The sequence below is a fragment of the Oncorhynchus kisutch genome, unplaced genomic scaffold, assembly GCF_002021735.2.
Source record: "Oncorhynchus kisutch isolate 150728-3 unplaced genomic scaffold, Okis_V2 scaffold3584, whole genome shotgun sequence".
NCBI lineage: Eukaryota > Metazoa > Chordata > Actinopteri > Salmoniformes > Salmonidae > Oncorhynchus > Oncorhynchus kisutch.
Window position 1 is genome coordinate 150,897 of NW_022265529.1, and position 288,358 is coordinate 439,254.

The following is a 288,358-nucleotide window of genomic DNA, read 5'->3' on the forward strand; positions in this document are numbered from 1 at the left end:
TTCACTTTCACTTAGCCTCTACAACTACACCCAGAAAATGTATACCAATTATAGCACCACCCAAAAGGGCACTTTAGAGACTGGTAGGGCAAAGAGGCATTTGCTCTACACAGGGAGAACCCCATCTGCTCTACACAGGGAGAACCCCATCTGCTCTACACACTGCTCTACACACTGAGAACCCCATCTGCCACTGCTTCATTTGGCTGCTCACTTCAATAGCCCATATGCCACTGGGTGAGATAATTTTTCATTGTTTTTGGGCAGATGCGTCTTGGCCGATTTAGCTCGGGAATATGCTACAATCGGCAATCTGTCTCCTAATCCTGTCTAATGGACAGGTCAGCCCTGGAGGGAAGAATTGGCTGTAAGAAGTAAGAAAGAACATAGCATCTGATTGTTTTTAAATTACTTCTTATGACATGGTTTGCCAGAATAAACGATGTCGTGGAGATTTTTTCCAATCTGCGTTACCCACTCCAGTCAGCAGATGGCGACGTGCGTCTTTCAGATGATGCTTCTTGCGTGACGTAAAATCTAGTGGACGGAACTGGAGGCTTCTTCAACAGCGACAAAAAGCTTCTGATTCAACCAACGCGGTGGTTTCCTGGCGAACATAAAACCGAACACTTTAGACTATTCCTGTGTGTATTAATGTCAGTGTTTGCTTGTTAAATTAAATGCGCCAATTTGTTAAATTGAGAACGTTACTGCACTAGGCTAATCGCTAATGCTAGCTAGCTAGCTAACATCCCGACCATGAGCTCACTAAGAAATATGGAGAAAGAGAAAGAAGCTCTAGGGCTGAACATCATCGTAAAAGAAGAAGAGGAAGAAGTTTTAAGAATACAAAAGGAAGAAGAGGAGACTGTCACATTAGAAGAAGAAGAGAAAGAACCTTTTGGAGTAAAAGACGAAGAGGAGATAGGTTTCAGAATCAAAAAGGAGGAAGATGCCATAACATTAAAAGAAGAAAATGTAGTGAAAGAAGAGAAAGAACCTCTTGGAGTAAAAGAGGAAGAGGAGGCTTTCTCAATTAAAGAGGAGGAAGACGTTTTGGGAGTGAAAGAGGAGGAGACTGAAGATCAGATTACCACCAGTGAGTACTGTCTTAAAAACAGGGGCACAATGCAGTTGTTGAACTAATGTGGGGTTTAAAAGTGGCATTCTACTGAAGTTCTACACTTGAATGTGTTGTTCAGTACTGTAGGACATGTTTAAGGGGCAATCTGCCATTGGTTCATATATTTGAGGGACTTTTAATGTAAACATTCATGGAGTTCTCCATGTGTTCTATTAGACTGCACTTCATCCAACATCAAACAGATGGTAAACTTATGACCATCTACTGCAATCACAGAGTCTTACAAGAGGCATTAATACATCTAAACAGAGCCAGAACGTCCACTTTCATCATCATTTTATAAAATATTGTTTATGATGTAATTGTAAAAGGGCAGTTCCACGAAATGAGTGCGGTTTGTGTCCCTTTGAAATGTTAAGTAGAAATCATGCACCTATAGAGTTTTAAACGAGAGATAACATAGGTGCATGATTTCTACTTAACATTTCAAAGGGACACAAACCGCACTCATTTCGTGGAACTGCCCTTTTACAATGCCCTCTGTATTAATGCCTCTTGTAAGACTCTGTGATTGCAGTAGATGGTCATAAGTTTACCATCTGTTTGATGTTCTCATTCACACAGGAGAGACACATGACTATGGTGGATCCTCTGGGGAGCCTCAACAACATCCTGATGCTGACGAGGCAGAGAAGAGTCTCTCCAGATCAGAACACCAGATGGTACAGCTTGGTCTGGTCTAGCATACAGCTTGCTCTCTCTGGGTCTGGGCTCGATTTCTGTAAAACACTTTATGTCAACAGTGGCATCAGCATCCATAATGATATGTGTCTGTGTCCCCTCTTTATGGTTACCAGGACAACGCTAGCCCTTCCACCCTCCCGGAGTCCCCGTGTCATGCCTCTCCTGTTAGCACCTTACTGCTGGGTATGAAGAGGTTGTCTGTGCTGCTGGTGGACTGCAGGAAAACAATGGGGCTGAGTGGAACTGTGAGAGGAGGAGAAGAGATGAAAGGATCAGATTTGACTCATCAAAGTAAGTGATGTAGCTTAGTTTGAACAAATACAATCGATCTGCCCACTGGTATCTGTTACCAGGACAACCAGCAGAGTTCTGTTAGTTCTGGGATTGAACCCGGGTCTGTAGTGACACCTCAAGCACTGTGATGCAGTGCTTTAGACCGCTGTGCCACTCAGGTGGCAGCTGCTTTGTTTGGCTGACGTTGAGGGACAGGTTGTTTAGCTGGCACCACACTCGTTGTCCTCAGGGGCTCCACGGCATCTCTGAGTCGTTATGCTCTGAGCGTGACAAAATGTATTTTAGCTCATCCGGTAGGATGTCGTTGTTGTCCGCGGCGTGACTAGTTTTTTTGTATTCCGTGGCTGTTAGAAGCCCTACCTCGTATCCGACCCATTAAATAAGTCTTCAACATTTCTATCACCACTACCACATGGACAGACTGACTACTACCACATAGACAGACTGACTACTACCACATAGACAGACTGACTACTACCACATGGACAGACTGACTACTACCACATGGACAGACTGACTACTACCACATGGACAGACTGACTACTACCACATGGACAGACTGACTACTACCACATGGACAGACTGACTACTACCACATGGACAGACTGACTACTATCACATGGACAGACTGACTACTACCACATGGACAGACTGACTACTATCACTACTACCACATGGACAGACTGACTACTATCACTATTACCACATGGACAGACTGACTACTACCACAGTCTGACTACTATCACTACTACCACATGGACAGACTGACTACTATCACTACTACCACATGGACAGACTGACTACTACCACATGGACAGACTGACTACTACCACATGGACAGACTGACTACTACCACATGGACAGACTGACTACTACCACATGGACAGACTGACTACTACCACATGGACAGACTGACTACTACCACATGGACAGACTGACTACTACCACATGGACAGACTGACTACTACCACATGGACAGACTGACTACTACCACATGGACAGACTGACTACTACCACATGGACAGACTGACTACTACCACATGGACAGACTGACTACTACCACATGGACAGACTGACTACTACCACATGGACAGACTGACTACTACCACATGGACAGACTGACTACTATCACATGGACAGACTGACTACTACCACATGGACAGACTGACTACTATCACTACTACCACATGGACAGACTGACTACTACCACAGTCTGACCACTATCACATGGACAGACTGACTACTACCACATGGACAGACTGACTACTATCACTACTACCACATGGACAGACTGACTACTACCACAGACTGACCACTATCACATGGACAGACTGACTACTACCACATGGACAGACTGACTAGTACCACATGGACAGACTGACTAGTACCACATGGACAGACTGACTACTACCACATGGACAGACTGACTACTATCACTACTACCACATGGACAGACTGACTAGTACCACATGGACAGACTGACTACTACCACATGGACAGACTGACTACTACCACATGGACAGACTGACTGCTACCACATGGACAGACTGACTGCTACCACATGGACAGACTGACTACTACCACATGGACAGACTGACTACTACCACATGGACAGACTGACCACTACCACGTGGACAGACTGACTAGTACCACATGGACAGACTGACTAGTACCACATTGTCAGAACCCGGGTCTGTAGTGACACCTTGAATTAGCCAATGTCTGTAAGAACCCTGTATAGGCTACTTGCTCAGCCAGCAAATGAACTATGAAAATCACCTGAAATTATTACTACATCATTAAATGTCAGTCTGCCCCTGGTAAATGTACCTGAATGTTGAACCCTGTGTGTGTGTGAGCACTGTGTGTGAGCACTGTGTGTGAGCACTGTGTGTGAGCACTGTGTGTGAGCACTGTGTGTGAGCACTGTGTGTGAGCACTGTGTGTGAGCACTGTGTGTGTGTGCGGTGCGCGTTGGTCCTATATGTCTACCACTTCCTGTAGCCCGTTAGCGATGCTAATGTCTTCAGGTAGACTGAAAGACCATTTGAAGGTAACCATAAAGGAGCCGACCTGCCAGAATCGTGATTATTTGCATCAATCCGGTGACTATTTTGTTTGAAGAAACTCCCATTGCAACACACGCATTACAGACAGACTGGTGTCGTTCACTAGGCTATAATATGAGGCGGCGCTCAGATATTAGCTGTATGTCTCCTCTACGTTTGGAGAGCACAGAAACCCAAAATGAACCACATAAATATTCCCTTACCTTTGATGTTCTTCGATCAGAAGGCGTGGAAGGAGTTATACTTACCCAATACATCGTTTGGTTTCAAGTTGTGTGGCACTTCAATTATAGGGTAACTACATACAAAAATCACATTTTTCCCAGATCTCAAAAATGGCACTCTTGTGGTTGTCTCACCAAGCTACCTTAAGATGGATGCACTAACTGAGGGAAACTGTATTTACTATCACTGTTGTGGTTGTCTCACCTAGCTACCTTAAGATGGATGCACTAACTGAGGGAAACTGTATTTACTATCACTGTTGTGGTTGTCTCACCTAGCTACCTTAAGATGGATGCACTAACAAGTTGCTCTGGATAGTGACCATACTATTCCCTTAAAGCCACACAGTGTAAAATACATGGGTCATGTGAACAATGGAGCACATGCTAAGAGACAATGGAGCACATTCATCACATGCTAAGAGACAATGGAGCACATTCATCACATGCTAAGAGACAATGGAGCACATTCATCACATGCTAAGAGACAATGGAGCACATGCATCACATGCTAAGATACAATGGAGCACATGTATCACATGCTAAGAGACAATGGAGCACATGCATCACATGCTAAGAGACAATGGAGCACATGCATCACATGCTAAGAGACAATGGAGCACGTGCATCACATGCTAAGAGACAATGGAGCACGTGCATCACATGCTAAGAGACAATGGAGCTCATAAATCACATGCTAAGAGACAATGGAGCACATGCATCACATGCTAAGAGACAATGGAGCACATGCATCACATGCTAAGAGACAATGGAGCACATGCATCACATGCTAAGAGCACTTGACTGTAAGTCTCTCTGGATAAGAGGGTCTGATAAATGACTAAAATGTATATGGAGATTTCATTCAGGTCTCCCTGTTTTAACCACTCTGTTTATCTTTAGCAGAAGAGCGACCCGACTCAGAGGAACCGGAGACGTCTGAACCAACGAGACGACACCACTGTTCCCAGTGTGGAAAGAGTTATACCCGTTTATGGAGCCTGAAAAACCACAAGAGAACACATGCAGAGAAGAAGTCTTACAAATGTTCCCAGTGTGGAAAGAGTTTTAACCATTTAGGGAATCTTAAAAACCACAAGAGAACACATGCAGAGAAGAAGTCTTACAACTGCTCTCAGTGTGGAAAGAGTTTTAACCATTTATGTAACCTAAAATCGCATGAGAGACGACACACAGGAGATAAGCCTTACCAATGCTCTCAGTGTGGTAAGAGATTTATTGAGTCAACAGAACTGAAAGTTCATAAGAGAATACACACAGGGGAAAAACCATTCCAATGCTCTCAGTGTGTAAAGACATTTTCCCGACCAGGGGACCTGAAATCACATGAGAGAATACACACAGGGGAAAAGCCTTACCACTGTTCCCATTGTGAAAAGAGTTTCAGCTGGTCAGGGACACTGAAAGAGCATGAGAGAATACACACAGGAGAAAAGCCATTCCAATGCTCGCAGTGTGGAAAGGGTTTTAGCCAGTTACGGTACCTGAAAACGCACGAGATGATTCACACAGGAGAGAAGCCTTTCCAGTGCTCTCAGTGTGGAAAGAGTTTTATCCTGTTAGTAAACCTGAAATCACATGAGAGAATACACACAGGGGAAAAGCCATACCATTGTTCCCATTGTGAAAAGAGTTTCAGCTGGTCAGGGACACTGAAAGAGCATGAGAGAATACACACAGGAGAAAAGCCATTCCAATGCTCTCAATGTGGAAAGGGTTTTACCCAGTCAGGGAGCCTGAAAATGCATGAGAGAATGCATACAGGAGAAAAGCCTTTCCATTGCTCCCAATGTGGAAAGAGTTTTACCCAATTAAGAAGCCTGAAAAGTCATGTGGTGACACACAAAGGAGGGTAGCCTCACCTCTGCTCCCAGTGTGGAAAGAGTTTTACCCAATTCAGGGTCCTGAAAGAGCATAAAATAATACATACACTCTTCATGGCACTAATTTTCAGAGGACCTGAAATCACATGAGAGAAAAGAGAGGCTGTGTTCTGACCTTTGTACTTTGACTGAGAATGTGTTGAAATCCATGAAATCTAATTTGTATATATAAAATCATACTTACAAATAGGCCTAAATTTGTTTTTCTATTTTTCATCTTGAGGCATGTTCAGATTTGATCAAATGCATTTTCTATTTTGTTTTGATTATAAACTTTGATTGGATACAAACTATTAGCTCAAAAAATCTTATAATTTGGATATTTCAAAATGTAACTTAACATATAGATGAATATAATTTGTTTCGTTTTTTTCATTCTAACCTTGATTCTTTGAACATTGAAACATCTTTCATTAGTTTTTTATTGAGTATAAATGTGTAACTATTCATCAAGATAAAGGACTATGAAACTGATTACTTGTTCTGGTGAAATGTGTACATTTGAGTCATTAAGCAGACACTCTTATCCAGGGCGACTTACAGGAGCAATTAGGGTTTAAGTTCCTTGCTCAAGGAGCACATCGATAGATTTATCAGCTAGTCGGCTGGGGGATTCAAACCATCGACCTTTCAGTTACTGGCCCAACACTAGACTACCTACCACCCTAAAGTCTTTCCTTGATTCCTTGCGTCCTCCCCCCCTCCAAAACTCATTGGAGGAGATCTGAGATTATCTTCTCCTCCTATATGACCAGAGAAGATTGAACGAGAGGATGCTGGGAAATCAAGGAAAGACATGAGATCTTCACCCTAGTAGATAGCTGTTCTACTGATGGAGAATGGAACCACTAAAACAGGCACCATCTCAAGTCAATCCAGGTGACTTGTTTTGCCCCTGAACAAGGCAGTTAACCCACTGTTTCCCGGTTGGCTGTCATTGTAAATAAGAATGTGTTCTTAACTGACTTCCCTAGTTAAACAAAGGTTAAACAAAGGTAAAATAAAACATCTATAAATAAATATTTCAGGCCCACTGACGCCCACAGTTTAAAAACATACAATGACATCAAGACATCCAGAGTTTAACAACACTGATCTTTTGCTACAAAGGCCCCCTTTTTCTCTACAATTGGTAGTTACAGTCTTGTCCCAACGCTGCCACTCCCATACGGACTCAGAAGAGGCGAAGGTCGAGAGTCCTGCGTCCTCCGAAACACGACCCCCGCCAAGCCACACTGCTTCTTGACAAACTGCTCGCTTAACCCGGAAGCAAGCTGTACCAATGTGTCGGAGGAAACGCGTACAGCTGGCGACAGAAGTCAGCGTGCATTGGCCCGACCCGCCACAAGGAGTTACTAGAGCGCGATGGGACAAGGACGTGCCGGCCAAACCCTCCCCTAACCACGCTGGGCCAAACCCTCCCCTAACCACGCTGGGCCTAACCCTCCCCTAACCACGCTGGGCCAAACCCTCCCCTAACCACGCTGGGCCAAACCCTCCCCTAACCACGCTGGGCCTAACCCTCCCCTAACCACGCTGGGCCAAACCCTCCCCTAACCACGCTGGGCCAAACCCTCCCCTAACCACGCTGGGCCTAACCCTCCCCTAACCACGCTGGGCCAAACCCTCCCCTAACCACGCTGGGCCAAACCCTCCCCTAGCCACGCTGGGCCAAACCCTCCCCTAACCACGCTGGGCCAAACCCTCCCCTAGCCACGCTGGGCCAAACCCTCCCCTAACCACGTTGGGCCTAACCATGCTGGGCCAAACCTTCCCCTAACCACGCTGGGCCAAACCCTCCCCTAACCACGCTGGGCCAAACCCTCCGCTAACCACGCTGGGCCAAACCCTCCCCTAACCACGCTGGGCCAAACCCTCCCCTAACCACACTGGGCCAAACCTTCCCCTAACCACGAACGACGCTGGGCCAATAGAGAGGCACTTTAGAGACAGGAAGGGTAAAGGGGCATGTGCTCGACACAGGTAGAGTCCTATCTGTCCATGTTGCCTTTTACAAAGTGGGCACCAACACTCACCTAAATATGCCACTGGGTGAGAGACGTTTTCATTGTTTTTGGGCAGAATTACTTTAACTAGGCAAGTCAGTTAAGAATAAACTATTATTTTCATTGACAGCCTAGGAACAGTGGGTTAACTGCCTGTTCAGGGGCAGAATGACACAGTTTTACCTTGTCAGCTCAGGGATTCGGTTACTAGGCCAATGCTCTAATCACTAGGCTACCAGCCACCCCAATTATGTGTTGTTAGCCATTTGTCTTGGCCCATTTATTTTTATTTTTATGTGGCCATCAACAATTTGTTGCCTAATGGGAAGATCAGCCCTGGAGGAAAGTATTAGCTGTATGAAGTAGAAGAGAACACAACATCTGGTTGTTTTTAAATTACTTCTTATGACATTGTTCGCCAGAATAAATTATGGAATGGAGATTTTTACCAATCTGCGTTACCCACTCCAGTCAGCAGATGGCGATGGAAGGCTTTCAGGTGATGCTTCTTGCGTGACGTATAATCTAGTGGACGGAAAGCTTCAACGGCAGTAAAAGACTACTGATTCAACCACTTCGGTAGCGCACATTAAACCAGTCTTGTTTATATTAATGTCGGTGTTTTTAAACATCATTCTGTTTTACGTATTGACTAGTTGAAAAAAAGAAGTTATTTGCTTGTTAAATGAAATTGGCTAATTTGTTCAATTGTTAACGTTACTGCGCTAGGCTAAACGCTAATGCTAACTATCTAGCTAGCTAACATCGCGACCATGTGCTCACTAAGCTATTTGGAGAAAGAAGCTCTAGGGCTGAACATCATCGTAAAAGAAGAAGAGGAAGAAGCTTTAAGAATAAAAAAGGAAGAAGAGGAGACTGTCATATTAGAAGAAGAAGAGGTGGATATTACAGTGAAAGAAGAGAAAGAACCTCTTGGAGTAAAAGAGGAGGATGAGGAGGAGACTGAAGATCCTGTTAACACCAGTGAGTATTGTCTTAAAAATAGGGATACAAACTGCAGTTGTTGAACTAATGTGTGGTTTTAAAGGGCATTATACTGAAGTTCTACACTTGAATATGTTGTTCAGTACTGTAGGAATTGTTGAAGGGGCAATCTGGCAGTGGCACATATCGGGGTGGCAGGTAGCCTAGTGGTTAGAGCGTTGCAACTCAAATCCCTGCGCGGACAAAGTGAAACTCGTTCTGCCCCTTCTAATGGGACTTTTAAATTAGATGTATTGAATTCTCCATGTGGTCTACATTAAAGTGCACCTCATCTAATATAACAGGCTTTTAAAATTCAATATTGGTGCTTAATTCATACTTAAAATATCGAGGTGGACGAAAAATACACCCATTTAGTGGAACGACCCTTTTACATTTGCATCGTAAATTAAAGTGCATCATGATGAAAGTGGACATTTGGGCCCTGTTTAGATATATTCATGCCTCTTGTAAGACTCTGATTGCAATAGTAGATCATATGTTTACCATCTGTTTGATGTTCTCATTTACACAGGAGAGAGACATGACTATGGTGGATCCTCTGCGGAGCCTCAACAACATGCTGATGAGGCAGAGAAGAGTCTCTCCAGATCAGAACACCAGATGGTACAGCTTGGTCTGGTCTAGCATACAGCTTGGTCTGGTCTAGCATACAGCTTGGTCTGGTCTAGCATACAGCTTGGTCTGGTCTAGCATACAGCTTGGTCTGGTCTAGCATACAGCTTGGTCTGGTCTAGCATACAGCTTGGTCTGGTCTAGCATACAGCTTGGTCTGGTCTAGCATACAGCTTGGTCTGGTCTAGCATACAGCTTGCTCTGGTCTAGCATACAGCTTGCTCTGGTCTAGCATACAGCTTGGTCTGGTCTAGCATACAGCTTGGTCTGGTCTAGCATACAGCTTGGTCTATCGGGGTCTGGGCTGGGTTTCTGTAGAGCACTTCATGACAACAGTGACATCAGCATCCATAATGATATGTGTTTGTGTCCCCTCTTTATGGTTACCAGGACAACGCTAGCCCTTCCTCCCTCCCAGAGTCCCCGTGTCGTGCCTCTCCCAGTAGCACCTTACTGCGAGAGGAGAAGAAGAAGAAGAAAGGATCAGTTTTGACTCATCGAAGTAAGTGCTGTAGTTTAGTTTGAACAAATACAATAGATCTGCCCACTGGTATCTGTTACCAGGACAACCAGCAGAGTTCTGTTAGTTGACAGGAAGATAGACTGGTGGATATGGATGTTATGAATATCATAACACTGAAAAAGGATTCTGCCAATGAAAAGAGAGAAAGCAGTAGACCATATAAAACCTTGATGAAAGTTAGCTTCAGAGAGAAACCAATAGACCATATAAAACCTTGATGAAAGTTAGCTTTAGAGGGAAAGTTTCAAGATGATCCAATGTAAGGTGCTTGTTTTGCAAAAACTTATCCTTAAAACATTATGGATGTTACATTGCCTGTCCCAGTCAAACCCCCTATCTTTACTAGACTGTAGAACATACAAGCTAAACTCAAGATAGGTCAGTCATTGTAAATAAATTTGTTCTTAACTGACTTGCTTACATAAAGGTCAAATAAAATCTTCCAAAACATTTCATATTAAAATATATTTTGGTGTCCACATATGTCTTCGGTTTACAGTTGAACAAAACAATCTGAATAATTTACTAAATGTTATTTATTCCACAAAGAAATTCCTATATTATTGGCACCTTCTAGAAGCAGTTAGAAATTATGAGATTTCAAGCAGCTGATTCTCCTTTACTTTGGAATAGAACTCACCTCTGGTGACCCTTACTGCAGGACTAACTGGTGGTGTTAAATAGCTGTATGTAATGTACCCTTACTGCAGGACTAACTGGTGGTGTTAAATAGCTGTATGTAATGTACCCTTACTGCTAGGACTAACTGGTGGTGTTAAATAGCTGTATGTAATGTACCCTTACTGCTAGGACTAACTGGTGGTGTTAAATAGCTGTATGTAATGTAATGTACCCTTACTGCTAGGACTAACTGGTGGTGTTAAATAGCTGTATGTAATGTACCCTTACTGCTAGGACTAACTGGTGGTGTTAAATAGCTGTATGTAATGTACCCTTACTGCTAGGACTAACTGGTGGTGTTAAATAGCTGTATGTAATGTACCCTTACTGCTAGGACTAACTGGTGGTGTTAAATAGCTGTATGTGATGTAATGTACCCTTACTGCTAGGACTAACTGGTGGTGTTAAATAGCTGTATGTAATGTACCCTTACTGCTAGGACTAACTGGTGGTGTTAAATAGCTGTATGTAATGTACCCTTACTGCAGGACTAACTGGTGGTGTTAAATAGCTGTATGTAATGTACCCTTACTGCTAGGACTAACTGGTGGTGTTAAATAGCTGTATGTAATGTACCCTTACTGCTAGGACTAACTGGTGGTGTTAAATAGCTGTATGTAATGTACCCTTACTGCTAGGACTAACTGGTGGTGTTAAATAGCTGTATGTAATGTAATGTACCCTTACTGCAGGACTAACTGGTGGTGTTAAATAGCTGTATGTAATGTACCCTTACTGCAGGACTAACTGGTGGTGTTAAATAGCTGTATGTAATGTACCCTTACTGCTAGGACTAACTGGTGGTGTTAAATAGCTGTATGTAATGTACCCTTACTGCTAGGAATAACTGGTTGTGTTAAATAGCTGTATGTAATGTAATGTACCCTTACTGCTAGGACTAACTGGTGGTGTTAAATAGCTGTATGTAATGTACCCTTACTGCTAGGACTAACTGGTGGTGTTAAATAGCTGTATGTAATGTACCCTTACTGCTAGGACTAACTGGTGGTGTTAAATAGCTATATGTAATGTACCCTTACTGCAGGACTAACTGGTGGTGTTAAATAGCTGTATGTAATGTACCCTTACTGCTAGGACTAACTGGTGGTGTTAAATAGCTGTATGTAATGTACCCTTACTGCTAGGACTAACTGGTGGTGTTAAATAGCTGTATGTAATGTACCCTTACTGCTAGGACTAACTGGTGGTGTTAAATAGCTGTATGTAATGTACCCTTACTGCAGGACTAACTGGTGGTGTTAAATAGCTGTATGTAATGTACCCTTACTGCTAGGACTAACTGGTGGTGTTAAATAGCTGTATGTAATGTACCCTTACTGCTAGGACTAACTGGTGGTGTTAACTAGCTGTATGTAATGTACCCTTACTCCAGGACTAACTGGTGGTGTTAAATAGCTGTATGTAATGTACCCTTACTGCTAGGACTAACTGGTGGTGTTAAATAGCTGTATGTAATGTAATGTACCCTTACTGCTAGGACTAACTGGTGGTGTTAAATAGCTGTATGTAATGTAATGTACCCTTACTGCTAGGACTAACTGGTGGTGTTAAATAGCTGTATGTAATGTACCCTTACGGCAGGACTAACTGGTGGTGTTAAATAGCTGTATGTAATGTACCCTTACTGCTGGACTAACTGGTGGTGTTAAATAGCTGTATGTAATGTACCCTTACTGCTAGGACTAACTGGTGGTGTTAAATAGCTGTATGTAATGTACCCTTACTGCTAGGACTAACTGGTGGTGTTAAATAGCTGTATGTAATGTACCCTTACTGCTAGGACTAACTGGTGGTGTTAAATAGCTGTATGTAATGTACCCTTACTGCTAGGACTAACTGGTGGTGTTAAATAGCTGTATGTAATGTACCCTTACTGCTAGGACTAACTGATGGTGTTAAATAGCTGTATGTAATGTACCCTTACTGCTAGGACTAACTGGTGGTGTTAAATAGCTGTATGTGATGTAATGTACCCTTACTGCTAGGACTAACTGGTGGTGTTAAATAGCTGTATGTAATGTACCCTTACTGCTAGGACTAACTGGTGGTGTTAAATAGCTGTATGTAATGTAATGTACCCTTACTGCTAGGACTAACTGGTGGTGTTAAATAGCTGTATGTAATGTACCCTTACTGCTGGACTAACTGGTGGTGTTAAATAGCTGTATGTAATGTAATGTACCCTTACTGCTAGGACTAACTGGTGGTGTTAAATAGCTGTATGTAATGTAATGTACCCTTACTGCTGGACTAACTGGTGGTGTTAAATAGCTGTATGTAATGTACCCTTACTGCTAGGACTAACTGGTGGTGTTAAATAGCTGTATGTAATGTAATGTACCCTTACTGCTGGACTAACTGGTGGTGTTAAATAGCTGTATGTAATGTACCCTTACTGCAGGACTAACTGGTGGTGTTAAATAGCTGTATGTAATGTACCCTTACTGCTAGGACTAACTGGTGGTGTTAAATAGCTGTATGTAATGTACCCTTACTGCTAGGACTAACTGGTGGTGTTAAATAGCTGTATGTAATGTACCCTTACTGCTAGGACTAACTGGTGGTGTTAAATAGCTGTATGTAATGTACCCTTACTGCTAGGACTAACTGGTGGTGTTAAATAGCTGTATGTAATGTAATGTACCCTTACTGCAGGACTAACTGGTGGTGTTAAATAGCTGTATGTAATGTACCCTTACTGCTAGGACTAACTGGTGGTGTTAAATAGCTGTATGTAATGTAATGTACCCTTACTGCTAGGACTAACTGGTGGTGTTAAATAGCTGTATGTAATGTACCCTTACTGCTAGGACTAACTGGTGGAGTTAAATAGCTGCTACTGCTTACTGGATTCTACTGTAGAAGGATGACATGTAGTGATGAATCCCCCTGTATGGACATTCTACTGTAGAAGGATGACACGTAGTGAGGAATCCCCCTGTATGGACATTCTACTGTAGAAGGATGACATGTAGTGAGGAATCCCCCTGTATGGACATTCTAGTGAAGTTCTACATTGAATGTGTTGTTTTTTAATGTAGGAACAGCGTGAGATTCTTTCTGTCAGTCCTGGATACCATTGTTATGGTGTCTGTGTGCAGCAGGAAGGAACTTAAGAGGTTGTTTTGTGAGCCAATGATAACTAGTGTTCGTGAAATGACTGGATGTCTTTCTTTTTCCCTCTTTCTTTTATTTAACCATTATTTCATTTAACCCTTATTTTATTTAGCCCTTATTTCATTTAACCCTTATTTCATTTAACCCTTATTTTACCAGATAAGTTGACTGAACACATTCTCATTTAAACCAATGCAATTGGGAATAGTTTCAGGGGAGAGGATGGGGGATGATTAGGTGACCGTGATGGTATGAGGGCCAGATTGGGAATACAGGTACCTTAGCATATGCTACTGTACTTGTAGACTTCCAGTCATTGCGCTAATGCTAGTTACCAGAATCTCTCTGTATTCCTCTAAAGCCACACTGTAAAATGGATCTGATTTGGATTAAATATGTGGAATAAATATGTGGAATCATGTGGAAGTTTCATTCATGTCTCTATGATTAAATAAACACTTTGTTTGTTTTTGGCAGGAGAAAGACCAGACTCTGAGGAACCAGAGGAAGAAACGTCCAAACCAGCAAGACCATACCACTGCTCCCAGTGTGTGAAGAGTTTTACCCAGTTAGGGAACATGAAAAGACACGAGAGGACACACACAGGTGATAAACCTTACCACTGCTCCCAGTGTGGAAAGAGTTTTACCCAGATAGAGTCCCTGAAAAAGCACAAGAGAATACATCCAGGAGAAAAGCCATACCACTGCTCCCAGTGTGGAAAGAGTTTTAACCAGTCAAGGGACCTGAAAGATCATAAGAGAATACATAGAGGAGAAAAGCGCCACCACTGCTCCCAGTGTGGAAAGAGTTTTACTCAGTTAGGGAGTCTGAAAAGTCATAAGCGAATACACTCTGGAGAGAAGCCTTACCACTGCTCCAAATGTGGAATTGCTTTTTCAGCGTTAAAAACCTTGAAAATGCATGAGAGAATACACACAGGTGAGAAGCCTTATCACTGTTCCTACTGTGGAAAGAGTTTTAGACGATCGCAACATCTGAAATCACACGAGAGAATACACACAGGAGAAAAGCCTTACCACTGTTCCCAGTGTGGAATGAGTTTTAGGCAGTTAACGGGCCTCAAAGGTCATATGCAAATGCACTCTGGAGAGAAGTCTAACACATGTTCTCATTGTGGAAAGAGTTTTCTGAGGTTAAGCAATCTGAAATCGCATGAGCATATACACACATACAAGGAAAAGCTCTACCAATGTTCCTCGTGTGGAAAGTGGTTTACCCAGTTAGAAGCCCTGATTATGCACGACAGGACACACACAGGAGGGGATAAGACCTACCACTGCTCCCAGTGTGGAAAGAGATTTAATTGGTTAAGGCAGCTGAATAAGCATGAAAGAATACATACACAGGAGGAGAAGACATACCACTGCTCTCAGTGTGGAAAGACATTTTCCCAGTCAGAGGACCTGAAATCACATGAGAGAATAGAGAGGCTGTGTTCTGACTTGTGTTTCTGATCATTTGTGTTTTTTGTTTCATGCCGCGTGAAATCAAATTGTATGAAACCAGAAAAAAGGTTCACTTTGGTTGTTTTTTCATTTTGAGACATGATCATGTCTAATATCAGATTAAATATTTAAAATGGTCTATTTGGTTTTGATGAGCTTTGATTGATTTGATAAGTATAAACCCTCTGTTGTTCATCATATGATTTTCTATTTGTTAAGGGATTTTTTTTAATCAATAATGACTAATTATGTATACATTTCAATCAGGACTGTCTTAGGAGTGGACCATGTTTAATTTAATTGGGTAATAAAACATGTAGGACTTTAATTCCAGTAACACTATTGCAAAGTGTCAACGATTATATAAGTAAGTAACAAGTCTTTGTGTTTGTATTTATGATGGATTCCTCCCTAAACTAAGGCATATCTACAACACAGTGTGTGTCCTCAGGCCCCTACTCTTCCTGGGGTCCAGCTAAACTAAGGCATATCTACAACACATTGTGTTCCCTCAGGCCCCTACTCTTCCTGGGGTCCAGCTAAACTAAGGCATATCTACAACACATTGTGTTCCCTCAGGCCCCTGCTCTTCCTGGGGTCCAGCTAAACTAAGGCATATCTACAACACATTGTGTTCCCTCAGGCCCCTACTCTTCCTGGGGTCCAGCTAAACTAAGGCATATCTACAACACATTGTGTTCCCTCAGGCCCCTGCTCTTCCTGGGGTCCAGCTAAACTAAGGCATATCTACAACACATTGTGTTCCCTCAGGCCCCTACTCTTCCTGGGGTCCAGCTAAACTAAGGCATATCTACAACACATTGTGTTCCCTCAGGCCCCTACTCTTCCTGGGGTCCAGCTAAACTAAGGCATATCTACAACACATTGTGTTTCCTCAGGCCCCTACTCTTCCTGGGGTCCAGCTAAACTAAGGCATATCTACAACACATTAAGTGTGTTCCCTCAGGCCTCTACTCTACTACCACATATCTACAACATATTAAGTGTGTTCCCTACAACACTAAATCCAGGTGTACGTGTGTGTATAGACCCCCGACTTTCCACCCTGAAGATCACTGACATCGTGATTTGACCTTGTTTTTTTTCCCAGAGTTCCCAGTTGTCTTGAGAGTTCCGTTATTCCACCATGTCAGAGAAAACACTGTTGATGATTTAAAAAAGGATTTGATGAATGCAACATATTTTTCTGGATTCAAATAATATTTTTTTAAACTGTGTTAGCTACTAGTGGACGTTCATTATATACATCTACATGATGTATTGTTACACCATGTAGGAGCAGTATAGACCTAGTCTGTTCATTATATACATCTACATGATGTATTGTTACACCATGTAGGAGCAGTATAGACCTAGTCTGTTCATTATATACATGATGTATTGTTACACCATGTAGGAGCAGTATAGACCTAGTCTGTTCATTATATACATGATGTATTGTGACACCATGTAGGAGCAGTATAGACCTAGTCTGTTCATTATATACATCATGTATTGTTACACCATGTAGGAGCAGTATAGACCTAGTCTGTTCATTATATACATGATGTATTGTGACACCATGTAGGAGCAGTATAGACCTGGTCTGTTCATTTACAATAAGAGCATACTACTTACCCTTTTGACCAACATTATTGTCCTTTCTCAATGTTGTGACCTATTTCTACTTGAATTAATATGAAATTGCCTTTACTCACTGTTCAGATCTAGCCAATCACTGTTCAGATCTATCAGATCTAGCCAATCACTGTTCAGATCTATCAGATCTAGCCAATCACTGTTCAGATCTATCAGATCTAGCCAATCACTGTTCAGATCTATCAGATCTAGCCAATCACTATTCAGATCTATCAGATCTAGCCAATCACTGTTCAGATCTATCAGATCTAGCCAATCACTGTTCAGATGCAGCATTTAAGGAGAGTTGAATTGAATAGAAAAAAGGTAACAGTAAACATGTTGACCCCCACGAATGATGCAGCGCCCCCTTTGGGCCAATCAGTGTAATTTAGCAAATGCTAAATGCATTCACAACATTGAGAAAGGACAATAATGTTGGTCAAAAGGGTAAGTAGTATGCTCTTATTGTAGATGCCTAGTAGCTGACTGTTAATACCCTCATCTAAAATGAGCTCGCTGGCATAAGAGATTCCATTCCAAGCACAGAGGAGTTATTCTATTGGACAGAGGAGTTATTCTATTGGACAGAGGAGTTATTCTATTGGACAGGGGAGTTATTCTATTGGACAGAGGAGTTATTCTATTGGACAGAGAAACGCTGTTGGTTTCCATGCAAGCCTTTCATTCTAATAGTAATATATCATGTTGTTGACCTTCACCAGATGCCCAGCCTTTCATTCTAATAGTAATATATCGTGTTGTTGACCTTCACCAGATGCCCAGCCTTTCATTCTAATAGTAATATATCATGTTGTTGACCTTCACCAGATGCCCAGCCTTTCATTCTAATAGTAATATATCATGTTGTTGACCTTCACCAGATGCCCAGCCTTTCATTCTAATAGTAATATATCATGTTGTTGACCTTCACCAGATGCCCAGCCTTTCATTCTCATAGTAATATATCATGTTGTTGACCTTCACCAGATGCCCAGCCTTTCATTCTCATAGTAATATATCATGTTGTTGACCTTCACCAGATGCCCAGCCTTTCATTCTAATAGTAATATATCATGTTGTTGACCTTCACCAGATGCCCAGCCTTTCATTCTAATAGTAATATATCATGTTGTTGACCTTCACCAGATGCCCAGCCTTTCATTCTAATAGTAATATATCATGTTGTTGACCTTCACCAGATGCCCAGCCTTTCATTCTAATAGTAATATATCATGTTGTTGACCTTCACCAGATGCCCAGCCTTTCATTCTCATAGTAATATATCATGTTGTTGACCTTCACCAGATGCCCAGCCTTTCATTCTAATAGTAATATATCATGTTGTTGACCTTCACCAGATGCCCAGCCTTTCATTCTAATAGTAATATATCATGTTGTTGACCTTCACCAGATGCCCAGCCTTTCATTCTAATAGTAATATATCATGTTGTTGACCTTCACCAGATGCCCAGCCTTTCATTCTAATAGTAATATATCATGTTGTTGACCTTCACCAGATGCCCAGCCTTTCATTCTAATAGTAATATATCATGTTGTTGACCTTCACCAGATGCCCAGCCTTTCATTCTAATAGTAATATATCATGTTGTTGACCTTCACCAGATGCCCAGCCTTTCATTCTCATAGTAATATATCATGTTGTTGACCTTCACCAGATGCCCAGCCTTTCATTCTAATAGTAATATATCGTGTTGTTGACCTTCACCAGATGCCCAGCCTTTCATTCTCATAGTAATATATCATGTTGTTGACCTTCACCAGATGCCCAGCCTTTCATTCTAATAGTAATATATCATGTTGTTGACCTTCACCAGATGCCCAGCCTTTCATTCTAATAGTAATATATCATGTTGTTGACCTTCACCAGATGCCCAGCCTTTAACAGGAAAACAACAGTTGGGAGAGGAAAAGGCTTCTATTTAAATGGAGTTCCATTTCAAGTTGTTGGCACAAAGACGTATGAATGCCACCAAGAGGAAAGACAGACAAACAAAAGCCAAAGAGAAATATGAAGCTGAAATTAACAAGAAGACTGTAATTGCAAAGACAGATCACTGTAATTAATGCCATACCTATTTACAACACTAATTTCACTTGAATTATGTTGAATTACTAACTAACAATGGAATGTTCCTCAACAAAATGGAACAAGATGGGACTTTAAACTGGTGTCTCAACTCTGTGGTCACTAAAGATCCCATGGCACTTATGAATCCGGTCAGCGTACACACTCCCCCGTCTGATTGGTCGAGGAGGCGGGCCTTCTGACTTTGTGGCTGTGGTTACTGGTGGAGGAGAGGGATTTTTGTACCGAATTTCCTGACTGAGTAAAACGGGGTGAAGGAAGCATGACCTTTCAAAGTGTAAATTTTCAACCTCTTGTTTATAGCGCCACCATCTGGCCAATCGGTGTCATTTTGTATGTGCCAGATCTCTCTGGCCAAGACGCATGATCATTTACCCAAGTTTAGTTTAATCAGGTTTAGAGGGAGACGTAGACAATGAGTCTAGTTTTGGAGTGACGGTTCGTCTGGCGTTGCTACTCTGATTGGTTGAGGATGAGCCAATCGTTGATTACTTTGGTTTCTGCAACACCGCTCATTTAGACGTCACAACAATCGACTTCAATGATGTCAGTCTCAGACTGAAGTATGTTGCTAAGGACAGAACAGTGGAATAATTCAGTTTGAGCCGAAAGGCCACTCTATCGCTAATCTTTCCTAAGAGAGAGTTACATATTTTTGTTTGTTTTGTGCGGCGATAGAGCGCTGCATGAACTAGGGCTTAGATGCTCATATAGATGCTCTTTAAAATCAAATCCTGTGATGTGCTGTAAAATAACATCTAATTGTATTGGCCACATACACATATTTAGCAGATATTATTGCGGGTGTAGCGATATGATTGTGTTCCGAGATCCAACATCACAGTAGTATCTAACGATTCACAACAATACACACACATCTAAAAGTAAAATAATGGAATTTAGAAATATATAAATATTAAGATGAGCAATGTGGCATTGACTAAAATACAGTAGAATACAGTATATGCATATGAAGTGAGTAAAACAGTATGTAAACATTATTCAAGTGACCAGTGATTCCATGTCTATGTACATACAGCCTCTAAGGTGCAGGGTTGAGTAACCGGGTGGTAACCAGCTCAGTGATAGATAAAAAAAACAGTATGATGGCTTTGAGATAGAAGCTGTTTTTCAGTCTCTCGGTCCCAGCTTTGTTGATGTCTCGTCATTGTTGGTAATCAGACCTACTACTGTTGTGTCTTATAGTATTTAAATTCCCTCTTTACAAAATCCGCACTAATTCATTAACACACTTCTATGAAACAAATGTTCCTCCTCCCAAAAAATAAAAAAATTAATACAACTGCGTTACCCACTCCAGTCAGCAGATGGCAGATGGCAGATTTCAGGCGATACTTCTAGTGTGACGTCTAATGTAGTGGACGGGACACTTCATCAACAGTAACAACAGTTCGTCGGCCACCTCCGTATCCAACATTATCGAAAACAGTCACTGTGTTTTAAACATACTTCTGTCGTGTCTATTTGTTGGCCCATTTAATGTAAGGTTAATATTTACGTTGTTTGTCAGGTAGCTGGCTTGCTAAGTTAGTTTTGCACTAGGCTAATCGCTAATGCTAAGTAGCTAGCTAGTTAACATCCCCGACCATGAGTTCACTTAGCTACTCCACTCCTGCTGAAGAAGAGGGGGTCTGCTGGACGGAGAAAGAAGAAGAGGCTGACACAGTTAAACAAGAAGTAGAGGATGAGTCTGTTACTGTGAAAGAAGAAGCGAATGAAGCTTTCAGAGTGAAAGAGGAGGAGGAAGTTACAGTGAAAGACGAGGAGGCTGTTACTGTGAAAGAAGAGAAAGAAGCTTTCAGAGTGAAAGAGGAGGAGGATGTTACTGTTAAACAAGAGGAGGAAGAAGTTTTTGGAGTGAAGATGGAGGGGGAGATTACTGGCACGTTGGAAGAGGAAGAGGAGGGGCAGATTACTGTCACGTTGGAGGAGGGGCAGATTACAGGCATGTTGAAAGAGGAAGAAGAGGAGGGGCAGATTACTGTCACGTTGAAAGGGGAAGAAGAGGAGGGGCAGATTACTGTCACGTTGGAGGAGGAGGAAGAGGAGGGGCAGATTACTGTCACGTTGAAAGAGGAGGGGCAGATTACTGTCACGTTGAAAGAGGAAGAAGAGGAGGGGCAGATTACTGTCACGTTGAAAGAGGAGGGGCAGATTACTGTCACGTTGAAAGAGGAAGAAGAGGAGGGGCAGATTACTGTCACGTTGAAAGAGGAAGAAGAGGAGGGGCAGATTACTGTCACGTTGAAAGAGGAAGAAGAGGAGGGGCAGATTACTGTCACGTTGAAAGAGGAGGAAGAGGAGACGGGAGATCTGAGTAACACCAGTAAGTAGTGTCTTAAAAACAGGGGCACAAACTCCTCAGTCCTTGAAGATTGTTCGGTCACATGTTTGAAGACGAGGTATTGAAATGTAAAAGTGACGAATATTAGTATACAAACATATTGTGGACATATTTGTCATTACCGTAACAGTCCTGTATACCGTAACACTTGTTCAAGTTGCTGTAAAAACTCCACTATTAGTTTTTATTCAGTTTTATTCACCCATGATGCATCATCTAGTGAAGGAGCCCTGAGATGAGCACAAGTTCGTTTACATTTTTCACTTATGCATTCAGAATGAGGATCTTATTCTCAAACACCCCCTTTACGACACTTGACCTTGACATTGACAAAAAAGATTAGATTGGGAAAAACTTAAGAGACCCATTACCTTATCAACATGGAGGCATGAATGGGCTTTAGTGATGTGGTCAACACTTAGAGAACCATTACCTTACCAACATGGAGGCATGAATGGGCTTTAGTGATGTGGTAAATACTTAGAGACCCATTACCTTACCAACATGGAGGCATGAATGGGCTTTAGTGATGTGGTCAACACTTAGAGACCCATTACCTTACCAACATGGAGGCATGAATGGGCTTTAGTGATGTGGTAAACACTTAGAGACCCATTACCTTACCAACATGGAGGCATGAATGGGCTTTAGTGATGTGGTAAATACTTAGAGACCCATTACCTTACCAACATGGAGGCATGAATGGGCTTTAGTGATGTGGTCAACACTTAGAGACCCATTACCTTACCAACATGGAGGCATGCATGGGCTTTAGTGATGTGGTCAACACTTAGAGACCCATTACCTTACCAACATGGAGGCATGAATGGGCTTTAGTGATGTGGTAAACACTTAGAGACCCATTACCTTACCAACATGGAGGCATGAATGGGCTTTAGTGATGTGGTAAATACTTAGAGACCCATTACCTTACCAACATGGAGGCATGAATGGGCTTTAGTGATGTGGTCAACACTTAGAGACCCATTACCTTACCAACATGGAGGCATGAATGGGCTTTAGTGATGTGGTCAACACTTAGAGAACCATTACCTTACCAACATGGAGGCATGAATGGGCTTTAGTGATGTGGTCAACACTTAGAGAACCATTACCTTATCAACATGGAGGCTCGTTTCAGTAATGAGAACCTTCATTTCGGTAATGATAATAAGTTAATTCTAATGTATCGTCAGTGGGTGTGCTGTGCTGGTAACTTTCATTATTTACTAGGACCACCTATTGTATAGGTGAAAGCAGTAGGGGTTAAGTAGGGGTTGTCAATAAACATGGGTGTATAAACCCCATTTAATTAACATGAAGTCACAATCTGGAGTTTGTGTTTCAGCAAAGAGCAACCCCTCCACTTAAAGAAGGATATCCCCCTATTTTGACATGAGCACCTATTATAACACCTACCTATAGTGTTGTTAGATATCCTACCTGTTATAACACCTACCTGTAGTGTTGTTAGATATCCTACCTGTTATAACACCTACCTATAGTGTTGTTAGATATCCTACCTGTTATAACACCTACCTGTAGTGTTGTTAGATATCCTACCTATTATAACACCTACCTGTAGTGTTGTTAGATATCCTACCTGTTATAACACCTACCTATAGTGTTGTTAGATATCCTACCTGTTATAACACCTACCTATAGTGTTGTTAGATATCCTACCTGTTATAACACCTACCTATAGTGTTGTTAGATATCCTACCTGTTATAACACCTACCTGTAGTGTTGTTAGATATCCTACCTATTATAACACCTACCTGTAGTGTTATTAGATATCCCAGTTGTTATAACGCCTATAGTGTTGTTACATATCCTACCTGTTATAACACCTACCTATAGTGTTATTAGATATCCCAGTTGTTATAACACCTACCTATAGTGGGGCCTGGGGGTTGAAGCTGTTTAGAAGCCTCTTGGACCTAGACTTGGCGCTCCGGTCCTGCTTGCCGTGCGGTAGCAGAGAGAACAGTCTATGATTAGGATGGCTGGAGTCTTTGACATTTTTTAGGGCCTTCCTCTGACACCACCTAGTATAGAGGTCCTGGATGGCAGGAAGCATGGTCCCAGTGATTTACTGGGCCGTTCGCACTACCCTCTGTCGTGCCTTGCAGTCGGAGGCCGAGCAGTTGCCGTACCAGGCAGTGATGCTGTAGGACCTTTTGAGGATCTGAGGACCTATGCCAAATATTTTCAGTCTCCTGAGGGGGAATAGGTTTTACCGTGCCCTCTTCACAGGTGTCTTGGTGTGCTTGGACCATGTTAGTTTGTTGGTGATGTGGAAAATCAAGGAACTTGAAGCTCTCAACCTGCTCCACTGCAGTCCCATCGATGAGAATGGGGGTGTGCTCGGTCCTCTTTTTCCTGTAGTCCATAATCATCTCCTTTGTCTTGATCACGTTGAGGGAAAGGTTGTTGTCCTGGCACCACATGGACAGGTCTCTGACCTCCTCCCTATGGGCTGTCTTGTTGTTGTCAGTGATCAGGCCTACCATCGAAAAATAAATGATGGTGTTGGAGTCGTGCCTGGCCATGCAGTCATGAGTGAACAGGGAGTACAGGAGGGGACTGAGCACACACCCCTGAGGGGCCCCTGTGTTGAGGATCAGCGTGGCGGATGTGTTGTTACCTACCCTTACCACCTGGGGGCGGCCCATCAGGAAATCCAGGATCCAGTTGCAGAGGGATGTGTTTAGTCCCAGGGTCCTTAGTTTAGTGATGAACTTTGAGGGCACTATGGTATTTAACGCTGAGCTGTAGTCCATAAATAGTATTCTCACATAGGTGTTCCTTTTGTCCAGGTGCAATAGAGATTGCATCATCTGTGCATTTGTTGGGGTGGTATGCAAATTGGAATGGGTCTAGGGTTTCTGGGATGATATTGTTGATGTGAGCCATGACCAGCCTTTCAAAGCACTTGGAATTTACTGAGTTATAGTTCACATAAGGAAATCAGTTAGTTGAAATAAATTCATTAGGCCCTAATCTATGGATTCCACATTACTGGGCAGGGGCACAGCCATAGGTGGGCCTGGAGTGCATAGGCCCACCCACTTAGGAGCCAGGCCCAGCCAATCAGAATGAGTTTTCCCCACAAAAGGGCTTTATTACAGACAGAAATACTCATCAGTTTCATAAGCTCTTCAGGTGGCCGGTCTCAGACAATCCCGCAGGTGAAGAAGCCAGATGTGGAAGTCCTCGGCTGGCGTGGTTACACGTGGTCTGTGGTTGTGAGGCTGGTTGGACGTACTGCCAAATTCTCTGGCAATAGCTCTTGTGGATATTCCTGCAGTCAGCATGCCAATTACACGCTCCCTCAAAACTTGAGACATTTGTGGCATTGTGTTGTGTGACAAAACTGCACATTTTTACAGTGGCCTTTTATTGTCCGCAGCACAAGGTGCACGTGTGTAATGATCATGCCGTTTAATCAGCTATACCTGTCAGATGGATGGATTATCTTGGCAAAGGAGAAATGTTAACGAACTGGGATGTAAAATTGTCTCAACATTCAGCTCATTAGCAAATGGCAAAACATTCTGGGATCTTTAATTTCAGCTCATGAAACATGGGGCCAACACTTTACATGTTGCGTTTATATTTTTATTCTGAATATTATTATAGAACTCTGCTCAGCCAATAAACATGACAATATATAATTATAGAACTCTGCTCAGCCAATAAACATGACAATATATAATTATAGAACTCTGCTCAGCCAATAAACATGACAATATATAATTATAGAACTCTGCTCAGCCAATAAACATGACAATATCTATTATAGAACTCTGCTCAGCCAATAAACATGACAATATCTATTATAGAACTCTGCTCAGCCAATAAACATGACAATATATAATTATAGAACTCTGCTCAGCCAATAAACATGACAATATCTGTTATAGAACTCTGATCAGCCAATAAACATGACAATATCTATTATAGAACTCTGCTCAGCCAATAAACATGACAATATCTATTATAGAACTCTGCTCAGCCAATAAACATGACAATATATAATTATAGAACTCTGCTCAGCCAATAAACATGACAATATCTATTATAGAACTCTGCTCAGCCAATAAACATGACAATATCTATTATAGAACTCTGCTCAGCCAATAAACATGACAATATATTATTATAGAACTCTGCTCAGCCAATAAACATGACAATATCTATTATAGAACTCTGCTCAGCCAATAAAGATGACAATATCTATTATAGAACTCTGCTCAGCCAATAAACATGACAATATATAATTATAGAACTCTGCTCAGCCAATAAACATGACAATATCTATTATTGAACTCTGCTCAGCCAATAAACATGACAATATATAATTATAGAGCTCTGCTCAGCCAATAAACATGACAATATCTATTATAGAACTCTGATCAGCCAATAAACATGACAATATATATTATAGAGCTCTGCTCAGCCAATAAACATGACAATATCTGTTATAGAACTCTGATCAGCCAATAAACATGACAATATCTATTATTGAACTCTGCTCAGCCAATAAACATGACAATATATAATTATAGAGCTCTGCTCAGCCAATAAACATGACAATATCTGTTATAGAACTCTGCTCAGCCAATAAACATGACAATATCTATTATTGAACTCTGCTCAGCCAATAAACATGACAATATATAATTATAGAGCTCTGCTCAGCCAATAAACATGACAATATCTGTTATAGAACTCTGATCAGCCAATAAACATGACAATATCTATTATAGAGCTCTGCTCAGCCAATAAACATGACAATATCTATTATAGAACTCTGCTCAGCCAATAAACATGACAATATCTGTTATAGAACTCTGCTCAGCCAATAAACATGACAATATCTGTTATAGAACTCTGCTCAGCCAATAAACATGACAATATCTGTTATAGAACTCTGATCAGCCAATAAACATGACAATATCTATTATAGAACTCTGCTCAGCCAATAAACATGACAATATCTATTATAGAACTCTGCTCAGCCAATAAACATGACAATATCTATTATAGAACTCTGCTCAGCCAATAAACATGACAATATATAATTATAGAGCTCTGCTCAGCCAATAAACATGACAATATATAATTATAGAGCTCTGCTCAGCCAATAAACATGACAATATCTGTTATAGAACTCTGCTCAGCCAATAAACATGACAATATCTGTTATAGAACTCTGCTCAGCCAATAAACATGACAATATATAATTATAGAGCTCTGCTCAGCCAATAAACATGACAATATCTGTTATAGAACTCTGATCAGCCAATAAACATGACAATATCTATTATAGAGCTCTGCTCAGCCAATAAACATGACAATATCTATTATAGAACTCTGCTCAGCCAATAAACATGACAATATCTGTTATAGAACTCTGCTCAGCCAATAAACATGACAATATATCATTATAGAACTCTGCTCAGCCAATAAACATGACAATATCTGTTATAGAACTCTGCTCAGCCAATAAACATGACAATATCTATTATTGAACTCTGCTCAGCCAATAAACATGACAATATATAATTATAGAGCTCTGCTCAGCCAATAAACATGACAATATCTGTTATAGAACTCTGATCAGCCAATAAACATGACAATATCTATTATAGAGCTCTGCTCAGCCAATAAACATGACAATATCTATTATAGAACTCTGCTCAGCCAATAAACATGACAATATCTATTATTGAACTCTGATCAGCCAATAAACATGACAATATCTATTATAGAACTCTGCTCAGCCAATAAACATGACAATATATAATTATAGAGCTCTGCTCAGCCAATAAACATGACAATATATAATTATAGAGCTCTGCTCAGCCAATAAACATGACAATATCTATTATAGAACTCTGCTCAGCCAATAAACATGACAATATCTGTTATAGAACTCTGATCAGCCAATAAACATGACAATATCTATTATTGAACTCTGCTCAGCCAATAAACATGACAATATATAATTATAGAGCTCTGCTCAGCCAATAAACATGACAATATCTATTATAGAACTCTGCTCAGCCAATAAACATGACAATATCTATTATTGAACTCTGATCAGCCAATAAACATGACAATATCTATTATAGAACTCTGCTCAGCCAATAAACATGACAATATCTGTTTTAGAACTCTGATCAGCCAATAAACATGACAATATCTATTATAGAACTCTGCTCAGCCAATAAACATGGCAATATCTATTATAGAACTCTGCTCAGCCAATAAACATGACAATATCTATTATAGAACTCTGCTCAGCCAATAAACATGACAATATCTATTATAGAACTCTGCTCAGCCAATAAACATGACAATATCTATTATAGAACTCTGCTCAGCCAATAAACATGACAATATCTATTATAGAGCTCTGCTCAGCCAATAAACATGACAAAATCTATTATAGAACTCTGCTCAGCCAATAAACATGACAATATCTATTATAGAACTCTGCTCAGCCAATAAACATGACAATATCTGTTATAGAACTCTGATCAGCCAATAAACATGACAATATCTATTATAGAACTCTGCTCAGCCAATAAACATGACAATATCTATTATAGAACTCTGATCAGACAATAAACATGACAATATCTATTATAGAACTCTGCTCAGCCAATAAACATGACAATATCTATTATAGAACTCTGCTCAGCCAATAAACATGGCAATATCTATTATAGAACTCTGATCAGCCAATAAACATGACAATATCTGTTATAGAACTCTGCTCAGCCAATAAACATGACAATATCTATTATAGAACTCTGCTCAGCCAATAAACATGACAATATCTGTTGATATTGAGCTCTGCTCAGCCAATAAACATGACAATATCTGTTAATATTGAGCTCTGCTCAGCCAATAAACATGACATTATCTGTTAATATTGAGCTCTGCTCAGCCAATAAACATGACAATATCTGTTAATATTGAGCTCTGCTCAGCCAATAAACATGACAATATCTGTAAATATTGAGCTCTGCTCAGCCAATAAACATGACAATATCTGTTAATATTGAGCTCTGCTCAGCCAATAAACATGACAATATCTGTAAATATTGAGCTCTGCTCAGCCAATAAACATGACAATATCTGTTAATATTGAGCTCTGCTCAGCCAATAAACATGACAATATCTGTTAATATTGAGCTCTGCTCAGCCAATAAACATGACAGTATCTGTTAATATTGAGCTCTGCTCAGCCAATAAACATGACATTATCTATTATTATAGAGCTCTGCTCAGCCTATAAGCATGACATTATCTATTATTATAGAGCTCTGCTCAGCCTGTAAACATGACATTATCTATTATTATAGAGCTCTGCTCAGCCTATAAGCATGACATTATCTATTATTTTCGAGCTCTGCTCAGCCTATAAGCATGACATTATCTAGTATTATAGAGCTCTGCTCAGCCTGTAAACATGACAATCCATGAAAGCAAACCCAGTTGAAAGATTCCCGGAATCAGAGGTCTCTGCAGCTCCAACTGTTCCCGAATACACAATCCTGGTATTCTAGATAATGTTTTGTGTTGGATCTAAAATGATTTGGGTCTCGGGTGTCCTGGTATTCTAGATAATGTTTTGGTTTGGATCTAAAATGATTCGGGTCTCGGGTGTCCTGGTATTCTAGATAATGTTTTGGGTTGGATCTAAAATTATTCGGGTCTCGGGTATTCTAGACTGAACGTGACTTCTGCAGTAGAGAGAGAAGGGCCCATACAGATCTGAACGTGACTTCTGCAGTAGAGAGAGAAGGGCCCATACAGATCCGAACGTGACTTCTGCAGTAGAGAGAGAAGGGCCCATACAGATCTGAACGTGGATTCTGCAGTAGAGAGAGAAGGGCCCATACAGATCTGAACGTGACTTCTGCAGTAGAGAGAGAAGGGCCCGTACAGATCTGAACGTGACATCTGCAGTAGAGAGAGAAGGGCCCATACAGATCCGAACGTGACTTCTGCAGTAGAGAGAGAAGGGCCCGTACAGATCTGAACGTGACTTCTACAGTAGAGAGAGAAGGGCCCGTACAGATCCGAACGTGACTTCTGCAGTAGAGAGAGAAGGGCCCGTACAGATCTGAACGTGACTTCTGCAGTAGAGAGAGAAGGGCCCATACAGATCTGAACGTGACTTCTGCAGTAGAGAGAGAAGGGCCCATACAGATCTGAACGTGACTTCTGCAGTAGAGAGAGAAGGGCCCATACAGATCTGAACGTGACTTCTGCAGTAGAGAGAGAAGGGCCCATACAGATCTGAACGTGACTTCTGCAGTAGAGAGAAGGGCCCATACAGATCTGAACGTGACTTCTGCAGTAGAGAGAGAAGGGCCCATACAGATCCGAACGTGACTTCTGCAGTAGAGAGAGAAGGGCCCATACAGATCTGAACGTGGATTCTGCAGTAGAGAGAGAAGGGCCCATACAGATCTGAACGTGACTTCTGCAGTAGAGAGAGAAGGGCCCGTACAGATCTGAACGTGACATCTGCAGTAGAGAGAGAAGGGCCCATACAGATCCGAACGTGACTTCTGCAGTAGAGAGAGAAGGGCCCGTACAGATCTGAACGTGACTTCTACAGTAGAGAGAGAAGGGCCCGTACAGATCCGAACGTGACTTCTGCAGTAGAGAGAGAAGGGCCCGTACAGATCTGAACGTGACTTCTGCAGTAGAGAGAGAAGGGCCCATACAGATCTGAACGTGACTTCTGCAGTAGAGAGAGAAGGGCCCATACAGATCTGAACGTGACTTCTGCAGTAGAGAGAGAAGGGCCCATACAGATCTGAACGTGACTTCTGCAGTAGAGAGAAGGGCCCATACAGATCTGAACGTGACTTCTGCAGTAGAGAGAGAAGGGCCCATACAGATCTGAACGTGACTTCTGCAGTAGAGAGAGAAGGGCCCATACAGATCTGAACGTGACTTCTGCAGTAGAGAGAGAAGGGCCCATACAGATCTGAACGTGACTTCTGCAGTAGAGAGAGAAGGGCCCATACAGATCTGAACGTGACTTCTGCAGTAGAGAGAGAAGGGCCCATACAGATCTGAACGTGACTTCTGCAGTAGAGAGAGAAGGGCCCATACAGATCTGAACGTGACTTCTGCAGTAGAGAGAGAAGGGCCCGTACAGATCCGAACGTGACTTCTGCAGTAGAGAGAGAAGGGCCCGTACAGATCCGAACGTGACTTCTGCAGTAGAGAGAGAAGGGCCCGTACAGATCCGAACGTGACTTCTGCAGTAGAGAGAGAAGGGCCCATACAGATCTGAACGTGACTTCTGCAGTAGAGAGAGAAGGGCCCATACAGATCTGAACGTGACTTCTGCAGTAGAGAGAGAAGGGCCCATACAGATCTGAACGTGACTTCTGCAGTAGAGAGAGAAGGGCCCATACAGATCTGAACGTGACTTCTGCAGTAGAGAGAAGGGCCCATACAGATCTGAACGTGACTTCTGCAGTAGAGAGAGAAGGGCCCATACAGATCTGAACGTGACTTCTGCAGTAGAGAGAGAAGGGCCCATTCAGATAATAAAGTAGTTTAAAAAATACAACTTTCCTGCTGCTTTTTGTTAGTTCGGATCCGGGTGGTAGAACCCCAGGTCCCTTTAGGATCCGGGTGGTAGAACCCCAGGTCCCTTTAGGATCCGGGTAGAACCCCAGGTCCCTTTAGGATCCGGGTAGAACCCCAGGTCCCTTTTGGATCCGGGTAGAACCCCAGGTCCCTTTTGGATCCGGGTGGTAGAACCCCAGGTCCCTTTTGGATCCGGGTGGTAGAACCCCAGGTCCCTTTTGGATCCGGGTGGTAGAACCCCAGGTCCCTTTAGGATCCGGGTGGTGGAACCCCAGGTCCCTTTTGGATCCGGGTGGTAGAACCCCAGGTCCCTTTTGGATCCGGGTGGTTGAACCCCAGGTCCATTTTGGATCCGGGTGGTAGAACCCCAGGTCCCTTTTGGATCCGGGTAGAACCCCAGGTCCCTTTTGGATCCGGGTGGTAGAACCCCAGGTCCCTTTAGGATCCGGGTAGAATCCCAGGTCCCTTTAGGATCCGGGTAGAACCCCAGGTCCCTTTTGGATCCGGGTAGAACCCCAGGTCCCTTTTGGATCCGGTTGGTAGAACCCAAGGTCCCTTTAGGATCTGGGTAGAACCCCAGGTCCCTTTAGGATCCGGGTAGAACCCCAGGTCCCTTTTGGATCCGGGTGGTAGAACCCCAGGTCCCTTTTGGATCCGGGTAGAACCCCAGGTCCCTTTTGGATCCGGGTAGAACCCCAGGTCCCTTTTGGATCCGGGTGGTAGAACCCCAGGTTCCTTTCGGATCCGGGTGGTAGAACCCCAGGTCCCTTTCGGATCCGGGTGATAGAACTCCAGGTCCCTTTCGGATCCGGGTGGTAGAACCCCAGGTTCCTTTCGGATCCGGGTGGTAGAACCCCAGGTCCCTTTAGGATCTGGATGGTAGAACCCCAGGTCCCTTTAGGATCCGGGTGGTAGAACCCCAGGTCCCTTTCGGATCCGGGTGGTAGAACCCCAGGTCCCTTTCAGAACGGGTCCAACTTTTTGGACCCGTGAAGACCTCTACCTCCAACCAGGATATCTGGAAAACTTGGGATTTTTGTGAAAAGCTACCTGGGGTTTTGCAACCCTAATAGAAATAAAGTTGTATCATGTTTCAGGTTTCATTCAGGTCTTTGTTTAACACAATAATATGTCTTTGGCAGGAAAGAGACCAGATTCTCACTCCAGTAGGAAGAGATTCTCCAATAGCGGGAAGAGTCCTTCAGGGAAACCAGAACCAGAGACTCCCAAACCAGCAAGACGACACCACTGTTCCCATTGTGGAAAGAGTTTTATGAAGTTACGGAACCTTAAAGAGCATGAGAGGACACACACGGGAGAAAAGCCTTTCCAATGTTCCCAATGTGGAAAGAGTTTTACCGTGTTAGTTAACATGAAAAGGCATGAGAGGACACACACAGGAGAAAAGCCTTTCCAATGTTCCCAATGTGGAAAGAGTTTTACCTTGTTAGTTAACATGAAAAGGCATGAGAGAATACACACAGGAGAAAAACCTTACAAATGTTCTCTGTGTGGCAAGAGTTTTACCCAGTTAGGGAGCCTGAAAATACATAACAGAATACACTCTGGAAATAAGTCTTACCACTGCTCCCAATGTGGGAAGAGTTTTAACCTGTTAAAGCACCTGAAATCACATGAAAGAACACATTCAGGAGAGAAGCCTTTCCACTGTTCTCAATGTGGAAAGACATTTTCTCAGTCAGAGGACTTGAAATCACATGAGAGAATAGAGAGGCTGTGTTCTGACTTGTGTTTTTGACTGGGAATTTGTGTTTTTGTTTATGCAACTTGAAGTCATACTGTTTTTATGAAACCTTACTCACATAAATATTTTTTTTTACATGAAACCTTACTCTAAAATATCAATCTAATTGTTTAAATGAAACCCTACTAACATACACCTTAGCCAAATATATTTAAACTCAGTTTTTCACAATTCCTGACATTAAATCCTTGTAAAAATGCCCTGTCTTAGGTCAGTTAGGATCACCACATTATTTTAAGAATGTCAAATGTCAGAATAATAGTAGAGAGAATAATTTATTTATGCTTTTATTTCTTTCATCACATTCCCAGTGGGTCAGAAGTTTACATACACTCAATTATTTGGTAGCATTGCCTTTAAATTGTTTAATTTGGGTCAAACATTTTGGGTAGCCTTCCACGAGCTTCCCACAATAAGTTGGGTGAATTTTGGCCCATTCCTCCTGACAGAGATGGTGTAACTGGGTCAGGTTTGTAGGCCTCCTTGTTCGCACACTCTTTTTCAGTTCTGCCCACACATGTTCTATAGGATTGAGGTCAGGGCTTTGTGATGGCCACTCCAATACCTTGACTTTATTGTCCAGTTAAGTAATTTTGCCACAACTTTGGAAGTATGCTTGGGACCATTGTCCATTTGGAAGACCCGTTTGCAACCAAGCTTTAACTTCCTGACTGATGTCATGAGATGTTGTTTCAATATATCCATATAATTTTCCTTCCTCCTGATGCCATTTATTTAGTGAAGTGCAACAGTCCCTGCTGCAGCAAAGTACCCACACAACATGATGCTGTCACCCCGTGCTTCACAGTTGGGATGGTGTTCTTCGGCTTGCAAGCCTCCCCCTTTTTCCTCCAAAAATAATGATGGTCATTATGGCCAAACCTTTCAGGTGTGGCTAGCCAGTAAGGAGCAGGGATGGGAGGAGTTTGTACAATCTAGTCTAAAATCAGATTTTAAAATGTGTATTTTATTGTGATCTATGGATTATAATTGATTGAAGTGTGAACCCTTAGACATTAATGATATGATTTGGGTCAAATTCTAATTGTCGATTATTAGATTTTATATCGTTGTTTTATTCTAACTTTGAAACCTCTTGCATTTTGTTGTTTTGTTTCATTGAGTTTGTGTAACTAGTCAACAAGCTAAAGGCAAAGATACTGTTGGAGAGGTAAGGTAAAAGTAGCCGAAAGTCGACCTGTCGGAGGAGGCACCGACAGCACTTAGATGTACAAGGAGGGAGAATGACAATGACATGACATGTTAATCTCTCCTGGCTCAAAGTTGAGGCGAGATTGACTGCATCACTATTGGTCTTTTGTGTGAGGTGTTGATGTGTTGAATGTAACGACTGTCTGTTTCAACCAGTTAGCACACAGTTTGAACATTCATGGGTTCAACACAAGACATGCAACCAGTGGTCTCTTCACAGTCCCCAGGTCCAGAACAGAGGCTAGGAAAAGCACAGTATTAAATAGAACTCTCTGTCACCCAGGTAACTCAAGATAGACAGTATTAAATAGAACTCTCTGTCACCCAGGTAACTCAAGATAGACAGTATTAAATAGAACTCTCTGTCACCCAGGTAACTCAAGATAGACAGTATTAAATAGAACTCTCTGTCACCCAGGTAACTCAAGATAGACAGTATTAAATAGAACTCTGTCACCCAGGCAACTCAAGATAGACAGTATTAAATAGAACTCTCTGTCACCCAGGTAACTCAAGATAGACAGTATTAAATAGAACTCTGTCACCCAGGTAACTCAAGATAGACAGTATTAAATAGAACTCTGTCACCCAGGTAACTCAAGATAGACAGTATTAAATAGAACTCTGTCACCCAGGTAACTCAAGATAGACAGTATTAAATAGAACTCTGTCACCCAGGTAACTCAAGATGGACCGTATTAAATAGAACTCTGTCACCCAGGTAACTCAAGATAGACAGTATTAAATAGAACTCTCTGTCACCCAGGTAACTCAAGATAGACAGTATTAAATAGAACTCTGTCACCCAGGTAACTCAAGATGGACCGTATTAAATAGAACTCTGTCACCCAGGCAACTCAAGATAGACAGTATTAAATAGAACTCTCTGTCACCCAGGTAACTCAAGATAGACAGTATTAAATAGAACTCTCTGTCACCCAGGTAACTCAAGATAGACAGTATTAAATAGAACTCTCTGTCACCCAAGTAACTCAAGATGGACCGTATTAAATAGAACTCTGTCACCCAGGTAACTCAAGATAGACAGTATTAAATAGAACTCTGTCACCCAGGTAACACAAGATAGACAGTATTAAATAGAACTCTCTGTCACCCAGGTAACTCAAGATAGACAGTATTAAATAGAACTCTGTCACCCAGGTAACTCAAGATAGACAGTATTAAATAGAACTCTCTGTCACCCAGGTAACTCAAGATAGACAGTATTAAATAGAACTCTGTCACCCAGGTAACTCAAGATAGACAGTATTAAATAGAACTCTGTCACCCAGGCAACTCAAGATAACAATAAAAAGAGATTAAAACCAGACAAAAGAACACCTTACGGCAGGACGGGAGAGTGAGAAGAGAGACATTGTTTTATAATAGATGTTGTATTATATGATTATGTGATTATGTGGTGGTTGTGATACCACTGTGGTATATGTCTGTCTGGGCCTGGGTATGTGATACCACTGTGGTATATGTCTGTCTGGGCCTGGGTATGTGATACCACTGTGGTATATGTCTGTCTGGGCCTGGGTATGTGATACCACTGTGGTATATGTCTGTCTGGGCCTGGGTATGTGATACCACTGTGGTATATGTCTGTCTGGGCCTGGGTATGTGATACCACTGTGGTATATGTCTGTCTGGGCCTGGGTATGTGATACCACTGTGGTACATGTCTGCCTGGGTATGTGATACCACTGTGGTATATGTCTGTCTGGGCCTGGGTATGTGATACCACTGTGGTATATGTCTGTCTGGGCCTGGGTATGTGATACCACTGTGGTATATGTCTGCCTGGGTATGTGATACCACTGTGGTATATGTCTGTCTGGGCCTGGGTATGTGATACCACTGTGGTATATGTCTGTCTGGGCCTGGGTATGTGATACCACTGTGGTACATGTCTGTCTGGGCCTGGGTATGTGATACCACTGTGGTATATGTCTGTCTGGGTATGTGATACCACTGTGGTATATGTCTGTCTGGGTCTGGGTATGTGATACCACTGTGGTATATGTCTGTCTTGGCCTGGGTATGTGATACCACTGTGGTATATGTCTGTCTGGGCCTGGGTATGTGATACCACTGTGGTATATGTCTGTCTGGGCCTGGGTATGTGATACCACTGTGGTATATGTCTGTCTGGGCCTGGGTATGTGATACCACTGTGGTACATGTCTGCCTGGGTATGTGATACCACTGTGGTATATGTCTGTCTGGGCCTGGGTATGTGATACCACTGTGGTATATGTCTGTCTGGGCCTGGGTATGTGATACCACTGTGGTATATGTCTGCCTGGGTATGTGATACCACTGTGGTATATGTCTGTCTGGGCCTGGGTATGTGATACCACTGTGGTATATGTCTGTCTGGGCCTGGGTATGTGATACCACTGTGGTACATGTCTGCCTGGGTATGTGATACCACTGTGGTATATGTCTGTCTGGGCCTGGGTATGTGATACCACTGTGGTATATGTCTGTCTGGGCCTGGGTATGTGATACCACTGTGGTACATGTCTGTCTGGGCCTGGGTATGTGATACCACTGTGGTATATGTCTGTCTGGGTCTGGGTATGTGATACCACTGTGGTATATGTCTGTCTGGGCCTGGGTATGTGATACCACTGTGGTATATGCCTGGGTATGTGATACCACTGTGGTATATGTCTGTCTGGGTCTGGGTATGTGATACCACTGTGGTATATGTCTGTCTGGGTCTGGGTATGTGATACCACTGTGGTATATGTCTGTCTGGGCCTGGGTATGTGATACCACTGTGGTATATGTCTGTCTGGGCCTGGGTATGTGATACCACTGTGGTACATGTCTGCCTGGGTATCTTGAGACGAATGCACTCAGCTGTGTGGGTCTGGGTATGTGATACCACTGTGGTATATGTCTGGGCCTGGGTATGTGATACCACTGTGGTATATGTCTGTCTGGGTATGTGATACCACTGTGGTACATGTCTGCCTGGGTATCTTGAGACGAATGCACTCAGCTGTGTGGGTCTGGGTATGTGATACCACTGTGGTATATGTCTGTCTGGGTCTGGGTATGTGATACCACTGTGGTATATGTCTGTCTGGGTATCTTAATGCACTCAGCTGTGTGGGTCTGGGTATGTGATACCACTGTGGTATATGTCTGCCTGGGTATCTTAATGCACTCAGCTGTGTGGGTCTGGGTATGTGATACCACTGTGGTATATGTCTGCCTGGGTATCTTAATGCACTCAGCTGTGTGGGTCTGGGTATGTGATACCACTGTGGTACATGTCTGCCTGGGTATGTGATGCCACTGTGGTATATGTCTGCCTGGGTATCTTAATGCACTCAGCTGTCTGGGTCTGGGTATGTGATACCACTGTGGTATATGTCTGCCTGGGTATCTTAATGCACTCAGCTGTCTGGGTCTGGGTATGTGATACCACTGTGGTATATGTCTGCCTGGGTATCTTAATGCACTCAGCTGTCTGGGTCTGGGTATGTGATACCACTGTGGTATATGTCTGCCTGGGCCTGGGTATGTGATACCACTGTGGTATATGTCTGCCTGGGCCTGGGTATGTGATACCACTGTGGTATATGTCTGCCTGGGTATCTTAATGCACTCAGCTGTGTGGGTCTGGGTATGTGATACCACTGTGGTATATGTCTGCCTGGGTATGTGATACCACTGTGGTATATGTCTGCCTGGGTATGTGATACCACTGTGGTATATGTCTGCCTGGGAATGTGATACCACTGTGGTATATGTCTGCCTGGGTATGTGATACCACTGTGGTATATGTCTGCCTGGGTATCTTAATGCACTCAGCTGTCTGGGTCTCTGGATGTTTAATGTAGTACTGGGTTTTGTTTGTTGTGTTTTGATTCCTTTTTTGGACCCCAGGAAGAGCAGCCGCTGCCTCGGCACCAGCTAGTTCAGGGGAACCTTAATAAATAAACTATTCTGACTCTGAAAGATTCTGACTGTATCGTCATTGATTTGATGCATGTCAGCATCACTGCAGTCGAAGTTACTGGGTGAACAGTATGACCCAGTGTACAGAACAGGATTAGACTGTACATCAGTTCACATTAGTTACTGGGTGAACAGTATGACCCAGTGTACAGAACAGGATTAGACTGTACATCAGTTCACATTAGTTACTGGGTGAACAGTATGACCCAGTGTACAGAACAGGATTAGACTGTACATCAGTTCACATTAGTTACTGGGTGAACAGTATGACCCGGTGTACAGAACAGGATTAGACTGTACATCAGTTCACATTAGTTACTGGGTGAACAGTATGACCCAGTGTACAGAACAGGATTAGACTGTACATCAGTTCACATTAGTTACTGGGTGAACAGTATGACCCGGTGTACAGAACAGGATTAGACTGTACATCAGTTCACATTAGTTACTGGGTGAACAGTATGACCCGGTGTACAGAACAGGATTAGACTGTACATCAGTTCACATTAGTTGCTGGGTGAACAGTATGACCCAGTGTACAGAACAGGATTAGACTGTACATCAGTTCACATTAGTTACTGGGTGAACAATATGACCCGGTGTACAGAACAGGATTAGACTGTACATCAGTTCACATTAGTTACTGGGTGAACAATATGACCCGGTGTACAGAACAGGATTAGACTGTACATCAGTTCACATTAGTTACTGGGTGAACAGTATGACCCGGTGTACAGAACAGGATTAGACTGTACATCAGTTCACATTAGTTACTGGGTGAACAGTATGACCCGGTGTACAGAACAGGATTAGACTGTACATCAGTTCACATTAGTTACTGGGTGAACAGTATGACCCGGTGTACAGAACAGGATTAGACTGTACATCAGTTCACATTAGTTACTGGGTGAACAGTATGACCCAGTGTACAGAACAGGATTAGACTGTACATCAGTTCACATTAGTTACTGGGTGAACAATATGACCCAGTGTACAGAACAGGATTAGACTGTACATCAGTTCACATTAGTTACTGGGTGAACAGTATGACCCGGTGTACAGAACAGGATTAGACTGTACATCAGTTCACATTAGTTACTGGGTGAACAATATGACCCGGTGTACAGAACAGGATTAGACTGTACATCAGTTCACATTAGTTACTGGGTGAACAATATGACCCGGTGTACAGAACAGGATTAGACTGTACATCAGTTCACATTAGTTACTGGGTGAACAGTATGACCCAGTGTACAGAACAGGATTAGACTGTACATCAGTTCACATTAGTTACTGGGTGAACAATATGACCCAGTGTACAGAACAGGATTAGACTGTACATCAGTTCACATTAGTTACTGGGTGAACAATATGACCCGGTGTACAGAACAGGATTAGACTGTACATCAGTTCACATTAGTGATTATGTAAATGCCAGATCTCTACGGCAAGACGCGTCATTCACCCAAGTGTCTTCAAAATGGTGCCCGTTCTGTCTGAGATCTCGTATGCGACTAAAGATACAAACCTACCGACAAAATAAAGTACGAACAGACCGAGACCCGTCCACAGTAACAGAATGCCAAGAGTAAAGCAAATCTGTCATCAAGGCAAAGGATGGCTTTTTGAAGAATCTCAAATATAAAAGATATTCTGGATTTGTTTAACACGTTTTTTTGTTTGTTTACTACATGATTCCATATGTGTTATTTCATAGTTTTGATGTACCTCTACGATAACTCTGGATCTGAGTACCTCCACGATAACTCTGGATCTGAGTACCTCCACGATAACTCTGGATCTGAGTACCTCCACGATAACTCTGAATCTGTGTACCTCCACGATGACTCTGGATCTGAGGACCTCCACGATGACTCTGGATCTGAGTACCTCCACGATGACTCTGGATCTGTGTACCTCCACGATGACTCTGGATCTGAGTACCTCCACGATGACTCTGGATCTGAGGACCTCCACGATGACTCTGGATCTGAAGACCTCCACAATGATTCTGCATCTGAGTACCTCCACGATGACTCTGCATCTGAGTACCTCCACGATGACTCTGGATCTGAGTACCTCCACGATGATTTTTAGAACAGAAAAACATTTGAACTGTTCTGATTGGCCCCAGAAACCGATGGGTTTGGCCACAGCGGAGGTTTGAAAATGCGTTGTTGTCTTTGCTACTCTGATTGGTTAGAGATGATCCAATCGCTGATTACTTGTTTTTTACAACACCCCTCATTTTGACGTCACCACAAACGACTTCAATGATGTCAGTTTCCTACTGAAGTACACTACATGGCCAAAAGTATATGGAGACCTGCTCGTCGGACATCCCAAAATCGTGGGCATCAATATGGAGTTGGTCCCTCCTTTGCTGCTATAACAGCCTCCACTCTTCTGGGAAGGTTTTCCACTAGATGTTGGAACATTGCTGCAGGGACTTTCTTCCATTCAGCCACAAGAGCATTGGTGAGGTTGGGCACTGATGTTGGGCGATTAGCCCTGGCTCGCAGTCGGCATTCCAATTCATCCCAAAGGTGTTCGATGGGGTTGAGGTCAGGGCTCTGTGCAGGCCAGTCAAGTTCTTCTACAACGATCTCGACAAACCATTTCTGTGGTTTCGCTTTGTTCACAGGGGCATTGTCATGCTGTCGTTGGTTCATATCCCACTGTATATAGATACTTAATGGGCAGATCATGTTATTCAATTTCCCGCAGAATCCCAGTCAGTTTAGAAATGCACCTAAAATACATTAGAATCACACTTATCCACATCAATATTACCTGTGAAGACCTTGGGTCATCTGCATTAAGACCAGCGATTTTATTATTATGCAAGGATATTGGTGTTAACAAATGACAGTCTGGTGATGTATTGGGGTCTCTGATAGAGATCAGTACAGTCTGGTGATGTATTGGGGTCTCTGATAGAGATCAGTACAGTCTGGTGATGTATTGGGGTCTCTGATAGAGATCAGTACAGTCTGGTGATGTATTGGGGTCTCTGATAGAGATCAGTACAGTCTGGTGATGTATTGGGGTCTCTGATAGAGATCAGTACAGTCTGGTGATGTATTGGGGTCTCTGATAGAGATCAGTACAGTCTGGTGATGTATTGGGGTCTCTGATAGAGATCAGTACAGTCTGGTGATGTATTGGGGTCTCTGATAGAGATCAGTACAGTCTGGTGATGTATTGGGGTCTCTGATAGAGATCAGTACAGTCTGGTGATGTATTGGGGTCTCTGATAGAGATCAGTACAGTCTGGTGATGTATTGGGGTCTCTGATAGAGATCAGTACAGTCTGGTGATGTATTGGGGTCTCTGATAGAGATCAGTACAGTCTGGTGATGTATTGGGGTCTCTGATAGAGATCAGTACAGTCTGGTGATGTATTGGGGTCTCTGATAGAGATCAGTACAGTCTGGTGATGTATTGGGGTCTCTGATAGAGATCAGTACAGTCTGGTGATGTATTGGGGTCTCTGATAGAGATCAGTACAGTCTGGTGATGTATTGGGGTCTCTGATAGAGATCAGTACAGTCTGGTGATGTATTGGGGTCTCTGATAGAGATCAGTACAGTCTGGTGATGTATTGGGGTCTCTGATAGAGATCAGTACAGTCTGGTGATGTATTGGGGTCTCTGATAGAGATCAGTACAGTCTGGTGATGTATTGGGGTCTCTGATAGAGATCAGTACAGTCTGGTGATGTATTGGGGTCTCTGATAGAGATCAGTACAGTCTGGTGATGTATTGGGGTCTCTGGTAGAGATCAGTACAGTCTGGTGATGTATTGGGGTCTCTGATAGAGATCAGTACAGTCTGGTGATGTATTGGGGTCTCTGGTAGAGATCAGTACAGTCTGGTGATGTATTGGGGTCTCTGATAGAGATCAGTACAGTCTGGTGATGTATTGGGGTCTCTGATAGAGATCAGTACAGTCTGGTGATGTATTGGGGTTACTGAATCTCTGATAGAGATCAGTACAGTCTGGTGATGTATTGGGGTCTCTGATAGAGATCAGTACAGTCTGGTGATGTATTGGGGTTACTGAATCTCTGATAGAGATCAGTACAGTCTGGTGATGTATTGGGGTCTCTGATAGAGATCAGTACAGTCTGGTGATGTATTGGGGTCTCTGATAGAGATCAGTACAGTCTGGTGATGTATTGGGGTCTCTGATAGAGATCAGTACAGTCTGGTGATGTATTGGGGTCTCTGATAGAGATCAGTACAGTCTGGTGATGTATTGGGGTCTCTGATAGAGATCAGTACAGTCTGGTGATGTATTGGGGTCTCTGATAGAGATCAGTACAGTCTGGTGATGTATTGGGGTCTCTGATAGAGATCAGTACAGTCTGGTGATGTATTGGGGTCTCTGGTAGAGATCAGTACAGTCTGGTGATGTATTGGGGTCTCTGATAGAGATCAGTACAGTCTGGTGATGTATTGGGGTCTCTGATAGAGATCAGTACAGTCTGGTGATGTATTGGGGTCTCTGATAGAGATCAGTACAGTCTGGTGATGTATTGGGGTCTCTGGTAGAGATCAGTACAGTCTGGTGATGTATTGGGGTCTCTGATAGAGATCAGTACAGTCTGGTGATGTATTGGGGTCTCTGATAGAGATCAGTACAGTCTGGTGATGTATTGGGGTCTCTGATAGAGATCAGTACAGTCTGGTGATGTATTGGGGTCTCTGATAGAGATCAGTACAGTCTGGTGATGTATTGGGGTCTCTGATAGAGATCAGTACAGTCTGGTGATGTATTGGGGTCTCTGATAGAGATCAGTACAGTCTGGTGATGTATTGGGGTCTCTGATAGAGATCAGTACAGTCTGGTGATGTATTGGGGTCTCTGGTAGAGATCAGTACAGTCTGGTGATGTATTGGGGTCTCTGATAGAGATCAGTACAGTCTGGTGATGTATTGGGGTCTCTGATAGAGATCAGTACAGTCTGGTGATGTATTGGGGTCTCTGATAGAGATCAGTACAGTCTGGTGATGTATTGGGGTCTCTGATAGAGATCAGTACAGTCTGGTGATGTATTGGGGTCTCTGGTAGAGATCAGTACAGTCTGGTGATGTATTGGGGTCTCTGATAGAGATCAGTACAGTCTGGTGATGTATTGGGGTCTCTGATAGAGATCAGTACAGCCTGGTGATGTATTGGGGTCTCTGATAGAGATCAGTACAGTCTGGTGATGTATTGGGGTCTCTGGTAGAGATCAGTACAGTCTGGTGATGTATTGGGGTCTCTGATAGAGATCAGTACAGTCTGGTGATGTATTGGGGTCTCTGATAGAGATCAGTACAGTCTGGTGATGTATTGGGGTCTCTGATAGAGATCAGTACAGCCTGGTGATGTATTGGGGTCTCTGATAGAGATCAGTACAGTCTGGTGATGTATTGGGGTCTCTGATAGAGATCAGTACAGTCTGGTGATGTATTGGGGTCTCTGATAGAGATCAGTACAGTCTGGTGATGTATTGGGGTCTCTGATAGAGATCAGTACAGTCTGGTGATGTATTGGGGTCTCTGATAGAGATCAGTACAGTCTGGTGATGTATTGGGGTCTCTGATAGAGATCAGTACAGTCTGGTGATGTATTGGGGTCTCTGATAGAGATCAGTACAGTCTGGTGATGTATTGGGGTCTCTGATAGAGATCAGTACAGTCTGGTGATGTATTGGGGTCTCTGATAGAGATCAGTACAGTCTGGTGATGTATTGGGGTCTCTGATAGAGATCAGTACAGTCTGGTGATGTATTGGGGTCTCTGATAGAGATCAGTACAGTCTGGTGATGTATTGGGGTCTCTGATAGAGATCAGTACAGTCTGGTGATGTATTGGGGTCTCTGATAGAGATCAGTACAGTCTGGTGATGTATTGGGGTCTCTGATAGAGATCAGTACAGTCTGGTGATGTATTGGGGTCTCTGATAGAGATCAGTACAGTCTGGTGATGTATTGGGGTCTCTGATAGAGATCAGTACAGTCTGGTGATGTATTGGGGTCTCTGATAGAGATCAGTACAGTCTGGTGATGTATTGGGGTCTCTGATAGAGATCAGTACAGTCTGGTGATGTATTGGGGTCTCTGGTAGAGATCAGTACAGTCTGGTGATGTATTGGGGTCTCTGGTAGAGATCAGTACAGTCTGGTGATGTATTGGGGTCTCTGATAGAGATCAGTACAGTCTGGTGATGTATTGGGGTCTCTGATAGAGATCAGTACAGTCTGGTGATGTATTGGGGTCTCTGATAGAGATCAGTACAGCCTGGTGATGTATTGGGGTCTCTGATAGAGATCAGTACAGTCTGGTGATGTATTGGGGTCTCTGATAGAGATCAGTACAGTCTGGTGATGTATTGGGGTCTCTGATAGAGATCAGTACAGTCTGGTGATGTATTGGGGTCTCTGATAGAGATCAGTACAGTTTGGTGATGTATTGGGGTTACTGAATCTCTGATAGAGATCAGTACAGTCTGGTGATGTATTGGGGTTACTGAATCTCTGATAGAGATCAGTACAGTCTGGTGATGTATTGGGGTTACTGAATCTCTGATAGAGATCAGTACAGTCTGGTGATGTATTGGGGTTACTGAATCTCTGATAGAGATCAGTACAGTCTGGTGATGTATTGGGGTTTACTGAATCTCTGATAGAGATCAGTACAGTCTGATGATGTATTGGGGTTACTGAATCTCTGATAGAGATCAGTACAGTCTGGTGATGTATTGGGTTACTGAATCTCTGATAGAGATCAGTACAGTCTGATGATGTATTGGGGTTACTGAATCTCTGATAGAGATCAGTACAGTCTGATGATGTATTGGGGTTACTGAATCTCTGATAGAGATCAGTACAGTCTGATGATGTATTGGGTTACTGAATCTCTGATAGAGATCAGTACAGTCTGGTGATGTATTGGGGTTACTGAATCTCTGATAGAGATCAGTACAGTCTGGTGATGTATTGGGGTCTCTGATAGAGATCAGTACAGTTTGGTGATGTATTGGGGTTACTGAATCTCTGATAGAGATCAGTACAGCCTGATGATGTATTGGGTTACTGAATCTCTGATAGAGATCAGTACAGTCTGATGATGTATTGGGGTTACTGAATCTCTGATAGAGATCAGTACAGTCTGATGATGTATTGGGGTTACTGAATCTCTGATAGAGATCAGTACAGTCTGGTGATGTATTGGGGTTACTGAATCTCTGATAGAGATCAGTACAGTCTGGTGATGTATTGGGTTACTGAATCTCTGATAGAGATCAGTACAGTCTGGTGATGTATTGGGGTTACTGAATCTCTGATAGAGATCAGTACAGTCTGGTGATGTATTGGGGTTTACTGAATCTCTGATAGAGATCAGTACAGTCTGATGATGTATTGGGGTTACTGAATCTCTGATAGAGATCAGTACAGTCTGGTGATGTATTGGGTTACTGAATCTCTGATAGAGATCAGTACAGTCTGATGATGTATTGGGGTTACTGAATCTCTGATAGAGATCAGTACAGTCTGATGATGTATTGGGGTTACTGAATCTCTGATAGAGATCAGTACAGTCTGATGATGTATTGGGTTACTGAATCTCTGATAGAGATCAGTACAGTCTGGTGATGTATTGGGGTTACTGAATCTCTGATAGAGATCAGTACAGTCTGGTGATGTATTGGGGTCTCTGATAGAGATCAGTACAGTTTGGTGATGTATTGGGGTTACTGAATCTCTGATAGAGATCAGTACAGCCTGATGATGTATTGGGTTACTGAATCTCTGATAGAGATCAGTACAGTCTGATGATGTATTGGGGTTACTGAATCTCTGATAGAGATCAGTACAGTCTGGTGATGTATTGGGGTTACTGAATCTCTGATAGAGATCAGTACAGTCTGATGATGTATTGGGGTTACTGAATCTCTGATAGAGATCAGTACAGTCTGGTGATGTATTGGGGTACTGAATCTCTGATAGAGATCAGTACAGTCTGGTGATGTATTGGGGTTACTGAATCTCTGATAGAGATCAGTACAGTCTGATGATGTATTGGGTTACTGAATCTCTGATAGAGATCAGTACAGTCTGGTGATGTATTGGGTTACTGAATCTCTGATAGAGATCAGTACAGTCTGGTGATGTATTGGGTTACTGAATCTCTGATAGAGATCAGTACAGTCTGGTGATGTATTGGGTTACTGAATCTCTGATAGAGATCAGTACAGCCTGGTGATGTATTGGGTTACTGAATCTCTGATAGAGATCAGTACAGTCTGGTGATGTATTGGGGTTACTGAATCTCTGATAGAGATCAGTACAGTCTGGTGATGTATTGGGGTTACTGAATCTCTGATAGAGATCAGTACAGTCTGGTGATGTATTGGGGTTACTGAATCTCTGATAGAGATCAGTACAGTCTGGTGATGTGTTGGGGTTACTGAATCTCTGATAGAGATCAGTACAGTCTGGTGATGTATTGGGGTTACTGAATCTCTGATAGAGATCAGTACAGCCTGGTGATGTATTGGGTTACTGAATCTCTGATAGAGATCAGTACAGTCTGGTGATGTATTGGGTTACTGAATCTCTGATAGAGATCAGTACAGTCTGGTGATGTATTGGGTTACTGAATCTCTGATAGAGATCAGTACAGTCTGGTGATGTGTTGGGGTTACTGAATCTCTGATAGAGATCAGTACAGTCTGGTGATGTATTGGGGTTACTGAATCTCTGATAGAGATCAGTACAGCCTGGTGATGTATTGGGTTACTGAATCTCTGATAGAGATCAGTACAGTCTGGTGATGTATTGGGTTACTGAATCTCTGATAGAGATCAGTACAGTCTGGTGATGTATTGGGGTTACTGAATCTCTGATAGAGATCAGTACAGTCTGGTGATGTATTGGTTACTGAATCTCTGATAGAGATCAGTACAGTCTGATGATGTATTGGGGTTACTGAATCTCTGATAGAGATCAGTACAGTCTGGTGATGTATTGGGGTTACTGAATCTCTGATAGAGATCAGTACAGTCTGGTGATGTATTGGGGTTACTGAATCTCTGATAGAGATCAGTACAGTCTGGTGATGTATTGGGGTTACTGAATCTCTGATAGAGATCAGTACAGTCTGGTGATGTATTGGGTTACTGAATCTCTGATAGAGATCAGTACAGTCTGGTGATGTATTGGGGTCTCTGATAGAGATCAGTACAGTCTGGTGATGTATTGGGGTTACTGAATCTCTGATAGAGATCAGTACAGTCTGGTGATGTATTGGGGTTACTGAATCTCTGATAGAGATCAGTACAGTCTGGTGATGTATTGGGGTTACTGAATCTCTGATAGAGATCAGTACAGTCTGGTGATGTATTGGGGTTACTGAATCTCTGATAGAGATCAGTACAGTCTGGTGATGTATTGGGGTTACTGAATCTCTGATAGAGATCAGTACAGTCTGGTGATGTATTGGGTTACTGAATCTCTGATAGAGATCAGTACAGTTTGGTGATGTATTGGGGTTACTGAATCTCTGATAGAGATCAGTACAGTCTGGTGATGTATTGGGTTACTGAATCTCTGATAGAGATCAGTACAGTCTGATGATGTATTGGGGTTACTGAATCTCTGATAGAGATCAGTACAGTCTGGTGATGTATTGGGGTTACTGAATCTCTGATAGAGATCAGTACAGTCTGGTGATGTATTGGGGTTACTGAATCTCTGATAGAGATCAGTACAGTCTGGTGATGTATTGGGTTACTGAATCTCTGATAGAGATCAGTACAGCCTGGTGATGTATTGGTTTACTGAATCTCTGATAGAGATCAGTACAGTCTGGTGATGTATTGGGGTTACTGAATCTCTGATAGAGATCAGTACAGTCTGGTGATGTATTGGGGTTACTGAATCTCTGATAGAGATCAGTACAGTCTGGTGATGTATTGGGTTACTGAATCTCTGATAGAGATCAGTACAGTCTGGTGATGTATTGGGGTTACTGAATCTCTGATAGAGATCAGTACAGTCTGGTGATGTATTGGGTTACTGAATCTCTGATAGAGATCAGTACAGTCTGGTGATGTATTGGGTTACTGAATCTCTGATAGAGATCAGTACAGTCTGGTGATGTATTGGGTTACTGAATCTCTGATAGAGATCAGTACAGTCTGGTGATGTATTGGGTTACTGAATCTCTGATAGAGATCAGTACAGCCTGGTGATGTATTGGGTTACTGAATCTCTGATAGAGATCAGTACAGTCTGGTGATGTATTGGGGTTACTGAATCTCTGATAGAGATCAGTACAGTCTGGTGATGTATTGGGGTTACTGAATCTCTGATAGAGATCAGTACAGTCTGGTGATGTATTGGGGTTACTGAATCTCTGATAGAGATCAGTACAGTCTGGTGATGTGTTGGGGTTACTGAATCTCTGATAGAGATCAGTACAGTCTGGTGATGTATTGGGGTTACTGAATCTCTGATAGAGATCAGTACAGCCTGGTGATGTATTGGGTTACTGAATCTCTGATAGAGATCAGTACAGTCTGGTGATGTATTGGGTTACTGAATCTCTGATAGAGATCAGTACAGTCTGGTGATGTATTGGGTTACTGAATCTCTGATAGAGATCAGTACAGTCTGGTGATGTGTTGGGGTTACTGAATCTCTGATAGAGATCAGTACAGTCTGGTGATGTATTGGGGTTACTGAATCTCTGATAGAGATCAGTACAGCCTGGTGATGTATTGGGTTACTGAATCTCTGATAGAGATCAGTACAGTCTGGTGATGTATTGGGTTACTGAATCTCTGATAGAGATCAGTACAGTCTGGTGATGTATTGGGGTTACTGAATCTCTGATAGAGATCAGTACAGTCTGGTGATGTATTGGGTTACTGAATCTCTGATAGAGATCAGTACAGTCTGATGATGTATTGGGGTTACTGAATCTCTGATAGAGATCAGTACAGTCTGGTGATGTATTGGGGTTACTGAATCTCTGATAGAGATCAGTACAGTCTGGTGATGTATTGGGGTTACTGAATCTCTGATAGAGATCAGTACAGTCTGGTGATGTATTGGGGTTACTGAATCTCTGATAGAGATCAGTACAGTCTGGTGATGTATTGGGTTACTGAATCTCTGATAGAGATCAGTACAGTCTGGTGATGTATTGGGGTCTCTGATAGAGATCAGTACAGTCTGGTGATGTATTGGGGTTACTGAATCTCTGATAGAGATCAGTACAGTCTGGTGATGTATTGGGGTTACTGAATCTCTGATAGAGATCAGTACAGTCTGGTGATGTATTGGGGTTACTGAATCTCTGATAGAGATCAGTACAGTCTGGTGATGTATTGGGGTTACTGAATCTCTGATAGAGATCAGTACAGTCTGGTGATGTATTGGGGTTACTGAATCTCTGATAGAGATCAGTACAGTCTGGTGATGTATTGGGTTACTGAATCTCTGATAGAGATCAGTACAGTTTGGTGATGTATTGGGGTTACTGAATCTCTGATAGAGATCAGTACAGTCTGGTGATGTATTGGGTTACTGAATCTCTGATAGAGATCAGTACAGTCTGATGATGTATTGGGGTTACTGAATCTCTGATAGAGATCAGTACAGTCTGGTGATGTATTGGGGTTACTGAATCTCTGATAGAGATCAGTACAGTCTGGTGATGTATTGGGGTTACTGAATCTCTGATAGAGATCAGTACAGTCTGGTGATGTATTGGGTTACTGAATCTCTGATAGAGATCAGTACAGCCTGGTGATGTATTGGTTTACTGAATCTCTGATAGAGATCAGTACAGTCTGGTGATGTATTGGGGTTACTGAATCTCTGATAGAGATCAGTACAGTCTGGTGATGTATTGGGGTTACTGAATCTCTGATAGAGATCAGTACAGTCTGGTGATGTATTGGGTTACTGAATCTCTGATAGAGATCAGTACAGTCTGGTGATGTATTGGGGTTACTGAATCTCTGATAGAGATCAGTACAGTCTGGTGATGTATTGGGTTACTGAATCTCTGATAGAGATCAGTACAGTCTGGTGATGTATTGGGTTACTGAATCTCTGATAGAGATCAGTACAGTCTGGTGATGTATTGGGTTACTGAATCTCTGATAGAGATCAGTACAGCCTGGTGATGTATTGGGGTTACTGAATCTCTGATAGAGATCAGTACAGTCTGGTGATGTATTGGGGTCTCTGATAGAGATCAGTACAGTCTGGTGATGTATTGGGGTTACTGAATCTCTGATAGAGATCAGTACAGTCTGGTGATGTATTGGGGTTACTGAATCTCTGATAGAGATCAGTACAGTCTGGTGATGTATTGGGGTTACTGAATCTCTGATAGAGATCAGTACAGTTTGGTGATGTATTGGGGTTACTGAATCTCTGATAGAGATCAGTACAGTCTGGTGATGTATTGGGGTTACTGAATCTCTGATAGAGATCAGTACAGTCTGATGATGTATTGGGGTTACTGAATCTCTGATAGAGATCAGTACAGTTTGGTGATGTATTGGGGTTACTGAATCTCTGATAGAGATCAGTACAGTCTGATGATGTATTGGGGTTACTGAATCTCTGATAGAGATCAGTACAGTCTGGTGATGTATTGGGGTCTCTGATAGAGATCAGTACAGTCTGGTGATGTATTGGGGTCTCTGATAGAGATCAGTACAGCCTGGTGATGTATTGGGGTCTCTGATAGAGATCAGTACAGTCTGGTGATGTATTGGGGTCTCTGATAGAGATCAGTACAGTCTGGTGATGTATTGGGGTCTCTGATAGAGATCAGTACAGTCTGGTGATGTATTGGGGTCTCTGATAGAGATCAGTACAGTCTGGTGATGTATTGGGGTCTCTGATAGAGATCAGTACAGTCTGGTGATGTATTGGGGTCTCTGATAGAGATCAGTACAGTCTGGTGATGTATTGGGGTCTCTGATAGAGATCAGTACAGTCTGGTGATGTATTGGGGTCTCTGATAGAGATCAGTACAGTCTGGTGATGTATTGGGGTCTCTGATAGAGATCAGTACAGTCTGGTGATGTATTGGGGTCTCTGATAGAGATCAGTACAGTCTGGTGATGTATTGGGGTCTCTGATAGAGATCAGTACAGTCTGGTGATGTATTGGGGTCTCTGATAGAGATCAGTACAGTCTGGTGATGTATTGGGGTCTCTGATAGAGATCAGTACAGTCTGATGATGTATTGGGGTCTCTGATAGAGATCAGTACAGCCTGGTGATGTATTGGGGTCTCTGATAGAGATCAGTACAGTCTGGTGATGTATTGGGGTCTCTGATAGAGATCAGTACAGTCTGGTGATGTATTGGGGTCTCTGATAGAGATCAGTACAGTCTGGTGATGTATTGGGGTCTCTGATAGAGATCAGTACAGTCTGGTGATGTATTGGGGTCTCTGATAGAGATCAGTACAGTCTGGTGATGTATTGGGGTCTCTGATAGAGATCAGTACAGTCTGATGATGTATTGGGGTCTCTGATAGAGATCAGTACAGTCTGGTGATGTATTGGGGTCTCTGATAGAGATCAGTACAGCCTGGTGATGTATTGGGGTCTCTGATAGAGATCAGTACAGTCTGGTGATGTATTGGGGTCTCTGATAGAGATCAGTACAGTCTGGTGATGTATTGGGGTCTCTGATAGAGATCAGTACAGTCTGGTGATGTATTGGGGTCTCTGATAGAGATCAGTACAGTCTGGTGATGTATTGGGGTCTCTGATAGAGATCAGTACAGTCTGGTGATGTATTGGGGTCTCTGATAGAGATCAGTACAGTCTGGTGATGTATTGGGGTCTCTGATAGAGATCAGTACAGTTTGGTGATGTATTGGGGTTACTGAATCTCTGATAGAGATCAGTACAGTCTGGTGATGTATTGGGGTTACTGAATCTCTGATAGAGATCAGTACAGTCTGGTGATGTATTGGGGTTACTGAATCTCTGATAGAGATCAGTACAGTCTGGTGATGTATTGGGGTTACTGAATCTCTGATAGAGATCAGTACAGTCTGGTGATGTATTGGGGTTTACTGAATCTCTGATAGAGATCAGTACAGTCTGATGATGTATTGGGGTTACTGAATCTCTGATAGAGATCAGTACAGTCTGGTGATGTATTGGGTTACTGAATCTCTGATAGAGATCAGTACAGTCTGATGATGTATTGGGGTTACTGAATCTCTGATAGAGATCAGTACAGTCTGATGATGTATTGGGGTTACTGAATCTCTGATAGAGATCAGTACAGTCTGATGATGTATTGGGTTACTGAATCTCTGATAGAGATCAGTACAGTCTGGTGATGTATTGGGGTTACTGAATCTCTGATAGAGATCAGTACAGTCTGGTGATGTATTGGGGTCTCTGATAGAGATCAGTACAGTTTGGTGATGTATTGGGGTTACTGAATCTCTGATAGAGATCAGTACAGCCTGATGATGTATTGGGTTACTGAATCTCTGATAGAGATCAGTACAGTCTGATGATGTATTGGGGTTACTGAATCTCTGATAGAGATCAGTACAGTCTGATGATGTATTGGGGTTACTGAATCTCTGATAGAGATCAGTACAGTCTGGTGATGTATTGGGGTTACTGAATCTCTGATAGAGATCAGTACAGTCTGGTGATGTATTGGGTTACTGAATCTCTGATAGAGATCAGTACAGTCTGGTGATGTATTGGGGTTACTGAATCTCTGATAGAGATCAGTACAGTCTGGTGATGTATTGGGGTTTACTGAATCTCTGATAGAGATCAGTACAGTCTGATGATGTATTGGGGTTACTGAATCTCTGATAGAGATCAGTACAGTCTGGTGATGTATTGGGTTACTGAATCTCTGATAGAGATCAGTACAGTCTGATGATGTATTGGGGTTACTGAATCTCTGATAGAGATCAGTACAGTCTGATGATGTATTGGGGTTACTGAATCTCTGATAGAGATCAGTACAGTCTGATGATGTATTGGGTTACTGAATCTCTGATAGAGATCAGTACAGTCTGGTGATGTATTGGGGTTACTGAATCTCTGATAGAGATCAGTACAGTCTGGTGATGTATTGGGGTCTCTGATAGAGATCAGTACAGTTTGGTGATGTATTGGGGTTACTGAATCTCTGATAGAGATCAGTACAGCCTGATGATGTATTGGGTTACTGAATCTCTGATAGAGATCAGTACAGTCTGATGATGTATTGGGGTTACTGAATCTCTGATAGAGATCAGTACAGTCTGGTGATGTATTGGGGTTACTGAATCTCTGATAGAGATCAGTACAGTCTGATGATGTATTGGGGTTACTGAATCTCTGATAGAGATCAGTACAGTCTGGTGATGTATTGGGGTACTGAATCTCTGATAGAGATCAGTACAGTCTGGTGATGTATTGGGGTTACTGAATCTCTGATAGAGATCAGTACAGTCTGATGATGTATTGGGTTACTGAATCTCTGATAGAGATCAGTACAGTCTGGTGATGTATTGGGTTACTGAATCTCTGATAGAGATCAGTACAGTCTGGTGATGTATTGGGTTACTGAATCTCTGATAGAGATCAGTACAGTCTGGTGATGTATTGGGTTACTGAATCTCTGATAGAGATCAGTACAGCCTGGTGATGTATTGGGTTACTGAATCTCTGATAGAGATCAGTACAGTCTGGTGATGTATTGGGGTTACTGAATCTCTGATAGAGATCAGTACAGTCTGGTGATGTATTGGGGTTACTGAATCTCTGATAGAGATCAGTACAGTCTGGTGATGTATTGGGGTTACTGAATCTCTGATAGAGATCAGTACAGTCTGGTGATGTGTTGGGGTTACTGAATCTCTGATAGAGATCAGTACAGTCTGGTGATGTATTGGGGTTACTGAATCTCTGATAGAGATCAGTACAGCCTGGTGATGTATTGGGTTACTGAATCTCTGATAGAGATCAGTACAGTCTGGTGATGTATTGGGTTACTGAATCTCTGATAGAGATCAGTACAGTCTGGTGATGTATTGGGTTACTGAATCTCTGATAGAGATCAGTACAGTCTGGTGATGTGTTGGGGTTACTGAATCTCTGATAGAGATCAGTACAGTCTGGTGATGTATTGGGGTTACTGAATCTCTGATAGAGATCAGTACAGCCTGGTGATGTATTGGGTTACTGAATCTCTGATAGAGATCAGTACAGTCTGGTGATGTATTGGGTTACTGAATCTCTGATAGAGATCAGTACAGTCTGGTGATGTATTGGGGTTACTGAATCTCTGATAGAGATCAGTACAGTCTGGTGATGTATTGGGTTACTGAATCTCTGATAGAGATCAGTACAGTCTGATGATGTATTGGGGTTACTGAATCTCTGATAGAGATCAGTACAGTCTGGTGATGTATTGGGGTTACTGAATCTCTGATAGAGATCAGTACAGTCTGGTGATGTATTGGGGTTACTGAATCTCTGATAGAGATCAGTACAGTCTGGTGATGTATTGGGGTTACTGAATCTCTGATAGAGATCAGTACAGTCTGGTGATGTATTGGGTTACTGAATCTCTGATAGAGATCAGTACAGTCTGGTGATGTATTGGGGTCTCTGATAGAGATCAGTACAGTCTGGTGATGTATTGGGGTTACTGAATCTCTGATAGAGATCAGTACAGTCTGGTGATGTATTGGGGTTACTGAATCTCTGATAGAGATCAGTACAGTCTGGTGATGTATTGGGGTTACTGAATCTCTGATAGAGATCAGTACAGTCTGGTGATGTATTGGGGTTACTGAATCTCTGATAGAGATCAGTACAGTCTGGTGATGTATTGGGGTTACTGAATCTCTGATAGAGATCAGTACAGTCTGGTGATGTATTGGGTTACTGAATCTCTGATAGAGATCAGTACAGTTTGGTGATGTATTGGGGTTACTGAATCTCTGATAGAGATCAGTACAGTCTGGTGATGTATTGGGTTACTGAATCTCTGATAGAGATCAGTACAGTCTGATGATGTATTGGGGTTACTGAATCTCTGATAGAGATCAGTACAGTCTGGTGATGTATTGGGGTTACTGAATCTCTGATAGAGATCAGTACAGTCTGGTGATGTATTGGGGTTACTGAATCTCTGATAGAGATCAGTACAGTCTGGTGATGTATTGGGTTACTGAATCTCTGATAGAGATCAGTACAGCCTGGTGATGTATTGGTTTACTGAATCTCTGATAGAGATCAGTACAGTCTGGTGATGTATTGGGGTTACTGAATCTCTGATAGAGATCAGTACAGTCTGGTGATGTATTGGGGTTACTGAATCTCTGATAGAGATCAGTACAGTCTGGTGATGTATTGGGTTACTGAATCTCTGATAGAGATCAGTACAGTCTGGTGATGTATTGGGGTTACTGAATCTCTGATAGAGATCAGTACAGTCTGGTGATGTATTGGGTTACTGAATCTCTGATAGAGATCAGTACAGTCTGGTGATGTATTGGGTTACTGAATCTCTGATAGAGATCAGTACAGTCTGGTGATGTATTGGGTTACTGAATCTCTGATAGAGATCAGTACAGCCTGGTGATGTATTGGGGTTACTGAATCTCTGATAGAGATCAGTACAGTCTGGTGATGTATTGGGGTCTCTGATAGAGATCAGTACAGTCTGGTGATGTATTGGGGTTACTGAATCTCTGATAGAGATCAGTACAGTCTGGTGATGTATTGGGGTTACTGAATCTCTGATAGAGATCAGTACAGTCTGGTGATGTATTGGGGTTACTGAATCTCTGATAGAGATCAGTACAGTTTGGTGATGTATTGGGGTTACTGAATCTCTGATAGAGATCAGTACAGTCTGGTGATGTATTGGGGTTACTGAATCTCTGATAGAGATCAGTACAGTCTGATGATGTATTGGGGTTACTGAATCTCTGATAGAGATCAGTACAGTTTGGTGATGTATTGGGGTTACTGAATCTCTGATAGAGATCAGTACAGTCTGATGATGTATTGGGGTTACTGAATCTCTGATAGAGATCAGTACAGTCTGGTGATGTATTGGGGTTACTGAATCTCTGATAGAGATCAGTACAGTCTGGTGATGTATTGGGGTTACTGAATCTCTGATAGAGATCAGTACAGTCTGGTGATGTATTGGGGTTACTGAATCTCTGATAGAGATCAGTACAGTCTGATGATGTATTGGGTTACTGAATCTCTGATAGAGATCAGTACAGTCTGGTGATGTATTGGGGTTACTGAATCTCTGATAGAGATCAGTACAGTCTGGTGATGTATTGGGGTTACTGAATCTCTGATAGAGATCAGTACAGTCTGGTGATGTATTGGGGTTACTGAATCTCTGATAGAGATCAGTACAGTCTGGTGATGTATTGGGGTTACTGAATCTCTGATAGAGATCAGTACAGCCTGGTGATGTATTGGGGTTACTGAATCTCTGATAGAGATCAGTACAGTCTGGTGATGTATTGGGTTACTGAATCTCTGATAGAGATCAGTACAGTCTGGTGATGTATTGGGGTTACTGAATCTCTGATAGAGATCAGTACAGTCTGATGATGTATTGGGGTTACTGAATCTCTGATAGAGATCAGTACAGTCTGGTGATGTATTGGGGTTACTGAATCTCTGATAGAGATCAGTACAGCCTGGTGATGTATTGGGGTTACTGAATCTCTGATAGAGATCAGTACAGTCTGGTGATGTATTGGGGTTACTGAATCTCTGATAGAGATCAGTACAGTCTGGTGATGTATTGGGTTACTGAATCTCTGATAGAGATCAGTACAGTCTGATGATGTATTGGGTTACTGAATCTCTGATAGAGATCAGTACAGTCTGGTGATGTATTGGGGTTACTGAATCTCTGATAGAGATCAGTACAGTCTGGTGATGTATTGGGGTTACTGAATCTCTGATAGAGATCAGTACAGTCTGATGATGTATTGGGGTTACTGAATCTCTGATAGAGATCAGTACAGTCTGATGATGTATTGGGGTTACTGAATCTCTGATAGAGATCAGTACAGTCTGGTGATGTATTGGGGTACTGAATCTCTGATAGAGATCAGTACAGTCTGATGATGTATTGGGGTTACTGAATCTCTGATAGAGATCAGTACAGCCTGGTGATGTATTGGGGTTACTGAATCTCTGATAGAGATCAGTACAGTCTGGTGATGTATTGGGGTACTGAATCTCTGATAGAGATCAGTACAGTCTGATGATGTATTGGGGTTACTGAATCTCTGATAGAGATCAGTACAGTCTGGTGATGTATTGGGGTTACTGAATCTCTGATAGAGATCAGTACAGTCTGGTGATGTATTGGGGTACTGAATCTCTGATAGAGATCAGATTGGGAATACAGGTACCTTAGCATATGCTACTGTACCTGTAGACTTCCAGTCATTGCGCTAATGCTAGTTACCAGAATCTCTCTGTATTCCTCTAAAGCCACACTGTAAAATGGATCTGATTTGGATTAAATATGTGGAATAAATATGTGGAATCATGTGGAAGTTTCATACATGTCTCTATGATTAAATAAACACTTTGTTTGTTTTTGGCAGGAGAAAGACCAGACTCTGAGGAACCAGAGGAAGAAACGTCCAAACCAGCAAGACCATACCACTGCTCCCAGTGTGCGAAGAGTTTTACCCAGTTAGGGAACATGAAAAGACATGAGAGGACACACACAGGTGATAAACCTTACCACTGCTCCCAGTGTGGAAAGAGTTTTACCCGGATAGGGTCCCTGAAAATGCATGAGAGAATGCACACAGGAGACAAGCCTTACCCCTGCTCCTTGTGTGTAAAGAGATTTTCCTCATCAGGATGCCTGAAAATACATGAGAAGACGCACACAGGCGATAAACCTTTCCAATGCTCCCAGTGTGGAAAGAACTTTTCCTTGTCAGCGAGCCTGAAAAGACATGAGAGGACACACACAGGAACTACTCCTCATCACTGCTCCCAGTGTGGAAAGAGTTTTACCCGGATAGGGTCCCTGAAAATGCACGCGAGAATACATACAGGAGAAAAGCCATACCACTGCTCCCAGTGTGGAAAGAGTTTTAACCAGTCAAGGGACCTGAAAGATCATGAGAGAATACATACAGGAGAAAAGCCACACCACTGCTCCCAGTGTGGAAAGAGTTTTAACCAGTCAAGGGACCTGAAAGAACATGAGAGAATACATACAGGGGAAAGGCCATACCACTGCTCCCAGTGTGCAAAGCGTTTTACACAGTTAGGTCACCTGAAACGTCATCAAAGAACACACACTGGAGAGAAGCCTTACCACTGCTCTCAGTGTGGAAAGAGTTTTGCCCAGTTAAGTCACCTGAAAGAACACAAGAGATTGCACACAGGGGAGAAGCCTTACCACTGCTCCCAGTGTAGAAAGAAATTTTCCTCGCTAGCAAACCTGAAAAGACATGAGGACACACACAGGAGATAAGCCTTCCAATGCTCCCAGGACCTGTAAATTGATATTTCACATCATCAGAGAACATTGCTCCCATTGTCTTATATTTTTTTTAACGAAGAATGTGTTTTTTGATTATGCCATATGAAATCGAACTGTACAAAAAATAGATTTGTATGTTTTTATTAGAAAAACATTAATTGAATATGGAGTATTTCAGTTTAAATATACAGTACGCCCGTGTTAATGTAGACTGCTCTGTGATTAAATTATCATTTTAAAACTCTGGCGATGTGTGTGTTTGTGTGTTTATCGGAGTGTGTCATTCCTCCAGCACTACAGATAATCTATTTGGATGTGATGCATTTTGCTCCATTGTTTCCCTCCAAGTAGCCACCATTGGAAGACACAAGGAGTTACTTCTTAATGTTGTGGAGGGCCTCCGTACCTTGGCGGGAACCCTTCAATGCATTGCTGGAACAAGCCACAACGGTAACCTTCCAGACTCCTAGTAACCCCACTACCAGAGGTGTTTCTCCCCATACCCATTTCAGTTGGTGGCCCACTCTGATGATTTATATCTGACAGAGTGGCTGTAAAATAAATAGTATGGTCACATTTGACAGATGAAGCTTGATTTGGAATGTCTGAGTAGTTCTATCTTATGTCATAATAGACCCCTCTTATAGTGATCCATTTGCTCCATTGTTTCCATGTCAGTTGGTTTCCCACTCTGATGATTTATATCTGACAGAGGGGCTGTAAATGAATAGTATGACGACATCATACAGATCTTGGTGGAGTTCCTGACCGACTTGACGTGCACATGTTGCATTGCATCAACCAATGGTTGCGTGTCACGTCTTTAACTGTGCAGTAGGGCATCGGAATGCTATATCATATGATGTGGTTAGCTGATATGTTAAATACCTATTCAGACGTTGTAAGATGAGATCTGGCATGCGTCTGCAACCTAACCAGGGAGGTACACAGAGTGGCTTTAACTTCACTAGGGTAGGGGGCAGCATTCGGAATTTTGGATGAAAAGCCCAAATTAAACTGCCTAAATCTTCCACTCTAACGTTTCCAAAACTGTCTGTAAGTATAACAGAACTGATACGGCAGGCGAAAACCTGAGGAGAATCCAACCCAAGTATTTATATTTTTTTATAATGACTTTCTATGGGAATATCAAATGGAATACTTCCCAGATTGCAGTTCCTGGGGCTTCCAGTAGATGTCAACAGTCATTAGAAAGAGTTTCAGGCTTGTTTTTGGAAAAATGAGCTAGAATTTGTAGGTGGCTCCCGTGAAGCACGGGCGTGGCAGCATCATTTTGTGGGGGTGCTTTGCTGCAGGAGAGACTGGTGCACTTCACAAAATAGATGGCATCACGAGGGAGGAAAATTATGTGGATATATTGAAGCTACATCTCAAGACATCAGTCAGGAAGTTAAAAGCTTAGTTGCAAATGGGTCTTCCAAACGGACAATGACCCCAAGCATATTTCCACTCTAAAGTATCCAAAACTGTTAAAATAATGTCTGTGTATAACAGAATGGATATGGCAGGGGAAAACCAGAGGAAAATCCAAAATAGATGGCATCACGAGGGAGGAAAATTATGTGGATATATTGAAGCTACATCTCAAGACATTAAGACATTAAGTTAAAAGCTTAGTTGCAAATGGGTCTTCCAAACGGACAATGACCCCAAGCATATTTCCACTCTAAAGTATCCAAAACTGTTAAAATAATCTCTGTGTATAACAGAATGGATATGGCAGGGGAAAACCAGAGGAGAATCCAACCAGGATGTTCTATTATTTTGAAAGGCTGTTTTTCCATTGAAAGCCTTTCCACCATACAAAGACTTAGGACCCAGTTCACAAGCTATGTGGCTTCCTCTACATGTGACCAGTGTTTAGGCATTGTTTCAGGCTTTTACTCTGAAAAATGAGGGAGATACAGCACTTTCTATGAGAGGACAGTGGGAATTTCCAGACATGAGCCAAGCGCCTGATCGTGAACGCGCCTTTCTTGTTTCTCCTTTCCTATTGACGAAGCTTTTGTCCGGTTGAAATATTATTGACAAAAACAACCCGAGGTTTGATTTTAAATATCGTTTGGCATGTTTTTACTAACTTTTGTTGTACTTTTTAAAAACTTTTCGTCTGGACTTAGTGCACGCGCCTTCTGCATTCGGATTACTGGACAAAACGCACCAACAAAATGGAGGTATTTGGACATAAAGATGAACATTTATTGTCTAACATGGAGACCTGGGAGTGCCACCAGATGAAGATCATCAAAGGTAAGTGATTAATTTTAATCTCTATTTCGGACTTTTGTGACACCTCTCCTTGGTTGGAAAATGGCTGTATGGTTCTCTGTGGCTAGGGGCTGACCTAACATAATCACAAAGTGTGCTTTCGCCGTAAAGCCTTTTTGAAATCTGACACAGCGGTTGCATTAAGGAGAGATTTATCTGTATTCTTATGTTTAACACTTGTATCTTTTATCAATGTTTATGATGAGTATTTCTGCCATTTGATGTGGCTCTCTGCACTTTCACCGGATGTTTGTTTGAGACAATGCAATATTCTGAACATGACAACAATTTCAAATGAGGTTTTTGGACATAAATATTAACTTTATCGAACATAACACACATTTATTGTGTAACATGAAGTCCTGTGAGTGCCATCTGATGAAGATCACCAAAGGTATGTGATTAATTTTAATCGCTATTTCTGACTTTTATGAGCCCTCTCCATGACTGGAAAATGGCTGTATGGTTTTCTGTGACTAGGTGCTGACCTAACATAATCGGTTGGTGTGCTTTCGCCGTAAAGCCTATTTTAAATCGGACACTGTGGCTGGATTTACAAGAAGTTGATCTTTAAAATAGCGTAAAATACTTCTATGTTTGAGGAATTTTAATTATAGGATGTCTGTTGTTTTGAATTTGGCGCCCTGCAATTCACTCCTGGTGTATTCAAAAAACAAAATCTCCCCCTTTTGACCCCAATTTCGTGATGTCCCATCGCTGTAACTCCCGTACAGACTCAGGAGAGGCGAAGGTTGAGAATAATGCGTCCACCGAAACACGACCCTGCCAGCCGCACTGCTTCTTGACACACTGCTCTCTTACCCTGGAAGCCAGCCGCACTGCTTCTTGACAGACTGCTCTCTTACCCCGGAAGCCATCCGCACTGCTTCTTGACAGACTGCTCTCTTACCCCGGAAGCCAGCCGCACTGCTTCTTGACACACTGCTCTCTTACCCCGGAAGCCAGCCGCACTGCTTCTTGACAGACTGCTCTCTTACCCCGGAAGCCAGCCGCACTGCTTCTTGAGACACTGCTCTCTTACCCCGGAAGCCAGCCGCACTGCTTCTTGACACATTGCTCTCTTACCCCGGAAGCCAGCTGCACCAATGTGTCGGAGGAAACACTGTACAGCTGGCGACCTGAAGGTGGACACCAGTCCAGGTGTTTTCAAGGTTGGTTTAATGGAGGCAGAGTCTTCAGGGAATAAGGCACAGTGCCTGAATTAAGAGAGTTATTTATGATTGTGGTTGGAATGAGAAGAGCAGCTTTCATAGAATGGAGATTACCGTTAAACCATATGGTGCAGAATGGAGATCACCTTTAAACCATATGGTGCAGAATGGAGATCACCGTTAAACCATATGGTGCAGAATGGAGATCACCTTTAAACCATATGGTGCAGAATGGAGATCACCTTTAAACCATATGGTGCAGAATGGAGATCACCGTTAAACCATATGGTGCAGAATGGAGATCACCATTAAACCATATGGTGCAGAATGGAGATCACCGTTAAACCATATGGTGCAGAATGGAGATCTCTTCCTCTTTTTCCCCTATAACAGCCTCCTCTTTCATTCTGATAGCTTCTACCTCCTCCTCTTCCACTGTGACAGCCTCTATCCCCTCCAAATGGAGATTTCTCTTCTTTCACTGTAATACCCTCCTCCTCTTCTTTCCCTATAACAGCCTCCTCTTCCTCCTTTTTCATTCTGAAAGCTTCTTCCTCTCCTTTCACTGTAATATCCTCCTATTCTTCTTTCACGACAATGTTCAGCCCCAGAGCTTCTTTCTCCAATTAGCAGACATCCTCTTCTTTAGCAGGGGAGGAGAAGAAAGTCCTCTCACTGTCAACTGCGTTTATTTTCAGCAAACTTAACATGTGTAAATATTTGTATGAACATAACAAGATTCAACAACTGAGACATAAACTGAACAAGTTCCACAGACATGTGACTAACAGAAATTGAATAATGTGTCCATGAATCAAAAGTAACAGTCAGTATCTGGTGTGGCCACCAGCTGCATTAAGTACTGCAGTGTATCTCCTTCTCATGGAAGGAGCAGCCCCTACCCTGTGTGTGTGTGTGTGTGTGTGTGTGTGTGTGTGTGTGTGTGTGTGTGTGTGTGTTTTTTGTGTGCGTGTGTTTTTGTGTGCGTGTGTTTTTGTGTGCGTGTGTTTTTGTGTGCGTGTGTTTTTGTGTGCGTGTGTTTTTGTGTGCGTGTGTTTTTGTGTGCGTGTGTTTTTGTGTGCGTGTGTTTTTGTGTGCGTGTGTTTTTGTGTGTGTGTGTTTTTGTGTGTGTGTGTTTTTGTGTGTGTGTGTTTTTGTGTGCGTGTGTTTTTGTGTGCGTGTGTTTTTGTGTGTGTGTGTGTGTGCATGAGTTTGGGTGTTGCTCATTCCACTCAGAGATGAACTTAAATTGTGTAGATCAGTGATAATATTGGCAGCCAGGTACAGCTAGGTACAGCCAGGTACAGCTAGGTACAGCTAGGTACAGCTAGGTACAGCCAGGTACAGCTAGGTACTGACTGGTACAGACAGGTACAGCCAGGTACAGCTAGGTACAGACAGGTACAGCTAGGTACAGCTAGGTACAGCCAGGTACAGCTAGGTACAGCTAGGTACAGCCAGGTACAGCTAGGTACAGACAGGTACAGCCAGGTACAGCTAGGTACAGACAGGTACAGCCAGGTACAGCTAGGTACAGACAGGTACAGACAGGTACAGCTAGGTACAGCTAGGTACAGCTAGGTACAGCCAGGTACAGCTAGGTACAGCTAGGTACAGCCAGGTACAGCTAGGTACAGACAGGTACAGACAGGTACAGCTAGGTACAGCTAGGTACAGCTAGGTACAGATAGGTACAGCTAGGTACAGCTAGGTACAGCCAGGTACAGCCAGGTACAGCTAGGTACAGCCAGGTAGAGCTAGGTACAGACAGGTACAGCCAGGTACAGCTAGGTACAGCTAGGTACAGCTAGGTACAGCCAGGTACAGCCAGGTACAGCTAGGTACAGCTAGGTACAGACAGGTACAGACAGGTACAGCCAGGTACAGCCAGGTACAGACAGGTACAGACAGGTCCAGCTAGGTACAGCTAGGTACAGACAGGTACAGACAGGTACAGCCAGGTACAGCCAGGTACAGCCAGGTACAGCTAGGTACAGACAGGTACAGACAGGTACAGCCAGGTACAGACAGGTACAGCCAGGTACAGCTAGGTACAGACAGGTACAGCCAGGTACAGCTAGGTACAGACAGGTACAGACAGGTACAGCCAGGTACAGCCAGGTACAGACAGGTACAGCCAAGACCCCCTTTTTGATTGGCAATTGTAAGATGACATCCAACCGTTCCCTGGAGAGGCACCCTGGGCATGGACAACATTAATATGTGTGTAACTCTTGTCCAGGGCTGTGAGCAGACCTTTTGGGGGGCATATAAGGGTAGGCAACAACACATATTCCCCGCTGATCCTTAACACGGGGGCCCCTCAGGGGTGTGTGCTTAGTCTCCTCCTGTACTGTAATCACTGGGGCCAAGCTTCCTGCCATCCAGGACCTATATACTAGGCGTGTCAGAAGAAGGAAGAAGGCCCCCAAGACTCCAGTCACCCAAATCCTAAAATGTTCTCTCTGCTACTATCATGTATCCTACCATGACTATATCCAACCCACCTCCATGTGTTGCCACTATCATGTATCCTACCATGACTGTATCCAACCCAACTCCATGTGTTGCCACTGTCATGTATCCTACCATGACTGTATCCAACCCAACTCCATGTGTTGCCACCATCATGTATCCTACCATGACTGTATCCAACCCAATTCCATGTGTTGCCACTGTCATGTATCCTACCATGACTGTATCCAACCCAACTCCATGTGTTGCCACTGTCATGTATCCTACCATGACTGTATCCAACCCAACTCCATGTGTTGCCACCATCATGTATCCTACCATGACTATATCCAACCCACCTCCATGTGTTGTCACTATCATGTATCCTACCATGACTATATCAACCCAACTCCATGTGTTGTCACTATCATGTATCCTACCATGACTATATCCAACCCAGCTCCATGTGTTGTCACTATCATGTATCCTACCATGACTATATCCAACCCAGCTCCATGTGTTGTCACCATCATGTATCCTACCATGACTATATCCAACCCAGCTCCATGTGTTGTCTCTATCATGTATCCTACTTGCCTGAAGCTTTGATCCAGTGGAAGAAGTATTGAGGAGCGGGAGGTTAAAGGTCAGTAAAGTCCTATTAAATCATTTAATTTTTATTTATTTTTTATTCTGTTGTTTTTTCTTTTCTCTAATTTCATTTTCTTTGTTTAGTTTTTCCAGGTTTCTGTCCCGGTTTTCCTGTTTCCTGTTTTTCTACCAAAATGTTTTCATTTTTGGATGTAGATACCCTTTAATTCAAGTGGCACCAGCAAGAGCCTTGCTTGGTTAGTGGTGTCTCTGTAGCACACATGTGATTGCAGAGTTTGCTGAACAAATCACAACTGGATTGATGCAAATAATCATGATATCATTCTGCCAGGGAGGAACAGATTGCTTTGTTGTTAACATTTAATTGACAAGGTTTGTGGGAAAGCTTTTTCATCAACCAGAAGATAGTTGTCATTAGCATCATCGCTAACAGCTACACATAGTGGTAGACTGCACTCAGACACTACACACCGTCATTGGCTCTCGAGTGGCGCAGACACTGCATCTCAGTGCTAGAAGCGTCACTACAGACCCTGGTTTGATCCTGGGCTGTATCACAACCGGCCGTGATTGGGAGTCCCATGGGGCGGCACACAATTGGCCCAGCATCGTCCGGGTTAGGGTTTGGCCGGGGTAGGGCGTCAATGTAAATAAGAATTTATTCTTAACTGACTTGCCTAGTTAAATAAAGGTAAAAAAATAAAAACAGCTACTCATAGTGGATCATTAGCATCATCGCTAACAGCTACTCATAGTGGATCATAAGCATCATCGCTAACAGCTACTCATAGTGGATCATAAGCATCATCGCTAACAGCTACACATAGTGGATCATTAGCATCATCGCTAACAGCTACACATAGTGGATCATTAGCATCATCGCTAACAGCTACACATAGTGGATCATTAGCATCATCGCTAACAGCTACACATAGTGGATCATTAGCATCATCGCTAACAGCTACACATAGTGGATCATTAGCATCATCGCTAACAGCTACACATAGTGGATCATTAGCATCATCGCTAACAGCTACACATAGTGGATCATTAGCATCATCTCGAACAGCTACATATAGTGGTAGACAAATGCAGTCAGACGGGCATTTCTGGGCTGTTTCCTCTTCAGAACGTGAAGGAAACTACAAATCACTGAGGTGAATTTAACAACGACTTGCAGATAGTGGGTTCAGAATAACTGATGAGAAAAAATGAATACAAACTATTCCACCACCATAAAGGGCACTTCAGAGACAGGAAGGACAAAGGGGCATCTTTCTCTACACAGGTAGAGTCCTGTCTGTCCATGTTGCCTTTTGCAAAGTGGGCACTGCTTCATGTGACAACACCAACACTCACATAAATAGCCCCCATGCCGCTGGGTGAGAAGATTTTATTGTTTTTGGGCAGCATTATGTGAGGTGTTATTATGTGTTGTTAGCGATGAGCCTTGGTCAATTTAGCTCGAATATGCCACCCTCGTCAATCTGTCACCTAATCCTACCTAATGGGCAGGCCAAACCTGGAGGAAAGTATTGGCTGTTAGAAGTAAGAGAAAACAACATTGGTTGTTTTGTAATTACTACTTATGTTGTTGCTTGCCAGAATAAACATTGTAATTAATACTTTTCCAATCTGCGTTACCCACTTCAGTCAGCAGGAGGCGATGTGAGTCTTTCACGTGATGCTTCTTGCGTGACGTATATTCTAGTGGACGGAACTGGAAGCGTCCTCAACAGCGACAAAGGGCTTCTGATTCACCCACCGCGGTGGTTTGCTAGCGAACGTAAAACATTGATGCTCTTTAGACCAATCGTGTGTATGTTACTCTTGGTGTTTAGAACATAATTATGTTTACGTATCTACTAGTTCATTTAAACGTGATTTGCTTGTTAAATTAGCAAATGTGTTAAATTGATACTGCACTAGGCTAATCGCTCGGAACATGAGCTCACTAAGCTCGACGGAGAAAGAAGCTCTGGTGAAAGGAGAGGAAGAAGCTTTCAGGATGAAAAGGGAGGAAGAGGAGGCTATCACATTGAAAGAAGAAGAGGATGATATTACAGTTAAAGAGGAAGATGGGAAAGAGGTTGTCAGAGTGGAAGAAGAGGAGGTAGAAGCTTTCGGAATCAAAAAGGAGGAAGATGCCATAACATTGAAAGAAGAGGATGAACCTTTTGGAGTAAAAGAGGAAGAGGAGGATATCTCAATAAAAGAGGAAGAGACTGAAGTTCCGATTTCCACCAGTGAGTACTGTCTTAAAAACACAAACTACCCAGTTCTTGAACTAATGTGTGGTTTTAAAGGGCCATTCTACTGAAGATGTACTCTTGAATATGTACTTCAGTTCTGTAGGAATTGTTTAAGGCGCAATCTGCCATTGGTACATATGTTATGGGATTTCGATGTATTGAATTCTCCATGTCGTCTATATTAAAGTTCCCCTCATCTAATATAACAGGCTTTTAAAGTTCAATGCATAATTTCTACTTAAAATAATAAAGGGACGCAAAAGCCACCCATTTTGTTGATTGATTATTTTAGATATGTATTCATTCCTCTTGTAAGACTCTGTGATTGCAATAGAAGCTCATAAGTTCACCATCTGTTTGATATTCTCATTCATACAGGAGAGAGACATGACTGTCCTGGATCCTCTGGGGAGCCTCAACAACATCCTGATGCTGATGAGGCAGAGAAGAGTCTCTCCAGATCAGAACACCAGATGGTACAGCTTGGTCTGGTCTAGCATACAGCTTACTCTCAGGGTCTGGTCTGGGCTTCTGTAAAGCACTTTATGACAACAGTGACATCAACATCCATCATGATATGTCTGTGTCCCCTCTTTATCGTTACCAGGACAAAGCTAGCCCTTCCTCTCTCCCGGAGTCCCTGTATCGTGCCTCTCCCGGTAGCACCTTACTGCTGGGTATGAAAAGGTTGTCTGTGCTGCTGTTGGACTGCAGGAAAACAACGGAGCTGACTGGAACTGTGAGAGGAGGAGAAGAGAAGGAAGGATCAGATTTGACTCATCAAAGTAAGTGCTGTAATTGAGTTTGAACAAATAAAATAGATCTGCCCACTGGTATCTGTTCCCAGTAGGGCTGTCCCCGACTAATACAAATACAATAGATCTGCCCACTGGTATCTGTTCCCAGTAGGGCTCTCCCCGACTAATACAAATACAATAGATCTGCCCACTGGTATCTGTTCCCAGTAGGGCTGTCCCCAACTAATACAAATACAATAGATCTGCCCACTGGTATCTGTTCCCAGTAGGGCTGTCCCCAACTAATACAAATACAATAGATCTGCCCACTGGTATCTGTTCCCAGTAGGGCTGTCCCCGACTAATACAAATACAATAGATCTGCCCACTGGTATCTGTAACCAGTAGGGCTGTCCCCGACTAATACAAATACAATAGATCTGCCCACTGGTATCTGTTCCCAGTAGGGCTGGTATCTGTTCCCATTAGGGCTGGTATCTGTTCCCAGTAGGTCCCCGACTAATACAAATACAGCTTTGCAGACTCTTGGCATTCTCTCAACCAGCTTCACCTGGAATTATTTTCCAACAGTCTTCAAACCAAACTTTATTTGCCACATGCGCTGAATACAGCAAGTGTAGACTTTACAGTGAAATGCTTTACTTAACCAACAGTGCAGTTCAATGTAAATTGTCCAGTGGGGATTTTTATGAATTGTTCAGCAGTCTAATGGCTTTGAGGTAGAAGCTGTTGAGGAGCCTCTTGGTCCTAGACTTGGCGCTCCGGTACCGCTTGCCGTGGGGTAGCAAAGAAAACAGTCTATAACTTGGGTGAGTCTCAGACAATTTTAGGAGGAGTTCCCACATATGCTGGGCACTTGTTGGCTGCTTTTCCTTCGCTCTGCCGTCCAACTTATCCAAAACCATCTCAATTGGGTTGAGGTCGGTTGATTTGTGGAGGCCAGGTCATCTGATGCAGCACTCTCCAAAAATCTCACATTTGGACTCATCAGACCAAAGGACAAATTTCCAGCTGTCTAATGTCCATGGGTCGTGTTTCTTGGCCCAAGCAAGTCTCTTCTTCTTATTGGTGTCCTTTAGTAGTGGTTTCTGTGCAGCAATTCAACCATGAACACCTGATTCACGCAGTCTCTTCTGAACAGTTGATGTTGAGATGTCTGCCTGTTACTGGAATTCTGTGAAGCGTTTATTTGGGCTGCAATCTGAGGTGCCGTTAACTCGTTCTTAAGAGCAGGGATAACTGTGTCTTCCTGTCCTGTGGCGGTCCTCATGAGAGACAGACAAGCTGAGGTGCCGTTAACTCGTCCTCTGCAGCAGGGATAACTGGGTCTTCCTGTCCTGTGGCGGTCCTCATGAGAGTCAGACAATCTGAGGTGCCGTTAACTCGTCCTCTGCAGCAGGGATAACTGGGTCTTCCTGTCCTGTGGCGGTCCTCATGAGAGACAGACAATCTGAGGTGCCGTTAACTCGTCCTCTGCAGCAGGGATAACTGGGTCTTCCTGTCCTGTGGCGGTCCTCATGAGAGACAGACAATCTGAGGTGCCGTTAACTCGTCCTCTGCAGCAGGGATAACTGGGTCTTCCTGTCCTGTGGCGGTCCTCATGAGAGACAGTTTCATCACATCTTCTCTATACCAACTCTACCTTGTCATAACACAACTGATTGGCTCAAATGCAATAAGAAGGAAAGAAATGAACACAAATTAACTTTTAACAAGGCACACCTGTTAATTGAAATGATTTCTAGGTGACTACCTCGTGAAGCTGGTTGAGAGAATGCCAAGAGTGTACAGAGCTGTCATCAACGGCAAAGGGTGGATAATTTGAAGAATCTCAAATATAAAATACATTTTGATTTGTTTAACACTTTTAACACTTTTTTTTTATTACTACATGATTCCATATGTGTTATTTGATAGTGGATGTCTTCACACCTGTTTGATGATTGAAATGCATTCCAGGGGGAAATGACGGATAGGGCGGCCATGTTTTTAGCTCTTAGGAAACTTTACACTATATTTATTTTTTGGATGTGTGTTTTTTTTAACATTATTAGCATTATAATATTAACATTATTATTATTATAATTTTGATGTTACATACAGCCGGATATCAGAGTAACTGGTAACTCACCAGCATTACGACCAGGAATTCAACTTTCCTGAATCTGATCCTTTGTTCGTAGCCCCCAATTTGACTAATTCCAGAGGCTGATCCCAAAAAAATGCCGGTGGAAAAGAGGTACTCGGAGTGGGCTTCTAGTCTGACTCAGGAGGCGTGCACACCACCCACTGCTTCTGTGTATATTACTTGTGGAAGGGAGGTACTCAGAATAGGCTTCTAGTCTGACTCAGGAGGCGTGCACACCACCCACTGCTTCTGTGTATATTACTTGTGGAAGGGAGGTACTCGGAGTGGGCTTCTAGTCTGACTCAGGAGGCGTGCACACCACCCACCTCTTCTGAGTATATTACTTGTGGAAGGGAGGTACTCGGAGTAGGCTTCTAGTCTGACTCAGGAGGCGTGCACACCACCCACCGCTTCTGTGTATATTACTTGCAGATGTTCAGTCTCTGGATAGTAAAGTTGACGAGCTCATGGTGAGGATTCCCTTCCAGAGAGACATTGGGGATTGTAGCATACTCTTTTTCAAGGAAACATGGCACAGTGTAGTTATTCCCTCTGTAAGGCAATCAAACAGGCAAAGCGTCAGTATGGAGACAAAGTGGAGTCACAATTCAACGGCTCAGACATGAGACGTATGTGGCAATAGATCCACAGACGATGCAATCGCGATCACACTGCACACTGCCTTATCCCATCTGGACAAGAGGAATACCTATGTAAGAATACTGTTCATTGACTGTAGCTCAGCATTCAACACCATAGTACCCTTCAAGCTCATCATTAAGCCTGGGTCTGAACCCCGCCCTGTGCAACTGGGTCCTGGACTTCCTGACAGGCCGCCCACAGGTGGTGAAGGTAGGAAACAACACCTCCACTTCGCTGATCCTCATCACTGGGGCCCCATAAGGATGCGTGCTCAGCCCCCTCCTGTACTCCCTGTTCACCCATGAACACAATCATCAAGTTTGCAGACGACACAACAGTAGTGGGCCTGATTACCAACAATGACGAGGCAGTCTACAGGGAGAAGGTGAGGGCCCTGGCAGTGTGGTGCTAGGAAATTAACCTCACACCCAACGTCAACAAAACAGCTGATTGTGGACTTCAGGAAACAGCAGAGGGAGCACGCCCCCATCCACATCGATGGGACCGCAGTGGAGAAGGTGGAAAGCTTTAAGTTCCTCAGCCTACACATCACTGACAATCTGAAATGGTCCACGCACACAGACAGTGTGGTGAAGAAGGCAAAACAGCACCTTAAACCCTCACAAACCTTTACAGATGCACAATTGAGAGCATCCTGTCGGGCTGGTACGGCAACTGCACCGCCCGCAACCGCAAGGCTCTCCAGAGGGTGGTGTGGTCTGCCCAACGCATCACCGAAGGCAAACTACCTGCCCTCCAGGACACCTACAGCACCCGATGTCGTAGGAAGGCCAAAAAGATAATCAAGGACAACAACCACCCGAGCCACTGCCTGTTCACCCCGCTATCATCCAGAAGGCGAGGTCAGAACAGGTGCATCAAAGCTGGGGCCGAGAGACTGAAAAACAGCTTCTATCTCAAGGCCATCGGACTGTTAAACAGCTTCTATCTCAAGGTCATCAGACTGTTAAACAGCTTCTATCTCAAGGCCATCAGACTGTTAAACAGCCATCACTAACATTAGAGGCTGCTGCCCTATAGGCATAAATACATAGACTATTAATATCTATCATAGACTAGGAATCACTGGCCACTTTAAGGAATGGAACACTAGTCACTTTAATAATGTTTACATATCTGGCATTACTCATCTCATATGTACATACTGTATTCTATACTATTATATTGTATCTTAGTCTATGCATTACTCATCTCATATGTATATACTGTATTCTATACTATTATATTGTATCTTAGTCTATGCATTACTCATCTCATATGTACATACTGTATTCTATACTATTCTACTGTATCTTAGTCTATGCATTACTCATCTCATATGTATATACTGTATTCTATACTATTATATTGTATCTTAGTCTATGCATTACTCATCTCATATGTACATACTGTATTCTATACTATTCTACTGTATCTTAGTCTATGCATTACTCATCTCATATGTACATACTGTATTCTATACTATTATATTGTATCTTAGTCTATGCCACTCTGACATCGCTCGTCCTTATATTTATATATTATTAATTCCATTCCTTTATTTTAGTTGTGTGTGTGTATTGTTGTGAAATTGTTAGATATTACTTGTTGGTTATTACTACAATGTTGTAGTTAGAGAAACAAGCATTAAGCCTCATCTGTTGGAGCTATAGAAACAAGCATTAAGCCTCATCTGTTGGAGCTATAGAAACAAGCATTAAGCCTCATCTGTTGTAGCTAGAGAAATAAGCATTAAGCCTCATCTGTTGGAGAAACAAGCATTAAGCCTCATCTGTTGTAGCTAGAGAAACAAGCATTAAGCCGCAATAACATCTGCTAAACATGTTTAACATTTGATTTGACCTCATGAAGATGGTTGAGAGAATGACAAGAGTGTGCAGAGCTGTCATCAAGGCAAAGGGAGGCTACTTTGAAGAATCTCAAATCTAAAATATATATTTCATAGTTTTGATGTCTTCATTGTAGAATAATAATGTAGAAAATAGTAAAAAAATAAAGAAAAACCTTGGAATGAGTAGGTGTGTCCAAACGTTTGTGGAACTGTTGGAAAAGCATTCCAGGTGAAGCTGGTTGAGAGAATGCCAAGCTGTCATCAAGGCAAAGGGTGGCTACTTTGAAGAATCTAATATATATTTAGATTTGTTTAACACTTTTTGGTTACTACATGATTCCATATTGTTTTTTCCTAGTTTTGATGTCTTCACTATTATTCTACAATGTAAAAAATACTAAAATAAAGAAAGACCCTTGAATGAGTAGGTGTGTCCAAACTTTTGATTGGTACTGTACATTAAATTTCCTGACAACAGCTCCAGTGGACATTCCTGCAGTCAGCATGCCAATTGCACGCTCCCTCTGAGACTGTGGCCTGTGGCATTGTTGTGTGACAAAACGGCACATTTTAGAGTGGCCTTTTATTGGCCCCAGCGCAAGGTGTACCTGTGTAATGAGCATGCTGTTTAATCAGGTTCTTGAAATGCCACACCTGTCAGGTGAATGGATTATCTTGGCAAAGGAGAAATGTTCACTAACGGATGTAAACAAATTTGTTCACCAAATTTCAGGTAAATAAGCTTTCATGCATGTGGAAAAATTCGGGGATATTTTTTTTCGGCTCATGAAACATGGGACACTTTACATATTTATATTTTTAATCTTCCCAAAATATTTCACATTATTTTTTTACTTTACCCAAAATATCATGACATTAATGATGTTAGAAATGTGTGAATGTCTAAATAAGAAATTGGTCCATTTAAACAGCAATGTGTCGAACCCTTTCAACAACGGGGAGATGTTACTGATGTGCTTTGTATCTGCGACGTAAAAACAAGTTTTGGACTTCCACACAAAATTACTTCTTTAGTTATTTTATGTTTAAGGAAGTATGTAGGTCACATTCTGTATCATACAGCTATGAATGTTATATATTTAGAACCACCTGCTTGATAGGAATCTAGTGATGTCTGTGTCATAGAACTGTCTAGTGTTTTGTGTTCTGACTTGTAAAACAGAATTAAAAATAAGTAATGTAAACATATCAGTAATTACCAGGATGCTCTAAAACACTTGTTTTACAATCACACCAAGATTGTTTTAAATTATGAAATGTTTGAAAACTGGCCTCGGGTTATTGAGGGATCTGATTAAACCTCATAAGGCAGTTTTATCATGTGGAGATTTCATTCTGTTCTCTCTTTAAATTAACACTGTCTTTGGCAGGAGGAAACCCAAACTCTGCGGAACCAGGGACTTCCAAACCAGAAAGAGAGCACCTCTGCTCCCAGATTGGAAAGACCAAATTAGGAAGCCTGAAAAGACATGAGAGGACACAACCAGGAGAGAAGCCACACAATTGCGAACAGTGTGGAAAGAGTTTTAACCAGTTAGGAAAGCTGAAAGTTCATGAGCGAATACACACAGGGGAGAAGCTTTTCCATTGCGCCGAGTGTGGAAAGAGTTTTAATAAGTTAGGAAACATGAAATCTCATGAGCGAATACACACAGGGGAGAAGCCTTACCACTGCTCCCAGTGTGGAACTAGGTTTACCAAGTTAGGAAGCCTGAACAGACATCAGAGGACACACACAGGGTCGAAGCCACACCATTGCTCCCAGTGTGGAAAGAGTTTTAACCAGTTAGGAAACATGAGATCTCATGAGCGAATACACACAGGGGAGAAGCCTTTCCATTGCTCCCAGTGTGGAAAGAGTTTTAGCCAGTTAGGAAGCCTGAAAGCTCATGAACGAATCCACACAGGGGAGAAACCTTACCACTGTTCCCAGTGTGGAAAGCGTTTTAACCGGTTAGGAAAGCTGAAAGAACACATGAGACTGCACACAGGGGAGAAGCCTTACAAATGCTCAGACTGTGGGAAGACATATTACTCATCACAGTCACTTAAAAGTCATATGAAAATCCACACAGGATAGAATAATTACTTCTAGTGTGTATGTTGATATTTCACTTCACATTGACTTAATTATTCTAGCGTGTATTTTGATATTTCACATCTCATTGACTCAACTCATCAGAGAACATACACAGTGCTCCCGTTGTCTTATATTGTTGACTGACAATGTGTTTACCTGTTTTTACCATATGAAATTAAATGGTACAGGGTGTACTCAAACATATATTTGAATGTTTTTATTAGAAAACATTAAGTGAATATGGAGTCTGTCAGTTTGAATATAGAGTAGATCAGATTCCATGTGTTTAAATGGTCCTTTTTAAACTCTGTGTGTGTTTATCTGGGTGTGTCATTCCTCCAGCACTACAGATAATCAAGTGATATTTGGATGTGATGCATTAGTTCCATTGTTGACATCTGCATTGTTGGCCCACTGATGATTTAATGACATGAAAATATTCACTGACTCGCTCACGGATTGACCCAAGCCTCCCGCTGTATGAATAAATGTTGTTTCCACGTCATTTCAACTAAATAAATCCATGTGATGTTAGATCAATGTAGAAAACTGATTGGATTTGTAAAAAGCATCAACATAAGGTGATTTATTTAATTCACTGAACATGCAATTTAAATCCAATGACAGGTGCCATTTTGTGTTGATTTCGTGTTGAATTCACTTTAGTTGAGGACTCAAAGAAATGTAAATACAAACTAGATGTTCAACTGACGTCTGTGCCCAGTGGGCTGGTTTGAATAAGCAGCAGGTGTTGGATCTGATGTATCAAATACTTATGTCATGCAATAAAATGCAAATTAATTACTTAAAAATCATACAATGGGATTTTCTTGATTTTTTGTTTTAGATTCCGTCTCTCACAGTTGAAGTGTACCTATGATGAAAATTACAGACCCCTACATGCTTTGTAATTAGGGAAACCTGACAAATCGGCAGTGAATCAAATACTTGTTCTCCCCACTGTACATGATGAGATTATTATGGATGAGAGCCATATTATTTTATTTGTCAAATGGCAGCTAAGCATCGATCATCATGTCACCAGAATAAGACCATCAAAATGTATTGGAAAGGAGCATCAAGCTCATCACATGCACTTTCACCACCCTGTGAAGTTCATAACTTATTTCATCTGTAGCCTAATAAACTGCATGGGTTCCCAAGTCGTAGTGGGAGGACCAATCAACATATCATCACGACTCCAAAGTTCACTTCGATGTGATGGTTATACCAGTCTGCTGTTCCCACATGCTTCAAGAGGGCCACCATTGTTCCTGTTCCCAAGAAAGCTAAGGTAACTGAGCTAAACGACTACCGCCCCATAGCACTCACATCCGTCATCATGAAGTGCTTTGAGAGACTAGTCAAGGACCATATCACCTCCACCCTACCTGACACCCTAGACCCACTCCAATTTGCTTACCGCCCAAATAGGTCCACAGACGATGCAATCTCAACCACACTGCACACTGCCCTAACCCATCTGGACAGGAGGAATACCTATGTGAGAATGCTGTTCATCGACTACAGCTCGGCATTCAACACCATAGTACCCTCCAAGCTCGTCATCAAGCTTCCTGACTGGACTTCCTGACGGGCCGCCCCCAGGTGGTGAGGGTAGGCAACAACATCTCCTCCCCGCTGATCCTCAACACTGGGGCCTCACAAGGGTGCGTTCTGAGCCCTCTCCTGTACTCCCTGTTCACCCACGACTGCGTGGCCACGCACGCCTCCAACTCAATCATCAAGTTTGCGGACGACACAACAGTGGTAGGCTTGATTACCAACAACGACGAGACGGCCTACAGGGAGGAGGTGAGGGCCCTCGGAGTGTGGTGTCAGGAAAATAACCTCACACTCAACGTCAACAAAACTAAGGAGATGATTGTGGACTTCAGGAAACAGCAGAGGGAACACCCCCCTATCCACATCGATGGAACAGTAGTGGAGAGGGTAGCAAGTTTTAAGTTCCTCGGCATACACATCACAGACAAACTGAATTGGTCCACTCACACAGACAGCATCGTGAAGAAGGCGCAGTAGCGCCTCTTCAACCTCAGGAGGCTGAAGAAATTCGGCTTGTCACCAAAAGCACTCACAAACTTCTACAGATGCACAATCGAGAGCATCCTGGCGGGCTATATCACCGCCTGGTACGGCAACTGCTCCGCCCTCAACCGTAAGGCTCTCCAGAGGGTAGTGAGGTCTGCACAACGCATCACCGGGGGCAAACTACCTGCCCTCCAGGACACCTACACCACCCGATGTTACAGGAAGGCCATAAAGATCATCAAGGACATCAACCACCCGAGCCACTGCCTGTTCACCCCGCTATCATCCAGAAGGCGAGGTCAGTACAGGTGCATCAAAGCTGGGACCGAGAGACTGAAAATCAGCTTCTATCTCAAGGCCATCAGACTGTTAAACAGCCACCACTAACATTGAGTGGCTGCTGCCAACACACTGACAATGACACTGACTCAACTCCAGCCACTTTAATAATGGGAATTGATGGGAAATGATGTAAATATATCACTAGCCACTTTAAACAATGCTACCTTATATAATGTTACTTACCCTACATTATTCATCTCATATGCATACGTATATACTGTACTCTATATCATCGACTGCATCCTTATGTAATACATGTATCACTAGCCACTTTAACTATGCCACTTTGTTTACATACTCATCTCATATGTATATACTGCACTCGATATCATCTACTGTATCTTGCCTATGCTGCTCTGTACCATCACTCATTCATATATCCTTATGTACATATTCCTTATCCCCTTACACTGTGTATAAGACAGTAGTTTTGGAATTGTTAGTTAGATTACTTGTTGGTTATTACTGCATTGTTGGAACTAGAAGCACACGCATTTCGCTACACTCGCATTAACATCTGCTAACCATGTGTATGTGACAAATAAAATTTGATTTGATTTGATTTATTATATAAATATTTGCGCATAAAGGAGTTTCCACCACTATTTCCTGCTCATACATTTTTACTGACACAAAAGGATCCCACCCTGTAAAATGAACAAACAAATTGCCTGTCTGGATTTATAAAATTGTAAAGGCATATCCTGTTTCCATCAGCCCGGTCATTACTTTTGAAATGGTTGGATCAATATCCACCTTCATGATATGGATGAAGCCTGATTTGTAATGTCTGAGTAGTTCTATCTGATGTCATAATACACCCCTCTGATAGTGATACATTTGTTCCATTGTTTCCATGTCAGTTGGTTTCCCACTCTGATGATGTATGTCTTACATAGTGGGGCTTTAAAGGAATAGTATGGTGACATCATAGTGGGGCTTGAAGTAAATAGGATTATTAATCATAAACTCCTATAGCAACAATACACTGCAGCTTTGACATCAAGAAGAGAACGGGCTGATGGGTGGTGGTGCTACTCTATAGGTAAGGCTGTTCAATATGAATGTTCAATACACACAATAGGTTGATCGGTAGCCAGTTAGCTAGCTGCCACAGTCCAATATGAATGTTCAATACACACAATAGGTTGATCGGTAGCCAGTTAGTTAGGTGCTACGTTGTTAGCAACACGGCAGCTAGCTATCAACAAAGTCAAAATGCACTCCAGGCCTGGTGGTAGCAGCAGTGCACTACAACCACTGTTTACTGGAGCTTCCTGAGAGGAGAATAATTAGCCTGTATACAGCTTGATTAACCACGGAGCTTCCTGAGAGGAGAATAATTAGCCTGTATACAGCTTGATTAACCACGGAGCTTCCTCAGAGGAACATAATTAGCCTGTATACAGCTTGATTAACCACGGAGCTTCCTGAGAGGAGAATAATTAGCCTGTATACAGCTTGATTAACCACGGAGCTTCCTGAGAGGAGAATAATTAGCCTGTATATAGCTTGATTAACCACGGAGCTTCCTGAGAGGAGAATAATTAGCCTGTATACAGCTTGATTAACCACGGAGCTTCCTGAGAGGAGAATAATTAGCCTGTATACAGCTTGATTAACCACGGAGCTTCCTGAGAGGAGAATAATTAGCCTGTATATAGCTTGATTAACCACGGAGCTTCCTGAGAGGAGAATAATTTGCCTGTATACAGCTTGATTAACCACGGAGTTTCCTGAGAGGAACATAATTAGCCTGTATATAGCTTGATTAACCACGGAGCTTCCTGAGAGGAGAATAATTAGCCTGTATATAGCTTGATTAACCACGGAGCTTCCTGAGAGGAGAATAATTAGCCTGTATACAGCTTGATTAACCACGGAGCTTCCTGAGAGGAGAATAATTAGCCTGTATACAGCTTGATTAACCACGGAGCTTCCTGAGAGGAGAATAATTAGCCTGTATACAGCTTGATTAACCACGGAGCTTCCTGAGAGGAGAATAATTAGCCTGTATATAGCTTGATTAACCACGGAGCTTCCTGAGAGGAGAATAATTAGCCTGTATACAGCTTGATTAACCACGGAGCTTCCTGAGAGGAACATAATTAGCCTGTATACAGCTTGATTAACCACGGAGCTTCCTGAGAGGAACATAATTAGCCTGTATACAGCTTGATTAACCACGGAGCTTCCTGAGAGGAGAATAATTAGCCTGTATACAGCTTGATTAACCACGGAGCTTCCTGAGAGGAGAATAATTAGCCTGTATACAGCTTGATTAACCACGGAGCTTCCTGAGAGGAGAATAATTAGCCTGTATACAGCTTGATTAACCACGGAGCTTCCTGAGAGGAGAATAATTAGCCTGTATACAGCTTGATTAACCACGGCGCTTCCTGAGAGGAGAATAATTAGCCTGTATATAGCTTGATTAACCACGGAGCTTCCTGAGAGGAGAATAATTAGCCTGTATACAGCTTGATTAACCACGGAGCTTCCTGAGAGGAGAATAATTAGCCTGTATACAGCTTGATTAACCACGGAGCTTCCTGAGAGGAGAATAATTCGCCTGTATACAGCTTGATTAACCACGGAGCTTCCTGAGAGGAGAATAATTAGCCTGTATACAGCTTGATTAACCACGGAGCTTCCTGAGAGGAGAATAATTAGCCTGTATACAGCTTGATTAACCACGGAGCTTCCTGAGAGGAGAATAATTAGCCTGTATACAGCTTGATTAACCACGGAGCTTCCTGAGAGGAGAATAATTAGCCTGTATACAGCTTGATTAACCACGGAGCTTCCTGAGAGGAGAATAATTAGCCTGTATACAGCTTGATTAACCACGGAGCTTCCTGAGAGGAGAATAATTAGCCTGTATACAGCTTGATTAACCACGGAGCTTCCTGAGAGGAGAATAATTAGCCTGTATACATCTTGATTAACCACGGAGCTTCCTGAGAGGAGAATAATTAGCCTGTATACAGCTTGATTAACCACGGAGCTTCCTGAGAGGAGAATAATTAGCCTGTATACAGCTTGATTAACCACGGAGCTTCCTGAGAGGAGAATAATTAGCCTGTATACAGCTTGATTAACCACGGAGCTTCCTCAGAGGAACATAATTAGCCTGTATACAGCTTGATTAACCACGGAGCTTCCTGAGAGGAGAATAATTAGCCTGTATACAGCTTGATTAACCACGGAGCTTCCTGAGAGGAGAATAATTAGCCTGTATACAGCTTGATTAACCACGGAGCTTCCTGAGAGGAGAATAATTAGCCTGTATACAGCTTGATTAACCACGGAGCTTCCTGAGAGGAGAATAATTAGCCTGTATACAGCTTGATTAACCACGTTTCCATCCAAAGTTTGATGTCAGTAAAGTCATACAAAAAACTCACGTCAGCTGCTATTCCACAGGTAAGGCTGTACAGTCCTATTCCACAGGTAAGGCTGTACAGTCCTATTCCACAGGTACGGCTGTACAGTCCTATTCCACAGGTAAGGCTGTACAGTCCTATTCCACAGGTAAGGCTGTACAGTCCTATTCCACAGGTAAGGCTGTACAGTCCTATTCCACAGGTACGGCTGTACAGTCCTATTCCACAGGTAAGGCTGTACAGTGCTATTCCACAGGTAAGGCTGTACAGTCCTATTCCACAGGTAAGGCTGTACAGTCCTATTCCACAGGTAAGGCTGTACAGTCCTATTCCACAGGTAAGGCTGTACAGTCCTATTCCACAGGTAAGGCTGTACAGTCCTATTCCACAGGTAAGGCTGTACAGTCCTATTCCACAGGTAAGGCTGTACAGTCCTATTCCATAGGTAAGGCTGTACAGTCCTATTCCACAGGTAAGGCTGTACAGTCCTATACAGTCCTATTCCGCAGGTAAGGCTGTACAGTCCTATTCCACAGGTAAGGCTGTACAGTCCTATTCCACAGGTAAGGCTGTACAGTCCTATACAGTCCTATTCCACAGGTAAGGCTGTACAGTCCTATTCCACAGGTAAGGCTGTACAGTCCTATTCCACAGGTAAGGCTGTACAGTCCTATTCCACAGGTAAGGCTGTACAGTCCTATTCCACAGGTAAGGCTGTATAGTCCTATTCCACAGGTAAGGCTGTACAGTCCAATATGAACGTTAAATACTGGCCAGGACACTCTTGAAAAAATAGATTTTAATCTTAATGAGCCCTTCCTGTTTAAATAAAGTTTAAATAAAAAAATGGAATAACATTTTTATAAATTCCACGTTGGAGGTATTCTTCCCCAGATTGAGGAACTTCGCCTACTCTCTAGTAACTATAAGGTGGGAATGCAGGTAAGGCTGTACAATCCTATTCTACTCTCTAGTAACTGTACAGGTCGGGATGCAGGTAAGGCTGTACAGTCCTATTCTACTCTCTAGTAACTGTAAGGTGGGGATGCAGGTAAGGCTGTACAGTCCTATTCTACTCTCTAGTAACTGTACAGGTGGGGATGCAGGTAAGGCTGTACAGTCCTATTCTACTCTCTAGTACCTGTACAGGTGGGGATGCAGGTAAGGCTGTACAGTCCTATTCTACTCTCTAGTAACTGTACAGGTGGGAATGCAGGTAAGGCTGTACAGTCCTATTCTACTCTCTAGTACCTGTACAGGTGGGGATGCAGGTAAGGCTGTACAGTCCTATTCTACTCTCTAGTAACTGTACAGGTGGGGATGCAGGTAAGGCTGTACAGTCCTATTCTACTCTCTAGTAACTGTAAGGTGGGGATGCAGGTAAGGCTGTACAGTCCTATTCTAGTCTCTAGTACCTGTACAGGTGGGGATGCAGGTAAGGCTGTACAGTCCTATTCTACTCTCTAGTACCTGTACAGGTGGGGATGCAGGTAAGGCTGTACAGTCCTATTCTACTCTCTAGTACCTGTACAGGTGGGGATGCAGGTAAGGCTGTACAGTCCTATTCTACTCTCTAGTACCTGTACAGGTGGGGATGCAGGTAAGGCTGTACAGTCCTATTCTACTCTCTAGTACCTGTACAGGTGGGGATGCAGGTAAGGCTGTACAGTCCTATTCTACTCTCTAGTACCTGTACAGGTGGGGATGCAGGTAAGGCTGTACAGTCCTATTCTACTCTCTAGTACCTGTACAGGTGGGGATGCAGGTAAGGCTGTACAGTCCTATTCTACTCTCTAGTACCTGTACAGGTGGGGATGCAGGTAAGGCTGTACAGTCCTATTCTACTCTCTAGTACCTGTACAGGTGGGGATGCAGGTAAGGCTGTACAGTCCTATTCTACTCTCTAGTACCTGTACAGGTGGGGATGCAGGTAAGGCTGTACAGTCCTATTCTACTCTCTAGTACCTGTACAGGTGGGGATGCAGGTAAGGCTGTACAGTCCTATTCTACTCTCTAGTACCTGTACAGGTGGGGATGCAGGTAAGGCTGTACAGTCCTATTCTACTCTCTAGTACCTGTACAGGTGGGGATGCAGGTAAGGCTGTACAGTCCTATTCTACTCTCTAGTACCTGTACAGGTGGGGATGCAGGTAAGGCTGTACAGTCCTATTCTACTCTCTAGTACCTGTACAGGTGGGGATGCAGGTAAGGCTGTACAGTCCTATTCTACTCTCTAGTACCTGTACAGGTGGGGATGCAGGTAAGGCTGTACAGTCCTATTCTACTCTCTAGTACCTGTACAGGTGGGGATGCAGGTAAGGCTGTACAGTCCTATTCTACTCTCTAGTACCTGTACAGGTGGGGATGCTTTGCTTTACTGAAACATGGTTGGATGGTTCGATAACAAATGCTGAGATTGAAGTTGAAAATGAATATTATTATTAATTAGTTTCTGTGTTTCAATTTGCAACAGATTTTCATGTGAATATTCAAAAAAAAAGAAGCATAAAACAATATATACAATTTACGCATTTTCCCACCAGAAATGTTTCTGTCAAACATTTTTGCGGATAAAAGGCTTTGTGTGACAAATAACTTTTGCTGTTTAATTCCCATGCACTGAATGAAATATGCAAGTTGAATTGGTTTCCATCGCATTTTCAACTCTACTGATGGTTTTGAAAAACCGTTGAGTTATATAGCAAAAGTCCTCTTGTCCTGTGCACTGTAGCCAACAGCTCACATATACAGTGTTGGTAGGCTACCGACATGATGAGATTATTGTGGATGAGAGCGACATTATTTTATTTGTCAAATGGCAACCAAGCATCAATCATCATCATGTCACCAGAAGACCCTCAAAATGTATTGAAAAGGAACATCAAGCTCATCACCTCCACTTTCACCACCCTGTGAAGTTCATCATTTATTCAATCTGTAGCCTAATAAACTACATGGGTTCTCAAGTCATAGTGGGAGGAACAATCAACATATCATCACGTGACTCCAAGTTAACTTCGATATGATGGTTATTATATAAATATTTGCACATAAAGGAGTTTCCACCATTTCTCGCTCATAAATGTTTACTGACACAAAAACACCCCACCATGTAAAACAAACCAACAAATCTTCTGTAGGCATTTATAAAAGTATACAGGCATATCCTGTTTCCATCAGCCCGGTCATTACTTTTGAAATGTTTGGATCAATATCCACCTTCATGATATGGATGAAGCCTGATTTGGAATGTCTGAGTAGTTCTATATGATGTCATAATACACCCCTCTGATAATCAAGTGATATTTGGAATGTCTGAGTAGTTCTATCTGATGTCATAATACACCCCTCTGAAAGTCAAGTGATATTTGGAATGTCTGAGTAGTTCTATCTGATGGATGATATATTGGTGAGCATATCGGAATCGGCCAATATTTGATAAAAATGCCAACATCGGCATCAGCCTGATGTCTAGTTTAACGCCGATGTGCAAAACCGATGTCAAAGCTGACGTGCCATTCTGATATAACGTAGGTAGATGACCTACATTCCTATATAACGTAGGTAGATGACCTACATTCCTATATAACGTAGGTAGATGACGTGCCATACCTATATAATGTAGGTAGGTGACCTACATTCCTATATAACGTAGGTAGATTACCTACATTCCTATATAACGTAGGTAGATGACCTACATTCCTATATAACGTAGGTAGATGATCTACATTCCTATATAACGTAGGTAGATGACCTACATTCCTATATAACGTAGGTAGATGATGTAATGACTCCACGAAAGTAAGTGAAAGAAATGGGTTTTGATGATGTTTTACTGGTAATGGGGACATATGTAAATGTCCACAAAATACCTTTGTGGTCTGTCTGTGTGTGTGTGTGTGTGTGTATCTGTGTGTGTGTGTGTGTGTGTGTGTGTGTGTGTGTGTGTGTGTGTGTGTGTGTGTGTGTGTGTGTGTGTGTGTGTGTGTGTGTGTGTGTGTGTGTGTGTGTGTGTGTGTGTGTGTGTGTGTGTGTGTGTGTGTGTATATATGTGTGTGTGTGTGTGTGTAACCTTTAACTAGGCAAGTTAGTTAAGAACAAATTCTTATTTACAATTACCCTGGCCAAACCCAGACGACGTTGGGCCAATTGTGCCCAAATAAATAAAGTCCCTTGAATGAGTAGGTGTGTCCAAACTTTTGACTGGTACTGTATATATATAAAGAAATGTATACTGGTACTGTGTACCAATCAAAAGTTTGGACACACCTACTCATTCAAGGGACTTTATTTATTTATATACACATACATATATATATATATATCCTGTATGTGGTGGAAAAAGTATCCACATGTCTTCAGGAGTAAATGTTTAGAAACCTTAAGAAAGTTAATTGAAAGTCACCCAGTAAAACACTACTCGAGTAAAAGTCTAAAAGTATTTGGTTCTAAATATACTGAATTATCAAAGTTAAAGTATAAATTATTTCAAATTCCTTATATTAAGCAAAGCAGACGGTAGCATTTTCTTGTTTTCAAACGATGCATTTGTGTTTAGTAGAGCTCAGATCAGAGATGTTCTCTGTTTTAGTGAGTCCTCCAGATCAGAGGCAGTAGGAACGACCAGGGATGTTCTCTGTTTTAGTGAGTCCTCCAGATCAGAGGCAGTAGGAACGACCAGGGATGTTCTCTGTTTAGTGAGTCCTCCAGATCAGAGGCAGTAGGAACGACCAGGGATGTTCTCTGTTTAGTGAGTCCTCCAGATCAGAGGCAGTAGGAACGACCAGGGATGTTCTCTGTTTAGTGAGTCCTCCAGATCAGAGGCAGTAGGAACGACCAGGGATGTTCTCTGTTTAGTGAGTCCTCCAGATCAGAGGCAGAAGGAATGACCACGTATATTCTCTTAATAAGTGTGTGAATTTGAATATTTTCCTTGTCCTGCTTAGCATTCAAAATTGTAACGAGTACTTTTGTGTGTCAAATGTTGCATATAAAATCTTTAGTACCTCGGCATTGTGTTATATGTTAGAATGTCTAATAAACAACTATATTGTTTACATTAACAATGTCGTTTTGTCAAAATAAACTGTTACCTGCATCTGTCTGTAGCCTCAAGCACAATATAAAAATCCCAGGATGGGACTAGCTGTTTGGGTACCGGGAGTAGGTGACCCTTCATAAAACAACAGATCAGGGGGTTCCACTGTATCGTTGTTGCAGCCTAAATGGCAGACAAATACACCTTTAGAGTTGAAAAGGCCTTGATGATATGTTGTGTTTCCTTCCTCAGAAAGCAGAGTAGCTCTGAAACAGAGCAACAAAGGGACTGATTTGTTTCTGATCTCATCATCTGTTAAATACACATACCCCTTATTGTGCTGTAGTGAGTGAGTGTGTGGCTCTAGCACTCTGAATATAGTTAATTATCAAGGAGGACGGTCACGTGTGTTGAGAAGTAGAGGATCACTAGTTTGAGTCCAGTATGGGGACAGTGGAGGAAACTAAACTGTTAGCAGCACACTGGTGTCAGTTACACATGAAATCAATAAAGTTAATAATTTCCAAATGAAACCATGTTCTGTTAAGGTCTATATAGTATATATATTAAACCATGTTCTGTTAAGGTCTATATAGTATATATATTAAACCATGTTCTGTTAAGGTCTGTATAGTATATATATTAAACCATGTTCTTTAAGGTCTATATAGTATATACAGTGCCTTGCGAAGGTATTCGGCCCCCTTGAACTTTGCGACCTTTTGCCACAGTATCTCGGACCTGCCTGGTGTGTTCCTTGTTCTTCATGATGCTCTCTGCGCTTTTAACGGACCTCTGAGACTATCACGTGCAGGTGCATTTATACGGAAACTTGATTACACACAGGTGGATTGTATTTATCATCATTAGTCATTTAGGTCAACATTGGATCATTCAGAGATCCTCACTGAACTTCTGGAGAGAGTTTGCTGCACTGAAAGTAAAGGGGCTGAATAATTTTGCACGCCCAATGTTTCAGTTTTTGATTTGTTAAAAAAGTTTGAAATATCCAATAAATGTCGTTCCACTTCATGATTGTGTCCCACTTGTTGTTGATTCTTCACAAAAAGATACAGTTTTATATCTTTATGTTTGAAGCCTGAAATGTGGCAAAAGGTCACAAAGTTCAAGGGGGCTGAATACTTTCGCAAGGCACTGTACATCATAACCCAGGGTGGTCAAATTGTTGTTAGAATGTCATATACATCATAATCCAGGGGTGGTCAAAATTGTTGTTCAAATGTTGCAAATAAAATCTTTAGTACCTCGGCATTGTGTTATATGTTAGAATGTCTAATAAACAACTATATTGTTTACATTAACAATGTCGTTTTGTCAAAATAAACTGTTACCTGCATCTGTCTGCAGACGATACAGTTGTGTACTATATTGCCCACCCTGCTGATCAGGCTCTATCTGAACTACAGTATGCTGATCAGGCTCTATCTGAACTACAGTATGCTGATCAGGCTCTATCTGAACTACAGTATGCTGATCGGACTCTATCTGAACTACAGTATGCTGATCAGGCTCTATCTGAACTACAGTATGCTGATCAGGCTCTATCTGAACTACAGTATGCTGATCCGGCTCTATCTGAACTACAGTATGCTGATCAGGCTCTATCTGAACTACAGTATGCTGATCAGGCTCTATCTGAACTACAGTATGCTGATCAGGCTCTATCTGAACTACAGTATGCTGATCAGGCTCTATCTGAACTACAGTATGCTGATCAGGCTCTATCTGAACTACAGTATGCTGATCAGGCTCTATCTGAACTACAGTATGCTGATCCGGCTCTATCTGAACTACAGTATGCTGATCAGGCTCTATCTGAACTACAGTATGCTGATCAGGCTCTATCTGAACTACAGTATGCTGATCAGGCTCTATCTGAACTACAGTATGCTGATCAGGCTCTATCTGAACTACAGTATGCTGATCAGGCTCTATCTGAACTACAGTATGCTGATCAGGCTCTATCTGAACTACAGTATGCTGATCAGGCTCTATCTGAACTACAGTATGCTGATCCGGCTCTATCTGAACTACAGTATGCTGATCAGGCTATATCTGAACTACAGTATGCTGATCAGGCTCTATCTGAAATTACAGTATGCTGATCAGGCTCTATCTGAACTACAGTATGCTGATCAGGCTCTATCTGAACTACAGTCTGCTGTCATTATTTTACAGAAAACCTTTACTGACCTTCAATTATTATTGAATCTGTGTAAAACTAAGTATATGTTGTTTTCTAGAGTGAACAAAAATGATTCCAATGATTGAAGTTTATGTACCTTGTATGGTGTATCTGAAGTTCAGCTGATTGATGAGTTAATTAATTAAGATGCTGAGTTGTGGTTTTAGGCTGGGTTTCTGTCTAGACGTTAAGCATTCTTATTAAACAACATATTGATGAGTTAGTTCATTAAGATGCTGAGTATTAAAATGGTCTTCTATAGAAATAGGTCAGGCCTCTTGCTTAATAGTACAAAGCAGATCATTCAATCGATGTTCTTACTGGTCCAAGACTATGGTGACATCATCTATATGAATGCAGCTGCCACTTCATTAAAGCCATTAGATGCATTTGACCATAGTGCACTTTGTTTTATTATGGGTACAGGTTCAGTACACCTCCCTGCATTCTCCATCAGGAAGTAGGCTGACCCTCTTTGTGGTCACGTAGGTCCATTCATTGCTCTCTTGGCATTTATAAAGCTCTTTGACAGTAACTCCCTCTGTAGCAAACATCAACAATAACCATTAGAGGTAAGAGTTGGTGTTATCATACACAGTCTCAGGGATGGCTAGCTCTGGGAATGATTTTGGTCTGTACAGAGTTACGTAAATCAGCTCTTTGCACCTACCTTGTTACTTACTTACTTGCTTCCAAACTTCTCTAAAGGTTGATGTTGTGGTGCCTCTGGGTTAATTAGGTAAATCAGCTCTTTGCACCTTACTTGTTACTTACTTACTTGCTTCCAAACTTCTCTAAAGGTTGATGTTGTGGTGCCTCTGGGTTAATTAGGTAAATCAGCTCTTTGCACCTTACTTGTTACTTACTTACTTGCTTCCAAACTTCTCTAAAGGTTGATGTTGTGGTGCCTCTGGGTTAATTAGGTAAATCAGCTCTTTGCACCTTACTTGTTACTTACTTACTTACTTCCAAACTTCTCTTAACATTGATGTTGTGGTGCCTCTGGGTTCATTCAGACTGCTGTTTGAGGACTGGTTACAATTTACTTATGAAACCAGGACTTCTTGAAACCATTCGGTCATGGATGTATGTAAACATATTTACCAGGTATTACTTGTTACAGAAGACTACTGTTGTATATTGAATAGTCATTCATCCCTGTTACACCTCCTTGATGTGATGGTTTTCTATGTCTGTACACAGTGTGAATAGTGGTTTCCATAAAGTTATTACCCCCTAAACCAGAATGTTAAATGACCTTTATGATATTTTGTACCACTATTACTTTGGGGTTCTAATCCCCCTCTGTCAACATCCACACTGTGAACACATCTTTAACATTCATGAACCTGCACTCTCTTCATCCCTGAACTAGCAACAATAACTATTGTCTATTGTTATTCTCAATGACCTTCCTGGTCATATGAAAGCCACATTAAATACAATGTTTTCATGTCTTTGATTATGCAAACATTTGTTTATTAGATTATATTTCTCATTAAGAATAATGTTGTTTTAATTCTGTATGGGTCACGCCTGGCTTTGGTCAGGTGTTCTCTTATGGGTCAATGATTGTAATTAGAATATAGTAATGATGCTCTCTCCTCAATCACTTCCAATGCCTTTGGAAAGTATTCAGACCCCGTGACTTTTTGCACATTTTGTTATGTTACATCTTATTCTAAAATGGATTAAATTAAACATTTCCTCATCAATCTACACACAATAACCCATAATGATAAAGCGATAAAAGGCTTTTAGAAATTTTAGCAAATTTATTAAAAACAAAAAAACATCAATCTTATTTACATAAGTTTTCAGACCCTTTGCTCTGATCCTCGTAATTGAACTCGGGTGCATCCTGTTCCCATTGATCATCCTTGAGATGTTTCTACAACTTGATTGGAGTCCACTTGTGGTAAATTCAATTATTATTGGGTTATTGTGTGTCGATTGATGAGGAACAAATTGAATGTAATACATTTTAGAATAAAGCTGTAATGTAACAAAAGGTGTCTGAATATTTTCCAAAGGCACTGGACAAACACCACATTGAATATTGAACTCACTTTCAAAACGCTCCATGAGGAAGAAAGGATTCCCAGATGATCTTTTAGATGTTCTGTCTTCAGGATGTTCTGGGTTGATGGCTGTTTGAGAGGGAGGGGTAGTTGAGTTTGAGTTTATTTGAGTTTATTTTTATTTTTACAGGGACAGTGCACATTAATCAACATTTCAGTAAAAGTGCCGGTTTTAGCCAACCGGCAAATTTTCAACCGCAGTCCCTGGGCAGGTTATTAAAAACAATTACAATATAGACAATAGCAACATAGAACAAGCAAGACATAGCATACAGACAGAGCAACATAGGACAAGCAAGACGTAGCATACAGACAGAGCAGCATAAAACAAAAAGCAGCAAGACAAAATTCATAAAAGCAACAAAGTGTTTCCACACCTCACAAGCTACAGACAACAGACAACATGGAGAGTGGCAACACACAGCTAGGGACCATGTTCACAAATCTGATTGACCTTTAGCCATGTCTTCAAGCATTTTGTGAAAGTGTGATATGTGGTGCAGTTATGTGTGTCTGACGGCAGTGTATTCCAGACATGGGAAGCTCTCACAGAGAATGCAGATTTACTAAAGGTGCTTTTCCTTAGGGGAACTATACAGTCACCTCTCATGGCAGACCTTGTGGATCTGCTGCCAGAGTGAGCTGGGGCCTTTTATTGCCCTGCCTCTGGGAGCCTGACAGCTTGTGACATGATGAGAGAGAGTGAGAGAGGGTTGACCTGTAAGATATTCTGGGAGCCTGACAGCTTGTGATATGATGAGAGAGAGTGAGAGAGGGTCGACCAGTAAGATATTCAGGGAGCCTGACAGCTTGTGACATGATGAGAGAGAGTGAGAGAGGGTCGACCAGTAAGATATTCAGGGAGCCTGACAGCTTGTGACATGATGAGAGAGAGTGAGAGAGGGTCGACCAGTAAGATATTCAGGGAGCCTGACAGCTTGTGACATGATGAGAGAGAGTGAGAGAGGGTCGACCAGTAAGATATTCAGGGAGCCTGACAGCTTGTGACATGATGAGAGAGAGTGAGAGAGGGTCGACCTGTAAGATATTCAGGGAGCCTGACAGCTTGTGACATGATGAGAGAGAGTGAGAGAGGGTCGACCTGTAAGATATTCAGGGAGCCTGACAGCTTGTGACATGATGAGAGAGAGTGAGAGAGGGTCGACCTGTAAGATATTCTAGGAGCCTGACAGCTTGTGACATGATGAGAGAGAGTGAGAGAGGGTCGACCTGTAAGATATTTTGTGCTATAAACTTACTTCTATTTGAAGAGGTTTTTGACCATTCAGGGACCTAATGGATGAGAGAAGTTTTCATTGTATTTGGGCAGCATTATGTGAGGTGTTATGTGTTCTTACCGATGAACCTTGGTCAATTTAGCTCGGAATATGCCACCATTGTCAATCTGTCACCTAATCCTACCCAATGAGCAGGCCAAACCTGGAGGAAAGTATTGGCTGTAGGAAGGAAGAGAAAAAATAACATCTGGTTGTTTTTAAATGACTTCTTATAACATTGCTTGCCAGAATAGACGTTGTAATGGATTTTTTCCCCCCAGTCTGCGTTACCCACTCCAGTCAGCAGGCGGCGATGTGAGTCTTTCAGGTGATGCTTCTTGCGTGACGTATAATCTAGTGGACGGAACAGTAGGCTTCTTCAACAGCGACAAAAGGCTTTCTGATTCACCCATCGCGGTGGTTCGCTAGCAAACATAAAACTGAAACGTTTAAGATCTTTAGATCAATCTTGTGTATATTAATCTTAGTGTTTAGAACATCATTCTGTTTACCTATCTACTCGTTCATTTAAACGCAATTTGCTTGTTAAATGAGCAAATGTGTTACATTGGTTCTGCACTAGGCTAATCTCCCGGAGCATTTTTTATTTATTTCACCTTTATTTAACCAGGTAGACTAGTTGAGAACAAGTTCTCTTTTACAACTGCGAACTGGCATGAGCTCACTAAACTTGAAGGAGAAAGAAGCTCTGATGAAAGGAGAGGAAGAAGCTTTCAGGATGAAAAGGGAGGAAGAGGAGGCTATCACATTGAAAGAAGAAGAGGATGATATTACAGTGAAAGAGGAAGATGGGAAAGAGGTTGTCAGCGTGGAGGAGGAGGAGGTAGAAGCTTTCAGAATCAAAGAGGAGGAAGATGCCATAACATTGAAAGAAGAGAATGTAGAGAGAGAAGAGGAAGACCCTTTTAGAGCAAAAGAGGAAGAGGAAGCTATCTCAATAAAACAGGAGGAAGAAAACGTTTTGGGAGTGAAAGAGGAGGAGACTGAAGACCCGATTAACACCAGTGAGTCCTCTCTTAAACACAGGGGCACAAACTATCCAGTTCTTGAACTAATGTGTTGTTTTCAAAGGGCATTCTACTGAAGTTCTACACTTGAATATGTTGTTCTGTACTGTAGGAATTATTTATTAAGGGGCAATCTGCCATTGGTACATATATTTTTGGGACTTTTAAATGAGATATATTGAATTCTCCGGGTGGTCTATGTTAAAGTACACTTCATCTAAAATAATAGGCTTTTAAAATTCAACATTGGTGCATAATTTCTACTTAAAGGCACCCATTTGGTGGAACGACCCTATAACATTTGCAACACAAACAGTATTTTACAAAATCATGATGAAAGTTTTAGCCCTTTTTAGACATATTCATGCCTCTTGTAAGACTCTGTGATTGCAATAGAAGATCATAAGTTTACCATCAGTTTGATGTTCTCATTCACACAGGAGAGAGACATGACTATGGTGGATCCTCTGGGGAGCCTCGACAACATCCTGATGCTGACGAGGCAGAGAAGAGTCTCTCCAGATCAGATCACCAGATGGTACAGCTTGGTCTGGTCTAGCATACAGCTTGATCTATCGGGGTCTGGGCTGGGTTTCTGTAAAGCACTTTATGACAACCGTGACATCAGCATCCATAATGACATGTGTCTGTGTCCCCTCTTTATGGTTACCAGGACAACGCTAGCCCTTCCTCCCTCCCAGAGTCCCCATGTCATGCCTCTCCCAGTAGCGCCTTACTGCTGGGTATGAAGAGGTTGTCTGTGCTGCTGGTGGACTGCAGGAAAACAACAGGGCTGAGTGGAACTGTGAGAGGAGGAGAAGAGAAGAAAGGATCAGATTTGACTCATCAAAGTAAGTGCTGTAGTTTAGTTTGAACAAATACAATAGATCTGCCCACTGGTATCTGTTACCAGGACAACCAGCAGAGTTCTGTTAGTTGACAGGAAGGTGGACTGGTATCTGTTACCATGACAACCAGCAGAGTTCTGTTAGTTGACAGGAAGGTGGACTGGTATCTGTTACCATGACAACCAGCAGAGTTCTGTTAGTTGACAGGAAGGTGGACTGGTATCGGTTACCATGACAACCAGCAGAGTTCTGTTAGTTGACAGGAAGGTGGACTGGTATCTGTTACCATGACAACCAGCAGAGTTCTGTTAGTTGACAGGAAGATAGACTGGTGGATATGGATGTTATGAATATCATAACACTGAAAAAGGATTCTGCCAATGAAAAGAGAGAAACCAATAGACCATATAAAACCTTGATGAAAGTTAGCTTTAGAGAGAAAGTTTCAAGATGATCCAATGTAAGGTTAATGTTTTACAAAAACTTGTCCTAAAAACATTATGGATATTACATTTTCTGTCCCAGTCAACCTCCTATCTTTACAAGACTCTAGAACACACAAACTAAACTCAAGACACTTCAATGTGGTATTGTATTGCTTAATTAACATCTGATCTGCACAACAAATATATAGTTTAAAACCAACTCTGTAAGCCTTGAAATATTTATAAATGAAAAGCATTTTTTTGTGAGACTTGGCCTCCGTCAAATATATATTTAAAACAAGCTTCTTTTTTTTGTCTTGGCCTCCGTCTCTAATGGACAAAATGTACTCAATTTTCTACTTTATCCGGTCAAATGAAGGCTGAACTCCAACATACAGACCTTAACAGAACATGGTTTAATATATATACTATATAGACCTTAAAGAAGATGGTTTAATATATATACTATATAGACCTTAAAGACCTTAAAGAACATGGTTTAATATATATACTATATAGACCTTAAAGAACAAGGTTTAATATATATACTATATAGACCTTAAAGACCTTAAAGAACATGGTTTAATATATATACTATATAGACCTTAAAGAACATGGTTTAATATATATACTATACCGATGGAGCGATACAATAGGTACCAGTTGGACAGCTCCATCTGTGACGTTTCAAGCTGTGGAGTTTACGGCACGTTCTGACCTCCGTTATGTTCAGGTTGACTTTCCCACGGAATCAACCATATATGAACGTTGCCCACCATCACTCAGTTGCTGTTGTTGTTTACACAACTGGGGAAAAAAAGCCTTTTGGACCTAGACTTGGCGATCTGGTACCACTTGCCGTGCAGTAAAAGAGAGAACAGTCTTTGACTCGGGTGACTGAAGTCTTTGACAATTTTTAAGGCCTTCCTCTGACACCACCTTGTATAGAGGTCCTGGATGGCAGATTGCTTGGCCCCAGTGATGTACTGGGCTGTACTCAACTACCCTCTGTAGTTCCTTGCGGTCGGAGGTCAAGCAGTTGCTATACCAGACAGTGATGCAACCAGTCTCCTGAGGAATAGGCTTTGTCGTGCACAATGGTGTTGAATGCTGAGCTGTAGTCAATGAATAGCATTCTCACATTAGTGTTCCTTTTGTCCAGGTGGGAAAGGGACGTGTGGAGTGCAATAGAGATTGCATCATCTGTGGATCTGTTGGGGCGGTTTGAAAATTGGAGTGGGTCTTGGGTTACTGGTGTTGATGTGAGCCATGACCAGCCTTTCAAAACACTTCAAGGCTACAGACGTGAGTGCTACGGGTCTGTAGTCATTTAGGTAGGTTACCTTAGTTAGTGTTCATGAACACAGGAACTATGGTGGTCTTTATTTTTATTTTACCTTTATTTAACCAGGCAAGTCAGTTAAGAACAAATTCTTATTTTCAATGACGGCCATTGGGTTAACTGCCTGTTCAGGGGCAGAACAACAGATTTATACCTTGTCAGCTCGGGGATTTGAACTTGCAACCTTCCGGTTACTAGTCCAACGCTCTAACCACTAGGCTACCCTGCCGTCTGCTTGAAACATGTTGGTATTACAGACTCGGTCAGGGACAGGTTGAAAATGTCAGTGAAGACACTTGCTAGTTGGTCAGCGCATGCTTGGAGTACACACCTGGGGAATCCGTCTGGCCCTGCTGCCTTGGGAATGTTGACCCGGAACAGCTGATGCTCTCATGCATGCTTCAGTGTTACTTGCCTCGAGGCGAGCATAGAAGTAATTTGGCTCATCTGGTAGGCTCGTGTCACGGGGCAGCTCGTGGCTGTGCTTCTCTTTGTAGTCTGTAATAGTTTACAAGACCTGCAAATATCCGACGAACCTCGGAGCCGGTGTAGTACGATTCGATCCTGTATTGACTCTTTGCCTGTTTGATGGTTAGTCGGAGGGCATAGCGGGATTTCTTATAAACTTCCCGGATTAGAGTCCCGCTCCCTTTATCTCAGTGGGGATGTTGCCTGTAATCCATGACTTCTGGTTGGGGTATGTACTAGAAGAGGTCGACCGATTTATGATTTTTCAACGCCGATTCCGATTGATTGGAGACCAAAAAAAGCCGATACAGATTAATTGACATATATATATATGACAATTACAACAATACTGAATGAACAATGACAATTTTATTTCAACTTAATATAATACATAAATAAATAATGAAACATGTTCAATTTGGTTTAAATAATGCAAAAACACAGTGTTGGAGAAGAAAGTAAAAGTGCAATATGTGCTATGTAAAAAAGCTAACCTTTAAATTCCTTGCTCAGAACATAAGAACATATGAAAGCTGGTGGTTCAATATTCCCAGTTCTTCAATATTCCCAGTTAAGAAGTTTTAAGTTGTAGTTATTATAGGAATTATGACGCGTCGACTATTTCTCCCTATACCATTTGTATTTCATATACCTTTGACTATTGGATGTTCTTATAGGCACTTTAGTATTGCCGGCCTAATCTCAGGAGTTGATAGGCTTGAAGTCATAAACAGCTCTGTGCTTCAAGCATTGCTAAGAGCTGCTGGCAAACGCAGTAAAGTGCTGTTTGAATGAATGCTTACGAGCCTGCTGCTGCCTACCACCACTCAGTCAGACTACTCTGTCAAATATCAAATCATAGACTTAATTATAATAAAATAAACACAGAAATACGAGCCTTTGGTCATTGATATGGTAAAATCCGGAAACTATCATTGAGGACAAAACGTTTATTCTTTCAGTGAAATACGGAACCGTTCCATATAGCCTGACTCTGCTTACACTAAACGCAAGAGAAGTGACACAATATCCCTAGATGACATTGCCTGCTAACATGAATTTCTTTTAACTAAATATGCAGGTTTAAAAATATATACTTCTTTGTATTGATTTTAAGAATGGCATTGATGTTTATGATTAGGTACATTGGTGCAAAGATTGTGCTTTTTTTTCAGCAATGCACTTTTTGTGAAATCATCACCCATTTGGCGAAGTTGAGTAGGCTGTGATTCTGTGATAAATGAACAGGCACTGCATTGATTATATGCAACGCAGGACAAGCTAGTTAACCTAGTAATATCATTCACCATATGTACGTTAACTAGGGATTATGATTGATTGGTTTCTTTAAGATACGTTTAATGCTAGCTAGCAACTTACCGTGGCTCCGTGCAGCCACGAGGTCCTTTTGACGCTGCACTCTCGTAACAGGAAGTCAGCCTGCCGTAACAGGAAGTCAGCCTGCCATAACAGGAAGTCAGCGTGCCGTAACAGGAAGTCAGCCTGCCACGCAGTTTCCTCGTAGATTGCAATGTAATCGGCCATAATCGGTGTCCAAAAAAGGCAGATTACTGATTGTTATGAACTTGAAATCGGCCCTAATTTATCAGTCATGCCGATTAATTGGTCTTTTAGTCGGTCGACCTTTAGTATGTAAAGGTGGTCTAGAGGTTGTTTTTTTTTACCTCTGGTTGCACATTTTACATGCTGGTAGAAATGAGGTAAAACGGATTAGAGTTTCCTGCATTAAAGTCCCCGGCCACTAGGAGCGCCGCCTCTGGATGAGTGTTTTCCTGTTTGCTTATGGCCATGTTTTTTATTTAACCTTTATTTAACTAGGAAAGTCAGTTAACTTGTTATGGCTGCAATCCCGCTACCGGTGAAAATAGAGGGCGCCAAATTCAAACCACAGAAATCTCATAATTACAATTCCATAAAACATACATGTGTTTTATATCATTTTAAAGGTAATCTTGTTGTTAATCCCACCAAAGTATCCGATTTCAAATAGGCTTTTCAGCGAAAGCACTATAAACGATTATGTTAGGTCTCCACCAAACCACAATAAGCACAGCCATTTTCCAGCGAAATATAGCAGTCACAAAAAGCAGAAATAGAGATAACATTAATCACTAACCTTGAATTATATTCATCAGATGTCACTCATAGGACTTCATGTTACACAATACATGTATGTTTTGTTTGATAAAGTTCATCTTTATATAAAACAATCTGAGTTTACATTGGCGCATTACATTCACTAGTTCCAGAAACATCAAGTGATTTTGCATAGCCACATCTTTTCAACAGAAATACTCATCATAAATGGAGACGATAATACAAGTTATACACATGGAACTATAGATATACCTCTCCTTAATTCAACCGCTGTGTCAGATTTTAAAAAACATAACGAAAAAGCAACCCATGCAATAATCTGAGACGGAGCTCAGAACATTAGCCAAATTAGCCGCCATGTTGGAGTCACTAGAAACCAGAAAATACATGATAAATGTTTCCTTACCTTTGATGAACTTCATCAGAATGCAGTCCTAGGAATCCCAGGTCCACAATAAATGCTTGATTTGTTCGAAAGTGTCCCTTATTTACGTCCATTAAGCTACTTTGGTTAGCGCGTTTGGTAAACAATTTCAAAGTCACAAAGCGCGTCCGCTATAACGTGACGAAATGTCCAAAAGTTCCGTAACAGTCAGTAGAAACATGTCAAACGATGTACTGAATCAATCTTTAGAATGTTGTTTACATATATCTTGAATAACGTTCCAACCGGATAATTAGAATGACTTCAGATGACCGGTGGAACGCAGGTCCTTCCCCTGTGAACGTGCATGGTGAAAGCATGGTCAACTCGTGGCAGTGGTGACTATTTCCTGTCTCATTCGACCCCCCCTTCACATTAGAGTCATCAGACAAAGTTCTATTGACTGTTGATATCTAGTGGAAGGCGTAGGAAGTGAAAACTCATCCATATCTCGCTGTAATTTCAATGAGAGCTTGGTTGAAAATCTGCCACCCCCAGAAAAAATCCAAACAGGAAGTGGAATTTCTCAGGTTTTTGCCTGCAATATAAGTTCTGTTATACTCACAGACATAATTCTAACAGTTTTAGAAACTTCAGAGTGTTTTCTATCCAACACTAATAATAATATGCATATATTAGCAACTGAGACTGAGGAGCTGGCCGTTTACAATGGGCACCTTTTCATCCAAGCTACTCAATACTGCCCCTGCAGCCATAAAAAGTTAAGATCAAATTCTTATTTACAATGACGGCATACATCGGATGACGCTGGGCCAATTCTGCGTCGCCCTATGGGACTCCCAACAATGACTGGTTGTGATATGATGACTCGGTGAAACAGTTTTTAATATCCCGTTGGTAGGATATACGTGATCGTACTTCGTCTTTTATTATGGATTGATTGTACGTTGGCTAATAGGACCGATGGTAAAGGTAGATTACCCTCTTGGCGACGGATCCTTACAAGGCACCCGGACCTCCGTCTCTTTCTCCTGTGAATGACGGAGATGAGGGCCTTGTCGGGCGTCTGAAGTAAATCCTTCCCGTCCGACTCATTGAAGAAAAAGTATTTCTCCAGTACGGGGTGAGTAACCGCTGTCCTGAGTTCTCGTAGATGTTTTCGGTTATAAGACACCGTGGCAGAAACATTATGTACAAAATAAGTTACAAATAACGCGAAGAAACATACGCAATCGCATAATTGGTTACGGGATCGTAAAACTGCAGCCATCTCCTTCAGCGCCATTCTTCACATATGATCTATTACATAATAAAACACTAACCCATATGATCTATTACAAAGTAGAACACAACTCAACCCATATGATCTATTACAAAGTAGAACACAACTCAACCCATATGATCTATTACATAATAAAACACTAACCCATATGATCTATTACAAAGTAGAACACAACTCAACCCATATGATCTATTACAAAGTAGAACACAACTCAACCCATATGATCTATTACATAATAAAACACTAACCCATATGATCTATTACAAAGTAGAACACAACTCAACCCATATGATCTATTACATAATAGAACACAACTCAACCCATATGATCTATTACATAATAAAACACAACTCAACCCATATGATCTATTACATAATAAAACACAACTCAACCCATATGATCTATTACATAATAAAACACAACTCAACCCATATGATCTATTACATAATAAAACACAACTCAACCCATATGATCTATTACATAATAAAACACTTTTCAACCCATATGATCTATTACATAATAATAAACCTGAATAATAATATTTAATTTGATTTTCATACTTTTCTAATGAAACACTTTTCAACCCATATGATCTATTACATAATAAAAGTCGTAATACAAATATCATGTCATAGTGAATTCATGACATGTGAACGAACAAGCCTTTTCATACTTTATAATATGGCTATACAGTGGGGAGAACATGGCTGTATATATATATATATATAGACTGAACAAAATATACTGATATATATACTGATATATATATATATACTGATATATATAGACTGATATATACATACTGATATTTATATACTGATATATATAGACTGATATATATATATATATATACTGATATATATATATATATAGACTGATATATATATTTATATATATATATATATACATACTGATATTTATATACTGATATATATAGACTGATATATATATAGACTGATATATATATATATACTGATATATATACATACTGATATTTATATACTGATATATATAGACTGATATATACAGACTGATATATATATATATATAGACTGATATATATATATACTGATATATAGACTGATATATATATTTATATATATATATATACATATATATATATATACTGATATATATATATATATAGACTGATATATATATACTGATATATAGACTGATATATATAGACTGATATATATATAGACTGATATATATATATATACTGATATATATACATACTGATATTTATATACTGATATATATAGACTGATATATACAGACTGATATATATATATATATAGACTGATATATATATATATACTGATATATAGACTGATATATATAGACTGATATATATATACTGATATATATAGACTGATATATATATATATATATATATATATATATATATATATATAGACTGATATATATATATAGACTGATATTTATATACTGATATATATATATATATATATACTGATATATATATATATATATACTGATATATATATACTGATATTTATATACTGATATATATTTATATACTGATATTTATATACTGATATATATACTGATAGATATATACTGATAGATATATACTGATATATATATACTGATATATATATATACTGATATATATAGACTGAACAAAATATAAACGCAACAATTTCAACGATTTACAGTACATATACGTCAGTCAATGCCAATACATTCATTAGGCCCTGATCTATGGACTTCACATGTCTGGGCATAGGCCCACCCACTGGGGAGCCAGGCACAGCCAATCAGAATGAGTTTTTCCCCACAAAATGGCTTTATGACAGAGAGACATTCTACTCGGTTTCATCAGCTGTCCAGGTGGCTGGTCTCAGTCTCCCGCAGGTGAAGAAGCCTGATGTGGAGGTCCTGGGTGGGTGTGGTCTGCGTGAGGCCGGTTGGAAGTACTGGCAAATTCTCTAAAACGACGTTGGAGGCAGCTTATGGTAGAGGAATTTACAGTACCAGTCAAAAGTTTGGGCATACCAAATCATTCCAGGTGTTTTATTTGTACTCTTTTCTACATTGTAGAATAATAATGAAGACATCAACTATGAAATAACACATAATGGAATCATGTAGTAACCAAAAACATGTTAAACAAATAAATATATTTTATATTTGAGATTCTTAAAATTAGCCACCCTTTGCCTCGATTGCCTCACTTTACATGTTGCGTTCATATTTTTTGTTCAGTGTAGTTTCTATCAGTTTTAGAAACATATGATGATGTCATAGTGAATTAATGTGAATGAACAAGCCCTTCCAGACTTTATAATATGGCTGTATATAAACTTACTATATATAGTTACTATCAGTTTTTAGGAACATCTACCCAAAATATTTCACCTTATTTTTTTTACTTTAGCCAAAATATCATGACATCAGTGACAGTCAAGATATAAAACATTAAACAGCGTGTCGAACCCTTTCAACAACGGGGAGATGTTACTGATGTGCTTTGTGTCTTCGACGTAAAAACTAGTTTTGGACTTCTACACAATGCTTTATTGACTTATTTTCGCTTTAAGGAAGTGCGTAGGTCACATCCTGTATCATACAGCTATGAGGGTTATATAATTACAACCACCTGCTTGATAGGAATCCAGCGATGTCTGTGTCATAGAACTGTCTAGTGTTTTGTGTTCTGACTTGTAAAACAGAATGAATAAATAAGTAGTGTAAACATTATCAGTAATTACCAGGAAACACTACAACATTTTTTTAAAGTCACACCAAGATTGTTAAAACTGGCCTTAGGTTATTGAGGGACCTGATTAGGATTTACTCTCGTAGCAAGGCCGTTTTATCATGTGGAGGTTTCATTCAGGTCTCTATTTTAACACACTGTCTTTGGCAGGAGAAAGACCAGACTCAGAGGAACCAGAGCCAGGGACGTCCAAACCAGCAAGAAGACACCAGTGCTCCCACTGTGGAAAGGGTTTTAACCGGTTATGGGACCTGAAACAACACGAGATAATACACACAGGGGAGAAGCCTTACCACTGCTCCCAGTGTGGAAAGAGTTTTAACCAGAAAGGACACCTGATCCAACATGAGAGAATACACACAGGGAAGAAGCCTTACGACTGCTCCCAGTGTGGAAAGGGTTTTAACCAGAAAAGCTACCTGAAAAAACACGAGAGAATACACACAGAGGAGAGGCCTTACCACTGCTCCCAGTGTGGAAAGAGTTTTACCTACTTGTGTAATCTGAAAACACATGAGAGAATACACACAGGAGAAAAGCTGTACTGCTGCTCCCAGTGTGGAAGGAGTTTTACCCATTTACGTAACCTGAAAACACATGAGAGAATACACACAGGGGAGAAGCCTTACCATTGCTCCCAGTGTGGAAAGAATTTTGCCCACTTAAATAACCTGAAAACACATGAGCAAGTACACACAGGTGATAAGCCTTACTGCTGCTCCCAGTGTGGAAAGAGTTTTAACCAGAAAAGCTACCTGAAAAAACACGAGAGAGTACACACAGGAGAAAAGCCTTACCACTGCTCCCAGTGTGGGAAGGGTTGTAACCAGTTAGGTGACCTGAAACGACATGAGAGAATACACACAGGAGAAAAGCTGTACCACTGCTCCCAGTGTGGAAAGGCTTGTAACCACTTAGGTGACCTGAAACGACATGAGAGAATACACACAGGAGAAAATCTGTACTATTGCTCCCAGTGTGGAAAGGGTTGTAACCACTTAGGTGACCTGAAACGACATGAGAGAATACACACAGGAGAAAAGCTGTACCACTGCTCCCAGTGTGGAAAGAGTTTTACCCACTTACGTAACCTGAAAACACATGAGATAATACATACAGGGGAGAAGCCTTACCACTGCTCCCAGTGTGGAAAGCGTTTTATCCACTTATGTAACCTGAAAACACATGAGCAATTACACACAGGGGAGAAGCCTTACCGCTGCTCCCAGTGTGGAAAGAGTTTTAATCAGAAAAGCTACCTTAAAAAACATGAGAGATCACACACAAGAGAGAAACCTTACCACTGCTCTCAGTGTGGAAAGGGTTGTAACCAGTTAGGGGACCTGAAACGACACGAGAGAATACACACAGGAGAGAAACCTTACCACTGCTCCCGGTGTGGAAAGGGTTTTAACCAGTTAGGGGACCTGAAACGGCATGAGAGAATACACACAGGAGAGAAGCCTTACTGCTGCTCCCAGTGTGGAAGGGGTTTTAACCAGTTAGGGGACCTGAAACGGCATGAGAGAATACACACAGCAGAAAAGCTGTACCACTGCTCCCAGTGTGGAAAGAGTTTTACCCAGTTATTGAACTTGAAAACACATGAGAGAATACACACACAGGGGAGAAGCCTTACCACTCCTCCCAGTGTGGAAATTGTTTTGATCAGTTAGGTAACATGAGAACACATGAGATAAAAAACACAGGAGATCAGGATGTAGGCTACTGAACAGTAGGAAAGAGGACAGATTTAGGCTGCTGAACAGTAGGATCAAATCAAATCAAATTTATTTATATAGCCCTTCGTACATCAGCTGATATCTCAAAGTGCTGTACAGAAACCCAGCCTAAAACCCCAAACAGCAAGCAATGCAGGTGGAGAAGCACGGTGGCTAGGAAAAACTCCCTAGAAAGGCCAATACCTAGGAAGAAACCTAGAGAGGAACCAGGCTATGTGGGGTGGCCAGTCCTCTTCTGGCTGTGCCGGGTGGAGATTATAACAGAACATGGTCAAGATGTTCAATGTTCATAAATGACCAGCATGGTCGAATAATAATAAGGCAGAACAGTTGAAACTAGAGCAGCAGCACAGTCAGGTGGAAGTTGAAACTGGAGCAGCAGCATGGCCAGGTAGACTGGGGACAGCAAGGAGTCATCATGTCAGGTAGTCCTGGGGCATGGTCCTAGGGCTCAGGTCAGTTGAAACTGGAACAGCAGCATGGCCAGGTGGACTGGGGACAGCAAGGAGTCATCATGTCAGGTAGTCCTGGGGCATGGTCCTAGGGCTCAGGTCCTCCGAGAGAGAGAAAGAAAGAGAGAAGGAGAGAATTAGAGAACGCACACTTAGATTCACACAGGACACCGAATAGGACAGGAGAAGTACTCCAGATATAACAAACTGACCCCAGCCCCCCGACACATAAACTACTGCAGCATAAATACTGGAGGCTGAGACAGGAGGGACAAATATATGCCTCTGAACAGTGGGACATCGGAGAGGTGCAAGCCTGATACGTGGTGGAGAGGCTGCAGAGACTCGGGAAATTTGTGTTAGGTATTGACTTTCCAGTGTTTTCTCTACTGCATGTATTTTTATGTAAATAAACTTCTCAGACTGATTTTGGGGATAATTAAGCACTGGCCCATAGGGATGTGTATCACAGTATCATAGGATATCATAGGGATGTGTATCACAGTATCATAGGATATCATAGGGATGTGTATCACAGTATCATAGGATATCATAGGGATGTGTATCATAGTATCATAGGATATCATAGGGATGTGTAACATAGTATTATAGGATATCACAGGGATGTGTATCACAGTATCATAGGATATCATAGGGATGTGTATCACAGTATCATAGGATATCATAGGGATGTGTATCATAGGATATCATAGGGATGTGTAACATAGTATTATAGGATATCACAGGGATGTGTATCACAGTATCATAGGATATCATAGGGATGTGTATCACAGTATCATAGGATATCACATGGATGTGTATCACAGTATCATAGGATATCATAGGGATGTGTATCACAGTATCATAGGATATCACATGGATGTGTATCACAGTATCATAGGATATCACAGGGATGTGTATCACAGTATCATAGGATATCACAGGGATGTGTATCACAGTATCATAGGATATCACAGGGATGTGTATCACAGTATCATAGGATATCATAGGGATGTGTATCATAGGATATCATAGGGATGTGTATCACAGTATCATAGGATATCATAGGGATGTGTATCATAGGATATCATAGGGATGTGTATCATAGGATATCATAGGGATGTGTATCACAGTATCATAGGATATCATAGGGATGTGTATCATAGTAGTGTCCTGAATGGTCCTATAATGTAAACTTCCCAACAGGAAATAAATTCTAAACAAAATAATTTTCACTTTTAAGTTTCAATAATATTTTCATCAAACTAACAAGCAAATACGTTATGAATCTATTGTTACTAATCAACTTGCAAGGTTCCACAGATCAAATACGTTATGAATCTATTGTTACTAATCAACTTGCAAGGTTCCACATATCAAATACGTTATGATTCTATTGTTACTAATCAACTTGCAAGGTTCCACAGATCAAATACGTTATGATTCTATTGTTACTAATCAACTTGCAAGGTTCCACAGATCAAATACGTTATGAATCTATTGTTACTAATCAACTTGCAAGGTTCCACAGATCAAATACGTTATGAATCTATTGTTACTAATCAACTTGCAAGGTTCCACAGATCAAATACGTTATGAATCTATTGTTACTAATCAACTTGCAAGGTTCCACAGATCAAAAGAGCAGATTGATGGCTGGGGCCCATCCCATGACAAGAGTCTGGGAAGATCCAATAGCCATATTTGACACATTTGTTAGAGGTAGTGTAAGATGGTAGTGTCTGTAATTTTACCATTTGTTAGAAGTAGTGTAAGATGGTAGTGTCTGTTATTTTACCAAATCAAATTGTATTGGTCACATATACGTGGTTAGCAGATGTTTTTTTTGGGGGGGGGGTGCAGCGATATGCTTGTTCTTCTAGCTTGGACAGTGCAGTGATATCTAACAGATTACACAACATATAACCAATACACACACATCTAAGTAGGAATGAATTAAGAATATACGTAAATATGGACGAGCCATGTCAGAGCGGAACGGACTAAGATACAGTAGAATAGTATAGAAAACAGTATGTACATATGAGATGAGTAATACATAGACTAAGATACAGTAGAATAGTATAGAATACAGTATATACATATGAGATGAGTAATACATAGAATAAGATACAATATAATAGTTTAGAATACAGTATGTACATATGAGATGAGTAATACATAGACTAAGATACAGTAGAATAGTATAGAAAACAGTATGTACATATGAGATGAGTAATGCATAGACTAAGATACAGTAGAATAGTATAGAATACGGTATGTACATATGAGATGAGTAATGCATAGACTAAGATACAGTAGATAGTATAGAATACAGTATGTACATATGAGATGAGTAATGCAAGATATGTAAACATTATTAAAGTGACTAGTGTTCCATTCCTTAAAGTGGCCAGTGATTTCTGGTCTATGCCAATAGGCAGCAGCCTCTAATGTGCTAGTGATGGCTGTTTAACAGTCTGATGGGCTTGAGATAGACGCTGTTTAACAGTCTGATGGCCTTGAGATATAAGCTGTTTTTCAGTCTCTCGGTCCCAGCTTTGATGCACCTGTACTGACCTCGCCTTCTGGATGATAGCGGGGTGAACAGACAGTGGCTCAGGTGGTTGATGTTATTTTTGGCCTTCCTATGGCATCAGGTGCTGTAGGAGGTCGAGAGGTTTGCCCCTGATAATGCTTTGGGCAGATTGCACCACCCTCTGGAGAGCTTTGTAGTTGTGGGCAGTGATACAGCCCGACAGGATGCTCTCAATTGTGCATCTGTAAAGGTTTGTGAGGGTTTTAGGTGTCAAGCCAAATATCTTTAGCCTTCCCGGCTGTATGTAATGAAACAAAACAATTCCTGAGCTAATAACGTAAAACAAATAGTACATAAACAAACAAAATACCGCAGAGTTAAGAACTAGTCACGCTGCTGCCATCTCCGTCGACGCCATCATTTTACAACTATAGCTAACACATTAATTAGCAAGTTACCTTGTCAATCAGGTTGCTATGGGGGGAGGGTCATGTCCAGCAGTTCTACTCACAGCAGGGTATTCAAGTAGATGATTTTTTTTCATTTGAAAAGGTGTCTTGAGTGAACTGTGCTAGACAGGCTGAAAGAACTTGACCGTTCCATAGCAACGGGCCTTGACAAGATTCCTGCCAGATTTTCTAAAGGATGCTGCGGTATTATCATGTGTAACTCACATTGTGAATCTGTCTATTTGAACTAGGGCTAATTCCCAGTGAACTAAAACCTGCAAGGGTCATTCCTTTATATAAAAAAAGAGAATACGTTAGATCATGGAAACTATCGGCCTAACTCTCAATCCCGTGTGCTTTATCGAAGGTCACGGAAAATATTATGTTCAAGCAGATTGACAGTTCTATTTTCTTTCTTACTTCCTTCCTTATGTGCTCAGTCAGATATAGTAGGCGGGTATCAGTGGAATGGGATTTCCCATGGCTTCAGGAAATCCCATTCCACTGATACCCGCCTACTATATCTGACTGCCATTACCTATTATATGAGCTCCAATCTGGCTTCAGGAAATCCCATTCCACTGATACCCGCCTACTATATCTGACTGACATTACCTATTATATGAGCTCCAATCTGGCTTCAGGAAATCCCATTCCACTGATACCCGCCTACTATATCTGACTGAGCACATAAGGAAGGAAGTAGACGGAGGAACATTTTGTGGTACGGTTTAGATCTTCAAAAGGCGTTCGATACAGTGGATCATGAGATTCTGTTCATCAAACTAAGATCAATGGGCTTTAACTTCTTAGGGCTTGGGGGCAGCATTGGGAAGTTTGGATGAAAAGCGTGCCCAGAGTAAACTGCCTGTTACTCAGGGCCAGAAGCTAGGATATGCATATGCATGGTAGTATTGGATAGAAAACACTCTTATGTTTCCAAAACTGTTAAAATAATGTCTGTGAGCATAACAGAACTCATATGACAGGTGAAGACCTGAGAAGAATCCCACCAGGAAGTGGGAATTTTGAAGTTTGTAGTTTAAGTGAATGTCTATACAGTATCCTGTGTCTGTGGGGTCAGATTGCACTTCCTAAGGCTTCCACTAGATGTCAACAGTCTTTAGAAGTTATTAAGGAAGGAAGTAGACAGAGGAACATTTTGTGGTACGGTTATGTTAGAGTGGATCATGAGATTCTGTTCATCAAACTAAGAGCCATGGGCTTTAACTTCTTAGTGCTTGGCGGCAGCATTGGGAAGTTTGGATTGGCTTTAACAACTTAGCAGTGAAATGGCCTCAGCTCTTACCCGCAAGGAAGAAAACAGATGGTGGAATGTGGATGGGACCCTGTCTAAACCCAAAATCTGGAACTGCGGGGTTCCCCAAGGGAGTATGCTGGGTCCACTTTTATTTATATTGTATATAAATGATATGAAATCTGCCTGTACATGTGACCTTTTCCTATATGCAGATGATTCTGCACTGTTGGTTTCCCAAAGACAAAAATGTGGTTGAGAAAGACAAAGATGTGGTTGAGAAAGACAAAGATGTGGTTGAGAAAGCCCTCAGTGCTGAACTTCTGAATGTCAGTAAATGGCAATAATTACAATAAGCTGTCACTTCACCTTGGAAAAACAGAGTCCATCTTGTTCGGTTCCAAAGTGAAACTGAGGAAATCCCCAGTTTTGAAGGTGGTAGTAGGTGACATAGTAGTCGCAGCAAAAGACTATGTTAAGTATCTTGGATGTGTGCCAGATAACCATCTGACAGGGGAGAGCATGGCACACAATGTTATTACCAAAGTGAACCATAAAATTAGGTTCCTGGCTAGAACCTCCAAATATCTGGATAAGAATGCATTGTGGACATTGGCAGGGGCTCTTGTTCAGTGCCACTTTGACTATGCATGTTCTTCCTGAGACAGTAGAGCCCCCCCCAAGATAATACAAAATAAATTGCAGACAACTTCCAGCACTTACGCATCTTGACTATTCCCACTTTGAAAGCCTTAGATGGCTTAAAGTGGAGGAGCGAGTCACTCAGATAAAATTGTCTTGTACATCAGATTGTCCACAGTTCGGTTCCCAGATACTCTTGTAACTACTTTGACTTAGTAATCAATCAAATGTAATCAAATGTATTTTTAAAGCCCTTCTTACATCAGCTGATGTCACAAAGTGCTGTACAGAAACTCAGCCTACAAAACCCCAAACAGCAAGCAATGCAGGTGTAGAAGTTATGGCCTATCCATAGCTATTCAACTAGAAGGAGTCAAACTGACGCTGTTCCTTTTAGATTTAAAGTGGTAAAAGGGGAAAGACATGTTTTTTATACTCAGCTGACATTCTGAATAATCTCCCAAAGAATTTGGTACTTATAACTGCCATGGGTAGTTTCAAGTTCTCACTGAAAAAAATGTCTAAATTGTAGCATGTCTCAAAAGTGAGTGGCTATATATATATATATTTTTTTTTTTAACCTTTATTTAACCAGGCAAGTCAGTTAAGAACAAAATCTTATTTTCAATGACGGCCTAGGAACATTGGGTTAACTGCCTGTTCAGGGGCAGAACGACAGATTTGTACCTTGTCAGCTCAGGGATTTGAACTTGCAACCTTTCGGTTACTAGTCCAAAGCTCTAACCACTAGGCATCCCACCTAAAGTAGGTGGAGGGGAGAGGGAAATGCCCGGTATGGCATATGGTCTGCCTTTTTGGTGCCTGTTGTTTATTATATTGTGACTGTCTTGTGTATATATATATATATCTGTTAAGCATGATTGTGTTATCCTTCATGATTTTCTTAAATTGTATGTAGAGGCGTCACCAGCTGGAGCAACCTTATGTATGTGTTTTACAAATTGTCTATTAAATTCAATCAATATACATGTTCATATTAAGCTTCTACTTCTGTGTACAGGAAAGTATTATTTGTAAGATGGAATAGAAAATATATCAACTTATTGTTAAATTATTATGACGTTCTTTCCAACTCAAAAAGTGTAGTACCTATTGTTTCCAAACTGCGTTACCCACTCCAGCCAGCAGATGGCGATGAGCGTCTTTCAGGTGATGCTTCTAGTGTGACGTATAATGGACTGAACGGGACGCTTCTTCAGGAACAACAAGGCGCCAACTCTTTCAACCACATCGGTAGCTTGCTAGCCAACATAAAACTGAAAGATTGATTCTTTAGACCATGTTTATGTACATTAGCTATTCTAAGTGTTTTAAACACAATTCTGTTGACGTATCTACTGGTGAACTTTAACCTAATTTGATTGTTCAATTTGCAAACTTGTTAAATATTGATACTGAGGTTAGCACTAGGCTAGTCGCTAATGCTACCTAACTAGCTAACATCCCTGACCATGAGCTCACTAAACTACTCCTCCCCTGCTAAAGAAGAGGAGGTCTACTGGACGGAGAAAGAAGCTCTGGGGCTGAGCATTGTCGTAAAAGAAGAAGAAGAGGATATTACAGTGAAAGGAGAGAAAGAAGCTTTCAGAATTAAAAAGGAAGAGGAGGATGGTATTACAGTGAAAGATGAGAAAGAACCTATTGTGAAAGAGGAAGGGGGGATAGAGGCTGTCACAGTGGTAGAGGAGGAGGAAGAAGCTTTCAGAATGGAAGAGGAGGCTGTGAAAGTGAAAGAAGAAGAGGATGTTGCTGTGAAAAAATATAAAGAACCTTTAGGAGTGAAAGAGGAGTAGGTAGAAGATTTCAGAATGAAAGAGAAGGAAGTTAAAGTGAAAGAAGAGGATGTTGCTGTGAAAAAATATAAAGAACCTTTAGGAGTGGGAGAGGGGATAGAGGCTGCCAGAGTGGAAGAGGAGGTAGAAGCTTTCAGAATGAAAGAGGAGGATGTTAAAGGGGAAAGAGAGGAAGAGGATGCTATCTCAATAAAGGTGAAGGAGGAATTCGTTTTGGTTGTGAAAGAGGAGGAGACAGAAGATCCGATTAACACCAGTGAGTCCTGTCTTAAAAACAGATGTGGTTTTAAAGGTGCATTCTACTGAAGTTCTACACTTTAATATGCTGTTCAGCACTGAATAAATTGTTAAAGGTGCAATCCGTCATTGGTACGTATATTTTTTATACTTTTATATTAGATTAATGGAATTCTCCATGTGGTCTATATTAAAGTGCACTTCATCTAATATAACAGGCTTTTAAAAGTCAATATTATATTATCATTTATACTTAGAATATCAAAGATAAAAGGGCAAAATTCACCCAATTCATCGAACGATCCTTTTACATTTGCATCACAATCAATATTTTGTAAAATCACGATGAAAGGGGCAGTTTTTAGGCCCTTTTTTAGACATTTTCATGCCACTTGTAAGACTCTGTGATTGCAATAGATGGTCATAAGTTTATCCCTTTGATGTTCTCGTTCACACAGGAGAGAGACATGACTATTGTGGATCCTCTGGGGAGCCTCGACAACATGCTGATGAGGCAGAGAAGAGTCTCTCCAGATCAGAACACCAGATGGTACAGCTTGGTCTGGTCTAGCATACAGCTTGCTCTATCGGGGTCTGGGTTTCTGTAAAGTGCTTTTTGGCAATAGTGACATCAGCATCCCTAATGATATGTGTATGTGTCCCCTCTTTATGGTTACCAGGACAACGCTAGCCCTTCCTTCCTCCCGGAGTCCCCGTGTCGACCCTCTCCCGGTAGCACCTTACTGCTGGGTGTGAAGAGGTTGTCTGTGCTGCTGGTGGACTGCAGGAAAACAACAGGGCTGAGTGGAACTGTGAGAGGTGGAGAAGAGAAGAAAGGATCAGATTTAACTCATCAAAGTAAGTGCTGTAGTTCAGTTTGAACAAATAAAAATAGATCTGCCCTCTATCTGTTACCAGGACAACCAGTCTTGAAGGAGTTCCCACATATGCTAAGTACATGTGAACTTCTAAATAAATAAATAATGAATTTTTTTCACCTTTATTTAATCAAGTTCTCATTTACAACTGCGACCACACAGTTACACATGGGATAAACAAAGGTACAGTCAGTAACACAATAGAAAAGTTCATGTGTACAGCATGTTCAAATGTAGTAAGATTAGGAAGGTAAGGAAATAAATAGGCTTAAGCGAGTAGCTGCAGGGGGTGCAGAGCTGTTTCTCGGGTAGGGGTAGTAGCTGCAGGGGGTGCAGAGCTGTTTCTCGGGTAGGGGTAGTAGCTGCAGGGGGTGCAGAGCTGTTTCTCGGGTAGGGGTAGTAGCTGCAGGGGGTGCAGAGCTGTTTCTCGGGTAGGGGTAGCCAGGTGGAAAGCATGGCCAGCTGTAGAAAAATGCTTATTGTAATGATCTATTATCATAGATTTATCAGTGCTGACAGTGTTTCCTAGCCTCAGTGCAGCTGGGAGGAGGTGCTCTTATTCTCCATGGACTTTACAAATCAAATGAACTTTTATTGGTCACATACACATGGTTTTGCAGATGTTATTGGTCACATGGTTAGCAGATGTTATTGGTCACATGGTTAGCAGATGTTATGGTCACATACACATGGTTAGCAGATGTTATTGGTCACATGGTTAGCAGATGTTATGGTCACATACACATGGTTAACAGATGTTATTGGTCACATACACATGGTTAGCAGATGGTATTGGTCACATTTCATGGTTAGCAGATGTTATTGGTCACATGGTTAGCAGATGTTATGGTCACATACACATGGTTAGCAGATGTTATTGGTCACATGGTTAGCAGATGTAATGGTCACATACACATGGTTAACAGATGTTATTGGTCACATACACATGGTTAGCAGATGTTATTGGTCACATACACATGGTTATCAGATGTTATTGATCACATACACATGGTAATCAGATGTTATTGGTCACATACACATGGTTAGCAGATGTTATTGGTCACATACACATGGTTAGCATATGTTATTGGTCACATTGTTAGCAGATGTTACTGGTCACATGGTTAGCAGATGTTATTGGTCACATGGTTAGCAGATGTTATGGTCACATACACATGGTTAGCAGATGTTATTGGTCACATGGTTAGCAGATGTTATGGTCACATACACATGGTTAACAGATGTTATTGGTCACATACACATGGTTAGCAGATGTTATTGGTCACATACACATGGTTATCAGATGTTATTGGTCACATACACATGGTTATCAGATGTTATTGGTCACATACACATGGTTAGCAGATGTTATTGGTCACATACACATGGTAATCAGATGTTATTGGTCACATGCACATGGTTAGCAGATGTTATTAGTCACATACACACGGTTAGCAGATGTTATTGGTCACATGCACATGGTTAGCAGATGTTATTGGTCACATGCACATGGTTAGCAGATGTTATTGGTCACATGCACATGGTTAGCATATGTTATTGGTCACATACACATGGTTAGCAGATGTTATTGGTCACAATTTCACAACAACTACCTCATACACACAAGTGTAAAGGAATTAATAAAAATATATATGGATGAGCGATGGCCGAACGGCATAGGCAAGATGCAGTAGGTGGTATAGAGTACAGTATATACATATGAGATGGGTAATGTAGGGTATGAGAACATTATATATAAAGTGGCATAGTTAAAGTGGCTAGTGATACATGTATTACATAAGGATGCAGTCGATGATATAGAGTACAGTATATACGTATGCATATGAGATGAATAATGTAGGGTAAGTAACATTATATAAGGTAGCATTGTTTAAAGTGGCTAGTGATATATTTACATCATTTCCCATCAATTCCCATTATTAAAGTGGCTGGAGTTGAGTCAGTGTCATTGACAGTGTGTTGGCAGCAGCCACTCAATGTTAGTGGTGGCTGTTTAACAGTCTGATGGCCTTGAGATAGAAGCTGTTTTTCAGTCTCTCGGTCCCAGCTGATGATGCACCTTTACTGACCTTGCCTTCTGGATGATAGCGGGGTGAACAGGCAGTGGCTCGGGTGGTTGTTATCCTTGATGATCTTTTTGGCCTTCCTGTGACATCGGGTGGTGTAGGTGTCCTGGAGAGCTGGTAGTTTACCCCCGGTGATGCATTGTACAGACCTCACTACCCTCTGGAGAGCCTTACGGTTGTGGGTGGAGTAGTTTCTGCGGTGGTGCAGCCCGACAGGATGCTCTCGATTGTGCATCTGTAAAAGTTTGTGAGTGTTTTTGGTGACAAGCCGAATTTCTTCTGCCTCCTGGTCCACGCTGTCTGTGTGCGTGGACCATTTCAGTTTGTCTGTGATGTGTACGTAGAGGAACTTAAAACTTTCCACCTTCTCAGCTACTGTCCTGTTGATGTGGATAGGGTGGTGCTCCCTCTGCTGTTTCCTGAAGTCCACAATCATCTCCTTTGTTTTGTTGACATTGAGTGAGGTTGTTTTCCTGACACCACACTCCGAGTGCTCTCACCTCCTCTCTGTAGGCCGTCTCGTCGTTTTTGGTAATCAAGCCTACCACTGTAGTGTCGTCTGCAAACTTGATGATTGAGTTGGAGGCATGCATGGCCACGCAGTCGTGGGTGAACAGGGAGTACAGGAGAGGGCTGAGAACGCACCATTGTGGGGCCCCAGTGTTGAGGATCAGTGGGGTGGAGATGTTGTTACCTACCCTCACCACCTGGGGGCGGCCTATCAGGAAGTCCAGGACCCCGTTGCACAGGGCAGGGTCGAGACCCAGGGTATCGAGCTTAATGACGAGTTTGGAGGGTACTATGGTGTTAAATGCTGAGTTGTAGTCGATGAACAGCATTCTTACATAGGTATTCCTCTTGTCCAGATGGGTTAGGGCAGTGTGGTTGCGTCGTCTGTGCACCTATTGCGGCGGTAAGCAAATTGGAGTGGGTCTAGGGTGTCAGGTAGGGTGGAGGTGATATGATCCTTGACTAGTCTCTCAAAGCACTTCATGATGACGGAGGTGAGTGCTACGGGGCGGTAGTCATTTAGCTCAGTTACCTTAGCTTTCTTGGGAACAGGAACAATGGTGGCCCTCTTGAAGCATGTGGGAACAGCAGAATGGGATAAGGATTGATTGCCTTGCAGAGGGAATAGCTACACTGTTTGTATTCGGTCATGTTTCAGGTCGCCCTTAAAAGCAGTGGTTCAGTTTTGCACGAATGGTGCCATCAATCCACAGTTTCTGGTTATAATAGTTGCTGTGGGTACAACATCACCGATGCAGTAAACTCGCTCACTGAATCAGCGTATTCATCAATGTTATTGTCCGACAATAATAAACTGGAACATATCCCAGTGATTGAAGTAATCTTGAAGCGTGGAATCAGATTGGTCGGACCTGAGCATGGGTGTTTCCTGTTTTAGTTTCTGTCTATAGGCTGGGAGCAACAAAATGGAGTCGTGGTCAGATTTTCTGAAAGGAGGATGGGGGAGGGCTTTGTATGCGTCGTGGAAGTTAGAGTAACAATGGTCCAGAATTTTTTTCCCCCTGGGAAGCGCATTTTGGAATTAGTGCTACATGATGCACATTTCTGTTTGAAAAAGCTAGCCTTTCCTAACTGACTGTGTATATTGGTTCCTGACTTCCCTGAAAAGTTGCATATCGCTGGCTATTCAATGCTAATGCAGAACGACACAGGATGCTTTTGTTCTGTTCAAGGGCAGTCAAGTCTAGGGTGAACCAAGGGCTATATCTGTTCTTAGTTCTACATTTTTTGAATGGGGCATGCTTATTTAATTACTTTTAAAGAGCAACCAGTCATCCTCTACTGACGGGATGAGGTCAATATCCTACCAGGATATCTGGGCCAGGTCGATTAGAAAGGCCTGCTTGCTACCTAACAGTACGAACTCTGAAGATAGATCGGGAGCAATCAATTCACATATGGTGTCCAGGGCACAGCTGGGGGCTGATGGGGTCTATAACAAGCAGCAACGGTGAGAGATTTGTTTCTGGAAAGGTTGATTTTTAAAAGTAGAAGCTCTAATTGTTTGGGCACAGATCTGGATAGTGTGACAGAACTCTGCAGGCTATCTCTGCAGTAGATTGCAACTCCGCCCCCTTTGGCAGTTCTATCTGGTCAGAAAATGTTGTAGTTGGGGATGGAAATGTCATGATTTTTGGTGGCCTTCCTAAACCAGGATTCAGACACGTCTAGGACATCAGGCTTGGCGGAGTGTGCTAAAGCAGTGAATAAAACAAACTTAGGGAGGAGGCTTCTGATGTTAACATGCATGAAACCAAGGCTTTTACAGTTACAGAAGTCAACAAATGAGAGCGCCTGGGGAATGGGAGTGGTGCTGGGGGCTGCAGGGCCTGGGGAATGGGAGTGGTGCTGGGGGCTGCAGGGCCTGGGGAATGGGAGTGGTGCTGGGGGCTGCAGGGCCTAGGGAATGGGAGTGGTGCTGGGGGCTGCAGGGCCTGGGGAATGGGAGTGGTGCTGGGGGCTGCAGGGCCTGGGGAATGGGAGTGGTGCTGGGGGCTGCAGGGGTTAACCTCTACATCACCAGAGGAGGAGTAGGATTAGAGTACGGCTAAAGGCTATAAGAACTGGTTGTCTAGTGCGTTCAGAACAGAGTAAAGGGAGCAGATTTCTTTGCCATTGAAGAATAGATTCAAGGAATAATATACAGACAAGGGTATGGTAGGATGTGAGTACAGTGGAGGTAAACCTAGGCATTGAGTGACGATGAGAGATGCTTAGTCTCTAGGTGAGGTCACTGCATGTGTGGGGGGTGGGACAAAAGAGATATCTAAGGCATGTTGGGCAGGGCTGGGGGCTCTACAGTGAAATAAGACAATAATAACTAACCTAAACAGCAATAGACAAGGCATATTGACATTAGGGAGAGGCATGTGTAGCTGACTGATCATAGGGTCCAATGAGCAGCAATAGGTGAGTCAGGGTGCCGATTCAGTAGTTGCTACTACGCTAGGCAGGCGGGCTGGAGACACGGCGATTCAGACCGCTAGTGGGCCGGGGTTAGCAGATGGGCCTTTTGCGATGTCGCAACAGAAGAGCCTGTTGAAACCACCTCAGACGATTATGTCGGCAGACCAGTCGTGATAGACCGGCGGGGCTCTGTGTCGGCAGTAATGGGTCCAGGCCAATTGGCAAAAGAGGTATTGTAGCCCAAGAATAGGCTGGTGGACCGCTTCAAGCTGGGAGATGGGCCTAGTTCGGGGCTAGCTCAGGGCTAACTGGTGCTTGCTTCAGCACAGAGACGTTAGCCAGGAGTAGCCACTCAGATTGCAGCTAGCTAGCTAAGATGATCCGCTGTAAAGGTTCAGAGCTTGCGGTAGGAATCAGGAGATGTGGTAGAGAAAAGGCAGTCCGATATGCTCTGGGTTGATATCGCACTGTGCAGACTGGCAGGTATTGACCCGAGCTGAAGCTGGCTGGTGTCCGACTTAACGGTGAAGACCGCTAGCAGTGGCTAACTGACTAGTGACTAGTTAGCTGGCTAGCTCCTGATGGGGGTTCTGGTTCTAAAGTATAAAAATAGCAGATCCGTACCACATTGGGTGAGGTGGGTTGCAGGAAGGTTAATTCAGTCTGTAGATGGAAAGTGAGATTAAAATATATGAAAAGAAAAATATATATTAAATGATATTTACATGGGACAAAACGCACGTCCGACTGCTACGTCATCTTGGAATGTGTCGACCCCATCGACAACGGGGAGATGTTACTGATGTGCTTTGTGTCTGTCTCCAATGTAAAAAATAAACTTCCACACAAAATTACTTCTTTACATATTTTAGGTTTAAGGAAGTGTATAGGCTGCATTCTGTATCATACAGTGATGAAGGTTATATATTTATAACCACCTGCTCGATAGGAATCCAGCGACGTCTGTCTTGAGTGATCTAGAACATTCTAGTTTTCTGTGTTCCGACTTCTAAAACAGAAAGAATGATAAGTAATGTAAACATATCAGTAATTACCAGGAAGCTCTACAACATTTGTTTTAGAATCACACAAAGATTGTTTTAAATAATTAAATGTTTGAAAACTGGTTGAGGGATCTGATTTGTATTAAACCTCACAGCAAGGCTGTTTTATCATGTGGAGATTTCATTCTGGTCTCTCTTTAAATAAACACTGTCTTTGGCAGGAGGTAAACCAAACTTGGAGGAACCAAAGACGTCCAAACCAGCAAGACGACACCTCTGCTCCCAGATTGGAAATAGTTTTACCAAGTTCGGAAGCCTGAAAAGACATGAGAGGACACACACTGGGGAGAAGCCTTACTCCAAAATAGCAAAACGTCACCTCTGCTCCCATTGTGGGATGAGTTTTAGCCAGTTAGTTAGCTTGAAAAGACATGAGAGGGTGTACACAGGAGAAAAGCCACACCATTGCTCCCAGTGTGGAAAGAGTTTTAAGCGGATAGACACCCTCAATGCTCATGAGCGAATACACACAGGGGAGAAGCCGTACCGCTGCTCCCAGTGTGGAAAGAGTTTTAGCCAGTCAGGAAGCCTGAAAGCTCATGTGCGAATACACACAGGGGAGAAGCCTTACCACTGCTCCCAGTGTGCAAAGCGTTTTATCCAATTTGGAGGCTTGGCAGAACACATGAGACTGCACACAGGGGAGAAGCCTTACCAATGCTCCCAGTGTGCAAAGCGGTTTACCCATTTAGGAAGCCTGAAAGAACACATGAGACTGCACACAGGGGAGAAGACTTACAAATGCGAGGACTGTGGGAAGACATGTTACACATCACAGTCACTTAAACATCATGTGCGAATCCACACAGGACAGAATAATTACTTCTCCTAGTGTGTATATTGATATTTTACATCAAATTGACTTAAAATTCATCAGAGAACATACACAGTGCTCCAATTGTCTTATTTCGTTGACTGAGAATGTGTTTACTTGTTGTTACCATATGAAATTAAATGGTACAAAGTGTACTCAAACAAACATATACATTAATTGAATATTGAGTATGTGATAAAGGAATTTATATGTTTATGGTAATGACTAAAATATTCCACCCTGAAAGGAAATGTATTAGAATTACAAGACTATAATTCTCTAATGTGCATAGGACAAGACTTTACTATTTAGCCATTTAAGTGAGACATTCAACGAAAAGAGGAACTGTCAACAGACAACTTGTGAAACTGATAACAGGAAGGAAGTCTCCCCATCCAGGGAGGGGAGAAACTGTTAGGCTTGTAGACGATTATGTAACATGTTACGGAGAATATGATAAGCAATGTAATGTGTTGGAGTAGACTTGTAAATAGCATTGACAGCGTTAGAGAAGAGGGGCATTCATAAGGGGTATGGTAGATGGTATGACCAAATGTGAGATATGAAAGGCTATGTGCTTGTATGATTTTCAGAACGTTCTCTGAATAAAGAACTAACCTATTGCAGACTGGGGGCTTTGTCTAATTATTCATTAATCTTTTAACCTTTTCTTACAAACCTCTGGGAATTGGTCAAAGCTATAGTGATGGTTGGGATAAAGATTCTCATGACATTATGTCATTTTGAATATAGAATAGATCAGATTCCATGTGTTTAAATTATAATTTCTTAATAAACTCTGTGGGTGTTTATCTGGGTGTGTCATTCCTCCAGCACTACAGATAATCAAGTGATATTTGGATGTGATGCATTAGTTCCATTGTTTACATTTGCATTGTTGGCCCACTGATGATTTAATGACATGAAAATGTTCACAGACTCTGTAATGGAACATTTTAAGTAGAGGTCGACCGATTAATCGGAATGGCCGATTAATTAGGGCCGATTTCAAGTTTTCATAACAATCGGAAATCGGCATTTTTGGGCGCCAATATTTTTATTATTAATTTATTTATTTACACCTTTATTTAACTAGGCAAGTCAGATACAAAAGCATTCTTATTTTCAATGACGGCCTAGGAACGTTCTGCCTCGTTCAGGGGCAGCTCGGGGGATCCAATCTTGCATCCTTACAGTTAACTAGTCCAACACTCTGTAACTACCTGATGACATTGCACTCCACGAGGAGACTGCCTGTTACGCAAATGCAGTAAGCCAAGGTAAGTTGCTTGTTAGCATTAAACTTATCTTATAAAAAACAATCAATCAACGACTGTCGTTGCTCCAATGTGTACTTAACCATAAACATCAATTCCTTTCTTAAAATCAATATGCAAGTATATATTTTTAAAACTGCATATTTAGCAAAAAGAAATCCAGGTTAGCAGGCAATATTAACCAGGTTAAATTGTGTCACTTCTCTTGCGTTCAGTGCACACAGATTCAGGGTATATGCAACAGTTTGGGCCGCCTGGCTCTTTGCGAAATAATTTGCCAGTATTTTACGTAATTATGACATAACATTGAAGGTTGTGCAATGTAACAGGCACATTTAGACTCATGGATGCCACCCGTCAGATAAAACACGGAACGGAATAAACATTTTGTTTTCGAGGTGATAGTTTCCGAATTTGACCTAAGGCTTATATTATAGTTAAGTCTATGATTTGATATTTGATAGAGCGTCTGACTGAGGGGTGGTAGGCAGCAGCAGACTCGTAATAGTCAAAGGTATGTGGTTTAGAGAGAAATAGTCGACGCGTTATAATTCCTGTAATAACTTGCGGCTGAACTTTATTTATTTATTTCACCTTTATTTAACTTGAAAGGGGTTCCTTCGTTATTTTACCGTTCATGTCTTCCATAGAGAATGTCTTGATCTACGTCAGATAAGGTCTGTGTTTCGTGCTTAAACCGCCTCTGCGTTTTGATACCCGTGTAAATCTCACTAGGATAAGGTAACGTTTGTCAACATATTTTCATAAATCCACTCTACAAACAAATATTATATTGATCAGAGTTACCTTGTCCTATGGATATCTACACAGTTATAAAATTGGCAAGGTGGTGTAATCCTACAGGAAACACAGACCTTATTTGAAGTGAATCTAAAAATATCCTATGGAATAAATGAATGAAGGAACTGCTTTTCAGATGTTGCTAGAAGGTGTCCTGGGAATTATGACTCGCACTTTGGTAGTCAATTCTTACCATGTCCATTATTAAAATAGGATTTCCTGCATATAGAAATGACAGTTTTTGTTTTCAACATTCATCACAGGTAACTTAAACTATTTTTATTCAAACAGTTGAGAGTGTTTGTCTCCTAAGCAGACTCTTCAGTATCATTGTCACTTCAGAGGTGTGTGTGTGTGTGTGTGTGTGTGTGTGTGTGTGTGTGTGTGTGTGTGTGTGTGTGTGTGTGTGTGTGTGTGTGTGTGTGTGTGTGTGTGTGTGTGTGTGTGTGTTTTACAGATGGCAGAGAAAAGCAGAGCACCAGTGTGGGACTATTACATGGAATTGGCACCAGGGAAAGCAAGGTGTCCTATTTGTGATAACGATGTAAGCATGGGGTCAGCAACGGCTAAATCAAAAAATACCACCAACCTGTGGAATCACCTTAAGAACCCATCAAAAGCCCATAATATGTATTATATTAAGTTCAAATAAAAGTGTTCATTGTTCATTCAGTATTGTTGCAATTGTCCATCCTGACTGACGGCAGCCCATTCTTGCATAATCGATGCTTGGAGTTTGTCAGAATTTGTGGGGTTTTGTTTGTCCACTCGCCTCTTGAGGATTGACCACAGGTTTTCAATGGGATTAAGGTCTGGGGAGTTTCCTGACGATGGACCCATAATATCAATGTTTTGTTCCCCGAGCCACTTAGTTATCACTTTTGCCTTATTGCAAGGTGCTCCATCATGCTGGAAAAGGCATTGTTTGTCACCGAACTGTTCCTGGATGGTTGGGAGAAGTTGCTCTTGGAGGATGTGTTGGTACCATTCTTTATTCATGGCTGTGTTCTTAGGCAACATTGTAAGTGAGCCCACTCCCTTGGCTGAGAAGCAACCCCACACATGAATGGTCTCAGGATGTTTTACTGTTGGCATTACACAGGACTGATGGTTGCGCTCACCTTGTCTTCTCTGGACAAGCTTTTTTCCAGATGCCCCAAACAATCGTAAAGAGGATTCATCAGAGAAAATGACTTTATCCCAGTCCTCAGCAGCCCAATCCCTGTACGTTTTGCAGAATATCAGTCTGTCCCTGATGTTTTTCCTGGAGAGAAGTGGCTTCTTTGCTGCCCTTCTTGACACCAGGCCATCCTCCAAAAGTCTTTGCCTCACTGTACGTGCAGATGCACTCACACCTGCCTGCTGCCATTCCTGAGCAAGCTCTGTATTGTTGGTGCCCCGATCCCGCAGCTGAATCAACTTTAGGAGACGGTCCTGGCGCTTGCTAGACTTTCTTGCGCACGCTGAAGCCTTCACAATAATTGAACCGCTCTCCTTGAAGTTCTTGATGATCCGATAAATGGTTGATATAGGTGCAATCTTACTGGCAGCAATATCCTTGCCTGTGAAGCCCTTTTTGTGCAAAGTAATGATGATGGCACATGTTTCCTTGCAGGTAACCATGTTTGACAGAGGAAGAACAATGATTCCAAGCACCACCCTCCTTTTGAAGCTTCCAGTCTGTTATTCGAACTCAATCAGCATGACAGAGTGATCTCCAGCCCTTGTCCTCGTCAACACTCACACCTGTGTTAACGAGAGAATCACTGACATGATGTCAGCTGGTCCTTTTGTGGCAGGGATAAAATGCAGTGAAAATGTTTTGGGGGATTCAGTTCATTTGCATGGCAAAGAGGGACTTTGCAATTATTTGCAATTCATCTGATCACTCTTCATAACGTTCTGGAGTATATGCAAATAGCCATCATACAAACTGAGGCAGCAGACTTTAATATTTGTGTCATTCTCCAAACATTTGGCCACAACTGTACAGTGCTGGTAGGCTACCTACATGATGAGATTATTATGGATAAGAGAGATATTATTTTATTTGTCAAATGACAACCAAGCATCGATCATCATGTCACCACAATAAGACCATCAAAATGTATTGGAAAGGAGCATCAAGCTCATCACCTCCACTTTCACCACCCTGTGAAGTTCATAACTTATTTTCATCTGTAGCCTAATAAACTGCATGGGTTCCCAAGTCGTAGTGGGAGGACCACACAATATATCATCACGTGACTCCAAGTTAACTAAGATGTGATGGTTATTATATAAATATTTGCGCATAAAGGAGTTTCCACCTCCATTTCTCGCTTATAAATGTTTACTGACACAAAAAGTCCCCACCATGTCAAACAAAATAACAAATTGTCTGTCTTCATTTATAAAATTGTAAAAGCATATCCTGTTTCCATCACCCCGGTTATTACTTTTGAAATGGTTGGATCAATATCCACCTTCATGATGTGGATGAAGCCTGATTTGGAATGTCTGAGTAGTTCTATATGATGTCATAATACACCCCTCTGATAGTGATACATTTGCTCCATTGTTTCCATGTCAGTTGGTTTCCCACTCTGATGATTTATATCTGACAGAGGGGCTTTAAATGAATAGTATGGTGACATCTTAGTGTGTCTTGAAATAGGATTATTAATCATAAACTCCTACAGCAACAATACACTGCAGCTTTGACATCAAGAAGAGAACGGGCTGATGGGTGGTGGTGCTACTCTATAGGTAAGGCTGTCCAATAGGAATGTTCAATACACACAACAGGTTGATCAGTAGCCAGTTAGCTAGCTGCTACAGTCCAATATCAATGTTCAATACACAGTATAGGCTGACTGTTGACCAATATGAATGTTCAATACACACAGTAGGACTGTTGACCAATATGAATGTTCATAATGAGGGAGAAATAATGGTGGGCTCTCCTGTCAACATGGGACTCCTGCTGCAGGTAGCCTAGCGGTTAATGGTGTTGGGCCAGCAACTGAAAGGTCTCTGGTTTGAATCCCAGAGACGACTAAATATGTCAATGTGCCCTTGAGAGCAGCAGGAGCCTCATGTTTCTCCCATTCTTCTCTGCAGATCCTCTCAAGCTCTGTCAGGTTGGATGGGGAGCGTCGCTACAAAGCTATTTTCAGGTCTCTCCAGAGATGTTAGATCGGGTTCAAATCCGGGCTCTGGTTGGGCCACTCAAGGACATTCAGAGACATCTGTTGACAAAGGTTTCTTAAACAGAAAAAAAACAGGATAAACATACCTGAATTTGTCAAATAAAATCGAACTTTATTTGTCACATGCGCCGAATACAACAAGTGTAGACCTTACAGTGAAATGTTTACTTACAAGCCCTTAACAGTAGAGTTGAAGAAGAGAATTTGAAAATTTGAGCAAATGAACTAAAGTAAAAAATAATAAAAAGTAACACAATAAAATAACAATAACAAGGCTATATACAGGGGGTACTGGTACCAAGTCAATGTGCGGGGGTACAGGTTAGTCGAGGTAGTTTGTACATGTAGGTAAGGGGTGAAGTGACATTTCATAGATAATAAACAGCGAGTAGCAGCAGTGTACAAAACAAATGGGGGGGGTCAATGTAAATAGTCCAGGTGGCCATTTAATGAATTGTTCAGCAGTCTTATGGCTTGGGGGTAGAAGCTGTTAAGAAGCCTTTTGGTTCTAGACTTGGCGCCCCGGTACCGCTTGACGTGCGGGAGCAGAGAAAACAGTCTATGACTTGGGTGACTGGAGTATCAGATTTTTTGGGCTTTCTTTATATAGGTCCAGGATGGCAGGAAGCTTGACCCCAGTGATGTTCACAACCCTCTGTAGTGCATTACGGTCAGATGCCGAGCAGTTGCCATACCAGGCGGTGATGCAACCGATGCTCTCGATGGTGCAGCTGTAGAACGTTTTGAGGATCTGGGGACCCATGACAAATCTTTTCACCTTCCTGAGGTGGAAAAGTTGTTGTCGTGCCCTCTTCACGACTGTCTTGGTGTGTTTGGACCATGATAATTAGTTGCTGATGTTAGTTGCTGATGTCTTCACGACTGTCTGTCCATATGTCACTGTCTGTCACCTAAAAAATGTATCTCGACCTGTGTGCACCTACATTCTAAACTTCCATTCATAGGCTAGGTTGTAGCAATCTCATGATGGGTATAGGGACAATTAGAGTATCATATAGTAGCCTAAACCTGTTGCTGTTACATTGAACAGGGTGAATGGAATATGAATGAAAGTCATCCAATATGCTGTAATAGAAATAAGGCCATGCTCATGAGAAAACAAATCACATGGGAAGCTGGACAAACCCAGCAGCATTGCAGTTCTTGACACAAACCTGCGCCTGGGACCAACTACCGTCCCCTGTTCAAAGGCTCTTAACTATTTTGTCTTCCCCATTCCCCCTCTGAATGGCACACATGCACAATCCATGTCTCATATGTCTCAAGGCTTTAAAATCCTTATTTCAGCCATCTCCTCCCCTTCATCTACACTGACTGAAGTGGATTTATATAGTGACATCAATAAGGGATCATAGCTTTAGCCTGGATTCACCTGGATTCACCTAGTCAGTTTATGTCATGGAAGGAGCAGGTGTTCTTAATGTTTTGTAGACTCAGTGTAAAGCACCACAGATTATCACGTTCTATTTGCATGTGATGCATTTGCTCTGTTGTTTACAGGATGATTTGTATCTTAAAGAGCTTAGCTTTAATTGATTAGTACCATAACATCTAGATAAAGACGAATGTGAAAAAATGAACAGAGCAAATGTGTTTTAACACACTACCTATTCATGGAAGTATTTATTTATCATCTACATATTCATATTAAGCTGCTACGTCTGTGTACAGAAACGTATTATTTGTAAGACAAAAGAGAAAATATATCAGCTTATTGTTAAATTATTATGACGTTCTATCCAATACAAAAAGTGTAGTAACTATTGTTTCCAAACTGCGTTACCCACTCCAGCCAGCAGATGACGATGGGCGTCTTTCAGGTGACTCTTCTTGTGTGACGTATAACTAACTGGACGGGACGCTTCTTCAGGAACAACAAGGCGCCAACTCTTTCAACCACCTCGGTAGTTTGCTAGCAAACATAAAACTGAAATATTGACGCTTTAGACCATGTTATTGTACATTAGCTAATCTCAGTGTTGTAAACGCAGTTCATTTGATGTGTCAACTGGTTAACTTTAACGTAATTTGCTTGTTCAATTTGCAAAGTTGTTAAACATTGATACTGAGCCTAGCCGCTAATGCTACCTTACTAGCACTAGGCTAGTCGCTAATTCTAACATCCCGGACCATGAGTTCACTAAACTACTCCTCCCCTGCTAAAGAAGAGGTCTGCTGTATGCAGAATGAAGCTTTGGGGTTGAACATTGTCGTGAAAGAAGAAGATGATGTTATTGAGGAAACAGAGGAAGAACCTTTTAGAGAGGAAGAGGATGCTATCGCAGTAGAGGTGAAGAAGGAAGACGTTTTGAGAGTGAAAGAGGAGGAGACAGAATATCAGATTAACACCAGTGAGTACTGTCTTCAACAGGGACACAAACTATGCAGTTATTAAACTAATGTGGTTTTTAAAGTGGCATTCTACTGAAGTTCTACACTTGAATATGTTGTTCAGTACTGTAGGAATTGTTAAAGGGTCAATCTGCCTTTGGTACATATATTTTGGGGTCTTTTAAATTAGATTTATTAAATTATCCACGTGGTCTACATTTAAAGTGCATCTCATCTAGTATAACAGGTTTTTAAAATGCAATATTGGAGCATAATTTACACTTAAAATATCAAAGGGACGCCATTTCGTGGAACTACCCTTTAACATTTGCATTTTAGGCCCTGTTTAGAGTGACTAATGCCTCGTCTAAGACCCTATGATTTTAATAGACGGTCATAAGTTCACTATCTGTTTGATGTTCTTGTTCACACAGGAGAGAGACATGACTATTGTGGATCCTCTGGGGAGCCTCAACAACATCCTGATGCTGACGAGGCAGAGAAGAGTCTCTCCAGATCAGAACACCAGATGGTACAGCTTGGTCTGGACTAGCAAACAGCTTGCTCTCGGGGTCTGGTCTGGGCTTCTGTAAAGCATTTCATGACAGCGGTGACATCAGCATCCATAATGATATGTGTCTGTGTCCCCTCTTTATGGTTACCAGGACAACGCTAGCCCTTCCAGCCTCCCGGAGTCCCCGTGTCATGCCTTTCCCAGTAGCACCTTACTGCTGGGTATGAAGAGGTTGTCTGTGCTGCTGGTGGACTGCAGGAAAACAATGGGGCTGAGTGGAACTGTGAGAGGAGGAGAAGAGATGAAAGGATCAGATTTGACTCATCAAAGTAAGTGCTGTAGTTTGGTTTGAACAAATACAATAGATCTGCCCACTGGTATCTGTTACCAGGACAACCAGCAGAGTTCTGTTAGTTGACATGAAGATGGACTGGTATCTGTTACCAGGACAACCAGCAGAGTTCTGTTAGTTGACAGGAAGATAGACTGGTGGATATGGATGTTATGAATATCGTAACACTGAAATAAGATTCTGCCAATGAAAAGAGAGGAACCAATAGACCATATAAAACCTTGATAAAAGTTAGCTTTAGAGAGAAACCAATAGACCATATAAAACCTTGATGAAAGTTAGCTTTAGAGAGGAACCAATAGACCATATAAAACCTTGATAAAAGTTAGCTTTAGAGAGAAAGTTTCAAGATGATCCGAAGTAAGGTGCTTGTTTTACAAACATGTTTCCTGAAAACAGTATGGTTTGTGACATTGCCTGTCCCGGTCAATCCCCCTATCTTTACAAGACTGTAGAACAGGCAAACAAAACTCAAGACACTTCAATGTGGTCTGTATTGCTTCATTAACATCTGATCTACAGGGCTTGTTAAACATGGCAAATATATATTTTAAAACAAGCTTATTTGTTTTGTCTTGGCCTCCATCTCTGTAATGGACAACATTCCTTTCATTTCCTACTCTCAAATGAAGCCTGAACTCCAACATACAGACCTTAACAGAACATGGTTTAATATATATACTATATAGACCTTAACAGAACATGGTTTCATTTGGAAATGATTAACTTTATTGATTTCATGTACTCTACATCTCAACACACGTGACCGTCCTCCACACACTCACTACAGCACAAATCAAATCAAATTTATTTGTCACATACACATGGTTAGCAGATGTTAATGCGAGTGTAGCGAAATGCTTGTGCGAAATGAAATACAACAAGGGGTCTGTGTATTTAATAGATGATGAGATCAGAAACAAATCAGTCCCTTTGTTGCTCTGTTTCAGAGCTGCTTTCTGAGGAAGGGAAGCCTTTTCAACTCTAAATGTGTATTTGTCCATTTAGGCTGCAACAACGATACAGTGGAACCCCCTGATCTGTTGGTACCCAAACAGCTAGTCCCATCCTGGGATTTTTATGTTTTGCTTGAGGCCATTTCTGCTGTTGGAGCCGTTAGGTTACAACCTTATTCTAAAAACACAATAACAGCAAAGCAACAACAACAAAAAGTTTCATTAATTTAAAAAAATACAAACCTGAAATATTACATTTACTTAAGTATTCAGACCCAGCAGGTTCTGCTCTGGAGCAGGTTTTCATCAAAGATCTCTCTTAGAGGACTGTAGCATCTAATGATGAAACATTATGGAGTCTTAATGGAGGACTGTAGCATCTAATGATGAAACATTATGGAGTCTTAAAGGAGGCCTGTAGCATCTAATGATGAAACATTATGGAGTCTTAAAGGAGGACTGTAGCATCTAATGATGAAACATTATGGAGTCTTAATGGAGGACTGTAGCATCTAATGATGAAACATTATGGAGTCTTAAAGGAGGACTGTAGCATCTAATGATGAAACATTATGGAGTCTTAAAGGAGGACTGTAGCATCTAATGATGAAACATTATGGAGTCTTAAAGGAGGACTGGAGCATCTAATGATGAAACATTATGGAGTCTTAAAGGAGGACTGTGATGGAAGGAAAGGGGATGTCTAGTCACAACTGAATCCATTGACCCTAAATGTGTCTTCGCATTGAACCCATCCCCTCTGAATCAGGGGGTTAATCGACGTCCACGTCATCTTTGCCTGGGGAGCAGTTGTTGTTGGGGGTTAACTGCCTTGCTCAAGTTCAGAACAGCAGATTTTTTTCTATATTGCGGGCGTGGGGATTTGAACCGGAGACCTTTCTGTTACTGGCCCAACATTCTTAACCTACAAATGTTCCAACTTCAATTCATTATTTCTCAATGATGCTTCAAAGGAAAAGTTTACCCAACATCCAGAAACTCCTAAGTGATTTCCATATATTGAAACTAGTCCTGTGGATTTTTTCCCTCTCCCCCTCTCTCTCCCTGTAGTGCTGTACTGAAACAGCTGCTCTCCCTCTCTCTCTCCCTGTAGTGCTGTACTGAAACAGCTGCTCTCCCTCTCTCTGTAGTGCTGTACTGAAACAGCTGCTCTCCCCCTCTCTCTCCCTGTAGTGCTGTACTGAAACGGCTGCTCTCCCCCTCTCTCCCTGTAGTGCTGTACTGAAACGGCTGCTCTCCCCCTCTCTCTCCCTGTAGTGCTGTACTGAAACGGCTGCTCTCCCCCTCTCTCCCTGTGGTGCTGTACTGAAACGGCTGCTCCCCCTCTCTCTCCCTGTGGTGCTGTACTGAAACGGCTTAAAAAACGTGACTAGTGACGTTGCTGGATGCGGGCCTCGCTCTGCTGCTTTGCCAGTTCATTTGTTATTTTATTACAGCTATGGCCTTTGTCTTTCACCTGGAGTTGTTTATTGAGGTCTGAGAAAGAAAAAAAACTTTTCGACCCGTAAAATGTATGTAAATATGATGATGTCATAGTGAATTCATGACATGTGACTGAACAAGCCTATTCATACTGTATAACATGGCTATATACATTATTATATACACTATATTCGGGAAGTATTCAGACCCCTTGACTTTTCCATATTTAGTTACATTACAGCCTGATTCAATCTACACACAATACCCCTTAACGAAGCGAAAACAGGTTTTCAGACCTGTTTGCAAATGTATTAAAAAAATATATATCTTATTTACATAAGTATACAAACCCTTTGCTATGAGACTCGGAATGGAGCTGAGGTGCATGCTGTTACCGTTGATCATCTTTGAGATGTTTCTACGACCTGATTGGAGTACACCTGTGGTAAATTAAATTGATTGCACGTGATTTGGATGTCAGAGCAAAAACCAAGCCCTGAGGTCAAAGGAGAGAGGATTGAGTGACAGCGCAGAACGGGGGAAGTGTACCAACACATTTCTGCAGCATGTTAAGGTAGCATGAAGGTCCCAAAAAACACAAGGTCCTCGATCATTCTTAAAAGGAAGAAGTGTGGAACCACCAAGACTCTACCAAAAGCTGGCTGCCTGGCCAAACTGAACAATCGGTGGAGAAGGGCCTTGGTTAGGGAGGTGACCAAGAACCCGATGGTCACTGACAGAGCTCCAGAGTTCCTCTGTGGAGATGGGAGAACCTTCCAGAAGGACAACCAACTCTGCAGCACTGGTAGAGTGGCCAGATGGAAGCCACTCCTCAGTATAAGGCACCTGACAGCTCGCTTGGAAAACTCTTGGAAAACTCCAAGTCTCCAAATGTCCTTGAGTGGCCCAACCAGAGCTGTATTCCAAGCATCACGTCTGGTGGAAACTTGGCATCAGGAAGGGGATGTTTTGCAGCAGGGACTGAGAGATGAACGGAACAAGGTACAGAGAACAGTAAAAGGCACATGAAAGTCTGCTTGGAGTTTGCCAAAAGGCACCTAAAGGACTCTCAGACCATGAGAAACAAGATTCTCTGATCTGATGAAACCAAGATTGAACTATTTGGCCTGAATGCCAAGTGTCAGGTCTGGAGGAAACCTGGCACCATCCCTACAGTGAAGTGTGGTGGTGGCAGTATCATGTTGTGGGGATATTTTTCAGCGGCAGGGACTGGGAGACTAGTCAGGATCGAGGGAAAGATGAACGGAGCAAATTACAGAGAGATAATTGATGAAAACCTGCTCAAGAGCACTCAGGACCTCAGACTGGGGCAAAGGTTCACCTTCCAACAGGACGACGCAGACGTGGCTTCGGGACAAGTCTCAGAATGTCCTTGAGGTGCCCAACCAGAGCCCGGACTTGAACCTGATCAAACATCTCTGGAGAGACCTGAAAATAGCTGTGCAGCAATGTGCAACATCCATCCTGACAGAGTTTGAGAGGATCTGCAGAGAAGAATGGGAGAAGCTACCCAAATACAGGTGTGCCAAGCTTGTGTTGTCATACCCAAGAAGGCTTGAGGCTGTAATCACTGCCAAAGGTGCTTCAACAAAGTACTGAGTAAAGGGTCTGAATACTTATGTAAATGTAGTATTTCAGTTTTTAATTTGTAAAAAAAAACAATCTAAAATCCTGTTTTTGCTTTGTCATTACGGGGTATATTTTGTACATTTTTAATGAGCTAAAAAAACAACAATTTAATCAGTTTTAGGAAAACAGTCAAGGGGTCCGGAGGCACTGCGTGTATACAGTTGAAGTCGGACGTTTACATACACTTAGGTTGGAGTCATTAACTCGTTTTTCAACCACTCCACTAATTTCTTGTTAACCAGCTAGTTTTTTTAACTAGTTTTGGAAAGTGGGGTAGGACATCTACTTTGTGACACATTTTTCCAACATTTGTTTACAGAAGTTTACATACTCTATAAACCGCTTGGAAATTTCCAGAAAATGATGTCATGGCTTTAGAAGCTTCTGATAGGCTAATTGACATTTGTGTCAATTGGAGGTGTACCTGTGGATGTATTTCAAGGCCTACCTTCAAACTTGACACCAGGAGAAAATCAAAAGAAATCAGCCAAGACCTCAGAAAGAAATGGAAGACCTCCACAAGTGTGGCTCATCCTTGGGAGCAATTTCCAAATGTCTGAAGGTACCACGTTCATCTGTACAAACAATAGTACGCAAGTATAAACACCATGGGACCACGCAGCTGTCATTTCACTCTGGAGGAGATGCGTTGTGTCTCCTAGAGATGAACGTACTTAGGTGCGAAAAGTCCAAATCAATCCCAGAAGAATAGCAAAGGACCTTGTGAAGATGCTGGAGGAAACGGGTACAAAAGTATCTATATCCACAGCAAAATGAGTCCTATATCGACATAACCTGAAAGGCCGCTCAGCAAGGAAGAAGCCACTGCTCCAAAACCGCCCAAAAAAAGCCTGACTACAGTTTGCAACTGCACATGGGGACAAAGATTGTACTTTTTGGAGAAAAGGACAAAAAAGCCAAGTTATTGGAGTGGCCATCACAAAGCCCTGACCTCAATCCTATAGAGAATGTGTGGGCAGAACTGAAAAGGCATGTGCGAGCAAGGACCTGACTCAGTTACACCAGCTCTGTCAGGAGAAATGGGCCACAATTCACCCGAGTTGGTTGAGAACTTGGTCCGTTGAGGTGATGTTACCAAGTCTCACTTCTCATGAGAACGTCGTCCACATAGATTATCCTGTTTGGCATGCCAAAGTAAGCTGAACGAAGCCGGTGCTAAACGAAGCCGGTGTTTGCGAGTCGCAGAACCACTGAATTCTATTTTCACAACCGTGGCAAGTTTAGTGTAGTCAGTTTTGCACGTGTTGCTCTTGTAGACGGATGAACCTTGTCACGTGTCTATTGGACGTTCGCTTCAATAGGTAGAGCCTGTAGGCATTCGTAGCGTTTGGATAGCCATCCAAGGCGTCCTCTATGTCTGCTAAGAATGTCTGTGTTGTTTGGCTTTCCTGAAAGGGTCAAAGAGGCGGAAGTTTTTGATGATTTTGTCAAGGCGATCCCCGCCGAGTGATCTGCACCCTCCCGTTGGGAATTGTGGGCTGAAAGGCCAAGAGGAAATGTCAAGCTGTGGTTGTGTTGGCGAGGAGGCCCCATGTCACCGTGGGCCGACTGGCCAAGAGAAAGAGGCTGAAATCTCCTGTCGTTTACATTCCCTCGTTCTCTGAGCTCCGAATGTGAGCTAGGTTGCTTGGTTTGGTTGTCCCGCGATAGCGCGTGACTGTTCTGGAGTTACTCCAGATGATACCTAAGGGTGGTGTTCTGCTGCATCGCAGAGTCCACCTGGGAGTTGGGTGTTTATTTTAGACACATAGGTGTCGCCCTTGCTCCGCTCTGCCTCATACCTATCTGTCATGGTTTGCAGGGAGAGGTCTCCAGTGTGGAGTGAGAGGTCTCCAGTGTGGAGTGAGAGGTCTCCAGTGTGGAGTGAGAGGTCTCCAGTGTGGAGTGAGAGGTCTCCAGTGTGGAGTGAGAGGTCTCCAGTGTGGAGTGAGAGGTCTCCAGTGTGGAGTGAGAGGTCTCCAGTGTGGAGTGAGAGGTCTCCAGTGTGGAGTGAGAGGTCTCCAGTGTGGAGTGAGAGGTCTCCAGTGTGGAGTGAGAGGTCTCCAGTGGTGCGATGTCCTCCCTTTTGTTTAGAGGTCACCTTTTCCAACTTTCTCACCTGGTTTTTCTCATCCTTCATTAAGTCAGCGACTTCAATGAGTTCTGCTGTTTTGTCCTCCAACTTGGTCATTGTGTTCATTAACTTAGGGCTGCGATTAACGGGATCGATATGACAACAGCCAGTGAAAGTGCAGGGCGCCAAATTCAAGCAACAGAAATCTCATAATTAAATTAAAAACATACAAGTATCTTATACCATTTTAAAGGTGGTCTTGTTGTTAATCGCACCACAGTGTCCGATTTCAAAAATGCTTTACAGTTTATTTATATTTGACTAGGCAAGTCAGTTAAGAACAAATTCTTATTTTCAATGACGGCCTAGGAACAGTGGGTTAACTGCCTGTTCAGGGGCAGAATGACAGATTTGTACCTTGTCAGCTCGGGGGTTTGAACTTGCAAACTTCCGGTTACTAGTCCAACGCTCTAACCACTAGGCTACCCTGCCTAGGTGAAAGCACACCAAATGATTACGTTAGGTCACCGCCAAGTCACAGAAAAACACAAAAAAGAAGAAATAGAGAGAGAATGAATCACTAACCTTTGATGATCTTCATCAGATGACACTCATAGGACTTCATGTTACACAATACATGTATGTTTTGTTCGATAAAGTGCACATTTATGTCCAAAAATTTACAATTTACAGAAATACTCATAATAAACATTGATAAAAGATACAAGTGTTATACATGGAACTTTAGGTAAACTTCTCGTTAATGCAACCGCTGTGTCAGATTTTTTTTAAACTCTACGGAAAAAGCATACCATGCAATAATCTGAGTACGGAGCTCAGAGCCCAAACCAGCCAAAGAAATATCCACCATGTTGTGGAGTCAACATTAGTCAGAAATAGCATTATAAATATTCACTAATCTTTCATGTTCTTCATCAGAATGCACTCCAAGGAATCCCAGTTCCACAATAAATGTTTGATTTGTTCGATAAAGTTTATAATTTATGTCCAAATTCCTCCTTTTGTTAGCGCGTTCAGCCCTGTAATCCAAATTCATGACGCACGAGCAGACAAAGTCAGAAAGTTCCGTTACAGTTCGTAGAAACATGTCAAACGAAGTATAAAATCAATCTTTAGGGTGTTTTTAACATAAATCTTCAATAATGTTCCAACCAGAGAATTCCTTTGTCTGTAGAAATGCAATGGAATGCAAGCTAACTCTCACATGAACGCGCATTGTCAGATCATGGCTCCTGGCAGTCCTCTGACTCATCCCCCTCTCATTCGGCCCCCTTCACAGTAGAAGCATCAAACAAGGTTCTAAAGACTGTTGACATCTAGTGGAAGCATTAGGAAGTGCAAGATGACCAATATACCACTGTATCTTCAATAGGGGATGCGTTGAAAACTACAAACCTCAGATTTCCCACTTCCTGTTAGGATTTTTTCTCAGGTTTTTGCCTGTCATATGTGTTCTGTTATACTCCAGACATCATTCAAACAGTTTTAGAAACTTCAGAGTGTTTCTTTCCAAATATACTTATAATATGCATATCTTAGCTTCTGGGACTGAGTAGCAGGCAGTTTACTCATTCAAGCTATTCAATACTGCCCCCAGCCATAAGAAGTTAACTGATTGTCTTTGGTCTGCAGCTTTTGAAATAGAACATTATTGCTTTGAGTTTCATTCACAACCATTTGCAGGGCATCAAGTTGATTTGCGTGGACAGCATCATATTTTGTTTTGGCTAAAACGAGTTGTTCCTTTAGAATATGGACTTGGTCAAGAGTTTGTTCTTTGTTTTAAGTGTTTATCTGTTCTCACACACAGTTCCTCGGATAGCAGTAGCTTATCTTTTTCGGCTTTTGATGCCAGCTCCTTGGTTCTCTCCACCTGTGCCTTGAGCTCCCCAGCTTCCTGCTCGTACCTCTGTTGGGCATTGAGGTACTGGTACACTGTCCATCTCTACTGGTGGGCATAGTTGAGGGCTAAACTGGAGAGAACCTTCACAAGGCCTCTGCCTGATGGTCTATTTTGGAGAGCGTCTGTCCCAATGTCTGCATTTTTCTCGCTTATGGCATCAAAATCGAAAATTTCCAGCCCCTCGGCATAGTTAGGATTTGCATTGTTGCTGAGGTCAGTGATCAATCTTTCCGTGGGGGAAGGTCCACTGATTAGAGGGGGAATGGGTGTAAACCCATCTGATGGATTGCTCATTGTTATGATTATCAATTATTTCAATTTACGTCTCTCTTTAAATAAACACTGTCTTTGGCAGGAGGAACACCAATCTTCGAGGAACCAAAGATGTCCAAACCAGCAAGACGACACCTCTGCTCCCAGTGTGGAAAGAGTTTTAACCAGTTAGGAAGCCTGAAAGCTCATGAGCGAATACACACAGGGGAGAAGCCTTACCACTGCTCCCAGTGTGGAACTAGGTTTACCAGATTAGGAAGCCTGAAAAGACATGAGAGGATACACACAGGAGCGAAGCCACACAATTGCGCCCAGTGTGGAAAGAGTTTTAACAAGTTAGGAAACATGAAATCTCACGAGCGAATACACACAGGGGAGAAGCCTTACCACTGCTCCCATTGTGGAAAAAGTTTTAGAGAGTCGGGAAACCTGAACGCTCATAAGCGAATACACACAGGGGAGAAGCCTTACCGCTGCTCCCACTGCGGAAAGCGTTTTAACCATTCAGGAAAGCTGAAAGAACACACGAGACTGCACACAGGGGAGAACCCTTGCAAATGCTCAGACTGTGGGAAGACATATTACTCATCACGGTCACTTAAACGTCATGTGAGAATCCACACGGGAGAATAATTACTTCCTAGGTGTATATTGATATTTCACATCACGTTGACTTAAAATTCATCAGAGAACATACACAGCTCTCCCATGGTCTTATATTGTTGACTGAGAATGTGTTTACCTGTTTATACCAGATGAAATGTAATTGTACAAAGTTATACTTAAACATATAGTTGTATGTTTTTATTGGAAAACATGAATTGAATATGGAGTCTGTCAGTTTGAATATAGAGTAGATCAGGTTCCATGTGTTAAATGGATCATTTCTTAAACTCTCATGTGTGTGTTTATCTGGGTGTGTCATTCCTCCAGCACTACAGATAATCAAGTGATATTTGGATGTGATGCATTAGTTCCATTGTTTACATTTGCATTGTTGGCCCACTGATGATTTAATGAAATTAAAATGTTCACAGACTCTGTAAATGGAAAATGTTAATTGTAAACTCGGCAAAAAAAGAAACGTCCTCTCACTGTCAACTGCGTTTATTTTAAATAAACTTAATGTGTAAATATTTGTATGAATGTGTCCCTGGGGGGACTTTTGCTGTTGAATTCCCATGTATTGAATGAGAAATGCAAGTTAAATGGGTTTCCATCACATTGTCAACTCTACTGATGGTTTTAAAAAGCTGTTGTTTTATATGCAGAAACATGGCAACGTGCTCTGTAGCCAGCAGCTCATAGATACAGTGTTGGTAGGCTACCTACATGATGAGATTATTATGGATGAGAGAGAGATATTATTTTATTTGTCAAATGGCAACCAAGCGTCAATCATCATGTCACCAGAATAAGACCCTCAAAATGTATTGGAAAGGAGCATCAAGCTTATCACATGCAGTTTCATCACCCTGTGTTGTTCATAACTTATTTAATCTGCAGCCTAATAAACTACATGGGTTCCCAAGTCGTAGTGGGAGGACCACACAATATATCATCACGTGACTCCAAGTTAACTAAGATCTGATGGTTATTATATAAATATTTGCGCACGAAGGAGTTTCCACCACCATTTCTCGCTCATAAATGTTTACTGACACAAAATGATCCCACCATGTAAAACGAACTTACAAATTGTCTATTTGCATTTATAAAATTGTAAAGGCATATCCTGTTTCCATCAGCCCGGTCATTACTTTGGAAATGGTTGGATCAATATCCACCTTCATGATATGGATGAAGCCTGATTTAGAATGTTTGAGTAGTTCTATCTGATGTCATAATAAACTCCTCTGATAATCAAGTGATATTTGGAATGTCTGAGTAGTTATATCTGATGTCATAATACACTCCTTTGATAGTGATACATTTGCTCCATTGTTTCCATGTCAGTTGGTTTCCCACTCTGATGGTTTATATCTGACAGAGGGGCTTTAAATGAATAGTATGGTGACATCTTAGTGGGGCTTGAAGTAAATAGAATTATTAATCATAAACTCCTACAGCAACAATACACTGCAGCTTTGACATCAAGAAGAGAACGGGCTGATGGGTGGTGGTGCTACTCTATAGGTAAGGCTGTTCAATATGAATGTTCAATACACACAATAGGTTGATCAGTAGCCAGTTAGCTAGCTGCTACAGTCCAATATGAATGTTCAATACACACAATAGGTTGTTCAGTAGCCGGTTAGTTAGCTGCTACGTCTTTTGCTAACACAGCTACACAGCTAGCTTGCTAACACAGCTAGCTTGCTAACACAGCTAGCTTGCTAACACAGCTAGCTTGCTAACACAGCTAGCTTGCTAACACAGCTAGCTTGCTAAGTCAAAATGCCCTCCAGGCCTGGTGGTGGCAGCAGTGCACTACATCAACTGTTTACCAGAGCTTCCTGAGGGGAAAATAATTAGGCTGTTTATATCTTGATTTACCATTATGGGAAGTTTTTATGTGAATGAAGTCATACCGTGTAAAAAAAAAACTGAACAGATGTGATGGAAACAGGAAGTTGTGATCGGTGGTGGTGTACGTCTATAGGTAAGGCTGTACAGTCCAATATGAATGTTCAATCCACACAATAGGTTGACTGGGGAGGTGATGTACCACAGTCAAAATCCTGCAATAAGAGCTAAGACGCTAATATTTTTGTAAACTATATATATTTGTGTTCAGTGGTTGTCACTGAGTTGGCTGATGTCCCATTTCGTGGGGTCACTCCAAAGGCTGTACAGTGACTATAGAAATTCGACATCTTAGTTTACTTAATTGCCAATCAACAATCTCAGCGCGGACGGAGCCTCGGAACAAATTATTTTTTGCATTTTGCCGTCATTGCTTTTGATTTGGTTCTAACCACCTAAAACTACAAAAGACTTTGTGACTTCAATATTAACCAGAGGCTCTGATGAACCCTACAGGACGATGGAGGATCCCAATGACAGTTAACCAGAGGCTCTGATGAACCCTACAGGACGATGGAGGATCCCAATGACAGTTAACCAGAGGCTCTGATGAACCCTACAGGACGATGGAGGATCCCAATGACAGTTAACCAGAGGCTCTGATGAACCCTACAGGACGATGGAGGATCCCAATGAAAGTTAACCAGAGGCTCTGATGAACCCTACAGGACGATGGAGGATCCCAATGACAGTTAACCAGAGGCTCTGATGAACCCTACAGGACGATGGAGGATCCCAATGAAAGTTAACCAGAGGCTCTGATGAACCCTACAGAACGATGGAGGATCCCAATGAAAGTTAACCAGAGGCTCTGATGAACCCTACAGGACGATGGAGGATCCCAATGAAAGTTAACCAGAGGCTCTGATGAACCCTACAGGACGATGGAGGATCCCAATGAAAGTTAACCAGAGGCTCTGATGAACCCTACAGGACGATGGAGGATCCCAATGAAAGTTAACCAGAGGCTCTGATGAACCCTACAGGACGATGGAGGAATCCAACAGAAGAGACAACATATATATACGTTGCAATTATTCTCGAATGAGAGTCCGTTCATGTGCAAAGGATTAGCATTTCAATGAATGTAATTATAGACTGTGTAATGAATCCATGAGGACTAGTAACTTTCGGTTACTAGTCCAACGCTCTAACCACTAGGCTACCCTTGCCGGCAAATTCCAAGCTAAATTGACCAAAGCTCATCGCTAATAACACATAATAACACTTCACATAATGGTGCCCAAAAACAATGAAAACTTATCACCCAGTGGCATATGGGATATTTAGGTGAGTTTTGGTGTTGCCACATGAAGCAGTGCCCACATTGCAAAAGGCAATGTGTCTCTACCTGTATAGAGCACATTAAAAAAAAAGTACCTTTATTTTACTAGGCAAGTCAGTTAAGAGCAAATTCTTATTTTCAATGACAGTGGGTTAACTGCCTGATCAGGGGCAGAACAACAGATTTGCTCCCAGTGTGGCAGGTGTTTTAGCCAGGGAGGGGCCCTGAAACAGCACGAGAGAATACACACGGGGGAGAAGCCTTACCACTGCTCCCAGTGTGGCAAGTGTTTCAGCGGGGCAGGGGATCTGAAAAAACAAAAGAATACACACAGGGGAGAAGCCTTACCACTGCTCCCAGTGTGGCAAGTGTTTTACCCTGTTAGGGACCCTGAAACAGCACAAGATAATACACACAGGGGAGGTGCATTACCACTGATCCCAGGGTGCCATGCTTCTGCCCATTTAGGAAGCCTGAAAGAACATGAGACACAGAGGAGAAGGCTTACAAAAGGTTAGATTTTGTGAAAAGATATTACTCATCACAATCACACAATCACATCCACACAGGAGAGAGAAATTACTTTTCTTAGCATGTATATTGATATTTCACATCTCATTGACTCACAACTCATCAGAGAACATACACAGTGCTCCCATTGTCTTATATTGTTGCCTCATAATGTGTTTACCTGTTTTTACCATATGAAATTGCTTCTTCCAATTATTGATAAACATGTACCTGTTAAAAAACTGACTGTTAGAACTGTTAAGGCTCCATGGATTGATGAGGAATTTAAAAACTGTATGTTTGAAAGAGTTGGGGCAAAAGGAGTGGCTAATAAGTCTGTCTGGCTTACATACTGCAAATTGAGAAATTATGTGACCAAACTCAACAAAAATAATAAACTTATTAAGAAGCCAAGATCAATGATATAAAGAATGATGGAAAAAAAACTTGTAAAGTTAGTGTGGGAGAGGTGGAAAAATTGTTATCGATCAATAATGACAAACCTCCTGGCATTGACAACTTAGATGGAAAGCTACTGAGGACAGGAGCTGACTCTATAGCCACTCCTATCTGTCATATTTTTAATAAGAGCCAAGAGGAAGGTCTTTGTTCTCTTGCCTGGAGGGAAGCCAAATTAATCCACTACCCAAGAGTGGTAAAGCGGCCTTTACTGGTTCTAACAGCAGACCTATAAGCTTGCTGCCAGCGCTTAGCAAACTGTTGGAAAAATTGTGTTTTACCAAATACAATGCTATATTTCTGTAAACAAATGAACAACATACTTTCAGCATGCTTATAGAGAAGGGCACTCAACATGTACTGCACTGACACAAATGACTGATGATTGGTTGAGAGAAATTGATAACAAGAATATTGTGGGAGCTCTATTGTTAGATTTCAGTGCAGCCTTTGATATTATTGACCATAACCTGTTGTTTAAGAATGTGTGTGCTATGGCTTTTCAACCTCTGCCATGATGTGGATTCAGAGCTGTCTATCTAATAGAACTCAGAGGGTTTTTAATGGAAGCTTCTCTAATGTCAAACATATGAAGTGTGATGTACCGCAGGGCAGCTCTCTAGGCCCTCTGCTCTTTTCTATTTTTACCAATGGCCTGCCACTGGCATTAAACAAAGCATGTGTGTCCATGTATGCTGATGATTCAACTATATAAGCTACCAGCAACCACAGCTAATGAAGTCACTAAAACCCTTAACAAATAGTTGCAGTCTGTTTTGGAATGCATGGCCAGTAATAATCTGGTCCTGAACCTCTCTAAAACTAAGATCATTGTATTTGGTACAAATCATTCCTTAAGTTTTAGACCTCAGCTGAATCTGGTAATGAATTGTGTGGCTGTTGAACAAGTTGAGGAGACTAAATTACTTGGCATTACCTTAGATTGTAAACTGTCATGGTCAAAACATATAGATGCAATGGTTGTAAAGCTGGGGAGAGGTCTAGCCATAATAAAGAGATGCTCTGCTTTTTTGACACTAATCTCCACAAAGCAAGTTCTGCAGGCTCTAGTTTAGTCTAATCTTGATTATTGTCCAGTCGTGTGGTCCAGTGCTGCAAGGAAATACCTAGTAAAGCTGCAGCTGGCCCAGAACAGAGCGGCTGTCACGCCCTGGCCATAGAGAAGCTTTTATTCCCTATTTTGGTTAGGCCAGGGTGTGACTAGGGTGGGCATTCTAGGTTCTTTTTCTGTGTTTTTGGCTGAGTGTGGTTCCCAATCGGAGGCAGCTGTCTATCGTTGTCTCTAATTGTGAATCATACTTAGGCAGCCTTTTTCCACCTGTGTTTTTTGGGTAGTTGTTTTCTGTATAGTTGATTTGCCTTACAGAACTGTTCGTTCTTCTCTTTGTTATTTTGTTCGAATGTTTTTTGATTCAATAAAAATCATGAACACTTACCACGCTGCGCTTTGGTCCATGCCTTCCGACGAGAGACGTGACAATTGTGTCATGTTTTGTTTTGGCCTCAGGAGGGGTAGCTGCTGCTTTTGCAACAGCTAATGGGGATCCTAGTAAAATACCAAATACCAAACTCTGTTGTTCTCTCTGAGCTCAGAAGTAAAGAATCTTGGTTTGACTTGGACTCCAGCAGATCCTTATATTATAATATCCACTACAACTCACCCACAGATTGCTGTTTCATGATTGTCTCAATGAAGAGTTCCTCATTCCACTTTCCTGTGGGCTTTTACAAGCCTCCAACTGGTTGAATAAACATTGTTTCCACGTCATATTAAAAAACATGCTTAACATCGATGAACCTTCACTATCTTCATCCCTAAACTAGCAACATTAACTATTGTCTATTGTTATTCTCAATGACATTCCTGGCCTTATGAAATCCTAGCTAAATACAATGTTCCCACCCGTTTTCATGTCTTTGGTTATGCAAACATTTGTTTATTCGATTATATTTCTCATTAAGATGAATATAGTTTTAATTCTGCATGGGTCACGCATTGCTTTGGTCATGTGGTCCCTTATGGGTCAATGATTGTAATTAGAATATAGCAATGATGCTCTCTCCTCAATCACTTACAGTTTCTTTGGAAAGTATTCAGACCCCTTGACTTTTAGGTTTAGGTCATCAGTAAAGGGGACATCTTAAATATTACAATGACCCTTTCAAAGACAGACATCCCCCGGACCTCCCCTTATAACTATTTTTAAAAGGGTAAAAATGATCTGTTTTCTATAGCATTAAGGTCAGGGCGTTGTGATGCCCACTCCAATACCTTGACTTTGTTGTCCTTAAGCCATTTTGCCACAACTTTGGAAGTATGCTTGGCATCATTGTCCATTTGAAAGACCCATTTGCGACCAAGCTTTAACTTCCTGACTGATGTCTTGAGATGTTGCTTCAATATATTCACATAATTTTCCTCACCCATGATGCCATCTATTTTGTGACGTGCCCCAGTCCTTCCTGCAGCGAAGCACCCCCACAACGTGATGCTGCCACCTATGTGTTTCACGGTTGGGATGGTGTTCTTCGGCTTGCAAGCATCCAAACTGTCCAAACAGTTCTATTTTTGGTTCATCAGACCAGAGGACGCCTTCAGGCATTTGAAAATCGCTCCCAAGGATGAACCAGACTTGTGGAGGTCTACCATTTTTTTCTGAGATCTTGGCAGATTTTTATGTATTTTCCCATGATGTCAAGTAAAGAGGCACTGAGTTTCAAGGTAGGTCTTGAAATACATTCACAGGTGCTCTTCCAATTGACTCAAATTATGTCAATTAGCCTATCAGAAGCTATAGACATAATTTTCTGGAATTTTCCAAGGCTGTTTAAAGGCACAGTCAATTTAGTATATGTAAACTTCTGACCCACTGGGATTGTGAAATAATCTGTCTGTAAACAATTGTTGGAAAAATTACTTGTGTCGTTAACACAGATGTCCTAACCGACTTGCCAAAACTATAGTTTGTTAACAAGACATTTGTAGAGTGGTTGAAAAATGAGTTTTAATGACTCCAACCTAAGTGTATGTAATCTTTAGCTTCAACTGTAAATACTGTATCCTCTACTATCTATTCTTCACTATATATTGCATCTTAGCTGCTGTGTTTCTGCTCATCCATGTTTTCTACTTCTATATTTCCCATTCCTTTACTGGATTATGTGTATTAGGTTTAGTTGTGGAATTTGTTAGATATCATCTGTTTGATACTGCTGTACTGTCGGATCTAGAAGCATAAGCATTTCACTACACTCACAATAACACCTGCTAACCATGTGCATGTGACCAATAACATCTGCTAACCATGTGTATGTGACCAATAACATCTGCTAACCATGTGTATGTCACCAATAACATCTGCTAACCATGTGTATGTGACCAATAACATCTGCTAACCATGTGTATGTGACCAGTAACATCTGCTAACCATGTGCATGTGACCAATAACATCTGCTAACCATGTGTATGTGACCAATAACATCTGCTAACCATGTGTATTTGACCAATAACATCTGCTAACCATGTGTATTTGACCAATAACATTTGATTTGATTTCAACAAAACAAATCCATGTGATGATGTTTATTCAATGTGGAAAACGGATTGGATTTATATAAGGTATTTTTATTAATTTTCACACAACTGGCAACCAAAATCCGTTTCAAAGAAATGTAACGAGAAACTGAATGTTGAACTGAGGTCTTTGCCAAGTGGGCTGGTTTGAATAAGCGGCAGGTGTTGGATCAATATCCACCTTAGTAGCTAAATTTCCATGTAATTTGCTACAGATTTTCATGTGAATATTCTCAAATCTGCATAAAACAATATATATATATACATTTTCCCACTGGAAATGTTTGCATCAAACAGGTTTATTGCGGATAAAAGTCTTTGCGTGATGACGTAGTGCACGGAAAAAATGTTTTCCTGTTGAATACCCATGTACTGAATGAAAAATGCAAGTTAAATGGGTTTCCATCGCATTTTCAACTCTACTGATGGTTTTGAAAAACCGTTGAGTTATATAGCAAAAGTCCTCTTGTCCCGTGCACTGTAGCCAACAGCTCAAAGATACAGTGCTGGTAGGCTACCTACATGATGAGATTATTATGGATAAGAGTGATAATATTTTATTTGTCAAATGGCAACCAAGCATCAATCATGTCACCAGAATAAGACCCTCAAAATGTATTGGAAATGAGCATCAAGCTCAGCACATGGACTTTCACCACCACGTGAAGTTCATCATTTATTTAATCTGTAGCCTAATAAACTGCATGGGTTCCCAAGTCGTAGTGGGAGGACCACACAATATATCATCGCGTGACTCCAAGTTAACTAAGATATTATCGTTATTAAATCAATATTAAATCACTCCAGCCAGCAGATGGCGATGGGCGTCTTTCAGGTGATGCTTCTTGCGTGACGTATAATGGACTGGACGGGACGCTTCTTCAGGAACAACAAGGCGCCAACTCTTTCAACCACCTCGGTAGCCTGCTTGACAATAAACCTGAAAGATTGATTCTTTGGACCATGTTATTGTACATGAGCTAATCTCAGAGTTTTAGACAAATTTCGGTTGACGTATCTACTGGTGAACTTTAACCTCATGTGCAAACTTGTTAAAGATTGATACTGAGGTTAGCACTAGGCTAGTCGCTAATGCTAGCTAGCTAACGTCCCTGACCATGAGTTCACTGAACTACTCCTCCCTTGCTAATGAAGAGGAGGTCTGCTTTACGGAGAAAGAATATTTGAGAGTGAAAAAGGAGGAAGAGGAGGCTGTTATTGTGAAAGAAGAGAACGAACCTTTTAGAGAGGAAGAGGATGCTATCTTAATAAACGTGAAGGAGGAAGACGTTTTGAGAGTGAAAAAGGAGGAGACAGAAGATCCGATTGACACCAGTGAGTACTGTCTTGAAAACAGGGACACAAACTATGCAGTTGTTGAACTAATACGGGGTTTTTAATGGGCATTCTTACTGTAGGAATTGTTAAATGGTCGATCTGCCATTGGTTCATATACTTTTGGGACTTTTTAATTAGATGTTTTGAATTCTCCATGTGGTCGACATTAAAGTTCCCCTCATCTAGTATAACAGTCTTTTAAAATTCAATATTGGTGCGTATGTTCTACTTAAAATATAAAAAGGCACCCATTTTGTGGAACAACCCTTTTACATTTGCAACACAAATATTTTTTTAAGAAATCAAGATGAAAGTGGCCATTTTAGGCTCTTTTTAGACATATTCATGCCCCTTGTAAGACTGTGATTGCAATAGAAGATCATAAGTTTACCATCTGTTTGATGTTCTCATTCACACAGGAGAGAGACATGACTATGGTGGATCCTCTGCGGAGCCTCAACAACATCCTGATGCTGAAGAGGCAGAGAAGAGTCTCTCCAGATCAGAACACCAGATGGTACAGCTTGGTCTGGTCTAGCATACAGCTTGCTTTATCGGCTTGGGCTGGGTTTCTGTAGAGCACTTTATGACAACAGTGACATCAGCATCCATAATGATGTGCGTTTGTGTCCCCTCTTTATGGTTACCAGGACAACGCTAGCCCTTCCTCCCTCCCGGAGTCCATGTGTCGTGCCTCTCCCGGTCGCACCTTACTGCTGGGTATGAAGAGGTTGTCTGTGCTGCTGGTGGACTTCAGGAAAACAACGGGGCTGAGTGGAACTGTGAGAGGAGGAGAAGAGAAGAAAGGATCAGATTTGACTCATCAAAGTAAGTGCTGTAGTTTAGTTTGAACAAATACAATAGATCTGCCCACTGGTATCTGTTACCAGGACACCCAGCAGAGTTCTGTTAGTTGACAGGAAGATAGAGTGGTGGATATGGATGTAACACTGAAAAAGGATTCTGCCAATGAAAAGAGAGAAACCAATAGTCCATATAAAACCTTGATGAAAGTTAGCTTTAGAGAGAAAATGTCAAGATGATCCAATGTAAGGTGCGTGTTTTACAAAAACTTATCCTTGAAACATTATGGATATTACATTGCCTGTCCCAGTAAACCCCCCTATCTTTACAAGACTGTTGAACAGGGAAACTAAACTCTAGACACTGTTAATTAATTAACTAATACTGAGGAAAGCTGTGATCCGGCTTATAGGGAAGGACATTCAATAAACACAGCACTTAAAAATGACTGATTGGCTGAGAGAAATTGATGATGATAAAAATATTGTTTAGGCTGTTGTGTTAGACTTCAGTGCGGCTTTTGACATTATCGATCATAGTCTGCTGCTGAAAAAAAATGTATGGCTTTACACCCCCTGCTATATTGTGGATAAAGAGCTTCTTTTTTAAAAAATAGGATTCTTTATTTAACAAGGCAAGTCAGTTAAGAACAAATTCTTATTTTCAATGACAACCCAACTGCCTTGTTCAGGGGCAGAAGGACAGAGTTTTACCTTGTCAGCTCGGGGATTCAATCCAGCAACATTTCGTTTACTGGCCTACCGCTCTAACCACTAGGTTACCTGCCGCCCCAGAGCTACCGGTCTAACAGAACACAGAGAGTGTTCTTTAATGGAAGCCTGTACAACACAATCAAGGTAGAATCAGGAATTCCCCAGGGCAGCTGTTTGGCACCTACCTTTTTCAATCTTTACCAACGACATTTGAGTAAAGCCAGTAGGGGCTGAGTTGAAAAACTACAAACCTCGGATTTTCCACTTCCTGCTTAACAAAATATGGAAAGCCAGGCCCAGCCAATCAGGATGAGTTTTTCCCCACAAAAGGGCTTCATTACAAATAGAAATACTACTCGGGTGGCTGGTCTCAGATGCTGTGGAGATCCTGGGCTGGCGTCGTTATATGTGGTCTGTGGTTGTGAGGCCAGTTGGATGTACTGCCAAATTCTCTAAAATGAAGTTGTGAGGTGGCTTTTGGTAGAGAATTGAACATTCAATTATCTGGTAACCGCTCTAGTGGATATTCCTGCAGTCAGCATGCCAATTGCATGCTCCCTCAACTTGAGACACCTGTGGCATTGTGTTGTGTGACAAAACTGCACATTTTAGTGTGGCCTTTTATTCTCCCCAGCACAAGGTGCACCTGTGTAATGATCATGCTGTTTAATCAGCTTGATATGCCACACCTGTCAGGTTGATGGATTATCTTGGCAGAGAATAAATGTTAACTAACAGGGATATAAACAATTCTGCAATCTTTTTTTTCTCAGCTCATTAAACATCTAACACTTCACATGTTGCGTTTTATAATTTGTTTATTGTAGTTACTATCAGTTTTAGGAACATCTTTCCAAATATTTCACATTATTTTTTACATTACCCAAAATATAACATCAGCGATAGTCAAAATGTTAAATCTGTGAACGTCTAAATATGAAATTGGGCCACTAAAACAGCAGGTGTCGAACCCTTTCAACAACGGGGAGATTTTACTGATGTGCTTTGTGTCTTCAACGTAAAAACTGCATCAACTTCATGTCATAAAAGCCTTTGACACTTATGAAATGCTTGTAATTATACTTCAGCATTCCATAGTAACATCTGACTAAAATATCTAAAGACACTGAAGCAGCAAACTTTGTGGAAATTAATATTTTTCATTCTCAAAACTTTTGGCCACGACTGTAGGTCGCATTCTGTATCATACAACTATGAAAGTTATATATTTAGAACTACCTGCTCGATTGGAATCCAGTGACGTCTGTGTCTTGAGTGTCCTAGAACTGTTTAGTTTTTTGTGTTCTGACGAAAACAGAATGAATAAATAAGTAGTGTAAACATTGTCAGTAATTACCAGGAAACTCTACAACATTTGTTTTAAGATCACACTTAAGATTGTTAAAACTGGCCTTAGGTTATTGAGGGATCTGATTAGGATTTACCCTCGTAGCAAGGCCGTTTTATCATGTGGAGGTTTCATTCGGGTCTCTATTTTAAAAAACACTGTCTTTGGCAGGAGAAAAACCAGACTCAGAGGAACCAGAGCCAGGGGTGTCCAAACCAGCAAGAAGACACCATTGTTCCCAGTGTGGAAAGGGTTGGAACCAGTTAAGTGAGCTTAAACGACATGAGAGAATACACAGAGGGGAGAAGCCTTACCACTGCTCCCAGTGTGGCAAGGGTGTTAACGATTTGGGGAAGCTGAAACGACACGAGAGAATACACACAGGGGAGAAGCCTTACCACTGCTCCCAGTGTGGAAGGCGTTTTAATGATTTGGGGAATCTGAAACGACATGAGAGAATACACAAAAGGCAGAAGCCTTACCACTGCTCCCAGTGTGGAAAGGGTTGTAAAGATTTGGGGATGCTGAAACGACACGAGAGCATACACACAGGGGAGAAGCCTTACCACTGCTCCCAGTGTGGAAAGGGTTTTAATGATTTGGGGAGTCTGAAACGACATGAGAGAATGCACACAGGGGAGAATCCTTACCACTGCTCCCAGTGTGGAAAGTGTTTCGCCTGGGCATGGAATCTGAAACAGCACGAGAGAATACACACAGGGGAGAAGCCTTACCAATGCTCCCAGTGTGGAAAGTTTTTTGTCTCGGCAAGGTATCTGAAACAGCATGAGAGAATACACACCGGGGAGAAGCCTTACCACTGCTCCCAGTGTGGCAAGTGTTTCGCCGGGGCAGGGGATCTGAAAAAACACGAAAGAATACATACAGGAGAGAAGCCTTACCACTGCTCCCACTGTGGCAAGTGTTTTAACCAGTTAGGGGCCTTGAAACAGCACGAGAGAATACACACAGGGGAGAAGCCTGCTCCCAGTGTGGCAAGTGTTTTAACCAGTTAGGGTCCCTGAAACAGCACCAGATAATACACACAGGGGAGATGCATTACCACTCCTCCCAGGATGCAAAGCTTTTGCCCATTTTGGAAGCCTGAAAGAACATGAGACACAGAGGAGAAGGCTTACAGAAGGTTCGATTTTGGGAAAACATATTACTCATAACAGTCACTTAAACGTCATTAGAGAATCCACACAGGAGAGAGAAATTACTTCTCTTAGCATGTATATTGATATTTCACATCTCATTGACTCACAACTCATCAGAGAACATACACAGTGCTCCCATTGTCTTATATTGTTGACTGATAATGTGTTTACCTGTTTTTACCAGATGAAATTGCTTCTTCCAATTATTGATAAACATGTACCTGTTTAGAAACTGACTGTTAACTGTTAAGGCTCTGTGGATTGATGAGGAATTTAAAAACTGTATGTTTGAAAGAGTTGGGGCCAAAGGAGTGGCTAATAAGTCTGGCTGCACATCTGGCTGGCTTACATACTGCAAATTGAGAAATTATGTGACCAAACTCAACAAAAATAATAAACTTTATTAAGAAGCCAAGATCAATAATATAAAGAATGATGGAAAAAACATCATGAAAGAAAAGCAGTGCAAGTTTTGAATTTTGTAAAGTTAGTGTGGGAGAGGTGGAAAAATTGTTATCGATCAATAATGACAAACCTCCTGGCATTGACAACTTGGAAAGCTACTGAGGACAGTAGCTGACTATAGCCACTCCTATCTGACATATTTTTATATGAGCCTAGAGGAAGGTCTTTGTTCTCAGGCCTGGAGGGAAGCCCAATTAATCCACTACCTAGTCATGTAAGACTGGAACATAGTATCAACAGGAACTCTTAGTTCCCTTTATCCATCTGTTACCTAAAATATAGTTTCAACACACAGACATCTGACTATGTACAGTTGACCTTTTCATGCACTTGCCAGGTGTCTACCACTGATTCTTTATCTCAAGCTAAAGCAAAACATGAATCATTGTACTTTTGTCATCACAGGTGTTCCTGTAATGTACAGATATCATCAAAGTTCTTACAAGTCAAATGACACACATCTCTGACACACACACTTATCCCACCAGACATGCCACTGGGGGTCTTTTCACAGTTCACAAGATTCCAGAACAAATTCAAGAAAGCATACAGTATTATATAGGGCCCTTATTGCATGGAACTTCCTTCCATCTCATATTGCTCAAATAAACAGCAAACCTGGTTTCAAAAAACAGATAAAGCAACCCCTCTCCCCTATTTGACCCAGGTAGTTTGTGTATATGCATTGATATGGAGGCTACGTTTGCCTTTTACAAAATGTATGTAGTTCTGTCCTTGATCTGTTCTTGTCTATTGATGTTCTGTATTATTGTCACGCCATAGAGAGGTCTTTTATTCTCTATTTTGGTTAGGCCAGGGGGTGACTCGGGTGGGAATTCCAGTTTCTTTATTTCTATGTTTTCTATTTCTTTGTTTTTGGCCGAGTGTGGTTCCCAATCGGAGGCAGCTGTCTATCGTTGTCTCTAATTGTGAATCAAACTTAGGCAGCCTTTTTCCACCTGTGTTTTTTGGGTAGTTGTTTTCTGTATAGTTGATTTGCCTTACAGAACTGTTTGTTCTTCTCTTTGTTATTTTGTTCGAATGTTTTTTGATTAAATAAAAATCATGAACACTTACCACGCTGTGCTTTGGTCCATGCCTTCCGACGAGAGACATGACAATTGTGTCATGTTTTGTTTTGGCCTCAGGAGGGGTAGCTGCTGCTTTTGCAACAGCTAATGGGGATCCTAGTAAAATACCAAATACCAAACTCTGTTATTCTCTCTGAGCTCAGAAATAAAGAATCTTGGTTTGACTTGGACTCCAGCAGATCCTTATATTATAATATCCACTACAACTCACCCACAGATTGCTATTTCATGATTGTCTCAATAAAGAGTTCCTCATTCCACTTTCCTGTGGGTATTTACAAGCCTCCCACTGGTTGAATAAACGTTGTTTCCACGTCAAATTAAAAACATCCTTAACATTGATGAACCTTCACTATCTTCATCCCTAAACTAGCAACATTAACTATTGTCTATAGTTATTCTCAATGACATTCCTGGCCTTATGAAATCCTAGCTAAATACAATGTTCCCACCACAATAACATCTGCCAAACCATGTGTATGTGACCATTAGCATTTGATTTGAACAAAACAAATCCATGTGATGTTTGATCAATGTGGAAAACGGATTGGATTTGTAAAAATCCATCTACAAAAGGTATTGTTATTAATTTTCACACAACTGGCAACCTAAATCCAGTGACTGGTGACATTTAGTGTTTCACCCAACTTGCAACCAAAATCCGTTTCAAAGAAATGTAACGAGAAACTGAATGTTGAACTGAGGTCTTTGCCAAGTGGGCTAGTTTGAATAAGCGGCAGGTGTTGGATCAATATCCACATTAGTAGCTACATTGCCATGTAATTTGCGACAGATTTTCATGTGAATATTCTCAAATCTGCATAAAACAATATACGCATTTTCCCACCGGAAATGTTTGCATCAAACAGGTTTATTGCGGATAAAAGTCTTTGCGTGATGACGTAGTGCACGGAAAAATGTTTTCCTGTTGAATTCCCATGTACTGAATGAAAAACGCAAGTTAAATGGGTTTCCATTGCATTTTCAACTCTACTGATGGTTTTGAAAAACCGTTGAGTTATATAGCAAAAGTCCTCTTGTCCCGTGCACTGTAGCCAACAGCTCACATATACAGTACTGGTAGGCTACCTACATGATGAGATTATTGTGGATGAGAGCGACCTTATTTTATTTGTCAAATGGCAACCAAGCATTAATCATCATCATGTCACCAGAAGAAGACCCTCAAAATGTATTGGAAGGAGCATCAAGCTCAACACATGCACTTTCACCACCCTGTGAAGTTCATCATTTATTTAATCTGTAGCCTAATAAACTGCATGGTTTCCCAAGTCGTAGTGGGAGGACCACACAATATATCATCGCGTGACTCCAAGTTAACTAAGATATTATCGTTATTAAATCAATATTTGTGCATAAAGGATTAATACCGCCACTTCTCGTTTATACATTTTTACTGACACAAAAAGACCCCACCATGTCAAACGAAGTAACAAATCGTCTGTCGGCATTTATAAAAGTATACAGGCATATCCTGTTTCCATCAGCCCGGTCATTACTTTGGAAATGGTTGGATCAATATCCACCTTCATGATATGGATGAAGCCTGATTTGGAATGTTTGAGTCGTTCTATATGATGTCATAATACACACCTCCGATAATCAAGTGATATTTGGAATGTCTGAGTAGTTATATCTGATGTCATAATACACTCCTCTGATAATCAAGTGATGTTCACATGTGATGCATTTGCTCCATTGTTTACATTTTAGTTGGAGGCCCACTCTGATGATGTATGTCTTACATTGTGAGGCTTTAAAATAATAGTATGGTGACATTTTAGTGGGGCTTGAAATTAATAGGATTATTAATCATAAACTCCTATAGCAACAATACACTGTGGCTTTGACTTCAAGAGAACGGGCTGATGGGTGGGGGTGCTACTCTATAGGTAAAACTGTCCAATATGAATGTTCAATACACACAATAGGTTGATCAGTAGGTGCTAGCTTAGTTTAGTGGTGCGCGCTAAATAGCGTTTCAATCGGTGACGTCACTTGCTCTGAGACCTTGAAGTAGTGGTTCCCCTTACTCTGCAAGGGCCGCGGCTTTTGGGTAACGAGCGATGGGTACCATGCTTCGTGGGTGGCGATTTATTAAATGAGAGAGACCAGCATCAGAAGTGTAAACAGTGGAGAACAGCATACAAAAGAAGCAAGGAGAGGAACGGAGCACTGAGGAACTTGACCACTAAGTCCACATCAGGAACGTTGAAGAGAACGGCAGACAGGTTGGTGGCTGAGGGCCGTTATGTCAGCGATGCACAGGAGCTTTACAAAGGCCTCCATGAGACAATCACGACAATCACGTCAGTGAAGTCGAGGTGAGTCGAGGGATTCATTTTAAGCTTCTACGTCTGTGTACAGGAAAGTATTATTTGTAAGACGTAAGAGAAAATATATCAGTTTATTGTTAAATTATTATGACGTTCTTTCCAACACAAAAAGTGTAGTACCTATTGTTTCCAAACTGCGTTACCCACTCCAGTCAGCAGATGGCGATGTGCGTCTTTCAGGTGATGCTTCTTGCGTGACGTGTAATAGACTGGACCGGACGCTTCTTCAAGAACAACAAAGCGCCAACTCTTTCAACCACCTCGGTAGCCTGCTAGACAACATAAAACTGAAAGATTGATTCTTTAGACCATGTTATTGTACATTAGCTAATCTCAGTGTTTTAGACTAATTTCGGTTGACATATCTACTGGTGAACTTTAACCTAATGTACTTGTTCAATTGGCAAACTTGTTAAAGATTGATACTCAGGTTAGCCGCTAATGCTAGCTAGCTAGCTAACATCCCTGACCATGAGCTCACTGAACTACTCCTCCCTTGCTAATGAAGCGGAGGTCTGCTTTACGGAGAAAGAATCTTTCAGAATGAAAAAGGAGGAAGAGGAGGCTGTTATAGTGAAAGAAGAGAAAGAACCTTTTAGAGAGGAAGAGGATGCTATCTTAATAAACGTGAAGGAGGAAGACGTTTTGAGAGTGAAAAAGGAGGAGACAGAAGATCCGATTGACACCAGTGAGTACTGTCTTAAAAACAGGGACACAAACTATGCAGTTGTTGAACTAATGTGGGGTTTTCATGGGCATTCTTACTGTAGGAATTGTTAAATGGTCGATCTGCCATTGGTTCATATACTTTTGCGACTTTTCAATTAGATGTATTGAATTCTCCATGTGGTCGACATTAAAGTTACCCTCATCTAGTATAACAGTCTTTTAAAATTCAATATTGCTGCGTATGTTCTACTTAAAATATAAAAAAGGCACCCATTTTGTGGAACAACCCTTTTACATTTGCATCACAAATATTTTTGGGGGAAATCAAGATGAAAGTGGCCATTTTAGGCCCTTTTTAGACATATTCATGCCTCTTGTAAGACTCTGATTGCAATAGAAGATCATAAGTTTACCATCTGTTTGATGTTCTCATTCACACAGGAGAGAGACATGACTATGGTGGATCCTCTGCGGAGCCTCAACAACATCCTGATGCTGACGAGGCAGAGAAGAGTCTTTCCAGATCAGAACACCAGATGGTACAGCTTGGTCTGGTCTAGCATACAGCTTGCTTTATCAGCTTGGGCTGGGTTTCTGTAGAGCACTTGATGACAACAGTGACATCAGCATCCATAATGATGTGCATCTGTGTCCCCTCTTTATGGTTACTAGGACAACGCTAGCCCTTCCTCCCTCCCGGAGTCCATGTGTCGTGCCTCTCCCGGTAGCACCTTACTGCTGGGTATGAAGAGGTTGTCTGTGCTGCTGGTGGACTGCAGGAAAACAACGGGGCTGAGTGGAACTGTGAGAGGAGGAGAAGAGATTAAAGGATCAGATTTGACTCATCAAAGTAAGTGCTGTAGTTTAGTTTGAACAAATACAATAGATCTGCCCACTGGTATCTGTTACCAGGACAACCAGCAGAGTTCTGTTAGTTGACAGGAAGATAGACTGGTGGATATGGATGTTATGAATATCATAACACTGAAAAAGGATTCTGCCAATGAAAAGAGAGAAACCAATAGACCATATAAAACCTTGATGAAAGTTAGCTTTAGAGAGAGAATTTCAAGATGATCCAATGTAAGGTGCTTGTTTTACAAAAACTTATCCTTAAAACATTATGGATGTTACATTGCCTGTCCCAGTCAACCCCCATATCTTTACAAGACTGTTGAACAGGCAAACTAAACTCTAGACGCTGTTAATTAATTAACTAATACCTACATGATGAGATGTTGTGTTTATAATTTGTTTATTGTAGTTACTATCAGTTTTAGGAACATCTTTCCAAATATTTCACCTTATTTTTTACTTTACCTAAAATATGACATCAGTGATAATCAAAATGTTGAAAATCTGTGAACGTCTAAATAAGAAATTGGGCCATTTAAACAGCAGGTGTCGAACCCTTTCGACAACGGGGAGATTTTACTGATGTGCTTTGTGTCTTCGTCTTAAAAACAAGTCAGTAGAACGTGGAATGAAGCCTCTAGTGTAATGTGGGACCGGATGGCAGCTATTTAAGTCACTGGTCTGGCAGAATGCCAGTTATTATATCGCCTTGCGTTCCATTACTCTGTAGACAAAAAGAATGCTCTGGTTGGAACGTTATTCGATCCTGGCTGAATGGCGGATCCTGGCTGAATGGCGGATCCTGGCTGAATGGCGGATCTGGAAGATCCTGGCTGACTGGCTGCTCTGGCTGCTCCATGCTGACTGGCTGCTCTGGCTGCTCCATGCTGACTGGCTGCTCTGGCTGCTCCATGCTGACTGGCGGCTCTGGCTGCTCCATGCTGACTGGTGGCTCTGGCTGCTCCATGCTGACTGGCTGCTCCATGCTGACTGGCGGCTCTGGCTGCTCTGGCAGCTCCATGCTGACTGGCTGCTCCATGCTGACTGGCGGTTCTGGCTGCTCCATGCTGACTGGCGGCTCTTGCTGCTCCATGCTGACTGGCAGTTCTGGCTGCTCCATGCAGACTGGCAGCTCCTTGCAGACTGGCAGCTCCTTGCAGACTGGTAGCGCTAAACAGGCGGGAGACTCCGGCAGCGCTGTAGAGGAGGAAGGCTCTGGCAGCGCTGGACAGGCGAGGCACACTGTAGGCCTGATGCGTGGTGCTGGCACTGGTGGTACTGGGCCGAGAACACGCACAGGAAGCCTGGTGCGGGGAGCTGCCACCGGAGGGCTGGTATGTGGAGGTGGTACTGGATAGACCGGACCGTGCAGGCGCACTGGAACTCTTGAGCACCGAGCCTGCCCAACCTTACCTGGCTCGATGCCCACTCTAGCCCGGCCGATACGAGGAGCTGGTATGTACCGCACCGGGCTATGCACCCGCACTGGAGACACCATGCGCACCACAGCATAACACGGTGCCTGCCCGGTCTCTCTAGCCCCCCCGGTAAGCACAGGAAGTTGGCGTAGGTCTCCTACCTAGCGTAGCCATACTCCCTGTGAGCCCCCCCCCCAATACATTTTTGGGGCTGACTCTCGGGCTTCCATCCGCGTCGCCGTTCTGCCTCTTCATACCAGCGCCTCCCCGCTTTCGCCACCTCCAGTTCTTCTTTGGGGCGGCGATATTCTCCAGGCTGTGCCCAGGGTCCTTTTCCGTCCAATATCTCCTCCCAAGTCCAGAAGTCCTGTGATCGTTGCTCCTCCTGCCGCTAGGATTTGCAGCAGGCAAGTGTGAGTGAATCTGCACGCACAGTGAAGAGAAGACTTTTGGTGTCAAGAAGGGCTGCAAAGAAGCCACTTCTCTCCAGGAAAAACATCAGGGATAGACTGATATTCTGTAAAAGTCACAGGGACTGGGGTAAAAAAAAAATCTCTGATGAATCCCCTTTCCGAATGTTTAGGGCATCCGGAAAAAAGCTTGTCCGGAGAAGCCAACCATCAGTCCTGTGTCATGCCAAAAGTAAAGCATCCTGAGACCATTCATGCGTGGGGTTGCTTCTCAGCCAAGGGTGTCGGCTCACTCACAATGTTGCCTAAGAACACAGCCATGAATAAAGAATGGTACCAACACATCCTCCGAGAGCAACTTCTCCCAACCATCCAGGAACAGTTTGGTGACGAACAATGCCTTTTCCAGCATGATGGAGCACCCTGCAATAAGGCAAAAGTGATAACTAAGTGGCTCGGGTAACAAAACGTCAATATTTTGGGTCCATGGCCAGGAAACTCCTTAATCTTAATCCCATTGAGAACTTGTGGTCAATCATCAAGAGGCGGGTGGACAAACAAAAACCCACAAATTCTGACAAAATCCAAGCATTGATTATGCAAGAATGGGCTGCCATCAGTCAGGATGTGGCCCAAAAGTTAATTGACAGCATTGACAGCATTGTTTTAAAATCACACTAAGATTGTTAAAACTGGTCTTAGGTTATTGAGGGATCTGATTAGGATTTACCCTCGTAGCAAGGCTGTTTTATCATGTGGAGGATTCATTCGGTCTCTATTTTTCTTTTAAACACTGTCTTTGGCAGGAGAAAGACCAGACTCAGAGGAACCAGAGCCAGGGATGTCCAAACCAGCAAGAAGACACCAGTGCTCTTACTGTGGAAAGTGTTATAACCAGGTAGGGGCCCTGAAACAGCACGAGAGAATACACACAGGGGAGAAGCCTTACCACTGCTCCCAGTGTGGCAAGCGTTTTAACCATTTAGGAGCCCTGAAACAGCACGAGAGAATACATACAGGGGAGAAGCCTTACAACTGCTCCCAGTGTGGCAAGTGTTTTAAGAGGTTAGGGAATCTGAATTCCCACGAGCTAGTACATACAGGGGAGAAGCTTTACCACTGCTCCCACTGTGGCAAGTGTTTTAAGTGGTTAGGGAATCTGAAAGACCACGAAAGAATACACACAGGGGAGAAACCTTACCACTGCTCCCAGTGCGGCAAGTGTTTTAACCTGTTAGGGTCCCTGAAACAGCATGAGAGAATACACACAGGGGAGAAGCCTTACCACTGCTCCCAGTGTGGCAAGTGTTTTAACCTGTTAGGGTCCCTGAAACAGCATGAGAGAATACACACAGGGGAGAAGCCTTGCCACTGCTCCCAGTGTGGCAAGTGTTTTAAGCGGTTAGGGAGCCTGAAACGACATGGGCTAGTACACACAGGGGAGAAGCCTTACCACTGCTCCCAGTGTGGGAAGTGTTTCAGCCGGTCAGAGAACCTGAAAGCCCATGAGTTAGTACATACAGGGGAGAGGCCTTACCACTGCTCCCAGTGTGGCAAGTGTTTCAAACGTTCAGGGAATCTGAAACAACACGAAAGAATACACACAGGGGAGAAGCCTTACCACTGCTCCCAGTGTGGCAAGTGTTTTATCCGTTCAGGGAACCTGAACCAACATGAGAAAATACACAGAGGGGAGATGCATTTCCACTCCTCCCAGGGTGCAAAGAATTTGCCCATTTAGGAAGCCTAAAAGAACATGACACAGAGGAGAAAGCTTACAAAAAGTTAGACTTTGGGAAAACATATTACTCATAACAATCACTTAAATGTCATTAGAGAATCCACACAGGAGAGAGAAATTACTTCTCTTAGCGTGTATATTGATATTTCACATCTCATTTTTCTTACAATTCATCAGAGAACATACACAGTGCTCCCGTTGTCTTATATTGTTGCCTATAATGTGTTGACCTGTTTTTACCAGATGAAATTGCTTCTTCCAATTATTGATAAACATGTACCTGTTAAGAAACTGACTGTTAGAACTGTTAAGGCTCCATGGATTGATGAGGAATTTAAAAACTGTATGTTTGAAAGAGTTGGGTCCAAAGGAGTGGCTAATAAGTCTGGCTGCACATCTGGCTGGCTTACATGCTGCAAATTGAGAAATTATGTGACCAAACTCAACAAACATAATCAACTTTATTATGAAGCCAAGATCAATGATATAAAGAATGATGGAAAAAAACTTGTAAAAAAACATAATGAAAGAAAAGCAGTGCAAGTTTTGAATTTTGTAAAGTTAGTGTGGGAGAGGTGGAAAAATTGTTATCGATCAATAATGACAAACCTCCTGGCATTGACAACTTAGATGGAAAGCTACTGAGGACAGGAGCTGACTATAGCCACTCCTATCTGACATATTTTTAATAAGAGCCAAGAGGAAGGTCTTTGTTCTCTTGCCTGGAGGGAAGCCAAATTAATCCACTACCCAAGAGTGGTAAAGCGGCCTTTACTGGTTCTAACAGCAGACCTATAAGCTTGCTGCCAGCTCTTAGCAAACTGTTGGAAAAAATTGTGTAATTGTGTTTTTAATGGAAGCTTCTCTAATGTCAAACATATGAAGTGTGATGTACTGCAGGGCAGCTCTCTAGGCCCTCTACTCTTTTCTATTTTTACCAATGGCCTGCCACTGGCATTAAACAAAGCATGTGTGTCCATGTATGCTGATGATTCAACTATATAAGCACCAGCAACCATAGCTAATGAAGTCACTGAAACTCTTAACAAATAGTTGCAGTCTATTTTGGAATGGGTGGCCAGTAATAATCTGGTCCTGAACCTCTCTAAAACTAAGAGCATTGTATTTGGTACAAATCATTCCTCAAGTTCTAGACCTCAGCTGAATCTGGTAATGAATTGTGTGGCTGTTGAACAAGTTGAGGAGACTAAATTACTTGGCATTACCTTAGATTGTAAACTGTCATGGTCAAAACATATAGATTCAATGGTTGTAAAGCTGGGGAGAGGTCTAGCCAAGTTCTGCAGGCTCTAGTTTAGTCTAATCTTGATTATAGCCCAGTCGTGTGGTCCAGTGCTGTAAGGAAAGACCTAGTAAAGCTGCAGCTGGCCCAGAACAGAGCGGCTGTGACGCCCTGGCCATAGAGAAGCTTTTATTCTCTATGTTGGTTAGGCCAGGGTGGGACTAGGGTGGGCATTCTATGTTCCTTTTTCTGTGTTTTTGTATTTCTTTGTTTTTGGCCGAGTGTGGTTCCCAATCGGAGGCAGCTGTCTATCATTGTCTCTAATTGTGAGTCATACTTAGGCAGCCTTTTTCCACCTGTGTTTTTTGGGTAGTTGTTTTCTGTATAGTTGATTTGCATTACAGAACTGTTCGTTCTTCTCTTTGTTATTTTGTTTGAATGTTTTTTGATTAAATAAAAATCATGAACACTTACCACGCTGCGCTTTGGTCCATGCCTTCCGACGAGAGACGTGACAATTATGTTTTGTGTTGACCGCAGGAGGGGTAGCTGCTGCTTTTGCAACAGCTAATGGGGATCCTAGTAAAATACCAAATACCAAACTCTGTTGTTCTCTCTGAGCTCAAATAAAGAATCTTGGTTTTGACATGGACTCCAGCAGATCCTTATATTATAATATCCACTACAACTCACCCACAGATTGCTGTTTCATGATTGTCTCAATGAAGAGTTCGTCATTCCACTTTCCTGTGGGCTTTTACAAGCCTCCCACTGGTTGAATAAACATTGTTTCCACGTCAAATTAAAAAACATGCTTAACATTGATGAACCTTCACTATCTTCATCCCTAAACTATCAACATTAACTATTGTCAATTGTTATTCTCAATGACATTCCTGGCCTTATGAAATCCTAGCTAAATACAATGTTCCCACCCGTTTTCATGTCTTTGTTTATGCAAACATTTGTTTATTCGATTATATTTCTCATTAAGAATAATGTTGTTTTAATTCTGTATGGGTCACGCCTGGTCTCCTCACTCAAGCCATTTTGCCACAACTTTGGAAGTATGCTTGGCATCATTGTCCATTTGAAAGACCCATTTGCGACCAAGCTTTAACTTCCTGACTGATGTCTTGAGATGTTGCTTCAATATATTCACATAATTTTCCCCACCCATGATGCCATCTATTTTGTGAAGTGCCCCAGTCCTTCCTCCAGCGAAGCACCCCCACAACATGATGCTGCCACCTGTGTGCTTCACGGTTGGGATGGTGTTCTTCTGCTTGCAAGCATCCCCCTTTTTCCTCCGATCATAACGATGGTCATTATGGCCAAACAGTTCTATTTTTGTTTCATCAGACCAGAGGACGCCTTCAGGCATTTGGAAATCGCTCCCAAGGATGAACCAGACTTGTGGAGGTCTACCATTTTTTTCTGAGATCTTCGCAGATTTGTATTTATTTTCCCATGATATCAAGTAAAGAGGCACTGAGTTTCAAGGTAGGTCTTGAAATACATACACAGGTGCTCTTCCAATTGACTCAGGATGTCAATTAGCCTATCAGAAGCTACGAAAGCTATGACATAATTTTCTGGAATTTTCCAAGGCTGTTTCAAGGCACAGTCAACTTAGTGTATGTAAATATCTGACCCACTGGGATTGTGAAATAATCTGTCTGTAAACAATTGTTGAAAAAATGACTTGTGTCATTAACACAGATGTCCTAACCGACTTGCCAAAACTATAGTTTGTTAACAAGAAATGTGTAGAGTGGTTGAAAAATGAGTGCACTGTCGGATCTAGAAGCATAAGCATTTCACTACACTCACAATAACATCTGCTAACCATGTGTATGTGACCAATAACATCTGCTAACCATGTGTATGTCACCAATAACATCTGCTAACCATGTGTATGTGACCAATAACATCTGCTAACCATGTGTATGTCACCAATAACATCTATTGTTATTCTCAATGACATTCCTGGCCTTATGAAATCCTAGCTAAATACAATGTTCCCACCACAATAACATTTGCCAAACCATGTGTATGTGACCATTAGCATTTGATTTGAACAAAACAAATCCATGTGATGATGTTTGATCAATGTGGAAAACGGATTGGATTTGTAAAAATCCATCTACATAAGGTATTTGTATTAATTTTCACACAACTGGTAACCAGCTACTGGTGACATTTTGTGTTTCACCCAACTGGCAACCTAAATCCAATGACGGTGGACATTTTGTGTTGAATTCACTTTAGTTGACGAATCAAAGAAATGTAAATAGAAACTAGATGTTGAACTGATGTCTGTGCCCAGTGGGACGGTTTGAATAAGCAGCAGGTGTTGGATCAATATCCACCTTAGTAGCTAAATTTCCATGCAATTTGCGACAGATTTTCATGTGAATATTCTCAAATCTGCATAAAACAATATACATATTTTCCCACCGGAAACGTTTGCATCAAACAGATTTATTGCGGATAGAAGTTTGCGTGATGAAGTAGTGCACGGAAAAAATGTTTTGCTGTTGAATTCCCATGTACTGAATGAAAAATGGAAGTTGAATGTGTTTCCATTGCATTTTCAACTCTACTGATGGTTTTGAAAAACCGTTGAGTTATATAACAAACGTGCTCTTGTCCCGTGCACTGTAGCCAACAGCTCACATATACAGTGTTGGTAGGCTACCTACATGATGAGATTATTATGGATGAGAGAGATATTATTTTATTGTCATACAAATCCTGTTTCCATCAGCCCGGTCATTACTTTGGAAATTGTTGGATCAATATCCACCTTCATTATATGGATGAAACCTGATTTGGAATGTCTGAGTAGTTCTATCTGATGTCATAATAGACCCCTCTGATAGTGATACATTTGCTCCATTGTTTCCATGTCAGTTGGTTTCCCACTCTGATGGTTTATATCTGACAGAGGGGCTTTAAATGAATAGTATGGTGACATCTTAGTGTGTCTTGAAATAGGATTATTAATCATAAACTCCTATAGCAACAATACACTGCAGCTTTGACATCAAGAAGAGAATGGGCTGATGGGTGGTGGTGCTACTCTATAGGTAAGGCTGTCCAATATGAATGTTCAATACACACAATAGGTTGATCAGTAGCCAGTTAGCTAGCTGCTACAGTCCAATATGAATGTTCAATACACACAATAGGTTGATCAGTAGCCAGTTAGCTAGCTGCTACAGTCCAATATGAATGTTCAATACACACAATAGGTTGATCAGTAGCCAGTTAGCTAGCTGCTACAGTCCAATATCAATGTTCAATACACACTATAGGTTGACTGTTGACCAATAAGAATGTTCAATACACATAGTAGGACTGTTGACCAATATGAATGTTCATAATGAGGGAGAAATAAAGGTGGGCTCTCCTGTCAACATGGGTCTCCTGCTGCAGGTAGCCTAGCGGTTAATAGTGTTGGGCCAGTAACTGAAACGTTTCTGGTTTGAATCCCAGAGACGACTAGGTGAAAAATCTGTCAATGTGCCCTTGAGGGCAGCAGGAGCCTCATGTTTCTCACATTCTTCTCTGCAGATCCTCTATAGCTCTGTCAGGTTGGATGGGGAGCGTCGCTACAAAGCTATTTTCAGGTCTTTCCAGAGATGTTAGATCGGGTTCAAATCCGGGCTCTGGTTGGGCCACTCCAGGACATTCAGAGACATCTCCCAAAGCCACTTCTGTGTTGTCTTGGCTGTGTACTTAGGGTCGTTGTCCTATTGGAAGGTTAACCTTTGCCCCAGTCTGAGGTCCTGAGTGCTCTGGAGCAAGTTTTCAAAATGGTCTTTCTGTATTTTGCTCTGTTCATCTTTCCCTTGATCCTGATGAGTCTCCCAGTCCAGTCCATGCCACTGAAAAATATCCCCACCATGCTTCACCGTAGGAATGGTGCCAGGTTTCCTCCAGACGTGACCCTTGGCATTCAGGCCAAAGAGTTAAATCTTGGTTTCATCAGACCAGATAATTTTGTTACTCATGGTCTGAGAGTCCTTTGGGTGCCTTTGGGTAAACTCCAAGCTGGCTTTCATGTGCCTTTTACTGAGGAGTGGCTTTCATCTGGCAATTCTACCATAAAGTCCTGCTTGGTGGAGTGATGCAGAGATAGTTGTCCTTCTGGAAGGTTCTCCCATTTCCACAGAGGAGCTCTGTCAGAGTGACCATTGGGTTCTTTATAGAGCATGGCTTTAAGCGAATGGTATGGTCACATCTAATAAAAACGAATGTGAAAATGAACAGAGAAAATGTATATTAACACACTACCTATTCATAGATGTATTTATTCATCATCTACATATTCATATTAAGCTTCTACGTCTGTGTACAGGAACGTATTATTTGTAAGAAGCAATAGAAAATATATCAGTTTATTGTTAAATTACGTTCTTTCTAATACAACGTGTAGTACCTATTGTTTCCAAACTGCGTTACCCACTCCAGCCAGCAGATGGCGATGGGCGTCTTTCAGGTGATGCTTCTTGCGTGACGTATAATGGACTGGACGGGACGCTTCTTCAGGAACAACAAGGCGCCAACTCTTTCAACTACCTCGGTAGCCTGCTTGACAATACAACTAAAAGATTGATTCTTTGGACCATGTTATTGTACATGAGCTAATCTCAGTGTTTCAGACACATTTCGGTTGACGTATCTACTGGTGAACTTTAACCTCATGAGCTTGTTCAATTTGCAAACTTGTTAAAGATTGATACTGAGGTTAGCACTAGGCTAGTCGCTAATGCTAGCTAGCTAACATCCCTGACCATGAGCTCACTGAACTACTCCTCCCTTGCTAATGAAGAGGAGGTCTGCTTTACGGAGAAAGAATATTTGAGAGTGAAAAAGGAGGAAGAGGAGGCTGTTATAGTGAAAGAAGAGAAAGAACATTTTAGAGAGGAAGAGGATGCTATCTTAATAAACGTGAAGGAGGAAGACGTTTTGAGAGTGAAGAAGGAGGAGACAGAAGATCCGATTGACACCAGTGAGTACTGTCTTAAAAACAGGGACACAAACTATGCAGTTGTTGAACTAATGTGGGGGTTTTAATGGGCATTCTTACTGTAGGAATTGTTAAATGGTCGATCTGCCATTGGTTCATATACTTTTGGGACTTTTCAATTAGATGTATTGAATTCTCCATGTGGTCGACATTAAAGTTCCCCTCATCTAGTATAACAGTCTTTTTTTAAATTCAATATTGGTGCATATGTTCTACTTAAAATATAAAAAGGCACCCATTTTGTGGAACAACCCTTTTACATTTGCATCACAAATATTTTTTTAGGAAATCAAGATGAAAGTGGCCATTTTAGGCTCTTTTTAGACATATTCATGCCTCTTGTAAGACTCTGTGATTGCAATAGAAGATCATAAGTTTACCATCTGTTTGATGTTCTCATTCACACAGGAGAGAGACATGACTATGGTGGATCCTCTGCGGAGCCTCAACAACATCCTGATGCTGACGAGGCAGAGAAGAGTCTCTCCAGATCAGAACACCAGATGGTACAGCTTGGTCTGGTCTAGCATACAGCTTGCTTTATCGGCTTGGGCTGGGTTTCTGTAGAGCACTTTATGACAACAGTGACATCAGCATCCATAATGATGTGCGTTTGTGTCCCCTCTTTATGGTTACCAGGACAACGCTAGCCCTTCCTCCCTCCCGGAGTCCATGTGTCGTGCCTCTCCCGGTCCCACCTTACTGCTGGGTATGAAGAGGTTGTCTGTGCTGCTGGTGGACTTCAGGAAACCAACGGGGCTGAGTGGAACTGTGAGAGGAGGAGAAGAGATGAAAGGATCAGATTTGACACATCAAAGTAAGTGCTGTAGTTTAGTTTGAACAAATACAATAGATCTGCCCACTGGTATCTGTTACCAGGACAACCAGTGGAGTTATGTTAGTTGACAGGAAGATAGACTGGTGGATATGGATGTTATGAATATCATAACACTGAAAAAGGATTCTGCCAATGAAAAGAGAGAAACCAATATACCATATAAAACCTTGATGAAAGTTAGCTTTAGAGAGAAAGTTTCAAGATGATCCAATGTAAGGTGCTTGTTTTACAAAAACTTAAACTTGAAACATTATGGATATTACATTGCCTGTCCCAGTCAACCCCCCTATCTTTACAAGACTGTTGAACAGGCAAACTAAACTCTAGACACTGTTAATTAATGAACTAATACTGAGGAAAGCTGTGATCAGGCTTATAGGGAAGGACTTTCAATAAACACAGCACTTAAAAATGACTGATTGGCTGAGAGAAATTGATGACGATAAAAATATTGTTTGTGCTGTTTTGTTAGACTTCAGTGCGGCTTTTGACATTATCGATCGTAGTCTGCTGCTGAAAAAACGTATGTCTTTACACCCCCTGGTATATTGTGGATAAAGAGTTCCAAAAAAAGCTACCCTTTAAGAACAAATTCTTATTTTCAAAGACAGCCTAGGACTGCCTTGTTCAGGGGCAGAACGACAGAGTTTTACCTTGTCATCTCGGGGATAAGATCCAGCAACCTTTTGGTTACTGGCCTACCGCTCTAACCACTAGGCTACCTGCAGCCCCAGAGGTACCTGTCTAACAGAACAAAGAGAGTGTTCTTTAATGGAAGCCTGTACAACAAAATCAAGGTAGAATAAGGAATTCCCCAGGGCAGCTGTTTGGCACCTACCTTTTTCAATCTTTACCAACGACATGCCAACGACATTTGAGTAAAGCCAGTGTGTCTGTATGCGGATGACTCAACACTGTACACATCAGCTACCACGGAAACTGAAATGGCAGCAACACTTACAAAGAGCTGCAGTGAGTTTCAGAATGGGTGGCAAGGAATAAGTTAGTCCTAAATATTTCAGATTGCCTTAAATTACATGGCCTACTATGCTAATTCTGTAGCGGTATTGTTAGAGGGGGGTATAGATAAAGTTTTGTTGGGGCGCCAGGCAGGTATTAACCCTAGTTATTAAAGTTAGTTGAATAGATAAGAGTAGTGCTTCCAGACACATTCTAAACATGATGGAGTCTTAAAGGAGGACTGTAGCATCTAATGATGAATTACTATGGAGTTGGATGCTTTAAAGGAGAAGTTTACCCAAAATCCAGAAACTTCTAAGTGATTCCATACATTGAAACTAGTCCCGTGGATTTTTTCCCTCTCCCCCTCTCTCTCCCTGTAGTGCTGTTTTGAAACAGCTGCAAAATGTGACTCGTGACGTTGCTGGGTGCGGGCCTCACTCTGCTGCTTTGCCAGTTAATTTGTTATTTTATTACAGCTATGGCCTTTGTCTTTCACCTGGAGTTGTTTGTTTATGTCTGAGAAAAAAACACCTTTCAACTCATAAAACATATACAAACTAAACTCAGCAAAAAAATATACGGATCTTTTCAGGACCTTGTCTTTCAAAGATTATTGGTAAAAAATCCAGATCACAGATCCAGTCACAGATCTTTATTGTAAATGGTTTAAACACTGTTTCCCATGCTTCAATGAACCATAAACGATTAATGAACATGCACCTGTGGAACGGTCGTTAAGACACCAACAGCTTGCAAATGGTAGGCAATTAAGGTTACAGTTATGAAAACTTAGGACACTAAAGAGGTCTTTCTACTGAATCTGGAAACACCAAAAGAAAGATGCCCAGGGTCCCTGCTCAACCGTGTGAATGTGCCTTAGGCACGCTGCAAGGAGGCATGAGGACTGCAGATGTGGCCAGGGAAATAAATTGCAATGTCTGTACTGTGAGACGCCTAAGACCGTGCTACAGTGAGACAGGACGGACAGCTTATCGTCCTCGCAGTGGCAGACCACGTGTAACAACACCTGCACAGGATCGGGACATCCGACCATCACACCTGCGGAACAGGTACAGGATGCCAACAACAACTGCCCAAGTTACACCAGGAACGCACTATCCCTCCATCAGTGCACAGACTGTCCGCAATAGGCTGAGAGAGGCTGGACTGAGGGCTTGTAGGCACTGCAGTACTTAATGCAGCTGGTTGCCACACCAGATTTTGTATTTATTTTTATTTTACCTTTATTTAACTAGGCAAGTCAGTTAAGAACAAATTCTTATTTTCAATGACGGCCAGTGGGTTAACTGAACGACAGATTTGTACCTTGTCAGCTCGGGGATATGAACTTGCAACCTTTCGATTACTAGTCCAACTCTCTAACCACTAGGCTACCCTTCTGCTGTTTCCAGCTCCCCAGATACTGACTGTTACTTTTGATTTTGACACCCCCCCTTTGTTCAGGGACACATTATTCCATTTCAGTTAGTCACATGTCTGTGGAACTTGTTCAGTTTATGTATGCTGTTGAATCTTATGTTCCAACAAATATTTACACATCTTAAGTTTGCTGAAAATAAACGCATTTGACTGTAAGAGGACATTTCTTTTTTTTGCTGAGATTAGATTGGCGAGGGGGGAAACAATTTAATCAATTTTAGAATAATGCTGAAATGAAACAAAATTTGGAAAAGGCGAAGGGGTCTGAATACTTAACGAATGCACTGTGTCTGTGTGTATACTGAACCAAAATATAAACAACCATTTCAACGATTTACAGTTCATATAAGTCAGTCATTGTAAATAAATAAATTAGGCCCTAATCTATGGACTTTACATACCTTAAGGGAAGATTTCGGCAGGTGCCGTATGGTTAGTGAGAAAGTCCATATTGGAAATGTACGGTCCCTTACTAGACGTCCGAAATCGTTTGTAAAATTCGCGGACGGCGTCGGGCCGAGCGGCAGGGCCGGACCTACCGGGAAGTCATCAAATGAACTTTGTCGGACATTCGGTTTCCGTTTTACAAAAATAATAAGATTTTGGTCATTTTGCCGCTGTCCCGGAAATTCCCACAAGAGGGCATAAGCAATCATATTGCTATTGGACAAAACATCACGATTCACGACGGGCCTTATCTCGAAAACTGAAAATATTTCGAAGCCGAAACTCGGTGAGCGTAGGTTTGGCATAACGGGCAGTTGGCCCCGAACAAGATGGCGTCTAGGCCTCAACGGTTTTTGAGTTATGGCCATTTATCTGGGATTAAAGGTCCAAAATGAAAATAGAGAAATTATTTTTCCACTTCACGTCAAAGTCAAGGAGCCTCCGGTGTCAATAAAAAAAAAACAGCCATTTATCTATCGTCATTTAAGAGAAATCGTACAGCGACAGATTGGTGATGTTCACGGATAGGTGTTTTTTTTTCAACGGTTACAGATCCAGTTGCAGGGTGTTCTTACGAATCTTTTTAAAGTGTGCTGCGGAGCTCTGCGAGATTTCTGTGATTTATGATTTTCTGAAATAACACACACTCACTAAACCCTCCGTAAATAACTCAGTTCTTAACGTAAAGACTTAAAACTCAGGATTATGTAAAGGCATACCTCAATCAGGATATGAGTTTATTTATAGCTTCCTGTGCCAACAGGAAGTGCCTTAAATGGTGTCACAGTGGCAGTTTCCAAGGGTTAAAAAAGTCAGATCTTTTCAAAACTTCATATGTGTGATTAGGCAACCCCCATAAACTGTAAGTCAGTCATTTCTCCCAACAGATGTCAAAGAAAAGCTCTCTCACACACACACACAGAAACACACACACAGCAAGGATGGAGTGACAAAGTGCGGTGCTTAAAGACACACAAAGCCTACAATGGCATTTCCATATTCTCTTAGGCCGTGCCGAGTTCAACAAGATGCCCCGCTTGACCGTAGCTCGCTCGGTCTGAGCACAGCGACCATTAGAAAAGTAGGCCCAAAATGAAGGCTGGCCCTCAATGTCATTTGCTTTTGGGTGACAGTGAGAGAACCGTTAAGGTGAGAAGCACAATTCGACCTCAGGAACGTACCTGAGGTCCTCCCGATCCGTGCAAGCCTAACGTTGACCGTGTGGCATTAACCCTTAATAGTTAAAAGGTGTTTACTTCAAAGAGTTTGCATTGACTTCTCTCCCCATAGGAATACATTGCCTGCACCCCTAAATTCAACCTGAAGCCTATGTGGGTTATGAATGCCTTATGAACCTGTCTTCTATGACAGTCCATCAGACCACTATGAGGTCTACCTGTGCCAATTCTAAGCTTCCTGAAGCAAACGGAAGTGGTTAAATTAACCCAAAAGGTGTTTTGATGTACATAACCTTCTACGGTGAGAATGACTACATTCAACCCTGTGTAGATCGTAGATCAGTCAATTCTTAACTTAAAGACTTAAAACTCAGGATTCTGTAAGTTTCTATGTCAATCAAGACATGTGTTTACTTATAGGTTCCTGTGCCAACCGGAAGTGCCTTTAATTGGGTCACACTGTCTGTTTTGAAGGGTTAGAAAAGTCACATCTCTCCAAAACTTCATATGTGTGACTAGGTAACCCTCCTAAACTGTAAATCAGTCATTTCTCCCAGCAGATGTCAAAGAAAAGCTCTCACACACACACACAGCAAGGATGGAGTGATAAAGTGCGGTGCTCAAAGACACAGAGAGCAGGCAATGGCATAAACATAATCTCTAGGCCGTGCCGATTTCAACGAGATATCCCGCTTGACCGTAGCTCGCTCGGTCTAAGCGCAGCGACCATTAGAAAAGTAGGCCCAAAATGAAGCCTGTCCCACAACGTCATTTGCTTTTGGGTGACAGTGAGAGAACCGTTAGGGTGAGAAGCACAATTCGACCTCAGGTACGTTCCTACGGTCCTCCCGATCCGTGCAAGCCTAACGTTGACCGTGTGGCATTAACCCTTCATAGATAAAAGAAGGTGTTTACTTCAAAGAGTTTGCATTGACTTCTCTCCCCATAGGAATACATTGCCTGCACCCCTAAATTCAACCTGAAGCCTATGTGGGTTATGAATGTCGTATGAACCTGTCTTCGATTACAGTCCATCAGGCCACTACGAGGTCTACCTGTGTTGATTCTAAGCTTCCTGGACCAACCGGAAGTGGTTAAAATCACCCTAAAAGTGTTTATCCATACCCTGCCTGAAGTTTGATAGACATAGTGCATTCAACCCTGTGTAAATCAGTCAATTCTTAACGTAAGGACTTAAAACTCAGGATTCTGTAAAAGCATACCCCAGTGAGGATATGTGTTGACTTATAGCTTCCTGTGCCAACCGGAAGTGCCATAAGTGGTGTCTCTTGGGCTGTTTCGAGGGGTTAAAAAAGTCAGATCTTTCCAAAACTTCAAATATGTGATTAGGCAACCCCCATGAACTGTAAATCAGTCATTTTTCCCATAAAATTTCAAAGGAAAAATAAATCACACTAAAACACAACTTGGATGGAGGGACGTATTGGGGTGCGTAGAGACAGACAGTGACTGCAATAGTTAGCTTTGTTCGAGCTAAAAAAGAACCGTCAGACCTAGAGTTCCGAAACTTTAGAATCCTGTTCTAGACCTCCGGTCGATAGTGCGTGGTGAGTTAGGTGGCTCTAGAAGGTTCTCGGACCGAGAAACAGCCTCGTACATTTGCAATGATTTCAATTCATTTTGACCATTACAAAAATGACGACATTTAGAAAAGTCTCAGAGACGCAAGGCTAGGTGCATTGAAACCGGCTCGGCCCATAGAGACAGATCCCAACGTTTCTGTCCGATAGCTCATTCCAGGACCCCGTAGCAAGGCATGGAAAAAAGTGGATTTTCAGCACCAATTAGGGTTTTACTCGGGCACCGAAGGACCTATCGAGCCGAAACTCGGGATTCGGGGTCGCCTCACATAGGCCTACACATAATGTCCGACCTGGACCCGCAGCTAGAACGTAACTGTGTTTTATGTTTTTTTTATGGTTTGAACCGAAGGCGTTGTGAATTTTGGGCCAGCTCTGAAGTATGTGATAGTTGGCTACTAAACGAGTTGGAAAAAGTGGGTTTGGTGTCAGTTTGTATCAGTTTGGTGTCAGAATGATATCTAATTGACTGACGGACGGTGACTTGCTGGTGACTCTTGTCCATTTGCAATATGTTTAAACAGTGAGGTACCATCACCAAAGTGGGTTTGGTGTCAGTTTGTATCAGTTTGGTGTCAGAATGATATCTAATTGACTGACGGACGGTGACTTGCTGGTGACTCTTGTCCATTTGCAATATGTTTAAACAGTGAGGTACCATCACCAAAGTGACATTCTGAAATCAACCCTAACGAGCGACTGAGATGAACCAGAATCACTGCCCAGCCATCCCGAGTTCATCGGGCCAGTCAATTTCACATTCCTGCAGGATTTTTATAGCATGACAAATTCGTGATGGTACCTGCCCATTGAACCATATTGCAAATGCACAGTGACTTTGCAAAAGTAAGAAAACATAAACAAATGGACATAATGAAATCACCATATTTTTATTTTTGGGTTACCAGTTGCACAACAATGCACGTACACTTGCAATATGATTCAACAGTGAAAAAACATCACAAAATGGACATGATGAAGTCAACACAATGAGCGATGGAAAGGAGCAACTATCACTGCCAGGCCATCCCGAGTTCATCTGGCCAGTCAATTTTGCATTTCTGCAGGATTTTTGAGCATGTCAAATTTCTTATGGTATTTGGCCCCAAAAAAAGTGACTTTTGACTTTGACTTTTGACTTCCTATGAAATCATATTGCAAATGGACAAATCATATTCCTTATGCACAAACAATTTCGAAAAACGGTCCAGAAAGCACTTTTTTACAAGGGTGATAAGTTTTTAAAAAAGTTCACATTTTCGACTTTTGACTTCATATGAAATCATATTGCAAATGGACAAAACATATTTCTTATGCGCATGTAAAAAAAATAATAATAATAATAAAATTGGACAAAAGTATGTTGATACAGTTCTTATACATGTGTAATTGACACAAAAATGGAAAGAATTTTGATAAACGGTCCAGAAAGCACTTTTTTAAGGGGTGATCATTTTTGACAAAAAAATCATTATTTCAAAATGTTGCTTTTGGATGTTGACTTGAGGTCCATTTCCAATATGAAAAACCACGGTGGAGCGCACTCACCCCTTGTTGGATTTTTGAAGTGTTACAACTGGCAATAGCCATATGACATTTGCCATCAACTTTGCATGAATAAATGTCCAATTGGGTGGTATTGACCGATGTGTATATGGTTTGTCCGGTGCCAATGACTTGCCATTAATTTGCCATTTGCCATTAATTTGTCCATTTCAGGGGGGACTTCCCTTACATGACTGAGGGGTGCAGCCATTGGTGGGCCCTGGAGGGCATAAGCCCACCCATTGCGGAGCCAGGCCCAGCCAATCAGAATGAGTTTTTCCCCACAAAAGGGCTTCATTACAAATAGAAATACAACTCGGGTGGCTGGTCTCAGATGCTGTGGGGATCCTGGGCTGGCGTCGTTATATGTGGTCTGTGGTTGTGAGGCCAGTTGGATGTACTGCCAAATTCTCTAAAATGACGTTGCAAGGCTTCTGGTAGAGAATTGAACATTCAATTATCTGGTAACCACTCTAGTGGATATTCCTGCAGTCAGCATGCCAATTGCACGCACCCTCAAAACTTGAGACATCTGTGGCATTGTGTTGTGACAAAACTGCATATTTTAGAGTGGCCTTTTATTTTCCCCGGCACAAGGTGCACCTGTGTAATAATCAAGCTGTTCAATCAGCTTCTTGATATGCCACACCTGTCAGGTTGATGGATTATCTTGGCAGAGAATAAATGTTAACTAACAGATTTAACATTTTGACTATCGCTGATGTCATATTTTGGGTAAAGTAAAAAATAAAGTGAAATATTTGGAAAGATGTTCCTAATCTTTTTTTCCCAGCTCATTAAACATCCAACACTTTACATGTTGCATTTATAATTTGTTTATTGTAGTTATTATCAGTTTTAGGAACATCTTTCCAAATATTTCACTTTATTTTTTACTTTACCCAAAATATGACATCAGCGATAGTCAAAATGTTAAATCTGTGAACGTCTAAATAAGAAATTGGGCCACTAAAACAGCAGGTGTTGAACCCTTTCAACAAAGGGGAGATTTTACTGATGTGCTTTGTGTCTTCAACATAAAAACAAGTTTTGGACTTCCACTTAAAATGACTTATTTACTTATTTTGTGTTTAAGGAAGTGTGTACAGTCGTGGCCAAAAGTTTTGAGAATGACACATGTTAATTTTCACCAAATCTGCTGCCTCAGTTTGTATGATGGCTTTTTGCATATACTCCAGAATGTTATGAAGAGTGTTCAGATGAATTGCAATCAATTACAATGTCCCTATTTTCCATGCAATTGAACTGAATCCCCCCCCCCAAAACTGGAAGCTTCAAAAGGAGGGTGGTGCTTGGAATCATTGCTCTTCATATGTCACCCACGGTTACCTGCAAGGAAACAGGTGCCGTCATCATTGCTTTGCACAAAAAGGGCTTCACAGGCAAGGATATAGCTGCCAGTAAGATTGCACCAAAATCAACCATTTATTGGATCATCAAGAACTTCAAGGAGAGCGGTTCAAATCAAATTTATTTATATAGCCCTTTGTACATCAGCTGATATCTCAAAGTGCTGTACAGAAACCCAGCCTTAAACCCCAAACAGCAAGCAATGCAGGTGTAGAAGCACTGGGGGCTAGGAAAAACTCCCTAGAAAGGCCAAAACCTAGGAAGAAACCTAGAGAGGAACCAGGCTATGTGGGGTGGAGATTATAACAGAACATGGCCAAGATGTTCAAATGTTCATAAATGACCAGCATGGTCGTATAATAATAAGGCAGAACAGTTGAAACTGGAGCAGCAGCACGGTCAGGTGGACTGGGGACAGCAAGGAGTCATCATGTCAGGTAGTCCTGGGGCATGGTCCTAGGGCTCAGGTCAGTTGAAACTGGAGCAGCAGCACGGTCAGGTGGACTGGGGACAGCAAGGAGTCATCATGTCAGGTAGTCCTGGGGCATGGTCCTAGGGCTCAGGTCCTCCGAGAGAGAGAGAGAAAGAGAGAATTAGAGAATGCACACTTAGATTCACACAGGACACCGAATAGGACAGGAGAGGTACTCCAGATATAACAAACTGACCCTAGCCCCCCAACACAAACTACTGCAGCATAAATACTGGAGGCTGAGACAGGAGGGGTCAGGAGACACTGTGGCCCCATCCGAGGACACCCCCGGACAGGGCCAAACAGGAAGGATATAACCCCACTGTCACGTAGAGTAGGCCAGATGGCTAAACTGGATAACCTAACCTCTGATAGGTAGTCCGCAGTAACGTTCTCTTTTCCTGCCTTGTGACGGACACAGAACCTGAAGGGCTGGAGCTCCAGATACCACCTGGTCACACGAGAATTCCGGTCCTTCATGGTCTGGATCCAGGTCAGTGCTCTGTGGTCCGTGTGCAGGTCAAATTCCCTCCCAAGAAGGTAGTAACGGAGGCTATCTAGGGCCCACTTTATAGCCAGGCACTCCTTTTCGATTGTAGAATACCTGGTTTCCCTGGGCAACAGCTTCCGACTCAGGTACAGCACAGGAAGCTCTTCTCTTGGCTCCCCTTGGGCCAGTACAGCTCCAATTCCTACAGCCGAAGCGTCCACCTGCACGAGAAATCTCTTCTTAAAATCAGGGGTCTGGAGAACAGGGAATGAGCACAGTCGTTTTTTCAGTGTCATGAAGGCTTCCTCACACTCCTCAGTCCACTTCACAGGGTTGCTGGCCCCCTTCGAAGTGAGGTTGGTCAGAGGGACAGCGATGGTCGAAAACTGTGGAATGAATCTCCGGTACCACCCTGCCAGACCTAGGAAGGACTTCACCTGTGTCTTGGTTCTGGGTTGAGGGCTATTCCTGATGGACTCCACTTTCTCCACCTGAGGCCGAACTTCACCCGTACCCAGCTGGTAACCCAGGTACTTTGTCTCCTGTTTCGCCCACTCACACTTCAGGAGGTTAAGCGTGAGGCCTGCTTCATGGATCTTCCCCAGGACGCTGCTAAGATGCTGTATGTGCTCCTCCCAGGAGTGGCTGTAGATCACCACGTCGTCCAAGTAAGCAGCACAGTAATCGTCACAGTCCTGGAGGACCTTGTCCATCAGCCTCTGGAAAGTCGCAGGGGCCCCATGAAGGCCAAACGGCATGACCTTGAACTGGAACAGGCCCATTGGCGTCCAGAATGCAGTGTAGGCCTTGGATTGTTCATCCAGGGGCACCTGCCAGTACCCTTTGCAGAGATCCAATGTGGTGATGTAATGAGCTCTACCTATTCTCTCCAGTAAGTCGTCAATGCGGGGCATGGGATAGGCATCAAACTGGGTGATGGCATTCACCTTACGGAAGTCCATGCAGACGCGCAAAGAGCCATCCTTCTTTGGGACAATGACAATAGGGCTGCTCCATTCACTTGAAGATGGCTCGACAACATCCATCTCTATCATGGTGTGGACCTCTTCCTTGAGGGCTACCACCAGCCTCTCAGGCACACGGTAAGGATGCTGGCGGACAGGGTTCTGGCCAGGTTTCAAACGAATGACGTGTTCCAGGACTTTGGTTCTTCCTGGTCTCTGACTGAAGAGGGCCGGATACTTGCCAAACAGCTGCTTCAGCTCATCTTGCTTGTCTTCTTCCAGGTGAGCCAGTATGACTTCTGCTCGTTCTTTCCATGCCTCTGTGACCCCATCCGACTCATCCTCTTCTACTCTGCGGACCAGAAAGGACTTTCCTTTGGAGAGTTCCTCTTTCTCCTCCCAGGCCTTGAGAAGGTTCACATGGTAGGTTTGCTTCTTCTTACCCTTGTCCGGGTGCAGCACCTCGTAGGTCACTGGGCCCATCTTCCTCCCGATTAGGTACGGTCCTTGCCATTGCGCAAGGAGCTTGCTGGTAGACGAGGGAAGGAGGAGCAGGACTTTCTGTCCTGGCTCAAACTCTCTGTGGCGAGTGTGCTGGTCATAGCCTCTCTTCTGGGCCTTCTGGGCTTGCTGAAGGTTTGCTCTAGCTTCCTCTCGGTACCGTTCCAACCTGTCTCGCATCTGGAGGACATACTGGACAATCCCCTGTCCTGAGGTAGCTACTGGGGAACCTTCCCAGCACTTCTTCAGCAGGTCCAGTGGTCCTTGCACTGGCCATCCATAGAGGAGTTCGAATGGCGAGAAACCTGTCGATGCCTGAGGCACCTCCCTGTAAGCAAAAAGCAGAAAGGGTAACCACTTATCCCAGTCTTTACCAGTGTCAGCCACAAACTTCCTCAGCATGTTCTTGAGCGTTTGATTGAATCTCTCTACGAGCCCATCCGTTTGGGGATGGTAGGGAGTAGTCCTCAAGCCTTTAATGCCCAGCTGTCGGTGGAGTTGAACCATCAGTCGCGAGGTGAAGTTTGTCCCTTGGTCCGTCAGGATTTCATCTGGGATTCCTACACGAGAGAAGAGCTGAACAAGAGCACTGATTATCTTTGGAGTGGTTATGGAACGGAGTGGGAAGGCTTCTGGGAACCGGGTGGCATAGTCACAGATCACCAATATATACTTGTAACCTGCACTACTCTTCTCCAAGGGTCCAACAATGTCCATTGCAATTCTCTTGAATGGGGTAGAGATAACTGGCAGTGAACATAGAGGAGCCCGTTCAGACCTACGGACAGCACTGGTTTTCTGGTACGTGGGGCATGATTTGCAGTATTTTTGTACATCAGTATACATGGAGGGCCAAAAGAAACGGGAGCCTAGCCTAAGATAGGTCTTATGTTGCCCTAGATGGCCTGCCCATGGAACTGTATGTGCAAGGTTGAGAACAAGTGGTCTACAGGTAGATGGCACCACCAACTTCCTGCTATCTGCCTCTGACCCAAGGTAGAGTATGTGGTTGTCTACTGTGTAAATCTCCCCACATAAAGATTGACTGTCCCCAGCTAAGGCCTTGTCAAACAAACATTTCAAGGTTGCGTCAGACTTCTGCAGTGTAGCAAAATTTTGTGGAACATCCCATTGCACCTCTAACCCAGACACATCAGCAACAGGTACAGGGGTTCCCACATACTTCTCAAGACGCCGCTGGCGGCGTGACTTTCTGGGCCCTTTGGTTCCCCCTCGCACAGACTATCACACAAGTCAGGCAGAGGTTGTAAACCAGCTTTGGCCTGGGCACGAGTGACAACTGAACATGCCATCTGAACATCAGACTGGCAAACTGACTGCTCATATAGCTGACCCCCCACACTTCCCAACAGATCTGAGAGTACAGGCACATCCCTCCCCAAAATCATCTCAAAAGGTAGCTTCTCCATTACCCCAACTTTGAGGAGGTATTTCTGACCCTGAATCTCAACTGTGAGCTCAGCTGTGGGCTGCTGTGACTGGTCACCATGGACACATTGGATCAGTGTCTGATGACCATAATCAATGTCATTAACAGGTACATTACCTTTTCTGATCAATGACAGAAAACTGCCGGTGTCAATCATTGCAGTAAGACTTTTACCATTCACTTTTACAGGTACCAAGCATGACCCTTCCCGAGTCTGTCTATTCTGAACACCATCCCCCTCTCTGGGTACATAACAGTAACCTGAGAGCTTGGATTTACGTAGCGGACACATTGAAGCTTTGTGCCCCTGCTGCCGGCAGTAAAAACAGGTCAGACCCCTCCCATCAGAGCGAACTGCATGATCCCTTACCTCCCTCCCAGACACATAACCCCCAGAGTTACCTCCACCATCTCTGGCGTTTCTGATGTCCCTTGTGTCTCTGAGACTCCTTGGAGCGGGTGTGGTGGGCCCCCTTTACGTGCATTAAGATACTGCAGTGCAAGCTTGGCCGCCATAAGCCCGTCCTTGGGCTCGTGCTCTCGGACCCAGGTTCGAATGTCGTGTGGTAGAACTTGTAGAAGTTGCTCGAGGATGATGACCTCCCCGATTTCGTCCTGTGTCTTCTCCCCCGGTCGAACCCATCGTCGGTAGAGACCCTTGAGGCGGTGGTACGTCTCTGTCGGCGACTCACCCGATGGCGTTGATGCAGCTCTGAAGCGTTCACGGTAGGTTTCCGGTGAGATGTCAAACTTCACCAGCAGCGCTTCCTTCAAGCCCTTGTAGACATTGGCCAGCCCCTCATCCATTGCTGTGTAAGCCTCTAAGGCCTTGCCCGTGAGCAATGGGACAAGCCTGCAGGCCCACTCTACCTCAGGCCACTGCCACGTCTTAGCCATGCGCTCAAACCTCAGCAGGTAGTTTTCAATGTCCTCCCCCTGCTGGTATGAGGGCATCTTTGGCTCCTTCCTCAGGAATGCTGGAAGATGGACGTTAACACTGCTGGACTGGTCTCCTGGTGCTGGCCTCATTACTGCTTGGGGTGCCTGCTGTGGAGTTGAAGTCCCTGCTGCATCGAGCCTTTGTCGTCCTGGTGTTGGAAGACCCAATCTTGGGCTCTCACTGACGAGTTCCGCCTGGTGGGGAGCTGTGAGGATAGATTGGCGTAGGCCACGTAACTCCTGCTTGAGGTCTTCGTCCCTCCTCTCAAGGCAGGTGAAAAGTTGCTGAAAAGGGGTTACCATGGTTGGGTGTGGTTCTGGTCCCCCAACTGCTCCTTCAGTCAGCAGCTCACCCAGTTCTGGTTGTCTTTGGCCCCGCGGTCGGGCTCCTAGTTTCTCATACTTGACCTCTTCTTCACCAGACGATTCCATGGTATTCCACCCCGGTTCAACTTCAGGTACCTTTTCTGACAGTTGATGCTGTTGCTGAGAACGCAATCCTGTACGCATTCCTTTACCTCTCTTGTTGGAATTCACTGATTTGCGGTACGCCATCCCACCACTGCCACCATATGTCACGTAGAGTAGGCCAGATGGCTAAACTGGATAACCTAACCTCTATAAAAATAAAAAGATGGCGGAACCGCAAAAGTTCTTCTGTGCAAAGGTGTTTATTTACAAGTGATTCCGGAACAGAAAACAACAGTACTGCCATCAACGTCTACCTTATGGGACAGCTTAAAAACAATGCTGCCCCATCCACAGCTCAATCCAAAAAATCCCCCCTTAGAGTGGAGAGAGGCTCCTTTTGTAGGGCTAGCCCCTCCCCTCAGAACAATTAACCCTAATTAATTAATCAATTAACAATACAAACCTACATTTTCCATGAACTAAACATACTAAAGGATATACATTGCAACACGGTTTTAAACAATATCACAACATAACATTTACAACATTACATCACTACTGACAATATCTTTCAATATGCCCATATGCATTAATGAGCCATTTGGGACAGGCACTATAAAGCCAACCCAATTCCCTTAGCTCGGGTCCTTTTCCAGCATACCCGGAAGCTACAGAGATGGAGAGAGAGGAACAGAACAAACAAACAATGCGCTCATCCACAACATTGATAAGTATAATAATTATTGTATCTCTCAAATATGAACATTGACAAGTGTGAAATGCATGCACCAAGACAGAAGTTAAATTGTGTGTCGACCCACATTGTTAACTTATGGTATAATGGCGCAGGGAGGAGTGATGAATATGTGTGTGCGTTCAAGAACCAAATGCTGCCCACGGCCAGTGACGGACTTCTACGTCACACCCACCCACTTTGCCAAAGCACAGCCCCCACACCACTAGAGGGATATCTTCAACCACCAACTTTCCATCCTGAGACAAGGCTGAGTATAGCCCACAAAGATCTCCGCCATGGCACAACCCAAGGGGGGGGTGCCAACCCAGACAGGATGACCACATCAGTGAATCAACCCACTCAGGTGACGCACCCCTTCCAGGGACGGCATGAGAGAGCCCCAGTAAGCCAGTGACTCAGCCCCTGTAATAGGGTTAGAGGCAGAGAATCCCAGTGGAAAGAGGGGAACCGGCCAGGCAGAGACAGCAAGGGCGGTTCGTTGCTCCAGAGCCTTTCCGTTCACCTTCCCACTCCTGGGCCAGACTACACTCAATCATACGTCCCACTGAAGAGATGAGTCTTCAGTAAAGACTTAAAGGTTGAGACCGAGTTTGCGTCTCTGACATGGGTAGGCAGACCGTTCCATAAAAATGGAGCTCTATAGGAAAAAGCCCTGCCTCCAGCTGTTTGCTTAGAAATTCTAGGGACAATTAGGAGGCCTGCATCTTGTGACCGTAGCGTACGTGTAGGTATGTACGGCAGGACCAAATCAGAGAGATAGGTAGGAGCAAGCCCATGTAATGCTTTGTAGGTTAGCAGTAAAACCTTGAAATCAGCCCTTGCTTTGACAGGAAGCCAGTGTAGAGAGGCTAGCACTGGAGTAATATGATCAAATTTTTTGGTTCTAGTCAGGATTCTAGCAGCCGTATTTAGCACCAACTGAAGTTTATTTAGTGCTTTATCCGGGTAGCCGGAAAGTAGAGCATTGCAGTAGTCTAACCAAAGAAGAGACAAAAGCATGGATTAATTTTTCTGCATAATTTCTGGACAGAAAGTTTATGATTTTTGCAATGTTACGTAGATGGAAAAAAGCTGTCCTTGAAATGGTCTTGATATGTTCTTCAAAAGAGAGATCAGGGTCCAGAGTAACGCCGAGGTCCTTCACAGTTTTATTTGAGACGACTGTACAACCATTAAGATTAATTGTCAGATTCAACAGAAGATCTCTTTGTTTCTTGGGATCTAGAACAAGCATCTCTGTTCTGTCCGAGTTTAAAAGTAGAAAGTTTGCAGCCATCCACTTCCTTATGTCTGAAACACATGCTTCTAGCAAGGGTAATTTTTGGGGCTTCACCATGTTTCATTGAAATGTACAGCTGTGTGTCATCCGCATAGCAGTGAATGTTAACATTATGTTTTCGAATAACATCCCCAAGAGGTAAAATATATAGTGAAAACAATAGTGGTCCCAAAACGGAACCCTGAGGAACACCGAAATTTACAGTTGATTTGTCAGAGGACAAACCATTCACAGAGACAAACCGATATCTTTCCGACAGATAAGAACTTAACCAGGCCAGAACTTGTCCGTGTAGACCAATTTGGGTTTCCAATCTCTCCAAAAGAATGTGGTGATCGATGGTATCAAAAGCAGCACTAAGGTCTAGGAGCACGAGGACAGATGCAGAGCCTCGGTCCGATGCCATTAAAATGCCATTCAATTGTTGTGAAGAAGGCTTCAGGGCACCCAAGAAAGTCCAGCAGGTGCCAGGACCATCTCCTAAAGTTGATTCAGCTGCGGGATCGGGGCACCACCAGTACAGAGCTCAGGAATGGCAGCAGGCAGGTGTGAGTGCATCTGCACGCACAGTGAAGCGAAGACTTTTGGTGTCAAGAAGGACAGCAAAGAAACCAATTATCTCCAGGAAAAACATCAGGGACAGACTGATATTCTGCAAAAGTTACAGGGATTGACCTGCTGAGGACTGGGGTAAAGTAATTTTCTCTGATGAATCCCCTTTCCGATTGTTTGGGGCATCTGGAAAAAAGCTTGTCCGGAGAAGACAAGGTGAGCGCAACCATCAGTCCTGTGTCATGCCAACAGTAAAGCATCCTGAGACCATTCATGTGTGGGGTTGCTTCTCAGCCAAGGGTGTGGGCACACTCACAATGTTGCCTAAGAACACAGCCATGAATAAAGAATGGTACCAACACATCCTCGAAAAGCAACTTCTCCCAACCATCCAGGAACAGTTCGGTGACGAACAATGCCTTTTCCAGCATGATGGAGCACCTTGCCATAAGGCAAAAGTGATAACTAAGTGGCTCGGGTAACAAAACATCAGTATTTTGGGTCCATGGCCAGGAAACTCCCCAGACCTTAATCCTATTGAGAACTTGTGGTCAATCATCAAGAGGCGGGTGGACAAACAAAAACCCACAAATTCTGACAAACTCCAAGCATTGATTATGCAAGAATGGGCTGCCATCAGTCAGGATGTGGCCCAGAAGGTAATTGACAGCATGCCAGGGCGGATTGCAGAGGTCTTGAAAAAGAAGGGTCAACACTGCAAATATTGACACTGCATCAACTTAATGTCATTGTAAATAAAAACCTTTGACACTTATGAAATGCTTGTAATTATACTTCATCATTCCATAGTAATATCTGACAACAATATCTAAAGACACTGAAGCAGCAAACTTTGTGGAAATTAATATTTTTCATTCTCAAAACTTTTGGCCACTACTGTAGGTCGCATTCTGTATCATACAGCTATGAAAGTTATATATTTAGAACTACCTGCTCGATTGGAATCCAGTGACGTCTGTGTCTTGAGTGTCCTAGAACTGTTTAGTTTTTTGTGTTCTGACGAAAACAGAATGAATAAATAAGTAGTGTAAACATTGTCAGTAATTACCAGGAAACTCGACAACATTTGTTTTAAAATCACACTGAGATTGTTAAAACTGGCCTTAGGTTATTGAGGGATCTGATTAGGATTTACCCTCGTAGCAAGGCCGTTTTATATGTGGAGGTTTCATTCGGGTCTCTATTTTAAAAAACACACTGTCTTTGGCAGGAGAAAGACCAGACTCAGAGGAACCAGAGCCAGGGACGTCCAAACCAGCAAGAAGACACCAGTTTTCCAACTGTGGAAAGGGTTGTAACCACTTAACTGAGCTTAAACGACATGAGAGAATACACACAGGGGAGACGCCTTACCACTGTTCCCAGTGTGGAAAGGGTTTTAACGATTTGGGAAAGCTGAAACGACACGGGAGAATACACACAGGGGATAAGCCTTACCACTGCTCCCAGTGTGGAAGGCGTTTTAACGATTTGGGGAAGCTGGAACGACACGAGAGAATACACAGAGGGGAGAAGCCTTACCACTGCTCCCAGTGTGGAAAGGGTTGTAACGATTTGGGGAAGCTGAAACGACACGAGAGAATACACACGGGGGAAAAGCCTTACCACTGCTCCCACTGTGGAAAGCGTTTTAACGATTTGGGCAAGGTGAAACGACATGAGAGAATACACACAGGGGAGAAGCCTTACCATTGCTCCCAGTGTGGAAAGTGTTTCAACCAGTTAGGGACCCTGAAACAGCACATGGTAATACACACAGGGGAGAATCGTTACCACTGCTCCCAGTGTGGAAAGGGTCTTAACGATTTGGGGAAGCTGAAACGACATGAGAGAATACACACAGGGGAGAAGCCTTACCATTGCTCGCAATGTGAAAAGATGTATAGCGAGAAAGGACACCTGAAAGCCCACGAGAAAATTCACACAGGGGAGAAGCCTTACCAATGCTCCCAGTGTGGAAAGTGTTTCACCTGGGCAGGGGATCTGAAAAAACACAAAAGAATACACACAGGGGAGAAGCCTTACCCCTGCTCCCAGTGTGGCAAGTGTTTCAACGGGACAGGGGATCTGAAAAAACACAAAAGAATACACACAGGGGAGAAGCCTTACCCCTGCTCCCAGTGTGGCAAGTGTTTTAACCAGTTAGGGGCCCTGAAACAGCACAAGAGAATACACACAGGGGAGAAGCTTTACCACTGCTCCCAGTGTGGCAAGTGTTTTAACCAGTTAGGGACCCTGAAACAGCACAAGATAATACACACAGGGGAGATGCATTACCACTCCTCCCAGGGCGCAAAGCTTTTGCCCATTTAGGAAACCTGAAAGAACATGAGACACAGAGGAGAAGGGTTACAGAAGGTTAGATTTTGGAAAAACATATTACTCATAACAATCACTTAAACGTCATTAGAGAATCCACACAGGAGAGAGAAATTACTTCTCTTAGCATATATTGATATTTCACATCTCATTGACTCACAACTCATCAGAGAACATACACAGTGCTCCCATTGTCTTATATTGTTGACTGATAATGTGTTTACCTGTTTTTACCAGATGAAATTGCTTCTTGCAATTATTGAGTAACATGTACCTGTTAAGAAACTGACTGTTAGAACTGTTAAGGCTCCATGGATTGATGAGGAATTTAAAAACTATGTTTTAAAGAGTTGGGGCCAAAGGAGTGGCTAATAAGTCTGGCTGCACATCTGGCTGGCTTACATACTGCAAATGGAGAAATGATGTGACCAAACTCAACAAAAATAATACATTTTATTATGAAGCCAAGATCAATGATATAAAGAATGATGGAAAAAAACATAATGAAAGAAAAGGAGTGTAAGTATCGAATTTTGTAAAGTTAGTGTGGGATTGGTGGAAAAATTGTTATCGATCAATAATGACAAACCTCCTGGCATTGACAACTTAGATGGAAAGCTACTGAGGACAGTAGCTGACTCTATAGCCACTCCTATCTGACATATTTTTTATATGAGCCTAGAGGAAGGTCTTTGTTCTCTTGCCTGGAGGGAAGCCAAATTAATCCACTACCCAAGAGTGGTAAAGCGGCCTTTACTGGTTCTAACAGCAGACCTATAAGCTTGCTGCCAGCTCTTAGCAAACTGTTGGAAAAAAATTTGTTTGAACAAATACAATGCTATATTTCTGTAAACAAATGAACAACATACTTTCAGCATGCTTATAGAGAAGGGCACTCAACATGTACTGCACTGACACAAATGACTGATGATTGGTTGAGAGAAATTGATGAGGTTGTGAGAGGTTCTGATGATTGGTTGAGAGAAAACAAGAAGATTGTGGGAGCTCTATTGTTAGATTTCAGTGCAGCCTTTGATATTATTGACCATAACCTGTTGTTTAAGAATGTTTGTGCTATGGCTTTTCAACCTCTGCCATAATGTGGATTCAGAGCTATCTATCTAATAGAACTCAGAGGGTTTTTAATGGAAGCTTCTCTAATGTCAAACATATGAAGTGTGATGTACCGCAGGGCAGCTCTCTAGGCCCTCTACTCTTTTCTATTTTTACCAATGGCCTGCCACTGGCATTAAACAAAGCATGTGTGTCCATGTATGCTGATGATTCAACTATATAAGCACCAGCAACCATAGCTAATGAAGTCACTGAAACTCTTAACAAATAGTTGCAGTCTATTTTGGAATGCATGGCCAGTAATAATCTGGTCCTGAACCTCTCTAAAACTAAGAGCATTGTATTTGGTACAAATCATTCCTCAAGTTCTAGACCTCAGCTGAATCTGGTAATGAATTGTGTGGCTGTTGAACAAGTTGAGGAGACTAAATTACTTGGCATTACCTTAGATTGTAAACTGTCATGGTCAAAACATATAGATTCAATGGTTGTAAAGCTGGGGAGAGGTCTAGCCATAATAAAGAGATGCTCTGCTTTTTTGACACTACTCTCCACAAAGCAAGTTCTGCAGGCTCTAGTTTAGTCTAATCTTGATTATTGTCCAGTCGTGTGGTCCAGTGCTGCAAGGAAAGACCTAGTAAAGCTGCAGCTGGCCCAGAACAGAGCGGCTGTCACGCCCTGGCCATAGAGAAGCTTTTATTCTCTATGTTGGTTAGGCCAGGGTGGGACTAGGGTGGGCATTCTATGTTCCTTTTTATGTGTTTTTGTATTTCTTTGTTTTTGGCCGAGTGTGGTTCCCAATTGGAGGCAGCTGTCTATCGTTGTCTCTAATTGTGAATCATACTTAGGCAGCCTTTTTCCACCTGTGTTTTTTGGGTAGTTGTTTTCTGTATAGTTGATTTGCCTTACAGAACTGTTCGTTCTTCTCTTTGTTATTTTGTTCGAATGTTTTTTGATGAAATAAAAATCATGAACACTTACCACGCTGTGCTTTGGTCCATGCCTTCCGACGAGAGACATGACAATTATGTCATGTTTTGTTTTGGCCTCAGGAGGGGTAGCTGCTGCTTTTGCAACAGCTAATGGGGATCCTAGTAAAATACCAAATACCAAACTCTGTTGTTCTCTCTGAGCTCAGAAATAAAGAATGTTGGTTTGACTTGGACTCCAGCAGATCCTTATATTATAATATCCACTACAACTCACCCACAGATTGCTGTTTCATGATTGTCTCAATGAAGAGTTCCTCATTCCACTTTCCTGTGGGCTTTTACAAGCCTCCCACTGGTTGAATAACATTGTTTCCACGTCAAATTAAAAAAACATCCTTAGTGAAGGTTCAATGTTATCTTCATCCCTAAACTAGCAACATTAACTATTGTCTATTGTTATTCTCAATGACATTCCTGGCCTTATGAAATCCTAACTAAATACAATGTTGATGTTCCCACCAGCAACCATTTGTTTATTCGATTATACTTCTCATTAAGATGAATATTGTTTTAATTCTGCATGGGTCACGCATTGCTTTGGTCGTGTGTTCCCTTATGGGTCAATGATTTTAATTAGAATATAGCAATTATGCTCTCTCCTCAATCACTTACAGTTTATTTGGAAAGTATTCAGACCCCTTGACTTTTAGGTTTAGGTCATCAGTAAAGGGGACATCTTAAATATTACAATGACCCTTTCAAAGACAGACATCCCCCGGACCTCCCCCTATAACTATTTTTTAAAGGGTAAAAATGATCTGTTTTATATAGCATTAAGGTCAGGGTGTGGTGATGCCCACTCCAATACCTTGACTTTGTTGTCCTTAAGCCATTTTGCCACAACTTTGGAAGTATGCTTGGCGTCATTGTCCATTTGGACCCATTTGCGACCAAGCTTTAACTGATGTCTTGAGATGTTGCTTCAATATATTCACATAATTTTCCTCCCCCATGAAGCCATCTATTTTGTGAAGTGCCCCAGTCCTTCCTCCAGCGAAGCACCCCCACATCATGATGCTGCCACCTGTGTGCTTCACGGTTGGGATGGTGTTCTTCGGCTTGCAAGCATCCCCCTTTTTCCTCCGATCATAACGATGGTCATTATGGCCAAACAGTTCTATTTTTGTTTCATCAGACCAGAGGACGCCTTCAGGCATTTGGAAATCGCTCCCAAGGATGAACCAGACTTGTGGAGGTCTACCATTTTTTTCTGAGATCTTGGCAGATTAAAAAAAAAAAAAGACTTGTGTCATTAACACAGATGTCCTAACCGACTTGCCAAAACTATAGTTTGTTAACAAGAAATGTGTGGAGTGGTTGAAAAATGAGTTTTAATGACTCCAACCTAAGTGTATGTAATCTTTAGCTTCAACTGTAAATACTGTATCCTTCACTATCTATTCTTCACTATATATTGCATCTTAGTTGCTGTGTTTCTGCTCATCCATGTTTTCTACTTCTATATTTCCCATTCCTTTACTGGATTATGTGTATTAGGTTTAGTTGTGGAATTTGTTAGATATTATCTGTTTGATACTGCTGTACTGTCGGATCTAGAAGCATAAGCATTTCACTACACTCACAATAACACCTGCTAACCATGTGTATGTGACCAATAACATCTGCTAACCATGTGTATGTGACCAATAACATCTGCTAACCATGTGTATGTCACCAATAACATCTGCTAACCATGTGTATGTGACCAATAACATCTGCTAACCATGTGTATGTGACCAATAACATCTGCTAACCATGTGTATGTGACCATAACATCTGCTAACCATGTGTATGTGACCAATAACATCTGCTAACCATGTGTATGTGACCATAACATATGCTAACCATGTGTATGTGACCAATAACATTTGATTTGATTTGAACAGAACAAATCCATGTGATGTTTGATCAATGTGGAAAACGGATTGGATTTGTAAAAATCCATCTATATAAGGTATTTTTTTATAAATTTTCACACAACTGGTAACCAGTTACTGGTGACATTTTGTGTTTCACCCAACTGGCAACATAAATCCAATGACAGGTGGACATTTTGTGTTGATTTCATGTTGAATTCACTTTAGTTGACGAATCAAAGAAATGTAAATAGAAACTAGATGTTGAACTGATGTCTGTGCCCAGTGGGCTGGTTTGAATAAGCGGCAGGTGTCGGATCAATATCTACATTAGTAGCTAAATTTCCATGCAATTTGCGACAGATTTTCATGTCAATATTCTCAAATCTGCATGAAACAATATACGCATTTTCCCACCGGAAATGTTTGCATCAACATGTTTATTGCAGATAAAAGACTTTGCGTGATGACGTAAGGCACGGAAAAATGTTTTCCTGTTGGATTCCCATGTACTGAGTGAAAAATGCAAGTTGAATGGGTTTCCATTGCATTTTCAACTCTACTGATGGTTTTGAAAAACCGTTGAGTTATATAGCAAAAGTCCTCTTGTCCCGTGCACTGTAGCCAACAGCTCAAAGATACATTGCTGGTAGGCTACCGACATGATGAGATTATTATGGATAAGAGCGACATTATTTTATTTGTCAAATGGCAACCAAGCATCAATCATCATCATGTCACCAGAAGACCCTCAAAATGTATTGGAAAGGAGCATCAAGCTCATCACGTGCACTTTCACCACCCTGTGAAGTTCATCATTTATTTACTCTGTAGCCTAATAAACTGCATGGGTTCCCAAGTCGTAGTGGGAGGACCACACAATATATCATCGCGTGACTCCAAGTTAACGAAGACATTATCGTTATAAAATCAATATTTGCGCATAAAGGATTAATACCGCCAATTCTCGTTTATACATTTTTACTGACACAAAAAGACCCCACCATGTCAAACGAAGTAACAAATCGTCTGTCGGCATTTAGAAAAGTGTACAGGCATATCCTGTTTCCATCAGCCCGGTCATTACTTTGGAAATGGTTGGATCAATATCCACCTTCATGATATGGATGAAGCCTGATTTGGAATGTCTGAGTAGTTCTATCTGATGTCATAATACACCCCTCTGATAATCAAGTGATATTTGGAATGTCTGAGTAGTTCTATCTGATGTCATAATACACCCCTCTGATAATCAAGTGATGTTCACATGTGATGCATTTGTTCCATTGTTTACATTTAAGTTGGAGGCCCACTCTGATGATGTATGTCTTACATAGTGGGTCTTTAAAAGAATAGTATGGTGACATCTTAGTGTGGCTTGAAATAAGTAGGATTATTAATCAAAAACTCCTATAGCAACAATACACTGTGGCTTTGACTTCAAGAGAATGGGTGGTGGTGCTACTCTATAGGTAAAACTGTCCAGTATGAATGTTCAACACACACAATAGGTTGATCTGAAGGTGTAGCGGATGTGAAACTGCTAGCTTCGTTAGCGGTACGCGCTAAATAGCGTTTCAATCAGTGACGTCACTTGCTCTGAGACCTTGAAGTAGTGGTTCCCCTTGCTCTGCAAGGGCCGCGGCTTTTGTTGAGCGATGGGTAACGATGCTTCGTGGGTGGCTGTTGTGGATGTGTGCAGAGGGTCCCTGGTCTAAAGTTATACTGTTACATAGGCAGTTAGCTGCTTAGCCGCACAGCTCGCTGCGCTGACACAAGCTCGTATCAACAAAGTCAAAATGGACTCCAGGCCTGGTAGTCGTAAGCAGTGCACTGTTTACCCGAGCTTCCTGGGTGAAAATAATTTGGCTATATAAAGAGGGCACGACAAAACCTATTCCCCCTCAGGAGACTGAAAAGGTTTGGCATGGGTCCTCAGATCACAACGCAGGGCCAGACGGATTACCAGAACGTGTACTCCATGCTGGAAAATGATGGTGGCCACACACAATATTGACACTTTGGGCCCAATTTGGACATTTTCACTTAGGGGTGTACTCACTTTTGTTGCCAGCGGTTTAGACATGAATGGCTGTGTGTTGATTTATTTTGAGGGGACAGCAAATTTACACTGTTATACAAGCTGTACACTCACTACTTTACATTGTAGCAAAGTGTAATTTCTTCAGTGTTGTCACATGAAAAGATATACTTAAATATTTACAAAAATGTGAGGGGTGTACTCACAAAATCATACAATGTGATTTTCTGGATTTTTGTTTTAGATTCCGTCTCTCACAGTTGAAGTGTACCTATGATAAAAATTACAGACCCCTACATGCTTTTCTACATGCTTTGTAAGTAGGAAAACCTGCAAATCGACAGTGTATCATATACTTGTTCTCCCCACTGTGTATAAATATATATACAGTGGGGGAAAAATGTATTTAGTCAGCCACCAATTGTGCAAGTTCTCCCACTTAAAAAGATGAGAGAGGCCTGTCATTTTCATCATAGGTACACTTCAACTATGACAGACAACCACTAGTCATGAGTGCACACGATTTGGTTTCATTTGAAGTGATCTATTTGAAGATATTTCTGTCAGAGTTGACATTGTAGGGGATAGGCTGGCTAGCCGGGTCCTCCATATTACTTCACAGCCTGTAAAAAAAACAATTCTGACATGACTTGGGCATTCTTTGGAATTCTGATCGGTTTTAGGTCCTGGAAAAATAGAAAAGAGAGGTGTAACTTTGCATTGGGACTTGTGATGCTATACAAATGCAGATCCATATGTTACATGTGGTTACATTTAGCTACCTTCACTTTAAGGGAGTTGTATGGCCACATTTAGATGTGAAAAAATAACAGACAGAGAAAACCATTTCTATTCTAACAGTATTTGGGTCATTGTTGAGCTCTGGTAATATTTCAGTCCCACTGACTGATTTTGTATATACATTGAAATGTCCAGTATAATGAATTGAAATAAATATAGAATTAATTTAAACCTTGTTATTACAATTCATTTTTACTAATTAATATTAAAATGAGAAGCGTAAACAGTGGAGAACAGCATACAAAAGAAGCAAGGAGAGGAACGGAGCACTGAGGAACTTGACCACTACATTCTAAAGAATTAATTTAAACTTTATTATTACAAAATCATATATTTTTTTATATGTCCCCCAGGCGTTTCAATTCATTTTTACTCTGGAAATTAATATTAAAATGTGCACATAATTGAATGGAAACATACATTTGTGTTATTTTGTTGAGAAAGTATTTTTATCAAATAAATGCTTATGATTATTGATTAAAATCACACCATGTAGCTCTGTCCTCAGTCTACATGTAACGGGTTGTAAACCTGTGACAGGGTTGAGTTATTTACTTTATTTATGAGTATTGCATCTAAACAAATTAATAATTGAATATATTATACATTATATATTGTTTATATTCACTTATAACACATGCTGTAATGTCGGTGGCTGAGGGCCGTTATGTCAGCGATGCACAGGAGCTTTACAAAGGCCTCCATGAGACAATCACGTCAGTGAAGCTGTTCTGTGTGAAGAGTGCAGATGTTGAACGTGCGATGGAGATGATGCTAAGGGCCGTTATGTCTCTCACAGTTGAAGTGTACCTACGGTGAGTAGAGTGGGGACCTCTGAGGGATGATCCTGTCTAGACTTGGCATCAGAGAGTATATGAGCTCTATGGTTGTTGACTATATCCCCAAAGTGAGAGACTAACAAGTCATTGAAATAGAAAGGAAGGTTACCTAACAGAACCCTGATTCTATGATATTCACCAGGTTAACTAACAGAACCCTGGTTCTATGATATTCACCAGGTTACCTAACAGAACCCTGATTCTATGATATTCACCAGGTTACCTAACAGAACCCTGGTTCTATGATATTCACCAGGTTACCTAACAGAACCCTGATTCTATGATATTCACCAGGTTACCTAACAGAACCCTGATTCTATGATATTCACCAGGTTACCTAACAGAACCCTGATTCTATGATATTCACCAGGTTACCTTTCACACATGGAAGACAAACGTACTTAGATGTGAAGACGGGAGAGACTATGGCCCTATATAGGAAGTGGAGTCGTCTGCTATTAGCTGTTGCTTGACAGATATTGTTTGATTGGATCTCCCTAGACTCTGCCCCTAACGAGGCTTATAATATCATAGAACAGGGGTTATGTTAGGTAACCTTAAGTTACATGTCCTACTATGCTAATGTCTCTGTATTAAATTGCCCATAACTTTAACACTGGCAGAGATCCTGGAACTAATATACCCTTAAAGTATATTATATTCAACAATATATTTAAAAAATTGAAACATTTATATTTTCTATATTAATAAATGAATGTAAGAATGTATGAATGAAATCAAAATACAAGTGAAATGCTTACAGTGAAATACTTACTGACAAGCCCTTAATTAACCAACAATGCAGTTTATAAGCCCTTAATTAACCAACAATGCAGTTTATAAGCCCTTAATTAACCAACAATGCCGTTTTAAGAAAAATAAGTGTTATGTATGAAAATACAAATAATTTATATTAAAGAGCAGCAGTAAAATAACAGCAGCGAGGCTGTATACAAGGTATTACCGGTACAGAGTCAATGTGGAGGCTGTATACAAGGTATTACCGGTACAGAGTCAATGTGGAGGCCATATACAAGGTATTACCGGTACAGAGTCAATGTAGAGGCTATATACAGGAGGTACCAGTACAGAGTCAATGTGGAGGCTGTATACAAGGTATTACCGGTACAGAGTCAATGTAGAGGCTATATACAGGAGGTACCAGTACAGAGTCAATGTGGAGGCCATATACAGGAGGTACCAGAACAAAGTCAATGTGGAGGCTATATACAGGAGGTACCAGAACAGAGTCAATGTGGAGGCTATATACAGGTATCACCGGAACAGAGTCAATGTGGAGGCTTTATACAGGTATTACCGGTACAGAGTCAATGTGGAGGCTATATACAGGAGGTACCAGAACAGAGTCAATGTGGAGGCTATATACAGGAGGTACCGGAACAGAGTCAATGTGGAGGGTATATACAGGAGGTACCGGTACAGAGTCAATGTGCGGGGACACAGGTGAGTCGAGGAAAAATACTACTCCTATTACAGATCCAAGTGGTAAAGATTCATATGACATCCATTGTTGGAGGACTGTAGCATCTAATGATGAAACATGTAGCATCTCCACAGAGGAGCTCTGTCATGATTGTAGCAGGTTGCTAACAAGTTACTTATATTAGCTGTGTTGACTATGACGTTACTTTAGCTAATATGGTGACAACGATGTAGGCTGTGTGTAGCAGATATGAAATGGTTGGTTTGGAAAGGTTTTAACTCCTTGTCACCTACAGCTGATGTGTTGTGCATTGACGTCCACAAGTGAAGGGAAAAGGTGAGCGAATTGATGTGAGAGGAAATACAAGGTGGCAGTTGTGAAAGTGAACTGTGTTTACGCATCATCAGGGGTGAATTCATTCAGCTGATTCTGTTGCATTTGCTCTATTGTTTACAGTATGATTTGTATCGTATAGAGCGTGGCTTTATGGGAAAAGTATGGTCACATCTAATAAAAACGAATGTGAAAAATGAACAGAGTATTAACACAAATGTGTTTTAACACACTACCTATTCGTAGAAGTATTTATTCATCATCCACATATTCATTTTAAGCTTCTACGTCTGTGTACAGGAAAATATTATTTGTAAGACGTAAGAGAAAATATATCTGTTTATTGTTAAATTATCATGACGTTCTTTCCAACACAAAAAGTGTAGTACCTATTGTTTCCAAACTGCGTTACCCACTCCAGTCAGCAGATGGCGATGGGCGTCTTTCAGGTTATGCTTCTTGCGTGACGTATAATGGACTGGACGGGACGCTTCTTCAAGAACAACAAGGCGTCAACTCTTTCAACCACCTCGGTAGCCTGCTAGACAACATAAAACTGAAAGATTGATTCTTTAGACCATGTTATTGTACATGAGCTAATCTCAGTGTTTTAGACTAATTTCGGTTGACGTATCTACTGGTGAACTGTAACCTAATGTTCTTGTTAAATTTGCAAACTTGTTAAAGATTGATACTGAGGTTAGCACTAGGCTAGTCGCTAATGCTAGCTAGCTAGCTAACATCCCTGACCATGAGCTCACTGAACTACTCCTCCCTTGCTAATGAAGAGGAGGTCTGCTTTACGGAGAAAGAATCTTTCAGAATGAAAAAGGAGGAAGAGGAGGCTGTTATAGTGAAAGAAGAGAAAGAACATTTTAGAGAGGAAGAGGATGCTGTCTTAATAAACGTGAAGGAGGAAGACGTTTTGGGAGTGAAAAAGGAGGAGACAGAAGATCCGATTGACACCAGTGAGTACTGTCTTAAAAACAGGGACACAAACTATGCAGTTGTTGAACTAATGTGGGGTTTTTAATGGGCATTCTTACTGTAGGAATTGTTAAATGGTCGATCTGCCATTGGTTCATATACTTTTGGGACTTTTCAATTAGATGTATTGAATTCTCCATGTGGTCGACATTAAAGTTCCCCTCATCTAGTATAACAGTCTTTTAAAATTCAATATTGGTGCATATGTTCTACTTAAAATATCAAAAAAGGCACCCATTTTGTGGAACAACCCTTTTACATTTGCATCACAAATATTTTTTTAGGAAATCAAGATGAAAGTGGCCATTTTAGGCTCTTTTTAGACATATTCATGCCTCATGTAAGACTCTGTGATTGCAATAGAAGATCATACGTTTACCATCTGTTTGATGGTCTCATTCACACAGGAGAGAGACATGACTATGGTGGATCCTCTGGGGAGCCTCAACAACATCCTGATGCAGACGAGGCAGAGAAGAGCCTCTCCAGATCAGCACACCAGATGGTACAGCTTGGTCTGGTCTAGCATTCAGCTTGCTTTATCGACTTGGGCTGGGTTTCTGTAGAGCACTTTATGACAACAGTGACATCAGCATCCATAATGATGTGTGTCTGTGTCCCCTCTTTATGGTTACCAGGACAATGCTAGCCCTTCCTCTCTCCCAGAGTCCCTGTATCGTGCCTCTCCCAGTAGCGCCTTACTGCTGGGTATGAAGAGGTTGTCTGTGCTGCTGGTGGACTTCAGGAAAACAACGGGGCTGAGTGGAACTGTGAGAGGAGGAGAAGAGATGAAAGGATCAGATTTCACTCATCAAAGTAAGTGCTGTAGTTTAGTTTGAACAAATATAATAGATCTGCCCACTGGTATCTGTTACCAGGACAACCAGTGGAGTTATGTTAGTTGACAGGAAGATAGACTGGTGGATATAGATGTTATGAATATCATAACAATGAAAAAGGATTCTGCCAATCAAAAGAGAGAAACCAATAGACCATATAAAACCTTGATGAAAGTCAGCTTTAGAGAGAAACCAATAGACCATATAAAACCTTGATGAAAGTTAGCTTTAGAGAGAACATTTCAAGATGATCCAATGTAAGGTGCTTGTTTTACAAAAACTTATCCTTAAAACATTATGGATATTACATTGCCTGTCCCAGTCAATCCCCCTATCTTTACAAGACTGTTGAACAGGCAAACTAAACTCTAGACACTGTTAATTAATGAACTAATACTGAGGAAAGCTGTGATCAGGCTTATAGGGAAGGACATTCAATAAACACATCACTTAAAAATGACTGATTGGCTGAGAGAAATTGATGACGATAAAAATATTGTTTAGGCTGTTGTGTTAGACTTCAGTGCAGCTTTTGACATTATCGATCGTAGTCTGCTGCTGAAAAAAAACGTATGGCTTTACACCCCCTGCTATATTGTGGATAAAGAGTTAAAAAAAAAAGCTAACCTTTATTTAACTAGGCAAGTCGGTTAAGAACAAATTCTTATTTTCAACGACGGCCTAGGACTGCCTTGTTCAGGGGCAGAACGACAGAGTTTTACCTTGTCATCTCGGGGATAAGATCCAGCAACCTTTTGGTTACTGGGCTACCGCTCTAACCACTAGGCTACCTGCCGCCCCAGAGCTACCTGTCTAACAGAACACAGAGAATGTTCTTTAATGGAAGCCTGTACAACACAATCAATGTAGAATCAGGAATTCCACGGGGCAACGGTTTGGTACCTACCTTTTTCAATCTTTACCAACGACATGCCAATGACATTTGAGTAAAGCCAGTGTGTCTGTATGCGGATGACTCAACACTGTACACGTCAGCTACCATGGAAACTGAAATGACAGCAACACTTACAAAGAGCTGCAGTGAGTTTCAGAATGGGTGGCAAGGAATAAGTTAGTCCTAAATATTTCAGATTACCTTAAATTACATGGCCTACTATGCTAATTCTGTAGCGGTATTGTTAGAGGGGGGTAAAGATAAAGTTTTGTTGGTGTGCCAGGCAGGTATGAACCCTAGTTATTAAAGTTAGTTGAATAGAATCCCTGTCCAGCTGCAAAACGTGACTAGTGACGTGTTTTGTGACAAAATTGCATATTTGAGAGTGGCCTTTTATTTTCCCCAGCACAAGGTGCACCTGTGTAATAATCAAGCTGTTCAATCAGCTTCTTGATATTCCACACCTGTCAAGTTGATGGATTATCTTGGCAGAGAATAAATGTTAACTAACTAATGTTAACTAACAGGGATGTAAAACATTATTGTAGTGTTGCGTTTATAATTTGTTTATTGTAGTTACTATCAGTTTTAGGAACATCTTTCTAAATATTTCACTTTATTTTTTACTTTACCCAAAATATGACATCAGCGATAGTAAAAATGTTGAAAATCTGTGAACGTCTAAATAAGAAAACAGCAGGTGTCGAACCCTTTCAACAACGGGGAGATTTTACTGATGTGCTTTGTGTCTTCAACGTAAAAACAAGTTTTGGACTTCCACTTAATGACTTATTTACTGTTGTGTTTAAGGAAGTGTGTACAGTCGTGGCCAAAAGTTTTGAGAATAACACAAAAGTTAATTTTCACCAAATCTGCTGCCTCAGTTTGTATGATGGCAATTTGCATATACTCCAGAATGTTATGAAGAGTGTTCAGATGAGTTGCAATTAATTGCAAAGTCCCTATTTTAACTGAATCTCCCCCAAAACTGGAAGCTTCAAAAGGAGGGTGGTGCTTGGAATCATTGTTCTTCATATGTTACCCACGGTTAACTGCAAGGAAACACGTGCCGTCATCATTGCTTTGCACAAAACGGGCTTCACAGGCAAGGATATAGCTGCCAGTAAGATTGCACCAAAATCAACCACTTCTCATCATCAAGAACTTCAAGGAGAGCGGTTCAATTGTTGTGAAGAAGGCTTGTTGATTCAGGTGTGGGATCGGGGCACCACCAGTACAGAGCTCAGGAATGGCAGCAGGCAGGTGTGAGTGCATCTGCACGCATAGTGAAGCAAAGACTTTTGGTGTCAAGAAGGACAGCAAAGAAGCCACTTCTCTCCAGGAAAAACATCAGGGACAGATTGATATTCTGCAAAAGTTACATGGATTGGACTGCTGAGGACTGGGGTATTCATGTGTGGGGTTGCTTCTCAGCCAAGGGTGTGTGCTCACTCACAATGTTGGAACACAGCCATTAATAAAGAATGGTACCGACACATCCTCCAAGAGCAACTTCTCCCAACCATCCAGGTACAGTTCGGTGACAAACAATGCCTTTTCCAGCATGATGGAGCACCTTGCCATAAGGCAAAAGTGATAACAAAGTGATTATTATGCAAGAATGGGCTGCCATCGGTCAGGATGTGGCCCAGAAGTTAATTGACAGCATGGCAGTGCGGATTGCAGAGGTCTTGAAAAAGAAGGGTCAACACTGCAAATATTGACACTGCATCAACTTAATATCATTGTAAATAAAATCATTTGACACTTATGAAATGCTTGTAATTATACTTCAGCATTCCATAGTAACATCTGACAAAAATATCTAAAGACACTGAAGCAGCAAACTTTGTGGAAATTAATATTTTTCATTGTCAAAACTTTTGGCCACTACTGTAGGTCTCATTCTGTATCATACAGCTATGAAAGTTATATATTTAGAACTACCTGCTCGATTGGAATCCAGTGACGTCTGTGTCTTGAGTGTCCTAGAACTGTTTAGTTTTTTGTGTTCTGACGAAAACAGAATGAATAAATAAGTAGTGTAAACATTGTCAGTAATTACCAGGAAACTCTACAACATTTGTATTAAAATCACACTGAGATTGTTAAAACTGGCCTTAGGGATCTGATTAGGATTTACCCTCGTAGCAAGGCCGTTTTATCATGTGGAGGTTTCATTCGGGTCTCTATTTAAAAAAAACACTGTCTTTGTCAGGAGAAAGACCAGATTCAGAGGAACCAGAGCCAGGGACGTCTAAACCAGCAAGACGACACCAGTGTTCCCACTGTGGAAAGGGTTGTAACCACTTATGTGAGCTGAAACAACATGAGAGAATACACACCGGGGAGAAGCCATACCACTGCTCCCAGTGTGGAAAGAGTTTTAACCAGAAAGGAAACCTGAAAACTCATGAGAGAATACACATAAGGGGGAAGCCTTACCGCTGCATGCAGTGTGGAAAGAGTTTTCGCCATAAAGGAAACCTGAAAGCTCATGAGAAAATGCACACAGGGGAGAAGCCTTACCACTGCTCCCATTGTGGAAAGCGTTTTAACGATCTGGGAAAGCTGGAACGGCACGAGAGAATACACAGAGGGGAGAAGCCTTACCACTGCTCCCAGTGTGGAAAGGGTTGTAACGATTTGGGGAAGCTGAAACGGCATGAGAGAATACACACAGGGGAGAAGCCTTACCACTGCTCCCACTGTGGAAAGCGTTTTAACGATTTGTGGAAGGTGAAACAACATGAGAGAATACACACAGGGGAGAAGCCTTACCACTGCTCCCACTGTGGAAAGTGTTTCAACCAGTCAGGGGAGCTGAAACGGCATGAGAGAATGCACACAGGGGAGGAGCCTTACCACTGCTCCCAGTGTGGTAAGGGTTGTAACGATTTGGGGAAGCTGAAACGACATCAGAGAATACACACAGGGGAGAAGCCTTACCACTGCTCGCAATGTGAAAAGATGTATAGTGAGAAAGGTCACCTGAAAGCTCACGAGAAAATTCACACAGGGGAGAAGCCATACCAATGCTCCCAGTGTGGAAAGCGTTTCACCTGGGCAGGGGATCTGAAAAAACACGAAAGAATACACACAGGGGAGAAGCCTTACCCCTGCTCCCAGTGTGGCAAGTGTTTCAACGGGACAGGGGATCTGAAAAAACACGAAAGAATACACACAGGGGAGAAGCCTTACCCCTGCTCCCAGTGTGGCAAGTGTTTTAACCAGTTAGGGGCCCTGAAACAGCACAAGAGGATACACACAGGGGAGAAGCTTTACCATTGCTCCCAGTGTGGCAAGTGTTTTAACCAGTTAGGGACCCTGAAACAGCACAAGATAATACACACAGGGGAGATGCATTACCACTCCTCCCAGGGCGCAAAGCTTTTGCCCGTTTAGGAAGCCTGAAAGAGACACAGAGGAGAAGGCTTACAGAAGGTTAGATTTTGGGAAAACATATTACTCATAACAATCACTTAAATGTCATTAGAGAATCCACACAGGAGAGAGAAATTACTTCTCTTAGCATATATTGATATTTCACATCTCATTGACTCACAACTCATCAGAGAACATACACAGTGCTCCCATTGTCTTATATTGTTGACTGATAATGTGTTTACCTGTTTTTACCAGATGAAATTGCTTCTTCCAATTATTGAGTAACAAGTACCTGTTAAGAAACTGACTGTTAGAAATGTTAAGGCTCCATGGATTGATGAGGAATTTAAAAACTGTATGTTTGAAAGAGTTGGGGCAAAAGGAGTGGCTAATAAGTCTGGCTGCACATCTGTACTGCAAATTGAGAAATTATGTGACCAAACTCAACAAAAATAATAAACGTATTAAGAAGCCAAGATCAATGATATAAAGAATGATGGAAAAAAACATCATGAAAGAAAAGCAGTGCAAGTATTGAAAAATTGTTATCGATCAATAATGACAAACCTCCTGGCATTGACAACTTAGATGGAAAGCTACTGAGGACAGTAGCTGACTCTATAGCCACTCCTATCTGACATATTTTTAACATGAGCCTAGAGGAAAGTCTTTGTCCTCAGGCCTGGAGGGAAGCCAAATTAATCCACTACCCAAGAGTGGTAAAGCGGCCTTTACTGGTTCTGCCAGCTCTACCTCATGATGGGTATAGGGGAAATGTTAGTATCATGTAGTAGCCTAAACCTATCGCTGTTACATTGAACAGGGTGAATGGAATATGAATGACAGTCATCTGATATGCTGTAATAGAAATAAGGCCATGAATCAACAAATTGTCCTGCCTCAACTGAAACGGCACTGACAGCCACTGTTTCGATGGTGGGCCATTCTTGGGAAACTGTTGAGCTGTAAAAACCCAGCAAAGGTTTTCTTGACACAAACCTTTACCACTCTAAAGGCCGCTTTACCACTCTCAAGAGTGGTAAAGCGGCCTTTACTGGTTCTGCCAGCTCTTAGCAAACTGTTGGAAAAAATTGTTTTTGAACAAATACAATGCTATATATTTCTGGAAATGAACAAATGAACAACAGACTTTCAGCATGTTTATAGAGACGGGCACTCAACATGTACTGCACTAACACAAATGACTGATGATTGGTTGAGAGAAATGGATAACAAGAAGATTGTGGGAGCTCTATTGTTAGATTTCAGTGCAGCCTTTGATATTATTGACCATAACCTGTTGTTTAAGAATGTTTGGTCTATGGCTTGGATTCAGAGCTATCGATCTAATAGAACTCTGAGGGGTTTTAATGGAAGCTTCTCTAATGTCAAACATATGAAATGTGATGTACCGCAGGGCAGTTCTCTAGGCCCTCTACTCTTTTCTATTTTTACCAATGGCCTGCCACTGGCATTAAACAAAGCATGTGTGTCCATTTATGCTGATGATTCAACTATATAAGCACCAGCAACCATAGCTAATGAAGTCACTGAAACCCTTAACAAATAGTTGCATTCTGTTTTGGAATGCATGGCCAGTAATAATCTGGTACTGAACATCTCTAAAACTTAGAGCGTTGTATTTGGTACAAATCATTCCTTAAGTTCTAGACCTCAGCTGAATCTAGTAATGAATTGTGTGGCTGTTGAACAACTTGAGGAGACTAAATTACTTGGCATTACCTTAGATTGTAAACTGTCATGGTCAAAACATATAGATTCAATGGTTGTAAAGCTGGGGAGAGGTCTAGCCATAATAAAGAGATGCTCTGCTTTTTTGACACTAATCTCCACAAAGCAAGTTCTGCAGGCTCTAGTTTAGTCTAATCTTGATTATTGTCCAGTCGTGTGGTCCAGTGCTGCAAGGAAATACCTAGTAAAGCTGCAGCTGGCCCAGAACAGAGCGGCTGTCACGCCCTGGCCATAGAGAAGCTTTTATTCCCTATTTTGGTTAGGCCAGGGTGTGACTAGGGTGGGCATTCTATGTTCTTTTTCTGTGTTTTTGTATTTCTTTGTTTTTGGCCGAGTGTGGTTCCCAATCGGAGGCAGCTGTCTATCGTTGTCTCTAATTGTGAATCATACTTAGGCAGCCTTTTTCCACCTGTGTTTTTTTGGGTAGTTGTTTTCTGTATAGTTGATTTGCCTTACAGAACTGTTCGTTCTTCTCTTTGTTATTTTGTTTGAATGTTTTTCAAATGACTTGTAGGTTTAGGTAATCAGTAAAGGGGACATCTTAAATATTACAATGACCCTTTCAAAGACAGACATCCTCTGGACCTCCCCCTATAACTATTTTTAAAAGGGTAAAAATGCTCTGTTTTCTATAGCATTAAGGTCAGGGCGTTGTTATGCCCACTCCAATACCTTGACTTTGTTGTCCTTAAGCCATTTTGCCACAACTTTGGAAGTATGCTTGGCATCATTGTCCATTTGAAAGACCCATTTACGACCAAGCTTTAACTTCCTGACTGATGTCTTGAGATGTTGCTTCAATATATTCACATAATTTTCACCAATAATGCCATCTATTTTGTGAAGTGCCCCAGTCCTTCCTGCAGTGAAGAACCCCCACAACGTGATGTTGCCACCTGTGTGCTTCACGGTTGGGATTGTGTTCTTCGGCTTGCAAGCATCCCCCTTTTTCCTCCGATCATAACGATGGTCATTATGGCCAAACAGTTCTATTTTTGTTTCATCAGACCAGAGGATGCCTACAGGCATTTGGAAATCGCTCCCAAGGATGAACCAGACTTGTGGAGGTCTACCATTTTTTTCTGAGATCTTGGCAGATTTTTATTTATTTTCCCATGATGTCAAGTAAAGAGGCACTGAGTTTCAAGGTAGGTCTTGAAATACATACACAGGTGCTCTTCCAATTGACTAAAATGATGTCAATTAGCCTATCAGAAGCTATAGACATAATTTTCTGGAATTTTCCAAGGCTGTTTAAAGGCACAGTCAATTTAGTGTATGTAAACTTCTGACCCACTGGGATTGTGTAATAATCTGTCTGTAAACAATTGTTGGAAAAATGAATTGTGTCATTAACACAGATGTCCTAACCGACTTGCCAAAACTATAGTTTGTTAACAAGACATTTGTAGAGTGGTTGAAAAATGAGTTTTAATGACTCCAACCTAAGTGTATGTAATCTTTAGCTTCAACTGTAAATACTGTATCCTTCACTATCTATTCTTCACTATATATTGCATCTTAGCTGCTGTGTTTCTGCTCATCCATGTTTTCTACTTCTATATTTCCCATTCCTTTACTGGATTATGTGTATTAGGTTTAGTTGTGGAATTTGTTAGATATTATCTGTTTGATACTGCTGTACTGTCGGATCTAGAAGCATAAGCATTTCACTACACTCACAATAACACCTGCTAACCATGTGCATGTGACCAATAACATCTGCTAACCATGTGTATGTGACCAATAACATCTGCTAACCATGTGTATGTGGCCAATAACATCTGCTAACCATGTGTATGTGACCAATAACATCTGCTAACCATGTGCATGTGACCAATAACATCTGCTAACCATGTGTATGTGACCAATAACATCTGCTAACCATGTGTATGTGACCAATAACATCTGCTAACCATGTGTATGTGACCAATAACATCTACTAACCCTGTGTATGTGACCAATAACATCTGCTAACCATGTGTATGTGACCAATAACATCTACTAACCCTGTGTATGTGACCAATAACATCTACTAACCCTGTGTATGTGACCAATAACATCTGCTAACCATGTGTATGTGACCAATAACATCTGCTAACCATGTGTATGTGACCAATAACATCTACTAACCCTGTGTATGTGACCAATAACATCTGCTAACCATGTGTATGTGACCAATAACATCTGCTAACCATGTATATGTGACCAATAACATCTGCTAACCATGTGTATGTGACCAATAACATCTGCTAACCCTGTGTATGTGACCAATAACATCTGCTAACCATGTGTATGTGACCAATAACATCTGCTAACCATGTGTATGTGACCAATAACATCTGCTAACTATGTATATGTGAACAATAACATCTGCTAACCATATGTATGTGACCAATAACATTTGATTTGAACAAAACAAATCCATGTGATGAAGTTTGATCAATGTGGAAAACGGATTGGATTTGTAAAAATCCATCTACATAAGGTATTTGTATTAATTTTCACACAACTGGTAACCAGCTACTGGTGACATTTTGTGTTTCTTGTTTTCCTGTTGAATTCCCATGTACTGAGTGAAAAATGCAAGTTGAATGGGTTTCCATTGCATTTTCAACTCTACTGATGGTTTTGAAAAACCGTTGAGTTATATAGCAAAAGTCCTCTTGTCCCGTGCACTGTAGCCAACAGCTCAAAGATACAGTGCTGGTAGGCTACCGACATGATGAGATTATTATGGATAAGAGCGACATTATTTTATTTGTCAAATGGCAACCAAGCATCAATCATCATCATGTCACCAGAAGACCCTCAAAATGTATTGGAAAGGAGCATCAAGCTCATCACGTGCACTTTCACCACCCTGTGAAGTTCATCATTTATTTACTCTGTAGCCTAATAAACTGCATGGGTTCCGAAGTCGTAGTGGGAGGACCACACAATATATCATCGCGTGACTCCAAGTTAACTAAGACATTATCGTTATAAAATCAATATTTGCGCATAAAGGATTAATACCGCCAATTCTCGTTTATACATTTTTACTGACACAAAAAGACCCCACCATGTCAAACGAAGTAACAAATCGTCTGTCGGCATTTATAAAAGTATACAGGCATATCCTGTTTCCATCAGCCCGGTCATGACTTTGGAAATGGTTGGATCAATATCCACCTTCATGATATGGATGAAGCCTGATTTGGAATGTCTGAGTAGTTCTATCTGATGTCATAATACACTCCTCTGATAATCAAGTGATGTTCACATGTGATGCATTTGCTCCATTGTTTACATTTACTCTGATGATGTATGCAGATGTGTGCAGAGGGTCCCTGGTTCGCTCCCGGGTATGGGCGAGGGGATGGTCTAAAGTTATACTGTTACATAGGCAGTTAGCTGCTTAGCCGCACAGCTCGCTATCGCAGCTCGCTAACACAGCTCATATCAACAAAGTCAAAATGGACTCCAGGCATGGTAGTGGCAGCAGTGCACAACAACCACTGTTTACCCGAGCTTCCTGGGTGAAAAATAATTTGGCTATATAAAGAGGGCACGACAAAACCTATTCCCCCTCAGGAGACTGAAAAGGTTTGGCATGGGTCCTCAGATCACAATGCAGGGCCAGACAGATTACCAGGAGGTGTACTCCATGCTGGAAAATATTGACACTTTGGGCCCAATTTGGACATTTTCACTTAGGGGTGTACTCACGGTTTCGACATGAATGGCTGTGTGTTGAGTTATTTTGAGGGGACAGCAAATTTACACTGTTATACAAGCTGTACACTCACTACTTTACATTGTAGCAAAGTGTAATTTATTCAGTGTTGTCACATGAAAAGATATACTTAAATATTTACAAAAATGTGAGGGGTGTACTCACAAAATCATACAATGTGATTTTCTGGATTTCTGTTTTAGATTCCGTCTCTCACAGTTGAAGTGTACCTATGATAAAAATGACAGAACCCGACATGCTTTTCTACATGCTTTTCTACATGCTTTGTAAGTAGGAAAACCTGCAAATCGACAGTGTATCATATACTTGTTCTCCCCACTGTGTATAAATATATATACAGTGGGGGAAAAAAGTATTTAGTCAGCCACCAATTGTGCAAGTTCTCCCACTTAAAAAGATGAGAGAGGCCTGTCATTTTCATCATAGGTACACTTCAACTATGACAGACAACCACTAGTCATGAGTGCACACGATTTGGTTTAATTTGAAGTGATCTATTTGAAGATATTTCTGTCAGAGTTGACATTGTAGGGGATAGGCTGGCTCGCCGGGTCCTCCATATTACTTCACAGCCTGTAAAAAAAACAATTCTGACATGACTTCGGCATTCTTTGGAATTCTGATCGGTTTTATGTACTGGAAAAATAGAAAAGACAGGTGTAACTTTGCATTGGGACTTGTGATGCTATACTAATGCAGATCCATATGTTACATGTGGTTACATTTAGCTACCTTCACTTTAAGGGAGTTGTATGGCCACATTTAGATGTGAAAAAATAACAGACAGAGAAAACCATTTCTATTCTAACAGTATTTGGGTCATTCTTGAGCTCTGGTAATATTTCAGTCCCACTGACTGATTTTGTATATAAATTGAAATGTCCAGTATAATGAATTGAAATAAATATAGAATTAATTTAAACCTTGTTATTACAATTCATTTTTACTAATTAATATTAAAATGAGAAGCGTAAACAGTGGAGAACAGCATACAAAAGAAGCAAGGAGAGGAACTTGACCACTACATTCTTAACTTTCATTCATAGGCTACGTTGCTACCTCATGATGGGTATAGGGGAAATGTTAGTATCATGTAGTAGCCTAAACCTATCGCTGTTACATGATGGGTATAGGGGAAATGTTAGTATCATGTAGTAGCCTAAACCTATCGCTGTTACATGATGGGTATAGGGGAAATGTTAATATCATGTAGTAGCCTAAACCTATCGCTGTTACATGATGGGCATAGGGGAAATGTTAATATCATGTAGTAGTCTAAACCTATCGCTGTTACATGAACGGAATATGAATGACAGTCATCTAATATGCTGTAATAGAAATAAGGCCATGAATAAACAAATCGTCCTGCCCCATCTTAAACGGCACTGACCACCACTGTTTGGGTGGTGGACCACTCTTGGTACACATGGGAAACTGTTGAGCTGAAAACCCCAGCAGCGTTGCAGTTCTTGACACAAACCGGTGCGCCTGGCACCTACTACCATACCCCGTTCAAAGTAACTTAAATATTTTGTCTTCCCCATTTACCCTCTAAATGGCACACATGCACAGTCCATGTCTCATGTCTCACTGATTAAAATTCCTTATTAACCTGTCTCCCCACTTCATCTACACTGACTGAGGTGGATTTATCTAGTGACATCAATAAGGGTTCATAGCTTTAGCCTGGATTCACCTAGTCAGGCTATGGTCATGGAAGGAGCAGGTGTTCTTAATGTTTTGTCTACCCAGTGTAAAGCACTACAGATAATCAAGTGCTATTTGCATGTGATGCATTTGCTCTGTACAGGACGATGTGTATCTTATAGAGCATAGCTTTAAGGGAATAGTATGGTCACATCTAATAAAATGAATGAATTGAATGTGAAAATGAACAGAGCAAATGTATATTAACACACTACCTATTCATAGATGTATTTATTCATCATCTACATATTCATATTAAGCTTCTACGTCTGTGTACAGGAACGTATTATTTGTAAGACGCAAGAGAAAATGTATCAGTTTATTGTTAAATTATTATGACGTTCTTTCCAATACAAAAGTGTAGTAACTATTGTTTCCAAACTGCGTTACCCACTCCAGTCAGCAGATGGCGATGGGCGTCTTTCAGGTGATGCTTCTTGCGTGACGTATAATGGACTGGACGGGACGCTTCTTCAGGAACAACACGGCTACTCTTTCAACCACCTCAGTAGCTTGCTAGCCAACATAAAACCGATAGATTGACGCTTTACACCGTGTTTGTGAACATTACCTAATCTCAGTGTTTTAAACGCATTTCTGTTGACTTATCATCCGATGACCTTTAACCTAATGTTCTTGTTAAATTTGAAAACGTGTTAAAGATTGATACTGAGGTTAGCACTAGGCTAGTCGCTAATGCTAACTAACTAGCTAACATCCCTGACCATGAGTTCACTAAACTACTCCTCCCTTGCTAATGAAGAGGTGGTCTGCTGGACGGAAAAAGAAGCTCTGGGACTGAACATTGTCGTGGAAGATGAGGGTGTTACAGTGAAAGAAGAGGAGGCTGTTACAGTGAAAGAAGAGGAGGCTGTTATAGTGAAAGAAGAGGAGGCTGTTATAGTGAAAGAAGAGGAGGCTGTTATAGTGAAAGAAGAGAAAGAACCTTTTAGAGAGGAAGAGGATGCTATCTCAATAAAGGTGAAGGAGGAAGACGTTTTGGGAGTGAAAGAGGAAGAGACAGAATATCAGATTAACACAAGTGAGTACTGTCTTAAACAGGGGCACAAACTATGCCCCACAAACTATGACTTTTAAAGTAGATGTATTGAATTCTCCATGTGGTCTACATTAAAGTGCACCTCGTCTAATATAACAGTCTTTTAAAATTCAATATTGGTGCATATTTTCTACTTAAAAGATCAATGGGACGCAAAAGCCAACCAATTTGTGGAACGAGCCTTTTACATTTGCATCACAAACAATATTTTCGGAAATCATGATGAAAGTGGCCATTTTAGGCCCTATTTAGACATATTAATGCCTCTTGTAAGACTCTGTGATTGCAATAGAAGATCATAAGTTTACAATCGGTTTCATGTTCTCTTCCCCACAGGAGAGAGACATGACTATCCTGGATCCTCTGGGGAGCCTCAACAGCATCCTGATGCTGACGAGGCTGAGAAGAGTCTCTCCAGATCAGAACACCAGATGGTACAGCTTGGTCTGATCTAGCATACAGCTTGCTCTATCGGGGGCTGGGTTTCTGTAGAGCACTTCATGACAACAGTGACATCAGCATCCATAATGATGTGTGTCTGTGTCTCCTCTTTATGGTTACCAGGACAATGCTAGCCCTTCCACCCTCCCGGAGTCCATGTGTCGTGCCTCTCCTGGTAGCACCTTACTGCTGGGTATGAAGAGGTTGTCTGTGCTGCTGGTGGACTGCAGGAAAACAACGGGGCTGAGTGGAACTGTGAGAGGAGGAGAAGAGATGAAAGGATCAGATTTGACACATCAAAGTAAGTGCTGTAGTTTAGTTTGAACAAATATAATAGATCTGCCCACTGGTATCTGTTACCAGGACAACCAGCAGAGTTATGTTAGTTGACAGGAAGATAGACTGGTGGATATGGATGTTATGAATATCATAACACTGAAAAAGGATTCTGCCAATGAATAGAGAGAAACCAATTGGCCATATAAAACCTTGATGAAAGTTAGCTTTGGAGAGAAAGTTTCAACGATCCAATGTAAGGTGCTTGTTTTACAAAAACTTTTCCTTAAAACATTATGGATATTACATTGGCTGTCCCAATCAACGCCCCTATCTTTACTAGACTGTAGAACAGGCAAACTAAACTCAAGACACTGTTAATTAATTAACTAATACTGGAGGAAAGCTGTGATCATGCTGCCCACTCAAGAGAAAGCTTCAAACTGTAACCAGTGCTGGCAACCTGGTTCAGGTTATCAATCAACCTACCAGGGTAGTTACAAACAGTAGAGGAATGAAATCATCAACATGTTTTGATCATATCTTTACTAATGCTGCAGAAATGGGTTTTAAAGCAGCATCCAGATCCATCAGTAGTTGTGATCACAATATAGTAGCCATGTCTAGAAAAAACACCGTTACTAAGGCTGGGACTAATATTGTGTATAAGAGGTCATACATTTTTTGTAGTGATTCCTATGTTGTTGATGTAAATAATATTTGTTGGTCCGTGGTGTGTAATGATGAGCAACCAGACACTGCCCTTGACACATTTGAAACTGCTTATCCCAGTTACTAATAAGCATGCTCCCATTAAGAAAATGACTGTAAAAACTGTTAAATCCACGTGGATTGATGAGGAATTACAAAATGGTATGATGAAGAGGGAGGCAAAAGAGATGGCAAATAGGTCTGGCTGAATAACTGATTGGCAAACGTATTGCAAATTGAGAAATCATGTGACTAAACTGAATAAAAAGAAGAAACTACACAATGAAACAAAAATAAATTACATGAAGGATGATAGTAAAAATCTTTGGAGCGTCTTCAATGACATTTTTGGAAAACAAATCAACAATGACATGTCACCGGTGTCTGACAACGTGGATGGAAAATTGAGGATAATAGCGGCCAATATTGCCATTCCTATTTGCCTTGTCTTTAATTTAAGCCTACTAGAAAGTGTGTGCCCTCAGGCCTAGAGGGAAGCTAAAGTCATTCCACTACCCAAGAATAGTAAAGCTCCCTTTACTGGCTTAAATAGCCGACCAATCAGCCTGTTAACAACCCTTATATTTAAAAAAAAAAAAAAAAGTTAGTTGTAGATACAATGCTATTTTACAGTAAACAAATTGATACTTTCAGCTTATAGGGAAGGACATTCAATAAGCATAGCACTTACAAATGACTGATTGGTTGAGAGAAATTGATGATGATTAAAATATTGTTGGGGCAGTTTTGCTAGACTTCAATGCAGCTTTTTTTTCAACTGAAATGACAGCAACACAAAGAGCTGCAGTGAGTTTCAGAATGGGTGGCAAGGAATAAGTTAGTCCTAAATATTTCAGATTACCTTAAATTACATGGCCTACTATGCTAATTCTGTAGCGTATTGTTAGAGAGGGGTAACGAACTATTTTGTTGGAGCGCCAGGCAGGTATTGACCCTAGTTATTAAAGTTAGTTATTACCTGTTATAACATTATTATTAAATATTATTAAAACTGAAAGGATGAGAGTAGAATAGAGTAGCGCTTCCAGACACATTCTAAACATGGAGTCTTAAAGGAGGACTGTAGCATCTAATGATGAACATTATGGAGTCTTAAAGGAGGACAGTAGCATCTAATGATGAAACATTATGGAGTCTTAAAGGAGGCTTGTAGCATCTAATGATGACACATTATGGAGTCTTAACCTGTCTGGGAACAGGGTTCTGCCGCCAATAGCCAATGAAATTGCAGGGTGCCAGATATCTCATAAATCAAATTCCTCAAACATTCAAGTATTAGGCACCATTTTAAAGATACAAGTCTCGTTAATCCAGCCACAGTGTCTGATTTAAAAAATGCTTTACAGCGAAAGCTCCACAAACGATTATGGTAGGTCACCATCAACTCACAGAAAAACCCAGCCATTTTTCCAGCCAAAGAGGAGTCACAAAAAGCACAAATAGAGATAAAAATGAATCACTAACCTTTGATCTTCATCAGATGACACTCACAGGACTTCATGTTACACAATACATGTATGTTTTGTTCGATAAAGTGCATATTAATATCCAAAAATCTCATTTTACATTGGCGTGTTATGTTCAGTAGTTATAAAACATGCAGTGATTTTGCAGAGAGCCACATCAATTTACAGAAATACTCATTATAAATGTTGATGAAAATACAAGTGTTATGCATGGAACTTTAGATAAACTTCTCCTTAACTTCTTGCGTCGAGCAATCCCGGATCCGGGATTCTATTTATAGCCTCAAGCTCATTAGCATAATGCACCGTTAACTATTCATGAAAATCGCAAATGAAATGAAATAAATATATTTGCTCTCAAGCTTAGACTTTTGTTAACAACACTGTCATCTCAGATTTTCAAAATATGCTTTTCAACCATAGCTAAACAAGCATTTGTGTAAGACTATTGATAGCCTAGCATAGCATTAAGCCTAGAATTCAGCCAGCAACATTTTCACAAAAACAAGAAAAGCATTCAAATAAAATAATTTACCTTTGAAGAACTTCAATGTTTTCAATGAGGAGACTCTCAGTTAGATAGAAAATGTTCAGTTTTTCAAAAAATATTATTTGTTTAGGACAAATCGCTCCGTTTTGTTCACGTTTGGCTATAAAAAAAAACTGTATCCAGTTATAGCCTCAAGCTCATTAGCATAACGCAACGTTAACTATTCATGAAAATCGCAAATGAAATGAAATAAATATATTTGCTCTCAAGCTTAGACTTTTGTTAACAACACTGTCATCTCAGATTTTCAAAATATGCTTTTGAACCATAGCAAATCAAGCATTTGTGTAAGAGTATTGATACAGTGCCTTGCGAAAGTATTCGGCCCCCTTGAACTTTGCGACCTTTTGCCACATTTCAGGCTTCAAACATAAAGATATAAAACTGTATTTTTTTGTGAAGAATCAACAACAAGTGGGACACAATCATGAAGTGGAACGACATTTATTGGATATTTCAAACTTTTTTAACGAATCAAAATTATTTTATTATTATTATTTTATCATGTGGAGGTTTCTTTCGGTCTCTATTTTTTATTTTAAACACTGTCTTTGGCAGGAGAAAGACCAGACTCAGAAGAACCAAAGCCAGGGATGTCCAAACCATCAAGAAGACACCAGTGCTCTGACTGTGGAAAGGGTTGTAACAGGTTAGGGGCCCTGAAACAACATGAGAGAATACACACAGGGGAGACGCCTTACCACTGCTCCCACTGTGGCAAGTGTTTTAAGCGGTTAGGGAATCTGAAAGGCCACGAAAGAATACACACAGGGGAGAAGCCTTACCACTGCTCCCACTGTGGCAAGTGTTTTAAGCGGTTAGGGAATCTGAGAGTCCACGAAAGAATACACACAGGGGAGAAGCCTTACCACTGCTCCCAGTGTGGAAAGTGTTTCAGCCGGTCACAAATCCTGAAAGCCCATGAGCTAGTACATACAGGGGAGAAGCCTTACCATTGCTCCCACTGTGGCAAGTGTTTTAAGCAGTTACGGAATCTGAAAGGCCATGAAAGAATACATACAGGGGAGAAGCCTTACCACTGCTCCCAGTGTGGCAAGTGTTTCAACCATTCAGGGAATCTGAAAGTCCATGAAAGAATACACACAGGGGAGAAGCCTTACCACTGCTCCCAGTGTGGAAAGTGTTTTAAGCGGTTATTGAGCCTGAAACAACACGGGCTAGTACACACAGGGGAGAAGCCTTACCACTGCTCCCAGTGTGGAAAGTGTTTTAAGCGGTTAGGGAGCCTGAAACGACACGGGCTAGTACACACAGGGGAGAAGCCATACCACTGCTCCCAGTGTGGGAAGTGTTTCAGCCGTTCAGGAATCCTGAAAGCCCATGAGCTATTACATACAGGGGAGAAGCCTTACCACTGCTCCCAGTGTGGAAGGAGTTTTTACCATAAAAACAGCCTGAACCAACATGAGAAAATACACAGATGGGAGATGCATTACCACTCCTCCCGGAGTGCAAAGCTTTTGCCCATTTAGGAAGCCTGAAAGAGCATGACACAGAGGAGAAGGCATACAAAAGCTTAGACTTTGGGAAAACATATTACTCATAATCACTTAAACGTCATTAGAGAATCCACACAGGAGAGAGAAATTACTACTCTTAGCGTGTATATTGATATTTCACATCTCATTTTTCTTACAATTCATCAGAGAACATACACAGTGCTCCCGTTGTCTTATATTGTTGCCTATAATGTGTTGACCTGTTTTTACCAGATGAAATTGTTTTTTTTTTGAAAAGCAGTGCAAGTTTTGAATTTTGTAAAGTTAGTGTGGGAGAGGTGGAAAAATGGTTATCGATCAATAATGACAAACCTCCTGGCATTGACAACTTAGGTGGAAAGCTACTGAGGACAGTAGGAGTGGCTATAGAGTCAGCTATCTGACATATTTTTAATATGAGCCTAGAGGAAGGTCTTTGTTCTCTTGCCTGGAGGGAAGCCAAATTAATCCACTACCCACGAGTGGTAAAGCGGCCTTTACTGGTTCTAACAGCAGACCTATAAGATTGCTGCAAGCTCTTAGCAAACTGTTGGAAAAAATTGTATTTTACCAAATACAATGCTATATTTCTGTAAACAAATGAACAACATACTTTCAGCATGCTTATAGAGAAGGGCACTCAACATGTGACACAAATGACTGATGATTGGTTGAGAGAAATTAATAACAAGAAGATTGTGGGAGCTCTATTGTTAGATTTCAGTGCAGCCTTTGATATTATTGACCATAACCTTTTGTTTAAGAATGTTTGTGCTATGGCTTTTCAACCTCTAATGTGGATTCAGAGCTATCTATCTAATAGAACTCAGAGGGTTTTTAATGGAAGCTTCTCTAATGTCAAACATATGAAGTGTGATGTACCGCAGGGCAGCTCTCTAGGCCCTCTACTATTTCGTTGTCTCTAATTGTGAATCATACTTAGGCAGCCTTTTTCCACCTGTGTTTTTTGGGTAGTTGTTTTCTGTATAGTTGCTTTGCCTTACAGAACTGTTCGTTCTTCTCTTTGTTATTTTGTTCGAATGTTTTTTGATTAAATAAAAATCATGAACACTTACCACGCTGTGCTTTGGTCCATGCCTTCCGACGAGAGACGTGACAATTGTGTCATGTTTTGTGTTGACCGCAGGAGTGGTAGCTGCTGCTTTTGCAACAGCTAATGGGGATCCTAGTAAAATACCAAATACCAAACTCTGTTGTTCTCTCTGAGCTCAGAAATAAAGAATCTTGGTTTGACTTGGACTCCAGCAGATCCTTATATTATAATATCCACTACAACTCACCCACAGATTGCTGTTTCATGATTGTCTCAATGAAGAGTTCCGCATTCCACTTTCCTGTGGGCTTTTACAAGCCTCCCACTGGTTGAATAAACATTGTTTCCACGTCAAATTAAAAAACATGCTTAACATAGTGAAGGTTCATCAATCTTCATCCCTAAACTAGCAATATTAACTATTGTCTATTGTTATTCTCAATGACAATCCTGGCCTTATGAAATCCTAGCTAAATACAATGTTCCCACCCGTTTTCATGTCTTTGGTTATGCAAACATTTGTTTATTCGATTATATTTCTCATTAAGATGAATATAGTTTTAATTCTGCATGGGTCACGCATTGCTTTGGTCATGTGGTCCCTTATGGGTCAATGATTGTAATTAGAATATAGCAATTATGCTCTCCTCAATCACTTACAGTTTCTTTGGAAAGTATTCAGACCCCTTGACTTTTAGGTTTAGGTCATCAGTAAAGGGGACATCTTAAGTATTACAATGACCCTTTCAAAGACAGACATCCCCCGGACCTCCCCCCTATAACTATTTTTAAAAGGGTACAATTATCTGTTTTCTATAGCATTAAGGTCAGGGCGTTGTGATGCCCACTCCAATACCTTAACTTTGTTGTCCTTAAGCCATTTTGCCACAACTTTGGAAGTATGCTTGGCATCATTGTCCATTTGAAAGACCCATTTGCGACCCAGCTTTAACTTCATGACTGATTTCTTGAGATGTTGCTTCAATATATTCACGTAATTTTCCTCACCCATGATGCCATCTATTTTGTGAAGTGCCCCAGTCCTTCCTGCAGCGAAGCACCCCCACAACGTGATGCTGCCACCTGTGTGCTTCACGGTTGGGATGGTGTTCTTCGGCTTGCAAGCATCCCCCTTTTTCCTCCGATCATAACGATGGTCATTATGTCCAAACAGTTCTATTTTAGTTTCATCAGACCAGAGGACGCCTTCAGGCATTTGAAAATCGCTCCCAAGGATGAACCAGACTTGTGGAGGTCTACCATTTTTTTCTGAGATCTTGGCAGATTTTTATTTATTTTCCCATGATGTCAAGTAAAGAGGCACTGAGTTTCAAGGTAGGTCTTGAAATACATTCACAGGTGCAATTCCAATTGACTCAAATGATGTCAATTAGCCTATCAGAAGCTATAGACATAATTTTCTGGAATTTTCCAAGGCTGTTTAAAGGCACAGTCAATTTAGTGTATGTAAACTTCTGACCCACTGGGATTGTGAAATAATCTGTCTGTAAACAATTGTTGGAAAAATTACTTGTGTCATTAACACAGATGTCCTAACCGACTTGCCAAAACTATAGTTTGTTAACAAGACATTTGTGGAGTGGTTGAAAAATGAGTTTTAATGACTCCAACCTAAGTGTATGTAATCTTTAGCTTCAACTGTAAATACTGTATCCTTCACTATCTATTCTTCACTATATATTGCATCTTAGCTGCTGTGTTTCTGCTCATCCATGTTTTCTACTTCTATATTTCCCATTCCTTTACTGGATTATGTGTATTAGGTTTAGTTGTGGAATTTGTTAGATATTATCTGTTTGATACTGCTGTACTGTCGGATCTAGAAGCATAAGCATTTCACTACACTCACAATAACACCTGCTAACCATGTGTATGTGACCAATAACATCTGCTAACCATGTGTATGTGACCAATAACATCTGCTAACCATGTGTATGTGACCAATAACATCTGCTAACCATGTGTATGTGACCAATAACATCTGCGAACCATGTGTATGTGACCAATAACACCTGCTAACCATGTGCATGTGACCAATAAGATCTGTGAACCATGTGTATGTGACCAAAAACATCTGCTAACCATGTGTATGTGACCAATAACATCTGCTAACCATGTGTATGTGACCAATAACATCTGCTAACCATGTGTATGTGACCAATAACATTTGATTTGAACAAAACAAATCCATGTGATGATGTTTGATCAATGTGGAAAACGGATTGGATTTGTAAAAATCCATCTACATAAGTGGTAACCGCTGACTGGTGACATTTTGTGTTTCACCCTACTGGCAACCTAAATCCAATGACAGGTGGACATTTTGTGTTGATTTAATGTTGAAATCACTTTTGTTGACGAATCAAAGAAATGTAAATAGAAACTAGATGTTGAACTCATGTCTGTGCCCAGTGGGACGGTTTGAATAAGCGGCAGGTGTTGGATCAATATCCACATTAGTAGCTACATTTCCATGCAATTTGCGACAGATTTTCATGTGAATATTCTCAAATCTGCATAAAACAATATACGCATTTTCCCACCGGAAACGTTTGCATCAAACATATTTATTGCGGATAAAAGTCTTTGCGTGATGACGTAGTGCACGGAAAAAATGTTTTCCTGTTGAATTCCCATGTACTGAATGAAAAATGCAAGTTAAATGGGTTTCCATTGCATTTTCAACTCTACTGAGGGTTTTGAAAAACCGTTGAGTTATATAGCAAACGTGCTCTTGTCGTGCTCACGCGCTCTGTAGCCAACAGCTCACATATACAGTGCTGGTAGGCTACCGACATGATGAGATTATTATGGATGAGAGCGACATTATTTTATTTGTCAAATGGCAACCAAGTATCAATCATCATCATGTCACCAGAAGAAGACCATCAACATGTATTGGAAAGGAGCATCAAGCTCAACACATGCACTTTCACCACCCTGTGAAGTTCATCATTTATTTAATCTGTAGCCTAATAAACTGCATGGTTTCCCAAATCGTAGTGGGAGGACCACACAATATATCATCGCGTGACTCCAAATTAACTAAGATATGATCGTTATTAAATCGATATTTGTGCATAAAGGATTAATGCCGCCATTTCTCGTTTATACATTTTTACTGACACAAAAAGACCCCACCATGTCAAACGAAGTAACACATCGTCTGTCGGCATTTAGAAACGTATACAGGCATATCCTGTTTCCATCAGCCCGGTCATGACTTTGGAAATGGTTGTATCAATATCCACCTTCATGATATGGATGAAGCCTGATTTGGAATGTCTGAGTAGTTCTATCTGATGTCATAATACACTCCTCTGATAATCAAGTGATGTTCACATGTGATGCATTTGCTCCATTGTTTACATTTAAATTGGAGGCCCACTCTGATGATGTATGTCTTACATAGTGGGGCTTTAAATGAAAAGTATGGTGACATCTTAGTGTGGCTTGAAATGAATAGGATTATTAATCATAAACTCCTATAGCAACAATACACTGGGGCTTTGACTTCAAGAAGAGAATGGGCTGATGGGTGGTGGTGCTACTCTATAGGTAAGGCTGTCCAATAAGAATGTTCAATACACACAATAGGTTGATCAGTAGCCAGCTAGCTGCTACGTCTTTAGCCGGACAACTAGCTAACACGGCTAGCTAACACGGCTCGCTATCAACAAAGTCAAAATGGACTCCAGGCCTGGTGGTGGCAGCAGTGCACAACAACCACTGTTTACCGGAGCATCCTGAGTGAAAAATAATTTGGCTATATAAAGAGGGCACGACAAACATCTCTGGAAAGACCTGAAAATAGCTGTGCAGCAACATTCCCAATCCAACCTGACAGAGTTTGAGAGGATCTGCAGAGAAGAATGGGAGAAGCTACCCAAATACAGGTGTGCCAAGCTTGTGTTGTCATACCCAAGAAGGCTTGAGGCTGTAATCACTGCCAAAGGTGCTTCAACAAAGTACTGAGTAAAGGGTCTGAATACTTATGTAAATGTAGTATTTCAGTTCAAATTCCTAAAAACATGTTTTTGCTTTGTCATTATGGGTTATTGTGATGACGGAAAAACTTAATTTAATACATTTTAGAATAAGGCTGTAACGTAACAACATCTGGAAAAAGTCAAGGTGTCTGAATATTTTCCGAATGCTGTCCTCTCCAAATGTAGCTGTATTTTATTGGTTGGAATTGTTTTAAGATGGCCATACTGTGGATTATTTAGATGTTTGATTTTTTATTCTAGGACCCCTTTAGGTATAAATATATATATATATATGTGTAATACCAGTCAAAAGTTTGGACACTTCAAAACCTTAGTCAAATATATAGGTATTTTAATCCAGTTATAAACGTGTTTTCATTGCATTTCTATGGGCAATATTAGTAAAGCCCAAATTCAATATTTAATTTATTTATATATATATATACAGTACCAGTCAAAAGTTTGGACACACCTACTCATTCCAGAGATTTTCATTATTTTTACTTTTTTCTGCTTTGTAGAATAATAGTGAAGACATCAAAACTATGAAATAACATATATAGAATCATGTAGTAACTTTACTAATATTGCCCATAGAAATGCATTGAAAAACACATTTAATAACTGGAAAAAAATACATATATATTTGTTTTAAGTAATAAGGTTTTGAAGTGTCTGTCCTTTATCTAGGCGATATAAGAAAGCTCAGGTAATGTTTTATATTGTTTTACATATATTTAACCCCTTATTTTTGGGGGCACAAAACTACCTCCGTACTTCCATTTGTGTGTATAGGTTACCTTCAAATGAGTTCCGATGATCAACATAGAGAACACACTTTCACAACCCTCCCAAACCTCTCTACAACATCCCCAAACACCTTCACAACCCTCTCAAACCTCTCTACAACATCCCCAACAAACACCTTCACAACCCTCCCAAACCTCTCTACAACATCCCCAACAAACACCTTCACAACCCTCCCAAACCTCTCTACAACATCCCCAACAAACACCCTCACAACCCTCCCAAACCTCTCTACAACATCCCCAACAAACACCTTCACAACCCTCCCAAACCTCTCTACAACATCCCCAACAAACACCTTCACAACCCTCCCAAACCTCTCTACAACATCCCCAACAAACACCTTCACAACCCTCCCAAACCTCTCTACAACATCCCCAACAAACACCTTCACAACCCTCCCAAACCTCTCTACAACATCCCCAACAAACACATTCACAACCCTCCCATACCTCTCTACAACATCCCCAACAAACACCTTCACAACCCTCCCAAACCTCTCTACAACATCCAACAAACACCTTCACAACCCTCCCAACATCCCCAAACACCTTCACAACCCTCCCAAACCTCAACATCCCCAAACACCTCCACAACCCTCACAAACGTCTCTACAACATCCTGACATCTGGAGATATCAGTGGTCACTCTTCATCAAGAGCAGGTATGATGAATCTCTCATCTCAGACATTACAACTAATGTACTGTGAGATTAAATGCTGTAATGCTGGAGGAAATCAATTGTAACTGTTCATGCAATGGACAAATCTTTCTCTCTCTAGATTCTCCTCCATTAGACTCTCCTGGTGCAGGACAGAGTCAGAGTGCTGGTAATTTTCATGTCTACTGATTTCAATGGTGTCAGAAGTCTCAGAAGTGATGCGTAGCACCAGATTTAGCCAACAGCTTATTTACATCTGTCCAAGGGAAGATTTGAGGCCATCCAGATGTGTCTCTCTGAGGCCCACCGGAAGTGATGCAACATTTGAGGTTTTGTAGAGTGCTGCTGCTGACACCATGTCCTCTGTTGCTATGATCACTTTCTTACTCATAGTCTCTCCTTTACCATGTATCTTCTCTGTCTGTCAGCTGACAGACCCTACCAACCAACTGACCAACCTTTCAACCTACCGTACCTTATTAAAAACCTCTTCGGGTTACTTTGTGCAATTTCCGCCTGAAGACATACCCTAATCTAACAGCCTGTAGCTCAGGCCCAGAAGCAAGGATATGCACATTCTTGGTACCATTTGAAAGAAAACACTCTGAAGGTTGTGTAAATGTGAATTGAATGTAGGAGAATATAACACCATAGATCTGGTAGAAGAAAATACACAGGTGTTTCTCTGTTCTTTTATTGTTGTTGCATCTTTAAAATAAACTAGAACAGCCAAACATTCAGTTATGATACTGGGGCTAATTTCAAATAAGAACATAGGTAGGCAACAGTATTTGCCCAAAGTTTCAGACAGATACCTTCAGGAATGAGTGAGGTACATGCCATTGAGCATGAAGTCACCCAGGTGTCCCTCACAAGTTTCCCAAATGTACCCAAGTGGCCGAATTGGAACATCGAAACATTGATGCAAATAACTATATACAAAACAATTATTCAAACATACCCAGAAAAATATACAGGAAAAATATACAGGAAAAATATACAGGAAAAATATATAGGAAAAATATACAGGAAAAATATATAGGAAAAATATACAGGAAAAATATATAGGAAAAATATACAGGAAAAATTGAAGAAAAAAATTAATATTTCAAAAAATAAAAAATAACAAGGGTAATTATTTACACTCAATGTTCAATAATGTGAAGACCCTCTACACAATATTGTGCTGCTGATGCCATAGCCCATAGCAGTCTCTTTCTGCTGTGAAGCAGAGGGTCACTGAACAGGTGGTGCAGCCGACAGAGGATTTCTTGTGGCAAAGAGCACAACGAAGCCTCCTTACTAAGCCCCTTTTGCACTCATTCCTGCCTGCAATAAGGAATTTAAGCATGTGCACACCACTGGTTGATGGAGCAGAAGGGACAGAGGTAGAGGGGAATGAAGGTGCTACAGTGCTGTAGCTAGCAAGCTCCTGGATGAGCAGCTCTCTGAAGGCTAGCTGTGAGATGGGGGGCTGTCCACAGCTCTTGGCCATTTCCTTCTGGAGGATGAAGGCATTCACCACAGCAATGTCAATGAAATGATAAAACAATGTCTTGTACCATTTCATGGTTTTGTGGAGAACATTATAGTATCCTATCAGCGCATATGATAGGCCCACACCTCCCCCCATGCTCTTGTTGTAGTCCTTTACTGCAGTTGGAATGGGGACATTTTTGGTGGTCCATGCCCCTGTAGCGTCCTTCACACGCCTGACGACGTGATCACCACTGAAGGACTTGTGGATAGTGGAGCACATCGCCACCTCTCTGGTGTCCATCCACTTCACAAACAGCAGGCCATCTTCACGGATCCATCTCATGGTACCCCGCTCAGCCTGCTTAGGCATGTCGTTCACCCTGGTTTTCGGAAAGCCCACTCTGTTGGTCCGAATGGTGCCACAGGCCCACACATCCAGCTTCCTCAGGTCTGTGAACAGGGTAGGGCTTGTGTAAAAGTTATTCACAAACAGTTTGTAGCCCTTCCCTAGCAGCTGAAAATCTAATAACTGCATAACGGAGTCATAGCTAAATCCCTTACCGGTCGCACAACTGTTCTTACCCTCATAGACAAAAAAATTGCACGTGTATGCACACGCAGAATCGGCCAAAACAAACAGTTTGTAACCCAATTTAGTCGGTTTGTTACGCATGTAGTGTTTTAGGCCATTTCTGGCTACCATCCTCTCATCTATGGAAAGGTTCTGGGCAGGCTGAAAATAAGTATTGCAGGCCTCAATGATGTCGAGGTAGAGAGGTTTAATTTTGCAGAGCTTATCAAACCTTGCCGTGCCTCGTTTCGTCTCGTTGTCCTTATCAACTTCTGGGTCACTGATATGAAGTGCCCGTGAGATTGTCAGAAACCTTTTGCATGACATGACTGTGGAGGGAAAAGGCAGTTGATAGAGGGGTGCAGATTTCCAGTAGTCCTTCAGGGTTTTTAGCTTCACAAGACCCATGTAAATGACCATAGAAAAGTAACAAAAAAGATCTGACCTGGAAATGGGCTTCCATGTCTCTTTCTTGCCTGCCTGCTTCTTAGCTCCGTACTTATTAGTGTTCAACACCAGGGAATCAACAACTGCCGAGGTGAAAAACAACCGAAAAAGTTGCATGGGGCTGTACTTGGAGTTCATGTCCAGCTGAGGACCTGGTGGCCTCTTTGGTCTGAAAATTGGAGGTGGTGGGGCCACATCCTCCTCCAGTACAGAGTGCCAACGACCCTCCTCCGCACTGCCAGCAGGTTCCACACTTCCCTTCCTCCGCTTCTTTGTCACCGGCTTCACACCTCTTGATGGCCGGGCGGGGGTAGGTGTGGTGCCGGAGACAGCAGGGGTCCGGCTGGAAGGACCAGCTTCAGTGGGGGATTTGCACCTTGGCAGTATGGGCTCCCAATCAGAATCGCTGGGACTGTGAAATAAAGACAAAACAGACACAGATTATATATAGAGTAAGTAAACATCCACTAAGGTGAGGTGCTGTATTTTATCTAAACATGGAATGGACATGTAAAAATATATGTAATATATACAGACACACAGATACACCCACAATGTAGAGCAATGTTTACTTTATACACATGTGTACTTTATATTTCATGTCCTCGTCATATTTTTATATATGGCAAAAAATATATATATATATCTCAAACAACTCAAATGAATAATATTTGATATTATTCATTTCAAACAACGTTACTCACCAATCCAACACAGAATCTTCTCCATTTAGAGTGAAAAGAATAGTCACTGTCTGGTCTGACTCATCTTGTAGTAATTCACTCTCACTATCTCTATCAATATCGTCAATGATATCGTGTAGATCTGTATACTTTGTCTTTGCCTTCGATTTTAAAGATTTACTTGCCATAAGTATTCTCTGAAAATGCTCTCAAAACAGAAATGCTGCACGTAACCAGCGTGGCTGCCTCGTAGAGTTTTCAATGGCGAATGGTTGTCTATACGCTTGAGTTTCCCACAAACGATAGTCTTCCTGGATAGAACCATCACATGTTGTCGTTTACCTGAGCTCATTGGCTATCTACCCAGCTAGATTTCAAGACGATCAGTGGTCATTGGTCCGAAATACAGTCATTGTTTGCCGTGTTCAAATCAGTTCCTTTCGGTCAATATGTCCCAGAAAAGAACCATGAAGTGTGGTTGTTTTACTAACAAACAGAGGATTGCAATGAAACCAAACATGACTCGATAAACGTCCGTTTAGATTGAGTAATTACATTGAACGTTACGTCCAAAGTTGAAGGACACGGAATTTACGCCAAGCCGTTTACAAAATGTTTCCTGTTAGGCTATAAAAATGGATTATATTGAACAAAACGACACTATTGTTTTGTCGTGACCTTTAGTGTTGCCAAAAGAAGATCTTCAAAAGGTAATTGATGAATTTTATTGCAAATTTCTGATCGATAATCGCATTTGCAGTAAAGCTTTTTGAATTCTGACATGGTGGCTAGATTAACCAGAGGTTTAGCTTTCATTTGGTGTATTGCACTTCTGATTTAATTTATATAATTTATAATAATGACATTTCGGGCAATTTTTGTTGAAACGTTTCCCTAGAGGAACGCTTGTCCTAGACAGGTTTTTAAACTGTCTGCTACTCAGGTCCATAAGCTAGGGTATGCATATAATTAGTAGATTTGGGTAGAAAACTAAAGTTTCCAAAACTGTTAAAATAATGTCTGTGAGTATAACAGAACGGATATGGCAGGTGAAAACGAGGAAAATACAACCAGGAAGTACTATTATTTTGAAAGGCTGTTTTTCCATTGAAAGCCTTTCCACCAAACAAAGACTTAAGACCCAGTTCACGAGCTCTATGGCTTCCTCTACATGTGACCAGTGTTTAGGAATTGTTTCAGGCTTTTACTCTGAAAAATGAGGGTGATACAGCACTTTCAATGAGAGGACAGTGGACATTTCCAGACATGAGCCAAGCGCGTCTTACTTGTTTCTCCTTTTCTATTGACGAAGCTTTTCTCCGGTTGAAATATTATTTTATTATTTATGACAAAAACAACCTGAGGATTGAAAATGTCCCTTGGGGTTATCCGTACCTATGTAGGACATGCAAGGGTTAGGTTAATAAACAGGCTGGAGCTAGAACCTCATTGTTGCGCGTCCTTATTTTAGATCATACTACAGTTTGACATGTTTCTACAAACTTTTATTGTACTTTTTAAAAACTTTGTCTGGACTTTGTGCCCGCACCTTCGGATTACTGGACTAAACGTGCGAACAAAAAGGGGGTTTTTGGTCATAAAGAGGGACATTATCGAACAAAACAAACATTTATTGTTTAACATGGAGACCTGGGAGTGCCACCAGATGATCAGAGGTAAGTGATTAATTTTAATCGCTATTTCTGACTTTTGTGACACCTCTCCTTGGTTGGAAAATGACTGTATGGTTCTGTGGCTAGGGGCTGACCTAACAATTGTTTGGTGTGCTTTCGCCGTAAAGCCTATTTGAAACAGGACAATATGGATGGATTTACAACAAGTTTATCTTTAAAATGGTGTATAATACTTGTATGTTTGAGGAATTTTAATTATGGGATTTCTGTTGTTTTTAATCTGGCGCCCTGCAATTTCACTGGCTGTTGTCGAGGTGGGACGCACTTGTACCAGAGAGGTTAACAAGAAATTTGTGGAGTGGCTGAAAAACGAGTTTTAAGGACTCCAAACTAAGTGTATGTAAACTTTGACTGTGTGTGTGTGTGTGTGTATGTATATATATAAATACATATGCAACTATTTAAACAACTGCATTAGCATGAGAAGTAAAAACTTGTTTTACTTACTGATCAAAAAGTGGATCTTCTCCTTCCAAAAACATTTCTTCCGCGCTGGAATCAAAACTCTGGTCGCTCACAGAGTCCTCATCCATTCCTTCTGTGTCACTCTCCTGGTCAATTTCTGCAATAATATCATCAAAATGATTATACTTGGACTGAGATTTAGCTTTTCCACTCTTAGTAACCATGTTTAACTTTTTCAGACTTGAGAAGTCTGTAGAAGAGAACGAACTGCTGTGAAACGTAAACTACCGTGCATCTGGTTTCCTTTCACCAGAGAATGAACTCTGTTGTGCACAGCTCTAGCATGATGGCTGTTTGTCCTACAAACAGCGTTCACATACTGCTGGAAATCCCAGCTCATTGGCTATCTAGCTAGGTTTCAAAACGATAGGTGGTCATTGGTCCAAGAACCTTCATGGGCTAATTCAGGTCTTGTATAGCCAATACGTAATGTAGAATTATGAAACATGTTTGGTTGCCTTCTAGAGTGTCTGAGGATTGCACAGAAACCGAACTTGACCGTGTTAAGCTATGTTTGATTGCTAAAATTTGATTTCATAAAATTGTTTTGTTGCAAGTTGAGTCGGAATTCATGCAGAATGCTGTTTACAACACGGATCGTGTTAGGATATACATGTCCTTTTGTCAGTTAAAATAACATTAAATTTATCATAAATACAGTGTAGACATTGCTAATGTTGAGGCGGAAAATGGCTGATTATCTACATAGAGGCCCATTATTATCTACAGAGGCCCATTATCAGCTAATCCAAGTTTATCATTTTAAAATGCGAATCGAACATTAGAAAACGCTTTTGCAATTATGTTAGCACAGCTGAAAACTGTTGTTCTGATGAAAGAAGCAATAAAACTGGCCTCCTGTAGACTAGTTGAGTATCTGGAGCATCAGCATTTGTGGCTTTGATTGTCAATGTTATTTTAATGGACCAAAAAAAAGATTTTCTTTCAAAAACAAGGACATTTCTAAGTGACCCCAAACTTTTCAACGGTAGTGTATATATAGAAATACATGTTTAACATTTGCACCAATTGATTGGTGAAAAGAACAGGTGGCTAAGTCAAACAAGATTTGTATTAGTCGGGGACAGCCCCACTGGTAAAAGATACTAGTCCATCTTCATGTCAACTAACAGAACTCTGCTGGTTGTCCTGGTAACAGATACCAGTGGGAAGATCTATTATATTTGTTCAAACTAAACTCCAGCACTTACTTTGATGAGTCAAATCTGATCCTTTCTTCTCTTCTCCTCCTCTCACAGTTCCACTCAGCCCCATTGTTTTCCTGCAGTCCACCAGCAGCACAGACAACCTCTTCCTACCCAGCAGTAAGGTGCTACCGGAAGAGGTACGAAACGGGGACTCCGGGAGGGAGGAGGGGCTAGCGTTGTCCTGGTAACCATAAAGAGGGGACACAGACGCATATCATTATGGATGCTGATGTCACTGTTGAAAAAGTGCTTTACAGAAGCCCAGACCAGACCCTGAGAGCAAGCTGTATGCTAGACCAAACCAAGCTGTACCATCTGGTGGTCTGATCTGGAGAGACTCTTCTCTACTTCATCAGCATCAGGATGTTGTTGAAGCTCCCCAGAGGATCCACGATAGTCATGTCTGTCTCCTGTGTGAATGAGAACATAAAAAATATGGTCAACTTATCAACATCTATTGCAATCAGAGAGTCTTACAGGAGGAATGAATACATATCTAAAAGGGGACTAAATTAGACACTTTAATTGTGGTTTTTTTATATTGTTTGTGATCAGTGGTGTAAAGTACTTAAGTAAAAAATACTTATAAGTACTATTTAAGTAGCTTTCCAGGGAATCTGTACTTTACTATTTTTGACTAATTGTACTTTTACTTCACTACATACATAAAGAAAATGTACTTTTTACTCCATACATTTCCCTGACACCCAAAAGTACTCATTACATTTCAAAGGCTTAGCAGGACAGGAAAATGGTCCAATTCACTCACTAATCAAGAGAACATCCCTGGTAATCATTACTGGCTCTGATCTAGCGGACTCACTAAACACACGTTTCAATTGTTGATTGTCAGAGAGTTGGAGTGTGTCCCTGGCTATCCGTCAATAAAATAAACAAGAAAATGGCACCATCTGGTTTGCTTAATATAAGGAATTTGAAATTATTTATATACTTTTGATACTTCAGTATATTTTAACTTTTACTCAAGTAGTATTTTACTGGGTGACTCACTTTTACTTGCGTACTTTTCCCACCACTGTGATGCAAATGTAAAAGGGCCGTTCCACAAAATGGGTGCATTTTGCGTCCACTTGATATTTGAAGTAAAAATGCAATGTATATTATATTTTAAAACCCGGCTATACTAGAATAAGTGCACTTTAATATAGACCACATAGAGAATTCAATAAATCCATCTTTGAAGTTCCAAAAATATATGTACCAATGGCAGATTGCCCCTTAATAAACAATTCCTACAGTACTGAACAACATATTCAAGTGTAGAACTTCAGTATAATGCCCCTTTAAAAACAACTGCATAGTTTGTGCCCGTTTTTAAGACAGTACTCACTGGTGGTAATCGGATCTTCAGTCTCATTTTTCACTCCCAAAACGTCTTCCTCTTTTATTGAGATATCCTCCTCTTTTACTCCAAAAGGGTCTTCCTCCTCTTTCAATTTTACGGCATCTTCCTCCTTTTTGATTCTGAAAGCTTCTACCTCTTTTTCCACTTTGACAACCTCGTTCCCATATTCCTCTTTCACTGTAATATCATCCTCTTGTTTCAATGTGATCGCCTCCTTATTCATTCTTCAAGCTTCTTTGCCTCCTTTCACCAGTTTCTTTCTCCGTCTAGATTAGTGAGTTTATGCTCCGGGAGATTAGCCTAGTGCAGTATCAATGTAACACATTTGCTCATTTAACAAGCAAATTACGTTTAAATGAACCAGTAGATATGTAAACAGAATTATGTTGAAAACACTAAAAGTAATATACACAAGATTGGTCTAAAGAGCTCCAATGTTTCGGTTTTAGGTTTGCTAGCAAAGCACAGCGTGGTTAAAACAGAAGCCTTTTGTCGCGATTGAAGAAGCCTCCTGTCCCGTCCACTAGATTATACGTCACGTAAGAAGCAAAACCCTAAAAATTCATATCGCCATCTGCTGACTGGAGTGGGTAACGCAAATTGGAAAATATGAATTACAATGTTCAGTCTGGCAAGCAATGTCATAAGACGTAATTTAAAAATAACCAGATGTTATGTTCTTACTTCTTACAGCCAATACTTTCCTCCAGGATTGGCCTGCCTATTAGGCAGGATTAGGTATGTATATAGACTATTTTTCCTACTGTGTTATTGACTTGTTAATTGTTTACTCCATGTGTAACTCTGTTGTCTGTTCACACTGCTATGCTTTATCTTGGCCAGGTCGCAGTTGTAAATGAGAACTTGTTCTCAACTAGCCTACCTGGTTAAATAAAGGTGAAAAAAATAAATTAAAAAAAGGTGACAGATAGAATAGGGTGGCATACTCTGAGCTAAATTGACCAAGGCTCATCGCAAACAACACATAACACTTCCTATGGTGGCATATGGGCTATTTAGGCAAGTGTTGGTGTCTCCCATCTCCACAGAGGAACTCTAGATCTCTGTCAGAGTGACCATCAGGTTCTTGGTAACCTCCCAGACCAAGGCCCTTCTCCCCTGATTGCGCAGTTTGGCCAGGCGGCCAGCTCTAGGAAGAGCCTTGGTGGTTACAAACGTTTCCTTTTAAGAACGATGGTAGCCACTGTGTTCTTTGGGAACTTCAATGCGGCATATTTTTTGTTGTCTCCCTTCCCCATATCTGTGCCGGCACTCTACGGACAATTCCTTCCACTTTATGGCTTGGTTTTTGCTCTGACTTGCGCTGTAAACTGTGGGACCTTATATAGACAGATGTGTGCCTTTCCAAATCATGTCCAATCAATTGAATTTACCACAGGTGGACTGCAATGAAGTTCTAGAAACATCTCAAGGATGATCAATGGAAACAAGATGCACCTGAGCTCAATTTCAATTCTCATAGCAAAGGGTCTGAATACTTATGTAAATCAGTTATTTCTGTTTAAAAATACATATACATTTGTAATACTTTCTAAAGGCACTGTATGTATAAACATATATTTTCCTTTGTGTTCCACTAACCCTATCACCCCTTCCCCAATTGGAGGAAACTAATGAACAACAACTTTCAGGCTTCTATGTCCAGCTTATACATACTATGTACATTTTACAGACAATGTGTTATACAATAGTTATATTTAGTTTGTTTTTAATCCTATCCTTCAGTTACCCTAAACCTCTCCCATCTATCTGTGAAGACCACCCAGTCCTATCCTTCAGTTACCCTAAACCTCTCCCATCTATCTCTGAAGAGCATCCAGTCCTATCCTTCAGTTACCCTAAACCTCTCCCATCTATCTCTGAAGACTCAGATTAGCCTTGTTAAAATCCCCAGCTACAATGAATGCAGCCTCCGGATAAATGGATTCCAGTTTGCAAAGAGTCAAATAAAGTTCGTTCAGAGCCATCGATGTGTCTGCTTGGGGGGAATATATACGGCTGTGATTATAATCAAAGAGAATTCCCTTGGTAGATAATGCGGTCGACATTTGATTGTGAGGAATTCTAAAATGTGTTATACAATAGTTATATTTAGTTTGTTTTTAATCCTATCCTTCAGTTACCCTAAACCTCTCCCATCTATCTCTGAAGACCATCCAGTCCTATCCTTCAGTTACCCTAAACCTCTCCCATCTATCTCTGAAGAGCATCCAGTCCTATCCTTCAGTTACCCTAAACCTCTCCCATCTATCTCTGAAGACCATCCAGTCCTATCCTTCAGTTACCCTAAACCTCTCCCATCTATCTCTGAAGAGCATCCAGTCCTATCCTTCAGTTACCCTAAACCTCTCCCATCTATCTCTGAAGACCAAGTCCACTAAGATTATACGTCGCGCAAGAAGCATCACCTGAAAGACTCACATCGCCATCTGCTGACTGGAGTGGGTAACGCAGACTGGAGAAAAATCTCCATTACAATGTTTATTCTGGCAAGCAATGTCATAAGTTATTTAAAAACAACCAGATGTTATTTTTTCTCTTACTTCTTACAGCCAATACTTTCCTCCAGGTTTGGCCTGCTCATTGGGTAGGATTAGGTGACAGATTGACAATGGTGTCATATTCCGAGCTAAATTGACCAAGGCTCATCGGTAAGAACACATAATGAAAACGTCTCTCACCCAGTGGCATGTGGGCTATTTAGGTGAGCGTCGCTGTTGCCACATGAAGCAGTGCCCGCTTTGTTTAATTAAAGCTACCCCTCCACTTTTTCCAATTTCCACCTGAAGACATACCCAAATCTAACTGCCTGTAGCTCTGGCCCAGAAGCAGGGATATGCATATTCTTGGTACCATTTGAAAGAAAACACTCTGAAGTTTGTGTAAATGTGAATTGAATGCAGGAGAATATAACACCATAGATCTGGTAGAAGAAAATACAAGGAAATAAACATACGTTTTCTGTTTTTATTGTTGCTGCATCATCTTTCAACTGAAACAATAACATCCAAACATACAGATAGGATGCTGGGGGTGGTTTGAATGGAGAACATAAGATGGCAAAAGTATTTGAAAAAAGTCTCAGAAAGATATCTTCAGGAATGAGTGAGCTACTTGACATTGAGCATATAGTCACCCAGGTGTCCCACACAAGTTGCCCAAATGTACCCAAGTGGCCGAATTGGTACAGTGATACATTTTGAAGTAAATTACTATATACAAAACACTCAAATGCCATTCTAACATACCCCACCCCCCCAAAAAAATAGGAACATTTGAAAATGTTTTAAATAACAAGGGTAACTATTTACGCACATTCAATGTATAATGTACAATATTGTGAAGACCCTCAGTCCTCTACACAATATTGTTCTTCTGATGCCATGTCCAATAGCAGTCTCTTCCTGCTGTAAAGCAGAGGGTTACTGAACAGCTGGTGCAGGTGATGGGGCATTTCCTGTGACACAGAACACAACGACGTCTCCCTACTGTGCCCTTTTTGCCCCGAGGCACATTCATGTCTGCAGAGATGAATCTGGGCAGGTGAACACTACTAGTTGGAGCAGAGGGGACAGACGTAGAGGGGACAGAAGGTGCTACAGTGGACTTGCTGTAGCTAGCAAGCTCCTGGATGAGCAGCTCCCTGAATGCTAGCTGTGAGATGGGGGGCTGTCCACAGCTCTGAGCCATTTCCTTCTGGAGGATGAAGGCATTCACCACAGCAATGTCAATGAAATGATAGAAAAATGTCTTGTACCATTTCATTGTCTTGTGGAGAACATTGTAGTATCCTATCAGCGCATCTGACAGGTCCACACCTCCCATGCCCTTGTTGTAGTCCTTGATGGCTGCAGGAATGGGGACATTTTTGGTGGTCCATGCCCCAGTAGCATCCTTCACACGCCTGACGACGTGATCTCCACTGAAGGACTTGTGGATAGTGGAGCACATCGCCACCTCTCTGGTGTCCATCCACTTCACAAAGAGCAGGCCATCTTCACGGATCCATCGCATGGTACCCCGCTCAGCCCGCTTAGGCATGTCATTCACCTTTGTTTTCGGGAAGCCCACTCTGTTGGTCCGAATGGTGCCACAAGCCCACACATCCCGCTTCCTCAGGTCTGTGAACAGGGTAGGGCTTGTGTAGAAGTTATCCACAAACAGTTTGTAGCCCTTCCCTAGCAGCTGAAAATCTAATAACTGCATAACGGAGTCATAGCTAAGTCCCTTACCGGTCACACAACTGTTCTTACCCTCATAGACAAAAAAATTGCATGTGTATGCACACGCAGAATCGGCCAAAACAAACAGTTTGTAACCCCATTTAGTTGGTTTGTTACACATGTAGTGTTTTAGGCCATTTCTGGCCTTTGAGGCTACCATCCTCTCATCGATGGAAATGTTCTGGGCAGGCTGAAAATAGGTTTTGCAAGCCTCAACGATGCTGGTGTAGAGAGGTTTTATTTTGCACAGCCTATCAAACCTTGCTGTGCCTCTCATCTTCTCATTGTCCTCATCAACTTCTGGGTCACTGATATGAAGCGCCTGTGAGATTGTCAGAAACCTTTTGCATGATATGACAGTGGATGGGAAAGGCAGTTGATAGAGGGGAGCAGTTTTCCAGTAGTCTTTCAGGGTTTTTAGCTTCACAAGACCCATGTACATGACCATTGACATGAAACAAAAAAGATCTGACATGGAAATGGGCTTCCATCCCTCTTTCTTGCCTGCCTGCTTCTTAGCTCCGTACTTATTAGTGTTCGACACCAGGGAATTAACAACTGCCGAGGTGAAAAACAGCTGAAAAAGTTGCATGGGGCTGTACTTAGAGGTCATGTCCAGCTGAGGTCCTGATGGCCTCTTCGGTCTGAATACTGGAGGTGTAGGCAACACATCCTCCTCCAGCACAGAGTGCCAACGACCCTCCTCCTCTCTGATTGCAGGTTTAGCTCTTCCCCACCTCCACTTCTTTGTCACAGACTTCCCACCTGGCAGGGCGGGGGTAGGTGTGGAGCCGGAGACAGCAGGGGTCCGGCTAGATGATCCAGCTCCTGTCGGGGATGGGCACCTTGGCAGTGGGGGCTCCCAATCAGAATCGGAGGGACTGTGAAATAAAGACACAGAAACACAGATTATATTAGAGTAGGGAACGTAAATCACTCAGGTGAGGTTCTGTTCCGTTCCATGTTTAGATTTAGTATAAAATACATAATATTTACAGACACACACCCAAAGGGAAAGCCATGTGGCACCTCAACAAACATTCCATGTTTAGATAAAATACATAATATTTACAGACACACACCCAAAGGGAAAGCCATGTGGCACCTCAACAAACATTCCATGTTTAGATAAAATACATAATATTTACAGACACACACCCAAAGGGAAAGCCATGTGGCACCTCAACAAACATTCCATGTTTAGATAAAATACATAATATTTACAGACACACACCCAAAGGGAAAGCCACGTGGCACCTCAACAAACATTCCATGTTTAGATAAAATACATAATATTTACAGACACACACCCAAAGGGAAAGCCATGTGGCACCTCAACAAACATTCCATGTTTAGATAAAATACATAATATTTACAGACACACACCCAAAGGGAAAGCCATGTGGCACCTCAACAAACATTCCATGTTTAGATAAAATACATAATATTTACAGACACACACCCAAAGGGAAAGCCATGTGGCACCTCAACAAACATTCCATGTTTAGATAAAATACATAATATTTACAGACACACACCCAAAGGGAAAGCCACGTGGCACCTCAACAAACATTCCATGTTTAGATAAAATACATAATATTTACAGACACACACCCAAAGGGAAAGCCACGTGGCACCTCAACAAACATTCCATTCCTGAATATATATACACACAAGTCAAATATTTCAAACAACGGCATGAGAATTACAATCCAATCAAGAATGGCATCCTCACCATACAGAAACATGTCCTCAGATTGACTGTCCAAACTTGACACACAATCCGATAGATCTTCTTGAACTTCTGTGTCACTTTCTCTTTAAATCTCGTCAATAATATCATGTAGATCTGTATACATGGACTTTGCCTTTGCTTTCCCAGATTTACTCGTCATAATTCCTTCAATAAAATAATCTTGACTCAATACTGCTTCGCGCAAAGAAAATGGCTCCTTCTGGTGGAAATTCCAATGGCGAATGGCTGCGTTACGCTCGAATTTCATTCAAGAGCTGGTCTTCCCGGATATAAACAATAGATCATTCCATTTACCTCAGCCCATTGGCTGTCTACCAAGCGAGATTTCAAGAGGATCAGTGGTGATTATTTCTGCCCACAGTCATTCAAAGAAGCACTGGTGATATCATTGGCGCGCAATGAGGTCATTGTTTGCTGTGTTCAAATCAGTACGCCCATAAAAAGAATCATCAAGTATGGTTGTGTTACTAACAAACAGAGGATTTCAATGAAACCAACCATGACTAGATAAACGTCAATGCTGTGTGACAAATTGCATCGAATGTATCGTTGAAAGTTGAAGGATACGGAATTCATGACACAAGCCTTTTACAAAATGTGTCGTTTTAGGCTATAAAAATGGATTTAATCGAACAAAACCATTTATTGTGAAGATTGGACCTCTTGTATTGCCAAAAGAAGAAGATCTTCAAAGGTAAATGATTATTTTAGTGCCATTTCTGGCGCTAATGCTTGGTTGGAAAATGCTAGTAATACTTGTGTGTGGCGCGCTGTCGTCAGATTATCGTAAGATTGCAAGATTGCTTTCGCCGAAAGCATTTTAAAAATCTGACACTGTGGTTGGATTAAGAGGAAGATTTGAGATGTTAGATACATGTATTTACAAGAACGTTTAATATTACGAATTGTGCATTTAGTATCTTTGCGCTATGCTATTTCACCAGATGTTAGACTATGCGGGACGCTAACGTCCCACATAGCCTAAAGAGGTTATTTACCTCTTAACTTCTTCGATATAGGGGGCGCTCTTTAAATTTTTGGATGAAAAACGTTCCCGTTTTAAACAAGATATTTTGTCACGAAAAGATGCTTGACTATGCATATAATTGACAGCTTTGGAAAGAAAACACTCTGACGTTTCCAAAACTGCAAAGATATTGTCTGTGAGTACCACAGAACTGATGTTACAGAAAAAAACCAGATAAAAATACAATCAGGAAGTGCCACATTTTTTGAAACCGCCTCATGGCAATGACTCCTTATATGGCTGTGGAGGAGCTAGGAGTCAGCTTACCTTTTCCACGTTTTCCCCAAGGTGTCTGCAGCATTGTGACGTATTTGTAGGCATATCATTGGAAGATTGACCCTAAGAGACAACATTTACCAGGTGGTCGCTTGGTGTCCTCCGTTGCAATTATTGCGTAATCTCCAGCTGCAGTACTTTTCCGTTTGCTATGGAGGAGAAACCCAACTGCCACGAAGGATTTATCATCGAATAGATGTGAAAAACACCTTGAGGATGATTCTAAACAACGTTTGCCATGTTTCTGTCGATATTATGGAGTTAATTTGGAAAAAAGTTCGGCGTTGTAGTGAATTAATTTTCGTTTTTTTTTCTTAGCCAAAAGTGATGAACAAAACGGAGCGATTTCTCCTACACAAATAATATTTTGGGGGAAAAAAATGAGAAAAAAAATATCTAACTGAGAGTCTCCTCATTGAAAACATCCGAAGTTCTTCAAAAGGTAAATGATTTTATTTGAATGCTTTTCTTGTTTTTGTGAAAATGTTGCCTGCTGAATGCTAGGCTTAATGCTATGCTAGGCTATCAATACTATTACACAAATGCTTGTGTAGCTTTGGTTGAAAAGCATATTTAGAAAATCTGAGATGACAGTGTTGTTAATAAAAGGCTAAGCTTGTGTTTCAATATATTTATTTCATTTCATTTGCGATTTTCATGAATAGAAAAAGTTGCGTTATGCTAATGCGTTATAGTTGAAGTATTTTTCTGTTGATTTCTCAGCCAAGCAGGATGAACAAACGTGACGTTTTTCACCTACCAAAATATTATTTTGGGAAAAAAAGGAACATTTGCTATCTAACTGGGTGTCTCCTGAGTGAAAGCATCTGAAGTTCTTCAAAGGTAAATGATTTAATTTGGTTGCTTTTCTTATTTTTGTGAAAATGTTGCCTGCTGCCAGCACAGCCTAGCATAGCATTATGCCATGCTAAACTTACACAAATGCTTGTCTAGCGTTGGCTGTAACGCATATTTTGAAAATCTGAGATGACAGTGTTGTTAACAAAAGGCTAAGCTTGTGTTTGAATATATTTATTTCATTTCATTTGCGATTTTCATGAATAGGAAACGTTGCGTTATGGTAATGCGCTTGAGGCTATGATTACGCTCCCGGATACGGGATTGCTCGTCGCTAGAGGTTAAAGCTAGGGGGCACTGTTTTTATTTTTGGAAAGATAACGTTCCCAAAGTAAACGGCCTATTTCTCAGGACCAGATGCTAGAATATGCATATAATTGACAGATTAGGATAGAAAACTCTCAAGTTTCCAAAACTGTCAAAATATTGTCTGTGAGTATAACAGAACTGATATTGCAGGCGAAACCCGGAGGAAAATCCAATCAGGAAGTGCCTCTTATTTTGAAACCCTTCTGTTCTTATGCATCCCTATTGCCCATTTAAAAGGGATATTAACCAGATTCATTTTTCTATGGCTTCCCCAAGGTGTCAACAGCCTTTAGACATAGTTTCAGGCTTTTATTTTGAAGAATGAGCGTGAACGACCACATTGCGTAAGTGATAAGGAGGGGGCTCTCAGAGTGAGCTGTGCGCGAAAGACAAAGGCTGTCATTGTTACTCCCGGTCCTCGTGAACAGCCAACTGTCCCGGTTGATATATTAGCGAATAGATATTTGAAAAACACCCTGAGGAATGATTATAAAAAACATTTGACATGTTTCTGTGGACATTATGGATATAATTAGGAATTTGTCTGCGTTGTCGTGACCGCTCTTTCACGTGGATTCCTGGGCATAACACAGCAAACTAACGGAGGTATTTGGATATAAAAAAATATCTTTATGGAACAAAAGGAACATTTGTTGTCTAACTGGGAGTCTCGTGAGTGAAAACATCCGAAGATCTTCAAAGGTAAACAATTTAATTTGATTGCTTTTCGTGACCAAGCTACCTGATGCTAAGTGTACTTTATGTTATGCTATCGATAAACTTACAAACGCTTGTATTTCTTTCGCTGTAAAGCATCATTTCTCAATCTGAGATGACCGATGGATTAACAAAAGGTTAAGTTGTGTTCTGCAATATTGCACTTGTGATTTCATGAATATGAATATTTTCTAGTAATATTATTTGACTGTGGCGCTATGCTATTCAGCGTTGCTGATGACAATTATCCCGGATCCGAGATTGGTAGTTCAGAGGTTAACGGCACTGTAGTTAAATTCCTCTTCCTCGGTCAACGTTGAACCATTTAATATATCCTCGGCTTCATCACCCATAGAGTAGATCAGTGTATTCACTTGAAATGCCTCATTTTCCACGTTTAAGATGCTACCCTGTACCTTTCAAAGCGCCTGATCCATTTTGGCCGGTTTTGAATGTCCATACAAGCTAAATTCTCCGGGGAACTAATGCGAAATCCGTCAGCACTAGCCACTGGCCTGTCCGTGTTTGCGCCAGAGCCCTTTGAACTTGGCGTCACAAACCCTGAAATCCCGCCAGCTTCTTCCTCTTGCAACAGTCCTTGCTCGTTAGCTAGCAAAATAATGATATGCGCTGTTTTATCTCCAACACTGTCCCCTCCCTGCTCCGAATGTCAGTGCAGCTGGAATAGAGCCGGACCCAGAGAAGATCAGCGCCATCACAGATATGACCAGACCCCAGAATGTGGCTGAAGTCAGAACCTTCTTAGGCATGGCCACATATGTGGGTAACTTCCTCCAACAGTTCTCAGATACAACCAAACCTCAGAGACTTACTAGCCACAGAGAATGACTGGTCCATGGGGTCACATGCAACAGGTAGCGTTTGACAAAAGCAAAGGAGATCTGGCCTCACAGAGAGTGCTGGCCCAGTACCGTCCCCACGCTAAGACAAAAGTATCAGCAGATGCATCATCCTTTGGGCTAAGGGCGGTCCTCACACAGATGCAGGACAACATGGAGTGTCATCCAACAGCATACATCTCCCGAAGCTTACATGGGCATGTGAAAGGCTCAGCCGTCGCCTGCCGAGCTCCTGATGGGCAGGAGGCTGTGTTCCCCATTCCCTGTCTCGCCCCGATGGCCTAAAAGGGAGGCCTTCGATGAGAGGGACAAACGGCTGAAACAAATGCAAACTGGAGACTTTAAATTGGAGACACCATGCTAAGGAGAGGCCAGAGCTGACGGAAGGTCAACGTGTGTGGATTACAAACTCAAAGACACCAGCAATAGTGCTGAGGAAAGCGGATGCCCCACGCTCCTATGTGGTGGACACAGGCTCAGAAGAGCTAAGAAGGAACAAAACACACCTCAGAACTCTTCCAGATCTACCAGCCACACAGACTGAGGCCACAGAAAATGCACATAGAGGGTGAAGGAGAGAGAATGCTCACAGAGCCAAAAGCGCACCCAGAAAGGGATGTGAAGCCACCAGTGGCTGAAAGACTATTTTACGTGGAGAAAACATACTGCTGGGGAACATACCCAGCAAAAAGAGACTGTACCTAAGTTAATGTTCATACTGTGTGATTGAATGCTTTCATACGGGTTCAGGATGGGAATTAGCATGTTAGAGAATAATACTGGTTTCCAAATTGCATTTCAGTTATGCTTCAGTGGTTATGCATGTTGAGTTCTTGTTCATGGCAGAGGGGAAGATGTAGTAGGATGTCCCTTGGGGGTATCCGTACCTATGTAGGACATGCGAGGGTTAGGTTAATAAACAGGCTGGAGCTAGAACCTCATTGTCGCGCGTCCTTATTTGAGATCATACTACAGTTTGACCTGTTTCTACAAACTTTTATTGTACTTAAAAAAAATTGAATTTGTACCTTGTGCATTCAGATTACTGGACTAAACGTGCGAACGAAAAGGGGGTTTTTGGTGATAAAGAGGGACATTATCGAACAAAACAAACATTTATTGTTTAACATGGAGACCTGGGAGTGCCACCAGATGATCAGAGGTAAGTGATTAATTTTAATCGCTATTTTTTGACTTTTGTGACACCTCTCCTTGGTTGGAAAATGGCTATATAGTTCTGTGGCTAGGGGCTGACCTAACAATTGTTTGGTGTGCTTTCGCCATAAAGCCTATTTGAAACAGGACAATTTGGCTGGATTTACAACAAGTTTATCTTTAAAATGGTGTATAATACTTGTATGTTTGAGGAATTTTAATTATGGGATTTCTGTTGTTTTTAATCTGGCGCCCTGCAATTTCACTGGCTGTTGTCGAGGTGGGACGCACTTGTACCAGAGAGGTTAACAAGACATTTGTGGAGTGGTTGAAAAACGAGTTTTAAGGACTCCAAACTAAGTGTATGTAAACTTTGACTGTGTGTGTGTGTGTGTGTGTGTGTGTGTGTGTGTGTGTATGTATATATATATATATAAACAAATATGCAACCATTTAAACAACTGCATTAGCATGAGAAGTAAAAACTTGTTTTACTTACTGATCAAAAAGTGGATCTTCTCCTTCCAAAAACATTTCTTCCGCGCTGGAATCAAAACTCTGGTCGCTCACAGAGTCCTCATCCATTCCTTCTGTGTCACTCTCCTGGTCAATTTCTGCAATAATATCATCAAAATAATTATACTTGGACTGAGATTTAGCTTTCCCACTCTTAGTAACCATGTTTAACTTTTTCAGACTTGAGAAGTCTGTAGAAGAGAACGAACTGCTGTGAAACGTAAACTACCGTGCATCTGGTTTCCTTTCACCAGAGAATGAACTCTGTTGTGCACAGCTCTAGCATGATGGCTGTTTGTCCTACAAACGGCGTTCACATACTGCTGGAAATCCCAGATCATTGGCTATCTAGCTAGGTTTCAAAACGATAGGTGGTCATTGGTCCAAGAACCTTCATGGGCTAATTCAGGTCTTGTATAGCCAATACGTAATGTAGAATTATGAAACATGTTTGGTTGCCTTCTAGAGTGTCTGAGGATTGCACAGAAACCGAACTTGACCGTGTTAAGCTACGTTTGATTGCTAACAAAATTTGATTTCATAAAATTGTTTTGTTGCAAGTTGAAAGAGTCGTAATTCATGCAGAATGCTGTTTACAACACGGATCGTGTTAGGATATACATGTCCTTTTGTCAGTTAAAACAACATTACATTTATCATACGGTGTAGACATTGCTAATGGTGTAGCGGAAAATGGCTGATTATCTACATAGAGGGCCATTATTATCTACAGAGGCCCATTATTATCTACAGAGGCCCATTATTATCTACAGAGGCCCATTATTATCTACAGAGGCCCATTATTATCTACAGAGAGGCCCATTATTATCTACAGAGAGGCCCATTATTATCTACACAGAGGCCCATTATTATCTACAGAGGCCCATTATCAGCAACCATCAGTCCTGTGTTCCAATGGCACGTTGTGTTAGCTAATCCAAGTTTATCATTTTAAAATGCGAATCGAACATTAGAAAACGCTTTTGCAATTATATTTGCACAGCTGAAAACTGTTGTTCTGATTAAAGAAGCAATAAAACTGGCCTCCTTTAGACTAGTTGAGTATCTGGAGCATCAGCATTTGTGGCTTTGATTGTCGATGTTATTTTAAAATGGACCAAAAAAAAAAAAAACTTTCAAAAACAAGGACATTTCTAAGTGACCCCAAACTTTTCAACGGTAGTGTATATATAGAAATACATGTTTAACATTTGCACCAATTGATTGGTGAAAAGAACAGGTGGCTAAGTCAAACAAGATTTGTATTAGTCGGGGACAGCCCCACTGGTAAAAGATACTAGTCCATCTTCATGTCAACTAACAGAACTCTGCTGGTTGTCCTGGTAACAGATACCAGTGGGAAGATCTATTATATTTGTTCAAACTAAACTCCAGCACTTACTTTGATGAGTCAAATCTGATCCTTTCTTCTCTTCTCCTCCTCTCACAGTTCCACTCAGCCCCATTGTTTTCCTGCAGTCCACCAGCAGCACAGACAACCTCTTCCTACCCAGCAGTAAGGTGCTACCGGAAGAGGTACGAAACGGGGACTCCGGGAGGGAGGAGGGGCTAGCGTTGTCCTGGTAACCATAAAGAGGGGACACAGACGCATATCATTATGGATGCTAATGTCACTGTTGAAAAAGTGCTTTACAGAAGCCCAGACCAGACCCTGAGAGCAAGCTGTATGTTAGACCAAACCAGGCTGTACCATCTGGTGTTCTGATCTGGAGAGACTCTTCTCTGCTTCATCAGCATCAGGATGTTGTTGAGGCTCCCCAGAGGATCCACGATAGTCATGTCTGTCTCCTGTGTGAATGAGAACATCAAAAATATGGTAAACTTATCAACATCTATTGCAATCACAGAGTCTTACAGGAGGAATGAATACATATCTAAAAGGGGACTAAATTAGACACTTTAATTGTGGTTTTTTTATATTGTTTGTGATCAGTGGTGTAAAGTACTTAAGTAAAAAATACTTAAAAGTACTATTTAAGTAGCTTTCCAGGGAATCTGTACTTTACTATTTTTGACTAATTGTACTTTTACTTCACTACATACATAAAGAAAATGTACTTTTTACTCCATACATTTCCCTGACACCCAAAAGTACTCATTACATTTAGCAGGACAGGAAAATGGTCCAATTCACTCACTAATCAAGAGAACATCCCTGGTAATCATTACTGGCTCTGATCTAGCGGACTCACTAAACACACGTTTCAATTGTAGATTGTCAGAGAGTTGGAGTGTGTCCCTGGCTATCCGTCAATAAAATAAACAAGAAAATGGCACCATCTGGTTTGCTTAATATAAGGAATTTGAAATTATTTATATACTTTTGATACTTCAGTATATTTTAACTTTTACTCAAGTAGTATTTTACTGGGTGACTCACTTTTACTTGCGTACTTTTCCCACCACTGTGATGCAAATGTAAAGGGCCGTTCCACAAAATGGGTGCATTTTGCGTCCACTTGATATTTTAAGTAAAAATGCAATGTATATTATATTTTAAAACCCGGCTATACTAGAATAAGTGCACTTTAATATAGACCACATAGAGAATTCAATAAATCCATCTTTGAAGTTCCAAAAATATATGTACCAATGGCAGATTGCCACTTAATAAACAATTCCTACAGTACTGAACAACATATTCAAGTGTAGAACTTCAGTATAATGCCCCTTTAAAAACAACTGCATAGTTTGTGCCCGTTTTTAAGACAGTACTCACTGGTGGTAATCGGATCTTCAGTCTCATTTTTCACTCCCAAAACGTCTTCCTCTTTTATTGAGATATCCTCCTCTTTTACTCCAAAAGGGTCTTCCTCCTCTTTCAATTTTACGGCATCTTCCTCCTTTTTGATTCTGAAAGCTTCTACCTCTTTTTCCACTTTGACAACCTCGTTCCCATATTCCTCTTTCACTGTAATATCATCCTCTTGTTTCAATGTGATCGCCTCCTTATTCATTCTTCAAGCTTCTTTGCCTCCTTTCACCAGTTTCTTTCTCCGTCTAGATGAGTGAGTTTATGCTCCGGGAGATTAGCCTAGTGCAGTATCAATGTAACACATTTGCTAATTTAACAAGCAAATTACGTTTAAATGAACCAGTAGATATGTAAACAGAATTATGTTGAAAACACTAAAAGTAATATACACAAGATTGGTCTAAAGAGCTCCAATGTTTCGGTTTTAGGTTTGCTAGCAAAGCACAGCGTGGTTAAAACACAAGCCTTTTGTCGCGATTGAAGAAGCCTCCTGTCCCGTCCACTGGATTATACGTCACGTAAGAAGCAAAACCCTAAAAATTCATATCGCCATCTGCTGACTGGAGTGGGTAACGCAAATTGGAAAATATGAATTACAATGTTCAGTCTGGCAAGCAATGTCATAAGAAGTCATTTAAAAATAACCAGATGTTATGTTCTTACTTCTTACAGCCAATACTTTCCTCCAGGATTGGCCTGCCTATTAGGCAGGATTAGGTATGTATATAGACTATTTTTCCTACTGTGTTATTGACTTGTTAATTGTTTACTCCATGTGTAACTCTGTGTTGTCTGTTCACACTGCTATGCTTCATCTTGGCCAGGTCGCAGTTGTAAATGAGAACTTGTTCTCAACTAGCCTACCTGGTTAAATAAAGGTGAAAAAAATAAATTTAAAAAAGGTGACAGATAGAATAGGGTGGCATACTCTGAGCTAAATTGACCAAGGCTCATCGCAAACAACACATAACACTTCCTATGGTGGCATATGGGCTATTTAGGCAAGTGTTGGTGTCTCCCATCTCCACAGAGGAACTCTAGATCTCTGTCAGTGACCATCAGGTTCTTGGTAACCTCCCAGACCAAGGCCCTTCTCCCCTGATTGCGCAGTTTGGCCAGGCGGCCAGCTCTAGGAAGAGCCTTGGTGGTTCCAAACTTTTCCTTTTAAGAACGATGGTAGCCACTGTGTTCTTTGGGAACTTCAATGCGGCATATTTTTTGTTGTTGTCTCCCTTCCCCATATCTGTGCCGGCGCTCTACGGACAATTCCTTCGACTTCATGGCTTGGTTTTTGCTCTGACTTGCGCTATAAACTGTGGGACCTTATATACACATGTTCAATCAACTGAATTTACCACAGGTGGACACCAATGAAGTTCTAGAAACATCTCAAGGATGATCAATGGAAACAAGATTCACCTGAGCTCAATTTCGATTCTCATAGCAAAGGGTCTGAATACTTATGTAAATCAGTTATTTCTGTTTAAAAATACATATACATTTGTAATACTTTCTAAAGGCACTGTATGTATAAACATATATTTTCCTTTGTGTTCCACTAACCCTACCACCCCTTCCCTGATTGGAGGAAACTAATGAACAACAACTTTCAGGCTTCTATGTCCAGCTTATACATACTATGTACATTTTACAGACAATGTGTTATACAATAGTTATATTTAGTTTGTTTTTAATCCTATCCTTCAGTTACCCTAAACCTCTCCCATCTATCTCTGAAGACCATCCAGTCCTATCCTTCAGTTACCCTAAACCTCTCCCATCTATCTCTGAAGACCATCCAGTCCTATCCTTCAGTTACCCTAAACCTCTCCCATCTATCTCTGAAGACCACCCAGTCCTATCCTTCAGTTACCCTAAACCTCTCCCATCTATCTCTGAAGACCATCCAGTCCTATCCTTCAGTTACCCTAAACCTCTCCCATCTATCTCTGAAGACTCAGATTAGCCTTGTTAAAATCCCCAGCTACAATGAATGCAGCCTCCGGATAAATGGATTCCAGTTTGCAAAGAGTCTAATAAAGTTCGTTCAGAGCCATCGATGTGTCTGCTTGGGGGGAATATATACGGCTGTGATTATAATCAAAGAGAATTCCCTTGGTAGATAATGCGGTCGACATTTGATTGTGAGGAATTCTAAAATGTGTTATACAATAGTTATATTTAGTTTGTTTTTAATCCTATCCTTCAGTTACCCTAAACCTCTCCCATCTATCTCTGAAGACCATCCAGTCCTATCCTTCAGTTACCCTAAACCTCTCCCATCTATCTCTGAAGACCATCCAGTCCTATCCTTCAGTTACCCTAAACCTCTCCCATCTATCTCTGAAGACCATCCAGTCCTATCCTTCAGTTACCCTAAACCTCTCCCATCTATCTCTGAAGAGCATCCAGTCCTATCCTTCAGTTACCCTAAACCTCTCCCATCTATCTCTGAAGAGCATCCAGTCCTATCCTTCAGTTACCCTAAACCTCTCCCATCTATCTCTGAAGACCATCCAGTCCTATCCTTCAGTTACCCTAAACCTCTCCCATCTATCTCTGAAGAGCATCCAGTCCTATCCTTCAGTTACCCTAAACCTCTCCCATCTATCTCTGAAGACCAAGTCCACTAAGATTATATGTCGCGCAAGAAGCATCACCTGAAAGACTCACATCGCCATCTGCTGACTGGAGTGGGTAACGCAGACTGGAGAAAAATCTCCATTACAATGTTTATTCTGGCAAGCAATGTCATAAGTTATTTAAAAACAACCAGATGTTTTCTCTTACAGCCAATACTTTCCTCCAGGTTTGGCCTGCTCATTGGGTAGGATTAGGTGACAGATTGACAATGGTGTCATATTCCGAGCTAAATTGACCAAGGCTCATCGGTAAGAACACATAACACCTCACATAATGCTGCCCAAAACAATGAAAACGTCTCTCACCCAGTGGCATATGGGCTATTTAGGTGAGTGTTGCTGTTGCCACATGAAGCAGTGCCCGCTTTGTTTAATTAAAGCTACCCCTCCACTTTTTCCAATTTCCACCTGAAGACATACCCAAATCTAACTGCCTGTAGCTCTGGCCCAGAAGCAAGGATATGCATATTCTTGGTACCATTTGAAAGAAAACACTCTGAAGTTTGTGTAAATGTGAATTGAATGCAGGAGAATATAACACCATAGATCTGGTAGAAGAAAATACAAGGAAATAAACATACGTTTTCTGTTTTTATTGTTGCTGCATCATCTTTCAACTGAAACAATAACATCCAAACATACAGATAGGATGCTGGGGGTGGTTTGAATGGAGAACATAAGATGGCAAAAGTATTTGAAAAAGGTTTCAGAAAGATATCTTCAGGAATGAGTGAGCTACTTGACATTGAGCATATAGTCACCCAGGTGTCCCACACAAGTTGCCCAAATGTACCCAAGTGGCCGAATTGGTACAGTGATACATTTTGAAGTAAATTACTATATACAAAACACTCAAATGCCATTCTAACATACCCCACCCCCCAAAAAAAATAGGAACATTTGAAAATGTTTTAAATAACAAGGGTAACTATTTACGCACATTCAATGTATAATGTACAATATTGTGAAGACCCTCAGTCCTCTACACAATATTGTTCTTCTGATGCCATGTCCAATAGCAGTCTCTTTCTGCTGTAAAGCAGAGGGTTACTGAACAGCTGGTGCAGGTGATGGGGCATTTCCTGTGACACAGAACACAACGACGTCTCCCTACTGTGCCCTTTTTGCCCCGAGGCACATTCATGTCTGCAGAGATGAATCTGGGCAGGTGAACACTACTAGTTGGAGCAGAGGGGACAGACGTAGAGGGGACAGAAGGTGCTACAGTGGACTTGCTGTAGCTAGCAAGCTCCTGGATGAGCAGCTCCCTGAATGCTAGCTGTGAGATGGGGGGCTGTCCACAGCTCTGAGCCATTTCCTTCTGGAGGATGAAGGCATTCACCACAGCAATGTCAATGAAATGATAGAAAAATGTCTTGTACCATTTCATTGTCTTGTGGAGAACATTGTAGTATCCTATCAGCGCATCTGACAGGTCCACACCTCCCATGCCCTTGTTGTAGTCCTTGATGGCTGCAGGAATGGGGACATTTTTGGTGGTCCATGCCCCAGTAGCATCCTTCACACGCCTGACGACGTGATCTCCACTGAAGGACTTGTGGATAGTGGAGCACATCGCCACCTCTCTGGTGTCCATCCACTTCACAAAGAGCAGGCCATCTTCACGAATCCATCGCATGGTACCCCGCTCAGCCCGCTTAGGCATGTCATTCACCTTTGTTTTCGGGAAGCCCACTCTGTTGGTCCGAATGGTGCCACAAGCCCACACATCCCGCTTCCTCAGGTCTGTGAACAGGGTAGGGCTTGTGTAGAAGTTATCCACAAACAGTTTGTAGCCCTTCCCTAGCAGCTGAAAATCTAATAACTGCATAACGGAGTCATAGCTAAGTCCCTTACCGGTCACACAACTGTTCTTACCCTCATAAACAAAAAAAATTGCATGTGTATGCACACGCAGAATCGGCCAAAACAAACAGTTTGTAACCCCATTTAGTTGGTTTGTTACGCATGTAGTGTTTTAGGCCATTTCTGGCCTTTGAGGCTACCATCCTCTCATCGATGGAAATGTTCTGGGCAGGCTGAAAATAGGTTTTGCAAGCCTCAACGATGCTGGTGTAGAGAGGTTTTATTTTGCACAGCCTATCAAACCTTGCTGTGCCTCTCATCTTCTCATTGTCCTCATCAACTTCTGGATCACTGATATGAAGCGCCTGTGAGATTGTCATAAACCTTTTGCATGATATGACAGTGGATGGGAAAGGCAGTTGATAGAGGGGAGCAGTTTTCCAGTAGTCTTTCAGGGTTTTTAGCTTCACAAGACCCATGTACATGACCATTGACATGAAACAAAAAAGATCTGACATGGAAATGGGCTTCCATCCCTCTTTCTTGCCTGCCTGCTTCTTAGCTCCGTACTTATTAGTGTTCGACACCAGGGAATTAACAACTGCCGAGGTGAAAAACAGCTGAAAAAGTTGCATGGGGCTGTACTTAGAGGTCATGTCCAGCTGAGGTCCTGATGGCCTCTTCGGTCTGAATACTGGAGGTGTAGGCAACACATCCTCCTCCAGCACAGAGTGCCAACGACCCTCCTCCTCTCTGATTGCAGGTTTAGCTCTTCCCCACCTCCACTTCTTTGTCACAGACTTCCCACCTGGCAGGGCGGGGGTAGGTGTGGAGCCGGAGACAGCAGGGGTCCGGCTAGATGATCCAGCTCCTGTCGGGGATGGGCACCTTGGCAGTGGGGGCTCCCAATCAGAATCGGAGGGACTGTGAAATAAAGACACAGAAACACAGATTATATTAGAGTAGGGAACGTAAATCACTCAGGTGAGGTTCTGTTCCGTTCCATGTTTAGATTTAGTATAAAATACATAATATTTACAGACACACACCCAAAGGAAAAGCCATGTGGCACCTCAACAAACATTCCATGTTTAGATAAAATACATAATATTTACAGACACACACCCAAAGGGAAAGCCATGTGGCACCTCAACAAACATTCCATGTTTAGATAAAATACATAATATTTACAGACACACACCCAAAGGGAAAGCCACGTGGCACCTCAACAAACATTCCATGTTTAGATAAAATACATAATATTTACAGACACACACCCAAAGGGAAAGCCATATGTGGCACCTCAACAAACATTCCATGTTTAGATAAAATACATAATATTTACAGACACACACCCAAAGGGAAAGCCATGTGGCACCTCAACAAACATTCCATGTTTAGATAAAATACATAATATTTACAGACACACACCCAAAGGGAAAGCCATGTGGCACCTCAACAAACATTCCATGTTTAGATAAAATACATAATATTTACAGACACACACCCAAAGGGAAAGCCACGTGGCACCTCAACAAACATTCCATTCCTGAATATATATACACACAAGTCAAATATTTCAAACAACGGCATGAGAATTACAATCCAATCAAGAATGGCATCCTCACCATACAGAAACATGTCCTCAGATTGACTGTCCAAACTTGACACACAATCCGATAGATCTTCTTGAACTTCTGTGTCACTTTCTCTTTAAATCTCGTCAATAATATCATGTAGATCTGTATACATGGACTTTGCCTTTGCTTTCCCAGATTTACTCGTCATAATTCCTTCAATAAAATAATCTTGACTCAATACTGCTTCGCGCAAAGAAAATGGCTCCTTCTGGTGGAAATTCCAATGGCGAATGGCTGCGTTACGCTCGAATTTCATTCAAGAGCTGGTCTTCCCGGATATAAACAATAGATCATTCCATTTACCTCAGCCCATTGGCTGTCTACCAAGCGAGATTTCAAGAGGATCAGTGGTGATTATTTCTGCCCACAGTCATTCAAAGAAGCACTGGTGATATCATTGGCGCGCAATGAGGTCATTGTTTGCTGTGTTCAAATCAGTACGCCCATAAAAAGAATCATCAAGTATGGTTGTGTTACTAACAAACAGAGGATTTCAATGAAACCAACCATGACTAGATAAACGTCAATGCTGTGTGACAAATTGCATCGAATGTATCGTTGAAAGTTGAAGGATACGGAATTCATGACACAAGCCTTTTACAAAATGTGTCGTTTTAGGCTATAAAAATGGATTTAATCGAACAAAACCATTTATTGTGAAGATTGGACCTCTTGTATTGCCAAAAGAAGAAGATCTTCAAAGGTAAATGATTATTTTAGTGCCATTTCTGGCGCTAATGCTTGGTTGGAAAATGCTAGTAATACTTGTGTGTGGCGCGCTGTCAGATTATCGTAAGATTGCAAGATTGCTTTCGCCGAAAGCATTTTAAAAATCTGACACTGTGGTTGGATTAAGAGGAAGATTTGAGATGTTAGATACATGTATTTACAAGAACGTTTAATATTACGAATTGTGCATTTAGTATCTTTGCGCTATGCTATTTCACCAGATGTTAGACTATGCGGGACGCTAACGTCCCACATAGCCTAAAGAGGTTATTTACCTCTTAACTTCTTCGATATAGGTGGCGCTCTTTAAATTTTTGGATGAAAAACGTTCCCGTTTTAAACAAGATATTTTGTCACGAAAAGATGCTTGACTATGCATATAATTGACAGCTTTGGAAAGAAAACACTCGGACGTTTCCAAAACTGCAAAGATATTGTCTGTGAGTGCCACAGAACTGATGTTACAGAAAAAAACCAGATAAAAATACAATCAGGAAGTGCCACATTTTTTGAAACCGCCTCATGGCAATGTCTCCTTATATGGCTGTGGAGGAGCTAGGAGTCAGCTTACCTTTTCCACGTTTTCCCCAAGGTGTCTGCAGCATTGTGACGTATTTGTAGGCATATCATTAGAAGATTGACCCTAAGAGACAACATTTACCAGGTGGTCGCTTGGTGTCCTCCGTTGCAATTATTGCGTAATCTCCAGCTGCAGTACTTTTCCGTTTGCTATTGAGGAGAAACCCAACTGCCACGAAGGATTTATCATCGAATAGATGTGAAAAACACCTTGAGGATGATTCTAAACAACGTTTGCCATGTTTCTGTCGATATTATGGAGTTAATTTGGAAAAAAGTTCGGTGTTGTAGTGAATGAATTTTCGTTTTTTTTTCTTAGCCAAAAGTGATGAACAAAACGGAGCGATTTCTCCTACACAAAATAATATTTTTGGGAAAAAAATGAGAAAAAAAATCTAACTGAGTCTCTCCTCATTGAAAACATCCGAAGTTCTTCAAAAGGTAAATGATTTTATTTGAATGCTTTTCTTGTTTTTGTGAAAATGTTGCCTGCTGAATGCTAGGCTTAATGCTATGCTAGGCTATCAATACTATTACACAAATGCTTGTGTAGCTTTGGTTGAAAAGCATATTTAGAAAATCTGAGATGACAGTGTTGTTAATAAAAGGCTAAGCTTGTGTTTCAATATATTTATTTCATTTCATTTGCGATTTTCATGAATAGAAAAAGTTGCGTTATGCTAATGCGTTATAGTTGAAGTATAGACTGGTGGATATGGATGTTATGAATATCATAACACTGAAAAGGATTCTACCAATGAAAAGAGAGGAACCAATAGACCATATAAAACCTTGATAAAGTTAGCTTTAGAGAGGAACCAATAGACCATATAAAACCTTGATAAAGTTAGCTTTAGAGAGACACCAATAGACCATATAAAACCTTGATAAAGTTGGCTTTAGAGAGAGAGTTTCAAGATGATCCAATGTAAGCTGCTTGTTTTACAAAAACATTTCCTTAAAAATGATGACCTGACTTTTTTCAATCTTTACCAACGACATCCCAACGACTTTTGAGTAAAGCCAGTGTGTCTGTATGCGGATGACTCAACACTGTACACGTCAGTTACCACGGAAACTGAAATCACAGCAACACTTAACAAAGAGCTGCAGTGAGTTTCAGAATGGGTGGCAAGGAATAAGTTAGTCCTAAATATTTCAGATTACCTTAAATTACATGGCCTACTATGCTAATTCTGTAGCGGTATTGTTAGAGGGGGGTAAAGAAATATTTTGTTGGGGCGCCAGGCAGGTATTGACCCTAGTTATTAAAGTTAGTTATTACCTGTTATAACATTATTATTAAATATTATTAAAACTGAAAGGATGAGAGTAGAATAGAGTAGCGCTTCCAGACACATTCTAAACATGGAGTCTTAAAGGAGGACTGTAACATCTGATGATGAAACATTATGGAGTCTTAAAGGAGGACAGTAGCATCTATTGATGAAACATTATGGAGTCTTAAAGGAGGACTGTAGCATCTATTGATGAAACATTATGGAGTCTTAAAGGAGGACTGTAGCATCCAATGATGAAACATTATGGAGTCTTAAAGGAGGACTGTAGCATCTAATGATGAAACATTATGGAGTCTTAAAGGAGGACTGTAGCATCTAATGATGAAACATTATGGAGTCTTAACCTGTATGGGAACGGGGTTCTGCCGCCAACAGCCAATAAAATTGCAGGGTGCCAAATACAAATCAACAGAAATCTCATAAATCAAATTTCTCAAACATTCAAGCATTAAGCACCATTTTAAAGATAAAGTTTCGTTAATCCAGCCACAGTGTCTGATTTCAAAAATGCTTCGCAGCGAAAGCTCCACAAATGATTATGTTAGGTCACCACCAAGTCACAGAAAAACCCAGCCAATTTTCCAGCCAAAGAGGAGTCACAATAAGCACAAAGAGATAAAAATGTATCACTAACCTTTGATGATCTTCATCAGATGACACTCACAGGACTTCATGTTACACAATACATGTGTGTTTTGTTCGATAAAGTGCATATTAATATCCAAAAATCTCATTTTACATTGGCGTGTTATGTTCAGTAGTTCCAAAACATGGAGTGATTTTGCAGAGAGCCACATCAATTTACAGAAATACTCATTATAAATGTTGATGAAAATACAAGTGTTATGCATGGAACTTTAGATAAACTTCTCCTTAATGCAACCGCTGTGTCAGATTTTAAAAAAACTTTGCGGAAAAAGCATACCATGCAATAATCTGAGTACGGAGCTCAGAGCCCAAACCAGCCAAAGAAATATCCACCATGTTGCGCAGTCAACATTAGTCAGAAATAGCATTATAAATATTCACGAGACCAAGGCACTTTGCCAGACCTCTGACTCATTCCCCTCTCATTCAGCCCCCCCTCACAGTAGAAGCGTCAAACAACGTTCTAAAGACTGTTGACATCTAGTGGAAGCATTAGGAAGTGCAACATAACCAATATCCCACTGTATCTTCAATAGGGGCTGAGTTGAAAAACTACAAACCTCAGATATCCCACTTCCAGTTTGGATTTTTTCTCAGGTTTTTGCCTGCCATATGAGTTCTGTTATACTCACGGACATCATTCAAACAGTTTTAGCAACTTTAGAGTGTTTTCTATCCAGTACTACTAATAATATGCACAAATTAGCACCTGGGACTGATTAGGAGGCAGTTTACTCTGGGCACGCTTTTCATCCAAAAGTGAAAATGCTGCCCCCTATCCCAATTAAAGGAGGACTGTAGCATCTAATGATGAATTACTATGGTGTCTGATGCTTTAAAGGAGAAGTTTACCCAAAATCCAGAAACTCCTAAGTGATTCCATACATTAAAACTAGTCCACTGGATTTTTTTCCCTCTCTCTCCCTGTAGTGTTGTACTGAAACAGCTGCAAAAACGTGACTCGTGACGTTGCTGGATACGGGCCTCGCTCTGCTGCTTTGCCAGTTAATTTGTTATTTTATTACAGCTATGGCCTTTGTCTTTCATAATTTTGCACGCCCATTTTTTCAGTTTTTGATTTGTTAAAAAAGTTTGAAATATCCAATAAATGTCGTTCCACTTCATGATTGTGTCCCACTTGTTGTTGATTCTTCACAAAAAAATACAGTTTTATATCTTTGTTTGAAGCCTGAAATGTGGCAAAAGGTCGCAAAGTTCAAGGGGGCCGAATACTTTCGCAAGGCACTGTATGTCTGAGAAAAAACACTTTTCAACCCATAAAACATATACAAAATAAACTCAGCAAAAATATTTACGGATCTTTTTCAGGACCTTGTCTTTCATTGTAAAGGGTTTAAACACTGTTTCCCATGCTTGTTCAATGAACCATGAACAATTAATGAACATGCACCTGTGGAACGGTCGTTAACCTGATGGGAAAGGTGTTCCGCTAGCGGAATCCCACGAGAACATTCCGCTGAAAAGGCAGCGAGCGAAATTCAAATTATTTTTTTAACTTATGTAATATGTCCAATACAGCAAAAGAAAGATAAACATCTTGTTAATCTACCCACCGTGTCCGATTTAAAAAATGATTTACAGCGAAAGCACAACATGTGATTATGTTAGCTCATAGCCAAGTCCTAAAAACACAGCCATGTTTCCAGCCAAAGATAGCAGTCACAAAAAGCAGAAATATAGATAAAATGAATCACTAACCTTTGAGGATCTTCATTAGATGACACTCATAGGATATCATGTTACACAATACATGTATGTTTTGTTCGATAATGTGCATATTTATATCCAAAAATCTCAGTTTACATTGGCGCGTTACGTGCAGAAATGTTTTGATTCCAAAACATCTGGTGAATTTCCCAGAAATACTCATAATAAACATTGATAAAAGATGCAAGTGTTATTCACAGAATTAAAGATGGACTTATCCTCTATGCATCCGCTGTGTCAGATTTCAAAAAAACTTTACGGAAAAAGCATAAAAGCCAAAGACAACTCTGCCATCTTGGAGTCAACATTAGTTCGAAAAAACACTAAATATTCACTTACCTTTGATCTTCATCAGAAGGCACTCCTAGGAATCCCAGTTCGACAATAAATGACTGATTTGTTCCATAAAGTTCCATAAAGCCCATCATTTAGCCACTTGATGTTAGCGTGTTCAGCCCAGTAATCCATCTTCATGAGGCGCGACCATTTCCTCCATGACAAAAACTCAAAGTTCCGTTGCAGGTCATAGAAACAAGTCTGCAAAACATGTCTGCAATCAATCTTTAGGATGTTTTTAACATATCATCAATAAGGTTCCAACCGGAGAATTTCATTGTCTGAAGAAAAGCATTGGAACGGGAGCTAACTCTCTAGGGAGCGCGCGTCATGAGACCCAGGCTCTCTGCCAGACCACTCACTCAAATAGCTCCTATGAGCCCCTCCTTTATAGTAGAATCCTCAAAACAGGTTCTAAAGACGGTGACATCTAGTGGAAGCCCTAGGAAGTGCAAGCACATCCATAACTACCAGGGATTTAAATAGGCAGTGTTTTGAAATTCGATTTCTCACTTTCTGTTTGGATTTTCTTCTCATGGTTTTGCCTGCCATATGAGTTCTGTTATACTCATAGACATCATTCAAACAGTTTTAGAAACTTCAGTGTTTTCTATCCTGGTCTGGCGTCATTATATGTGGTCTGTGGTTGTGAGGCCAGTTGGATATACTGCCAAATTCTCTAAAACGACATTGGAGACGGCTTCTGGTAGAGAATTGAACATTCAATTATCTGGTAACAGCTCTAGTGGATATTCCTAAAGTCAGCATGCCAATTGCACGCTCCCTCAAAACTTGAGACATCTGTGGCATTGTGTTGTGTGACAACTGCAAATTTTAGTGTGGCCTTTTATTCTCCCCAGCACAAGGTTCGCCTGTGTAATAATCAAGCTGTTCAATCAGCTTCTTGATATGCCACACCTGTCAGTAGGATGGATTATCTTGGCAGAGAATAAATGTTAACAGGGATGTAAAAAATTCTTTTTTTTCAGCTCATGAAACATCAACACTTTACATGTTGCGTTTATAATTTGTTTATTGTAGTTACTATCAGTTTTAGGAACATCTTTCCAAATATTTCACCAAATTTTTTACTTTACCCAAAATATGACATCAGCGATAGTCAAAATGTTGAAAACCCGTGAACGTCTAAATAAGAAATTGGTCCATTTAAACAGCAGGTGTCGATCCCTTTCGACAACGGGGAGATGTTACTGATGTGCTTTGTGTCTTTGATGTAATAACTATTACACAAAATTACTTCTTTAGTTATTTTATGTTTAAGGAAGTGTGTAGGTCGCATTCTGTATCATACAGCTATGAAAGTTATATGTTTAGAACCACCTGCTCAATTGGAATCTAGCAAAGTCTGTGTCTTCAGTGTGCTAGAACTGTTTAGTTTTTTGTGTTCTGACTTGTAAAACAGGAAGCTCTACATTTGTTTGGCCTCAGGTTGAGAGATCCGATTAGGATTTACTCTCATAGCACTGTTGTTTTATCATGTGGAGATTTCATTCGGGTCTCTATTTTTAAAAACACTGTCTTTGGTAGGAGAAAGACCAGACTCAGAGGAACCAGAGCCAGGGACGTCCAAACCAGCAAGACGACACCAGTGCTTCCAGTGTGGAAATAGTTTCAATGGGTCAGGGGATCTGAAAAAACATGAGAGAATACACACAGGGTACAAGCCTTACCACTGCTCCCAGTGTGGGAAGAGTTTCAACCGGTCAGGGGATCTGAAAAAACATGAGAGAATACACACAGGGGACAAGCCGTACCACTGCTCCCAGTGTGGGAAGTGTTTCTACCAGTTATGGGAGCTGAAACAGCATGAGAGAATTCACACAGGGGAGAAGCCGTACCACTGCTCCCAGTGCGGGAAGAGTTTCAACTGGTCAGGGGATCTGAAAAAACATGAGAGAATACACACAGGGGAGAAGCCTTACCATTGCTCCAAGTGTGGAAAGAGTTTCAACCAGTCAGGGGATCTGAAACAGCATGAGAGAATTCACACAGGGGAGAAGCCTTACCACTGCTCACAATGTGGAAAGATGTTTAACCAGAAAGGACACCTGAAAGCTCACGAGAAAATTCACACAGGGGAGAAGCCTTACCACTGCTCACAATGTGGAAATATGTTTAACCACAAAGGACACCTGAAGGCTCACGGGAAAATTCACACAGGGGAGAAGCCTTACCACTGCTCACAATGTGGAAAGATGTTTAACCGGAAAGGACACCTGAAAGCTCACGAGAAAATTCACACAGGGGAGAAGCCTTACCACTGCTCCCAGGGTGCAAAGCTTTTGCCAATTTAGGAAGCCTGAAAGAACATGACACAGAGGATAAAAGCTCAGATTTTGGGAAAACATATTACTCATAACAATCACTTAAACGTCATCAGAGAATCCACACAGAAGAGAGAAATTACTTCTCTTAGCATGTATATTGATATTTCACATCTCATTGACTCACAACTCATCAGAGAACATACACAGTGCTCCCATTGTCTTATATTGTTGCCTATAATGTGTTGACCTGTTTTTACCATATGAAATTGCTTCTTCCAATTATTGATAAACATGTACCTATTAAGAAACTGACTGTTAAATATGTTAAGGCTCCATGGATTGATGAGGAATTTAAAAACTGTATGTTTGAAAGAGTTGGGGCCAAAGGAGTGGCTAATAAGTCTGGCTGCACATCTGGCTGGCTCTCGTACTGCAAATTGAGAAATTATGTGACCAAACTCAACAAAAATAATAAACTTTAATATGAAGCCAAGATCAATGATATAAAGAATGATGGAAAAAAACATCATGAAAGAAAAGCAGTGCAAGTTTTGAATTTTGTAAAGTTACTGTGGGAGAGGTGGAAAAATTGTTATCGATCAATAATGACAAACCTCCTGGCATTGACAACTTAGATGGAAAGCTACTGAGGACAGTAGCTGACTCTATAGCCACTCCTATCTGACATATTTTTAACATGAGCCTAGAGGAAAGTTTTTGTTCTCAGGCCTGGAGGGAAGCCAAATTAATCCACTACCTAGTCATGTAAGACTGGAAGTAAGACTGGAACATAGTATCAACAGGAACTCTTAGTTCCCTTTATCCATCTGTTACCTAAAATATAGTTTCAACACACAGACATCTGACTTTGTACAGTTGACCTTTTCATGCACTTGCCAGGTGTCTACCACTGATTCTTTATCTCAAGCTAAAGCAAAACATGAATCATTGTACTTTTGTCATCACAGGTGTTCCTGTAATGTACAGATATCATCAAAGTTCTTACAAGTCAAATTACACACATCTCTGACACACACACTTATCCCATCAGACATGCCACTGGGGGTCTTTTCACAGTTCACAAGATTCCAGAACAAATTCAAGAAAGCGTACAGTATTATATAGGGCCCTTATTGCATGGAACTTCCTTCCATCTCATATTGCTCAAATAAACAGCAAACCTGGTTTCAAAAAACAGATAAAGCAACCCCTCTCCCCTATTTGACCCAGGTAGTTTGTGTGTATGCATTGATATGTAGGCTACGTGTACCTTTTACAAAATGTATGTAGTTCTGTCCTTGATCTGTTCTTGTCTATTGATGTTCTGTATTATTGTCACACCATAGAGAGGTCTTTTATTCTCTATTTTGGTTAGGCCAGGGGGTGACTCGGGTGGGAATTCCAGTTTCTTTATTTCTATGTTTTCTATTTCTTTGTTTTTGGCGGAGTGTGGTTCACAATCGGAGGCAGCTGTCTATCATTGTCTCTAATTGGGAATCATACTTAGGCAGCCTTTTTCCACCTGTGATTTTTGGGTAGTTGTTTTATGTATAGTTGATTTGCCTTACAGAACTGTTCAGTTCTTCTCTTTGTTATTTTGTTTGAATGTTTTTTGATTAAATAAAAATCATGAACACTTACCACGCTGCGCTTTGGTCCATGCCTTCCGACGAGAGACATGACAATTATGTGTCATGTTTTGTGTTGACCGCAGGAGGGGTAGCTGCTGCTTTTGCAACAGCTAATGGGGATCCTAGTAAAATACCAAATACCAAACTCTGTTGTTCTCTCTGAGCTCAAATAAAGAATCTTGGTTTGACATGGACTCCAGCAGATCCTTATATTATAATATCCACTACAACTCACCCACAGATTGCTGTTTCATGATTGTCTCAATGAAGAGTTCCTCATTCCACTTTCCTGTGGCCTTTTACAAGCCTCCCACTGGTTGAATAAACATTGTTTCCACGTCAAATTAAAAAACATGCTTAACATTGATGAACCTTCACTATCTTCATCGCTAAACTAGCAACATTAACTATTGTCTATTGTTATTCTCAATGACATTCCTGGCCTTATGAAATCCTAGCTAAATACAATGTTCCCACCCGTTTTCATGTCTTTGGTTATGCAAACATTTGTTTATTCGATTATATTTCTCATTAAGATGAATATGGTTTTAATTCTGCATGGGTCACGCATTGCTTTGGTCATGTGGTCCCTTATGGGTCAATGATTGTAATTAGAATATAGCAATTATGCTCTCTCCTCAATCACTTACAGTTTCTTTGGAAAGTATTCAGACCCCTTGACTTGTAGGTTTAGGTAATCAGTAAAGGGGACATCTTAAATATTACAATGACCCTTTCAAAGACAGACATCCTCTGGACCTCCCCCTATAACTATTTTTAAAAGGGTAAAAATGCTCTGTTTTCTATAGCATTAAGGTCAGGGCGTTGTTATGCCCACTCCAATACCTTGACTTTGTTGTCCTTAAGCCATTTTGCCACAACTTTGGAAGTATGCTTGGCATCATTGTCCATTTGAAAGACCCATTTACGACCAAGCTTTAACTTCCTGACTGATGTCTTGAGATGTTGCTTCAATATATTCACATCATTTTCACCAATAATGCCATCTATTTTGTGAAGTGCCCCAGTCCTTCCTGCAGTGAAGAACCCCCACAACGTGATGTTGCCACCTGTGTGCTTCACGGTTGGGATGGTGTTCTTCGGCTTGCAAGCATCCCCCTTTTTCCTCCGATCATAACGATGGTCATTATGGCCAAACAGTTCTATTTTTGTTTCATCAGACCAGAGGATGCCTACAGGCATTTGGAAATCGCTCCCAAGGATGAACCAGACTTGTGGAGGTCTACCATTTTTTTCTGAGATCTTGGCAGATTTTTATTTATTTTCCCATGATGTCAAGTAAAGAGGCACTGAGTTTCAAGGTAGGTCTTGAAATACATACACAGGTGCTCTTCCAATTGACTAAAATGATGTCAATTAGCCTATCAGAAGCTATAGACATAATTTTCTGGAATTTTCCAAGGCTGTTTAAAGGCACAGTCAATTTAGTGTATGTAAACTTCTGACCCACTGGGATTGTGTAATAATCTGTCTGTAAACAATTGTTGGAAAAATGAATTGTGTCATTAACACAGATGTCCTAACCGACTTGCCAAAACTATAGTTTGTTAACAAGACATTTGTAGAGTGGTCGAAAAATGAGTTTTAATGGCTCCAACCTAAGTGTATGTAATCTTTAGCTTCAACTGTAAATACTGTATCCTTCACTATCTATTCTTCACTATATATTGCATCTTAGCTGCTGTGTTTCTGCTCATCCATGTTTTCTACTTCTATATTTCCCATTCCTTTACTGGATTATGTGTATTAGGTTTAGTTGTGGAATTTGTTAGATATTATCTGTTTGATACTGCTGTACTGTCGGATCTAGAAGCATAAGCATTTCACTACACTCACAATAACATCTGCTAACCATGTGTATGTGACCAATAACATCTGCTAACCATGTGTATGTGACCAATAACATCTGCTAACCATGTGTATGTGACCAATAACATCTGCTAACCATGTGTATGTGACCAATAACATCTGCTAACCATGTGTATGTGACCAATAACATCTGCTAACCATGTGTATGTGACCAATAACATCTGCTAACCATGTGTATGTGACCAATAACATCTGCTAACCATGTGTATGTGACCAATAACATCTGCTAACCATGTGTATGTGACCAATAACATCTGCTAACCATGTGTATGTGACCAATAACATCTGCTAACCATGTGTATGTGACCAATAACATCTGCTAACCATGTGTATGTGACCAATAACATCTGCTAACCATGTGTATGTGACCAATAACATCTGCTAACCATGTGTATGTGACCAATACATCTGCTAACCATGTGTATGTGACCAATACCATCTGCTAACCATGTGTATGTGACCAATACCATCTGCTAACCATGTGTATGTGACCAATACCATCTGCTAACCATGTGTATGTGACCAATACCATCTGCTAACCATGTGTATGTGACCAATACCATCTGCTAACCATGTGTATGTGACCAATAACATCTGCTAACCATGTGTATGTGACCAATACCATCTGCTAACCATGTGTATGTGACCAATACCACCTGCTAACCATGTGTATGTGACCAATAACATCTGCTAACCATGTGTATGTGACCAATACCATCTGCTAACCATGTGTATGTGACCAATAACATCTGACAACCATGTGTATGTGACCAATAACATCTGCTAACCATGTGTATTTGACCAATAACATTTGATTTGATTTGATTTCAACAAAACAAATCCATGTGATGATGTTTATTCAATGTGGAAAACGGATTGGATTTATATAAGGTATTTTTATTAATTTTCACACAACTGGCAACCAAAATCCGTTTCAAAGAAATGTAACGAGAAACTGAATGTTGAACTGAGGTCTTTGCCAAGTGGGCTGGTTTGAATAAGCGGCAGGTTTTTGGATCAATATCCACCTTAGTAGCTAAATCTCCATGTAATTTGCTACAGATTTTCATGTGAATATTCTCAAATCTGCATAAAACAATATATATATATATATATATATATATATATATACATTTTCCCACTGGAAATGTTTGCATCAAACAGGTTTATTGCGGATAAAAGTCTTTGCGTGATGACGTAGTGCACGGAAAAAATGTTTTCCTGTTGAATTCCCATGTACTGAATGAAAAATGCAAGTTAAATGGGTTTCCATCGCATTTTCAACTCTACTGATGGTTTTGAAAAACCGTTGAGTTATATAGCAAAAGTCCTCTTGTCCCGTACACTGTAGCCAGCAGCTCACAGATACAGTGCTGGTAGGTTACCTACATGATGAGATTATTATGGATAAGAGTGATAATATTTTATTTGTCAAATGGCAACCAAGCATCAATCATGTCACCAGAATAAGACCCTCAAAATGTATTGGAAAGGAGCATCAAGCTCAGCACATGCACTTTCACCACCCTGTGAAGTTCATCATTTATTTAATCTGTAGCCTAATAAACTGCATGGTTTCCCAAGTCGTAGTGGGAGGACCACACAATATATCATCGCGTGACTCCAAGTTAACTAAGATATTATCGTTATTAAATCAATATTTGCGCATAAAGGATTAATACCGCCACTTCTCGTTTATACATTTTTACTGACACAAAACGACCCCACCATGTCAAACGAAGTAACAAATCGTCTGTCGGCATTTAGAAAAGTGTACAGGCATATCCTGTTTCCATCAGCCCTGTCATGACTTTGGAAATGGTTGGATCAATATCCACCTTCATGATATGGATGAAGCCTGATTTGGAATGTCTGAGTAGTTCTATATGATGTCATAATACACACCTCCGATAATCAAGTGATATTTGGAATGTCTGAGTAGTTCTATCTGATGTCATAATACACTCCTCTGATAATCAAGTGATGTTCACATGTGATGCATTTGCTCCATTGTTTACATTTAAGTTGGAGGCCCACTCTGATGATGTATGTCTTTTTATTTATTTATTTAACCAGGTAGGCTAGTTGAGAACACCTTTATTTAACCAGGTAGGCTAGTTGAGAACACCTTTATTTAACCAGGTAGGCTAGTTGAGAACACCTTTATTTAACCAGGTAGGCTAGTTGAGAACACCTTTATTTAACCAGGTAGGCTAGTTGAGAACACCTTTATTTAACCAGGTAGGCAAGTTGAGAACACCTTTATTTAACCAGGTAGGCAAGTTGAGAACAAGTTCTCATTTACAATTGCGACCTGGCCAAGATAAAGCAAAGCAGTTCGACACATACAACGACACAGAGTTACACATGGAGTAAAATAAACATACAGTCAATAATACAGTATAAACAAGTCTATATACGATGTGAGCAAATTAGGTGAGATAAGGGAGGTAAAGGCAAAAAAAAGCCATGGTGGCAAAGTAAATACAATATAGCAAGTAAAACACTGGAATGGTAGATTTGCAATGGAAGAATGTGCAAAGTATAAATAAAAATAATGGGGTGCAAAGGAGCAAAATAAATAAATAAATTAAATACAGTAGGGAAAGAGGTAGTTGTTTGGGCTAAAATATAGGTGGGCTATGTACAGGTGCAGTAATCTGTGAGCTGCTCTGACAGTTGGTGCTTAAAGCTAGTGAGGGAGATAAGTGTTTCCAGTTTCAGTGCTTTTTGTAGTTCGTTCCAGTCATTGGCAGCAGAGAACTGGAAGGAGAGGCGGCCAAAGAAATAATTGGTTTTGGGGGTGACTAGAGAGATATACCTGCTGGAGCGTGTGCTACAGGTGGGAGATGCTATGGTGACCAGCAGGCTGAGATAAGGGGGGACTTTACCTAGCAGGGTCTTGTAGATGACATGGAGCCAGTGGGTTTGGCGACGAGTATGAAGCGAGGGCCAGCCAACGAGAGCGTACAGGTCGCAATGGTGGGTAGTATATGGGGCTTTGGTGACAAAACGGATTGCTCTGTGATAGACTGCATCCAATTTGTTGAGTAGGGTATTGGAGGCTATTTTGTAAATGACATCACCAAAGTCGAGGATTGGTAGGATGGTCAGTTTTACAAGGGTATGTTTGGCAGCATGAGTGAAGGATGCTTTGTTGCGAAATAGGAAGCCAATTCTAGATTTAACTTTGGATTGGAGATATTTGAAATGTGAAAAATGTGAGAAATGTAACACAAATGTGTTTTAACACACTACCTATTAGTAGAAGTATTTATTCATCATCCACATATTCATATTAAGCTTCTACGTCAGTGTACAGGAACGTATTATTTGTAAGACGTAAGAGAAAATATATCAGTTTATTGTTAAATTATTATGACGTTCTTTCCAACACAAAAAGTGTAGTACCTATTGTTTTCAAACTGCGTTACCCACTCCAGCCAGCAGATGGCGATGGGCGTCTTTCAGGTGATGCTTCTTGCGTGACGTATAATGGACTGGACGGGACGCTTCTTCAGGAACAACAAGGCGCCAACTCTTTCAACCACCTCGGTAGCCTGCTTGACAATAAAACTAAATATTGATTCTTTGGACCATGTTATTGTACATGAGCTAATCTCAGAGTTTTAGACAAATTTCGGTTGACGTATCTACTGGTGAACTTTAACCTCATGTGCTTGTTCAATTTGCAAACTTGTTAAAGATTGATACTGAGGTTAGCACTAGGCTAGTCGCTAATGCTAGCTAGCTAACGTCCCTGACCATGAGCTCACTGAACTACTCCTCCCTTGCTAATGAAGAGGAGGTCTGCTTTACGGAGAAAGAATATTTGAGAGTGAAAAAGGAGGAAGAGGAGGCTGTTATTGTGAAAGAAGAGAACGAACGTTTTAGAGAGGAAGAGGATGCTATCTTAATAAACGTGAAGGAGGAAGACGTTTTGAGAGTGAAAAAGGAGGAGACAGAAGTGCCGATTGACACCAGTGAGTACTGTCTTGAAAACAGGGACACAAACTATGCAGTTGTTGAACTAATGTGGGGTTTTTAATGGGCATTCTTACTGTAGGAATTGTTAAATGGTCGATCTGCCATTGGTTCATATACTTTTGGGACTTTTTAATTAGATGTTTTGAATTCTCCATGTGGTCGACATTAAAGTTCCCCTCATCTAGTATAACAGTCTTTTAAAATTCAATATTGGTGCGTATGTTCTACTTAAAATATAAAAAGGCACCCATTTTGTGGAACAACCATTTTACATTTGCAACACAAATATTTTTTTAAGAAATCAAGATGAAAGTGGCCATTTTAGGCTCTTTTTAGTCATATTCATGCCCCTTGTAAGACTGTGATTGCAATAGAAGATCATAAGTTTACCATCTGTTTGATGTTCTCATTCACACAGGAGAGAGACATGACTATGGTGGATCCTCTGCGGAGCCTCAACAACATCCTGATGCCGAAGAGGCAGAGAAGAGTCTCTCCAGATCAGAGCACCAGATGGTACAGCTTGGTCTGGTCTAGCATACAGCTTGCTTTATCGGCTTGGGCTGGGTTTCTGTAGAGCACTTTATGACAACAGTGACATCAGCATCCATAATGATGTGCGTTTGTGTCCCCTCTTTATGGTTACCAGGACAATGCTAGCCCTTCCTCCCTCCCGGAGTCCATGTGTCGTGCCTCTCCCGGTCGCACCTTACTGCTGGGTATGAAGAGGTTGTCTGTGCTGCTGGTGGACTTCAGGAAAACAACGGGGCTGAGTGGAACTGTGAGAGGAGGAGAAGAGATGAAAGGATCAGATTTGACACATCAAAGTAAGTGCTGTAGTTTAGTTTGAACAAATACAATAGATCTGCCCACTGGTATCTGTTACCAGGACAACCAGTGGAGTTATGTTAGTTGACAGGAAGATAGACTGGTGTATATGGATGTAACACTGAAAAAGGATTCTGCTAATGAAAAGAGAGAAACCAATAGACCATATAAAACCTTGATGAAAGTCAGCTTTAGAGAGAACATTTCAAGATGATCCAATGTAAGGTGCTTGTTTTACAAAAACTTATCCTTGAAACATTATGGATATTACATTGGCTGTCCCAGTCAACCCCCCTATCCTTACAAGACTGTTGAACAGGCAAACTAAACTCTAGACACTGTTAATTAATTAACTAATACTGAGGAAAGCTGTGATCAGGCTTATAGGGAAGGACATTCAATAAACACAGCACTTAAAAATGACTGATTGGCTGAGAGAAATTGATGATGATAAAAATATTGTTTGTGCTGTTTTGTTAGACTTCAGTGCGGCTTTTGACATTATCGATCGTAGTCTGCTGCTGAAAAAACGTATGTCTTTATACCCCCTGCTATATTGTGGATAAAGAGTTCCAAAAAAAGCTAACCTTTAAGAACAAATTCTTATTTTCAATGCCGGCCTAGGACTGCCTTGTTCAGGGGCAGAACGACAGAGTTTTACCTTGTCATCTCGGGGATAAGATCCAGCAACCTTTTGGTTACTGGCCTACCGCTTTAACCACTAGGCTACCTGCCGCCCAGAGCTACCTGTCTAACAGAACACAGAGAGTGTTCTTTAATGGAAGCCTGTACAACAAAATCGAGGGAGAATAAGGAATTCCCCAGGGCAGCTGTTTGGCACCTACCTTTTTCAATCTTTACCAATGACATGCCAACGACATTTGAGTAAAGCCAGTGTGTCTGTATGCGGATGACTCAACACTGTACACGTCAGCTACCACGGAAACTGAAATGGCAGCAACACTTACAAAGAGCTGCAGTGAGTTTCAGAATGGGTGGCAAGGAATAAGTTAGTCCTAAATATTTCAGATTGCCTTAAATTACATGGCCTACTATGCTAATTCTGTAGCGGTATTGTTAGAGGGGGGTATAGATAAAGTTTTGTTGGGGTGCCAGGCAGGTATTAACCCTAGTTATTAAAGTTAGTTGAATAGATAGAGTAGTGCTTCCAGTCTTAAAGGAGAACTGTAGCATCTAATGATGAATTACTATGGAGTCTGATGCTTTAAAGGAGAAGTCCTGTGGATTTTTTCCCTCTCCCCCTCTCTCTCCCTGTAGTGCTGTTTTGAAACAACTGCAAAACGTGACTCGTGACGTTGCTGGGTGCGGGCCTCACTCTGCTGCTTTGCCAGTTAATTTGTTATTTTATTACAGCTATGGCCTTTGTCTTTCACCTGGAGTTGTTTGTTTATGTCTGAGAAAAAAACACCTTTCAACTCATAAAACATATACAAACTAAACTCAGCAAAAAAATATACGGATCTTTTCAGGACCTTGTCTTTCAAAGATTATTGGTAAAAAATCCAAATTACGTCACAGATCTTTATTGTAAATGGTTTAAACACTGTTTCCCATGCTTCAATGAACCATAAACGATTAATGAACATGCACCTGTGGAACGGTCGTTAAGACACCAACAGCTTGCAGACGGTTACAGCTTGCATTAAGGTTACAGTTATGAAAACTTAGGACACTAAAGAGGTCTTTCTACTGAATCTGGAAACACCAAAAGAAAGATGTGGCCAGGGAAATAAATTGCAATGTCTGTACTGTGAGACGCCTAAGACCGTGCTACAGTGAGACAGGACGGACAGCTTATCGTCCTCGCAGTGGCAGACCACGTGTAACAACACCTGCACAGGATCGGGACATCCGACCATCACACCTGCGGAACAGGTACAGGATGCCAACAACAACTGCCCAAGTTACACCAGGAACGCACTATCCCTCCATCAGTGCACAGACTGTCCGCAATAGGCTGAGAGAGGCTGGACTGAGGGCTTGTAGGTACTTAATGCAGCTGGTGGCCACACCAGATTTTGTATTTATTTTATTTTACCTTTATTTAACTAGGCAAGTCAGTTAAGAACAAATTCTTATTTTCAATGACGGCCAGTGGGTTAACTGAACGACAGATTTGTACCTTGTCAGCTCGGGGATATGAACTTGCAACCTTTCGGTTACTAGTCCAACTCTCTAACCACTAGGCTACCCTTCTGCTGTTTCCAGCTCCCCAGATACTGACTGTTACTTTTGATTTTGACACTCCACCTTTGTTCAGGGACACATTATTCCATTTCAGTTAGTCACATGTCTGTGGAACTTGTTCAGTTTATTGTATGCTGTTGAATCTTATGTTCCAACAAATATTTACACATCTTAAGTTTGCTGAAAATAAACGCATTTGACTGTAAGAGGACATTTCTTTTTTTTTCTGAGATTAGATTGGCGAGGGGGGAAACAATTTAATCAATTTTAGAATAATGCTGAAATGAAACAAAATTTGGAAAAGGCGAAGGGGTCTGAATACTTAACGAATGCACTGTGTCTGTGTGTATACTGAACCAAAATATAAACAACCATTTCAACGATTTACAGTTCATATAAGTCAGTCATTGTAAATAAATAAATTAGGCCCTAATCTATGGACTTTACATGACTGAGGGGTGCAGCCATTGGTGGGCCCTGGAGGGCATAAGCCCACCCATTGCGGAGCCAAGCCCAGCCAATCAGAATGAGTTTTTCCCCACAAAAGGGCTTCATTACAAATAGAAATACAACTCGGGTGGCTGGTCTCAGATGCTGTGGGGATCCTGGGCTGGCGTCGTTATATGTGGTCTGTGGTTGTGAGGCCAGTTGGATGTACTGCCAAATTCTCTAAAATGACGTTGCAAGGCTTCTGGTAGAGAATTGAACATTCAATTATCTGGTAACCACTCTAGTGGATATTCCTGCAGTCAGCATGCCAATTGCACGCACCCTCAAAACTTGAGACATCTGTGGCATTGTGTTGTGACAAAACTGCATATTTTAGAGTGGCCTTTTATTTTCCCCGGCACAAGGTGCACCTGTGTAATAATCAAGCTGTTCAATCAGCTTCTTGATATGCCACACCTGTCAGGTTGATGGATTATCTTGGCAGAGAATAAATGTTAACTAACAGGGATGTAAAAAATTCTGCAATCTTTTTTTCCCAGCTCATTAAACATCCAACACTTTACATGTTGCATTTATAATTAGTTTATTGTAGTTATTATCAGTTTTAGGAACATCTTTCCAAATATTTCACTTTATTTTTTACTTTACCCAAAATATGACATCAGCGATAGTCAAAATGTTAAATCTGTGAACGTCTAAATAAGAAATTGGGCCACTAAAACAGCAGGTGTTGAACCCTTTCAACAACGGGGAGATTTTACTGATGTGCTTTGTGTCTTCAACATAAAAACAAGTTTTGGACTTCCACTTAAAATGACTTATTTACTTATTTTATGTTTAAGGAAGTGTGTACAGTCGTGGCCAAAAGTTTTGAGAATGACACATCTTAATTTTCACCAAATCTGCTGCCTCAGTTTGTATGATGGCTTTTTGCATATACTCCAGAATGTTATGAAGAGTGTTCAGATGAATTGCAATCAATTACAATGTCCCTATTTTCCATGCAATTGAACTGAATCCCCCCCCAAAACTGGAAGCTTCAAAAGGAGGGTGGTGCTTGGAATCATTGCTCTTCATATGTCACCCACGGTTACGTGCAAGGAAACAGGTGCCGTCATCATTGCTTTGCACAAAAAGGGCTTCACAGGCAAGGATATAGCTGCCAGTAAGATTGCACCAAAATCAACCATTTATTGGATCATCAAGAACTTCAAGGAGAGCGGTTCAAATCAAATTTATTTATATAGCCCTTCGTACATCAGCTGATATCTCAAAGTGCTGTACAGAAACCCAGCTTTAAACCCCAAACAGCAAGCAATGCAGGTGTAGAAGCACGGTGGCTAGGAAAAACTCCCTAGAAAGGCCAAAACCTAGGAAGAAACCTAGAGAGGAACCAGGCTATGTGGGGTGGAGATTAGAACAGAACATGGCCAAGATGTTCAAATGTTCATAAATGACCAGCATGGTCGTATAATAATAAGGCAGAACAGTTGAAACTGGAGCAGCAGCACGGTCAGGTGGACTGGGGACAGCAAGGAGTCATCGTGTCAGGTAGTCCTGGGGCATGGTCCTAGGGCTCAGGTCAGTTGAAACTGGAGCAGCAGCACGGTCAGGTGGACTGGGGACAGCAAGGAGTCATCATGTCAGGTAGTCCTGGTGCATGGTCCTAGGGCTCAGGTCAGTTGAAACTGGAGCAGCAGCACGGTCAGGTGGACTGGGGACAGCAAGGAGTCATCATGTCAGGTAGTCCTGGGGCATGGTCCTAGGGCTCAGGTCCTCCGAGAGAGAGAGAGAATTAGAGAACGCACACTTAGATTCACACTGGACACCGAATAGGACAGGAGAGGTACTCCAGATATAACAAACTGACCCTAGCCCCCCGACACAAACTACTGCAGCATAAATACTGGAGGCTGAGACAGGAGGGGTCAGGAGACACTGTGGCCACATCCGAAGGACACCCCCGGACAGGGCCAAACAGGAAGGATATAACCCCACCCACTTTGCCAAAGCACAGCCCCCACACCACTAGAGGGATATCTTCAACCACCAACTTTCCATCCTGAGACAAGGCTGAGTATAGCCCACAAAGATCTCCGCCATGGCACAACCCAAGGGGGGGGGCGCCAACCCAGACAGGATGACCACATCAGTGAATCAACCCACTCAGGTGACGCACCCCTTCCAGGGACGGCATGAGAGAGCCCCAGTAAGCCAGTGACTCAGCCCCTGTAATAGGGTTAGAGGCAGAGAATCCCAGTGGAAAGAGGGGAACCGGCCAGGCAGAGACAGCAAGGGCGGTTCGTTGCTCCAGAGCCTTTCCGTTCACCTTCCCACTCCTGGGCCAGACTACACTCAATCATATGACCCACTGAAGAGATGAGTCTTCAGTAAAGACTTAAAGGTTGAGACTGAGTTTGCGTCTCTGACATGGGTAGGCAGACCGTTCCATAAAAATGGAGCTCTATAGGAAAAAGCCCTGCCTCCAGCTGTTTGCTTAGAAATTCTAGGGACAATTAGGAGGCCTGCGTCTTGTGACCGTAGCGTACGTGTAGGTATGTACGGCAGGACTAAATCAGAGAGATAGGTAGGAGCAAGCCCATGTAATGCTTTGTAGGTTAGCAGTAAAACCTTGAAATCAGCCCTTGCTTTGACAGGAAGCCAGTGTAGTAGAGAGGCTAGCACTGGAGTAATATGATCAAAATTTTTGGTTCTAGCAGCCGTATTTAGCACTAACTGGAGTTTATTTAGTGCTTTATCCGGGTAGCCGGAAAGTAGAGCATTGCAGTAGTCTAACCTAGAAGAGACAAAAGCAGGGATTAATTTTTCTGCATCATTTTTGGACAGAAAGTTTCAGATTTTTGCAATGTTACGTAGATGGAAAAAAGCTGTCCTTGAAATGGTCTTGATATGTTCTTCAAAAGAGAGATCGGGGTCCAGAGTAACGCCGAGGTCCTTCACAGTTTTATTTGAGACGACTGTACAACCATTAAGATTAATTGTCAAATTCAACAGAAGATCTCTTTGTTTCTTGGGACCTAGAACAAGCATCTCTGTTTTGTCCGAGTTTAAAAGTAGAAAGTTTGCAGCCATCCACTTCCTTATGTCTGAAACACATGCTTCTAGCAAGGGTAATTTTGGGGCTTCACCATGTTTCATTGAAATGTACAGCTGTGTGTGTCATCCGCATAGCAGTGAAAGTTAACATTAATGAATGAATAACATCCCCAAGAGGTAAAATATATAGTGTAAACAATAGTGGTCCCAAAACGGAACCTTGAGGAACACCGAAATTTACAGTTGATTTGTCAGAGGACAAACCATTCACAGAGACAAACCGATATCTTTCCGACAGATAAGATCTAAACCAGGCCAGAACTTGTCCGTGTAGACCAATTTGGGTTTCCAATCTCTCCAAAAGAATGTGGTGATCGATGGTATCAAAAGCAGCACTAAGGTCTAGGAGCACGAGGACAGATGCAGAGCCTCGGTCCGATGCCATTAAAATGCCATTCAATTGTTGTGAAGAAGGCTTCAGGGCACCCAAGAAAGTCCAGCAAGTGCCAGGACCATCTCCTAAAGTTGATTCAGCTGCGGGATCGGGGCACCACCAGTACAGAGCTCAGGAATGGCAGCAGGCAGGTGTGAGTGCATCTGCACGCACAGTGAAGCGAAGACTTTTGGTGTCAAGAAGGACAGCAAAGAAACCAATTCTCTCCAGGAAAAACATCAGGGACAGACTGATATTCTGCAAAAGTTACAGGGATTGACCTGCTGAGGACTGGGGTAAAGTCATTTTCTCTGATGAATCCCCTTTCCGATTGTTTGGGGCATCTGGAAAAAAGCTTGTCCGGAGAAGACAAGGTGAGCGCAACCATCAGTCCTGTGTCATGCCAACAGTAAAGGATCCTGAGACCATTCATGTGTGGGGTTGCTTCTCAGCCAAGGGTGTGGACACACTCACAATGTTGCCTAAGAACACAGCCATGAATAAAGAATGGTACCAACACATCCTCGAAGAGCAACTTCTCCCAACCATCCAGGAACAGTTCGGTGACGAACAATGCCTTTTCCAGCATGATGGCGCACCTTGCCATAAGGCAAGGGTAACAAAACATCAGTATTTTGGGTCCATGGCCAGGAAACTCCCCAGACCTTAATCCTATTGAGAACTTGTGGTCAATCATCAAGAGGTGGGTGGACAAACAAAAACCCACAAATTCTGACAAACTCCAAGCATTGATTATGCAAGAATGGGCTGCCATCAGTCAGGATGTGGCCCAGAAGGTAATTGACAGCATGCCAGGGCAGATTGCAGAGGTCTTGAAAAAGAAGGTTCAACACTGCAAATATTGACACTGCATCAACTTCATGTCATTGTAAATAAAAGCCTTTGACACTTTTGAAATGCTTGTAAGTATACTTCAGCATTCCATAGTAACATCTGACAAAAATATCTAAAGACACTGAAGCAGCAAACTTTGTGGAAATTAATATTTTTCATTCTCAAAACTTTTGGCCACTACTGTAGGTCGCATTCTGTATCATACAGCTATTAAAGTTATATATTTAGAACTAACTGCTCGATTGTGTCTTGAGTGTCCTAGAACTGTTTAGTTTTTTGTGTTCTGACAAACAGAATGAATAAATAAGTAGTGTAAACATTGTCAGTAATTACCAGGAAACTCGACAACATTTGTTTTAAAATCACACTGAGATTGTTAAAACTGGCCTTAGGTTATTGAGGGATCTGATTAGGATTTACCCTCTTATGGAGGTTTCATTCGGGTCTCTATTTTAAAAAACACACTTGTCTTTGGCAGGAGAAAGGCCAGACTCAGAGGAACCAGAGCCAGGGACGTCCAAACCAGCAAGAAGACACCAGTGTTCCCACTGTGGAAAGGGTTGTAACCACTTAAATGAGCTTAAACGACATGAGAGAATACACACAGGGGAGAAGCCTTACCACTGCTCCCAGTGTGGAAAGGGTTTTAACGATTTGGGAAAGCTGAAACGACACGGGAGAATACACACAGGGGATACGCCTTACCACTGCTCCCAGTGTGGAAGGCGTTTTAACGATTTGGGGAAGCTGGAACGACATGAGAGAATACACAGAGGGGAGAAGCCTTACCACTGCTCCCAGTGTGGAAAGGGTTGTAACGATTTGGGGAAGCTGAAACGACATGAGAGAATACACACAGGGGAGAAGCCTTACCATTGCTCCCACTGTGGAAAGCGTTTTAACGATTTGGGCAAGGTGAAACGACATGAGAGAATACACACAGGGGAGAAGCCTTACCATTGCTCCCACTGTGGAAAGTGTTTCAACCAGTTAGGGACCCTGAAACAGCACAAGGTAATACACACAGGGGAAAATCGTTACCGCTGCTCCCAGTGTGGAAAGGGTTTTAACGATTTGGGGAAGCTGAAACGACATGAGAGAATACACACAGGGGAGAAGCCTTACCATTGCTCGCAATGTGAAAAGATGTATAGCGAGAAAGGACACCTGAAAGCCCATGAGAAAACTCACACAGGGGAGAAGCCTTACCAATGCTCCCAGTGTGGAAAGTGTTTCACCTGGGCAGGGTATCTGAAAAAACACGAAAGAATACACACAGGGGAGAAGCCTTACCACTGCTCCCAGTGTGGCAAGTGTTTCAACGGGGAAGGGGATCTGAAAAGACACGAAAGAATACATACAGGAGAGAAGCCTTACCACTGCTCCCGCTGTGTCAAGTGTTTTAACCAGTTAGGGGCCCTGAAACAGCACGAGAGAATACACACAGGGGAGAAGCCTTACCACTGCTCCCAGTGTGGCAAGTGTTTCAACCAGTTAGGGACCCTGAAACAGCACAAGATAATACACACAGGGGAGATGCATTACCACTCCTCCCAGGATGCAAAGCTTTTGCCCATTTAGGAAGCCTGAAATAACATGAGACACAGAGGAGAAGGCTTACAGAAGGTTCGATTTTGGGAAAACATATTACTCATAACAATCACTTAAACGTCATTAGAGAATCCACACAGGAGAGAGAAATTACTTCTCTTAGCATGTATATTGATATTTCACATCTCATTGACTCACAACTCATCAGAGAACATACACAGTGCTCCCATTGTCTTATATTGTTGCCTTATAATGTGTTTACCTGTTTTTACCAGATGAAATTGCTTCTTCCAATTATTGATAAACATGTACCTGTTAAGAAACTGACTGTTAACTGTTAAGGCTCCATGGATTGATGAGGAATTTAAAAACTGTATGTTTGAAAGAGTTGGGGCAAAAGGAGTGGCTAATAAGTATGGCTGCACATCTGGCTGGCTTATGTACTGCAAACTGAGAAATTATGTGACCAAACTCAATCAAAATAATAAACTTATTAAGAAGCCAAGATCAATGATATAAAGAATTATGAAAAAAAACATCATGAAAGAAAAGCAGTGCAAGTTTTGAATTTTGTAAAGTTAGTGTGGGACAGGTGGAACAATTGTTATCGATCCAATAATGACAAACCTCCTGGCATTGACAACTTAGATGGAAAGCTACTGAGGACAGTAGCTGACTCTATAGCCACTCCTATCTGACATATTTTTAACATGAGCCTAGAGGAAGGTCTTTGTTCTCAGGCCTGGAGGGAAGCCCAATTAATCCACTACCTAGTCATGTAAGACTGGAACATAGTATCAACAGGAACTCTTAGTTCCCTTTATCCATCTGTTACCTAAAATATAGTTTCAACACACAGACATCTGACTATGTACAGTTGACCTTTTCATGCACTTGCAAGGTGTCTACCACTGATTCTTTATCTCAAGCTAAAGCAAAACATGAATCATTGTACTTTTGTCATCACAGGTGTTCCTGTAATGTACAGATATCATCAAAGTTCTTACAAGTCAAATTACACACATCTCTGACACACACACTTATCCCACCAGACATGCCACTGGGGCTCTTTTCACAGTTCACAAGATTCCAGAACAAATTCAAGAAAGCGTACAGTATTATATAGGGCCCTTATTGCATGGAACTTCCTTCCATCTCATATTGCTCAAATAAACAGCAAACCTGGTTTCAAAAAACAGATAAAGCAACCCCTCTCCCCTATTTGACCCAGGTAGTTTGTGTATATGCATTGATATGTAGGCTACGTTTGCCTTTTACAAAATGTATGTAGTTCTGTCCTTGATCTGTTCTTGTCTATTGATGTTCTGTATTATTGTCACGCCATAGAGAGGCTTTTTATTCTCTATTTTGGTTAGGCCAGGGGGTGACTCGGGTGGGAATTCCAGTTTCTTTATTTCTATGTTTTGTATTTCTTTGTTTTTGGCCGAGTGTGGTTCCCAATCGGAGGCAGCTGTCTATCATTGTCTCTAATTGTGAATCATACTTAGGCAGCCTTTTTCCACCTGTGTTTTTTGGGTAGTTGTTTTCTGTATAGTTGATTTGCCTTACAGAACTGTTCGTTCTTCTCTTTGTTATTTTGTTCGAATGTTTTTTGATTAAATAAAAATCATGAACACTTACCACGCTGCGCTTTGGTCCATGCCTTCCGACGAGAGACATGACAATTATGTGTCATGTTTTGTGTTGACCGCAGGAGGGGTAGCTGCTGCTTTTGCAACAGCTAATGGGGATCCTAGTAAAATACCAAATACCAAACTCTGTTATTCTGTCTGAGCTCAGAAATAAAGAATCTTGGTTTGACTCCAGCAGATTCTTATATTATAATATCCACTACAACTCACCCACAGATTGCTATTTCATGATTGTCTCAATAAAGAGTTCCTCATTCCACTTTCCTGTGGGTATTTACAAGCCTCCCACTGGTTGAATAAACGTTGTTTCCACGTCAAATTAAAAACATCCTTAACATTGATGAACCTTCACTATCTTCATCCCTAAACTAGGAACATTAACTATTGTCTATAGTTATTCTCAATGACATTCCTGGCCTTATGAAATCCTAGCTAAATACAATGTTCCCACCACAATAACATCTGCCAAACCATGTGTATGTGACCATTAGCATTTGATTTGAACAAAACAAATCCATGTGATGTTTGATCAATGTGGAAAACGGATTGGATTTGTAAAAATCCATCTACAAAAGGTATTGTTATTAATTTTCACACAACTGGTAACCAGTGACTGGTGACATTTAGTGTTTCACCCAACTTGCAACCAAAATCCGTTTCAAAGAAATGTAACGAGAAACTGAATGTTGAACTGAGGTCTTTGCCAAGTGGGCTGGTTTGAATAAGCGGCAGGTGTTGGATCAATATCTACATTAGTAGCTACATTGCCATGTAATTTGCGACAGATTTTCATGTGAATATTCTCAAATCTGCATAAAACAATATACGCATTTTCCCACCGGAAATGTTTGCATCAAACAGGTTTATTGCGGATAAAAGTCTTTGCGTGATGACGTAGTGCACGGAAAAATGTTTTCCTGTTGAATTCCCATGTACTGGATGAAAAGCGCAAGTTAAATGGGTTTCCATTGCATTTTCAACTCTACTGATGGTTTTGAAAAACCGTTGAGTTATATAGCAAAAGTCCTCTTGTCCCGTGCACTGTAGCCAACAGCTCACATATACAGTGCTGGTAGGCTACCTACATGATGAGATTATTGTGGATGAGAGCGACCTTATTTTATTTGTCAAATGGCAACCAAGCATTAATCATCATCATGTCACCAGAAGAAGACCCTCAAAATGTATTGGAAGGAGCATCAAGCTCAACACATGCACTTTCACCACCCTGTGAAGTTCATCATTTATTTAATCTGTAGCCTAATAAACTGCATGGTTTCCCAAGTCGTAGTGGGAGGACCACACAATATATCATCGCGTGACTCCAAGTTAACTAAGATATTATCGTTATTAAATCAATATTTGTGCATAAAGGATTAATACCGCCAATTCTCGTTTATACATTTTTACTGACACACAAAAAAAACACCATGTCAAACGAAGTAACAAATCGTCTGTCGGCATTTAGAAAAGTGTACAGGCATATCCTGTTTCCATCAGCCCGGTCATTACTTTGGAAATGGTTGGATCAATATCCACCTTCATGATATGGATGAAGCCTGATTTGGAATGTTTGAGTAGTTCTATATGATGTCATAATACACACCTCCGATAATCAAGTGATATTTGGAATGTCTGAGTAGTTCTATCTGATGTCATAATACACTCCTCTGATAATCAAGTGATATTTGGAATGTCTGAGTAGTTCTATCTGATGTCATAATACACTCCTCTGATAATCAAGTGATGTTCACATGTGATGCATTTGCTCCATTGTTTACATTTTAGTTGGAGGCCCACTCTGATGATGTATGTCTTACATTGTGAGGCTTTAAAAGAATAGTATGGTGACATCTTAGTGTGGCTTGAAATTAATAGGATTATTAAAAACTCCTATAGCAACAATACACTGTGGCTTTGACTTCAAGAGAACGGGCTGATGGGTGGGGGTGCTACTCTATAGGTAAAACTGTCCAATATGAATGTTCAATACACACAATAGGTTGATCAGTAGGTGCTAGCTTAGTTAGCGGTGAGCGCTAAATAGCGTTTCAATCGGTGACGTCACTTGCTCTGAGACCTTGAAGTAGTGGTTCCCCTTACTCTGCAAGGGCCGCGGCTTTTGGGTAACGAGCGATGGGTAACCATGCTTCGTGGGTGGCGATTTATTAAATGAGAGAGACCAGCATCAGAAGTGTAAACAGTGGAGAACAGCATACAAAAGAAGCAAGGAGAGGAACGGAGCACTGAGGAACTTGACCACTAAGTCCACATCATGAACGTTGAAGAGAACGGCAGACAGGTTGGTGGCTGAGGGCCGTTATGTCAGCGATGCACAGGAGCTTTACAAAGGCCTCCATGAGACAATCACGACAATCACGTCAGTGAAGTCGAGGTGAGTCGAGGGATTCATTTTAAGCTTCTACGTCTGTGTACAGGAAAGTATTATTTGTAAGACGTAAGAGAAAATATATCGGTTTATTGTTAAATTATTATGACGTTCTTTCCAACACAAACAGTCTGGTACCTATTGTTTCCAAACTGCGTTACCCACTCCAACCAGCAGATGGCGATGTGCGTCTTTCAGGTGATGCTTCTTGCGTGACGTATAATGGACTGGACGGGACGCTTCTTCAAGAACAACAAAGCGCCATCTCTTTCAACCACCTCCGTAGCCTGCTACACGAAAAAAAACTGAAAGATTGATTCTTTAGACCATGTTATTGTACATTAGCTAATCTCAGTGTTTTAGACAAATTTCGGTTGACATATCTACTGGTGAACTTTAACCTAATGTACTTGTTCAATTGGCAAACTTGTTAAAGATTGATACTCAGGTTAGCACTAGGCTAGTCGCTAATGCTAGCTAGCTAGCTAGCTAACATCCCTGACCATGAGCTCACTGAACTACTCCTCCCTTGCTAATGAAGCGGAGCTCTGCTTTACGGAGAAAGAATCTTTCAGAATGAAAAAGGAGGAAGAGGAGGCTGTTATAGTGAAAGAAGAGAAAGAACCTTTTAGAGAGGAAGAGGATGCTATCTTAATAAACGTGAAGGAGGAAGACGTTTTGAGAGTGAAAAAGGAGGAGACAGAAGATCCGATTGACACCAGTGAGTACTGTCTTAAAAACAGGGACACAAACTATGCAGTTGTTGAACTAATGTGGGTTTTTCATGGGCATTCTTACTGTAGGAATTGTTAAATGGTCGATCTGCCATTGGTTCATATACTTTTGTGACTTTTCAATTAGATGTATTGAATTCTCCATGTGGTCTACATTAAAGTTCCCCTCATCTAGTATAACAGTCTTTTAAAATTCAATATTGCTGCGTATGTTCTACTTAAAATATAAAAAAGGCACCCATTTTGTGGAACAACCCTTTTACATTTGCATCACAAATATTTTTTTAGGAAATCAAGATGAAAGTGGCCATTTTAGGCTCTTTTTAGACATATTCATGCCTCTTGTAAGACTGATTGCAATAGAAGATCATAAGTTTACCATCTGTTTGATGTTCTCATTCACACAGGAGAGAGACATGACTATGGTGGATCCTCTGCGGAGCCTCAACAACATCCTGATAATGACGAGGCAGAGAAGAGTCTTTCCAGATCAGAACACCAGATGGTACAGCTTGGTCTGGTCTAGCATACAGCTTGCTTTATCAGCTTGGGCTGGGTTTCTGTAGAGCACTTTATGACAACAGTGACATCAGCATCCATAATGATGTGCATCTGTGTCCCCTCTTTATGGTTACTAGGACAACGCTAGCCCTTCCTCCCTCCTGGAGTCCATGTGTCGTGCCTCTCCCGGTCGCACCTTACTGCTGGGTATGAAGAGGTTGTCTGTGCTGCTGGTGGACTTCAGGAAAACAACGGGGCTGAGTGGAACTGTGAGAGGAGGAGAAGAGATGAAAGGATCAGATTTGACTCATCAAAGTAAGTGCTGTAGTTTAGTTTGAACAAATACAATAGATCTGCCCACGGTATCTGTTACCAGGACAACCAGCAGAGTTCTGTTAGTTGACAGGAAGATAGACTGGTGGATATGGATGTTATGAATATCATAACACTGAAAAAGGATTCTGCCAATGAAAAGAGAGAAACCAATATACCATATAAAACCTTGATGAAAGTTAGCTTTAGAGAGAAAATTTTCAAGATGATCCAATGTAAGGTGCTTGTTTTACAAAAACCTATCCTTAAAACATTATGGATGTTACATTGCCTGTCCCAGTCAACCCCCATATCTTTACAAGACTGTTTAACAGGCAAACTAAACTCTAGACACTGTTAATTAATGAACTAATACTGAGGAAAGCTGTGATCAGGCTTATAGGGAAGGACTTTCAATAAACACAGCACTTAAAAATGACTGATTGGCTGAGAGAAATTGATGATGATAAAAATATTGTTTGTGCAGTTTTGTTAGACTTCAGTGCGGCTTTTGTAATGGTTTTCTTCATCTGAAGGAGAGGTGCACCAAAGCGCAGCGTGGTGGTTATTCATATTCTTTAATTTATAAAGAAACTACACATGAGATAACTAACAAAAACAACAAATGTGAGAGAACCTAAAACAGTCCCATCTGGTGCAAACACAAAGACAGGAACAATCACCCACAAACACACAGTGAAACCCAGGCTACCTAAGTATGATTCTCAATCAGAGACAACTAATGACACCTGCCTCTGATTGAGAACCATACTAGGCCGAAACATGATAGAAAAACAAACATAGACTGCCCACCCAACTCACGCCCTGACCATACTAAATAAATACAAAACAAAGGAAATAAAGGTCAGAACGTGACAGGACCCCACTTAACCATTGTCTTAGTCCGCCTCATTGTCCGCCTCCGTGGCTTTCTAACCATGGCCACCCCTCTCAATGACCCCACTGGACAGAGGGGCAGCTCGGGACAGAGGGGCGGAAGCTCTGGACAGAGGGGCGGAAGCTCTGGCGCCTCTGGGCTGAGGGGCTCTGGCGCCTCTGGGCTGAGGGGCTCTGGCGCCTCAGACTCCGGCAGCGGCGCCGGACAGGCGGGAGACTCCGGCAGCGGCGCCGGATAGGCGGGAGGCAGCGGCGCCTGTAAGGATGGGCCGGAGAGACAGCCTGGTGCGGGGGGCTGCCACCGGAGGGCTGGTGCGTGGAGGTGGTGACGGATAGACCGGGCCGTGCAGGCGCACTGGAGCTCTTGAGCACCGAGCATGCCCAACCTTACCCGGTTGAATGGTCCCGGTCGCCCTGCCAGTGCGGCGAGGTGGAATAGCCCGCACTGGGCTATGCAGGCGAACCGGGGACACCGTGCTCAAGGTTGGTGCCATGTAAGCCGGCCCAAGGAGACGCACTGGAGACCAGATGCGTAGAGCCGGCTTCATGGCACTTGGCTCGATGCCCACTCTAGCCCGGCCGATACGCGGAGCTGGAATGTACCGGGCTGTGCACCCGCACTGGGGACACCGTGCGCTCCACCGCATAACACGGTGCCTGCCCGGTCTCTCTTGCCCCCGGTAACCACAGGGAGTTTGCACAGGTCTCCTACCTGGCATAGCCATACTCCCTGTGAGCCCCCCCCCCCAAGACATTTTTGGGGCTGACTCTCGGGCTTCCATCCGCTCTGCCGTGCTAGTTCCTCATAATGCCGCCTCTCTGCTTTTGCTGCCTCCAGCTCGGCCTTGGGGCGGCAATATTCTCCTGGCTCTGCCCAGGGTCCTTTACCGTCTAGAATCTCCTCCCAAGTCCATCTCTTCAAATAGTGCAGCCTCTCCCACTGCTGCTGCTGCTGCTCCTGCTGCTGCTGCCTCTGTTGCTTCTCCTGCTGCTGCTTTTGCCGTTGCCCGTTACCACGCCGCTTGCTCCTTGGTTGGTGGGTGATTCTGTAATGGTTTTCTTCATCTGAAGGAGAGGTGGACCAAAGCGCAGCGTGGTGGTTATTCATATTCTTTAATTTATAAAGAAACTACACATGAGATAACTAACAAAAACAACAAATGTGAGAACCTAAAACAGTCCCATCTGGTGCAAACACAAAGACAGGAACAATCACCCACAAACACACAGTGAAACCCAGGCTACCTAAGTATGATTCTCAATCAGAGACAACTAATGACACCTGCCTCTGATTGAGAACCATACTAGGCCGAAACATAGAAATACCCAAATGATAGAAAAACAAACATAGACTGCCCACCCAACTCACGCCCTGACCATACTAAATAAATACAAAACAAAGGAAATAAAGGTCAGAACGTGACAGCTTTTGACATTATCGATCATAGTCTGCTGCTGAAAAAACGTATGGCTTTACACCCCCTGCTATATTGTGGATAAAGAGTAAAAAAATAAAAGCGAACCTTTATTTAACTAGGCAAGTCGGTTAAGAACAAATTCTTATTTTCAATGACGGCCTTGTTCAGGGGCAGAATGACAGAGTTTTACCTTGTCATCTCGGGGATAAGATCCAGCAACCTTTTGGTTACTGGCCTCCCGCTCTAACCACTAGGCTACCTGCCGCCCCAGAGCTACCTGTCTAACAGAACACAGAGAGTGTTCTTTAATGGAAGCCTGTACAGCACAATCAAGGTAGAATCAGGAATTCCCCAGGGCAGCTGTTTGGCACCTACCTTTTTCAATCTTTGCCAACGACATTTGAGTAAAGCCAGTGTGTCTGTATGCGGATGACTCAACACTGTACACGTCAGCTACCACGGAAACTGAAATGACAACAACACTTAACAAAGAGCTGCAGTGAGTTTCAGAATGGGTGTCAAGGTATAAGTTAGTCCTAAATATTTCAGATTACCTTAAATTACATGGCCTACTATGCTAATTCTGTAGCGGTATTGTTAGAGGGGGGTAAAGAAATATTTTGTTGGAGCGCCAGGCAGGTATTAACCCTAGTTATTAAAGTTAGTTATTACCTATTATAACATTATTATTAAATATTATTACAACTGAAAGGATGAGAGTAGAATAGAGTAGCGCTTCCAGACACATTCTAAACATGATGGAGTCTTAAAGGAGGACTGTAGCATCTGATGATGAAACATTATGGAGTCTTAAAGGATGACTGTAGCATCTAATGATGAAACATTATGGAGTCTTAACCTGTATGGGAACGGGGTTCTGCCGCCAACAGCCAATGAAATTGCAGGGCGCCAAATACAAATCAACAGAAATCTCATAAATCAAATTTCTCAAACATTCAAGCATTAGGCACCATTTTAAACATAAAGTCTCGTTAATCCAGCCACAGTGTCTGATTTCAAAAATGCTTCACAGCGAAAGCTCCACAAACGATTATGTTAGGTCACCACCAAGTCACAGAAAAACCCTGCCATTTTTCCAGCCAAAGAGGAGTCACAAAAAGCACAAATAGAGATAAAAATGTATCACTAACCTTTGATCTTCATCAGATGACACTCACAGGACTTCATGTTACACAATACATGTATGTTTTGTTCGATAAAGTGCATATTAATATCCAAAAATCTCATTTTACATTGGCGTGTTATTTTCAGTAGTTCCAAAACATGCAGTGATTTTGCAGAGAGCCACATCAATTTACAGAAATACTCATTATAAATGTTGATGAAAATACAAGTGTTATGCATGGAACTTTAGATAAACTTCTCCTTAACTTCTTGCGTCGAGCAATCCCGGATCCGGGATTCTATTTATAGCCTCAAGCTCATTAGCATAATGCAACGTTAACTATTCATGAAAATCGCAAATGAAATAAATATATTTGCTCTCAAGCTTAGACTTTTGTTAACAACACTGTCATCTCAGATTTTCAAAATATGCTTTTCAACCATAGCAAATCAAGTATTTGTGTAAGAGTATTGATACAGTGCCTTGCGAAAGTATTCGGCCCCCTTGAGCTTTGCGACCTTTTGCCACATTTCAGGCTTCAAACATAAAGATATAAAACTGTATTTTTTTGTGAAGAATCAACAACAAGTGGGACACAATCATGAAGTGGAACGACATTTATTGGATATTTAAAACTTTTTTAACAAATCAAAAACAGAAAAAATGGGGCGTGCAAAATTATTTTATTATAATTATTTTATCATGTGGAGGTTTCTTTCAGTCTCTATTTTTTCTTTTAAACACTGTCTTTGGCAGGAGAAAGACCAGACTCAGAGGAACCAGAGCCAGGGTTGTCCAAACCAGCAAGAAGACACCAGTGCTCTGACTGTGGAAAGGGTTGTAACAGGTTAGGGGCCCTGAAAGCCCATGAGCTAGTACATACAGGGGAGAAGCCTTACCACTGCTCCCACTGTGGCAAGTGTTTTAAGCAGTTAGGGAATCTGAAAGGCCACGAAAGAATACACACAGGGGAGAAGCCTTACCACTGCTCCCAGTGTGGCAAGTGTTTCAACCATTCAGGGAATCTGAAAGACCACGAAAGAATACACACAGGGGAGAAGCCTTACCACTGCTCCCGGTGTGGAAAGTGTTTTAAGCGGTTAGGGAGCCTGCAACGACACAGGCTAGTACACACAGGGAAGAAGCCTTACCACTGCTCCCAGTGTGGAAAGTGTTTTAAGCGGTTAGGGAGCCTGAAAGCCCATGAGCTAGTACATACAGGGGAGAAGCCTTACCACTGCTCCCAGTGTGGAAGGAGTTTTTACCATAAAAACAGCCTGAACCAACATGAGAAAATACACAGATGCATTACCACTCCTCCCGGAGTGCAAAGCTTTTGCCCATTTAGGAAGCCTGAAAGAGCATGACACAGAGGAGAAAGCTTACAAAAGCTTAGACTTTGGGAAAACATATTACTCATAACAATCACTTAAACGTCATTAGAGAATCCACACAGGAGAGAGAAATTACTACTCTTAGCGTGTATATTGATATTTCACATCTCATTTTTCTTACAATTCATCAGAGAACATACACAGTGCTCCCGTTGTCTTATATTGTTGCCTTATAATGTGTTTACCTGTTTTTACCAGATGAAATTGCTTCTTCCAATTATTGATAAACATGTACCTGTTAAGAAACTGACTGTTAGATATGTTAAGGCTCCATGGATTGATATTGAATTTAAAAACTGTATGTTTGAAAGAGTTGGGGCAAAAGGAGTGGCTAATAAGTCTGGCTGGCTTACATGCTGCAAATTGAGAAATTATGTGACCAAACTCAACAAAAATAATCAACTTTATTATGAAGCCAAGATCAATGATATAAAGAATGATGGAAAAAAACATAATGAAAGAAAAGCAGTGCAAGTATTGAATTTTGTAAAGTTAGTGTGGGAGAGGCGGAAAAATTGTTATCGATCAATAATGACAAACCTCCTGGCATTGACAACTTAGATGGAAAGCTACTGAGGACAGTAGCTGACTCTATAGCCACTCCTATCTGACATATTTTTAATATGAGCCTAGAGGAAGGTCTTTGTTCTCTTGCCTGGAGGGAAGCCAAATTAATCCACTACCCAAGAGTGGTAAAGCGGCCTTTACTGGTTCTAACAGCAGACCTATAAGCTTGCTGCCAGCTCTTAGCAAACTGTTGGAAAAAAATGTGTTTTACCAAATACAATGCTATTTCTCTGTAAACAAATGAACAACAGACTTTCAGCATGCTTACAGAGAACGGCACTCAACATGTACTGCACTGACACAAATGACTGATGATTGGTTGAGTGAAATTGATAACAAGAAGATTGTGGGAGCTCTATCGTTAGATTTCAGTGCAGCCTTTGATATTATTGACCCTGTTGTTTAAGAATGTTTGTGCTATGGCTTTTCAAACTTTGCCATAATGTGGATTCAGAGCTATCTATCTAATAGAACTCAGAGGGGTTTTAATGGAAGCTTCTCTAATGTCAAACATATGAAGTGTGATGTACCGCAGGGCAGCTCTCTAGGCCCTCTACTCTTTTCTATTTTTACCAATGGCCTGCCACTGGCATTAAACAAAGCATGTGTGTCCATGTATGCTGATGATTCAACTATATAAGCACCAGCAACCACAGCTAAGCAACCACAGCTAATGAAGTCACTGAAACCCTTAACAAAGAGTTGCAGTCTGTTTTGGAATGCGTGGCCAGTAATAAACTGGTCCTGAACATCTTTAAAACTAAGAGCATTGTATTTGGTACAAATCATTCCTTAAGTTCTAGACCTCAGCTGAATCTGGTAATGAATTGTGTGGCTGTTGAACAAGTTGAGGAGACTAAATTACTTGGCATTACCTTAGATTGTAAACTGTCATGGTCAAAACATATAGATTCAATGGTTGTAAAGATGGGGAGAGGTCTAGCCATAATAAAGAGATGCTCTGCTTTTTTGACACTACTCTCCACAAAGCAAGTTCTGCAGGCTCTAGTTTAGTCTAATCTTGATTATTGTCCAGTCGTGTGGTCCAGTGCTGCAAGGAAATACCTAGTAAAGCTGCAGCTGGCCCAGAACAGAGCGGCTGCCACGCCCTGGCCATAGAGAAGCTTTTATTCTCTATTTTGGTTAGGCCAGGGGGTGACTCGGGTGGGAATTCAGTTTCTTTATTTCTATGTTTTCTATTGCTTTGTTTTTGGCCGAGTGTGGTTCCCAATCGGAGGCAGCTGTCTATCATTGTCTCTAATTGTGAATCATACTTGGGCAGCCTTTTTCCACCTGTGTTTTTTGGGTAGTTGTTTTCTGTATAGTTGATTTGCCTTACAGAACTTTTCGTTCTTCTCTTTGTTATTTTGTTCGAATGTTTTTTGATTAAATAAAAATCATGAACACTTACCACGCTGCGCTTTGGTCCATGCCTTCCGACGAGAGACGTGACAATTGTGTCATGTTTTGTGTTGACCGCAGGAGGGGTAGCTGCTGCTTTTGCAACAGCTAATGGGGATCCTAGTAAAATACCAAATACCAAACTCTGTTGTTCTCTCTGAGCTCAGAAATAAAGAATCTTGGTTTGACTTGGACTCCAGCAGATCTTTATATTATAATATCCACTACAACTCACCCACAGATTGCTGTTTCATGATTGTCTCAATGAAGAGTTCCTCATTCCACTTTCCTGTGGGCTTTTACAAGCCTCCCACTGGTTGAATAAAAATTGTTTCCACGTCAAATTAAAAAACATCCTTAACATTGATGAACCTTCACTATCTTCATCCCTAAACTAGCAACATTAACTATTGTCTATTGTTATTCTCAATGACATTCCTGGCCTTATGAAATCCTAGCTAAATACAATGTTCCCACCCGTTTTCATGTCTTTGGTTATGCAAACATTTGTTTATTCGATTATATTTCTCATTAAGATGAATATTGTTTTAATTCTGCATGGGTCACGCATTGCTTTGGTCATGTGGTCCCTTTTGGGTCAATGATTTTAATTAGAATATAGCAATTATGCTCTCTCCTCAATCACTTACAGTTTCTTTGGAAAGTATTCAGACCCCTTGACTTTTAGGTTTAGGTCATCAGTAAAGGGGACATCTTAAATATTACAATGACCCTTTCAAAGACAGACATCCTCTGGACCTCCCCCTATAACTATTTTTAAAAGGGTAAAAATGATCTGTTTTCTATAGCATTAAGGTCAGGGCGTTGTGATGCCCACTCCAATAACTTGACTTTGTTGTCCTTAAGTCATTTTGCCACAACTTTGGAAGTATGCTTGGCGTCATTGTCCATTTGAAAGACCCATTTGCGACCAAGCTTTAACTTCCTGACTGATGTCTTGAGATGTTGCTTCAATATATTCACATAATTTTCCTCCCCCATGATGCCATATATTTTGTGAAGTGCCCCAGTCCTTCCTGCAGCGAAGCACGCCCACAACGTGATGCTGCCACCTGTGTGCTTCACGGTTGGGATGGTGTTCTTCGGCTTGCAAGCATCCCCCTTTTTCCTCCGATCATAACGATGGTCATTATGGCCAAACGGTTCTATTTTTGTTTCATCAGACCAGAGGAACGCCTTCAGGCGTTTGGAAATCGCTCCCAAGGATGAACCAGACTTGTGGAGGTCTACCATTTTTTTCTGAGATCTTGGCAGATTTGTATTTATTTTCCCATTATGTCAAGTAAAGAGGCACTGAGTTTCAAGGTAGGTCTTGAAATACATACACAGGTGCTCTTCCAATTGACTCAAATGATGTCAATTAGCCTATCAGAAGATATAGACATAATTTTCTGGAATTTTCCAAGGCTGTTTAAAGGCACAGTCAATTTAGTGTATGTAAACTTCTGACCCACTGGGATTGTGTAATAATCTGTCTGTAAACAATTGTTGGAAAAAGGACTTGTGTCATTAACACAGATGTCCTAACCGACTTGCCAAAACTATAGTTTGTTAACAAGACATTTGTAGAGTGGTTGAAAAATGAGTTTTAATGACTCCAACCTAAGTGTATGTAATCTTTAGCTTCAACTGTAAATACTGTATCATTCACTATCTATTCTTCACTATATATTGCATCTTAGCTGCTGTGTTTCTGCTCATCCATGTTTTATACTTATATATTTCCCATTCCTTTACTGGATTATGTGTATTAGGTTTAGTTGTGGAATTTGTTAGATATCATCTGTTTGATACTGCTGTACTGTCGGATCTAGAAGCATAAGCATTTCACTACACTCACAATAACACCTGCTAACCATGTGTATGTGACCAATAACATCTGCTAACCATGTATATGTGACCAATAACATCTGCTAACCATGTGTATGTGACCAATAACATCTGCTAACCATGTATATGTGACCAATAACATCTGCTAACCATGTGTATGTGACCATAACATCTGCTAACCATGTGTATGTCACCAATAACATCTGCTAACCATGTATATGTGACCAATAACATCTGCTAACCATGTGTATGTGACCAATAACATCTGCTAACCCTGTGTATGTGACCAATAACATCTGCTAACCATGTGTATGTGACCATAACATCTGCTAACCATGTGTATGTCACCAATAACATCTGCTAACCATGTATATGTGACCAATAACATCTGCTAACCATGTGTATGTGACCATAACATCTGCTAACCATGTGTATGTCACCAATAACATCTGCTAACCATGTGTATGTGACCAATAACATCTGCTAACCATGTGTATGTGACCAATAACATCTGCTAACCATGTGTATGTGACCAATAACATCTGCTAACCATGTGTATGTGACCAATAACATCTGCCAACCATGTATATGTGACCAATAACATCTGCTAACCATGTGTATGTGACCAATAACATTTGATTTGAACAAAACAAATCCATGTGATGATGTTTGATCAATGTGGAAAACGGATTGGATTTGTAAAAATCCATCTACATAAGTGGTAACCGCTGACTGGTGACATTTTGTGTTTCACCCTACTGGCAACCTAAATCCAATGACAGGTGGACATTTTGTGTTGATTTAATGTTGAATTCACTTTTGTTGACGAATCAAAGAAATGTAAATAGAAACTAGATGTTGAACTGATGTCTGTGCCCAGTGGGACGGTTTGAATAAGCGGCAGGTGTTGGATCAATATCCACATTAGTAGCTAAATTTCCATGCAATTTGCGACAGATTTTCATGTGAATATTCTCAAATCTGCATAAAACAATATACGCATTTTCCCACCGGAAACGTTTGCATCAAACATATTTATTGCGGATAAAAGTCTTTGCGTGATGACGTAAGGCACGGAAAAAATGTTTTCCTGTTGAATTCCCATGTACTGAATGAAAAATGCAAGTTAAATGGGTTTCCATTGCATTTTCAACTCTACTGAGGGTTTTGAAAAACCGTTGAGTTATATAGCAAACGTGCTCTTGTCGTGCTCACGCGCTCTGTAGCCAACAGCTCACATATACAGTGCTGGTAGGCTACCGACATGATGAGATTATTATGGATGAGAGCGACATTATT

General features: G+C 41.5%; 9 protein-coding genes and 2 pseudogenes across 9 annotated transcripts; 10 read left to right on the forward strand and 1 right to left on the reverse strand.

Annotated features, from left to right (window-relative positions):
- Positions 1 to 1,713: 1,713 nt before the first annotated feature.
- LOC116371716 (zinc finger protein 239-like) lies at positions 1,714 to 6,793 on the forward strand. The gene is made up of 3 exons (XM_031820695.1): positions 1,714 to 1,806; positions 1,942 to 2,119; positions 5,319 to 6,793. The coding sequence occupies exons 1-3, from the start codon at positions 1,804 to 1,806 to the stop codon at positions 6,290 to 6,292; spliced, it is 1,155 nt and encodes a 384-aa protein (XP_031676555.1). The 5' UTR covers positions 1,714 to 1,803; the 3' UTR covers positions 6,293 to 6,793.
- Positions 6,794 to 8,778: 1,985 nt separating this feature from the next.
- On the forward strand, positions 8,779 to 15,895 carry LOC116371714 (zinc finger protein 260-like). Its single transcript, XM_031820691.1, has 4 exons — positions 8,779 to 9,309; positions 9,845 to 9,936; positions 10,336 to 10,447; positions 14,765 to 15,895. The coding sequence occupies exons 1-4, from the start codon at positions 9,099 to 9,101 to the stop codon at positions 15,763 to 15,765; spliced, it is 1,416 nt and encodes a 471-aa protein (XP_031676551.1). The 5' UTR covers positions 8,779 to 9,098; the 3' UTR covers positions 15,766 to 15,895.
- A 5,000-nt stretch (positions 15,896 to 20,895) lies between these two features.
- On the forward strand, positions 20,896 to 76,090 carry LOC109877384 (zinc finger protein 271-like; annotated as a pseudogene).
- On the forward strand, positions 31,499 to 33,355 carry LOC116371719 (gastrula zinc finger protein XlCGF7.1-like). The gene has a single exon (XM_031820699.1). The coding sequence runs from the start codon at positions 32,633 to 32,635 to the stop codon at positions 33,260 to 33,262; it is 630 nt and encodes a 209-aa protein (XP_031676559.1). The 5' UTR covers positions 31,499 to 32,632; the 3' UTR covers positions 33,263 to 33,355.
- A 26,276-nt stretch (positions 76,091 to 102,366) lies between the features above and the next one.
- Positions 102,367 to 119,838, forward strand: LOC109877135 (zinc finger protein 271-like; annotated as a pseudogene).
- A 6,474-nt stretch (positions 119,839 to 126,312) lies between these two features.
- LOC116371717 (zinc finger protein 852-like) lies at positions 126,313 to 137,153 on the forward strand. Its single transcript, XM_031820696.1, has 4 exons — positions 126,313 to 126,851; positions 127,266 to 127,363; positions 127,497 to 127,674; positions 136,100 to 137,153. Exons 1-4 carry the CDS (start codon positions 126,632 to 126,634, stop codon positions 136,648 to 136,650), a joined length of 1,047 nt encoding a protein of 348 aa, XP_031676556.1. The 5' UTR covers positions 126,313 to 126,631; the 3' UTR covers positions 136,651 to 137,153.
- A 9,233-nt stretch (positions 137,154 to 146,386) lies between these two features.
- LOC116371718 (zinc finger protein 239-like) lies at positions 146,387 to 150,193 on the forward strand. The gene is made up of 2 exons (XM_031820697.1): positions 146,387 to 146,558; positions 148,767 to 150,193. The coding sequence occupies exons 1-2, from the start codon at positions 146,414 to 146,416 to the stop codon at positions 149,609 to 149,611; spliced, it is 990 nt and encodes a 329-aa protein (XP_031676557.1). The 5' UTR covers positions 146,387 to 146,413; the 3' UTR covers positions 149,612 to 150,193.
- A 4,953-nt stretch (positions 150,194 to 155,146) lies between these two features.
- Positions 155,147 to 213,827, forward strand: LOC109877169 (zinc finger protein 721-like). Its single transcript, XM_031820687.1, has 10 exons — positions 155,147 to 155,187; positions 157,827 to 158,758; positions 175,319 to 175,390; positions 175,954 to 176,279; positions 176,415 to 176,775; positions 176,851 to 176,988; positions 183,406 to 184,572; positions 198,981 to 200,081; positions 208,892 to 208,943; positions 212,351 to 213,827. The coding sequence occupies exons 2-10, from the start codon at positions 157,862 to 157,864 to the stop codon at positions 213,283 to 213,285; spliced, it is 5,049 nt and encodes a 1,682-aa protein (XP_031676547.1). The 5' UTR covers positions 155,147 to 155,187; positions 157,827 to 157,861; the 3' UTR covers positions 213,286 to 213,827.
- On the reverse strand, positions 213,330 to 226,417 carry LOC109877358 (piggyBac transposable element-derived protein 4-like). Its single transcript, XM_031820688.1, has 4 exons — positions 226,374 to 226,417; positions 225,145 to 225,259; positions 221,306 to 222,732; positions 213,330 to 213,334 (listed from the first exon to the last, which is right to left on the reverse strand). The coding sequence occupies exons 2-4, from the start codon at positions 225,228 to 225,230 to the stop codon at positions 213,330 to 213,332; spliced, it is 1,518 nt and encodes a 505-aa protein (XP_031676548.1). The 5' UTR covers positions 225,231 to 225,259; positions 226,374 to 226,417.
- A 28,347-nt stretch (positions 226,418 to 254,764) lies between these two features.
- Positions 254,765 to 274,004, forward strand: LOC116371712 (zinc finger protein 431-like). Its single transcript, XM_031820689.1, has 4 exons — positions 254,765 to 254,777; positions 255,188 to 255,949; positions 263,252 to 263,431; positions 271,745 to 274,004. The coding sequence occupies exons 1-4, from the start codon at positions 254,765 to 254,767 to the stop codon at positions 272,845 to 272,847; spliced, it is 2,058 nt and encodes a 685-aa protein (XP_031676549.1). The 3' UTR covers positions 272,848 to 274,004.
- Positions 274,005 to 278,005: 4,001 nt separating this feature from the next.
- LOC109877417 (gastrula zinc finger protein XlCGF7.1-like) lies at positions 278,006 to 283,690 on the forward strand. Its single transcript, XM_031820698.1, has 3 exons — positions 278,006 to 278,097; positions 278,231 to 278,408; positions 282,603 to 283,690. Exons 1-3 carry the CDS (start codon positions 278,095 to 278,097, stop codon positions 283,211 to 283,213), a joined length of 792 nt encoding a protein of 263 aa, XP_031676558.1. The 5' UTR covers positions 278,006 to 278,094; the 3' UTR covers positions 283,214 to 283,690.
- The last annotated feature ends 4,668 nt before the right edge of the window (positions 283,691 to 288,358 follow it).

Excerpts from the sequence above, each read along its gene's own strand:
- LOC116371719 (XM_031820699.1), top strand. The coding sequence starts at position 32,633 with ATGTCTTTGGCAGGAAAGAGACCAGATTCTCACTCCAGTAGGAAGAGA.
- LOC116371716 (XM_031820695.1), top strand. Across the intron at positions 2,120-5,318 it reads ATCAGATTTGACTCATCAAA|CAGAAGAGCGACCCGACTCA; the intron begins GTAAGTGATGTA and ends GTTTATCTTTAG.
- LOC109877417 (XM_031820698.1), top strand. Across the intron at positions 278,409-282,602 it reads ATCAGATTTGACTCATCAAA|GAGAAAGACCAGACTCAGAG; the intron begins GTAAGTGCTGTA and ends TGTCTTTGGCAG.
- LOC109877358 (XM_031820688.1), bottom strand. The coding sequence starts at position 225,230 with ATGGATGAGGACTCTGTGAGCGACCAGAGTTTTGATTCCAGCGCGGAA. Across the intron at positions 222,733-225,144 it reads GAAGATCCACTTTTTGATCA|TCCCAGCGATTCTGATTGGG; the intron begins GTAAGTAAAACA and ends TTTATTTCACAG.
- LOC116371714 (XM_031820691.1), top strand. The coding sequence starts at position 9,099 with ATGTGCTCACTAAGCTATTTGGAGAAAGAAGCTCTAGGGCTGAACATC. Across the intron at positions 9,310-9,844 it reads TGAAGATCCTGTTAACACCA|GAGAGAGACATGACTATGGT; the intron begins GTGAGTATTGTC and ends TCATTTACACAG. Across the intron at positions 9,937-10,335 it reads CCAGATCAGAACACCAGATG|GACAACGCTAGCCCTTCCTC; the intron begins GTACAGCTTGGT and ends TATGGTTACCAG.
- LOC109877169 (XM_031820687.1), top strand. The coding sequence starts at position 157,862 with ATGTCCAAACCAGCAAGAAGACACCAGTGCTCTTACTGTGGAAAGTGT. Across the intron at positions 184,573-198,980 it reads GCGCAAAGCTTTTGCCCATT|GGTTGTAACCACTTATGTGA; the intron begins TAGGAAACCTGA and ends CACTGTGGAAAG. Across the intron at positions 208,944-212,350 it reads CATGTGTCGTGCCTCTCCTG|GAGAAAGACCAGACTCAGAA; the intron begins GTAGCACCTTAC and ends TGTCTTTGGCAG.
- LOC116371712 (XM_031820689.1), top strand. Across the intron at positions 255,950-263,251 it reads GGGTGCAAAGCTTTTGCCAA|AGGAGGTCTGCTTTACGGAG; the intron begins TTTAGGAAGCCT and ends TTGCTAATGAAG. Across the intron at positions 263,432-271,744 it reads AGAAGTGCCGATTGACACCA|GAGAAAGGCCAGACTCAGAG; the intron begins GTGAGTACTGTC and ends TGTCTTTGGCAG.
- LOC116371718 (XM_031820697.1), top strand. The coding sequence starts at position 146,414 with ATGTGTCGTGCCTCTCCCGGTCGCACCTTACTGCTGGGTATGAAGAGG. Across the intron at positions 146,559-148,766 it reads ATCAGATTTGACTCATCAAA|GAGAAAAACCAGACTCAGAG; the intron begins GTAAGTGCTGTA and ends TGTCTTTGGCAG.
- LOC116371717 (XM_031820696.1), top strand. The coding sequence starts at position 126,632 with ATGAGTTCACTAAACTACTCCTCCCCTGCTAAAGAAGAGGTCTGCTGT. Across the intron at positions 127,364-127,496 it reads CCAGATCAGAACACCAGATG|GACAACGCTAGCCCTTCCAG; the intron begins GTACAGCTTGGT and ends TATGGTTACCAG. Across the intron at positions 127,675-136,099 it reads ATCAGATTTGACTCATCAAA|GAGGAACACCAATCTTCGAG; the intron begins GTAAGTGCTGTA and ends TGTCTTTGGCAG.